A 243,793-nucleotide genomic window follows, 5' to 3' on the forward strand; every position below is an offset into this window, starting at 1 on the left:
CTACCCTATGAGATGCCGAGACACAGAGATGGAGAGAGGGTCTCCAACGGGCCCAAGGTCACTCAGCTAAGTGACTGGTCAAGCTGGGGGGGCGGGACAGGCCAGCGCGGCCTTCGGAGAGTGGATAAAGGATCCTTCCTCCTGCCTTGAAGACTGAGTGGGCCCCCTGCTGGTCTTATCAGCATGGTCGCCCACATCTCCCTGCTCCTGGGAGCAGGCTGGAGGGTGCCGCTGTCGTCATTCTCCTAGAATGGGGACAGCCTCCCATCAAAGGCTGGGCAGGTATGGAAGCAAATAGCTCATCTTCTTCTGAAGCCAGAAGTTTCCAGTAGAAATCCAGCCCAACGATTAAGGCACGGGGTTGCCTTGGGGCAGAAGCTGGTGTCTGGGTGGAGGGGGAAATGTCTCCAGTTCCACACAGAGCAACTCATGGATTTGAGGTAGCTGGTCCAGCCGTGATGAGAGCCACCCAGCTGTCGTCCGTAGGGCATGGCCTCCTGTCAACCACTCTGTCTTCGGCTCAATGCCACACGCAGTTACCAGGCATCCAGCGTGACCTGGGCGTTGTGCTGAGTGAGACCTTCCCTCACGTTGTCAGAAAAGTCAAGGGGAGCTTGGGGGGCTCAGTCGGTTAAGCATCTGACTCTTGGTTTCAGCTCACGTCCTGATCTCGCGATTCGTGAGTCTGAGCCCCGCGTTGGGCTCTGTGCTGGCAGCTTGGAGCTTGCTTGGGATTGTCTGTCTCCCTCTCTCTGCCCCTCCCTTGCTCGTATGCTCTCTCTCTCTCTCTCTCTCTCTCTCTCTCTCTCTCTCTTTCTCTCTCTCAAATAAAGAAATAAATGAAAGTAGAGCCTAAGAGTAGGCAGCGATCAGAAGGAAGGGGTGCGGAGGGTCCCATACTCAGAAGCAAACAAAAATTCTTTTTCTTTTTTTTGGTCTTCTATTTCAGGACTCAGGCAGAAACCCATCCAAAGGCACCGGCTATGATGACCCTTCGTAGGAGCCCCGTGGCCAGTGGGGCACACAGAGGCTTCAAACAGAGGCAAAATAAGCAGCCATCCGGCCTGGCACAAGCCAACAGACTTTCTGCTTCCCAGGCTGGTTTGTGCCAACCTGGGTGCCTTTTATCTACACCCCCCGCCCCCACCAGCCACTGCCTAGAGCCCACATTCTCCCTCTACACCCAGCTTCCTGGGATTGGCAGGAATGACGTGCCCGGATGGAGGATGGGTGTGGGGAGAAATGCTTTCCTGGGCCTTCAGGTCATAGTAAGGTACCAGTGATCCGAGGGAGGACGGATTCCTTGACAGGCGCGGAGTTGGAGAAATAGCACCACGTGGAGGCTGAATCTACTCCAGTGCTCACCATGCAAGGGGCAGAGTGCAGGACAGCAGGCTCTGCGGACTGGGGCTGCTCATCGGGGCCCTGGGACAAAGGCTCTTTCAGGTGGCTTTCTGAGGGTCATGAGAAAAGCTGCCCTCCCTGAGTAATGTGAGCAAATCTCCAGTGGAGCGGAAAACAGTGGCTGCACCAGACTCAGGTTCTCTTTAAAAATGGTTCCACACAGGGGCGCCTGGGGGGCTCAGTCCGTGAAGCGTCCGACTTCGGCTCAGGTCACGATCTCGTGGTCTGAGTTCGAGCCCCGCGTCGGGCTCTGTGCTGACAGCTCAGAGCCTGGAGCCTGTTTCAGTTTCTGTGTCTCCCTCTCTCTCTGCCCCTCCCCTGCTCATGCTCCGTCTCTCTCTCTCCTCTCTCTCTCTCAAAAACTAATAAACATTAAAAAAATTGTTTTTAAAATGGTGCCATATCCTCAGTGTTTTAAGGCACAAACAAAAGGAAACGGTAATTATCCTTGCTTATTCCCCACGTCAAATTTATAAACACGCCATCCTGAACCATCAACAGGTACGGCCGTAAGCTCCAGAAGACGGTCTTTCTTCTTTAGTGCCTCTAGGTTAAACTTAGAAAATTGTCTAAGTTTGAAATTTTCACAGGGTTAAAAAGGGAGAGGGGGCTTTTTACCCACACTTGGTATTTTTAGCCCAGCAGAGAGCTTGAATTCTCAGGCTCCAGAAATCACAGGAACTGGACCGAGGTCCTGGCTGTCACTGCCCAGCTGGGTGACCCAGGCACATTTCTTAACCCCTCTCACCTGCAGGTTCCTTTTCTATCAAACATGGACCATCCCGTGGATGATATGGATGGCTTCCCCGGGAGCCTGCATGGAGATTCCAGCCTTTGCTACCTGTTCTGCGTGTGTCAGGTTGAGGGTGACTCAGAGCAAAGGACAGCCGCATTCACCAAGTACCTCTGAGGTTGGCACGACTGTGAACTTTTTATTCAAGAGGAAACTGAGGTGCAAATAGCACGGGCGGGCAGCCCAGAGCCGCAGTGCAAGGGAGGGGATACGGGTAAAATAGATGTCTTTTGATTGCTAGCCCACAGGACAGTGACAGGGACAGGGGTGGGGAGGGCAGCACAGAGGGCATCCAGTTCAAGGACATAGAAGGATATATTTCCAATCTTCCAAGTCATTCCCTCCGAGTAAGTAAAAATGGGTCAATTGCTAATATTGTTCTTCACTTCAAATTTTAATGAAATGAACTCTACTACGGCTGTAACTTACAGATAAAGTTCAGGAAAGTATTTCTCTCTCCTTAAGAATGGGTGTCCAGACTACCTCTTGTCTCTCTTTTTAAAAACAGAATTTCTAAAAAAAACAAAACAAAACAAAACAAAAAAAAAAAAAAACAAAAAAACAACAACAACAAAGCAGAACTTCTGATTTTTAGCTGGGCACGTGGTTACTCGGAATAGAAACCAGATCTCCCTGACTCACTTGCAACCAGATATAATGAAGCTATAATTTAACTTCTGGCAAGCAGGATGTTAGAGGAAGTGTAGTGTGCAGCTTTCCCCCTTTTCCTGCTGATCGGTAGGTTAATGGAATGGCTGGAGCTCAAGCAGCCATGTTGCACCATGAGTACAAGCTAAACCTGGCAGAGAAGCAAGACAGAAGAAGCCAAGTGGATCGTGAGGCCACCATCTCAACCTAGATTGTCTATCCTTGGACTGTTAAAGGAGAAAAAAATAAACTTCTCTCTCATATAAGCCCATATTACTTTGGGTTTTCTGTCACAGCCAGATCTAATCCTGACCATCCTTCCATATATTCTCCCATAGAACCATATCTAACCACTATGACCCTTTTCCCCCTATGTGATTGGTGATCTCTCTTTCTGACTTTATTTTTTAAATCTCTCTAATTACATGCCATTATTTCAAGATGTCAAACTTTGGAAACGGTATATAAATGATGAATCCACATCGTAGTAATATAGTCACTTACCCTGATGGCACCACAGAAAACTCCTACAGGGATTTTCGTGGCCTTAAAAGAAAGTAGCATTGGAGATACTGAAATGAACAGGGAGGTGGAGTCCATTTACCATGACTCTTGGGTACAAGAGCTTAAGTCCTGTTAGTTCAGACGCTTCCATGGTCCCTCCAGACTAAGTGAACAGACTAGAGCCTGTTAAGAATTCTCACTATGGGGGCGCCCGGGTGGCTTAGTGAGTTAAGTGTCCTCTCTTGAGTTCGGCTCATGGTTCATGAGTTTGAGCCCCGCACGAGGCTCTGTGCTGATGGTGTGGAGCCTGCTTGGGATTCTCTCTCTCCCTCTCTCTCTGAATCTCTCTCTGTCTCTCTTTCAAAATAAGTAAATAAACTTAAGAAAAGTTTTTTTTAAATAATCACTATGTCCCCACCCAGAACCAAATCACCTTCGCCAAGAAGTTTAGATACCTGGTGGATTCTGTGTTTGTGCTTTAAAGACCCTTGATGAGTTGAATGGGAAATCTTGATGTTTACCAAGATTTTTAGAACAATTTTATATACCCTACAGAAAACACTCGTTTGTGCTACTACCCGAGAACAAGATTTTACTGGTGGGACTGACACCCCAGCTTTCTCCCAGTCTCCACCTTCCTGAGACCTCTCGAAAAACAATCACGTATCCAGATGTACCTGCAAAAGGCTTAAAACTATTAGCATTTCACCGTGGTTTGGGGACGGCTGAACGAATTTCTATACTTCCAAACGTTCATGTAGACAGTGAGGTCATTTTTATTTTAGCAAACCATCTTACCCCTTCTCCTATCTCCCCTCCCCCCAAAAAAACAAAACTCACCCTGACCTCATCATCTCATTCACAGGAGCAGGCTCCTTGGCCCTCACCCTGACGTCTGCCTCGAGTTTTCCTCTAACGTATTACCAAGGAAGTGTTTGCAATTTTCCAAAATGCAACCCTGACGGAATTACCGAAAGACATTCAGCAAAGGAAAGTAAATAAAAAAATAAAATGCAGGAGCCTAAAATATTTCAAATGCCACGATCATCTATCATGAGCTGACTCTCCTTGGAAAAAAACAAGACATAAATAGCTCCTTGTGCACCGGCGATCTCTCTACGACGTCAAACATCCACGTGTGCGTGCGTGTGTGAGTGTGATGCTGGTTTTGATATTGATTTGAGCAAGTGCTTTAAGAAAAAACTTTCCTGGAAGCTATTACAAGTTGTACCTTGGACTCACAATTAACTTAGAATGCAGTCCTGAGGCTCGCACTTGCTCACCTGGAGACTGTGCTTGTGTCCCAGGGAGTGGGGTCCTTGGAGCAAGGCTGAGGAAGGCTGAGGAAGGCTGAGGAAGGCTGAGGAAGGCTGAGGAAGGCTGAGGAAGGGTATGACAACGGCCTACAAAGAAAGGCCTAAGGCGCACGGGATTGATTGGGACTGCGGAAGACAGAGTGGGGGAAGCCTTAGAAACAACCGGCAGGCAGAGGAAGCTCCTAGAAACCTTGTGTGTCCTCCATTTTGGAAGAAGACGTTCCCAGTAAGAGGCTTGGAGCAAAGAACGAAAGATTAAGGTACAATGACGGCATGATTTCTTAGCCAGTAGAATAATTCGTCAAGGGACAGGGCACCAGGAAAGGCAGTCGTCGCTTATTCTCCGCGTGTCTTTTTTTTTTTTTTTTTTTTTAATTTTTATTTTTTAATTTTTTTTTCAACGTTTTTTATTTATTTTTGGGACAGAGAGAGACAGAGCATGAACGGGGAAGGGGCAGAGAGAGAGGGAGACACAGAATGGGAAGCAGGCTCCAGGCTCTGAGCCATCAGCCCAGAGCCCGACGCGGGGCTCGAACTCACGGACCGCAAGATCGTGACCTGGCTGAAGTCGGACGCTTAACCGACTGCGCCACCCAGGCGCCCCTCCGCGTGTCTTTTAAAGGCCAGAGAGGCCACTCACCTGGGCCCAGAGCTGAGGGTCACAGAAGACATCTCTGCTTGCGGTGTGACCACGGAAAACCAGGTCACCTCCCAGCCCCAGATTTCATGTCCTCGGGGTAGGCAGCTTCGTGCAGAGGTGACAGTCGTGAAGTCTCTAGAAGCAGAGGGACAGGTGTTGCATGAGCACCGGGCAGAGCTTAAGGTCTGTGAAATCCCAGCTTCAGCAAGCCCGGAGCCTCCTGGGCTATGTGACTACATCAACAATAGTGCCTTGGTGATGAAGCCCTCGCCTGAAAGCATTATTTGTAATTTTTTTTCTTGTCTTTACTTCTTTTAAATCTTTTGAGAGAGAGAGATGGATTGCGAGCCGGGAGCCGGGGAGGGTTAGAGAAAGAAGGAGACACAGAATCCCAAGCAGGCTCCAGGCTCCGAGCGGTCAGCACAGAGCCCAACGCGGGGCTCGAACCCACGAACCTCGAGATGTGACTTGGGCTGAAGTCAGACGCTCAGCCGACGGAGCCACCCAGGCGCCCCTGAAAGTATTTATTTTAATGGAAAATAAACACCGTTCGGTAAACTCAAGCAAAAATGGGAAAATACCCCATTTATTCCAATATGGCTCTGAAAAAGGCCACTTGGAAAACCTGCCAGGAAACCCCAAGAGATGCAGGGCGGTTTCGGGGCCTCACAAAGAGTAACTTCTTTCCTCTTTATTCCCGTTGTAAATACAGTTTGGGCTCTGAGTGTAGACTGGCCCACCACGCACAGCCACGGCTGATGCTATTACCAAGGCTAAAAGGGAGGAAGTTCAAAGGTATGAACACCACTGCCACGGTAACACACAGCGTGCGATCCGTTTGCAAAGTGTGCTACTGAACATCGTGTTAACTTTTATGGTCTCTATTCCATATGTGTGATGTGAAAAGGTTATAGCAGGAGAGGGAGTCATAATTCTGAGTTTTCGGATAGTTATGACTTTCAAGTGAGTGTAAGATGTCCACTCTTTCTCCGCGGCTTGTTCTTGCCCTCCGATTGAGTCTGCCTTTCACTGTATCTTCGTATCTCAGACCTTTTCTGGCAGATTCTTTATTTCAATACAGAGATTATTTACTTCTGTCCCCCCAATATATTTATTTAAGCGTCTTTAGGACAAGAGGAGCTTCAGGAGATACAGAAGGGGCTGAATACCTTGCGGGGTCTCCATTTGATGGTAATCACAGAGCATAGCAATGTGCTAAGCAGCTTATGACCATTATATTTTATCCCCCACATTTTTTTTTTTAATTTTTTTTTTCAACGTTTATTTATTTTTGGGACAGAGAGAGACAGAGCATGAACGGGGGAGGGGCAGAGAGAGAGGGAGACACAGAATCGGGAACAGGCTCCAGGCTCCGAGCCATCAGCCCAGAGCCCGACGCGGGGCTCGAACTCAGGGACCGCGAGATCGTGACCTGGCTGAAGTCGGACGCTCAACCGACTGCGCCACCCAGGCGCCCCTATCTCCCACATTTTATGCAAAAGGCAGTATCCCATTTTCTAGATGTACGTACCGAGGCTCACACAGCTAATACTAGCCACGAAGTAGTGGGAGCTAGGTCTGAACTCGTTAAAAAAAAATTTTTTTTAATGTTTATTTATTTTTGAAAGAGAGAGACAGAGTGCGAGTGGGGGAGGGGCAGAGAGAGGCGGGGCCACAGACTCCGAAGCAGGCGGGCTCCGAACTGTTAGCACAGAGCCCAATGGGGGGCTCGAACTCACAAACTGTGAGATCATGACCTGAGCTGAAGTCAGACGCCTAACCGACTGAGCCACGCAGGTGCCCCTGAACCCACGTTTAAATAACCAAAAGCTCATTCTCTTTTCTATCATCCGAAAGCAGAATTTTCTGGCATCCCAAGCTAGGTCTTGAAAAATATGTAGGTTTTATTTTTGAAACCCTTTCTTTTGTTTTTTGCTTTCTTTTTTAAGGCAAAGTATATTTAATATTAAAAATTCAGGAAACGCAGAACGAAGAAAAAAAAAAAGGCATGCATGACTCCAGTACCCAGAAATTACCACTCGGCATATTTTAGTGTCTTTTCCTCAAAAGTTTTTTTTTTTTTTTTTTTGCCTGAATAAGAGCTTTTGTTTCTTGTTTATTACACAAGTGTCGTTCTTGTGCGTGAATGGTTTGATGATTTTCTTTTTTTAATGTATCATAAACGGGCCCAGGTGGGGAGAGCGCAGCAGGTGAGAGGCAGGTGAATGGAAAGGCGTGTGGGGAGGTGGACGCAGCAAAGACAGGGCACGGGGCATCCAGGACACCACAGAGCGTGGCGGACGCATCTGAGAGGCGGGGGTTTCTGAGCGGGAGCTCACCGATGCTTGGCTTCAGGGTTAGGACACTGTGCTGTAAGCCACATACGTGCGAACTCTTTAGCATATGGATGGCAGCTAACAACACGAAATACACCTGGATGGCTTCTGATCGGGGGACGGACGTAGGGCAAAGGTGCCATACGTATGTTATCCAAGCAGCAGTGCAAGGTGGGGCGGCAGGGGGCACAGAGGGTTCTTCTTACAACATCCACCCGCGGAAGCAAGGGCAATCTGAAGGCAGGCAGGTGCAGACTATGAAGAAGGAAGAATATGGACGCGTGACACATGGACATTTTCCGCGGAGCTGTACAGATATTGTGACCCCAAACTCCAAAAGCAGGAGACTAGCCCAAAGCTTCGGGTTGGAAGGGCTGAAAAGAACACCGAACCGTTTCCGGTTTGGTTTTTAGATTCTCATTTGGGACCAATTTCGGGCAAGAAAGAACCTCCACTACCCTCCTAAGACAAATGTGCATTATACTTAAATAATTTTGCACATTGTTACCACTTCTCATGCATGGGGCAATTTATCCACGTGACCACATCTTGGCACCGAAGTCTCGGCTTCCTCCTGAAAGCCGCGGACAGAGGTGGAGGCTGATCGCGACACGGGGAGGCTGGATTTCACAAGTGGCGGGTGTGAAAGCACTCAGGACTGTGGCCCTGGGAATAAGTGATTGCAAACATCACCATGTGGGTCGTGCCGCTGGTATTAGAATTATTTGTTTCCATGTCTCATTCCTCTTGTGAATTTCTTGAGCACAAACCATGTGTCGTCTGTCTTCTAAGCACCTGGTACAACAGGACACAGGTGAGCACTTGATAAATGGTTCTTGAATGAAGGCATAAATTGCAAGAAATTGGGTGTGTGTGTGTGTGTGTGTAACCACATGTACATGTATACGTGTATATATATAGTTGTCTACATATGGATAGATGGACATGTGTATATATATATTCATGTGTATATATATATGTGTATATGTGTGTGTATATATATATATATATATATATATATATATTCATCTATCAAGTTGTACTTGCCCCTCGTCTGGCTGTACTACCCCCATTCCTGACCTAAGCAGCTTAAGAAAGAGATCTTGGTTACTCATCAGTGCCTCATCCTACTAAACAGGAAGGCCTTGCTTCATGCAGGTGTTGTGAAAGAAATCCCCTGCAAATCGGAATTTCCACACTGAATCCAATTCTAAATGTACTGAAGGAGTCTGTGATTTAATGCATCACTCACCCATATGTTTGCAAGGTGCCTTGTAGAGAAATGGAAATCATCAACCTTAAATTTGTCTGTCCTCAGATCCAGGGTTGATGCTTAAAATTGGGGCACGCCTACCCCTTTCTGCCTCAAACTTCGCTCATCCCCCCGAGCAGTTGGAACAGGGGCTTCCCTTGCTCGCTTGCATAGGGCAGGGGTGGCTTGGTAGAACATAGCATAGGACCCATGTGGGGAGGCTCCTGGGCCCCCAAACATTGGGGTTCCTAGGGTGCATAATAAGAATGAGTGTATCGGGGCTCCTGGGTGGCTCTGTCATTTAGGCGTCCAACTTCGGCTCAGGTCATGATCTCACAGTTTGTGGTTCGAGCCCTGCATCGGGCTCTGTGCTGACAGCTCAGAGCCTGGAGCCTGCTTCGGATTCTGTGTCTCCCTCTCTCTCTGCCCCTCCCCGCCTCTTGCTCTCTCTCTCTCAAAAATAAACATAAAAAAAAAAAAAAAAGAATGAGCGTATCATCCGTATCGTATTTAGCACAGAAGTTTTACAAAATAATGCACTAGTTCAACATCTGCTCCATTAAATGTGCCAATAACGTGTAACATTGAAGTCGGATGTTAGTATGAAGGAAAAAGCTGGGCCGCTCAGAAGGGAGCCGACAACTTTGGGAGCCAATGTTGCTTCAGTGGCAGGATCTTCAGCTTGGGAATGTGACACATGTTTTTCTCCAGAGAGAGAGGAAAAGGGAGAGAGTTTGGTCCTCACGGGACCTTCTTACCTGCTTCTTCTGTCACGCGTCTGGCAGAGCTGAGAAATTGTCTGCCAGGGCCGCAATAACAAAATGCCTCAGACGGGGTGGGGGGGGCCTAACCAACGGAAATGTATTTTCTCACAGCTTTGGAGGCTGGAAGTCCAACACCAAAGTGCTGGTTGGTTTGGTTTCTTCTGAGGCCTCTCCTCCTTGGCTTGCAGACGGCCGCCTTCTTGCTGTGTCCTCACGTGGCCGTCTTCCTGTGCACGTGTACTTCTGGCGCCTCTTTGGGGCCCCTCCTCTTCGTAAGGACACCCATCACATTGGACTAGGGCTCACCCTGACAGCCTTATTGTAACTTAACGTCCTCAAAGATCCCGTCTCCAAAGGCAGTCGCATGCTAAGGGGTCTGGGGTTATAACTTCAGCATATGAATTTGTAGGGAGGACACGTTTTGGCTCGTAACGCAAGAACATTCTCCACAGCAATGCTGAACCCGGCATCCTCTCCAGCCAATCTAGAGTGTGAGGCCCAGGAGACAGAAACACCTGCCTGCCAGTTCCTTCCTCCCCCATAACAACAAACTGGGCCAATAAGAAAACCTCCTCTTTGCAAAGCCCTTACCCCAGGAGCGGTGCCTTGAGCCTGAAACCTGTCTCTAAGATACACAGTGTCCACCGGGGAGTAAAGCGGCTCCCCTCCCCCATGTAATTAACTCTCCATGCTGAAGCTACTCCCCAGGATGGGTCCCCATTGCCTTCTCCCCCCACCCACCTCTGGCCCAGTGAAAAGCAAGTTAGGCGATTATGCAGACCCATGAATTCATAATTCAAAATAAACCCATCAAAACATTTGCTCTTACTTTTAACCCCATTGTACCCCGAGTGGAAATGTTAACACACAACAGCAGAAGAGATAAATATGGCAAACAAAAGTTTTCCCACAGCCTTTAGCCCCTTAAACATTCTAATCCCATCGAGGATATTTATGCCTGGCCAAACACTGCCCCCGGGGGCTGGGCTCCTGCCGGTGGCCCCTCACAGCGCCCGCTGCCTTTGTAGAGACCAGCTGCCCGTTGCTATGGCGATTTGGTTACGGAAGGGCAACGCAGGGCACCTAACCCAAGTGCTTTTTTAACCAAACCGCATGCTTATTAAAAGAAAGGAGAAAGTTTCCATTAAAATATCTGGGCTGATTACATTTGGAAACTTAATAACATGTGTTGACTCAAATAACTCCCATTGAATTGAACCTCAGCAGGACTTAAGAGTTCACCGGGGGAACAAATATCTCTGATGAAACTTGGCATCTTAACCCTGTTTAACATTTTAATTAAGAAGGGAAAATTCGGTGTCATTTGCTTTTCTGCGGTCTCCAGGAGCGGCAGGGGACATGCTTGAGAATTCCTCCAAGAGGGAAGGCGGAAAGAAATACATTAGCTAATTAGGGATGAGGCAAACATCTATATACAAGATATATACGCCACTGCTCACTTTCCTCGCCCGACTTTTCCGCTGCCCCTCTCCTTCCAGACGGGCTCTCTCAGAAGAGGACGCATGAACGTGCTTCTTTTTAATACTGTTAATGGAGACTTAAAGTATTGCTTGAGTCTTATATTCTACGAAGCTAGAGAAAAGCCGGGACAGGGGCACGCATCTACAGACAGCCCCCGCTCTTGGGAAATGCCCAGAATTTGGTAGCTTCAGAAAAACTCTTCCCAAGCCCTCCTTTCATAACCATCAAAAACTCATCTTTTTTTTATGAGCATTTTTTTTTTTTCTAGCCAGGCAGGCACCCTGGGGAAAATTTGTTAGGATGGCCCAGTTAAGTAGAAAATATTATCTTCCCTGTTTTGCAAATGAGCCTGTGAAAGGGGGTTGATTGAAACGGCAGCCAGGCAAAGTTGGGGCGCGGGGACAGTGGTCGGTCTACACCCACCCCGCCTGGCTACTGGATCGCCCCGGTCCTGGAAAAAAAGCAAATTGAAATAAGCAAGAGTAGGAAAATCAGTTTGGCCAGAGGATGTAGAGAGAGATTTTCAGTGTATTTCCGACTCCCAAGAGTAGCAGGCAGAGACTTCGCTGTTTTATTTTGTGTCGCTTTCCTCCGCAACACGGAGTCAAACCCGCACCCTGAATTTTTGTTAATTTTAAGCTCCTTCCTCCTTTTGAGGTTGCAGCCTAGTGCTGTACCCCTGGGACTTTACTTCCTGGGAACCTGCCCTGCCCTGCCTGGTCCGATGTCTCCTGCGGGGCCCCCGGGGAAAGCAATCCCCCCCAACCCCCTCCATCGCGGGGCCCCAAAGGGATGGGGAACAACTGAACTATGTGTTAATTGCGTTAAGGCGCTTTCTCTAATGAAATAGTGGCTTTCTCCATAGCAACGGTGATTAAAAGATGCAGAATGGCGGGTCCTCCAGGGCCCGTCTGTCTGGGAAGTGATTGCCACTTTACAGAACAATTCAGTCCAGATAGAAGTTTATTGTGCACATTCCGCCTAAGCTGACTGCTCAGGTCACACTTCCCAAAGCCACTTTCTCTCCCTCTGAGCGCTATTTTCAGGCTGACTTGGGGGAGGGGACCACGGGATATTTGCCACCGGGCTGGGGGTGGGGAGTGGTAGTTGGGGGCTGTTTGGAGCTGGGGGTGGGGGAGAAAGAGATCTGACCTGCTCGGGCTCTCCTTCAGAGGATGGGGGAGAAACGAAACCCAAAGTCTGCACCTTGAATGTAAGTCCATGCTAAAGAAGCCCCATGCTTCATTAAGCACCTTAAAAAATGCTCATTGAAATGCCCAGAGGGGGTAAGGTGAATTCCCTTTCCATTTTTGTGCCCCTACTAAAGCACACAGCATTCCTATTTTATACACTAGAGGGTAAGTGATTCTCCAAGTTGGAGGGAGGGGGGCAAATAAACATTATCTGGACAGCAAATGCAGAAGAGGGTGACATAATGGTCCTAACAGATTGCAGGGTCTCAAACGGGCGGCGGGGGGCGGGGGCGGAGGCATCCTTCCCGCTGCTCTCTCTTGCTTCTTTTTTTTTTCAAGTTTTTTTTTTTTAATATTTATTTATTTCTGAGACAGATGGAGACAGAGCGTGAGCAGGGGAGGGGCAGGGAGAGCAGGAGACACAGAATCCGAAGCAGGCTCCAGGCTCTGAGCTGTCAGCACAGAGCCCGATGCGGGACTCGAACTCACAAACCGTGAGATCATGACCTGAGCCGACGTCGGTCGCTCAACCGACCGAGCCACCCAGGCGCCCCTCTCTTGCTTCTTTCACACCAGGTTCTGGGTCTCCTCTTGTAGGCAGACCTGAAATGTGAGGCTTAGATCCTCCACTTGTGCTGCTGCCTGAGACCCAGCTCGCACACGCCCGCACCGCCTCTGATGCCCGCATACAGAGGGACCATCAAGCCCGCACTTCAGGGGCCAGTGAACTAAAACTTGCCAGGAGGCCCTCCCGGTAGGAAGAGCACGTTTTGAAACATGAAAAGAAACTAAATAAAACCGTGATTTACAAATCCAGACTCAAGCCCGAACACAGCCCCAAATACGTTCTCAACGTACAGTGGAATCAGATTTCAATGTTTCCGAAAGAAGCGCATAGGTGCTGGAGTCCCCAGGTCGGGGTTAGATTCCCGGCTCTGCCTGACCTCGGCCAAATTACCGAATCCTCAAGTTTCTCCATTTGAGAAAAGGAGATGAGAATTACAGGAGAGAGCTATGTCGAACATTGACTTCTGGCATGCAGCGCGTGTTCAAAATTTATAAGTAATAATAATTATTATTATGCAGCGAAATGCCCTGTTACATTTGTATAGCACTCTATGGCTGACCACGTGCTTCTAGGACCTTTCCTCTTATCATCTCCCTAACGACCCTGGGCTGTTCCAGAAGCCAGGGTTGTGCCTAGCTGGAGTGAGATCAAAGCACTGCACTTTGAGACCGGGCACTGGCAGGTCAAGCAGAAAAGGCCGGTTGCTGGGGACAAAACAGGCAGAGAAATCCAAACTTCCAAACCCAGCCCTGGGAGCTGGGAATGTTCTAGGCTATGGGATACAGGGGTGAACAAGAACAAGGCAGTCCTGCCCTCCTGGGGCTGACAGTTCAGGGCCACGTTGGAGAGGTGGAGGACGCAGAGGGAGTGCACGCCAGAGGCAGCTGACCCCGGCCCAAGGAAGGCTTCATGACTCCGTTTTATTCACAAAATTTTAAAGATAACACACTTAAAGGGCCTTTAAGTGTTTAGATTTCTCTGGGAAATAAAAGTGCTATTTATACTGGCATCGAGTAGAATTATTCACACTTTCAAAAGTGTTTGAAGCAAATTGGAGGAAGGCCACAGATCTAAATATTTATAATGCCAAGAAATCTGTGTGCTTCTGTGATTTGTGTTCGACCTAGGAAATCACTCATTTTAAAAATTATGATTACCCAAACTTTCTAATCCTAAGGGAAAACTTCAAATTCTAAACAAAAGCTAATACACAATTTACTTTGGGCAAAAAGCCTTCTAAATGCACTTTGTACCCGGCCCATCATCTGGGTATTTAATACAAATACTCAACATTCCTCAAAGGTATTTACCCAAACAGCTGCAGGGTAATGACCCAAACAGCTCCCAAACAGGAGCATCAGTTACAGATCAGTTACAGAAGACTCCAGGGGTCTGTGGGACTGAGCCGCCCTGACAGCAGACAATCTGTCCTACCCTTGAAGTGTGGGACTTAAATGTGGTCCACGAATCAACAGTTTCTGCCTCACCTAGGAGCCTGTTAGAATGCAACACTCCAACATCCCCCCCACCCACCCACCCATGTCTACTCAATCAGAATTTCCATTTTAAAACAAGATCCTGGGGGATTCCTATGATACGAAATTTGGAGACTTTGGAATCACTGTGGCACATCTTTATTTCTCCATCTTCTAGGATACCACCTTCTACATGCAACCTGTATATACGTTATTTCTCATTAAAGACTGCAAGCTTCTTGTATATCTTGCCTACAATAGGTACACAAAACTCTCAGTTAAATGAATGAGCCAACGAACTAATAATGAATGAATGAATGAATGATTTATTACCAAGGCGTACTTGCTAACCTCCCACTGGCCAGAGATGGTATTTAGGAGCTTCAAGAGGGATAATAATCACAATGGATTAAAATTCATAAAATATGTTCAAATATGTTAAATATGCTAAAATCTACAAGTTCAGAATATATGTGTGTATTCACACATATACGTATCACGAGGACAGTACAGGAAGGACTTTTAGGGAAACTGTTATAAAGTTCTATTTCATGATCTGCATGGGATTTACAGAGGTATATGCTTTATTACAGCTTATTAAGTTATTTTTTTAAAAGATGCATGGGAATCATGCTGAGGTGCCATGATTGTGACTCTGTGGCTGTGCTACCAATGAAAAGGACACCAAATTGGCCACATCCCTTTAACCAGTCTCAACCCAGAATTAAGAAGAAAGTTTGGACACACTTATATATAAGCTATTTTTTTTTTTTAATTTTTTTTTTTTCAAACGTTTATTTATTTTTGGGACAGAGAGAGACAGAGCATGAACGGGGGAGGGGCAGAGAGAGAGGGAGACACAGAATCGGAAACAGGCTCCAGGCTCTGAGCCATCAGCCCAGAGCCTGACGCGGGGCTCGAACTCACGGACCGCGAGATCGTGACCTGGCTGAAGTCGGACGCTTAACCGACTGCGCCACCCAGGCGCCCCATAAGCTATTTTTTAATTTCCCCAGCTAAATTGTTGAAATAGTTCTATTTCCACTTCATTGGAATTAAGTATATTTATAACCTAAATTTTATATGGTGAGTCAAAAGTAGAGATTTCCCCCAAATTGTATAGATTGTCCTCATCAGTCTTGTCTCCCAGTGTTTGTTTATGAGACTTCTTTTTTTCTAAAACAGTACAAACCTTGGATGTCAAGGTTTTAATCTTTGACAGTGTGATACTACAAAGAAATTGCCTTTCTTCAGTTATTGTTCAGTTCAATCATCTTCATATGTCCTTAAACTGTACTAGTCATTTGTTATTTCATTGTAATCTGCGGTTTGTTTTTTTCTTTTTTTTTCATTTCCCTTGGAATATTAGTGTTTTTGTTACTGGTTCCTAAGAGATCTTTTATGACTAAGGATGTTAACCATTTGCCACGCATTGCAAATGAAATACCATGTTTTTTCCCCCAAAATTTTACGATGATATTTTACTTTTTGGTTGTACAGAAGCTGTGTATTGAAATATAACAATGTTGTGCTTCACACCTTTTGTGTTTTGTGTTTGTATTTAAGACACGTTTGGGGGCGCCTGGGTGGCTCAGTCGGTTGAGCGTCCGACTTCAGCTCAGGTCATGATCTCACACTCCATGAGTTCGAGCCCTGCATCGGGCTCTGTGCTGACAGCTCGGAACCTGGAGCCTGCTTCGGATTCTGTATCTCCTTCTCTCTCTGCCCCTCCCCTGCTCGTGCTCTGTCTCTCTCTCTCAAAAAATAAACATTAAAAAAAATTTTTTAAAGATAAATAAAGGCTATTTCCAGTTTCTGCAGCCTCAAACCACAATTATTGCAAATTCATGTGTGCACCTCCAGAAAATAATTTATGCAAATATGTATGTGTAGTATATCCATAAGTATATATGAATAGTCCTCAGAATATTTTTACATAAATTATATATTGTATACAGATCGGTCTTTATCTTGCATTTATCAATGATATATTTGGGGAAGATTTCTATTTTAGCACATATAGCTGTGCTTCATTCTTTTCTCTTTTTTTCTTTTTAAGTTTATTTATTTATTTTGAGAGAGAGCAAGTGGGGGAGGGGCAGAGAGAGAGGGAGAGAGAGAATCCCATGCAGGCTCCATGCTGTCACTACAGAGCCCGATGCGGGGCTTGAGCCCACGAACAGTGAGGGCATGACCTGAGCCGAAATCAAGAGGTGGACACTTACAAGGATGGGGCTGAGTTGAATAAGCGACTGACTCTTGATTTCGGCTCAGGGCACGATCTCCCGGTTCGTGAGTCTGAGCCCCGCCTCAGGCTCTGCGCTGACAGCCTGGAGCCTGCTTGGGATTCTGTCTCTCCTGACCATGCTGTCTCTCTAAATGAATAAATAAATAAACATTCAAAAATAAAAAGAGCTGGACACTTGACCGACTGAGCCACCCAGCCACCCCGGTACTTCATTCTTTTTAATGGTTGAGTATCTTATCATACCTCTGTTCCATGATTTATTTAACTACCCTTCATTGGTACCATTTAGGTTTCTGGCCGTGTTGTGCTACCACAGACATCTGAAGTGAGCATCCTGGCACGGAGACCGTTGTGGGCCTTCCAAGTATGTCCGTAGGGTGGATTTCTTAGCAACGAAATTGCTACGTGAAAGGATATGTGCTTTTTGCATTTTGAGAGACGTTGTCAAAATGGCCTCTCCGCTTTCACGAAGTTTTATGCTCCCCACAACAATGGACTTACTGCCTATTTCCCATATTATTCATAGCACAGGTTGTTACATACTTGCATTCTTGACAGCTTTGCAAGAGAAAACTCATGCATCGCTGATGGCTTGACTTGCGCTTCTTCCAGTGGGGGGTGAAGTTGTTTATTAACCACGTGCTTATTGGTAACTCTAATTTTCTTCTGTGACCTAAACATTCAAATTGTTTGTACGTTGTTTTTTTCTTGTGAGACTTATCACACTTCCTCTTAAGGGGATCAGAAACCTAGATTTCTGACCTCAAGGATGCCTTTCGTATTGCCAGAAGGATTAATTTCATATGGCGTACGATTAGCTTCTCTATTTCAAAATCTGATCACTCTGAAGGGTTTACCCTTATACAGTGTGGTCACATAACATAAGAGAGAACCGGTCACGATACTCCCTTACCATCTTTATTATTGTTTCTGACATCTATTTAGCCATGATAAAATTTAACCTAATTCCTAATAATTTTGTCATTATGCAAATTATTTGGATTTAAGCTCCCCCCTCCCCAATTCCAGCAAAAGGCAAACACACGAACACACCTCACCACCGTGCACATTAAATAAAAACATGAAAACATATCATAAGCATACCACACCAATTTCCCCATCTGTAATAGAAGAGGGTTGAACTAGATGTTCCCTGAATTTGCAGGTCTTTTTAGATCCAAAATCCCGTGAGGCTGTGCCCACAAACCAGGAGCTCAAACAGAATTAGTTTAGGCCTAAAACAAGGCCAGGTTATGCGGAAAGAGAATAATATCTAACATGAAAAGGTGACCAAAGATTCCTTTAACTAGTCTTTTGGCAACGGGACGTATAAAAATACTTGCAGACCAACCCTATCTAGACTTCACAGCTTCCAAAACCTTCTTCGCAACCGTGGACGAGGCTACTCAAACTCCACTGAATCCCTCCTTTGTTGGCTGAATCCTCAGTGAGATCCTAATTCCCTGTGCACATGCAATTAATTGTCCCAAATACAAACTGAGAGTCGAAGACAGTCAAGCAAATCCCTACATCGTGTGCTCTTCAACTGAAAACCCATTTCAGTAAGCATATTGCTGGCAAGAGTGTTAGCATTATTATTCTGAGACTGGCGGGGCTGTTGTGGGATAAAATCAATGAGTAATTATGTTGGTATCATTGGGAACCGGGATTCTTCGACATGGAGGAAAGAGATGTATGTAGGTAGATATGAGATTGGTCTGGTTAAATAAGATATTTCGAGTCCTAGGGGTGCCTGGGTGGCTCAATTGGTCAAGCGTCTGACTCTTGATTTCAGCTCAGGTCATGATCTTACAGTTCATGGGTTCAGCTAGGGATTCTCTCTCCCTTTCTCTCTGCCCTTCCCCCACTCACGCTATCTCTGTCTCTCTCAAAAATAAATTAATTAATTTTAAAAAAGATATACAGAATCCTAAATGTGGATTGGAAATATTAAGAACCCATCCAATTTTTTTTAATCATTTGTTAGGTTTGTCCCTTGAAAAGGCCGAAAGTGACTCCCGGCCCAGTAGCAGTGAATGTCCTTAGTACTAAGAAACCTCAGGACTCATAGTTAAGTGGCTTGATCCCAAAGTGCTCCCAGAAATCAGAACAACCTGTCATCCCAAAAGGCACAGAAGCTTTCAAAGACTTTTGGGATTCTGTCAAAAGGCCACAACAACAAATTTGAAAAGGCACCCATGGCACAAAGATAGGATAATTCATTGAGCAATCACTTAAGAACAATAACCATAATGGATTAAAACCCACCAACCCTGCTTAAACCCACAAATTCATATGATATTTTAAAACACACTGATTGGTTATCTTTGGAATATGCTAGGAAACCAACTCTTTATTTCAAAAGTTGCTAGATAGCAAGCATGAAGCACTTAGCCTAGCTTTTCTCTATGAACTGTGCTTTGGGGTCAAATAGTTGATGAGGTAAGTTATCTTTTTTTTTTTTTTAATTTTTTTTTTTTTCAAATTTTTTTTTTTCAACGTTTATTTATTTTTGGGACAGAGAGAGACAGAGCATGAACGGGGGAGGGGCAGAGAGAGAGGGAGACACAGAATCGGAAACAGGCTCCAGGCTCTGAGCCATCAGCCCAGAGCCCGACGCGGGGCTCGAACTCACGGACCGCGAGATCGTGACCTGGCTGAAGTCGGACGCTTAACCGACTGCGCCACCCAGGCGCCCCGAGGTAAGTTATCTTTATAGGTAAAAAATGAAGATGAAAAGATAAAATTAGACTAGCACCATTTTCAACCCCTAACCAAATAACGGATCTGGGCAATAATCACTAATGGCTGCTAATATCAAAAAAGAGAAACAACCAGATGTATTTTTTAAATGTTTATTTATTTATTTCTGAGAGAGAGCATGAGTGGGGTAGGGGCAGAGAGAGAGGGAGAGAGAATCCCAAGCAGGCTCAGTGTTGTCAGCACAGAACCCAATGTGGGGCTTGATCTCATGAACTGTGAGATCATGACCTGGCTGAAATCAAGAGTCAGATGCCTAACTGACTGAGCTACCCAGGTGCCCCCCAGTCATTTTTTTTTTTAACTCTTACTGGGAGAATACACCGTTACCTATGAAGGAGTCTTATTAAAAAACTCAAACCTGGATTTCATTAAGTCTTGAGATGGAATCAGCAATTGACAAAAGGTACAGGGGAAAGAGGAACATGTTCAGTGACACCACGGGGACATGCCCAACAAAATCTGGACTTTGAGAAACTCTGCGGGACAAGTAACCAAGTTTCTTCAACAATTAACTTCCAAGGTTGGTAGGGGGGTGTGCAGAGGGGACTCATAGATGAAAACAAACTTAAGAGATGTGATTAACTGATTGCAACGAGTGAACCTAATTTGGATCCCAATTTGAACAATTAGTAAAACATTTTATAAGATAATTGAGGAAGGGTTAACGTGGAACCCTTCCATGTCAGTCACTGACGTGGAAGAATTATTAATGGTTACAAAAATAGAGCTGTGATAAGGAATGCCAGTGGTTTGTGGTTAAATATAAACATACATCTTTTAAACATATACCCTGTACTGATGGAATGACATCAGAGTTTTATTCAGAATAATTCAGGATGTGGGACGCCTGGGTGGCTCAGTTGGTTAAGTGTCCGACTCTTGATTTTGGCTCAGGTCATGATCTCATGGTTTGTGGGATCGAGCTCCCAGTTGGACTCCATGCTGACTGCACAGAGCCTGCTTAGAATTCTTTCTCTTTCCCTCTCTCTGCTCCTCCCTGACCTGTGCAGGTGCACATACTCTCTCTCTCAAAATAAAGAGACTTTTAAAAAAATTCAGGATTGGGAGGGTAAGGGGGAATAGACAAAATACATGAGATGATTATTGTGGAGGCTGTATGGTAAGTATATGGAGGCTTATTATATTATTCTAATTTGTATATTTGAAATCTTCCACAATGAAAAATTTATCTTTTTTTTAGTAGAATTACCTGCAATTCCAAGGGTGCTGGTCTCTACTTTCTGATCTGACATTGGACACCCTGAATAAGCCCACTGGACCCTCTTAATAATCCCAGTAAATGAATAACATATGAAACATAACAACCTCATGAGATTGACATTCCTCATGAGGTCCATGGGAGGGACTATTGCTGTTCTTATACAATAGCCTCTTTGACCTAAAGAAATACATCCTGACCAAAGATACCCTGAAAAGGACCTCCCTATACACACACACACACACACACACACACACACACACACACACCCTTAAGACAGGGGTGGAGAAGTGTCATTATAATTAATGACAATTCTAGAAGTCCAACTCCCTCCTTTCCATCATTAAACTCTGAAAGCTCAACCTTTCCTCCTCTGGGAGTCTTCATTCCTGGAGAAATGAGTGTATGTTGCATAGGGGAAGAGCCCAGACAAAACTTTCAAGGGATTGAATCCAGCCTTCAACTGGGATATGAAGACAAGGTCGGGCAGCTCATGCAGCCAGCATCAGAGAGCATCCCCCGCTTGGCCTGTGGACTTTTCCTCTGACCGTTTCTCTACTCTCGCTTATTACCATTGGGTTACTTGTGAATTGCTTCGTTAACCCTATGGAGAGACGGTACAACAGTGACTTTAGTCCATAAACGAGACATGGCCCCTATTGCAAAATGTTTGCATCATAACCGTCCCATTCCGCAGAGGGACACCTTCTTGATGACTGTAGCCTGTGAAGCTGTACCTTTTAAATAACTTGCAACATAGAATCAAAAGGACGTTCTCTTTTGTTGCAGCCTCTTTTCAATTATAGGGTAGTATACCAGTAATATAAAGGCATATAAATTCATTTTGTTTTAAAGGGTAAATTATAATTGCCTCACATGGGCTGGAAACAAGTTAAGTGTTCTCCAGTTCCTTGTAATCGCCAACTTCGTTTTCTACTGGAAAGTGGGAAAGAGCATGGAAGGTTGACTTGTTTCCTTGGTGATCAAAAGTGAATGAGTCCCTGCTGCCTAAATGCACTCAGTGAGCAGTCCTAGACTGGAAGGAAAAAAAAAGATCTACAGAAGACATTATTGGAGAAATCCCCCACATTAGATCTACTGTAAATAATTCTTGTGCTAATGTTTAATTTCCTGAACGTGATCATTGTACTATGACCCTATGAGACAGAGAGAAAGAGAAAGAAAAAGAGAAAGGCAAAGTATTAATAATGAGGAATCTGCGTAAAAGATTTGCAATGGGGGGCGCCTGGGTGGCCCAGTCGGTTAAGCGTCTGACTTCAGCTCAGGTCATGATTTCACGGTTCGTGAGTTCGAGCCCCACGTGGGGCTCTGTGCTGACGGCTCAGAGCCTGGAACCTGCTTCAGATTCTGTGTCTCCCTCTCTCTGTTCCCTTCCCCTGCTCATGCTCGGTCTCTCAAAAATAAATAAACTTTAAAAAAAAAATTTTTTTAAAAGATTTGCAATGGTTCTTTGCACCGTTCTTACAAATTTTCCACCAGCTTGAAATTAAAAATACAACATTTTAAGTCATGATGAGGAATCTGAGACCCAGGCCCACTGGCACCAGAACCAGGACTTCCCATGGTGGCTCGGCGCTGTGCCGTGCCCGGTGAGCAAGGCGGTGTGTGATTCCAAGCAGAGAGGGGAACAGGCAGCCAAGGAAGAAGTGATTCCTTCTAAAGGGCAGGAGATGAACGGAGGCAAAAGCGAGAGCCGTCAGCACTCTCTTAGGCCAGATGGCTAGGGACCTTTATTACCAAAACAAAATAACAGCTATCAGAGCAAAACAAATATTCTGTATGGTTTAATCTTTATTTTTACAGGATTTGGCAGGAGCCATAAGGTCTGGAACGGTGGGCCATTTGGAGAACTCTGTATTTATTAAAATGATCTGGAAACTGCTACTTATTATTCTTTGTCTTCCTTTGAAACAGGAGTGGAAAATCTCCCGATAAATGGGCAGCCCGTGGTCCAGATTTGTGTCACTAACTACTCGCGTATCCTTTTATGCGCCAACACCAAAAGGTACTCCTATAATTCACCTTCTTGAGACCCTAGGTTCTCAGCTACCTAAACTTGCCAGAACTCTTGTGCCAAGTACAGCACATGGACCCTGGGGCATGTCAACGACAGGTTTCAACTGGAAAGCTTCATCTAAAAGAATCTTATAAATACTGTAAATTTACTACATGGGATCTAATTCATCCTTCTTAGAAGAGAGATGGAGTTTCTAACCTTAGAGTTCACGTTTTGTTATTCTACAAGTTCCACATAGTTTACAAAGTTAACTTCTTCTGCCAAATACTGAAATTCATCTTCGTGAAACACTGCGACAAACAACGAGGTTGCTATATCATAATGTAAACTGAATTTAAAATTGTTTTAGGGGCGCCCAGAGGGCTCAGTCGGTTGAGCATCCGACTTCGGCTCAGGTCATGATCTCACAGTTCATGAGTTCGAGCCCCACATCGGGCTCTGTGCTGACGGCTCAGAGCCTGGAACCTGCTTCGGATTCAGTGTCTCCCTCTCTCTCTGCCCCTCCCCCGCTCACACTCTGTCTGTGTCTCTCTCTCTCACAAGTAAATAAACATTAAAAATAAAATAAAATAAAATAAAATAAAATAAAATAAAATAAAATAAAATAAAATAAAATAAAATAAAATAAAATAGTTCTGGGACGCCTGGGTGGCTGAGTTGGTTGGGCATCTGAATTGTGATTTCAGCTCAGGTCATGATCTCAGGGTTGTGGGATCGAGCCCCATGTTTGAGCTAACAGCACGGAACCTGCTTGGGATTCTACCTCTCTGCCCCTCCTCTCCCTGTGCATGTACTCTCTCTCTCAAAATAAATAAATAAACATTAAAAAATATATTTAAAAAATTTAACTTTTAAAATACACATAACAAAACCTACTATCTTATCCATTTAAAATGTACAGTTCAGGGCGCCTGGGTGGCTCAGTCATTAAGCATCTGACTTTAGCTCAGGTCATGAGCTCACTTTTTTTTTCTTTAATATAATTTATTGCCTTTACCTCACAGTTATTGAGTCCGAGCCCCACATTGGGTGAGCTTGGGCCTCACATTGGGTGAACACAAGCCCTGCTTTGGATGAGCCCCACTTCTCTCTCTCTCTCTCTCTCTCTCTCTCTCTCTCTCTCCCTCCCTCCCTCCCTCCTGGGATTCTCTCTCTCTGCCCCTCACTCACTTGCGCCTTCTCTCTCTCTCAAAAATAAATACAATACAATACAATACAATAACATATACAGATCAGTAGTGTTACATATATTCACACTGTTAGACAACCAATATCCAGGACTTTTTCATCTTGCAAAACTGAAACTCTGTACCACGAAATAACAACTCCCCGTGCGCTTTCCCCAGCCCCTGGCAACCACCATTCTTCTCCCTGTCTCCATGAACTTGACTCCTCTCAATATAACTGTGGAGTCACTCAGTATTTGGCTTTTTGTGACTCCCTTGTTCCGCTTAGCATAATGTCCTCAAGTTCCATCTATGTTGCAGCAGGTGTCAGAACACACTTGCTTCTTAAGGCCGAATGGTACTCCATTGTATGTATTTACATTTTGCTCATCCATTCTTCCATGAACAGATGCCTGGGCTGTCCTCGCCCTCTGGCCATTGTGAATAACGTTACCGTGAACGCAGATGGACAAATCTCTCTGTGAGATCCTGTTTTCAATTCTTTTGTATATATACCCACAAGTGGAATTGTTAGATTATATGGCAACCCTCTTTCTAATTTTTTGAGGAATCACCTTATTTTCATAGAAGCTGCGCCATTGTTACATTCCCACCAACAGTGCGCAAGGGCTTGCAACTTCCCCACGTCCTCATCAACGCTTGTTCCGTTCTGATTTTTCTATAATTAGCCATCCTACGGAGGGTGAGGTTAAACTTTTACCTTTAGTATTCAATTATGCAATGAAAGCCTGGCCCAAAGAAATATCAGGAACCAGCCAAAAGGCATGGAACGCATTATCCTTTTTTTTTTTTTAAGAGTTTATGTAATTTCTACACCCAACGTGGGGCTTGAACTTACACCCCCAAGATCAAGAGTCACACGCTCCGCCAACTAAACCAGCCAGGTGCCCCTACCTTAGCTTATTTTAAGAAGGAATGTCCTTTGCCAGTTATCTAACAAGACATCGCTGCATTGGAGAAAAGACTGAAGCTAGCAAGCCCATGAGTAGCCTATTGGAGTAGCAGAGCTGCGAGCAAACAGGTGGGGGTCTTTGCCAGCCTCAGGGTAACAAAAGGATCAAGATGCTAGAACCACACTGGAGACGAGATGGATAGGGCTTTTCAGGTGACTCTAGGCTGGACACAAAAGAGAGGAGTCCATGATAGCACCAAGGCTGCAAGGTGGGTGACCTGGGGAATTAATGGCATTCCTAGACCAAGAGTAAAGGACCAGGAGCAGGTGGGGAGCACCCAGCTGCAGGGAAGCAGCTCAGGAATGAAGGTGTCAGCGAGAGGAAGTGCGAGCAGAGGGAAGGACGTGGCAGGTGACCCCACGAGGACACCCTTGGAGGAGGGAAGCCGAAATCACAGGGCGTTACTGGAACAAAGGAATTTTTATTAATCTGTCCCGTGTAGGGTTGTGCTGCCAACTATTTCACCTTGAGCAGAGCCAGAAACCCTCCCCAGCTTTGGCTGCAGCGGTCCAGCGAAGGCATCTGGAAGAACAGGCGGAGTGCTGGGCCTGCTGATAAGCAGCTCCCAGCCCCCTGGCTGCAGCCTGCATGGGGACCCTCAGCAAATCCTTTTTCGAAATGAAATCCATGGGGGGCGGGGGGGGGGGCAGTGCTCCTAAAAAAGCAAAGGGAGTCTCTTGCTACCGCCAGCAGGTCGGTGGTACCTCCTTACTGGGGGTGCGGGTGAGGCCCAGCGCTCTCTCCACCAGCAGGGCAATGAGGGCCAGTCATGGAGGGGAAAGGTAAGAACATCTGAAGTACATTCTTCAAGCTGGAAACGCACGCCACCTTACTGCGATACATACGTGTTGTCAACAGGATAAGGGGCCAGCCGATCCCCCAGGGAATGTAATTTGGCGGTACAGTCAGTGTTTTTCAGCCACCGCAGCAAGGAAAGAACATGGTGTGCAGAAATGGTTGATGTCCTAGCATTCTGCCTTCTATAGAAGGAGCAACAAGTTTACATTTCAACAACAGTAACTACCCTTGGCCTATCACACATAATGAATTTTTGCAGAATGTGGGCGCGCGTCTGCGGGTCTATGTGGGCTTGTGTGCAAGCTAGACACATTTGGTTTTCATTGTACTTGACGGACTCGAGGAGTGAAAGCTCTCTCTTCCCTGGGGAGCACGTGTGGGTCAGCCCATACATTTTTCCAAGCACAGCATGTGGTTTCCGTCACATGTCCCTTAGTAATGTCCGTGGGAGTGGTGTGGGGGTCTGGGAACGTGTGGCCCCACAACTCCCTGAGGAAAGGGGGCCTTAGTGCCAGATTTAGTAGCCGGGGCAACACGTAACAAGGTGTCTTATTCCAGAGCAGGTCCGCGTGGTTCTGATGTCAGTGGCTGACTAGATTACCCGTGCCCCCGGTATCAGGATCTTGCCTATAGATATGTGTTTAATGGCGACACCATAAAGAGGTGGGCTGAGGACAGGGGAGAGCAGATGGGCCCTCCTGGTGGGCAGAAAGCAGGGAGAGACTCAGAACGTCCAACATCAGCCTCTTCCAAACCAGCAAAGGGACAGTCAGGGCTCCAGCAGGACAAAAGTGAACGAACACCTAAGAAAGGGGTCAGTGGGGATTTTCCTGTTTTGTTCTTACCAAGGGGAGGAAAAAAACCAAAGCCACATTTAAATAAAATGAATATTTGCTTTTTTTAAAAAATCATCTGAGGGGCGCCTGGGTGGTTCAGTCGGTTGAGCATCCGACTTCGGCTCGGGTCATGATCTCGCGGTCTGTGGGTTCGAGCCCCGCGTCGGGCTCTGTGCTGACAGCTCAGAGCCTGGAGCCCGCTTCGGGTTCTGTGTCTCCCTCTCTCTCTGCCCCTCCCCTGCTCATATTCTGTCTCTCTCTCTCAAAAATAAACATTAAAAAAATTAAACATCATTTGAGACATGTCCCAGTCACCTTATGTTTCCATACTTCTAAAGAAAGAAAATATGGGCTACGATGGATATTCTCAAAGAAAAATATGGAGTGACCTTAGCTGAGAAGGCCTAGAATATTAAGGCCAGGGATATGTAGAATCTCACAATTTCCTTGGTCCTTCCTCATTTTTATCTTCTTTTTTCCTCTGGTAAAGCCTATTTAATCATTCAGAAAGTGTTCACCGAGAGCCCAGTAGGGGCTGTCCTGGGCCCGACAATGGAGCAGGGGGCAAGCCAGAGCCGACCTCTTCTCCCAGAGCTGCCAGTCCTCTGGGGAGACAGACAGACACACAGACAGACAGCAAGACGAACAGGAAATGTGTCGGTCGGGAGCAGGCCTAACACAAGAATGCAACAACGTTCTAACGGTTGTGTTGAAAGCCGATGGTTGGGTGCTAACTTTGAATAGAGGAGACAGAGGCCTCGAGGGGAAACAGGCGGAGCCAGATCAAGGAGAACAGCATTGTGGGCAGGAGGGGCCGCTGGGACCCAGCACAGCGAGGGGGGTGCCTTGTTCCTTCTCAGGCCAGGTCTGGAGAGGGTAGGACGCCTGGCCAAGTCCACAGGTGCTTGGCGTCAGAGGCAGGGTGAGGACTAGGTCTCCCCCTAGTCCCCTGCTCTCCTCCTCGGCCCCTCAGACACACGTTTTCCTTTTACCATCAAGTCAATTACCTTAGCCCTGCCTCCTTTCTTACCTCCGGGGACGCCCCACGCCGTCCTTCCAGCTACAGTTGCCATCTTTCCGGATCACACGTCCTGCTTGGGTCAACAACAGGTCCCTCTAGCCCCTCACAATCAAAAGGCGGCTCTCTCTTGTGGCCTCTTCACCCAAGAACACACGCGACGGCCCGCGGTCACGGTGGCCGCTCAACCCAGGAAGAGGAGGGCTGCAGGGAGCGTGGCTCCGGCCACACGGGAGGGGCAGTGGGGGCGGGGCGCAGAAGAAAGCTCTTCCCATCTCTCACGGCCACGGCTGACACCTGTTCATCGGTGGGCCCAGAACTCTGACCACGCGCCCCAGCAGCAAAGGTTTCTGAGTGTCGTAGCGGACGCTGCCCAGCGCCTGGACCCCAGCGGCTCACCCTACCGGGTTGCTGGGGCGCTGCCGCGGAAACCATCCGGCCCGCGAGGTGACGGTCCCCACGGTCCCCACCCGGCCTGGGCCCCCACCTCAGCTGAGCCCAGCCCTGCTCAGCCCCTTCCCGGGTGCATCTCTGCTTCCTCCCTCCCCTGCTCCTCAGAGAACACCCTGGATACACCCCCTATCCAACAGCCCCCTGTCGGGCTGTGTCCAGGGGAAATCTGACCCAAAACAATACACATGGTTATTTACCTCTCCAATACACCTGGTTATTTACTTACGGATTAAATCCACGTGCAACGCTCAGATTTTCCTCTTCTGGGGACATTCCTCTTCTGCTGTTTCTTTCTTCTTCCTCTTCTTCTTTTTTAATGTTTGTTTATTTTTGAGAGAATGCAAGCAGGGGAGGGGCAGAGAGAGAAGGAAACAGAGGATCCAAAGCAGGCTCTGTGCGGACAGCAGTGAGCTCTCTGTGGGGGTTCGAACTCATGAACCGCGAGATCATGACCTGAGCTGATGTTGGGCGCTCAACCGACTGAGCACCCCCCTCCTCCGCCAGGCGCCCTGGCCTTTCTGTGCAGCCTCCCCAGTGGGTGTTCCCTATGGGGGAGGCTTAGGATTCCAGAACGGTCCATCCCAGGTGTCCAGGTGAAAACAATAAACCAATTTAGCCGATGGTAAGAAATCAGCTGGCTTCTCAATTTTGCGGTGGGCGTGCTCTGCTTGTATCCTGGGAGATCAGGAGGTGGCCTCTCCTCTCTGGCTGGGACACTGTTCCTTCCAGCCACGGCTACTCCCCACTGCCATCCAGAGGGGTTCCCCGGTCGGGGAGGGGGGCGCCTGGGTGGCTCGGTCCATTAAGCGTCTGACGCTTGGTTCCGGTTGAAGTCACGATCTCACAGTTCTTGAGTTCAAGCCCCCCGTCGGGCTCTGTGCTGGCAGTGCGGAGCCTGCTTGGGAGTCTCCCTCTTTGCCCCTCCCCCACTCGCTCTCTCTTTCTCTCAGAATAAAGAAACTTTTAAAAAACCAAGCAAAGTGGTTCTGGGCTGCCGGAGAGGAGGAGCCCCGCACAGGCGGCCAGAGTCCACGCCCGCCCCCCAGGGGGTGCTGTACTAGGCCTTCCAGCTAAGCACCCACGATTTCCTTTCAGATTCTTTATATTTCAGCCAAATGAAACTGCACGCTGCCCCCAAAGTATTTCGGCCTCCACTTGGGGGCTTTATTCCATTCCTTCTGCCAGGAACCCTGACTCTCCTTTGTGAAAATCGACTGTAGGTCAAAGATCAACTCCCTCAAGAAACCGCTCTGACCGCCTTCAGCCACATGCAAGCTTTTCCTCCCCAGGGTGTCCATAGGATTTCATCTGTGCCCTCAGAGCGGTTCTCATCCCATCTCATGGGTTCGGGTCTCCCCTCCGGGACTGCGGCCTCCGAAAGGGCAAAGGCCACACCTGTTCCATCTCGGATCCTTAGTAACTCCGCGTGTCCTTGTGTTCGTGGTTTCATTCACTCAATACGCTGCTTCCAGAGGCCGTCCCCGAACACCCTATGCAAAGTGGTCTCTCGGGCTACCGAACACAACCCAGCGTTTTGCCTCTCTGCTTACTGTAGATTGTCTCTCCAGAGAAGGTGATTCCAAGAAGACAGGGGCTCGGAGTTGTTCACCTCTGTGGCTCACACTATACTCGGGACAGGACAGGCGCTCAGACAGCCGTCGGGTGAATAAATCAACCAAAAGATGAATGCATGAAGCCTGTGTGCGTGGCCTGGATGTTGCAGAGAGCTTTCTGAGAGCAGGCAGGTTGAGAGCCCCAGGCCTCCGGGAGAGATGTGGGTCTGCAGCCCTGGGTGTGCTGGGTCAACACGAGGGCTGTCTGCCCTGGAACCACCCCTCCCTGCCAGCCAGTTGTAACGGGCACGTTCTGCCAGTGGGCGATGCGGAGGTTCTCCGCGAATGTCCTGTGTCCTCATTGCTCGAAGCCGGTCACAATCCACATGCGCTGAGCAGCGCAGCTCACGGAACTGGGCCTGTTCTTGCGCCCTCGTGAGCCTCAAGGAGAAGCAGCGGCCGCAGGAAATTTAGGAGGAGTTAACAGAGGTTAAGACCAAGTGAAAGAAATGGCCGCGAAGTAGGCATCATTAAGGCTCAGCCTCACTTCGGCACCTCGGGCTCAAGGAATCCGCTGGCCTGGGAGGTCCCGAGGGAAAGGGAGGCTGTACCACCCGTGCACTTGGGGGCCGGGGAGGGCTCTCTTCTGCACTTGCAGTGGGTCATTTGCAAGGGTTTTCTCCTCCTTTCAGGACCTCAGTGGGTGCAGGAGGACTGATCCCCCGGAGCAGAGCGTGTCCACATGTGTAAGAGCGCCTTTGTGTCCCCTGTAAGAATGTCTTACCATATGCGAAATGAATTAAGAGGAAAAGTCCAAATTAAATAGGGATTACCCTGATCCCCTTTAAGAATTTTCAACTCATATTGGTGCTTTTTTTTTTTCTTTTTTTGGTATGAGAGCACTAAACCAAAACAGGCCTGCCCTCAAGTACCCGGGTCCACATACCCATTAGGCCAGGAATTCATTATGCGAAACAGCCAAATGTCCCCAGACGATGGCTCTCCGCATGCGTCCCCGCTTGCTGGCCGAGGCACGTCAGCCCTCACACACGGGGTCCTTTATTCCTTTCTCTCACTGTTCCTTTGGCAGCAGGTGACCATGAAGGTACCTGTCGAGGCACAAATATCCACACAAGCATAATCTTCACCTCTGGTAACATCCGAAGCGATTCACGAGCGTGTTCACCCCCCACCCATCTGTGAATATACAAGCAGCCGGAACAATGGATGCGTTTCCTACAGATAATCCTTGGCCCGTTAACAAGCAAGCCGACTGGCACCCTGCTAAGGTCACGAAGAAAAACTCCTCATTTATGTACATCAAATTTACAACTCTTCTTTATGGGCATTTCCGTTGTTCTTAATGTGTTAAGAGCCTGCGAAGTTCGATAGATCCCACTGTGGGCTCACTTCTCGGGAATGCTGTCTAAACATTTCCACCGAGTGCTGTGAAACTGACCCCGAGGAGTGGACCAGACCCATCCTGGCGTCCTGGGAGCTGGGTCTCAGCACCCACATGACCCAAAGCACACTTTCTCTAGGGAGGTTTCTCGAATGAACCCAGTCTCTGGCCGGCTTTCCGAGAGCAACGTGCATCATTTCCATGGCCTGCCTTGCGTTTAGTTTCTTGGTTGTCTCCAGCCTTAAGAAAGAACTGTCAAATGAGGAAGGACTTCGGATATTGTAGACCAGGCACTCATTGGGAGGCGGCATCTGGTCTGGACCTTGCAGATTTGAGTGTCAGCCGCTGGAGGAGATTGGGCAAGACGGATGAGGGGACAGACCCAATGGAGGTCAAGGAACAGGCAAAAAATTGCTGAGAGTAGGGTTTATGGAAGGCAGATGTAGCCAAAAAAAACAAGGTTGAAAAATATGTTGGGCATGCCAATGGGGCGCACATCAGTCAGATGTGTGTTGGGCCCATGAACTGGCTGGGAAGGCTGGCAGGCTATTGCAATGATCCTGGTAAAAGGGACCGGGGCCTGCAGTAGCCCACTGAGACTGCAGACACGGGGGAACATGCAGGTGAGACTGGGATGCTGAGTCAGGCCTGGCAATCACGTAGCTAAGTCACCAATCATACAAATGCTGAAGATGTGCGATTTCCCCTTCCTGATTGCTTTCGACACAGAAAGAAGACTTAATTCAAAGACCACCCAAACCTGAAAAAAAAAAAAAAATCAAGGATATGGGAAGTAGGAAATGCAATTTATATCAAAAACATTGGCCCAAATGAACCAAAGGAGAAGTTCACTTTCCCCTCTCTAGACAGGAGGGGAAAAAAAGGGCAAGGAAGTTTCTTTCTGCCCCCTGGTGGCTTTCGGGAAAATTGAACGGAAAGGGCAGAAAGAAGAGAGGGGACCAGTTTGTCCAACTCGTGTCCAATGTCAACTGAGCAAACAGCACTCCAACCACAGCGAAGGCGTTTCAGGCATCCTGACATCTCAGACCTTCTGCCTGAGGTTGGCGAGCGGAGGTCAGGCCACCGCCCGTGTCGTCTGCTGAGCGTGAGCGGGTGGCTGTGCGCAGTGCCCAGCGGGACAGGGGAGGCGGCCGCTGAGATTCCGACTCCGCTTCCATCGGGCTTCCCCTGAGCTGTTGCTAGAACGTGATCTGTGAGCAGAGCGGCTCTGACAATGCTCAGGAAACAGCTCCACTGGCCGCCGTGTCGAATCGCATTGGCCCAGGGGCTGGACACACAGCTCTGCACATAACAGAATGCACTTTTAATTAGATCAGGGATTTTCGGTTTGGGGTGGGTTTTGTTGTTGTTGTTGTTGTTGTTGTTGTTGTTGTTGTTGATGGTGGTGGTGGTAAAAGCTGCAAATCTATTTCCAACTTTCATCTTTCTAGATCGCCTTTTGTTCCCCGCGAAAGGCAGCATTCCACGGTCCTGCGTAACATCACTCCTTTTCCGCTCGAAAAAACGTGCTTTGGATCTCCTGACCTTTTTGATAATGCTCTTCAGCTAACGTGTGGCTCTGTGAAAAGCCACTTCTAAGAGGTAATGCCTCTTCCAGAATTTGCCTTCTGAGTGCAGCGGAATAATGCAGAAGGACCAAGAAAAGCAGGAGCAGTTGGGGGGCTGGCTGAAAACAGTCCAGTCATTACCAGGTCGGCTGTAACTGGATACGGCAGCCTGCTGTGCAGAGCAAACAGCACAGCCCACAAAATGCTGCTGGTTTTCCAGATATCCTGTTGTTCAGTTTTGTCTCCAACAAAACAAACAAAAATGCGCATAATTGTACCAGGCCTCAAAACCCATTTTATTCTCCCATTATACCAAGGAAATCCTGAATAGCGGCGCCACTGGAGCGAGGCTCTCCGTGGGTTCCTATGAAGAATTGTTTATCCACATTCTGTTAGGCAAAGGCCAGCCAATGGAAAGTGCTCCCCCTCCCAACATTTGAGTGTCCTTTGCGAACGGGCATTTAACATGGATTCTAATTCCATCGTCTTGAAGACCTGTTTCAATATGGTGAATTTTGCAGATAACTGTAATTTATCCACTAATAGATTCTTCTTGTTGCCTGAACGATTTCGAACAGAAATATGTGAATGCATTATACCATTTTTTTCCTGGGTTAGAGGATGCTGAATGTACTGTAACTGTTTCCTTGACAATTTTCAGCATTGTCATTACCAAAGTCAACCATGACGGACCGGACACTGTTGGTGCTCAGGGGCCGTTCAGATGTTTGGGGTCCTATGCCTCGGATTAGTGGGGTGTACTCTTTCTTTTTTCTTTAATATTTTGTTAAAACTTGGTGACCTTTCTTTTGGTCCACATCCGCTTTGGGCAAGGCGTCACGGGCCGCAGAGCCGTGGACCAGCGAGGCCGCGAGCTCAGCCTTCTACAAGGCAACTGCCCTCGACTCCTACCAGCGGGGCCCCCGCCTGCCCAACTCATCTCTCCTGATGAGGAAGCCGAGGTTTGCCCGCCTTCTGGTCCTTGCCTAAGGCCACACCATTAGTTAAGTGATCCTGGGACTTGAACCCAGTCCAGCTTGAAGGGTCCCCTCCCCCACCCCGTGTTTTGGTTTCTGGTTTTTGGTTTTAACTTATTAAGGTGGATACAAGGGTCTGTTTGCTAGTGGAATGTGGTCAGAAGGTTGCTTTAGGCCTAGTGTTGCTCACCGCCCGCCCCCCCGCTCCCCTGCAGTCCATCTGCCCTCCTCCAGAGCAGACTCCCAGCACCGCCGTCCACGGAGACCGTGTTGAATGTCAGCGTATATACAGCAAGAGCTGGCCAGGAGCTGATGCGCACCCTTCCATTAATACGTCATTTCCTGTTCACTTTATTCTTTTACTTTGGAACCAAAACTTTCTTCTCCTTATGCCACGTAGCCCGAGTGGCTTTCCCATGGGTAGGGATGCGCTTTAGTGCCTGGATTCGAGCCCATTTTGGCTTCCAAGAGGCAAGTTTCTTTCTTTCCTTCTTTTTTTTTTTTTTAACCTTACTTTTGGATACTCCCATTTATGTTCCAGATGGTGAAGTGGCTAGATAAGCAGCCTGCCGATAAGCCAGGCCCGAGATTCATCATCACTCACCGATAATGCTGACATATAACAGTCTCCGTATCTTAACAAAGGCAACAAAGGGGTAATGGAAATGGATAATGCGCCCGTTAGAGGAAGCTCAGAGTGTTCTCCAGACTTTTTCCTCTAAACGCGGATCCTTTATTTCTAAACTTTCTCGACAGCATCTTTGGTGACATTATCAGAAATATTAATTGCCTCAAGCATGAACCACCAGCTGCTGTAGATGCGAAGCTCGTCATTACACACAGTTGGCCACACACTGATGCTTCTCTGGCCTTCTTATAAACAGCGTGGGGAATGGACTTAAGTAAATCGCAACGTGGCTCCCAAGAATAGGCAGAAGGCCAGGGAGACCAGCGACGGTAATTCTTCATTCCTGCAGATACTGTCCCTCACCCTGTGCAGAGCCCTGGGGCCGCTGGCCGACACCGGGGTCTCCTTCAGCCCTCCCCACCGCCAGCTCTGCTCCTGGGTGGCCACACACGGTTTCATGAAGTGAATCCGGACGAATGTGTCTGGGTCTAAATAACACGCCTCTAGCGAAATTCCACGAAGACCCCCACGTTGAGAACACTGATATGCGGTTTTGGTCAGAAGTAGGCTGTACTAGGAAAAACAACAACAAAAGTAATCAAAATCACCCTTAAAAATGCAACACTAAATTGGGGTGCCTGGGTGGCTCAGTCAGTTAAGCCTCTGACTTATTCTCAGGTCGTGATCTTGCACTCCGTGAGTTCGAGCCCCGCGTCGGGCTCTGTGCTGACAGCTCAGAGCCTGGAGGCTGCTTTGGATTCTGTGTCTCCTTCTGTCTCTGCCCCTCTGCCCTCATGCTCTGTCTCTTTCTCTCTCTCTCTCTCTCTCTCTCTCTCTCTCTCAAAAATAAATAAACATTAAAAAAATGGAATAAAAAAAAATCTTTAAGGCAGACCTGCAAATCGATTGAATCTGTCCTCTGGTGAGGTAACCACCACCTGTGTATTAAACAGTACAAGAGAAATGTTGCAATGAGGATTTATCTTTCCCATTTCCTTCTTTTTTTTTTAAAGGTTTATTCATTTTTCAGAGACAGACAGTGTGTGAGCAAGGGAGGGAGGGGCAGAGAGAGGGAGACACAGAATCTGAAGCAGACTCCAGGCTCTGAGCTGACGCGGGGCTCGAACTCACAGACCGTGAGATCCTGACCTGAGTTGAAGTCGGATGCTTGACCGACTGAGCCACCCAGGCGCCCCTATTTTTCCCATTTTCTTTCGCACACAGGCCACTGCATACTTTTGGGTAGACTTCTTGTGAGCGATGCATTTAAATCCTTTTATTGGCATAGATTCAAAGATTTTTATTGATAAATTTATTTTAAAAATTTCTGCGTAATCAAAATAAATATGTAACTACAACAGTTTGAATTCTCTGAAAGAGAATTTGAGATGCCATCTAAAAATGGAAATAATGAAAGAGCAGGGGTGCCTGGGTGGCTCGGTCGGTTAAGTGTCCAACTTCAGCTCAGGTCATGATCTCACGGTTTGTGAGTTCGAGCCCCGTATCAGGCTCTGTGCTGACAGCTCAGAGCCTGGAGCCTGCTTCGGATTCTGTGTCTCCCTCTCTCTCTGCCCCTCCCCTGCTCTTGTTCTCTCTCTCAAAATAATTGACATTAAAAAAATTTAAAAAGAAAGAGCAGAAATACTTTAAATTTTTTTTTTCAACGTTTTTATTTATTTATGGGACAGACAGAGACAGAGCATGAACGGGGGAGGGGCAGAGAGAGAGGGAGACACAGAATCGGAAACAGGCTCCAGGCTCCGAGCCATCAGCCCAGAGCCTGACGCGGGGCTCGAACTCACAGACCGCGAGATCGTGACCTGGCTGAAGTCGGACGCTTAACCGACTGCGCCACCCAGGCGCCCCAAGCAGAAATACTTTAGAAATATTTCTGGATTAATATCTCAGTCATTCAAATTTTTAAACATGATCTCTGCACATAGTTGAACTTTATTTTTTTTTAATTTAATTTTTTATTTTTTAAAACTTACATCCAAATCAGTTAGCATACAGTGCAACAATGATTTCAGGAGTAGATTCCTTAATGCCCCTGACCCATGTAGCCCATCCCCCCTCCCACAACCCCTCCAGCAACCCTCAGTTTGTTCTCTGTATTTATGAGTCTCTTCTGTTTTGTTCCCCTCCCTGTTTTTATATTATTTTTGTTTCCCTTCCCTTATGTTCATCTGTTTTGTCTCTTAAAGTCCTCATATGAGTCAAATCATATGATTTTTGTCTTTCTCTAATTTCACTTAGCAGAATACCCTCCAGTTCCATCCACGTAGTTGCAAATGGCAAGATTTCATTCTTTTTGATTGCCGAGTAATACTCCATTGTATATATATATACCACATCTTCTTTATCCATTCATCCATCGATGGACATTTGGGCTCTTTCCATACTGTGGCTATTGTTGATAGTGCTGCTATAGACATGGGGGTACATGTGTCCCTTCGAAACAGCACACCTGTATCCTGTGGATAAATGCCTAGTAGTGCAATTGCTGGGTCGTAGGGTAGTTCTAGTTTTAGTTTTTTGAGGAACCTCCATACTGTTTTCCAGAGTGGCTGCACCAGCTTGCATTCTCACCAACAATGCAAAAGAGATCCTCTTTCTCCGCATCCTCGCCAACATCTGTTGTTGCCTGAGTGGTGAATGTGAGCCATTCTGACAGGTGTGAGGTGGTATTTCATTGTAGTTTTGATTTGTATTTCCCTGATGATGAGTGATGTTGAGCATTTCTTCATGTGTCGGTTGGCCATCTGGATGTCTTCTTTGGAGAAGTGTCTATTCATGTCTTTCGCCCATTTCTTCACTGGATTATTTGTTTTTTGGGTGTTGAGTTTGATAAGTTCTTTATAGATTTTGGATACTAACCCTTTATCCGATATGTCATTTGCAAATATCTTCTCCCATTCTGTCGGTTGCCTTTTAGTTTTGCTGATTGTTTCCTTCGCTGTGCAGAAGTTTTTATTTTGATGAGGCCCCAGTAGTTCATTTTTGCTTTTGTTTCCATTGCCTCCGGAGACGTGTTGAGTAAGAAGTTGCTGCGGGCAAGGTCAAAGACGTTTTTGCCTGCTTTCTCCTCGAGGATTTTGATAGCTTCCTGTCTTTCATCCATTTTGAGTTTATTTTTGTGTCTGGTGTAAGAAAGCGGTCCAGGTTCATTCTTCTGCATGTCGCTGTCCAGTTTTCCCAGCACCACTTGCTGAAGAGACTGTCTTTATTCCACTGGGATATTCTTTCCTGCTTTGTCAAAGATTAGTTGGTCATACGTTTGGGGGTCCCTTTCTGGGTTCTCTATTCTGTTCCATTGATCTGAGTGTCTATTCTTGTGCCACATGGTTGAACTTCAAATCACAATGACATGGCAGTTATCTTAGGAAACTGGGGCAGCCTCCTGGTAAGGAGATACTGCAAATTCATACATTATGTGTAGCTGTACTTTAATCAAAGATGGAACTAGATGGCACGATGTAAATTATAATGGGAGACCAGAAAGTGTCAAAATAAGTTGCCCTAAATGTTTGTTCTGCTGTGTTAGTTCCACGGTGTTTTGCTATGTAGACACGTAAAATAGATATCATCAAGCCATGACATTTTCATTTTGTAAGACGGCCTTTCTGCAGCACTGTCCAGGTGCACTTGCAACAGTAGAATGCTTCTGTATCTGCCCTGTCCAGTGTGGCAGGCTCTGGTGGGTTGAACTGTGTGCCCCACAGGGGCACCTGGCTGGCTCAGTAGGTAGAGCATGTGACTCTTGATCTCGGGGTCATGAGTCCAAGCCCCATGTTGGGCATGGTGTCTACTTAAAAAAAAAAAAAAAAGAATTGTGTCCCCCCACCCAAAACAGTATGTTGGAAGTCCTAACCCTAGGTGACTGTGAATATGACCTTATTTGGAATTAGGGTCTTTGCCGATGTATGAAGATAAAGTCATGCTAGATTGGGGTGGGCCCTAAACTCAATATGACTGGTGTTCTTATGAGAAGATGACCTAGAGAAATGCACAGACAGGAGACGGCCTTGGGAACCCGGAGGAAGTGGTAGTAAAGCAGCTGCCAGCCAAGGGACAGCAAGCGTTCCTGGTAATCACCAACAGTTGGAAGGTGCCAGGAAAGGTTCTCCCTGGATCCATCAGAGCGAGCATGGCCCTGCCTGTACCTTGATTTTGGACGTCCAGCCCCCAGAACGGTTACAGAACAAATACGTGTTGTTTTCAGCCACCCAGGTTGTGGTAAGCTGTTAGGGCAGCCCCTGGACCACACATGGCTAGCCACCGAGCCCCTGCAACGTAGCTAGTGAGGCTGAGGAACTGAATTTTAATTAAAACTTTTTTTTAATGTTTATTTTTGGCAGAGACGGGGGTTGGTGAGGAGGGGCAGAGAGTGAGGGAGACACAGAATCCGAAGCAGGCTCCAGCCTGTGAACTGCCAGCACAGAGCCCGACGCGGGGCTCGAACTCCCGGACCGCGGGATCACGACCTGAGCCGAAGTCAGGCAGGCACTTAACCGACGGAGCCACCCAGGCGCCCCTGAATTTTAATTTTAATTAAGTAAGTGGACATATGCAGCTATTGCGGACAGAAAAGCTCTATCAGTTTGTAGGACTCCTACAATAGTCTTACAAATCTAAACCCTTTCACGGCTGACCCTTGAATAAGACGGGCTTAGGGGCACCAACCGCCTGTGAGTCAAACATCTGCAGATAACTTTGACTTCCCCCAAACTTACCTTCTAACAGCCTACTGTTGACCAGAGGCTTACCAATAACATCAACAGTCAATGAACACATATTTTCCATGTTATACGTATTATATATTGTATTCCGACAATAAACTCTCTTAGAGAAAACAAAATGTCATTAAGAAAACCAAGGAAGATACATTTACAGTACCGTACTGTCTTTATTGAAAAAATCTGCATGTAAGTGGACGCATGTACCGTTCAAACCCATGCTGATCAAGAGTCAGATGTATTGATTCTTGGAATTAAAATAGAATAAATTACACTGTTACTAGTGAGCTTTAATCAAGCACACATTCTCTTTCACTGTATATGTATGTACATATAATCTCTGCTTTAATGGTCCATAAAATAACATCAGCAACAGCTTCTAATTCCAGTCTGGCCACCTCTGAACATTTTTAAATGTGCTTGAAAAGTGTTGGGAACCGTCCACATACAACTGAGCGAAGATCCTTGAGCTCTGAATTCACAAATCGAAATGCTTTTTATTTCATGATCCAAAAGCTCCATTAGTCAAGAGATGCTATTCAGACCCCCTGAATACTGAATTAACAAAGTGTGATGAATGGGACTTCATGAAGTATTCATGAGTCCTCATCTAACGTTAATTAAATAAAATTTTATAAAAGGCCAATGTTAAATGATTTCAAAACCCTGGCCCAGACTGACAAAAAGCATGAAAAATGCAGGGTCAGGAGAAAATATGATCCAAAATCACATAGTCGGACTGTGCGAGCCAGGAGCACAACATTTGTACCTTCTTGGTATAATGGCTTTAGCTTGCAGCATATAAATAATTTTAGAAACTACTTTTTGTCTATTGGTTCTAATCAAGCTGTAATGATCAGAGAAACAAAGCTATTTGCGCGAGTCACTCCTGGTCTGCTTTATGCATGCTAGACGTGGGAAGGAAAGTGTGTCTTTCTCTCCTCCTCCGAGGTGGCTGAAACATTGATTTTTGAATTCCAAATTAGAGAGTGATTATTAAAAATCACAAATGCCACATAACATTAAAACTTGCTGTGTACTACTAGCTATTTATCTGAGGGATACAGGTGTGCTGTTTCATAGGGGCACATGCACCCCTATATTTATAGCAGCACTATCAACAATAGCCAAAGGATGGAAAGAGCCCCAATGTCCATCGATGGATGAATGGATAAAGACGATGTGGTATATAGATATATAGATATAGATACAAGTATAGATATAGATATAGACAGATATAATGGAGTATTACTCAACAATCAAAAAGCATGAAATCTTGCCATCTGCAACTATGTGGATGGAACTGGAGGGTATTATTCTGCTAAGTGAAATTAGTCAGAGAAAGACAAAAATCACAGGACTTCACTCATATGAGGACTTTAAGAGACAAGACAGATGAACACAAGGGAAGGGAAGCAAAAATAATATAAAAACAGGGAGGGGGACAAAACATAAAAGACTCTTAAATACAGAGAACAAACTGAGGGTTGCTGGCGGGGTGATGGGTGGGGGGATGGGCTAAATGGGCAAGGGGGCATTAAGGAGGACACTTGCTGGGATGAGCACTGGGTGTTATATGGAGGGGAGGAATCACTGGAATCTACTCCTGAAACCATTATAGCACTATATGCTAACTTGGATGTAAATTTAAAAATAAATAAATAAATAAATAAATAAATAAAGAGACGTAGAGGGATATGTTGTTTAAAGGAAATAATAGTGAATTACTTTATAATATAAATTATTGCCCCTTAAAAAAACTAAATCTCAACGGAAGAAAAAAAGGTCATTATTTTTCTCATATTAAATTGCACATTTTCTGAAAAAAAAAAAAGGTTTACTGTGCATTTATGCACATCTATACTGCGCACAGAAAACTGCACATTTTCTAAAAAATAAAAATAAAAAAAAAAGAAAAACGCTTTCATTTTGTTTTCTAAGAGCGCACCCCTGTGGAACTGTTTCTTCACACCACAGGTGATGTGCTGAGGAAACCAATGGGTATAAATGTGCAAGCTATTTTGAAGCTCTGAAAGAATAAGAATTTGGCATGCAAACTATATTTAGCAACTTTAATTCTTGGTCTAATTGAAGCCGTCAATAGGAAACTATTTCCTGGACGGGGCTGGACTGAGGATACTGCCCGTGACAACCAACTGGACATAAACATACGATCGTACTGAGAATTCAATCTTAAGAAGCCAACATCTAAAAAGCTTAGCTAAATTAGCAACTGCCCACCGTCTCCACATACTAATTTTAAGGACCTCTGTTGTCTAAAGAATCAATGAATCAGAAACTTGTTTTAAATAACCTCAAGTTTTTAAGACATTTTCTAACTAGAAATTTTAGAGATGTGCAGACTGTAAAAATGGTATAATCTCCCAGAAAATATTTAGTTGAGAGATAACGAGAGAAAGGGACACTAAGTTTTATAAAAGCTACACATTTCTTGGGGCACCTGGGTGGCTCAGTCGGTTGAGTGTCTGACTCTTGATTTTGGCTCAGGTCGGGATCCCAGGGTCGTGGAATCACGTCCCACATCAGGTTCCGCGCTGAGTGTGGAGACTGCTTAAGATTCTCTCTTTCCCCCTCTGCCCCTCTCCCCTGCTCATGTGTGCTCTCCAAAAAAAAAAAAAAAAAAAAGGTGCATATTTCCTGAACCTTCAAGTTAAGAGAAAACCCCTGCTGTCCAGGGAAAGGCATAGATAGGGGCTGGGAAAAATGAGGAGTAAGAACCATGTGACCGAATGTTACAAGCAACTGATGAAAGATATTAATGTCGGTCAGTTACAACTCCGAGTGCCCATAAGGAGGGGCTGACGTCTTAAGACTCCTTTCTCAAAAGGTACTAGACACGGCAGAATATTATCGAACAGCCATTAAAATGATTATATTCTTCCTCATTTAGTTTCATGTTCACAGATTAAGATGTTCAAATATATTAAATAGACGAAAAAATTATAAAACCCTATACATGACATGATTCCATTTTTATTTAAAAATAAAAACACATACATACACGTAGACCGAACAAACTATGAACGGGTACACACATCAAAGTGTTAACCGTAGTGGTGGTGCTTGCTGATAGGATGCTAAGTGATTTTGTATCTTGTTTTGTGTACTTTTCTACACGGCCTAAGTGCTCCCTGGTGAACACCGTCCACTTCAGGTAAGAAAAACAACAACGCAAATTTCCATTCTGGAAAAAAAAAAATGTCAGTGGGAATCCTAACCAATATTTAAATCCCTTGGAAAATCGTACACCTACTAGGGTCCTTTTTACTGTAAAAAGACAAAACGTTTGTAAACATATTTCATAAATATACTGTGTACTATTATGGACCATTAAAGCGTACTTTGTTTTATGAGATATTAATGAAAACTTCTCTGTAAACTAAGCTTTTTAAGACAAATTATATTTGAGTTTGCTACTTAAATCCCACTTCTAATCCCTTTGGGTAAGAGAATGTCTATTCCCTAATTTATCTTGTGAAACCCAGATGTTTCGCTTAAAGTGAGATTTATTTTATTTTTATTTATTCCTAAGAAAGGAATCCATCATGCTTTGATTTAGGTAACCAAATGATCTAGAATTCCAATTACTGTAAATTAGATATTACGATTCATACAGCCAGTGTTTTATCTCTGTTTTCTGAATATTCACTACAGGTAAAATGTATTAAAAAATTTAAGAGTATGGAAACATAGGTCTTTTAAGTATTGACCAGCACGAGCCACTGCGGATAGAAACAGCTTTATTTTTTTCCACTTAAGCTTTATCAAATGGACTATTCAAAAAGCATACACAAGAGCAAAAAAAAAAATATGTATCACATGCAATCAAACTTGTTTTGCTTTACAGTCACTGGTTTTCTTTTGGAAAAGAATACACATTTGAATAACTTCTAATTCAAACATTTCCCATATATTTCCATTTCATTTCCTTCTTTAAAGTTAGCAACAAACAACACATTCTAGATAACTGGTCATCACATTCTTTCTCATTTTTATTCATACTGAAATAGTATAAAGACTATAAAATCAGACCATATACTGTTCAGAAATCTGAAAAGCTTCATTTACAGAATAGATTCCAATGTGTTAAGAAACCACACACAAGTGCTATTTTGTAAAATGGATAAAAAATAGGATAAGTTGTCTGAAAGCAAAGATAAACAGTAATAGTTCCTTATCTAAATAATTTTAATCAAATGAATAATATATTCATTTGGTAATAGCCTCTATCTTTCATAGAATATAAAAAAAGTGCTCAGATTACACTTAAAAAAATAACGAAAATCTCACAGAACTGAAAGAATTTAAATAAAGATGGTAGCATGGGGACATCTCGATTTCATTTCTGCTCCCAAGACAAGGAGGCAGCAGACGTGAATTCACCTGAATCCAGAAAGGGACGACAACTCTGAGACTAAACGTGCAGCTGCCAGCCTTGAAAAGATAAAGATAGAAACTGTCTTTGAAAGGTTCTCGAGTGTCCTTCTTTGGATGAAAGCCATTAACATAAAACCAGATTTCTCAGCTAGACTACATGTCGACTGACAAAGCTGGGTCGCTCTCCTTGTTGTCCTTGTCTAGCACTCTTAATACTCACTCAGCTAGGGCTCAAAAGAACAAACAATTAACTCATCAGGATCAATACACTATCTGTTCCCAGAACAGCACATGAACGCAGCAAGTGAGCAGAAGAATCTTTGCGCCCGGCTCTGGCAGTTCACTGCGGCCGACCTTGAACGTCCCCCTCAGGGGCAGCACCATAGTTCCCCGACAGGGGTGACTGATCGCTTTCCTCTGAAGGAACCTTAACTGAATTCTGCAGGAGGAAACCACGCTCGTGGCAAGATGTAAGAGTCCAGTTTTCTCTTCATGGGATACTCAAGAGTTGTGATCGTCAACAGTGCCCTTCCACCTGCCAATCGCTAAGATGTGATGCAGCACCTAACGACGAGGACATTCCAAGGCCAAGGGTACTATGGACCAAGCCTACCCTGCTGGCTTTACTGGTACTGAGATTACTCACAACACCTCTGAAATCCTATTCTGAAACTTCTTTCAAAATTCAGGTATGTCCACAAAACAGCAGGTGGAGCATAATTCTATTTATGTTGAAATTATACATGCATGCGTGTGGATATACAGAACAATTCTCTCTCTGGTACGGTAGAATTTCAGATTATTTTTACATTCTAATTTATAGTTTTATTAATGTTTTAATTGCTTACAGTGAGTACCATTTTGTCATCAGAAAACAACTAAGCTATCTTCATTTTATTACTATTTTCTAATGTTAATTTTTTTTGAGAGAGAGAGGGACAGAGCCTGAGCAGGGGAGGAGCAGAGAGAGAGGGAGACACAGAATCCCAAGCAGGCTCCAGGGTCTGAGCTGTCAGCACAGAGCCTGACGTGAGGCTCAAGCTCATGGATCGTGAGATCATGACCTGAACCGAAGTCAAGACAAGACGGTTAACCGACTGAGCCACCCAGGCGCCCCAAGCTGTCTTCATTTTAGAGGGAAAAATAAAAAAAAGTTCTATAGAGTCTGAAGGCAGTTCCAAATACGAGTCTATCAAATACTCTTGGGAGACTTATTTTGCGGAACAAAATTCCAGAAGAATGCTAAACCCACGCTATCAGAAAAAATGGCTTTTCTCACTACCCTATCTTCAGTTAGCCAGGTACCTGCCCATGGCAGGTGTTAACACAGACACAGACACACAGACACACACACACACACACACACACACACACACACACACACACCCTATCTGAATGAATAAATACACGGTTTATTTAGATGCTGAATTTCTAGACATGTGATTTTTAAAATCATTGTTTTAGGATCTTTCCCTTAGCTAACTGAAATTATTTCCTAATGTTTTATCTAAAATCAGTGCATTTAGGAGAAAAGTTTAAAATCAGTAGTGGGTTTCCAAGTACTAACTTTTATAATACGGGCGTTTTTTTTTTTTTAAAAGATCAATAGAAAAGAAGCAAAATGGGGTATGAAATGAACTAGTGGCCGAGCAGCTGGCTGCAGAAGACGGGGAGGAGCTGATACAGAGCACAAGAAACCAGAGCTGCTCTGTCGCTCATGGTCTCCAACACAACTCAGTTCTAACTACAAACTGAGACGTGCGAGTCTCCTCTTCCTTTCCGGCACAGTGCCTGTCACCTTGACGGTGGTGGATGAGGGACACTGTCTGACTGGGTGAGGGGCCAAACAAAAGCGAGTGAGAGGGGAAAAAAGAAGCCGGCCTCTGCCTCAAATTCCCGAGTGCAGCACCTGCTCCGTGACTCGCAAACCAGAGGGCAAGGCACGGATTGTTCACCTCTTGCCCCGGAACAGAGGTCAGAATGATTCCTGTGCTTCGTTACGTGTGACTTGTAGTACAGCTAGTAGTCCGATATTAACTAATTTTTAATCAGCAACCAAAGACAAGTGTCCTGAGTTCGAAGGAATGAAAAATTTAGTGTATGTTTACTTCTGGTGGGTCTTATTAGGCCAAGGCAGGAGCCAATATTTTACAAAAACAAGATGAAAAAACCGAAACAAACACAAAGAAAACTCCACTTCTTAGATTTTTAGAAATACGGCAAATCATCTACACAACTAGGGTAACCATATATTTTGCTGTCCAAACTGGGATACTCTTGTAGTAATCGTTCTAGGAAAAACTAATCCCGTCAAGACAACAGACACGATGCGGACTGTCCTGGGTAAATGAATATCTGATGTTCACATGACATCCTTTCTTCAATGTTTATATTCTTTTGAGTTTTCTATTAACTACATAACATTCAGCAGCAATTTAATACTGAACACCGAATAACAACACAGTCTCGTTCTCCTGAGAAGACGTTTTCTAAGTGGTGAGACAGACCCCCTCACTGTCCTCCCCACATGTAAGGTTTTGTAGCGTAAACTAATGTGTTGAATGGATCTGAGAAGTCTGTTGTAATTTCTTTGACAAAAAAAAGCACAACAGTGATTTAAATTAGTTAAGATCCACTTACTAATTTTACTTTCCAAAATAGTAACATGAGAAGTTTATACTGTATCTTGCTCATAAAACAAACTTCCAAAATGATAAGCCCCAATTATGAGGCTAGGTCATGACGTATTTTTAAAATCTTTGTATTAACCAGGAGATTCTCACAAATACATTGCCACAAAATATTTTAGAAAAGCCATATAATAGTCAAAATAAAAAAGTCTAATCTGTGGGCGGGTCCGGAACGTCCCCGGAGGGAAGGGCATGTACCGTGCGGCGCGCGTCACGGGCACAGGGTGGGTGCCCGGGCGGGAGCGGGGGCGGCGTGGGTTCAGTTCCGGAACAGCAGCATCCGCTCGGAGCACGTCTGCCCCACCAGCCTCGCGTACTGCAGCACAGCGGCCTCCTCGCCCGGGTCTTTCTGCTGTTTCTTGTAAACGCCGTAAGGCATTATGGCTTTCTTGTGGAACACCTGCAAACGGTCAGGGTCTTTACTGCGACCTTCATCCACTGCAATAAGAAAGAAAATATTCATTAGAAAGTCTCATGTCCACCTACTTCTCATTTCTGAATTTAAAAATGTTTAATTTCTGGGGCGCCTGGGAGGCTCGGTCGGTTAAGCGTCCGACTTCAGCTCAGGTCATGATCTCGCAGTTCGTGGGTTCGAGCCCCGCGTCTGTGCTGGCAGCTCAGAGCCTGGAGCCTGCTTCGGATTCTGCATCTCTCTCTCTCTCTCTCTGCCCCTCCCCTGCTCACGCTCTGTCTCTCTCTCAAAATATTAAAAACAAATGTTTAATTTGAGTAATAATTATGTGTTAAGATGTTCTCCTCGAGCCGTGTATGTTTAAACGAGGGCGTGCGGCATGAACATTAAGATGAACCTGAGTATGTTAATAAATGCCCTGACAAAAGGTGATAAATTCCCTCCCCTAAGAGAGCTGGAACATCCGGAAGAGAACTGCATGCAATTAAACAACCGGCCTTGAACACATTCCTTTCTCCTAACGGGAAAGTTTACAACTCTCTAGCATCTTTCCTGGGTCTGAACTGAACGGACCTTGCCTGTCCCCAAGCCAACGTGCTGAGGTTCTCATCACTGCAACAAAGCTTTCTGCAACCCAGCGGCTTGGCTGACTCGAGCCGAGCAGGTCAGCGCACTGAGCAGGCAGGGTCCGGGGGCAGCGGGCAGATTCTTCCGGCTTTCGTGGAGGATGCGGCAGGGATGGCCAGTGGCTGCTGCTCTCGCTTCTCCTCTTTTCTCACAGAAACAAATCCCTGGTTTCTGCAGGACATAATGGTCGCCTGGAGGAAAGCCTGATTCCCAGCTGCTCCTGCTGTCGGGTGTGGCCTCGTGACCAAGCTCTGGCCAACAGGATACGAGCAGGAGTGTCTCGTGGCAATTTCTAGGAATCCTTTAAAAGAACAGCTGGTCTTGTGCCCTCTCCCCCTTTTATTTTTCAACCCTTCCTTCACTGTGCTGCCTGCTTCATGAACGTCATGGCAGGGCTGCCCACCTGTCTCCTCCTGAGCCCGAGACTATGAGATTTCTCTTAGGTCAACAAAAACTAACGCAAGAAGGAACTCCGGTACCAGAGGACTCCGTGGGCTAAAGCTACCAGGGCAGCCCTGGACTGCCGATGTAAAGAATTTCATAGAAAAAAAGAAACTCCCTTGTTTCAGCCAATTTACTCTAGGTCTCAATTAATGGCAGCTGCTCCTAATTCCAGCAGATAGAGGGACCACCCCGACAGTATGTACTTCAATGTATAATGTCTTTTATCAGGGAGTTGGCCAGGCCACTTCCAAAAACCATCCTCCAGCTGCGGTTCTCAATCCTGAGTACATACTGGGTCTCTGATTGCCTGTACATCTCACCGATAGTTAACATCGGGCTGAATGATAAAGCACCAGAGAAATCTTGTGAAAGTGGTTTTATGAGTAGAAAGTTGAAGAGGACATTTATGATATAATACTCCCTGCATATCCCCCTCTCCCTTGAGCACTAGGCATATAACCACCAACTCCTCTTGCCCACAGGTCCTGTCCCTATGCTATAATAAAAGCACATTTTGGCACTGAAAACGTCTCAAAAGTTCTTTCTTGACCGTTCATTCGTGGCCCTACATAATGTCTATATTTATAAAATGACGTGTAACCATTTAAACATTTACCCTAAAATATTTTAGGACAAACACACTTTTAACATTCAAACTAATGGAACATTCTAGCAAATAAAAATGTAAAATCTGATGTGCCATCATCTTATTTTATCTCGAACGAATGCCACTCTTTTATTCTTTGCTAATATGACACATAAAAATAGAAAATTAGGAAAATCCCCACCATGCAGAATTTATATTAACTATTTTTTAATGTTTATTTTTTTATTAAAATTTTTTTTAATGTTTATTTTTTTGAAGAGATGGAGAGACAGAGCGTGAGTGGGGAAGGGGCATAGAGAGAGAGGGAGATACAGAATCCGAAGCAGACTTCAGGCTCTGAGCAGTCAGCACAGAGCCCAACGTGGGGCTTGAACCCACGTATCACAAGATCATGACCTGAGCCGAAGTCAGACACTCAACCAGCTGAGTCGTTGGCTCAGTAAATGGAATGCAGAGCCACAAGGCATCGGTAAGAGAAACAAAGGGAAAGATATTTTTATAAATTTTTAAAAACCTGATATTTCAGTAACTTGAACTAACTCAATGAATTCTCTGGGAATTAGTCATCAAAATTACCAAATATTCAATAAGCACATTAATTTTTAAATTAATCTTTTTTTAATCTTAAAAGTTATGCAAATTGCACTACTAGGTATTTACCCAGAGAATACAAAAATACAGATTCAAAGGAGGTACATGCACCCCGATGTTAACAGCAGCATTATCTACAGTAGCCAAATTATGGAAAGAGCCCAAATGTCCATCCACTGATAAAGGAATTGTGTATGTGTATATATGTCTATATATTAGAATACTACTCAGCTATCAAAAAGAATGACATCTTGCCATTTGCCACAACATGGATAGAGCTAAAGTGTATTATGCTAAGTGAAATAAGTCAGAGAAAGACAAATACCGTATGATTTCAACTCACGTGTGGAATTTAAGAAATAAAACAGATGAACACAGGAGAAGGGAAAAAAAAAAAAAAAGAGAGGGAGGCAAACCATAAAAGACTCTTAACAACAGAGAACCGAGGGTTGCTGGAGGCAAGGTGGGTGGGGGGGATGGGCATTAAGGAGGGTACTTGTGATGAGTACTGGGTGTTATATGTAACTGATGAATCACTAAATTCTACTCCTGAAACTAATTATTACAGTATATGTTAACTCGAATTTAAGCAAAAACTTAAAAAAAAAGTAACGCTTGTAAAAACTCAAATAATCCAGAAATAAAAAAATTGAACGATGTCAGCACACGGAACCCTTTCTCCCCCACTCCTCTTTTCCTCAGCAAACTTCCACCCACGTTATCAGTGTTCAACAATTTCAGAGGCTACATTTAAATATTAGGAGTTTCGGATCACATTCTATCCATACCTTAAATTAAGGCCAGAAAATCAAATCAATCACCCTTTCAGTGGATGTACTGTATTAAACTTCAGAAACCGCCGATTATCCTTATAGCGAAAATACGATGTGCTTTTCTCGGCTTAACGATCTGCAGTGTTACTGTCACTAGTTGCATCTGCAATGAAGGTTAATTCTGATTCGCGGCACATTTTATATTATTAGTATTAAAACCAATTTAAAACCTAAACAAGAAATATTCTGCCAGATTCTTCCATCCAAGTACTAACCAGGCCCGGCCCTGCTTAGCTTCCGAGATCAGACGAGATCGGGCGCGTTCAGGGTGGTATGGCCGTAGACACTGCCAGATTCTTAAGACACCAAAAATGTTGATTTATTTACTGAAGTAAAAACAACAACAACAACAAAAGCATTCCCGCGCCCTCACAAAATGCTTTGTGATCATCCTGAATCGCTCGCCTGGTAAGTGTCATCGGTGCTGGTAGACAAAACCCCACACAGCTAAATCCACGTGGCACAACAGGCCTCTTCTTGAGGGGACTCGAAATTGACTAGAAAAATAAGCCACTCTGAGATTAAAGACCATCTGCCATCTCATCCAAGGGACACTGCCAGCTTACTGACAAGTCTTAGAAAGGTGTGCCAACAAGGACCTCTTGCACCCTTTCTTTCTCTAATGTATCACAGTTTTGTAAGATAAAAACCAAAGGCAATCCCGCAAACTCTCTGAGTTGAGCATCTGATCACTTGCAATACAAATATGCTGTTAAATCCATGATGTTTTAATCTTCAAGGGAAACTTGTCACGATGGGCAACGACTGCTTGATTTTCCCCAGCTTTTTATTTGCAAGAGATGAACTGCACATCACAGGCGCTTTCCGACGAAAAGAATCTAGAGCTCACGGCTTTACTTCTTCTTATGGGGATTTACCTCATTCGTTATTCTCCTAACGTCTAGGCTTCCCAGAAAATGATGAAATGGTCTATTTTCTTACCTTCATTATTTATTGGTAGAGCATTATTTCATAAACATGAAAACAAGTTACATGCTTGACAGTTTCTCAGGACGATGGCCGTGCAGACGGCAAATGCGGCAACGCGAATGAAGCTGAAGTTGAGTGAAACTGTGATGCAACAGAATGTGGAATTGTGAGGAAGGCATGAAAGAACCCAACTCTGAAACCAAACTCAACTATGGAAAGTTCACTATCAAGTATGATTTAGAGTATCTTCATGTGACAAGAGGTATTAACAAACGTTTCGATCACTATGGGGAAGGGGGAGAATCCACGAAAGGCAGATTTCAGCGCGGGCAGCAAAGGGCCAGGCAAGGGAATGCGTGGCACGTGTGACAGAAATGAACTCCACTCGGCAGCTACTTGGTCAAGTTCACTTGGTGGGAGGCTCAAAAAATTGCTCTGGGAATCCAAAAGCAGTCGGGGAGAATTACACATTTTCATAATCTATAAGGAATAATGTTGCTAGTCATTTCTCTTGGAATATTCTTTTGGACAAAATGAAAACAAATCTAAACTTAGCTTATGTAAAATACCATGGAATAGTAGCTTTATTGACATATAATTCTCCTACAATTCATCCATTTAAAGCGTATGATTCAATGGTCTTTAGTGTATTCACAGACTCATGCAGCCATCAAAACAAGCAATTTTAGAGCATTTTCAGCATCCCAGAAAGTAACCCTACACCTACTAACAGTCGCTCCCCACCCCTCCTCAACTTCCCTAGCCCCAGGCAATACCAGTCTATTTTCAGTCTCCACATGCAATCTTTTGTGACTTACTTCTTTCACTTGGCACAGTTCGCCCACGCTGCAGCATATAATTGCACTTCGTTCCTTTTTATTGCCAAATAATATGCCATTGTACGGACACACTGCTTTTTACTTATCCAGTTGATGGGCACGTGGGTTACTTATACTTTTAAACTATTATGACTAATGCTATGAACATTCAGGTCAAAGTTTTTGCGTGCTTTCACTTCTCTTAGATATATACCAAGGACTGAAACTGCTGGGTCATAGGAGAACTCTACATTGAACCTACTGAAGAAAGGCTAGACTGTTGTCCAAAGTGGCTGCACCATTTTATATTCTATCAGCAGTGTATAAAGGTTCCAATTTCTTCACATCCTCATCAACACTGACATTACAGCCATCCCTAGGGTGAATGAAGTAATATCTTACCATGGTTTTGGTTTTCATTTCCCTGATGGCTAATGATGTTGAGTTTCTTTTTATGTGCTTGTTGGCCATTCACAGATCTTCTTTAGAGGAATGTACATTCATGTCATTTGCCCATTTTTAAACTGAGCTTTTTATGGAGTTCTAAGAGTTGTTTGTATATTCCGGATACTAGATCCTTACCAGATATATGATCTATGAAAACATCCTTCCATTCTATGGACTCTGTACTTTGTTGATGTGTCTCCTGAAGTATAAAAGTTTTAAAATTTTGATGAAGCCTAATTTATTTTTTTTTTCCTTTTGTTACTTGTGCTTTTGGGGTGATATTTAAGAAATCACTGCCTAATCCAAGGTTAGGAAAATTTACTCCTATTTTTTCTAAGAGTTTTATGGTTTAGCTCTTACATTTTGGTACAATCCATTTTGAGTTAATTTTTGCATATACTATGAAATAGGGAACAAGTTTCATTCTTTTGTATGTGGTTATCCAGTTCACCCAGGACCATTTGTTGAAAAGATTCTTTTTCTCTCACTGAAATGTCTTGGTATCATTTCTGGAAATCAGCTGATCATAAATATGAGAGCTAACTTCTGGACTCTCAATTCTAGTCCACGGATATATAGGTCTATGTGTCACAACCACACAATTCTAACCTTATTCTTCTTTTTCATGACCGTTTTGGTTATTCTGGATTCCTTTAATTTTCACATGAATTTTGGAATCACCTGTCAATTTCTGCACAGAAGCCAGCCGTTATTTTTTAAATTTATTTACTTCTGGGAGAGTGCAAGCAGGGGAGGGGCAGACAGAGGGGGACAGAGGATCCAAAGTGGGCTCTGGGCTGACAGGCTGACAGCAGCGAGCCCGATGTGGGGCTTGAACTCATGAACTGAAAGATTATGACCTGAGCCGAAGTTGGACACTCAACCAAGTGAGCCCTACCAGCTGTCACTTTAATTGGGATTGCATTTAGTCTGTAGATCAGTTTGAGGAGTACTGCCATCTTCCCAATATTAAGTCGTCCAATCCATAAACATTGGATGTTTTTCCATTTACTTAGGTCTTTTGTAATTTCTTTCAATATTTTGTATTTTTCAGATTATAAGTTTTATACTTCTCTGTTAAATTTATTCCTAATAGTAATTCTATCTTTTTACCCCTTTTGAGGCGGGGGTGGGGGAGGGGCAGAGAGAGAAGGAGACACAGAATCTGAAGCAGGATCCAAGTTCTGGGCTGTCAGCACAGAGCCTGACGTGGGGCTTGAACTCACAGACCACGAGATCATGGCCTGAGCCGAAGTCAGACACTTAACCAACTGAGCCACCCAGGTGCCCCAGGAAGTCATCATTTGGCAACCATCTCAGTAATAAATGATTCAAGCAAGAATCATCATTAATGGATATAAAAACTGGTAGAAGTCTGATAAAATAGGATATTTACAATGTCTCAAAGTATCTCCCTATAAAATATTAATTTTTTATTAACATATACAAAATGCTAATTTTACAGTGGAGACACTTGACATTATTTTACCAAGTGATATAAATTCAAGTCCCCAGCAGTGAGATGGATTGACAGTGCGATTGACTCCTCGGATGATGCAGTGAGAACGCAGCATCAGTTCTAGGGCGTTCTTGCCAAAACTAAGTAACCTGTGTCCAATTATGAAGAAACGTAACAGAAAGTGATGAACAGAAATTAAGGAACATTCTAGAAAGCAACTGGACTGTGTCTTCAAAAATGTCAAGGTAATGAAAGCCAGGGTGTACTAAGGAACTGTTCTAGATCAAAGGAGACTAAAGGGACACGACAATAAATGTAGCCCACAACACTGACTTTTACTCTGGTTTGGTCTGCCTGTGTGTACATGGATTTCTGTGTAATACATGGTGCTAACAGAACATTGCTACCGTGCTCGTCTGGATGGCTGCCTGCGTGGAAAAGTATCCTTGCTCTCAGGCAATATATACATTGAAATATTTAAGGATGACAGTGCAAGAGATCTTCAACTTATTCCCAAATGGTTCAGAAAAAAAATACAGAGTAGGGGAAAATGAGAAGGCAAATGTGGTAACACGTTCACAACTGGGGAATCTGAGTGAAGGGTGTGCAGTTCCTCGTATTAGTCTTAAAGTTTTTCTGTACATCTGAAATTATTTCAGAAAAAAAAATTAACATGCTAAACTATGTTCTTCAGCCTCTCATCATATTCTATGTGTATATTTTTAAACCCAAGCATTACATTTACACTTTTTAATTGTTAAATTTTGTTCTGACATACTCTCATCACTACAACCTACGGAGGTATTTTCAGATTCTGTTTCTTCTGTCAGACAGCAGAGTTATCAAGATGAAGAATAAAAATCTTAAGTAGAGTCCTGAGAAAAAGGAATTGTAAAAGGTAATACTGTATTTAATATAAGTCAATACATGGATATCTGACAATTTTTTTATTATCAAATATACTGAATTAGTTCCTTTTATGATCTATGATGTTCAGTTGATTTAACAAATTAGTTTTCATTTTATTTTTTAAAGTTTATTTATTTTGAGAGAGAGAGAGAGAGAGAGCGCACAAGTGCACAAATAGGGGAGAGGCAGAGAGAGAGGGAGAAAGAGAATCCCAAGCAGGTTCCATGCTGACGCGTGGCTCCAAATCACCAACTATAAGATCATGACTTGAGCCAAAATCAAGAGCTAGCTGCTTACAGACTGAGCCACCCAGGCACCCCTAGTTTTTTTTTTTTTAATCAACAGCTTTAAATTCCACATGTGACAGTTTGTTAAAGTTAATACAATAATAGGTAATCTCATCGGTAACCTCACTGATAGGTAACCCCATTGGGTCACAAACAAAGCCATTAAAAATGAAAGTTAGTCATAAAATAACTTCCAGTGACTGAACTTGACATTGAGTTAACTTTGCTTCTTTCCAAGGGAACCGAGCTAGACACGTCCAAAAGTACCTTCAAAGAGCAAAAACCTTTAAGAATTTCCAGGGGCAGGGGCGCCTGGGTGGCGCAGTCAGTTAAGCGTCCGACTTCAGCCAGGTCACGATCTCGCGGTCTGTGAGTTCGAGCCCCGCGCCGGGCTCTGGGCTGATGGCTCAGAGCCTGGAGCCTGTTTCCGATTCTGTGTCTCCCTCTCTCTCTGCCCTTCCCCCGTTCATGCTCTGTCTCTCTCTGTCCCAAAAAAAAATAAAAAAATAAAAAAATAAAAAAAAAAAAAACGTTGAAAAAAAGAATTTCCAGGGGCATAAAATTAAATTCAAAATTACAAAATTACAAAATTTTTACCTACGGGCAAATACAAATTCATTTTTCTTTGCCAAAGGCCTCATTCCAGGAATCTGTCCTCTTCCCCATTCTTGGCCTCAACCCAATCTGCAAACAATCTCTGTAAGTTATAGTACCTCCTTCTACTAGTTCCTTTTTACTAACTTTCATAAAAGCTTAAGACTGCCACCTGGCAGAAACAAACAAAACTCTCTGACCCCTGCTCACCCTCCAGTTAATCTTATTCTACTTTTCTCTCCTTCGTTAAAGGGTATTTAATGTCCATTTCCTCGTGTCCCACCCACTGCACAATCTGTCTCGCTGTGTGTCTCAGCCCTGTCCAGTCTACTCTATTCACTAAGGGCAAAGGTCTCACTGTTCGTGAATACGGCGAACACAGTTCCGTCCTCGTCTCCCTCAGCAAAGCGTAAACTCAGAAGACCACCTCCCTCCTCCCTGAAATCCACTCCAGCCTTTCTGATGCCACGCACCCTGCTTCTTCTCTTTCCACCAGGGCAATCCTTTGCCTGATCGTTCCATGTTAGGAGTTACACAGTATTCCGTTCTAGGTCATCCTCTCTTTTTGCTCTACACTTTCTCCCTAGGAAACCTTAACCATGTTCATGGATTCAATTTCCATCACTTAAGTCTGACCTCCCAATCCTCAGGTTCCAGCCTAAATCTTCCTTTTGAGCCCTAGGAGACTCGATAATACTAAGTGGAGCAGAGCTGGGAAGCTATAGTCTACAACTTGTCTTCTGCTGGGCAAATTCACATGCTCTTGGTCAGAGCAATTCTTATTTTAAGGATGTGTCCTGCAGAAATATTAGTATGTGTGCAAAAAGATGTATATTTAGGGGCGCCTGGGTGGCGCAGTCAGTTAAGCGTCCGACTTCAGCCAGGTCACGATCTCGCGGTCCGTGAGTTCGAGCCCCGCGTCGGGCTCTGGGCTGATGGCTCAGAGCCTGGAGCCTGTTTCCGATTCTGTGTCTCCCTCTCTCTCTGCCCCTCCCCCGTTCATGCTCTGTCTCTCTCTGCCCCCAAAAAAATAAATAAAAACGTTGGAAAAAAAAAATTAAAAAAAAAAAAGATGTATATTTAAAAGTATGTCGTAGCGTTATGTGTAATAGCAAAAAATTTACAACTTAAATATCCGTCAATGAGGTAATTATTATCAATAACGTGTATCATTGTCTGCAGCCATTAAAAAAGAACAAGTAAACACATGTATACCATATGGCCCCATAATTATGCTTCTCGGTATTTCCCCAAATGAGCTGAAAAATTTTTAAGTTTTTCTTTTAATGCTTATTTATTTTTGAGAGAAAGAGAGAGAGCGAGTGCACACAAGCAGGGGAGGGGCAGAGAGAGAGAAGAGACAGAATCTGAAGCAGGCTCTGGGCTCCGAGCTCCGAGCTGTCAGCACATAGCCTGATGTGGGGCTCAAACCCAGAAACTGTGAGATCATGACCTAAGCCGAAGTCAGATGCTCAACAGACTGAGACACCTAGGGGCCCCTAAGGTTTTTTTTTTTTTTTTAAGATATATTTTTTAAATAAGCTCTACACCCACTGTGGAGCTCAAACTTGTGACCCCAGATCAAGAGTCACATGTTCTACTGACTGAGCCAGTCAGGTGCCCCAAGGAACGGAAAACTATGTCCACACAAGAACCTACAAACAAATGTTTAGAGCAGTTTTATTCATAAGTGCCAAGATACAGAAGCAACCAAAATGTGCTGCGGTGAGTGAATGAACGAAAACCCTGTGTGATACATTCATACAATGGACTATCATTCAGTGATGAAAAGACAGCAATTTTCAAGCCATGAAAAAACACGGAGGAACTTCAAATGCATATTACTAAGTGAAAGAAGCCGATCTGACGAGGCTACGTACCATATGATTCCAACTATGTGACACTGTGGAAAAGGCAAAGCCATAGAGACAGTAAAAAAATCAGTGGTGGCCAAGGGTTGGTGGCTTTGAAGCGGGGATGAACAGGTGGAACACAGAGGGTATTTAGGGCAACGAAACTATTCTGCAGGCTCCTGTGATGGGGGATACATATCATTACACATCGTACATCATACAATGTACACCACGAAGAGCGGATCCCATTGTCAACCATGGACTTCAGTCAATAATAATGGATCGGTATTGGCTTATCAACTGTATCGAATATATCTCACTAATGCAAGATGTTAACAACAGGGGAAATGGGAGGTGGGCATTGGAGGACAGATGGAAACTCTCTGTACTTTCTGCTCGGTTTTTCTGTAGACTTAAAACTGATCAAAAAAAAGTCTAGTAAAAAAAACAACTACAAATGAGAAAAATGTAAGATATTGACAACAGGGGAAAGTGGGTGCGGGGGTACAGGAGAATGCTCTATACTATCTTTGCCCTTTTTCTGTAAAGTTTAAACTCTTCTAAAAAAGTTTACTTTTAAAAGGAATGAGGAAGTTCGTGATACAACATTTTCACGATAACCTAATTTTAATGTAAAAAACCAAGCCACAGGATATTTTAGAAGGATTTAATTTACACATATAAATTCTAGGTTTAAATAAATGATGTGATTAAAAATTAAAATGAGAAAATATACGCACAGGAAAAAAACCCAAACTTCCTACCAAACCTCAATAGTGCTTACCTCTGCAGAGCCTGGGGTGTGGATACATATGCTTATATTCACGTGCACTGGGATATGTTGTGGGATTTTAACTTTCCACACCATATTTTTAATAATAACAATCATATAATCAATCATGTTTCTAGTAAAGAAAATTTTCAACACAAAGAAGCCACCTAGGGCTAAAGTGCTGGTGAATAAATAAATATAAGCGTCCAGCACAAGATCGATGCTAAAAGCAGCAACAGAGCTACAATTACTGTTGATAGAATTCCCACTTCGGTCACTTCGCCCTTATTTAAAGAGAGTGCTCACATCTGTGCGGCTTTTAGCAGGTGAAGCTGTGAGTCAGAGCTGGGTAAGGAGAACACCTGCCTGCCGTGTTCTCGGGTACGGGGGGGGGGGGGGGAGCTTCTGAGTCAGCTGACTGGGCCTGCACACAGCACACGGACCTGCCTCAATGCAAAGTCACCCCTGAAGGCTCATCTAAACTTCGGGAGAAATGAATCGTCCAGCAGGCAGAAAAAAGCTCTGCCAGTCGCCCAAATAAAACACATATTACAAATAGTAAGCTAAATTCTAGCACGCTGGTTCTCAACTTTGGCTGCATACTAAATCATGGGGGACGTTTTAGGAAATTCTGACGCTCAGGATCTCTATGGACCATCGGAGTCCCTGGGAGTGGGGCCTACAGGCAACGGCACAGAAACACCCCATCATGTAGTCAGACATGTAGGAGATCTTAAAACCAAAACGGCGCATGAATCTAAGGGTGCGTTAACAATTTCTTGCAATTGCCTTTAAAAACAGTGCTCTAAGACAGGGAAATTACCAAAACAAACAAAAAGCAAACCCATGACAAAAACCAAAAACCAAGGCTACAGCAGGGAATTTCTCCACTGCCACATTCATGTGGCCATTTTTCATTTCTGCTCCTATTAAAGCTTCAGAATGGAGAGAGTGACCCTCAGGTGTGCCTTAGCTACAGTGCAAATAAGAACGTACAAAATAACCTCAGTTGTCCTTTCACATCTTCTATAATAATGCTGTGATCCACTGTTTTTGTGTTAGAAGTCAGGAGATTTCCATTTAATTTTATTCGTAATTTGATAAAGTGACTCTGTGGAGACTGAAAAAAAAAAAAAACCCAATATATTAACATAGATGAGAGAAGAGGAGACAGAGATGATTATTGATAGTTCCTTAAAAGTCAATTTAAGACCATCACAACATTAGGAGTAAGGGTCACAGTGGTGTCATCTATTGTAAGTGCCTTTTTATTGTCACAGCTTTATGATTTTGAAATCTGGTTTTCTTTTGGATTTTTAAACCTGAAACTAGGTGTTGTAATCTCTCTGGAAGTTAATCAAGTAAGTAGTATTAGCGATACAAATAAGCCTTTTTACAAAACTTGGATCAGATTTTATCATGTTTGATTTTTGCTAAATTTTCTCAATTACTCATTTGCTGCATATTAACTACCAGTAGCATGCGTTTAATGGTCTTCATAGTATAGCTGTAAATGCACAGCTGAAACAGGAATAATAGTTTACACGTTCCTAACCAGTTAAAAAAAAATACTTCTTAGGACTTTTTTTGAGAGAGAAGGAAGAGAACACGCATGAGTAGGGGAGAGGAGTAGAGGGAGAGAGAATCTTAAGCAGGCTCCACCCCCAGCACAGAGCCCCATGTGGGGCTTGATCTCACTACCATGAGATCATGACCTGAGTTGAAGTCAAGAGTCGGATGCTAAAGGTTAAAAAAAAAAAATTAAAAAAAAAGGGGGGGGGGGCGCGCCTGGGTGGCTCAGTCGGTTGAGTGTCTGACTTTGGCTCAGGTCATGATCTCACGGTTCATGAGTTTGAGCCCTGTGTCGGGCTCTGTGCTCACAGCTCGGAGCCTGGAGCCTGCTTCAGATTCTGTGACTCCCTCTCTCTCTGCCCCTCCCCTACTCATGCTCTGTCTCTCTCAAAAAATAAACATTAATTTTTTTTTTAAAGAGTTGGATGCTTAACCAACTGAGCCACCCAGGCACCCTGGCATTTTATTATTATTTTTTTCTAAGTAAGACAAGAAAAGACAGGGGCTTTCACTTCCAGCAAGATGAGGCGCACCTACTTTTCTCCACTGCCCCACTGAGGATGACAGAAAACCCTGGACATTATATATAAAACATAAGACACTGGAACAGGAGGGAAGGTGCAGCCCGGTAGGGACTCGGAGGCCTGAGGAATGATAAGGCGGTGAGCGTCCTGGGCTCTTTCTGCCTCATATATTCCAGAGGGGATCCTGGAAAAGCTGGTGACCCTGAAAAGCCAATACACAGAGACCAAAAAAATTGTAGCAAGAAAAAAAGCTTTCTGAGAATAATCTCAAAAAACATACTGCCCCAACTCACCCAATATGAAATAATATAAATGGCCCTATAACTAACTAGTAAAGAGATTGGATTTGTAATTAATTTCCAAAAAAGTAATCTCTAGGCCCCAATGGGCTCCCTGGAGAATTCTACCAAACATTTAAATAAGAATTAACACACCAATTCTACACAATCTCTTTCAGAAAATAAAAGCAGGAACCTAAATTAGACAAAGCACAAGTAAAGAAAATCGCAAACCAGTACTCCTTATGAATATGGATGCAAAAATCCTTTATGAGATGTTAGCAAAAAAGAATTCAGCAGTTGCATTTATCCCAGGTATGCAAGGCTGATGGAGTATTTGAAAGCTAACCAATATAATCTACCATATTAACAGTTTAGAGAAAACAATCACAGTCACATCAAATGAGGCAGAAAATACACCTGACGGATTCAACAACCAACCATGCACGTTAAAAAGTCTCAGAAAACTAGGATTGAAGGGGGATTTCCTCAACTCGATAAAGAATAAATGCTTTCCCCCTAAGATCAGAAACAAGGCAAGGATGTCTGCTCTATTTTTATTCAAGGTAGTGCTGGAAGTTGCCACTGCAATAAGGTAAAAAAAGGAACAAACAGGGGCGCCTGGGTGGCGCAGTCGGTTAAGCGTCCGACTTCAGTCAGGTCACGATCTCGCAGTCTGTGAGTTCGAGCCCCGCGTCGGGCTCTGGGCTGATGGCTCAGAGCCTGGAGCCTGTTTCCGATTCTGTGTCTCCCTGTCTCTCTGCCCCTCCCCCGTTCATGCTCTGTCTCTCTCTGTCCCAAAAATAAATAAACGTTCAAAAAAAAAAATTAAAAAAAAAAAAAAAAAAAAGGAACAAACATGCACCCAGATGGGAAAAGAAGAAATAAAATTGTCCCTATTTGCATGTAACATAGCTGTCTATGCACAAAACCTCAAAGATGCTGTAAAACAAATCCTCCTAGAAATCCAAGTGAGCCCAGCAAAGTCACACGATAAACATCAACATACACCAATCAAATGAACTACAAATCACATACCTGCTATGGTTATTAATATCTGGGATATAAAGAACTCCTAACGATCAACAACAAAAAACCCCAAATAACTTGATTCAAAAACAGGCAAAAGACATGAACAGACATTTCTCCAAAGAAGACATACAGGTGGCCAAAGAGCACATGGAAAGATGTTCAACATCAGTCATCATTAGAGAAATGCAAATAGAAACCACAATAAAATAACGCTGCCCACCCAGATGGCTATTGTCAAAAAAACAGAAAACAGCAAGCGTTGGAGAGGATGTGGAAAAACTGGAACACCTGCACGTGGCTGTGGGAATGTGAAATGGTGTGGCCACGGGGAAAAACAGTACGGTGGTTCCTCAAAAAAATAAAATTAGAATTACCATATAATCCAGCAATTCCATTTCTGGACATATATCCAAAAAACAGAAAGCAGGGTTTCAAAGAGATATTTGGAGACCCGTGTTCAGAGCAGCATTATTTGCAACAGCCGAAAGGTGGAAACAACCCAAGTGTCCATGAATGGATGAATGGATAAATAAAATATGGTGTATACATACAATGGGATATCAGTCAACCTTAAAGAGAAATGAAATGCTAACATCTGCTATGACATGAGTGAACCCTGAAGGCACTGTGCTAAGTGAAATATGCCAGTCACAGAAGGACAAATAATGTACAATATCACTCCTGTGAAAAACTTAATAATCAAGTTCATAGAGACAGCAATTAGAATTATGGTTGCCCGGAGCTGGGGGAGAAAGGAACAGAAGTTAGTGTTTAATGGGTACAGAGTTTCAATATGGGACGATGAAACGAATTCTGGAGAGGGATGGTGGTGATATTGTACAATGTGAATGTACTTAATGCCACTGAACTACACACTTAAAAATAGTTAAAATGGTGAATCTTATGTTGTGTATATTTTGCCACGATCGAAACAAATATTTTAAAAGGCCCACTGTATTTCAATAAACAATAAACATGTAGAAATTATTAAATATAAAAAACCATGCCATTTATAATTACTTGGAAAAAGAAATACCTGTAAACCTACAAGAACATGTGTGGGACTTGCATGCTGAAACCCACACAATGCTGCTGGAAGAAATCAAAGATCTAAATGAACGGACAGATGTTCCATTTTATGGACTGAAAAACTTGTGATAAAAATATTAATTCTCTCCCAGCTGATCTATAGATGTAACACAGTTCCTAACAAAATCCTTGCAAGTATTTTTATGGATATAGGCAAGATTATTCCCGAATGTATGCAGAAATACTAGGAGAGCTGAAACAATTCTGAAAAAGAATAAAGTTGAAAAAGAATCATTCGACTGAATTTTAAGACTTGTTACATAGCTACAGTAATCAAGACTGTAGGCGCACCTAGGTGGCTCAGCTGGCTGAGCGTCTGACTTCGACTCAGGTCATGATCTCATGGTTGATGGGTTCAAGCTCCATATTGGGCTTTGCACGGAGAGCATGGAGCCTGCTACGGATTCTCCGTCTCCCGCTCTCCGCCCCAACCCACTCATGTGCGTTCTTGCTCTCTCACAAAAATAAACATTAAAAAAAAAAAAGACTGTGTAATATTTACACATTACACAGGTAGACATATGGATCTGTGGGACACAACAGAGTATCCAGAAACAGCCCCACACAAGTATGGCCAACTGATTTTTGACAAAGACGCAAAAGCAATTCAGTGGAGGAAGAGCCTTCCCAACAAACAGTTTTGGAGCAACTCGATATGCACAGCCAAAAAACTAAATCTTGATCTAAACTGCACATCTCAAAAAAAATTAACTCGGAATGAATCACAGACTTAAATGTTACCTGTAAAAGTATAAAACTAACAGGAGAAAAATATTTGACACCTAGGGCTTACTGAAGAGTTCTTAGACATGAAACCAAAAGCATGATTCATAAAGGAGAAAAATGATAAGTTGGACAGTATTAAAAACTTTTGCTCTATGAAAATCTGTTAAAAGGATAAAAAGCTACTAAAGACTGATATTTAAAGTATATAAAGAAGGGCACCTGGGTGGCTCAGTGGATTAAGCAACTGACTCTTGGGTTTCTGCTCAGGTCATGATCTCATGGTTTGTGAGTTCAAGCCCACACAGTGGCCTTGGCTGCTGCCAGCGAAGAACCTGCTTGGGATTCTCTCTCTCTTTCTCCCTCTCTGCCCCTCCCCTGCTCATGCACGCACTCTCTCTCTCAAAATAAATAAATAAACCTTAAAAAAGTATATAAAGAGAGGCTGGCTGGCTCAGTTGGAAGAGTGTGCTACTCTCAATCTTAAGAGTCTTGAGTTCGAGCCCCATGTTCAGTGTAGAGATTACTTAAACTTTAAAAAAAATAAAGAACTCTTATAACCCAACAATATAAAAACAAACAATCCCTTTAGAAAAATGCACAAAAGACATGAGGATACATTTCACCGAAGGGAAAATATGGATGGCAAATAAGCACATGAAAAGATGTCCATCAGCCATTAGGGAAACACAAATTAAGACCATAGTGAGATACTGCTATCCACCTGTTAGAACAGCTAAAACAAAAACATAGAAACAAAACCAGTGCTGGCAAGAACGTGAAGGAACAGTGTCTTTCATACATGGTGGTGGTAATATAAAATGGCACAACAACTCTGGAAACCAACTTGGCAGCTTCTTAAGAAACTAAACCTACTTTTACCATACAACTTGGCAATTACACTCTTGGTCATTCATCCCAGAGAAGCGAAAATTAAGTTCACACAAAAACCTGTATAACAAATGTTTATGCAGGGTTTTTCTGGTGATAGTCATAAACTGGAAAAGCACAGAAATCCTTCAACAGGTAAATAATTAAACAAGCTGGGGCACAACGATCATCCACACCATGGACCACTACGCAACAGTAAGTAGGAATGGATTAATAGATTAAGAAAGACAGAGAGAAAGACACACACACACATACTCTACCCACCACTCTCCCCCGCACATACACAGGAGAAGAGAGGGAAATTACAAAGGAAATATAGTACAATATCTAAGACATTCCCACTGGGCCATGTCTTTGTACTTTAGCATGAAGATCCTTAATAACCTCTGAGATTAGTAGTCAAAGGTAGTATTTCAGGATTTTATTGATTTTCATAAGCTAAAACAAAACTATAGCATCTTAAGTGCAAATGTGAAATATTTTCAGGATTTATTATATATTGTGTTCTTTAAAACAATCTGCTTTTGAACCTTAAGATCAATTACTTCTCTGTGGCTTAAAGTTCAAACAATGCTATGAACCATATATACTCTGATCAATAAAGCCAAAATTCAATAAGTCTGATCTGACTTAAAGCAATAATTCATTGTGCTTAATTTTTAATAATTTGTTATTCAAGATGAGTGGAGGATTTATAAGCTTTTCCTTAACTGAAAAAAAAATCGTATCGGACCTTTCATTATCCACTGCAATTAAGATCAATCTCAAAATGAGACTCTACACATTCACTGTTTTAAAGTATCTTGATAGAATGAACAAACGTCTCAAGCATCTTAAACATAAAAAACTCCAGTCTTAAAGCAAACTAGGATATCTGAAAGGATGGCACCCACCTTGTTGAAGCTTGCAAAAATTCTGAAATAAAGAAACATTTAATACCCACAAATGAAACTAAGGCTATCAGGGGAAGAAAAAAAAAATGCAACCAAAAGAAAACATCAAAGCAGGTCCCTCAAAAATCTTCACAAAAAGCTGAGTGAGATAAGTGATGGAAAGTCAGACACAGCCATCTCTCTCTGCTGTAAATAGTGATTTTCTGAATATCAAAATGAAGACAGTCTGTGGGGGTTAGGTTACGAACCATGCTTAATGCAAACACAGGTGCTGGCTCCCTGGGAAGAAAGCTTAGAAGCAGCTCCTCCCCCAGCCCCAGGTTCAGCAGCCAGGACCATCCAGCTATCCTATAATCCTAAGGCTTTTTCATACTCAAAAACATACCTTAGATTTTATTTTTAATCCCAAACAATGGTGGGAATGCAAAGGCCAATGAACAGAGTTAATGGCTATCATGGCTATCATCAAAGTTTCCAAGATCTTTTAGGCAAATTAGAGAAAATGTAACTCTTACTTGGCTTAGAAAAATGCAGTTTCAAATCTCAGCAATTTTGTCCCTGTAAGGCATCTTATGTCCACTTAGTTTTTTCTTCTATTAAGACCATTTAAAAATGGTGCTACCCCTGGCAACCAGCTTTGTTCAGGTAAACCTGACAAATAAAAATTAGAATTGCATACACTTAAGGTGTACAGGATGCTATTTTGATATATGTACACACTGTGAAATGATTACCACAATCAACCTAATTAACACATCCATCAAAAATGTTCAAAAAAATTGTTTTAATGTTTGTTTATTTTTGAGAGAGAGACAGAGAGAGCACGCAAGCAGGAGACAGGCAGAGAGGGAGAGAAAGACACAGAGTCCAAAGCAGACTCCGGCTCTGAGATGTCACAAAGAGCCCGACGTGGGGCTTGAACCCACCAACTATGACATCATGACCTGAGCCGAAGTCGGACACTTAACCGACTGAGCCACCCAGATGTCCCTCGATAGTGCTTTTTAATGAAGAAAAAAACCCATTACAGGAACAATATTTTGATTGCTGTCATCTTCGATGTGGATGGTCTTCCCATCCTAACAGTAAACTCCTTGAGGATGGGAAGCAAATCTTGCACTTCTTTGTAGCCTCAAGGCCCAGGCACCACGCACCCTCGATCCTGGAGATACAAAGTGCTGAGGAGGCATCCACTAAATGCCTGTGGTTCGTGGTGCTGATCTCAGACTCCAGATGAGCAACACATCTTCAGAGCAACTATCCAGCTTTCATCAACTATCTTGTTAATTAGTACCTCATGTTTATTACTCAATGTCTGAGTTCCCAAATTAAATCATTCTTGGATTATTTTGTTTCTGAATATGTAATAAATATTGAAATTGATCAGGTCACAATTGCTTTGAATTGTGCTGTTTAATCTGTTTTTAGAACAAGAATGGTATCTGACATCTACATAAAACTCCTGTTAATTAGCCACAATAAAATGTAAAGAAATGATGCTAACTGTAAACAATCCATCAAACACAACCTAAGTCCATCTGGAATGAAAAGGCTGTGTCTCACGCTTCATGTCCTAGACCAGTATATGTCTGCTTCTCCAGAGGGACTAAGAATTTTAGAAACAGAGACACTGCATGGAGAATACCCATGTTCCAGATCTTTTATGAACTGGCAGGGCTCAACTGATGATTTATATGAAGAGAGGAATCTGGGCCCAAACCCAGCAGTGAACCACAGCCAAAGTCAACTGCTTAAGCAGCATTTACGGACACTTGTGAGGCAGCCGTGAGCTAGGGATTACTTAGATGCCGTTCAAAGGCCCCGTTGGTTACTGGTCCCCAATCCAGGGAGGATAATCGCTGAGTGTGTTTGGGTTCTATCTTTGGATGCGAGATTGGAGACTGCAACCCACTTCCACAGGGGAAACGCCCTTCTCCAAGGTGATAAACAAACTCAACCAAAGAAGCTTTGCCACATTTCCTTCCGGTATATTATCCTCCTGCTTGGAGGAAGAAAGGTTTTTTTCACCCTGCACAGCTATGCAGGTTTTGCTGTTTTTTGGGTTTTTTTTTAATTTTTTTTATGTTTATTCATTTTTGAAAGACAGAGAGAGACAGAGCACAAGCAGGAGTGGGGCAGAGAGAGAGGGGGACACAGAATCCGAAGGAGGTTCCAGGCTCTGAGCTGTCAGCACAGAGCCCAACGTAGGGCTTGAACTCACGAACCACAAGATCGTGACCTGAGCCGAAGTCGGACGCTCAACCAACTGAGCCACCGAGGTGCCCCAGCTGTTTTAGCTTTAATTATTAGATCCTTCTATGCCTTCCTTGAGTTGCCAGTCCAGTGGATTGTTCCATGTTCTTCCAGAGTTTCTGCTGTGCTTTCATTAGTCTACATTTGCGTGTGATGAAATCCATTTGTTACTTGCTGACTCCAATCTCCCCAAATGACTTGATGCTCTTGGTTTTCCTTTTTATTACAGTGCACTGAAAAGATCTACTCTGAAGTAAAATGTTTTAACAATGAGAAGGTGTGTGATGGAAACTCTAATAAGATTAAAACTCCTTTCTTGGCATTAAATAAGCTAACGGGTAACCAACTCAGGCAAAATCTTACCAGTGATACATAGAACCTCTGGACAACAACAGGAGCGTTCTCTTTTGTTCCACCAGGCCACTCCTGGGACTCTCCGGGTCCTTCATCAGCTCTGACAGGTCTGACACAGAAACTGAGTTTTTGTCTTCATGCTGCTCAGGTACACGATTTATTCATGAATCCCTAAAACTTGAGACTTTCTAAAGTAAATTCCAGTTTTTTTAAGTTTAAAATCAATCTTTAAGAATGCTTCCTACATCTCAAATACTTCTTCCTAAGACTTGAGCCTGTTACAGAACTTTTGGGCAACAACGTAAGAGGACAGAATCTGAGGCCTTTTATAGAACAGCGTTGCTCAGTCCTTTGAATCCAAGCATGTTTCTGTGACGTATTTTTTAAAAATCTCGACTATTCCTTTAAAGTATTTTGAAAAACAAAATAAAGTATTGTGACTAAAAACGAATAAAACAGGGGCGCCTGGGTGGCGCAGTCGGTTAAGCGTCCGACTTCAGCCAGGTCACGATCTCGCGGTCCGTGGGTTCGAGCCCCGCGTCGGGCTCTGGGCTGATGGCTCGGAGCCTGGAGCCTGTTTCCGATTCTGTGTCTCCCTCTCTCTCTGCCCCTCCCCCGTTCATGCTCTGTTTCTCTCTGTCCCACAAATAAATAAACGTTGAAAAAAAAATAAAAAAAAAAAAATAAAAACAAATAAAACAGGTGTTACAAAGCACTGTACTTACAGTTCGTACACACTCCTCTTTGGAAACCAATTTCTTTCAAAAATACAGCTGATCCTTGAACAATACAAGTTTGAGGTATGTGGATCTAGGTACATGCAGACTTTTTTTTTTTTTTTTTTTTTTTTGATAAATACAGTACAGGACTGTAAATGTATTTTCTCCTCCTTATGATTTTCTTAAAATTTTTTTCTGACTTTATTGTAAGAATACAGTATATAATACATATAACATACCAATTACACATTCACTGACCATTTATGTCACTGGTAAGGCTTCTGGTCAACAGGAGGCTCTTAGTAAAGTTTTAGCAGAGTCAACACTTACATGCTGATTTTCAGCTGGACGGAGGTGGGTACTCCCAACTCCTGTGTTATTTTCAGAAGTGTCAACTTCTGTATTTTCAGAAAGGTCAACTGTATTTTCAGAAGTGTGCAGTTACGAAAGAAATGGCTACAGTTTGTAGTTAAAGCCAGGTCTACGGTCCCAAAGCAAACACTGGACCACTGGCAAATTCAGAAAGTGCAAATAAACTAAATAGTCCCTTCTGATTTTCCTTGCTTTCTTGAATGCAGTTTGAGTGCTTTAAGAAAACATGTTCAAAAATCCTCATTTTAAAAATGAAAATATAACACAGATGATTAGCTGTACTGCAAGAGAGCCTTTGTTTTGTCAAAGAATTCGCAATAATGGATTTAACAACAGGGTATTTTTGTTTTTGTTTTGTTTTTTAGAGAGACAGAGAGCGTGTACACATGTGAGAGTATGAGTGGGGGAGGGGCAGAGAGAAAATCCCAAGCAGACTCCATGCTGTCAGTGCAGAGCCCGATGTGGGGCTCGAACTCCTGAACCTCAAGATCATGACCTGAGCCAAAATCAAGAGTTGGACACTTAACTGACTGAGCCACCCAGGCGCCCCAACAGGGTGTTTTTTAAAAGAGACATTAAGGGGCGCCTGGGTGGCGCAGTCGGTTAAGCGTCCGGCTTCAGCCAGGTCACGATCTCACGGTCCGTGAGTTCGAGCCCCGCGTCAGGCTCTGGGCTGATGGCTCGGAGCCTGGAGCCTATTTCCGATTCTGTGTCTCCCTCTCTCTCTGTCCCTCCCCCGTTCATGCTCTGTCTCTCTCTGTCCCAAAAATAAATAAAAACGTTGAAAAAAAAAAAAAAAAGAAAAGAAAAAAAAATTTAAAAGAGACATTAAAAGATAGAGCTCAATTTATAATCACTAGATCCCATTTGATTTTTCCAAAACCATTATTTTATAGAACAAAGATTATGCAAATTTAGTGAACCAGCTCAGATACACTTCTTTACATTTAGTCAGTAGATCACAGCACCTCACCCCTCCCTCCACACACCCTCTAACTGCATTAACCCGAAAGACCTTGTTTTTTGGTTTCATTCAGTTTTGAGGAATCACCTGGCATTACTTTAAGATGTGTATCAAAGCTCCCACATGAACAATAACTCGCTTCAGACTGAGAAGGCCTGTGCAGAAGACAGGTGGAGAAAGAGCTGAGGACAAAGTTCAAAGGGCATAGCGTTCCCGAGCTCTCCCTGGCACCTGCATCACGGGCTTCCATAGCCACTGTCATACTTACAACCGACTCCTTGGAAGAGAGGCATCTTTACGAAGGGAATGTAACTTAGATCTGAACGTGAAATTAGAACTCAGAGTTCCTGATGCCAAGGTTCAGACGACTGCAGTAAACTCTGCTGCTGTCTGCTCAAAGAAATGATCTATGCAACTTAACATTAAGTAAGCAAAAAATAAATTAAAAGAGGAAAACACACGTGGTATTGATTTAAATTTCCCCTAACATACTCAAATCGTGTTTACTTAGAGTAAAATATGTTTTAAAGGGCATCTGTGACTGCATCATAAAATCAACGGACATAGTATTTCAGTCCAGAGTTTGTCAAAAGAGGTAAGCCTCTAAGGTCGTATCTTTCTTCAAAGGCAGACACATCTGGAGAATCCAGACACTTGGTAGACAAAGACAGTTATGTAACAAACAAAAGTGAGGAGGTATTTTAAAAATTGGGCATACAACTGTGTAGTTTGCTAAGATACATGATAAACAATATTATTGTGTGATACCACAGAATACAATTTTGTTTAGTTTTATATACAGTTTTCAGTTAACTATCTAGTTAGGACATAATCTCTAGAATACCTGATCAGTAAAATTACAAGTTGAGGCCCCAGTAAAATCCTGACCAAGATGGACAGAAGACCACTTACGAGAACATAAAGGTCTGTGCGACCATCCTGAATCCAAATCTGCCACAGCAGAGGAGAGGAGGGGAACCATTCTGTCACCTCGCCAATGTACTAGTGACTTTTCTTACCCAAAGCCCATGTATGTGTGCATACACAAGGATAAAACACGAAATGAAAACCATGAGCAAAACTGCTATCTTAGTTACTAATATCACCGGAATTAAGAAACAGAGAGGCCTGTCAGCAACTGACCAAGAAAGCCTGGAGAGATAGAAGTGCTCTTAAATAGAAAGAAACCAGTTCAAACTTGCACCATTTTTTTCTTGCCTGTAGTCCAGTTTTTGCCTATGGCCCAAAACTTCCTCAGGCTTTTGACGAGTGGGCCCATTGTTTCAAACACGCAAACTACACCTGACAGGCTCAAAATATCCGATCTAGAGCCCCCACCCAAAGCTGTCTAGGGTAGTAACTGGTCATTCAAATATGGCCACTCAGGACGGTAACGTAGCTGTGTGGGGCACATTCCTCGGTCTGTCCTCAGCTCTCAGGGCCAGGGATCGCTGCATGTACATACCACATACACACAATATCCACCACTCGGCAAAGGACTCTCAACAACTACAACTGTGAGATGTTCAGAGAGTAATTTAAATAGGTCCTTCCAGGGACAGGAATACTCTTACTACACTCGCCCAACTCAACCTCTTTCTACTACTAATCAGTTGTTTGCCTCATGAATACTGATCGACAGGTAACAGCAATAGTCAGCGAGGTGAATGTGAGTCAGTGGAAGGATGAATTAAGATGATAAATGCTAAGTGATGAGCACAACAGGTGGACCAGCCAATATTCATCGTGGCAATCGCTGTTACCACGACTACGTCTATCAGAACAGAAGGAGAGCAAAGTTGGAGTGAGAATCCAGGGCTTTCCCCCCCATCCTCATCTCTCAATCCTAGAACCAACTCAAAAATACTGGAGTGTCTCCCATGAGTAAAGATGAGTAATGGTCAGCACAGCTTTGTTTCAGCTGTGTTTGCAAGAAACGCGGAAATGTGTACTGTCACACTGGAAAATCCCTTTTTTACAGTGGGCCATATTCAAGAGTTTGGAAAACACTTTCTTAAAGACTTGGCCTCATCTGAAACTGCAACTTGAATCTTCTGCTCCTAATAGAACAGAGAAGGCGGGTGAAAGGGTTCACTGTAGTGAAGTCCAGCACAACTATGGGAAATGCTACAAGGTTTATGTGATGCCTATCACTTGATGCTTCAGTATCGTATACCTTACCTTTATGTAATGCATTCTAGTTTCTTATTTTTTTTTATTTTTTTTTATTTTTCAACATTTATTTATTTTTGGGACAGAGAGAGACAGCATGAACGGGGGAGGGGCAGAGAGAGAGGGAGACACAGAATCGGAAACAGGCTCCAGGCTCTGAGCCATCAGCCCAGAGCCTGACGCAGGGCTCGAACTCCCGGACCGCGAGATCGTGACCTGGCTGAAGTCGGACGCTTAACCGACTGCGCCACCCAGGCGCCCCTCTAGTTTTTTAATAGTGTGATCCTCACAAAAAGTCCTAAACATCTGGAGGTCCCAAAACATACTCGAATCCTTTTCTTTGGCGTACTGAGTTTTAGTTCTTTACGTATTTTGGATGTTAACCCTTTATCAGATATGTCAATCTTCTCCCATTAAATAGGGTGCCTTTTAGTTTTGTTGTTTCCTTTGCTATAAAGAAGCTTTTAATTTGTATGAAGTCCCAATACCTTATTTTTGCTTTTGTTTCCCCTGCCTCAGGAGACCTGTCTAGAAGGAAGTTGCTGCAGCCAATGTCAAAGAGCTTACTGCCTATGTTCTCTTCTAGGATTTTTATGGTTGCAGGTCTCACATTTAGGTCCTTAATCCATTTTGAATTTATTTTTGTGTATGTTGGTGGGAATGCAAACTGGTGTGGACATTTTGGAAAACAATATGGAGGTTCCTCCAAAAGTGAAAACTACCCTATGATCCAACAGTTGCACTACTAGGTATTTACCCAAAGAATATAAAAATACTAATTCAAAGGCATACACGCACCCTGATGTTTACAGGAGCATTATCCACAACAGCCAAATTATGGAAATGACCCAAGTGTCCACCAACCGATGAATGGATCAAGAAGATGTGGTATATATGTATATATATATACGTATACACATACATATATATATACACATACGTATATACACACACACATATATATATACACACATACATACATACACATAATGGAATATTAGCCATAAAAGAGAATGAAATCTTGTCATGTGCAATGACATGGATGGAGCTAGAAAGTATTACATTAAGCAAAATAAGTCAGAGAAAGACAAATACTGTATGATTTCATTCGTAAGTGGAGTTTAAGAAACAAATGAGCAAAGGGGAAAAAAAGAGAGAGGCAAACCAAGAAACAGACTCTTAACATAGAGAACAAAGTGATGGTTACGAGAGGAGAGGTTGGTGGCAGGGGGTGGGGGGGTGGGTTAAACGGGTGATGGGGACTAAGGTCTGCACTTGTTATGATGAGCACTGGGTAAGGTACGGAAGTGCTGAATCACTGTATTGTACTCCTGAAACTAGTATTATGCTCTATGTTAACTAACTGGACTTTAAATAAAAACTTTAAAATTTTTTTTAAAAAATCCTTCATTTCATGTAGTCTGAATGCCCCACTTCACAGATAATGAAACTGAGGCTGAGAAACTCGTGACCCGCCTAAAGTCACAAAGCTAGCGTGTGGCAGAACTACTGTCTTCATACTTCTACTTTAAATACTGTCACTTGGCATTCATGCTCCAGTGACCTGCTATTATATGGGAGTAATGGTTAAGTATTAAATATAAATAAAGTTAATAGACTGGTTTTTGAAGTTGTGAATAAATAATCAGAAAATGCTACGAAAGATACTAAAAATTCAACTGAACGTAACTACCATTCAACTAGCGATTTGGACGACCCTAAGAACACAACAATGTGGTATGTTGGTCAACGTGACAATCCCATCAGCTCAAGGACCTTTAGAGTTAGTTAGGAATCAATGACCCATCTTAAGACCTAAACGCAATGCACATTCCAGTTAAGACATAACCTTTTGGGCTCAAGGAAGGCAAACTGTACTCAGTAGACCATGTAATCAGGTAAGAACACACTTGGTCATGGGCTACGTGTCCACCTCTTTGAGATATGAGGTCACTGAAGAGGCACTGTAAATAGGCTCTGGTTTTGTCTTTCAACCTGGAAAAAACCGAATTAAGAAGGAAAATGTCTGAGGGGCCCTTGGGTGACTTAGCCGGTTAAGCGTCCGACTTTAGCTCAGGTCATGATCTCGGGGTTCATGAGCTCAAGCCCTGGATCAGGCTGTGTGCTGACAGCTCAGAGCCTGGAGCCTGCTTTGGATTCTGTGTCTCCCTCTCTCTTTCTCTCTGCCCCTCCCTCATTCATGCTGTCTCTCTCTCAAAAATAAACATTAATTTTTCTTTTAAGAAAGACTCATTTTTTAAAATAAAATAGTAAAGAAGATGGAGTGTATCACATCTGCAGGAGGATAAGCACTATTTCATGAGACTCTGGCTTCAAATCTATATATACAGACATGACACTTGCACACACACAGAAGTACCGTGTACTAGCTGGAGATATAAACTATGTATTTTTCAATGAGCTGTAGTTAAAACTGTAAAAAAACAAAGATAGACAGGTGTTCTCAAGATCACTGTCTGTACAAAATGAGCTTTTTCTGGAAAACAGAACTCTATTTGTTCTCTATCCTATACTGACGAGCGGGAGGCCCTTGATCTTGTGTTTATGTTGCCGGGGGCTAGAAACATCAGAACTGTTTGATAAATAAGAAGGAGCTTCACTTAGGGACATCACCACTCTTACATCTAAATGGCACGAAGGAACGGAAATCTCCGGCCGGTCCACGTGGGCTGCCATCCTCGTTCCTTCAGTCTTCTTCAGTAACTCCACCTTAATGCGACTTAGGCTCCCCAAACCCCAGGCCAAAGCTTGTCATGCCTCCAAACTGTAAAATCAGACCCTCTTTCTTCTCTGGACACCATTTCCTATACTTGCAGGGAGTTGTCAGCCCATCATCCTGGTTTTGGGACCTCCAGTCCTTTGACCCCTTCTATGACATGTAGCTCCATTTGTCCCTTCAGTTCCTTTCTAACTGAACTCAGATGCCATCACCATATTCCCACCATTTCGTTGCCAACAGCCTTCAATTCTTGCCCTTCCACAGCAACGGCCTGACAAGCCCACACCCTGGAAACCAGACAACGGTCTGCCTTCCCCAGGCCGTCAGAGAAGCATCTCCTCTACATGATCTCACCCTCACGGACTCTGACAAGGACTGGCCATCAGCTCTGTCTCCCATTCTTCTTACCCTGCCATCTCCCCCCTTCACCAGCACCCATTCCAAATGGAAAAGAAAAGGCACCAAATGAGAAAGCATCCAACTTGCTGCCACCACACCAATCTATTTCTCTTCAGTGCACTGAGCCCTTCCTCACCCTCTCCTACAACAAAGGGTCCTTACGATCTAAGGCTGGTCTTCCTGTGTCCTTGATTTTCCTTGTGCTTCGTCCCAGAGACCTTGATACACTGATTTCCACCTCTCTCTTATTGTTCATCCTTCTCTTTGCTAACTCCCATCCGCTTTTGACAATGTTCAAGTCTCTCCCATTTTTTAAAAGTCTTCTGCCATCAGATTTACCTCTCTAGAGCTACTATCTTCAAAATTCGTATTTGATCATGGTTGCCTTCTTAACTTCCACTCAGTTTTTAAGCCTTGAAAACACTATTTTATCCTCGTCCAAATGAACACAGGTCTTGCCAGGATCCTCCAAAGATTCTTCCCAAGCCCTGTTGGCAGAATCGGACACTGCCATTGCTCCCCATTTCTTGAACATGCTTCACGTGGCTTCCATGACCCCACACTCCTTTGGCCTCTTCATCATCTACTCAGTCATTCCATAGTGGAGTTCCACAGTGGGGTTCCTCGGGCTTCTCGTCTAGGACTGTTGTTCTTCACTCTGAACTAGGGCATATTCACTCATAAGGCTTCCACACACGTACTAGTGCCTCCTTCCCAGGCTGTTCATCAGTTTAAGGTCTGTATGTCCACCTGCCTCCCCAACATCTCTGTCCATGTCTCCAAACACCCCCGATTCAACATGTCCAAGCCGAACTCACCATTCCTCTCCTCCCCCCCCCCAAATCTGCCCCTCTGTTCATGTGCTTCATGTCACAAATGAAGAGTAAGCATTAACTCAGTTCGTGTCAGAACCTAAACTCTCTTCCCTCACCCTCGCCATACACAATCAACCAGCCGGTTCCATGTACCCCACCTCCTGAATATCCTTAGCATCCATTTGCTCCCATCCCATTCCCAACAGTTACCACCCACGTCCAGGCCACCATCATCCTTTGCTTGGAGTACTGGGTGCAAAACCCTCCTGATTAGTCTTCCTACCTCCGGTCTGAGTCCTGGTCACTCTCCACATGACAGAACTTGACATGTTCTCTCCACATGACTCTCCACATGACAGTAGAAATGACAGAACTTCTGGATGCCATCGGGTGCCTAAACCCTCTCCTGGCCTTCTGGTGCTCTCAGGAGAAACATCGAAGTCCTTACAATGACCAGTCCTTCGCTAGCCAGCTAGATCTCCCCCACCCAGCCTGCCCCCCAAACTCTAGGTGTGCTCTCTGCCCCCTGGGCCTTCTGAACATGCTGTTGTCTCTCCCTGAAGCTCTTGCGTTCCCTTCCTCTAAAAATTCTGAGACGTCACCCAAGAAGCATTCCCTGCCCTCCCACACCCTGTGCAGATCTGAGCTGAGGACCCTCCTCTGTGAACTAACTGCACCTATCTCCCCCAATAGGCCGCTTATCACACGTTACGAAAACTGCTCGAGAGTTGTCTGCGTCCTCCGCAAGCCCTCTGAGGGCAGGAGGACTAATTTACCTCCCCGTCATAAAGCATAATACCCGGCTGAATAAATATTTGTTGAGTGAATGATTTTATGAATTCTTCACATTTATGATTCTAATTCTTGCCTGGCTCCTCCAACGACTTTTTAAGTCCACTACTTCCTCGCGCTCACAGTCTGGATGCGACCTGCGCCAGTGCGGCCGACACGGTCAGCTAACGCTAGGGACGTGCCACCTCGACCTGTACTTTTTCTGGATTAGACACTCCTTGGGCACTGCCCTGTATCCCCGAGCCTCATCTCTGACTCGCGGCATCCCTACTGTGCACGGTTCTGTGAAGAGTCCATCGGCCTGCCCTGCTTCCTTTCAGATGCAGCGGCCTGCTCTCCATTTGCACAGGTACAAAGGACAGGGCAGAGACACTAACCCCCCGTGAGATAATCAACAGCCAGTGGAGAACGAAGGCCAGGTGAGCACATACGTCTTCCTTTGGTCCCTCAGGCAGTCGATTCTGAAATAGGTTTCTCAAGGGACTGACGTCCAGTCATCAAAGTGCCGGACCGCACTGCGCGCGCACACACTTCCGTTATCTTCTCCTCCTCCCTTCGCTAGTTCACCCGCACCAGCCCCCACTCCTGCTCCCATCAACACAAGCCCGCGTTTCAGGATCTGCTTCTGCAAGGAAACCCGGCTGAGAGTCGCTTCGGCATCAGAATTTTTACTCTTGCTTTTTTATTTTGGTAGCAGTTAGCGGAGCAGGTGGCTTTACTTCTTTCCCGATTGTCAACAGGTCCTTCCTAATTTCGGACAAATTTCATCTTGTTATCAGTGAACACGCTACAGAAGCATGAACAAGTCAAGTCTCCCATAAATGATACCTATTTCAAATGAATGGCAGCTAGGAAAACACATTTCTTACAAGAACAGGAATTCTACCCCAGTTTCCATATTTATATTAAAAACATTTTGCTGGCATCACATAAAAGAACACTCCTAAAATAAACAGACCTTCTCATACCTTCATGTTATAGCTTGCTGATTCTCCTGCAGAGAGACTGAATATTAACGGACACAAAAGAGAATCTAAACAGTTTCAAAATACCTTGCAGACAAACGCAGTGACTTCATTCTTATATTGGAGCTGGGTGTGAATGATCTAAGAAACTTTTGGACTGTGGCTTGTCTTTGTCTTAGCTCCTCCAGTAGCCAGCAGACACTGCACTGAACAGCAAATGATGCAGGCTCCAAAATAGAGCATCAAACCCCCTTCCAGAATTTTTTCCCACTAAGCTAATGACTCACGTTCTGTTACTATGGAGCCACAAGTTAAACCAAGAATACTTACTGATAATTCACAAGTGTTCAATTAATGGCACGACTTAGGGTTGATGACAAGCTCGACGGCATCGAGGGATAGGATCTTTTGCCCCTTCTTTACTATTTCATCTTTAATCGTTATTCCATCAGGTGTCCGAGATCGCTGAATTTATGGGCTAAGCAAAGTTTAATTTAAATTCTCTATTTTTATCCTTGCCTTCCAAACATCTAAGTTTTTAAATTTTTAAAATTTGTTTAAGACCAGAATGCATTGAAATCATTAATGCTTACAGAATGTCACTGCTTTTTGAGTAGTAAAACATTTTTACTTGCATTACAATAAAGTATCCCTGTGAAGTAGTTACAGGTCTTCTCAAAATTTTCTGAAGTCTACGGGAGAGGGTATTAAAAGAACTCTGTTGTTGTCATACATCCATGACAGTAATCTTGTTTTTATCAAAAAGCAGGTGGAACTGATGCCTTCTAACTCGGACACATAGGTGTGCACCCCACTTATAATATATTTAATGCCTACAAGCGAGATGCCACAAAGCTCCCTAACAAATAAAAACAAGTCTCTTAGGTACTCCATGGCTTTGCCCAGTACTGCGGTGCACACACTGAACCACATTTCCTCTACGTCATGAAGATTCACATTTTCACACATTCTGGTATTTCTGAAACCCAGATGCGTCTTACAATTGACAGAGTCATAGTCTAACTGGCAACATTTTTTCTTTCTTAGTGGTACATAAGATAGAGGACTTAAAACTGACGGTGTCTTCCATTCAACGGCGTATTATCGTTCAGCCAGCACTTAAGCAGCTGTGGGCTTTATTTTTATTCTCTAAGTGACATTTTGGACAACCTCTTCGTTACATTCAAAAATGTCAGTTTTTTTATTCAAACAAACAAAGCACTACTCTAAGACGCCACACATTAAAGCCAGGCAGAACTAGCATTTTTTTAGACACGGTCTGAAGTGTATTGGTAGTTTCCAGCCTACTGGACTGATTTCAAAATGGATTAATTAATGATTTCAAAATCATAGGATTAATTCAATTTTAAAAACTGGGTGACTGTAAAAGGAATTGTTTATTTTTAAAAATTGATCTGTTCCATAAGAAAAGACAACAGGATCAGGGAAATCTTTCTTTAACAGCTAAATGGAAACCTCAAGTCTGCTTTTCAAAGTTTTTCAGAGCTATTTCAGTCTGCCTCTGGCCAGGGCTCCAGCCAGCTTCGGTCACTGGCTTACTGCTCGCGCGTGCTTTACTGAGCAAAGACTGCCTGGTAAAAATTTGCAAGGCAGTAGTTTTAAAATTTCTCTTGTGCGAGACTGGCTGTAAAACACTGAAAAAATGCACACAGTCTTTGCAACTGTTGGAAGTTTACCTTAAAAGTCCGTTTCAGGTTTTCTGGTAGAAAGCGCACACACTAAAATGTTACAATCCTTCAGTGTTACGCACAAGTATCGTAGGAAAGGCCTCTTTCCTTGCTCCTCTCTGTCCTCATTAGAAGACCATGTCACAAGGGGGGAAACCTCGTTTCTCACTTTTAAGCCAGCAGTTGTATTAGTGCTACACTAACATCTGGATTAGAAAGGGTACCTCTGAGAAACGGGTAAGCGGGAAAAGAGAGGAACGCTATAATGAAGAAGTATTTTTCAGCAGACAGAGAGTAAACTGAAAACTTACAAGGCTTTAACTTTCTATGTTTCTATGTTTGATGTTTTCCACGTCAAAAATACGTTCTCCAGGTTCACCAAATCCAAAAAAGCCAAATTTCCGAAAACATTTTGTCTCGACGCCGGGCTTCAACCGCTTCTGTCTCCACCCAGCTACGTCCTGGCACCACCATCTTTACCGGCAACAAAGAACTTATGTTTACTAAGCGTCCAGCAATCAAACATCATTCACTCTGCGACTTCAAGCGGGAAGTCATCCTCAAATCCAGCTTCACTGCACACCTACGGTAATTAAGAAAGACACTGTCCACTTAATTGTAACTTCTCACCGCAGCACATTTTTAGGGACCCTCGGAAGTTTTGGTTTATCTTTTTGTCATTCTGCATGACTTCCTAGTGACCAAGGCGACACTGTGGCTGAGGGTACACCCTTTGGAGGGACCATGAACACAGTATTCAGGAAGTGAGACCGGGCTTGGAGAAACCAGGCAAGCGAATACAGTCAGAATTCTTTCTGAACCTGATCATCCCACACGCGGTCAGAGTGGGACTTGCTTTCTCGATGGGCATTTACGACAGAAACTACGACACTATAGAAAAAGTGCCAGGGAACCATGCCAGCAAGAAAGAAGGCGGCAGCAAAGAGAAGAGACAAATGAGAGCATCAGGTAACACAGACTGGAGTCTCGGAAGTTCAGGGTTGAGCTCCTTACACTTAGATTTTCATTAACTGGCTGCAAAAGGTAAAACGTCTTAGAAATCCTCTAACTTGGGGAAATGCAGCAAGCACTAAGACAAAATTAGGTGCTGTCCTTTTTACAACAAACTTAAATTCAATATTCTGATATCATGACTTAGACAAATTAGGAAATTTCTTGCAATCATTTTCAAGTATGTATAGAAAAGAGGGAGTGAAATCTAGACTAATCTGTGGTAAAATGTCTATACTGCTGTAATTATCATAGAGACAGAAATAAAGATCATTCTACTTAGCTTCTTTGAAATAAATGCTAAAAGTAAGTACTTATAAAAATGAAAGAGCAATATCTGAATTAAAATTATTTTAAATCTCTGGTTAAAAAACAAGCATCCGCTGATATTTTCGCGGTAAATAATATCTGAGGAGGTCAATCACGAAACATTCCCTCACGTGCTGAGGATCAACGGGGGTAACGCAGGAGGAACCAGAGATGGTACTTGGGAACCAGCATATGCTCAGTGAGGTTATCCTTTTTCACAAGTCTGGAACCAAAGGGACTTTTTCTAAGTAGGCTCCACGCCCAGTGTGCGGCTTCAACTCCCGACCCCGAGATCAAGAGTCACATGCTCTACCGACTAAGCCAGCGAGACCCCCCAAAAGGATTCTACTACCAACGATAAATAGTATAACACCTGTACGACATTAAGAGTCAAATCAAATCATAATTTATCATGGTCCTCAAACCAGCTCCAAAACATCCGCTTTGCTTCCAACGCCTCTTATGAAGTATCGGTGGCAGACATTGCCTGTCACCTAAGTAGTGGCATTTGTCAGCTGAAGCCCCAAATCAGTGGCCCAGTAGGTTTTGCCTTACTAAAAGGAAGAAGAAACACAGAGTACTCAGAAAAAAAACAACACAAGTGTGAAGGATGATTCCTGCTCTGTTGTTTAACCAAGGTATGCAGAGAAAAAAGATCCGGATGAGAGCATAAAAATACTGACAGTGATTACTGCTGTAGAGAGAGATCGATGGGCCATTCCAATATTTCTTCTTGGCATGGTTTTATGCATTTGGATAAATCCTCTACTACTGTTCCCAGTAAACATTTTTTAAAGATAATTTAAACAAAAGAGGCAACATGTAACTGTAATGCAGGATTTTTGAATTCTACCCATATCCAACTATCAATTTAATAAGCAATCTGACAGACTTTTTACTTAAGAATGGTTTGAGAAACTTCTAAATTCCTTTCTTTGGAGTAGGCAGAGTTCCTGAATTCAAAAACAAAAGACCTATTTATGAACCAAGAGACGTCTTTAGAATTTTCCAAGTCGCTCCCTTTTGTCGGCCCCTCCCCCGCCACCATACATGAAAGCAGTAACAGGTTTTTACCCTTACGCACACTTCCTAGTTAAGCAAATAACCATATAACCCCAAACCTCCAAAATGCGGGAGGTAGGGGAGTAGGGGGTGGAGGGCAGGGAGGAGTAGGATTTCCAGAGGCTTACATCAATTCAGGATGGAGGGAAATGCAATTTTTCTTACAAGTGGCTCCTGATACACCTTGTAGCCGAACTGTTTTTACAGAGACCTGTGGCGATCAGCTGTGCCTTCTGCAGAGTAATTTAACTACTGAACAGCTGGGAGGAGAAACAGATTTAGTGGAAAAAAGCACCATGCCGACTAACAACGGTGTCCATATTAAACTCTGTATTTTGTCTGAGTCGGAGTTTGGGTCATGTAAAAGTGAAACTGACCCAAGAGAAGAGAACGGTTTCTCACAGATTGCCATTTAAATCTCAAAGGACCATGTTTCACAGCATGCTCAATACCTTTCAGCATGTAACTGCATTTTAATTTCCTAAAACCACAGGACATAAGTCTGATTTCAAATAGTGTCTGGACTGTGATACTCAATACTGATAAAACCGTACGGTGTTCTCTTGCAAGTTCCAAAGACTCGGCATACGGAAAAGGATCTTCCTTTTCTTTGAAGAAGAAAGCTTAGTCCTCTGACTTTTGTAAATGGATTCTGAACAATGAATATGTTAAGACCTAGAGCTTACGCCGTAAGAACTGGAATGTAACAGATTACAGGAGAAAAGCATGTCGTGCACACCCTCCACTCGCCATGGTGTAGTCCCGTCGAAATGAGACTTCAAATTTTCTTTGCCATGAAATGCTCCTCAGTGCTAACTTCAGAAAATGAGTTTGAAGTCTATTAACATGAATAAATCTTTACTTGAATGTTCAGTGCATGGAAATTATTCAGTTACCTTTTCAGCTTTCTACAACAGACAGAGCCTGTGGTTGGCTTAATCTCCAAATAGTATATAAGAGAAGCAACCTTTAAAATAGATCCAGGAAAGAAAAAGGGGACGGTGAAACTGCGTCTTACGTTTGGGAGTCAGAAACCAATTCGTGATCATTTTTATTTAGTTGGAAGGAACTTATCCACTTTTGTATGTGAACGTGAAATAAGGCAGTAAGACGGTTAGCTGTTCTCACCAGAAGGAAATGACTCTGAGCTGCCCTTGAGAAAAGCTAAAAAGGAAAAAACAATTTTTTTGAAGGGACAGCAGGTAAGTATTTGCTTTCCTCTGAACTACCACTGCCTTCGCTTTGAGCCTGACTCAAACGCTGACAAATTCAGTACGGCTGTCCGTAAGCAACGCATCTGTCTGTCTGATCAGTCAGGTGTAATTCTACTTAAAATGAAATAATGAAATGCTGACAATCGGAGGTGCAGAACTATAAAGCCCTGGGTGTTCTACGAACCCTAAATGTCTAGGAAGCCTGGGGTGACCTCGGGGTGTCTGGTGTAGGAGTCAGGTGGGTCCCTATGGCCACTTGTTCATCAGATTCTAAGGTATCACCATGTGTAAGAAGTGCCCACTCTTGACTGCATAACAGCTTTTCAAGGAGATGTCAAAATACAATGAAACATGAACCAATTTTCCTTTTTTGGAAATAAAAAACCTCATTTGTGGTGGGGGGGGGGCGGGGGGGTGGTAAAGAACACACATCCTAGAACAGAAGAAATTCCTGCATTTCTTTGCTTGTCCCTTTGTCTTCCTATTTGATCTTTCCATTTACTCCCTGCCCCTCCCCCGGCCTTTCCGTTTCCCTTTTCTGATTTTTCTCCAAGCTTAGACCACGGGTGACTAGACAGAAAAAATGTGATTGTTAACTGTGCACCGGGCGCCTCCTCTGGCAGACGTCAGTGAGGCACAGGGGGAACCCCCAGGAACTCCAGTCTGAGGAAAACACACATGGGGAGTCGATGCCCACCACGAGCACCACAACTCGCGCCTGATGGACGAAGCCACAGGGGAACGCAGGGAGGGTGAGAAAGGCTGCTGAAAACTGAGCGAGATCTAGACAAAAGGGAGGTGACTAGAACTGCGTCATTTTTCTGGAGACAGGAATCAGAGCAAATAAAGGCAAATGCAGATGAAAGCCCGTGGCACAGTCTACGGGACATCGCGTGCTCATTTGCCCAGCCATCGCCAACCCAGCAAGACGAGGGGGCTATCCTCAGTGTGCCTGTCTTACTCTAATCTTCATGACAGCTCGGCAAGGTAGGTTCTATTATTATCTTAATTCTGAAGGTCAGGAATCTGAGGCCAGGAAGATCATGAAATTGCCCAAGGGCACACGATTTACAGGCTGATGATGGAGCCAGGATCCACCTGCAGGGAGTCTGACCCCAGGCTGTATGTGCAAGTGTCTGTGCCTACCACCAGTGCACAGACTATCCAAATGGGGAGTACCAAGAGATAAGACATGGCTAGGGCTGGACTGCGTGTGCAGGAGGTGGAAGAAGGGATGCGAGAGGAGAAGCACCAAAGATGTAAGAAAAAGTCAAGAAAGTATTGTCAACAACAACAAAAGTATGGTCACAAAACCCATCCCAGCCTGTTGGCCTTCGGGAAACCATTCCCCGGCCTTGTTCAGTCAAACTGGTCAGTATTTCTATCTTCTTTACCTAAACTAAACAGTCTAGGGAAGAATTTTTATGCACTGTGACAGCTGTAGCAGAAACGGAAGGTGGTACCAACACTCAAAGTAGAAGGAGACGGGTTAGTAAGGAGCAGAAGCACATGAGGTTTCTGCACTTATTTCCAGAAGCGAGAGTGTTGTGTGTGTGTGCACATGTGGCATCTCCCGGTCTTACACAGACATGCGCGCGTGCACACACACCATATACATTCTACGATAGATGAAAAGCTACCTGGACCCTATTAAGAGCCAAAGCCACACACAAGGAACCTAAAAACAATGCCAAGGATTTCTGGCAGAGCTCTGCTCCAAACGTACCTGCTTCTGGGTCCCGGTTGAAACGGCAGTACTTTGAGTTCTCAAGTGAAGGCAGGCACTGTTCGATGGGCACCCAAACATACGTCTCAGGACACAACAAATCAGAAGGTCTATACTGACCCTAAAGAGAAGTGAAGGAACAAGAACACAGGCTTTACAAACACAGTAACTTCCTGGTTACAAGGCTCCAGAGTTCCAGGAAAGGTTTTAATCACAAATTTAAACAAAGTCAACCAGAAACAGCTTTACTGTAAATACTAGCTGTCTCTAGTAACTGCTTTCCTATCTCAAGAATGCACATTTGATTCAAAAGCTCTCTAAAAGCAATGCATCACTATTTGTGATGCCTGTATTGATGTGGAAGATTCGAGTTTCTACTTCCTTTTGGAAGAAATATTTAATATATGATTCTTGCTGAGCTGACTGCAAAGAATACCCAGTTTCAAAATCAAAGTGAAATGTCTTTTCATATATGAAAGCATAATTTATATATGGAGTGAACTCATTTTCAAAAATGAAATTTTAGAAGTTTTTAATTTGTAGATTTAGTTGATAACACTCATTCCATTCCAATGTACTAAAAACTACTGTTTTGTCAAGAAACTTTCATGAACAATCTAAACTGATATATGTAAATAAAGTTTAAAAAACATTACAGAAATTTTACAGAAATGTCTATAGTTCTCTAGCTTCTTCAAAAATGCCATTTTGCAAGAATGTTTTATATATTTATAACCCAATTATGTACCCCAAGTCTAAAACAAAGACTACACACGAGATGCTGAAGAAAAAAAAAATCATTTGCCCACAGGTACAAATTATGTGAAATTATTTAGTGAAAAACTTCAGGAGTACCAAAGTTAGTTAAAAATTCCAAATATCGGGGCGCCTGGGTGGCGCAGTCGGTTAAGCGTCCGACTTCAGCCAGGTCACGATCTCGCGGTCCGTGAGTTCGAGCCCCGCGTCAGGCTCTGGGCTGATGGCTCAGAGCCTGGAGCCTGTTTCCGATTCTGTGTCTCCCTCTCTCTCTGCCCCTCCCCCGTTCATGCTCTGTCTCTCTCTCTCCCAAAAATAAATAAACGTTGAAAAAAAAAATTCCAAATATCTCTTCTCTAAAACTGCAAACTTCAAAACTCATTATAGAGGTTAAAATCCAGTGCGGTGTCTCCCAATTCTGCTTGGTACAACCCATAGTAAGAAATACACTTCACGCCACAACCTAGTAAGCACAAACACAAATATAGAACTAGAAACAAACCTTTTACTATAGGACGCTTACCCGTGTTATGTAATCTTTTATTTCCTAACCTACTCCATTTTGGTTTTTTTAATGATGCTCCTGAGCCATAAAAAATGCTTTTATGAACGGCAAATGGGTCACAATTTCAGAGTTTGAAAAACACTATCGAATGCCAAACGCTCTACAAAGAATACCGCTGTTATGGGCTCCACACTGTCACATACCTTTATGTCAGACCGGCTCTCTGTAACTGGCCCGCTACGTGGTCACCGTATGAAGCCCCACTCAGATGTACAAGAAACACCACACCCCCCAGTATTCGAAGCAGTCAGAAGTCCGCAAGCTAACGGGGGAGACCGTACAGAGAGAGTGTGTGCAAACTAGTTTCTTCTTGAGAAGCCGGGAGAGAGTTCAAGAAGGATATGGAGTTTTATTGCGGATTTAACAGACTGACTGGAGTTAAGTCCAGGGCAGGATGAAAAGGAATGAGAACAGTCTAGATGAAGGGAACAGTAAAAACAGAGACGCAGAGTTGCAAGATCACCCTGAGGAACAGGAAATAGCGGGGCATTGCAGAAATGGAGACATAGGTTGGGACCAGATTCTGTGAAGCCTCAGAATTCAAGTTTTGAACTCTATTCTGGATGAAATGGGAATGCTTGCTGGACAGGAGGAAGACCAGAACTCAGGTCTATGACCCTGCTTTTTCCAGACTGTTCACTGCCCTGCTGATGCCTCACCGCCCTGGCACGGGCAAGGTCATCCATAGGGGCAGCTCACCAGGTGGTGCACATATTCGTCCAACATGAAAATTCACAACACAGGATTATTTGAGATGAATGAATAATTAGTAGGTGTAATAAAGCCCAATATTCAATGATACCTATCTTGTTAAAAGCAAGATTCATTCAGAAAGTGTTTTCTTGGTGGAAAGCAGCAGCATGATGTGACAATGTCCTTATCAACAAATCTGAAAAACTAGCAGTCTAAAAGCACTGGGTCTAAACCTTTTTTATTTTCCTTTTGGGTTATAGACCATTTTGAAAGCCTGATGAGGAGGAAAAAGCGGAGTTTAAAAAGCTAAGCATAGTTCTACAGAAAAAGAAAAAAGGAGTAAATTTTCTTCACCTTGCAGTATACAAAGATTTCTTAGTGCACAAAAAGCATTAACCATTAAAAACAACAACACTGGGGGCGCCTGGGTGGCGCAGTCGGTTAAGCGTCCGACTTCAGCCAGGTCACGATCTCGCGGTCCGTGAGTTCGAGCCCCGCGTCAGGCTCTGGGCTGATGGCTCGGAGCCTGGAGCCTGTTTCCGATGCTGTGTCTCCCTCTCTCTCTGCCCCTCCCCCCGTTCACGCTCTGTTTCTCTCTGTCCCAAAAATAAATAAAAAACGTTGGGAAAAAAAAAAAAAACAAACAACAACACTAATGAGCTGGACTTCATGACAATTATATACTGCATTAAAAAATTAAGAAAATAAATAGGGAGCAGGGCGCCTGGGTGGCTCAGTCAGTTGAGCGTCTGACTTTGGCTCACGTCATGATCTCACGGTCCGTGAGTTCATGCCCCGCGTCGGGCTCTGTGCTGACAGCTCGGGGCCTGGAGCCTGCATCGGATTCTGTGTCCCCCCCCCCCCCCCCCCGGTCTCTTCCCCTCCCTTGCTCACGCTCTCTCTCAAAAATAAACATTAGGGGCGCCTGGGTGGCTCAGTCGGTTAAGCGTCCAACTTCAGCTCAGGTCACGATCTCGCGGTCCGTGAGTTCGAGCCCCGCGTCAGGCTCTGGGCTGATGGCTCAGAGCCTGGAGCCTGCTTCCGATTCTGTGTCTCCCTCTCTCTCTGCCCCTCCCCCGTTCATGCTCTGTCTCTCTGTGTCTCAAAAATAAATAAACGTTAAAAATAAACATTAAAAAAAAAGAAGAAATAGGCAAGCGAAAGACTAAGAGAAAATATTAACAAAACATATATTAGAAAACATAGCTATATCTAAAACGTATCAAAAATTTAACAACTCAAGAATAAAAAAATCATTTTTAAAAAAGCACCAAATATACATGAATATAAATGAATGCTTAGTAAGTACCTGAAAATATATTCAATATCAGTTACCAGAAATGCCATTAAAACCATAATAACATACCACTGCATAACCACCAGAATGGCTAAAATTAAGCCATTAATTTTAAACTGAATAACAAGCTTTGGCAAGGATCTGGACTATGCAGAACTTGGATATTGTTGGTTTAAAACGGTAGAACCATTTGGGAAAATACATTCTTGGACATGTATCATCTGTGAATATGTCCAGGATAAATTCCTTGAATTGGAATTGATGGCTGTAAGGGTTTTTATGTTTTATTAGCCCAAAACTATTTTCCACTGAAGTTGTGCCATTTTACATTTCCATCAGCAACATATGTACACAGTGCTAACTTCCTCAAATCCTTACCAACACAGCCTATAATCAAAACTTTCAATCTCTGCCAATCTGAGAAATGGCATTTCATTGTGGTTTGAATTTGCATTACATAGCATTCCATACGTTGAAAGGATCTGCATTTCCTTTTCCATAAAGTTGGCCCCCTCTGTTGTTAGATTTCTGGTTTTGTTATTTGAAAAACTCTTTATATATTAAAGAAATTCACCCTTGGTTTGCAAAATATGTTGTACTTCCCTAGCTTATCTATCTTTTGACTCTGTATGGTATTTTCTTTCACCATGTGGAAATCTGATAAGTGGTTAAACATATCATTTGTTAAAACAGTGTCTAAGTTTTGCAATATAATTTTAAAAAGTCACTGTCACTCAAATATTATAAAAACATTTACATGTTCTTTTCAGTACTTTTATGGTTTCATAATTTTACATTCACATGTATGCTCCATCTGGAATTTATTTTGGTGTAAGGTATAAGAAAAGGATCTAACCTAATTTCTTTCAGATGTTTACCAAGTGGCCTCAACATCATTTTAGAACCGTTGTTTCCCCCGCTGATTTAAACGCCTTTTTGATAACTTACTAAATTTCCATATATATTTAGATCTCTTTCAGCACTTCCTATTTATTTAGACACTATCTGTCTATTCATGTACCAATGCCACACAGTTTTAACTATTAAAGCTTGATATTGTATTTTAATCTCTAGTAGATCTAACCATCCCCCTACGATTGCTCTTCACATGTGCAGAATTTCCCGGCTCTTCTTGGGTAATTTTTCTAAAATTCTGTACTTAGGGGGCAGGGCGCCTGACTGGCTCAGTCAGTAGAGTGTGTGACCCTTGATCTCAGGGTTTTGAGTTCAAGCCCCATGTCGGGTACCGTAGAGATTACTTAAAAGACAGAATCTTAAAAAATAAATAAAATAAAATAAAATTCTGTACTTAGTACAAAAATATTACCAATATGAACAAGGAAACAGTAATAAAAATGTTATGGTGTATCTTGTCTGTTGTGATGGAGGGACACAGAAGCAGAGAATCCCAAGAATGTCTAGTAACAAAATAGATGCAGATTCATCCACAGACACCTGAACCCAATGTCTGCCTTTAACGATGACAGTGACATTCAAAACCAGTCACTGACCACGAAATGGATCCTCACTGTGCGGCAGACGCTGGGCGGCTGGGAACAGAATGATGAACAAACAAGTGCCTCTAGGTAACTCACCATCTCCTGGTAGCGACAGACCAGGACAAAGACGAAGCGCATGCCAGGATATAGCAAGTATGATTGAGTACAGGGGGTCAGGGTTTCCAAAATGTCACGTTCTTTTCAGGCAATACTTGCTCACAACAGTGGGTCGGATATTTTCTTTTTAACTCTTTAAATACTTCATTTATCTCACTGAAGAGTCACAAATGAATACATTTTGACTTCTGCTCATCATCCGAAATCAAGTGTTTAGATTAGATTAAGACATCCTTTTTCTCCAAAGCATAGGCTTATCTCAGGGCTTTGCAGCAGCTATTCTCCTGAGCCACCAAAGAATACAAAGAGTTTTATGAAATAAACCACTTTGAAACATTATGCTTTCTAACATTTCTAACATTAGCTGGTTGAGAGTGAGGGGAGGGAAGTACTTAAAGCTCCACTGAAAGTCACCGTCACACAAATGAGAAACGCGAGGGCCTGGAATCTGCCCTGCCTTTGCAGCTAGTGTGAGAAAATGAGAAATGTCTGTGTTAAGAATGTAATTACTTAAGGATTTGGACATACTTTCCTGTAGTCGGAAGAAAAAATATTTAATCAGCCCCTAAGTATGTTCATTCATACTGGAACAACGAGGCGAAAGCAGATTAATCCTCTCCTAGGGTGCCGACTCTTTGCAAAGAAGAAGAAATCAGAGTTACCATAGATTTCTCAAGTACTCGAAATTCTGAAAACGTGATTGGTCTGACAGGGCTTATCTCACAATTTTTCTGAGCGTTCCTGCAATCTGATGTACAATTTCAGAAGAGGAGCTCCAGAATCACCACGTCCCATCTCACAACCGCCCCATCTCACGACCACCACCGTCTGACAAGGACAGGGCCCCAGGGGCCGGCAAAGGCACCAATTCCAGGAGGGGAGGCTCCGGATGACGCACTTCAAGAAGCCTGAGCAATGTAAAAGCTATCTTCTAAGAAGCCCAAATTTAGAGGAGGGAAGGCCTAGTCCTCATTATTAATTACACATTTCTGGGAGGGACAACCACTCCGGTCAAAGTCCTCAAAGGGAAGCAAGTTCAGCGACCTCTGACCTACAGCTTCACCAACAGAAATCACTTCTGCAGCTGGTTATAAACCATTTTAGGGCAGACAACAAAAAGGAACACGAAACAAACTAAGGGCCTCTACATTTTGAGTTATCACAGAAGAGTGAATGTTTTGCTTGGAGTGCTCAGCAATAATCAATGTTCCATGCCATGACTGTATTCAATGATTTCATTTCATTTAAAGAAAACCACTTAGACTACTGGTAAAACCCAAATTATGCTTATACAACCCCACCAAAAGAAGAGAAAAAAATTAGGATATGGTCATAATATTTCAGTCAACTTTACTAGGCTGTCATAGATTGAAATTCAAGGAAATTCCAAAGTTAAAGCTAAAACGGGGGTGGGAGTGGGGGCGGTAAATACATTTCCTGTTCTATTTCTATGAAAAATAACTGCTTCTTTTGGAATAAGAGGCATCCAATTTTGGGTTTTGGTCAATAGAATGAACAGGTATTCTTTTCACTTGCATGTTTTAGACCATAATTTGAAGAACATTATCATATTGATCTAATTTTTCTAGCCTGTAGATGACTCACAAAATAAACTGTATGGAGACTATCTTAGTGTAGCAAAATGTATTAATCAAAAGTCGACCTAAGAATTACATTCATTTTGCTAACCAGAGGTTAAAAACATCTTGCTATCATTTCTTACCAAATAAGAGCGACACAGGTATGTAAAGTGCATATAAAAAGGGTGTCTGGAATAGTCTGATTTCACAATCGTTAACAATTTCAGCAAGGATACTTTAAAACAGACGAACATCCTTTACTTCTAATGAAAACACAGTCAAGAACACTAAGACTTTCCCTTAAGGTGTAACTAGTTAAAAACCTATTTTTTTTTTAAAGAAATGTTTATTTATTTATTTATTTGAGAGAGAGAGAGAGAGAGAGAGAGAGAGAGCAAGCACATGTGTGCAAGAGCTGGGGAGAGGCAGAGAGAAAGAGAATCCGAAGCAGGCTCTGTGATGTCAGTGCAGAGCCCAATGTGGGACTCAAATTCACAAAATGCGAGGTCATGACCTGAGCTGAAATCAAGAGTCGGGCACTTAACTGACTGAGCCACCCAGGTGCCCCTAAAAACCTGGATCTTTATTTTTTTTAGTGTTTGCTTATTTTTGAGACCGAGAGAGAGGGAGACACAGAATCCAAAGCAGGCTCCAGGCTGTCAGCACAGAGACCGATGTGGGGCTCAAACTCATCAACCACAAGATCATGACCTGAGCCGAAGTCGGATGCTCAACCGAGCCACCCAGGCGCTCCCAAAACCTGCATCTTTAAAGGTAAAATCTACATTAGGTAGATGGAGGAAAAACAAAAACAAAAAAAACGGTTCTAGCAAGCCCTGGCAATCGACCGCTTTTTGAATTTTTTTTTTTTTTCAACATTTATTTATTTTTGGGACAGAGAGAGACAGAGCATGAACGGGCGAGGGGCAGAGAGAGAGGGAGACACAGAATCGGAAACAGGCTCCAGGCTCTGAGCCATCAGCCCAGAGCCCGACGCGGGGCTCGAACTCACGGAGCGCAAGATCGTGACCTGGCTGAAGTCGGACGCCTAACCGACTGCGCCACCCAGGCGCCCCAATCGACCGCTTTTTGTAAATTTTTGAGATGCAATGCACATACCATAAAATTCACCTTTTTAAGGTGTACAGTTCCTTGTGCTTCGTGTATTTTGCAAGGTTGTGCAATCAACACCACTACCTAATCCCATAACATTTTTATCATTCTTTAAAAAAAAAAAAAAGCTCTCTTCCCATCAGCAGTCCCTTCTCTCTCACTAAGGCCCTGGCAACCATTAACTCTACTGGCAATCCGTTTTAAAATGGGGAGTGTTTGTTTACGCTGCCACACTCCTGTTAGAGGCAGAGCAAAACCCAAAGCCACAGCACTGCCTACGAAGCCCTAAGTGATGTGACCCACGTTACCCTTCCGGCTTGTCTTCTACGCCTTTTCCCTTCCTTCGTCATTCCACTCTGGCTGCCCTGGCTTCCTGGTTGCTCCCAGCACACATCAAGCCTGATCCCACCCCAGGCTTCTGGCTGTTTTCTCTGCTGGTCTTACAGATATTCCCAAGACTGTCATCGACTTTAAGTTTTTGCTCCAGTGCCACCTTCTCAATGAAGGCCACCTCTCCCTCCTATATTCTTCCGTAGGACTTACCGCCTTTTAACACTCTTCCTCCTACTTACTTGTTAGATCCATAGGAAACTCCTTGCAGGGTCAGGAGTTTTAGTCTGATTTTTTCACTGATGTATCCCCAAACCTACTCATCAGCTGACTGCTGGCTGGATGAATGCAGGACACTCGGCCCGGAGGCCTTTTCTACTTCCTTCTCTGAACACAGACGTCACTTTAAATACGCCCTTCTTACACATAGGAATCGACCAGTGTCTGCTCAACTTGTATTTATGAGGCAGCTTCACTGCATTTTTACTGTACAGAAACAGTTCCCAACCTTTAGGAGTTCTGTGAATTACCACTGGATACTAAAAAGTACATGATCACGACAGGATCTAGAAGAGTCACTGAAATCTAAAAGGCGGTTGTCATACTTGAGAACGTCAGAAACTACTAGTTCGCGTCCATTTAGCTTTTTCCCCCTCAGAGCTGAAAATATTGCTTTCCTTCTTTTACTGGTATACACTGTCTTTTTAAAAAAATGCATAGCTTGTTAAGTTTCATTTTAGGAAAAAGGAGGGGGAGACATGACCTGAGAAAAGACCTCCTCGTCTGTGCAGAGTTCAGCAGTGTCACTCTGGTGACGACAAGAACATGAACAATGTCGGGGCACCTGGGTGGCTCAGTCGGTTGAGCGTCTGACTTCAGCTCAGGTCATGATCTCACAGCTCGTGAGTTCAAGCCCCGCGTCGGGCCCTGTGCTGACACCCTGGAGCCTGCTTCAGATTCTGTGTCTCCCTCTCTCTCTGCCCCTAACCCATTCGCATTCTGTCTCTGTCTCTCTCAAAAATAAAAATAAACATTAAAAAAAATTTTTTTTTAAAGAACATGAACAACAAGCTCCCCCAGCGTTTAAGCACAGTCTCTGTAATGACTCTGCACATCCCAGGAGCTAAATCTCCAAATAAATGACAAACGTAATGAAAACAGATGCTGTTTCTACTGTGCAGATGAAACAGGAAGGTCCTGTAATGGTAGCAATGAACTCAGACCTAGACTCCTGATCCCTTTTCTCCTTCTATACCTAAATGCTAAGATATTCACAATTGTTAAAAAGTATTTTCTCTCTTTTCATATTTACTTTTGAGAGAGACAGAGCATGAGTGGGGAAGGGGCAGGGAGCAAGGGAGACACAGAATCCAAAGCAGGCTCCAGGCTCTGAGCTGTCAGCACAGAGCCTGACATGGGATGGGGCTCGAATTCATGAACCATGAGATCGTGACCCGAGTCGAGGTCGGAGGCTTAACCGACTGAGCCACCCAGGCGCCCCAAAAGTATTTTCAAAATAACTTCCCAAAACCTTAAAATCACAACTGAGTCCAATATGAACAGGACTCTGCTTGTCATCAAGGATGGAAAGATGGAATGAGCCTCGCGAGGCACTCATGATCAGCTGGGGAAAAGGGAGGCATGGGATCCCGTGACCTGTGTAGCCAGGGGCAAACGCAGGGTGGTAGGTACAAGGTGCCATGGAAGGACAAAGAGCTGCAATGTGGCTGTGATACTTGGCACAGCAACAAGGACTATAAACAAGCTGCTGGTCAAACACAAGGCGGAGACAACCAGCTTTCTTGGGAGACTCCTCAGAAGAGGTCCCTTCTGTAGCATGTCCAAGTCTGAGTGGTACCATGTTTGAAAAAAAGTCAGGCACTTACCGAAAGCAAAAACAGACCCAAGACCCACATGGCTGTCTCCTTCCTGAGCTCCCAAATACATGTCCGTCAAAATTTCACCAGATAGGAAATGTGACGGGAAACCGTTTCGGTTCCACAGATTAGTATGTGGTCCTGTGTCTGTGGCTTGTGGATGCTTCAAAAATCAATGTCTCTTCAGCTTTACACTCAAAATGTTTGGTTAGTTATAAAGATCAATTCCATCTTTTCTCTGAACGAATGCCAGTTTCCATAAATTCAAATTTATTACCAGCGTGTATCTTTCTTAATATGGAATGACATATTCGAAGTAACTTTCAAGCTCATGCATGGATCCTAATGTAACTTAGTATTATCTAGAGAAATATTATGAAATTGACAGCTTCAAAATAACATTCGAGTTTATCTTATTACACCTTAGATTCCTACAGAAGGACTTCTTACAATTCAATGTACAACTGATCAAAAATAAAAGCTTATTACTAACCACCCCTTTTAAATAAATGTGGGGTATTAAAAGGTATACTCTTTGATTATAGCAAATCCAGAAATACATTATTTTCTTTTAAAGGGCTCCAACATCTTTTAGAAGCCTTTTCACTTCACCTTTATAAGACGACATATATGAACCTCTATGCATTCAGGACTACACGTTGCAAACCTGACATATAAGAATTCTCTTTGCATGTTACATTGTCTTTGTACGAATTTAAACAACATGCAAATGAGAAATTATTTCTTTAATTAAAGTTAAAGGAATCGAGACTGTTATTTTTCTCAGAAAAAAGATCAGAGAAAAGTAAAGAAATGCTTTCATATGATATTCACCCAAGTTAGCATTCTTGGCTTTTAATTGGAAACATCTGGGGATGGGCTTGGCAGATTGCAATAAAATTGAAGTTACCAATTCACACCCTGCCATTTTGAGGGTATTTTGTTTTTACAGTTTTCAAATTAAAACCAAACGGACTTTCCTTTGAACTCTGGTCCTGAAGCAAAGATCTTTATGAGATTTCACTCTCAAAAATACTTTATAAATATTTTGAAAAATACGAAGGATTTTGCAAGTATTTGAGGAGAGGATAAACCAGCAGAGTTTATTTTAAAAGTTCAAGTTAAATTAAAATGTAAGAACACTAAAAAGGCAGTATTACTTAAACACACACACACACACACACACACACACACACACACACACACACAGTAAACCCTAGTAGCACTGAACAAAGAAGAAATAAGTTACCAGACATTTAAGTCTTTTTATCAGGTAGAGGTGATATCAGTATCCTATGTTTCTACAATAAACCTATTTATTTTACTAAAACCAACTGCTTAAAGAGAAGCTCTAACACTACATAAACAAAAATAGCTCAAAATAATCCATTAGAGTGGGCTGTACCTACACAGAAAACGAGTAAGAACAAGGGCTTATTAAATCCAGTCTTTTCCCTGAAAGACAACACCAATGCAATCCCATCCACAAAGCACTACAGCAGACCCCTTGCTCCCTGATTTCATTACATAAACAGAGATTGACTTTATCAGTCCCCAAGAGAGTGCTTGAGAAGTAACTCTAGCTGCTCTGTTTTCAGAAACTGTGTTTGGATTGTGCCACGCTCAGTTGGCGAGCTGAGCGGAGACCAGTGAAGACAAAGGGCCTAAACATCTGAATCCATTTGTGTTCCCTGAGTTCTGAGAGCCAACAGATGTACTCCATGTGCTGCCGGGCTAAGCTTTGAAAATTTAAAAATACATATTTTTCCCACTGACAAACAGAAAGTGATGGTATTCTGTGTTTCTTTAATTAAAATCCAAGAGTTTGCAAAGGCTCCAGGACTTACTTTAAAGCTTCCTTAAGACCGGGCTATTTATTTTACTATTAGTGAATAATAGAGAATAAAGATTCTAATTCAGTTTTAATCACAATCTTTGCTTTTATTTTGGAAACCCTGGGTTAATCTTTTTTCTTCTAGAAAATACAAAGAAGGCTTGTGAAGAAAAGATTCAGGGAGTCAACTTACAGCCCAAATTTAATTTCAAACTGAAGGGTCATAAGTTGAAAAGGATGAAGAAAAAAAGAGAATGAAAGACGAAGACAGAGAAAATAACAGAAGAGAAAACGAAAAGGTGAAATCCAAAGCTGCTTTAATTTCTCTTAAAGATCAAACATTCATGTGAATATCGTGTATGTGTGTGTATATTAAATTTGGCCTTCACCATACTAGGAAGAACAATCAGGATAGACGTTTGCTCTGTCGGGTTTCAGGCTGTTGCGTGAGAAGCGGCACTGAGAGTCACTGGTTCTGTCCCTACCGTAGGCGGAGATGTCCTTACCTGGACCACAGCGAGAGGGACTGATTTCAAGTTCTCCTGCTCTGAATCCATCCTCCTACTGCCAACAGAGAGAACTGACTGTGTAAATGCCCCATTTAAAGCCCCTTACTGGAGCTCCAATATGTATAGCAAAGTAGGATAATCCTTTTTAAGGTAAAAAAAAAAAAAAAAAGTCACAGGCCTTTATAAGATAGTATTGTAATTTTAGTTAAAGCAGATGAGAAATAACATGAGATAAAAAGCCACTACAAATTCATGAATGCTTTTAAATGAGTATGGATTTTACCAATGACAACAGGTCCTAAATGTGTTTGCACAAGGACAGTACTACACTCACGGGTGTACCAAACTACACCCACAATGTGTATACGGATGCATAGACTTCTCGCTCCCTGGTTTAGCGACATCACGCACCCTGAGTGAATGGCCCAAGATGTGCTTTCAGCCTACTTCCTTATCTGGGCACACTCACCGCAGGGTACTCACATCTAGGCACCAGGAGGACTACTCACTTGGGTCTAAATGCCTCCAGTGGACCTAAGTGCTGTCTACTCTTTCTCTGCCAAGCTCTCCTCGGACTCTGCTTCACCTCACCACCAACTGCTCTCACCCCCGGACAGAATCATCCCCCATGCTCTCTTTCCTGCAAGTCAACGGATTATTATTAAATGCCTACCATCTGCCAGCCTCTACGGTAAGGTCTTGGGCATGCCATGGTGAATAACAACACTCACGAGTTTCAGTTCTCAGGGAACTCCTAGTCTACAAAGGGAGAGGACCTTAAGAAAATAATCACACAGAAACATATCATTACAAAGTGTGGCAAACACTGTGAAGAAAAAGCACTCAGAGTACAACAGGGAGACCTAATTTAGACTGGGAGTGTCAGGGCTGGTGTCTTTAGCGGGTATCTGGGTTTGTACAGAAGTTTTTTCTAGAACTTAATACGAAACTACTGGAGTGCTCTGTTTACGTGCTGTTTCTCTTACTTCTGCAACCTCCCACCTCCCTTCCCCAACCTCAACTTGGGAGTTTCCGGAGAGCTGGGAGTACATCATTTCTTTGCATTCCTTGTGCCCAGGCAGAATTCCTTATATGGACTGAGTTCTCAATAAATATATATTGAATATGTATTAAACTGAATGTGTCGAATTGTGTTTCTTAAAATAGGCAATCAGATCATTTTAAAACTAGAAGGGCTGTAGACCTCCCGAGTCAGTATCCAGTTTCATTTTAATATTTAAAAAGGGAAGGGGGACAGAGAAGTTAAGTGACTTAAGGCCAATGACTGGTAAAGGCAAGATCATAAGCTCAATCTTAATGTTCTTTTTTCTGTTAAAATTCCCAAGGTAAAGCCAGACAGAAGTATGAACACCTACGGTGTGTCAGCAAAGTCCTATGTTCCTGTTTATGAAGATTTGCCTAATCAGAATCATTTAGAATCTGGACCCATTAGAAACACACAACCAGCACTATTTTTTCAACATTCTTTAAGTTGATATGCCTTGAGTCAAACAAATGCTAACAGCAATTCACCACAAATACACAGCTTTAATAACGGCAGTAAGCTGTATCTGATTGATCGTGTCTCCAACTGAAGCTATTACTTTTTTCCAGTAAACATTTTTCAATGCCTGAAAACCTTAATCGTAAAAGTCTGTTTAATTACACCCCTGAGGGAAATAAGAAGTTAGCTATAACCTCATATTTATCCCCAGGGTGTGATCTTTGGTAATCATTCCTTTTTTTCTGCCTGATGGAAAATTCATCACAAATGACTTAAACGCCTCAAGTCTGAGGATAACCTTTCCCCTCCCCGCTGTAGCGGTAGGAGGGCTGGTAGAATTTACATCCTGTCCCCTTGGATGTCATCAGTATTCTGTGTGTCTGTGTAAGGAAGTACTTGGTAGAAGGTCAATGTGACAGCTGAAGTGCCCACACTTCAGCAAGCTCAGAACATGTCTGGTAGATTACTTCCTCCTTTTCTAAATGATCAGTTATAGAATTATGATGAACACAACGACTTTTAACTTAGTATTTGACGGGGTGAGCAAATCAAGTCCAGTCATAGAACTGTAGATAAGTTATTGTGAATAATTTCTTATGTCACAAACACCCAATAATCTCGGGTGCCAACTTGCGAACCCTCATGTCTGCATTTCTTCTAAGACATCCAGCCTAAAATATCACACTGGTCCAAACTCAACCATGTCACTAGAATAAAATTTAGAGTTATACAGCTCTCGAAGATCACAGCAATCATTAATGTCCTTATAAATGCTATAATTTTATCCATTTTTTTGCCCATTACAAAACCATCTATGCACCAAATACAAAAAAATCTTTATGACGTATTAAGAATTTTTCACATTTTCATGTACGGTCTGAAAGTGTTATTTAGAACTCAATTTTATTTTATTGTTATTTTTTAAATTTCTTTTGATGTTTATTCACTTTTGAGAGAGAGGAAGAGACAGAGCACGAGTGGGGGAGGGGCACAGAGAAGGGGAAACACAGAATCCGAAGCAAGTCCAGGCTCCGAGCTATCAGCACAGAGCCCGATGTGGAGTTCAAAACCACGAACTGTGAGATCATGACCTGAGCCGAAGTTGGACACTTAACCAACTGAGCCACCCAGGCACCCCTAGAATTCAATTTTAAAATATATGTATATAAAAGCAAAGTGTTCAATGGTTAAACCATTAAAAAAAAGTTCCCCTACTTTCACTTTATACAAGAAATACATTATCCTAAAAATTTTTTTTATTTTTTTTTTTTATATTTTTATTTTATTTTTGAGAGAGAGAGAGAAACAGAGTGTGAGGGAGGAGCAGAGAGAGAGGGCAACACAGAATCCGAAGCAGGCTCCAGGCTCTGAGCTGTCAGCACAGAGCCTGACGTGGGGCTCGAACTCACAAACTGGGAGATCATGACCTGAGCTGAAGTCAGATGCTCAACCGACTGAGCCACCCAGATGCCCCCATCCTAAAATTTTTAAGGAGCCAATCATCACCTCTCTACCAGGTAACAGTTTGGTGTAATCGAAACAGTATAATCATCTTGTCAGTTTACCATGTCAGAACTCTCTGGGAATAGAATAAAAATTAAAGCTGAAAATCTACAATTTCCAGATGTGGGAAAGTATTATTTTGACAAGTTACTATTCGACAGAGCCTGGGATTATGATATTGGTATGGTTTTGAGCCTGAAAGTGTGAAGCACTGAGGATTGTTCAGAAGCTGTCAATCCACAGGCAGAGGCTGTAGGCTTCTGGGGACGCAGCCTCTGGGTAATACAACGTGGACCACAGCACAAACTCCAGCAATGATTCTTCTGTATCGGTATGAGCTCACAGGTATAGAGATACTTAAGGTGTTTCAATCCACTACAGTTATCTTTTCTGATGTTCAAACTGGCCATAGTTTGTTTGGCCAGTGAGAGTCAATTTCAGTTGGCCCCTGAGAGCTTCGGATATAATTCTAGTTGCTAATGATAATGTCTATGCCCGCTAATTTCATTTCATCCTCATAGAGACTGTTTATTCTAAAGTTTTCACTATCCTCAGACATCACTGTGTATTTCTGGGCTATAGATTCGACAATCTATCACTAAATGAATTAAGCTTTCATCCAATTATTTAACTGTAGTTTTGGGGAACAGTATAGTCTCTAAGCTTCCTTCCCATAATAACAGCACGAGGCACTTACAAGATGAATGCAAAGAATCACATAAGACAGAATTAAATGTCATCTTTCCAAAGCACTTTTAGTAAAATATCTACCCTTAACTGAAAGGCATATTAAAAAAATGTCTAAAAACTAAATCAAATGCATTAGGAAAAAGGAAATTAATTATATTTTCAGATCAAATTTGGGTAAAAGAACTAAATAAAGAAATGTTTTTTCTTTGTATAACTTGAAGTCACCAGTTCTTAGTAAAAATTATGTCTGCATGTATAATTAAATAAATAATGTTGGTATTAGTAAAAATCATGACAATAAGCTAATCTTTACTGAATGGTGACTATGGGCTGGGCACTACACCAGGCACTACACATATTGCCTCATTAATCCTTACAATCATCCTATAAGGAGTAGTGATGATTATTCTCATTTTACAGATAGAGACACTGAGGCTTAGAAAGTCTGTACATACAATAAGGCATGTAACCAAGATTTGAACTCAGCTCTTTGTCTTTGGAAACTTGACCTTAACTGCTTTCTCCTAATGAAATGGTAATTAATGTTTAAATTCTATTTAAAAATATATTTGTAGTCCAACTTTCAACAGTATTTCATTAACAAAACGCATGCTTAAATTGAAGATGTTTACAAACAACTGGAATTATGGAATTATGTTTTAAAAATCCTACTGTTCAGGAGCACCTGAGTGGCTCAGATGGTTAAGCATCTGACCTCGGCTCAGGTCATGATCTCACGGTTTGTGAGTTCAAGCCCCGCATGGGGCTCTCTGCTGTTAACACAGACCCGCTTCAGAGCCTCTCTCCCCTCCCCACCCTGCCACTCCCCCACTCACGTGCACGTACACTCTCTCTCTCAAAAATAAACATTTTTTTTTTAATTAAAAAAACTGGGGCGCCTGGGTGGCTCAGTCGGTTAAGCGTCCGACTTCAGCTCAGGTCATGATCTTGTGGTTCATGAGTTCAAGCCCCGCATTGGGCTCTGTGCTGACAGCTCAGAGCTGGGAGCCTGTTTCAGATTCTGTGTCTCCCTCTCTCTGTCTGACCCTCCCCCGTTCATGCTCTGTCTCTCTCTGTGTCAAAAATAAATAAACATTAAAAAAATTTTTTTTTAATTAAAAAAACTAAATCCCGGCGTGCCTGGGTGGCTCAGTCAGCTGAGCATCTGACTTCAGCTCAGGGCATGATCTCACGGTTCATGAGTTCGAGCCCCGCGTCGGGCTCTGTGCTGACAGCTCGGAGCCTGGAGGCTGCTTCGGATTCTGTGTCTCCCTCTCTCTCTGCCCCTAGCCCACTCACATTCTGTCTCTGTCTGTCTCAAAAATAAGTAAACATTAAAAAAATTAAAAAAGAAAAAACTAAACTAAATCCTACTGATCATAAGAAATTGTGAAAAAGATTCTACCCCTGGGTAAAAGGTTGGGGGAACAGGATATCCATAGTCTCTATGACCCCACAGATTACTCACGAACTGCAAAGGGGAAAAAGCAGCTCTACAGACAGATGGACTTGTGATATCCTGAGACTGACACAGCATCACCTCAGTAGTATTCACACTAAAAAGTTTTACCTGAATAAAATTATGAAGAAATAATGACAAATCCAAATTATGAGACATTTACGAGACACTGAACTCTTCAAAAATGTCAATGTTGTAAAAGCAACAACAACAAAAAAAGCAAAGTTACAGTTCTAGAGTAAATGATACTTAAAAAAAACAAAAAACAAAAACAGGGACGCCTGGGGGGCTCAGTCAGTTAGCGTCTGACTCTTGGTTTTGGCTCAGGTCATGATCTCATGGTTTGGGAGTTCAAGCCAGGCATCGGGCTCTGTGGCTTTTAATTTTCTCCCTCTCTCTCCGCCCCTCCCCTGTTCACTCATGTGCTCTCTCTCTCAAAATACACTTAAAAAAAAAAAACAAAAAACCCATAAAATGAAATGAAATCTATAGTCTTTAATAAGATCCCTGATTGAGAGAAAGAAAGAGTATTATTGGGACAACCGGGAAATGTGAATATTAATTTCACATTTGATTGTATTGTTTCAAGAATATTAAATTTCTTGAGCATGATCACGGTACATGGTTTAGTACAAGAGTATCCTTGTCCTTAGGAAACCTGTGCTGAAACACTTAGGATAAATGTCATGATCTCTGAAACTAACTTTAACATAGCTTAACAGAAAAATACACACACATGGAAAATTATATATGTATACAAAGAGATGAAGTGGTAGGATGTTGATCACTGGTGGCTCCAGGTGACGGTGTCCAGGTGTTTACCGTACTGTTCTTTCAACTTTTCTGTAGGTGTGAAGTTTTCAAAATTTGGAGGGAAAATCAGATTCGATAAATACATACTTTTCTCTACCATGCATCTGTGCACACTCCACAGCATTCTGTCCCTTTCTTGTAGAACCAACCACATTTGATCTCGCAGGATCGTTGTGCAAGTGTTTACTCTGTCAAAAAGCTATGTGCAGACAGGGCCTAGATCTACCTCATCAGGACCAGCAGAGTGACTTACTCACTGAAGATCTTCAAAGTGCCTCATTCAAAGCAGGTCTAGTAAACGTGGGCTGAATTAAACACTTGTTTCTTCTGAGATACTACCATATGGGTGATGATAAATAGTTTTCTACAGTATTAAAAAGGACCCACAACAGAAGTATTTCATGACTGATAAACTATACTATATAATCCCTAAACTTAGAATCGTTTGAAAACTATTAAATAGCTGAAAAGTTAAATTAAAAAAAGTACACAAAGGTGATCAATCACCACTGTTTAGTCTGTAAACCACTCCGGAATAACTCATGGTTATTATGTCATATAGTGTTCTTTTAAAATTATATAGGTAAATTATGTAGGTATTTTAAAATTTGTATCCCAAACTGGGAATATGTGTTCTAGAGGCACCAGGGTAAATTGATCATTGAACTTCACACAGCAAACTGTCCTGACAAGTGGGTTTTGTGATGACAGGAGAACAGCTATCAGGTGCTAGACGATGAGGATGACCATGATGTTCACTTCAATGTGTACAGGCTGGATCATCAGGACCATAAAATAAAAGCAGGGCAGTGGCATACTGTAAAGTAGGGGTCAGCAAATCATGGCCATGGGCCCAAACTGGCCTGCTGCTCATTTACATATGGCCCACAACCTAAGAATGATTCTTACATTTTTAATGGTTGAAAATAAATCAAAAGAAAAATACTACTTTATGACAGATGAAAATTATATGACATCCGACTTTCAATGTCCATAAATTAAGTTTTACTAGAGCACAGCCATGCCCATTTGTTTATGTATTTTTTATGGCTGCTTTTGCTACAAAGGCAGACCATATGGCCTGTAAACCTAAAATATTTACTATCTGGCCCTTTATAGAATAAATGCCAGAGACAGAAATTTCAATATCCAGTAGACATCGAGGACCCATGGGTATGTTTATCCTGTGATATTCATGGAGTGCTATGCTTTTGTGTGCTTTTCTATATGTGTCGTATGCCTCAATAAAAAGGCTTCTTAAAAAAATCCTATTATAGCGAATTTAAGGGTGTATAACATTCCCATGTTTCCAAAATTAAACATATAAGACAGTGACTTTCTAAAGGTGCTGTCAGAACCAAGGTTTGATCTCCAGACTATGGATGGGCAGATATGGAAACTACAGAGATCAACCTGAACAAGTCATTTAAAGACAGTTCCAGAAACTAAAAGCAACCTAGGCAAGGAGGCAGTAACAGCAGGACCCAACTCAAGGAGCAGACACACGGACATAGGTTGGGGTTTAACAGTAAGACTCTAGGACCTAGCAGGACTAGAAGAGTGAGGAGAATTAATACGGTTTTAACACTTAAACGGCCACTATGAAAGTGCACAAGCCCAAAGCCATATCCAACTACTCTCTAATCTTACTCATTCGCCAAGATTGAAGGCTTGTGAACTCTATGGCAATACCCACTGGTTAGACCTACTTAATCACAATTTGCTTGAGTATCTTCAATTATAAATAGTACAGAATAATTTACAGTAAACGCCACCACACCCAAAGTGAGCAGGAGTAGTGGCAGATTAACTGAAAATGCCCTTACAGTGTGTATGGAGGAAAATGCACATAAACACGCATACCTTCAACACTTTACTGCACACATCAGCCATTCTTTGATTTAGGATCAAGCCCTTTCTTCGGGGAGGCATCACTGTGACTTTCAGTCACTGGTTCTTTAAAATACAGTGAGAACTTACAGGTTAGGAAGTGAGAATCTTTCCAGATTTTTATGGATTTTTTTTTTTTTTTTTTTACTGGAAACACTTTTAGTTATCTTATCCGCAACTAATTTGGCAGAATTTTTTTTTTTTTATGATTCATCTTTGAATCTATCTAAAGTGCTCAAATTAAGTTTAATGCAAATAACTACTTTTTAAAACACCGTTCAATGGTTTAATTAATATTCAATTGAGTTATATCATTACAATAACAAGTAAAATTGGCATTAAAAAACTGACGAAACGGACATGCACGTGTACCGAAGCGTAGCGTGCCAGCCATCAGCATTAGACCGCCACGGGCTTCACTGGGTAAGTTTTATGGAGGGAATGGAAGGCATCAACAGATAAAATGAACACATAAATCACAGATTCAAGGCACTGGCCAGGGAGAAGCAAGCCAGAGCCGGGGCTATTAAACCAGGGAACAACACTGCCCTAGACACACAGTGACAGTGTTCTTAGGTTCCGTGGGCAGAGGGAAAAAGCTGAAAAGGTGCGTCTGCAGGAAGATTCGGTGACCCTTCTTAGGGGTGGAAAGGAAAAAGCGGAACAAAGTCGGGACAGAGCCAATGCTTCACTGTTGATGGCCTGAGAGGAAATACAGCTAAAGAAGGAAAAAAAAAAAAAAGAACAAAAATGGCAAAAGACAATTATCTACTTTCATATTGTTTGACGTGTTCCTCATTTTCCTGTCAGAATGTCCTCTTAAGAGAAATAAATTTTAAAAGAGAACTTTTATTTGCCTTATTACAAAGAGGGCTGACATCACTGAGCTATTCCATTTTCCTTACAATCCTCTTGAGAACTTGCAAACTAAGGCTGGAAGTACTGAAGGAACAAAAGCCACCTGCAGCGCTTTAACTTGAAATTAAAGTAGCCGCAAGAGATCAGCACTACTGACTCCTAAAAGGTAGTACAGAACGTACCAGTGCCTAAATAGATCCAGAGAACGGTGGGAATGGGGAGACTAGCTTACATTTTATCAATTCACAAAAAGAACTGATGGCAATCAAGTCAAATTTTAACGTAACAACTTAAGAGGAACAGAAAAATTAAAATAGAAAATCAACTGGTTTATGTCTCCTGAAACAGAAGTATCCTTCGTTATATGCCAGCGTATGTTTACAAATCTGATTTTAAGCAGCTTCCGGTACATGGCCTTCTTCTACTCTCCACGGAAGAACATTTCCCCAAGGAAGAGACACACTGTGGATGGAATCCTTACTGAATGTGCACAAGAACTAACTCTGCGATAACGTCTCAAAAGGAAACATGCAAAAAGATGTCTGCCGTGCCTTACTTGTAACAAAACAAGTGGAATGAACTTAAACGTACGCTCAGTAAATTACGGCACATTATTATGACACTTGCAGTCACCTAAAATCGGGGGTATGCAAAAAAGGTTTAAGGAGAATGGGACAACACTTGTGAAACCAGGGAGAAAAAGGTGGAAAAGAAAATTGCGTGTACCACCTAATAACCATGCGGGAGAAACAGTCTGCGTAGTTACCAAAGCCTAAGGACACACAGCAAAATGTCACCAGCGATTAGCTCTGGGTGAGAGAACCACAAGCAACTTTTATTTTTAATACTCCCTTTATTCCCTTTTCCACAAGAGGAATTACTTTTAAAATTAAAAAAAAAAAAAAAAGGAAAGGAAAGAAAAGAAAGGAAAGGAAAAGAAAAGAGAAAAGAAAAAAGAATGAGAATGGAAAGGGGAAGAGCACATAGAAGAAAGCAGGAAATAATCATTTCAAGGAAGGGGATTCTGGAACTGCACAAGCCACTCCACTCAGTCACCTTTATAATCCTCGCGGCCCCAGAAGTGAGAACAAATGCCAGCAGTTAAGGAGAGCTGAGAGGTCTTCTCAGAAACGTTTACATATTTTACCTGGGAAAGCAGGTCTGGACTTCAAGCAAGTCCACAATATTCAATAAAATGCAGGAGCCCCTCCACCTCTTGGAGCTGGTAACCCACAACATCATTTTCCCTGCCAAGTGGGAAGCCGAAGACGCACACGCACAGCCCGGGGGCCACCACTGATACAGTGTCCAGAGGCTTCAACTGGCCAAGCACACCACCAAAAATAACCACTAAGTCCGCACACACCGGTCTATGATGACAGCTACGTCACCATCCACCGTAAGACACACACCCAAGACTTTAATATAAAAATGAGGGGAAGAAAAATGCAGGTCTTGGGAGGGTTGAGATACGGACTCAGAGGACCCGTGGCCACTCAGAGCGCTTTCAAAACCTACGCAGAAGCCTTCATATTGGAAATGCACCGCGAGGGCAGTCACAGAGGACAGCAGGCCGCGGCTCTGGCCTAGGTGTGCCCGCGTGCGAGTTCTCCGGCACTAGCTAGCTGTCCGCCCACCGGCCCTCTGTGTCCCGGGCTGCTCATCTATGAGACGGTGACAATGCAAACACCTGTGTCTAGGAATCAACCGTGTGAGTAACTACACAACACTTATTTATGTAGGGGGTGCCCGGGTGGCTCAGTCAGTTGAGCATCCGACCGGCTCAGGTCATGATCTCACAGTTCGCGGGTTTGAGCCCCATTATCAGGCTCTCTGTTGTCAGTACGGAGCCCACTTCAGATCCTCTGTCCCCCTCTCTCTCTGCCCCTCCCCCCCCAAAATAAAGAAACTTAAAATTCTTTAAACATGAAAAAAATCACATAATATAATCAACTTACTTTCAAGTAAAAAAAACAAAAGTTAAAAAAATAATATGTATTATGTTATGTACGTGTAAATTACATAACCACACACATTCAGGTATCTGTGTGTACATGGTGGGGGGGCGGGGAGAACAACAGGATAGCAGATGGAGTAAAATGTTACCAATAAGTGAATCTGAGAGAAGGGTATGAGGATATCCTTTGTATCACTTTTATTCTTGCACCTTTTCTCGAAGTTAGCAAATATTTCCAAATAATTAAATAAAAACAAGGTCTACCATTTGACTGTTAATTGTAACAATAAGGCGGTGGGCCCTCTGGTCTTCCTATCTCACCAAGAATACTACGTGAGGGCCTGGGGCGACATCTGCAAGTGGCAAGGTGTCCAGTGTGGAAGTGGATTAACAAAACTATGCTCCCAAAACAGGTAAAACTGCCTGAGTCTCATCTAAGGCTCACCAACTCTACTACTCGGACCTCAACAAAGGACTGAACAAAGCTTTTGGAATGAGTTTATCAGACTTCAGCTGAATGAAAGCAATAAAAAGGGGCGCCTGGGTGGCTCAGTCGGTTGAGTGTCCGACCTCGGCTCAGGTCATGATCTCGTGGTTGGTGAGTTCGAGCCCCGCACTGGGCTCGCTGCTGTCAGCGCAGAGCCTGCTTTGCATCCTCTGTCCCTCCGTCTCTGCCCCTCCCTCACTTACATTCTCTCTCTCTCAACAATAAATAAACATTTAAAAATAAAGTAATAAAAATACTTAGAATCTCTCTAGATCCTTCTTTCTAGGAATCAATATGAAAAAAAGTTGATCATTCTTATGCTGTTTTTTCTCCCTTGTGAGCCAAGAGCAGTGCAACTACAAGGTGCTGAACTAGGATACAGAACCCTGAATACAGAGAAGGCAGAAATGTCCCTTCTCGGAGCCTAATTCCAAATTCTTAACTTAAATATGTGGCTACAATCTATGTGACTCCATACTAATACCAGAGGCATTACAAGCACCCCCAGGACGTCCTTTGTAAGTTTTCCTCAGTTCACCCAAAAGTCATGGGAAATAAATCAAAAGATAAGAGAAAATAAACAGTAAGAAAAAAAGGGAAAAGGGATGCATTATTTTGCAGAGTCTCCTTCTAATACTTCTCATTACTTGGCTCACCACGGTGGTCATGAGGCCCTTTAAAACTTTTTCCACCTCCAATTCAAAGAAATGCAGCCGGTTAGTTTCAGTGAATTATACATTTCTAATTTTCATTATTTCAACTTCTTATTTTGTTCCCTAAGAATATTAGTGAAAAGCTTCACTGGGGAATTAGTGAAAAAAGAAAATACACATTCTCTACTGTTTGATTTTTTCTACACCAATGCCCTCTCCCTCGCTTCAATCCTTCACCCTAATTTGGTTTGAAAACCAAGTTGAAAATTTTGCCTGGCTTAGCCACACATGTGGTCAGCGGCAACAAGCCCTGGAAAAATGGCTATTCAAACTAAGTTACACTTGGTAGTTCCAGGTTCTAAAAGCAACTATTACATCACCCAGGAAAAACTATAAACTCATTAGCACCACCTCAGTCTCAGTGCTCATAGCGTTAGGCCAGGAGAGTTGAGACAGCCCTCTGTCTCTGAGGGATAAAGGTCCTTTATCTTCTGGGACAACAAAGATCTGTTTTGTCATCATTTTGTTTTTCAAAATTCTCAGGGAAAACAAAATCTCGACCTTAGCAATCTGTTCCAGTATTTTAAAACTTCAGATAACGTAATGTTCTCTACCATCTACTCACATTCGTTTTTAAGTCTTCCTTCCTTCCTTCCTTCCTTTCTCTTTCTTTTTCTTTCTTTCTCTCTTTCTTTCGTAGAATTTATCTCACTAAATACTACACCAAGCCCAGGCACAAACATGGTTAAATAACTACTCGTTTGAACTCCCCATCACAATCTTACCGACAACATCTCAGAAACAGAGGATAAAATGTTTCTCTGACCGGAAAGATTAAAGACTATTCATTGACATGGGTTTTATCTGGTCCTGTTCATACAGAATAATTTACCAGCTCTTTCCTGTCTTATTCTCCATCTCAAACTTGGCTGGGCACATGGTTTATGTGGACACACCTATTAGGTACTGACCACAACACGGAGCACCCAAGGAAACAGCACAGCTGTTGGCCTCTCTAAAGCATCCAGGCTGCTGGGAGACAAGTTTCTTAGTTTGGCACCTGGCCTTGAAGAAACAAAGAAATTCGCTCAGGTGATCCAGTAAGTGGCTGGTACTAATGGTGGAGGGGAACACAACATTTCAGGGAGGCACATAAGAAAATGAGGGCAGAAATCTTACCCATGTAGGGTCAGGCTCCAGACGATTCCAGGCTATCCAGGAAGAAGAGGAAATCCAGGCCAGATGAAGGCCTCATGGGTAACATCATAATTCAAGGACTGGCAAGCAGGTCCAAAAAGAGGTTATCTATGTCCCCTCAGCACCAGGAGGCCCCAATCTGTATTTTCATCTGCTATTTGCCGACTCTGCTTCTCCTCCCCCTAATCTCGCCGCCCTTTCATCTTGGTATCTGTTGATGCACAGACCCCTTTGAAAACCAGATGAAAGAAATCTCAGGACTCTATCCTCAACATAAATGTGCACGTAGACAAAAGTTTGCCCACAATCCAAACTTTATGGACCTGTGCTTATGAAGCCTTAAACTCACTCTGAGCTTTTGCCACGCTTTCTCTAGGTGGCACTGTGTGGGACTATCCCTACTGAGTACTGATCCTCCCTATAATCTCAACCGAAACTTCCTTCGAAGAGAGGATCTCACTGATTTGGTCCCCCACTACTCAGTGGGCAAAGCTTTACTGCCAAGTCCTACGTGACACTAATCCACCCTAGACTGACCACCTTGGCGTCAGGCACTCGTGCCCAGTCCAATAGTGAGTAAGATGGTAGTGTTTGATAGTCACTAGGCATGGCGGTCTAAATGCAAAGGCTGCATTTCTTTTGACAGAGTCTATAGGAATAGCAAGTTCCCTCAGAAAAGGGGTATGGGCATGGCGGACATCTGAGCGCAATGGACTTCTCCACGCAGAACATACTAGAAAAAAAAATGGAGGATATTAAGTGCAAACCACCACATGGGTCCCAGATTAAATCATAAAAATTACAGGCACATATATATGTACATATATACCCACGCACATATATATGACTAATGATTGAAGGGATGCCAATAAAGAATGGTTAAGGTGGGATAAGGCAGACCATTGGAGTTTTACATTTATACTGTATTTTACAAGAAAGAAATGAACTTGAAGAAAGAATGAAAGAAGCACACCCCGGTGGACAAAGGTGTGTCTAAAGGCCAATGGTGAGGAATCAGGAAGAAAAAGGGAACCCCTGAAGACCAAGCAGAAGAATCTAGATTTAAGAGAACTGTGTGCGACACCACAGATTTTCTAGCAACATGGACTCGTGCATAGTATAAATCATCCTTAAACGGCTCTGGGGTGACACCGGCACAGGATGGAAGGTGTGGAACAGTCCCCCAGCAGTGGTCATGGAGCTCCCTCTGCTTCTCAGTGAGGTCATTTTCTTTTCTTTTTTTTTTTTAATTAAAAAAAATTTTTTTGACATTTATTTTATTATTGAGAGACAGAGCATGAGCAGGGGAGGGGCAGAGAAAGGAGGAGACACAGAATCCGAAGGAGGTTCCAGGCTCTGAGCTGTCAGCACAGAGCCTAACGCGGGGCTCGAACTCACAAACCGCGAGATCGTGACCTGAGCCGAAGTCGGACGCTTAACCGACTGAGCCACCCAGGTGCCCCTTTTTAATTTTTTTAAAGGTTTATTTACTTTTGAGAGAGATACAGACAGAACCCAAGTGGGGGCGGAGCAGAGAGCGAGGAAGACACAGAATCCAAAACAGGCTCTAGGCTCCAAGCTGTCAGCACAGAGCCCGACGTGGGGCTCAAACTCACGAACTGTGAGATCATGACCTGAGCCGAAGTTGGATGCTTAACTGACTGAGTCACCCAGATGTCCCTCAGCATGGTCATTTTCAATGCACTGCTCTATATCCAAGATAATTATGCTACTCAAGATTGCTTCCCTTTGGCTAATACACAAACTCAGACTGCAAGGCTTTTGAAGTGTCACATACGAGAATCTTATCATTGCCTTATTTTTGCATATGAAGACCTAAGAACCAAGAGAACATCTGTAGGTACAAGAAGGAAAGAAGATCTGTGCCGTGATGTAAAGTCCTGGAGGGGTGGGAACTGGTTTCATTCTAGCATCAACACTGAGGTAGAATACCCAGCAAGATAAACAGTAGTTGAACACGTAAAACATATGTGCTTCTCTAAGACACCTTAGTTCCAAACACGCTAGGCTGAAGCACATCAACACAGAACGTGCCAAACCTCAATCCCAGTAAAGCTGAAAACGAGCATAACCTCCTCTCTGACTACGTCGATGGCAACATTGTGCTTCCGCACTAAAAAAGATGAACTGAATATAGCTGCTAGGGTAAGTTCACGTGGCTATTAGGCTGTCAAGTTGTTTTTTGTTTCCTACAAAGCAAGGAAAACAGAATGACTTATAAATACTAAAGACAGACCCTACCATGCATATAAGAACTAGGAAAAGAAAGCATCACATTTTGGAATCTTTGACCTTATTCGTTGTTGTTGACTGTTCCTCCTGAGAGACCTCAAGATTTGCCAGCTATATCTCATAGTACAGAAACATTAAATTACTTTTAAGTTGACATGAAGGCCACCCATAAACCCCCTAGAGAAAATTTAAGACAGTCCTGGAGCCATCAGTGAGTATATGGCTCCACAGGGTTAGGAATTAGAGACAAGAAACCTCTCTTTGGTGGGTCATACAGGATGGTTTGTTTCAAGACCGTTATGGTGAACCCCAAATTAATCCTTCTGACAGTTCCTTTCTGACAGCAACAGTCAAATTACCCGTGGTAATTCGGCAACAAGCGCTACAGACTTTAATGGCAAGTGGGTGGCCTTTAAACGGGGATTCCAAACCTTGGTAGGACGGAGAATTCTTTGGGCCAGAGGCTGTCATGTGTACAGCAGAACGTGTCGCAGCACCCCGGGCCTCTACTCACTACATGCCAGTAGCACACGCACCCCTCCCCCGCTGTCCTAATTAAAAGGGTCTCTAGATATGGGGCAGGGCTGGGTGCTCAACTGCTCAACTGAGAACCACTGTTTAAGGGCGAGCAGCAACTGGAACTCTGGGTGGGAAGCCTCTCACTGCCCCACTCTAGCTAATATGTTCGATCATGAAATGAGTGAATGTGAGTTAAAAATAGCGTTTAGACTATAAATTTACATAACACAATTATCAAGACTAGGAAAGACTATACCGTATCGTTATCTCAAGGGCTTTACACACAATGAACTTTTTTCAATTAGATACATTTCTAAATCAACCTGGTTAAAAATAAACCTTTTGGGGCGCCTGGGTGGCTCAGTCGGTTGAGCATCTGACTTTGGCTCAGGCCATGATCTCACGGCTTGTGAGTTCGAGCCCCGTGTCAGGCTCTGTGCTGACAGCTCAGAGCCTGGAGCCTGCCTCGGATTCTGTGTCTCCCTCTCTCTCTGCCCCTCCCCTGCTCGTGCTCTGTCTCTCTCTGTCTCAAAAATAAATAAAACATTAAAAAAATAAAAATAAAAAAATAAGTAAATAAACCTTTTAATTCAAATATAACCCATATATAATATAATACAGGACTGCCACTTCAGAATTACAAAGTACTTGCAATGCTTTTCCAGTCTGAGTAACCAACGCAAGAGTATCTTCACTGCTCACCTGACAGTTCAAACACAACTTTCTCATTACCTTAAAAGAAAACAATCTTTTAATAAACTTACCCTTAATGAATATTGCTGAAATCATAAAGAGATCTATCCTGTAGAAATGCCAAAGGATACCACTTTATTTGGCATAGATATGTACTTTCCCTCTAACCAATAATCCAATTAAGTCATCGTTCTCACATTGCCATCCGTCCATCTGTCCAAAGATTTACTGAACGTTTACTATAAATCAGGGATTGTTGCTAAAATTGAATAATACACGAGCTCAAACTCCACCCCCTGAGACGTGTAGAGGCTAAAGAAACAGACAGATGGGAACACAGGGATTTATAACACGATACAGTCCGGCGAGGTTTCAGAGCGGGAGCAAACCGGAGATGAATCTTGTAAAGTGAAAGGAGCAGAGCAGAGCATCACTGGGTTAATACGCTGGCACAGAGAAGGTATTTTAAAAGCATGACACAGAAACCAGAAGCCATAGAGGAAAAGGATGAATAAACTGGGTGACATAAAAAATATTAACTCCCGTATAATAAATTATATGGCATGAACAATGATATAAAGCAAATGACAAAATGGGATGCGACTGGCAAATGAGAAATGTTTGGGATGACAACTGCTAATACACAAAGAACTTTTCATCGTGGTTTGAATCATCCTTGTAACTGAATTTTCACAAAACCTATCATCCTGTTTCAATGAAAGAGGTTCTCTGCATCTCCACGACCTTTTATTTTTTAAGTTATTTGGAAGAAATGTACAAGAGCAAATGACTTACTTGCACAGACCTTGGTACTGAAATCAAACATTCCCTGTAGAATAGGCTGGCCAGTGTCACTCTATAGGGAGAAACCTAAAGTTAAATGAGGTATTTGCTCATTTAACAGAATCAAGATTAAGTCTCAAAAAGGGGAAGCCGAGACGTTTTATCACGATACAAATATAATGACACAGAAGTTATTTAATTGAATTCTTTATTGAACTGCTTATGTTTAGGGCAGTGCCCTTAAGAAACTAAGAGGAATTACTCATCTGGGAGAAAAAAATTCAGTCCTGGCATTTAGCACAACCATACACAAAAAATTGCAGATTACTGAAGAGTGAAAGGTAAAACTGAAATTCTTAGAAGGAAAGAAAACATTTCCATGGCCACAGAGAAGGCAAAATTTTCTTGAACCCAACACAAAAGCCCTAAAGATAAATTGGACTACATTAAAATTAGGAATTTATGCTCATCAAAAGACACCATTGAGAAAAAAAAAAAAAAGGCAAGAAGTAGAAGAAAGTATCTGTAAAACATGTATGCAACAAAGGATTCTCATCCAGAATGCTAGAAGGACCTCTACAAATAAGAGACCGACAACAGATAAACGGGCCAAAGACTTGAAGAGACAACTCACAAATGGCCAGGAGACACATGATAAAGCCTTCAACTTCGTCAGTCAATGTCAAAATGCAAATCAACACCACGGTGCACCCCCCACGTTCCACTATCAGGATGGGAAGCACCTGGACCTTTCCTCTGCTGGGAGTAAAAGTGTAAATGAATACAGTCACTTAAACGACGGGCAGTAGGAACTAAACCTATGATCTAGCAAGTCCATACCTAGGTCTAAGCCCATCAAAAATACCTACACATGTCCGACCAAAGACATGTCTTCACATTGCACTTCCGTTAGCCAAACCTAGAAACAGCCCATCCCTAGGAGAATGGGCATACAGGCAATGAGAATAAACCACCTACTGTTACACACAACCACATCAATAAACCTCACAAATACATTGCTGAGTGGAACAAGTCAGTCACAAAATAAAATACAATGAGTGATTCCACGTAAAATATAAAAACAGGCAAGATGAATCTGCTGTGGTTATCTTTGAGGTGGGATAATAATCAATGGGGGCATGAAACAGGCATGTGGGGGGCTGGCATATTCTGCTTCTTGATCTTGGTGTTGGTTGCACAGTTGGAGACTGAAAATTTATCAAGCTGTGCAATTAAGAACAGTGCACATTTCTGTAGACACATCACATTTCAATAACCAGTTTAAAAAAAAAAAAAAAACCCACAGAGAGGCAGCAGAAAGAATTCTTGGAAAATCTAAACCGGACCACTGAGAGAGGACTTCACATTTTTCCTAAGCTCAGTGCTCCAACTAGAGGACCCACGAAGAAGCCAGCTCCCTACACACTTCTATACAGCGCTTTTCCTTCACTTCCCAGTTTTATTCCTTCAGACAGATGCCTGCCTTCCACATGCAATGCACGTCAGTAAAGTCACTGAGCACCTTGTGTGTGCCAGTTAATGTGCTGGGCACTGAGGACAGCGACAGATCAGCCCTGGTTTGCTCGAGGACCTGACAAGCAGGAACCATGTCTGATCACATTCCTCTTGCCTTGGCATCCAGCACGACGTCTTCTACAGAGCAGGCCCTCCACAAACACTGACTGATCACGTACACCTACAAACAACTGGACCGCAAGGAGAGCTACAGGTGACACACTCGGAAATGACAAGAGTTCGCAGGATCCGAAAGGCTGCCCCCGGAGGAGAGCTGGTGGGGGCAGCCGGGAGGAGATACAGAGACTGGCTTCCCTGAAGAAGTGGCACAGGACTGTGGTCTGGAAAGGACGCTCCCAGCTGGGGACAAGAACACGGCGGGACAGGAACAGGAGGCAAGAGGCAGCACAAGGCCTGGCGGAAGGGAGGCTCCAGAGCATGTGAAGTCGTGCCTGACAGCTGGGGAAAGGGGTTGTGGGCAGGAGAAAAGCAAACTTTCTTTTTCAGGAGGTCAGGGCAGAGCTCGGTGGTAGTATTTTCCAAAAGCTCCAAAGACCATGGCTGTTTTTCAAGGATTAGAAATCGTGCACTGCACCAAGCTTATTATTTCACTGTGGACAGACGGGAAAAGGATGGGAAAAGACACACGATCAAATACACTCCTATTCCCCAGTTAACATTTACTTTTAGTTAATATGCAAGCATTTTAGGATACTTCAAAATTACAAGTTGTAACTCATAACTCTGATAAACAAAGCCATTTATACGAACTTCAATTCAAACTCCCCCTTATTTTACTAAAATTAAAATGTGAGGAGAGCCTGGCGGGCTCAGTCAGTAAAGCATGTGACTCTCGGTCTCGGGGTTGTAAGTTGAAGCCCCATGTTGGGTGTAGAATTTACTTTAAAAGATAAAATCTTTTTTGAAAAAATATGAGTTAATTCAAACTCTGGGCAAGCTAAGCATATTGAACTTCAATTTTCTCATTTGTAATGAGAAACTTAAAAACACATGACCCATAAGGAACTGCTTTTTGACTCTGATGTGGCAAATTTCCACCTGTGACAATTTTAGAAGCAAGAATTTGTGATGAGCATGTGAATTCTTTTACCTCCCACGGCCTGCAGGAGGCATCAAAAATCCCTTACTAAAATTATTCGGTGGTCATTTTTTCTACTGACTATGTCTAACTCACTGGACATTTAACATCCAAAAAAGAAATGCTGAGTCAAAAACCCCAGAGTTTTGTTCTGTGCTGTGGGTAGCTGATGAGATCATTTGTATTTCTTTCAGACCAACAGTAGCAAAGTCACTACCACGTGTACCCAAATGCATCACCCCGGGCTGCAATACTGTAGTAAAATAACACATGCTAATTTGTCTGGTCAGGAAACTGAAACGCGTGGGAGCTTGTGGGAGCTTGGGGATTTCAACAGCCCGTGATTCTGCAGATGCAGCTTTGTAAACCCCAAGTTTTTCCCGTAGCTGCTTTTGTAACAGTAATGCCAGCTACCTCCTTTCAGGCAAGCCCCTGCAGAACTCCAGAGGTGCTGTCTGACCACGATCGCGCTGAGGCACCGAGCTGAAGAATGATTAATCACAGATGAATTCGCTTTTTGTTTCTTTTCTGACATTTCCGAACCCTTTCTGATGTTTCAACTATCTGATGTCTGGCCATGTCATGCTACCAAAGCAGACTGCCTGAAGTCACTGTTTACTTTGGCCCCCATACAAGTCTGGATAAGAATTTAGTCAAAACACCTCTTTCACATCACAGAATGGCCTTATGGCAGAACTCCGAGAGACAACACGAAGGAGTTTTAAACATTACACCTACCGTCATTTCTATTTACTCCAATTTCTACTTTTAAGGAAATCAAACAGTTTTAAAACGTATGGGAAGGGGTCACACTGGAAGAGTATAAACTAAGCTTTACAGGTAAACATTAAACAGTTTGGAAGCACGGGAAAACTCATTTAAAAAGTGTTTAGAAAACAAACCAGACAGATTTAAACCAACAGCTCGATTTTTAAGAGCATATAAAATAATAATGTATGGCTGTATATGTATATAAACTATATAACATATCTATATAAGCTGTATAACGCACCTATAAAATAAACAAGCACAAAGCAGCAGCCGCGTTCCTGGTGGTTAGGCAGAGTGAAGAGAAAACCTGCTCAGGTGCTCACCCTCTGAGATTCCCTGCGCTCCAGAAAGTGACTCCTCCCATCACCAAGCAGAGTTGTGCTCAGTCAGTTCCCTGCCCCTCACCAGCGGCAGGCTCAGGAACAGACAAGAGGCACAACTCCAAGAGGTAAAGTGAGCGAAGTGGGCCAGGAGGCTTCTTGGCGAGAGATACAGACAACCGCACACACGCTGGGGGCACTGCTGTCAAAGAAAACCAGAAAATCACGAGCGTGGGTGAGAATGTGGGGAAATCAGAACCTGTGTGCACAGCCGCCACGGAAAACAGCATGGTGAGTCTTCAAAAAGTTACACATAAAATTGCCAGATCATCCAGCAATTCCACTTCTGGGAAGATACATAAAGGAACTGAAAGCAGAAACCCGAACAGGTATCTGCACACCCGTGTTTGTAGCAGCATTACTCACAATTGCCAAAAGGTGGGAACACCCCAAGCGTCCGTCAGCCAGTGAACGCATAAACATAATGTGGCATATGGGTACAATGGGGTGTTATTTGCCTTAAAAAGGAGGGAAATTCTTACACTTGCTACAACATGGAAGAACCGTGAGGACATCGTGCTAAGTTAAATAAGCCAGTCACGAAACGATAGACAGTGCAGGACTCCAGTCACAGGAGGCACCTAGCACAGTCAAATTCAGAGACGAAAGTAGAATGTGGTCACCAGGGGCTGTCAGGGAGAGAGCGGGGAGCTACTGTCTCACAGATACAGAGTGTCAGTTTTGCAAGCTGAGAAGAGTCCTGGAGATGGATGGTGGTGGTGGCTGCACAGCCACACGAACGTAACCTCTAGAACCTCTAGGACGTAACCTCTAAAACCGTACACTTCAGAATGGTTAAGATGGCCAATTTTGTTACATATATTTGACCACAATAAAAATATTTGTTAAGAAAAAGAGAGGCACAGGAGAAGACGTAGCTCTTTTCTGATTCTAGCCACTACGAATGGCCTGTGATGCCCAAATGGGCAGCCCAAATGTCCTTCTGGGCACCACGAGAGAAGCAGAGCTGGAAGACAGGCGTCACCGGGCTCGGCGGCCAGAAAGCTGCACCCTCCCCGCCTACTGTGGCAGGAGGACTCCTCCAGGGAGAGACTCTTCTAGGTTGAAAACACAATTTCTGTTCATGTCAGCCAGCTCCTGAGCCCCCAAACTGGCACTGATTTATGCTACAACTATACCGAATCCCATGAACATGGCCATGATTATTACAACAGTTAATGTGAACACTAATAACATATCAAGAAATTTCCTTTCATTAATGACTATTTTCAGCTCTCATTCAATTCATCTGTGACTATCCTATGCCTTACTTCTAAGACTATAGGCCCAGACAAAACACATCTTACTCTGGGGCGCCTAGGTGGCTCAGTCCATTGAGTGTCTGCCTTTAGCTCAGGTCATGATCTCGAAGTTCGCGAGTTTGAGCCTTGTGTCAGGCTCTGTGCTGACGGCTCGGAGCCTGGAGCCTGCTTCAGACTCTGTGTCTCCCTCTCTCTCTGCCCCTCCCCTGCTCACACTCTATCTCTCTCAAAAACAAAGAAACAGTAAAAAAAAAAAAAAAAAAAAAAAAAAAATTAAAAAAACATGATCTTACCATGCAGTGTTTTTGTAAATCAATCTTTTACACACACATACACACACACGGAAAATCATAAGAATTCATTAAAAATGCATGTCAGAGAATGTGATGCACAAAAATAATAGTGCTATAAGCTACCCAACCACGCACACTCCGAGAGGAGAATTTACGGCAACGTGCTCCACTTACGTAACTATGAAGACGGCCACGAGATGATTTTCATCTTGCAGTGTTCATCACTAGCAAGACAAGCAAAATCAAAACACATCATCATGTCAAGAAATGCGTTGTAGGCTCGAGTCAGGGTATTAAATGAAATGCCTTACAAAGATGAATTCACCTAAGCCAACTCGGCACATCTCTAGGTATGAACGCATATGGAAATGAAGTGACTTTGCCAAAACTCTCACATTGAGCCATCACAAACTTCTCAGATCAGTTCGGCTCAATTCAGGGTCAATTCTGAGCCTGCACAGCTCAACACAGAATGATTTCTATCTATATGGACATCTCCACCTCTAAGTGATCTCCATCCTACAACATGTGTTTCGGTCGTCTGCTACCGAGTACTAAACCACTCCAAATCTCAGTGGCTGAAAACCACACTAATTTATTATTCCTCGTGATTCTGTGAGTTGGCTACAGCTCAGTCAGGGGGTTCTCGCGTCGGTATCTCTTAGGCTCAATCAAGGTAGCGGCATGCAGCCAGAAGCTCGGCGGGGGCTGAAACTCCCAGGATGCTGCTGCCATCTCTGTCCAGCAGCAGTCGGCCCTTTTACATGATGACGGCTGGCTCCCCCGGCAGAGGAAGGGAAAGCTGCCAGCCCTCTTAAGGTGTGGGCCTCAAGCCCCCCGAGAGTTCGTTCCGTGGTATCCCGTTAGTGCAAGTCACAAGGCCAGTCCAATTGAGGGAAACAGAATCTACTTCTGATGGACGGAACAGCACGCACACACCAGGTGAGAGGAACTGACGACGACACCCTTGGAAACCAGCTACCGAGCCACGGTCCTCCCTACACATGACGAGAAACTTCAGCATGCCTTTGTGAAAACCCATTACTCAATAAAAAGAGAGCAGGTAAAACCCGCTCTTCTGCGTACCCTGGACCTGCCGTTACATGCTTTCACTTGCTCTACTTCATATAATCGGTGTACTAGACGGTAAAGGCTGTAACTAAACAGGCCCAAATCTACGCGAGAAAAATCCAAATGAAACATTGCTCTGGTCTCGGGTCTGGTTCGGTACCCCTGGGCGCCACTTCGCGCACTGTGCGATCTACGTGCCCCCTCGGCTGTAACCTCCATCAGGGCGGGGCATCCGCACCGTTTACAGCTGTATTCCCAGTGTCTGCAGGATCTACGACACTGCCCCTTCTCAGTGACCGAAAATACGCCTATTTGAAGATCTGCTCCTTCTTTCTTTAATACCCTATAGAAAACACTTCTGTCGATTTTTCAATGTGGCAAAAACATGCCGTTACTGATGCTTTAAACACTTAGCTATTCTCCAAGGAAGAAGATACACTTTTAACTACCATTGTAGTTATATGCTAAATTTACCCTCACTAAACCTTGAAAACGAGAGATTTTATAATAGTGTGCCATTCATTTTCTGTGAGTTATCTTTTGCTGGTGTCTAGTTCTGGGCCCTCAAATTGCAATGTGAACTATTCATGCCGGAACCGGCATCTACCTTGCAATTTTGAACAGCACATTTCTAATTGAGAATTCCTACTTTTATAAGCAGTTGTGCTATTCCTTCATAACTGAGAGTTCTCATTTGCTGAAAATATAATAAAATATCCTCTGGTGAAACGAAAATATCTATAAGTAGAACAAAATAGCCATTTGATTCTGCCCACAAACATCTGAGCTCAGACTTTTTCGGCCCTCAATGGACAAGGCCAAAATGAAGAGATACCCTGTGGCACAACACGGGACTGATTCCTGAGAGGTTCACCACTCTTAGCACCAACCCCAAGAGTTCAGTGCCACTTTCCTCCAAACAAAAGGCAAGTGTCCACAATTCCACAAATTTCCATAAAGGGAGGCAGAACTGGTGTGAACCAGCATAAGCCTCTGCTTCTCCCCAGCATCTGAACTAAACTAAGAAGTCTGGTTGATAGCACAAGCAGGCCACTTGGAAACTTGGGTGCCATTTATCAGCATATAAACACAGAACCTTGACAGGTCTCAACGAAAGCACAAGTAATGATTCTGTGCATGCTGCCCAACTGGGAAGGTGCTATCCTATCAGTGCAAGAAGATTCTACACTCAAGTTGAGATAAAAACACAATATATCCTGGGGTGCCTGGCTCGTTGTTGGTAGAACATACAACTCCTGACCTCAGGGTTGTGAGTTCAAGCCCCACACTGGGTGTAGAGCTTACTTAAAAACAACAACAACGATATATCTCATTTCTACATCATTCCCATTTTACAGTGCAAAAACCGAGACCAGCTATGGTTAAGCAACTTCTCCAAACTGTTGCACACTCCTGTACCGCCACCTCCCTTCGATGCCAGAGTACTTAGCGGTATTCCATGATATCCAGTCATAGTCCGTTAGAACTGCCTGCATGTCTTGGGGCGCCTGGGTGGCGCAGTCGGTTAAGCGTCCGACTTCAGCCAGGTCACGATCTCGCGGTCCGTGAGTTCGAGCCCCGCGTCAGGCTCTGGGCTGATGGCTCGGGAGCCTGGAGACTGTTTCCGATTCTGTGTCTCCCTCTCTCTCTGCCCCTCCCCCGTTCATGCTCTGTCTCTCTCTGTCCCAGAAATAAATAAATAAACGTTGAAAAAAAAAAAAATTTAAAAAAAAAAAAAAAGAACTGCCTGCATGTCTTAACGAAGTTCTAACCTATTTGCTAAGCAGAAGCTATCCTATTCACACTCAGTAAACACTTGTGAAACAAATGAGGGAGCTTCTCACTATTCTACATGCTTCTCAACTCTCAGCGCTAGTACTGCTTCTCATGAAGTCAGTAAATGTCTACTGAAAGTTAAACATCTCTTGTGTGGCAGGCACTGTTAGGTACTTGCATACGTGAGACGAAGATAAACATCACGAGGGTCTCACGAGCATATGCACAGGAGACAGACTTGAATTTTGGAAAGAATTGTAGACTGCTAAGGGAGGAGGGGGTGGGGTGGCTGGGTGGTCAAGTCTAGCCTTAGTGTCCAGTACAGGTTATTGGAGCAAGTGACCGCCAGGCTGCGGAACGATGAATGAGGAGTTTGCGAGCATGGAGGATGTATAGAGAGAGAGAGAGAAAGAGAAACAAGAGATCAGTAAGGGTAAAGGGAACACCCAGCTGAAAGATTCCAGTCACTCAGCCTTAGACGTTCCAGGACCCAGGTAACAAAGCGTAGATACGAACTTCTTCAATATGAGTGATTCTCACTTTAATAAACAGAAAAGAGCCAACTTTAAAATGAGAAGTAATCATTTTTCCAGTTCATTATTAGGCTCTGAGATGTGAAAAATTAATATGGTGTGGTGGTTCTCAAGCTTGCCTTCACATTAGAATCCTCTGAGCATTAAAAAAACAATTGATGCCCATGGTTGAGCCCCAAATCTTAGAAGATAGGGCCCAAGTATCAGTATCTTTTTAAAGTTCCCCAGGTCATCCTATGGGGCACCTGAGTGGCTCAGTTGGTTGAGTGTCCGACTCTTGATTTTGGTTCAACTTATGATCCCAGGGTCATGTGATCGAGCCCTGCATCAGGATGTGTGCTAAGTGTGGAGCCTGCTTGAGATTCTCTCTCTCCTCTCTCTCTCTCTCTCTGCCCCTCTCCCCCATTGGAAAGTGTGCACACGCTCTCTCTCAAAAAAAAAAAAAAAAAAAAAAAGTTCCACAGGTCACCCTAAAGTATAGCCAAATGGATGACAGCAACAACTCAAAAGCAAAGCAGCACTGAGCCTTGGTCTGGTCCTGAAATGACCCCTCACCTTCCCATGGGCTGACTTCCTGTCAATCAAATCTCAGCCTCAATATGACTCCTCAGAGTGGCCCGCCCTGACCCCGACTCTAAAGGAGCCACACCTAGTATGTGCCACATAACACAGTGCTTATTCCTGACGTCTGTCTTATTATCTTGCTGTAGGTGTTCCAACAGAATGGAAGTTCCTTGAGACTAGGGATCTTGCTGCATTTCCAGTAGGAGGTCAGGAAGTACTTTATGAATGAACGAATGAAGTAATAAGCCAGAGGACAGGTAGGCATGGGGGTATCTCTCATGGATATGGAATTTAAAAAATAATATCCTGAAGCTATAATTCTGAGAAATTTCGGTTGCGTATCATTAAGCCAGACTGACCGAACGGCACGGAGAACATTTTTTAATTCTTAGCTAAAAACTAGACAAGCCAGATGTCTATTTCCAAGCAGAGCTCTACCTAAGGAGACTGAAGAACACACAGCATTTACTCTGGACTGGAGTCAACAAAGGTGGGATTAAAAGTCTTCATGCAGAGGGAAGGGGGGATGAAAATATGGTCACCATTTCCATGAATAGCAAAAAAAGAAGAAATAGGTCAAAATACGGAGCAATTAAGATTTGAGCTTAGGCATGAGGAAAAACTCGCTGAGGGAAATCCTGCGACACTACAGCAAGCCATTACAGATAAGAAGTAAAAGTGAAATTTCTGCGGGTCCCTAAGACTGGCAAAAAAAATGCTTCCATTTAGAAGGGTCGCGCACAAGTACACAGAGGAAGATGAATATCCAAGATGGCTAGAATTTTCTTCTGATTGTTATTATTGTACTACAATATCTATAGTACCTGAGCTTCCTACCCGAGCTTCTTTAGATCTGGTACCACAAAAATGAGCCAGAAGGAAAAAATACCAGTAAGAACAGTACCAAGTAAGTATTTTTGGAAAGCAGAAATATGTCCGTGCTTTTCCTTCTTCATAGAATATATGTTTAGGGGCATGTGGGTAGCTCAGTCAGTTAAGCATCCGACTTCAGCTCAGGTCATGATCTCGCGGTTAGTGGGTTTGAGCCCCACGTCGAGCTCTGTGCTGATGGCTCGGAGCCTGAGGCTTGGAGCCTGCCTCGCATTCTATGTCTCCCTCTCTTTCTGCCCCTCCCCTGCTTGTGCTCTGTCTCTCTCTCAAAAAATAAATAAACATTTAAAAAATTTTAAAAAAGAATATATGTTTGGACCTATCAACTAAATTAATAATGCAGGCATAAAGGAAATATTCGAATATTAAATTCACAAGTTACCTACACTATACACTTAAATGAGATGAAATGCCAGCAGAGTGCCTTGACCAGACTACCCGGGCTGTCAGCATAAAACCAGCAAGGTAATGTGTATCACCCTTCTTTCAAAGCCAGTTCTGTTAGATCCACAGCTTCTAACAATGGAAACATCCCTTCCCCATACTTTCCGTACTTAACATCAACACTCTGGAACCACTTTTGTTCGTTCCCATATATAGTTAATCACCAAGTTTTACGGAGTATTCCTTTGTACGGGGGAGGGGGGGGGGGCGGGGGGAGAGGGAGGGGAAATTTACGGGTTAACAAGATTTAAGAGATCTACCAACCAAACTGTACAGGCCTCATCTGGGTTCAAAGTCAAACTGCAAAACAAACGGACACTGACTAGATACAGAAAGGTACTTAGAAATACCGTTAATACTTTTGAGGTGTGATGATGAGACTGCGTGTATTTTCAAAATGCTCTTGTCTTTTAGAAATACACACCATGAACAGATGAAATGATATTCTGGATTTGTTCCAAAATAATTCAAAAGATGATGGAGGAGGGAATGGGGAAGAAAGAACAGATGAAACAAGAGGCACTGATGGGCTGAAGCTGGATAATAGGTACACGGGGTTCAAGTACACTTTTCAATTTGGTTTGTTTTAAAAATTTCCCTACCTTAAAAAAGTCATAACTTATATATTCGAGTATGTTTTTTGATGTATAAATGCGGTGCACTTGGCCGGGAAAAGGGTTCCCAGCTGCCTAAATACCTCAGAGAAGCTTTCAAGTCATTCAGAATCCTCCGGTTACCCATTTTTTATAGGACTAGGCCCTGGGCAAATCCTTACTTCTCTGCTCCTTCTCTTTGCTATGTGCTTCCCCATCAGCCCTACTCTACATCAGGCCACTTACCAAACCACTGGCCTGACCTGTTTTCATGTAAAATGCTTCCCATCTTCACCTAGATTACAAATTGTCAGAGGAAGATTCATGTTTACATCTTTTTGCCTCTTCAGAGCTTACAGCAGTGTTCTAAGTAGAGCAAAGGTGTTCGGTTACTGCTTTTCAGGTGGGCAGGATATAGGGAGTCTGCTCCCTCACACTTCTCTGTACTTCCCAGAGTTTTTACACACAGTAGGCCACTAATCCTTAGGAAACATCAAAGAGTTTCATTAAAGAGAATATAAAAGGCAAAACTGTTTTAAAAGGGAAATTCTGAAATACAGTTAAATCTCACAATAGTATGATGAATTACAAAGTCAGAGCGGTAAATGCCGTGGTTCTCACTACAGAAAGCTTAATTTCTGAGGCAGCAAAGCGTTATCCTTAATTAACCCATGTTCAAAGCCCAAATCCTGTGCCCTGAGACAAAAATTATATTAAAGATTCATCTTTCTATAATGAAAACCTTATAAACATTTGCATTACTATTATTATTTTTATTATTGAAAATACCTCACTGCTTACATTGAGCTCCAATTTTTCTGGACTGTGACTGGGTCCAAAGGAAACAAAGCTAAAACAGAAAGGAGGGACAAAATAAATGGGGCGGGGGGGTGGGGGGGGGAGGGTCAGGATCCACCCGGAAATGGTGGATTCCTACTAGTGGGTATACCCCAAGTAAGCAGGGCCCTGCTGAATGTTCCAGAATACCTGGGATTTTTAAATATTTGGTTAATTTCTACAGATTAACCTGTATTAAGCAAATATTAAGCACCTATGTGTCCAGCAGTGTTCTAAGCCATGGACAAGCCAGATTTCATGCAAAGTTCATGGAATAATTCATGACATACATTCGAAATACGCAACCAAGTTAACCTCAAATGATGAGAACCCAGAAAAGCACTAATTTTCATGAAATGTATGTACAAGCAGACACGTGAAAATCAGCTTTACCTTATATTTCATCTTGGGACATGAATGAATGTAGAAACCCATATAATAATAGCTGAGTTGAGATGTTTTCTGATGAAGTTGCCTCGTAAAAGCAATTTCTCTGCCAAAAGAAGAATAAAGACGAAGGCACAGTGAAATCTAGCTCCGATATTCAAAGTACTGTGTAATCTGATGTCCAATATCTGATGAAATCTGGAATTGTGACATTAGGCTATGAAGAAACTCCAAGTGTTGAAAGAAAAACAATTTCAAAAGTACTGTAAGATAACTTTTACTAAAGAAAGATACAACAACACTACATTAGTTTGAGCAAATGCATCTAAGTTCATGCTTTACACTTTATTGAGCTAATTAGTTGATCAAAAATTCAAAGAGCATAAAAGCAGAGATCTATTTAGTACATTACTCATCATCCCCTGGAGTTCTCAAAAGATTAGGTTTATCAAGTTAAAAACAAATTTTATAAAACTCAAAAGCCAACACATTTCAGGAAAAAGGACTCTGATTATGACCATTTGCATGCACATCCTTGCAAGTGTGTCTGCTGTAGAACTCTCTCCTACATCGAGACGCTACTCTAATATTTATTTTCCCTAAAACTAAAGAGTGGAAAAAAACTATGCTATCTCACCACTTTTTCTGTTTGTTGGGCATAGGCAAGGATTAACCGAACAAAGAAGCTGTCAGCAATGTCCATGCTTGGAGTGGTTTTCATTTGTATCGGGATAAATCTGGGCACAGAACTTCATCCTACCCGCCCAAGTGAATGACTGGCTGTATTTAAGAGTTTTAAGCAAAGCTTCAGTACATTTCTAAAGTAAGAGAAAAGTTGTTTGTTTCGTTTTTACGTTTGTTTCTTGAAGATTTTCTTCTTTTCTTTCTTTCTCTTTTTCTCTTTTGTAGCAACAAATGCTTGAAATTCAAGTGAATAGCCTGTGCATTTTGCAAGTTCAAATTTAAATCACTGACAAGGTGTGACCCTACAAATTCATCTGTAAAATAAAAGTATCTCTAAATCCAAGCAGACTGAACGTTAGTGGTCTGTAACAGAATAAATCCTACCAACCCTGGAACGAATCCACTTGGAAGGTTCAAAGTGAGGAAGGACACCCGGCCACAACGGCACTCCGCTTGGTCCTGCGCTGCCGCTCCCTCCCTCAGCTGTCCGGGCCCAAACCTAGGAGCCATCCTCAACCATTCTTCTCCTCTCACTCCCATGTCCGACCCATGTCGACAAATCCAGGCGGCTCAACCTCCAAAATTTACGGGGGGTCTGACCGCTTGTCATTACCTCCACCGCAGCCACTATGGTCCAAGCCCGCATCCTGGCTCCCCTGGCTGACTATTGCAACTGACTGGCTTCCCAGTGTGCTCTCTTGCCCCTCTATAAATCCCGCAGAGTGGTAACCAGTCGTTGTTTTACAGTATTAATCAGATCAGGTAACCTCCCTATATCTTACCTTCAGATTTTTGCACAGCTGGCTCCTTTCCTTTTTTTCTGGGCTCCTCCAATGTCACCTGACCAAGAGGTCTTTCCTGACCACCCTATTCAAAAAGGACCTCACCCTGGCACTGTGACTACTTCTGTCACAGCATAACGGAGTATCTAAATTTATGTTGTTGGTATCCCCATTACGATCTGCTTTGACAAAGCTGGAAACCCTGTCTTATTCACTTCTATGAATCATGCCCAGGACACATAGATTCTTCTCAAATAAATATGTTAAACAAATTAACTCATTTCTAAAATCCACCTTGCTAACAAAACATAAGTTAATGCCATGTTCATGATCCCCAATTCAAACATTTTTTTAAATCTACAGACTATGTTATATAAAAATCTATACTGATTATACATTAAAATACAAAAACTAAATTCATTGTAAATTGCTTAAGAAATTGAAGGAATGGAGGGGAAACTAAATGAGTTTCACTGAAATACACTATAATCAATAATAGAATTGGCAATTTACAACCTACTCTCCCCAGTTTTGCTTGGAAATGTCAATCTCCTGGCTGCCTTTCCTCTTCCATAAACTCAGCCACTCAGAACCCCCAGGCCACTACAAACAAGTGGCGAGGCTGTAATCCAGTGGCAGCCTCCCCGCTCTCAACTGCAACAATGTTCGTGCTCTCAGTCTCCTTTGCTTCCTCCTCAAAGCTCTCCGGCTCTAGCCGGAGATCTACCAAATCTACCAAATCTCTATCTCTTAGAGATCTACCAAACAGTAAATAGAACTCTTTATAATTTTGCTAGGAATTGATTATTTACTATCTCAAATGCAGCAGGATTTCTATATCTCCTGGTTTATTGAGGCATGAAATGATATTTCATACATAGGCTGGGATTCACTATGTGGGAATAAATATTCATAATGTTTATCTGAGAAGTCTAAACAAATCCATAAGCTATATACTGTAAAGTGGAAAAGTAGGTACAAAAATAAAAGAAGAAGGAAAATAGCAATGATCACAAAGTGTTGGCTGATTCTGGTACAAAAAAAAAGTAGCTTTTCTGAAATAAATACACTCTTCTAAAGTTACAAAATGTAAATGCTTCAAATGATCAATTTCAATTTCATTGATGCCATCAGGAGTCACGAATATTCTTAATTAGCTTATACAAAAATGCAATTAAATACAAAGGAAAAATAAAGGAATATTACAGGGATCAGTTATAAACACTGTATAATTGTGAATCGCTATAACTTATCATTAAGAGATGGCTCAGGTTGAAAATACCAAGATGGAGAATTTTTCTTTGGCCCACTAAAACACACAAAATCTATTATGGACCAGATTTTTCACAAAAATCAAACAGTAATTAAAGAAAAATACCCACTTTTCCAATTTTATAATTCAGAAAAAAGTACATACAGAATTAATAAAAGAAATAATCTCAAAATGTATCTTCCTATGATGTGAGATTGTGACCATCAGACACAGAGACTGGGAAAAGTGAAAATACTGACACAATGAGAAACAGAGACTCAAGTTCCCACATAAGCAACAGAAAAATAATTTTCAATCTTCCTTCCCTTCTGTACCACACATATTCACAGATACAAAGGAATAAAAATAGACCCAGTATTTTCATGGAAAAAGACCCCAATCCTTTTACCATTAGGATAATGCAAAATATCCAAGCAATGCTGCATATATTTGCATCCATGGACATGCAAGGGAAATAATCTTTTGATGAGGGCCAGAGAATTAAGTGGACAGTCAGGGACTTGCCACTCCTATTCTATATACTTTCTATAATTGTATATTCCTTCCAACAGATTTACATTGCTTGAATTCATTTACATGAGATTCATTTAACCTTTAATTATGAAAAAATATCTATACTAATGATGACAAAAACATGTAAATACTGTAATATTTAAGGGACATTGAGTGGTTTTTGATAGGGGAGCTTAAATAAAAACATAAACAAAAACACCCCACAAATACAATGACCTCTCCTACACTAGATTACATGGATAGCTTAAAAAGCTAGGGAATTACCATCGGGCACTACCCTCAGTTCTAAAAGTGGTTATTTCTAAATACTGATATATGAGAGACTACTATAGCAACAAAATTATTATGAACTATCAAACAGGATTTCTGCTGTTATATGATGAAATATAATCAAGTGAGGAATTATCTGAAGTTCCGTATGACCCATTACAGCTGTCAAAAGTAATCTTACCGTAGTGCAGAGTAGACACCCAAAGACAGAAATGAATAATCAGGATCGTAGTACAAATATACAGATGACACACAGTATGGAAGGATGTCAATCACCCCCACAGCAATGATTCTCCCGTCAAGCCAATACTGCTGGTGAAAGGAGCCATAACCACAATCTGGTCCATTAGGGGGATTCTCCGCCTGTGAAAAAGCAGACATACATGTGAACAGTTTCTTTTCTTTTCTTTTTAACATTTATTTATTTGGGGGCAAGCACAAGTGGGGGAGGGGACAGAGGATCCAAAGAGGGCTCTGTGCTGACAGGCTGACAGCAGTGAGCTCAGTGTAGGGCTGGAACTCACAAACCACGAATCATGACCTGGGCCAAACTCGGACACTCGACTGACTGAGCCATCTAGGTGCCCCCCCCCTTTTTTTTTTTTAAAGATTTTTACTTTTAAGTAATCTCTACAACTCAATGTGGGGCTCAAACCCACAACCCCAGGATCAAGAGTCACAAGCTCCACTGACTGAGTCAGCCAGGTGCCCCTATCATCTTTTTCTTTATATTAAAAATCTTAATAATTGTCCTGTTATACTTCTACTTTGTAACTCCTAAAATTTCCTGCTGTCATCATCCTCTGCAATCACACCCTACAAAACGTTTTACTTGTAGAAACACTGACCAAACAAAAGAATGAGAAAAAGAAATAAACTTAAGGTTTTTTTTTTTAAACCTTGTTTAAAAATTTAACGGTAGGAAATACAAATTTTACAGGATAAGTAAATACTAAAGTCTATTTTTCAGTTCCACACAAAAGCTGAGACAGAAATGGTGCAGGAAAGAAAGACGGGGAACACAGAAGGAGAGGGGTGGGTGAGAACAGAACTGCCCCTATACCATCAGCCAAGCCTCATCTGTGACAACCCTCGCACTGACAAGGCATATGATCCCATTATCTTTTGTAGGTAAGAGTTCCTGTGTAAATAAAAACAGGGCTAGGACACTTCCCTTTATGAGCCAAAGGAAAATAATTTCCTTACCATTATCTTAATGTAACTATAATCCCACAAAAGAAACTTAGAGATTTCAGAGTATAACCTTTTACCTGTAAATAGTTGAGTGACACTTTTCATTTTAAGATTCAATGATTTTAAATATTTATTTATTTTGAGAGAGCGAGCAAGCGAGGGAGAGGCAGAGAGAGAGGGAGAGGCAGTCCCAAGCAGTTTCCATGCTATCAGCACAGAGCCCAGCGGGGGATGATCTCATAAACCGTCAGATCATGACCTGAGCCAAAATCAATAGTCAGACGCTTAATCGACTGAGCCACCCGGAAGCCCCAAAATTCAGTATGATTTTAAATGTAACTGTTGCTAAATGAAAATTATGATGCAACATGAAACAATGCTTTGGTAGAGACTAAATGGATGTTAGAGATTAACAATTTAAGTGAACAAATACAACATACACTATATATATACACACACATGTATATCACATACATCATTTTCACACAGCTAAAATCACAGATAACATATATACACAAAAGCCGGAAGAGAGGGGTGCCCAGGTGGCCCAGTCGGTTAAGCATCTGACTTGAGCTCAGGTCAGGACCTCACTGTTTGAGAGTCTGAGCCCTGCATCAGGCTCTCTGCTGTCAGCACGGAGCCCACTTTGGATCCTGTCCCCTTCTCTGCCATTCCCCTGCTCGCACACACACTCGCTCTCATCACTCTCAAAAATAAAAATAAACACTAAAAAAAAACCTAGAAGAGAATGAAGAAAAGTGAAAATTCAGTTTACTAATATTAAAACCAGAAAAAAGACATTACAAGACAGGAAATCTACAGATCAGAATCTCTCATAACACAGATGCAAAAATCCTCACCAAAATCTTAGCAAATTAAATCCAACAATGTATGAAACGAATTATACACCATGACAAAGTGGGATTTATTCCAGGTATGCAAAGCTGGTTCAACCTTAAAAAAGTAATTTAGGGGCGCCTGGGTGGCGCAGTCGGTTAAGCGTCCGACTTCAGCCAGGTCACGATCTCGCGGTCCGTGAGTTCGAGCCCCGCGTCAGGCTCTGGGCTGATGGCTCAGAGCCTGGAGCCTGTTTCCGATTCTGTGTCTCCCTCTCTCTCTGCCCCTCCCCCATTCATGCTCTGTCTCTCTCTGTCCCAAAAATAAATAAACATTGAAAAAAAAAAAATTAAAAAAAAAAAAAAAAGTAATTTAAAATAAAAAGCAGTTAATCATGGAAAGATGCTAAAGGAAAAAATCATATATCAATTGACGCAGAAAATACCTCTGACAAAATCCAGCATCCAGTTATGACTAAAACTCAACAAACTAGGAAGAGAAAGGAACTTCATCAGCTTAATAAAGAACATATACAACAAATCTACAGCTGACATCACACTTAATGATAAGAAAATTGATGCTTTCCCCAGTAAGATTCCCTTATTCAACATCATACTGAAAATGCTAGTTAGTGTAATAAAAAAAAAAAAAAAAAAAAAGGAAATAAAAGGTATTAAGATTGGGAAGGAAAAGAATAAAACTGTCTTTATTCACAAACGACATGATTTACTATGTAGAAAATCCCAAAGAGTCAATAACAACAAAAAATGGAAATAATAAGCCATCATAGCAAGGTCACAGGACACAAAGCTAAAATCAAAAGCCATTTGCTTTACTACATACCAGCTATAACTGGAATATGAAATTAACAACCCAGTGCCATTTTATAAAACCAAAAAAAAATTACATGCCTAAATATAAATCTAACAAAGTATGTACAGGATATATATGCAGAAAACTGACAAAATGAAACAAAGAGATGGTAAAGAAGTGTAAAAATATTATCTGTTAATAGACTGTAAGCCTCAATATTGTTAAGATGTCCATTTTCCCATGTTGGTTTATACATTTAATGCAATCCCAATCCAAATCTCAGCAAACTATTTTGTAGGTATAAACAAATTTGTTCTAATGTTCATATAAATAGGCAGAAGACCTAGAATAACTAACGTAATACTGAAGAAACAAGTTGAAGGTCTGACACTGCCTACGTCGAGACTTACTGTAAAGCTACAATGATCAAGATAGGGTCTATACTGGCCAAACAAGAGAAGAGTAGAACAATGTAACAGAACTAAAGCCCAGAAATAAGCCCACATAAACATGGCGGACTATCCTCTGACAAAGGAGCAAAGACAGTCCAAGAGAGAAAGGACAGTCTTTCTAACAAATGATGCCGGAACAATTAAACATCCAAATGCCAGAAAATCCAAATCTAGACAAAGACCTTACAGCTTTCAAAAATTCAGCTCAAAATGCACCACAGACCTAAATATAAAATGCAAAACTATAAAACTTCTAGATGATAACAATAGGAGAAAATCTGGGTGACCTTGGGTTTTGCGATGAGTTTTTAGATGCAATGCCAGAAGCACAAACCATGAAAGAAATAACTGATAAGCTGGACTTCATTACATTTCAAAAGTGCTCTCTCTACAAAGACACTGCTAGGAAAATAAAAAGTTAAACCACTGACTGGAGAAAATTGCAACACATGTATCGGATAAAGGACTGGTATTCAAAAATAGAAAGACTGTTAAAATTCAACAGTAAGAAAACAAACAGCCCAATTAAAAACTGGGCAAAGTATCTGAGCAAACACCTCACCAAAGAAGATGTACAGGTGGCAAATAAGCATATGAAAAGCTGCTCAACATCATCTGCTAGGAAACTGAAATTAAAACACACACACACACACACACACACACACACACACACACACACACACACACACCCCGAGCTAATACTACTCAACTATTAGAATGGCTGAAATCCAAAAACCTGAATCAAATGCTGGCGAGGACGCACAACAGTAGGAACTCGGATTCATTGATGATGATGGAATGTAAAACGGTACAGATACTTCAGAGGACAGTTTGGGACTTTCCAGTAAAGATAAACATAGCGTTACCATATAAAATAGTAATCACGCTCTTAGGTATTTATCCAATTTGTCTGACAACTTGGGTCACACAAAACCCAAAGGCCTGCATGCAAATGTTCATAACAATGTTATTCATAATTGCCCCAAACTGTAAGCAACCAAGATATCCTTCAATAGGTGATAAATAAACCATGACACATGGAATATTATTCATCAAAAGAGATAAACTATCAAGCCACAAATACACAAAATGAAGAAACCTTACATGCATATTGCTAAGTGAAAGAAGCCAGTCTGAAAATGCTCCATACATACATTCCAAATACATCCAGTAAAAGGCAAAACTACAGAGGCAGTAAAAAAAATCATTGGTTGCCAAGAATTTGGGGGATTTGGAGCAGGGGACTTTTAGGATAAAACTATTCTCTATAGTTCTGTGCTAGTGGATACTTGACATTATGCACTTACCAAAACTCAGAACTTTATAAACACAAAGTGAGCCTTAATGGATGCAAACTAAAAGAAAATCTTTTAGGAGATTAAGGGATCCCAGGAAGGAATGGAGACAGGACAGAGAATCTACCTGTATTACAAATGTATGAAACAACCTGACTGAAAGAGGTCGGTCAGGAGGGGAAAGGTGCTGACTTCAGTAACCTTTGGGGTCTGTAAGAATGAAGGCAAAAGGAAACCCGCACATAAGCATTGTATTCTACCTGATAAAGTTGTTTTCCACGAGACTACAGGTTAACAACTCTGACACTGATACACGTGCCTACTGTAAAGTGACGGAGGTGATGGGAACCAAGTTTCTCACTGTTGAAGTCGTAATTTACAGATAAGCAAGGGGAAGAGGCTAGAATGACCCACAGGGTGATGGATTAGTATTGGAGACATGTGTAAGAACTCACGTTTAGCTTAATACAGACAAGATGGTTACATACAGAAATATTTATAGGTCTGTATATATCATAGATATGTTCATACAAGGGTTAGTACGCACACATATGTTTCTTTACTCTGCCAGATGAGAAGGCCTAAATAAAGGAAACCCTAGTAGCAAGAAGCACATCTAGCACTCAGATCTTGGTTTCTCCATTCTGTAGTAAAAGGAACAAGGCTCTTTGGAAAAATGGCCAATTCCAGCACTGGGACAGGAAGAGCCTGTTTAAGATGAGCCTACTTCATCGTGTGGTGCCAAAAAAGAAAGAAAGTACTTAAAAAAACAAAAAGAAACACGCACTGATGGAGTTATATCAAAGAGGCACAGAAAGCGACTGAAAAAGCTCCCAATGGCCAAAGCTGGAACAATTTGAGCAAAAAAAAAAAAAATAGTGTTAGATTACAACCCAAAGTATAAAATTAATATCCGTAAGTCCATACTGACATACACGATTGAAAAAATTAATAAATGAGGAAGAAAGACGAATCTCCCATGCAGAAGAATTCCAAAGAGTTCAGGTAGACAGTCTGCCCTAAAGGTAAGGGAGCATTACTCCCTATGAAGTGTGGGCTACGCACAGGAACTCCCTTTCAGAGTACCTTCCAGAGGTATGGGAAGGAACTTCAAAGAGTAACTGCACAGGTGAGCAAGGTCTACAACAGCAAATGAGAGGACTGACTAAGGTGCTAGCACTATTCATGATTTCTAACCTTCCACTGCTACAGCTAAAAGTGTTGTTCAGACAATAAATGTATCTTGAAACTTTTAACAGCTTCCGCCAATAATAAATTACGTCAAACCCCAGTTTTAGCATTTACTATCATATAGGTTTAGTCTTCAGAAAGATATTATTATTTCCCTGGAAACAGGTACAGTTTAAAGAGCAGAACAGGCAACAAACAGAAGCATTAACAAAAAAAACAAAAAAAAGAAAAAAAAAAGGAAAGGATATTAACCCATTAAAACTACAACACCAGAACTGACACCCATATTCTAAATTGCTAATGGACTTGAAGTCAAATCACTTGTCTCAGAAGCTAGGCTGCTCCACATATGTAATAAGAAATACACAGATTCCTATACATCACTGAATTTTATGAAAACCATCTTTTAGATGTAAGTCAGCCCTGAGGCTCCTGGAAATGAAGCTCCCTGTCTTTAAAAGTAATCGTGTAGGAGAGCAATCCCACAGTGACAGGGAGACAAACTGTCAGTCCACGGCACATGAGGTGGGGAGCCTGTCCAACGTCGGGCAGTCAAAAGCTAACTAAATGACTTTGAAACGAACCCGAATTCTTCCACAATTTCAGTTGAGTACGTCATTCTAGGACTCACTAAATCCAATGTGTGCATTCATTCATTAAAAATGTATTTATCAAAGACATAATACATATGGACTTACTAATGGGCATGTTCTCAATAAGTAAACAACCAAAAGACCACGTTAACCCTAAATATAAATCAATCCTGCTTGTTGTACAAGCTTGAAATCTTTTTCCAAACTGCAGCTACCTTCTGAGTTTCCAATTTTAATCATGTCATCCATTCCTGGGACCTCCCATTTAATGACCTTCCATTTACTTCACTGTTTGTTCTTCTGTGAGTCCACCCACGACCAACATACCCTACCACAGGCATTATTCTCGTGTCTCAATGCCCGTGGAAGTTAACAGTCTTCTCCCTCTGTAAAACCCGCATCTATTTATACAGGTATGGGCTACCTTATAATTACTGAGGAAAAAAGAAGCCACAGGACCATCTACTCTGACCCCCTACTACATCCAGACAAAGAAACAAGAAACCCAGGAGTCAATTAAGTAATACAATCATCATGAAACTATGGAGTTATAAACTGATTCACAAACTATCTTCTCAGCCCCTACGTTGATGCTATTTTTATGCTATGATAAGAAAATCAGCTAATCATCTAATTCGTCGTTTAAATATCCTCACTTTCGAATATCTCTAGGATATACAAGTCACTAAATAAGGCAATATAAAAAATAAACTATTTAATGCATGGTTTTCAACAGCTTTTCTTAAAACCTATTTTGCTGCATTCTTTTTCTTTCCAACATGTTTTCTGACAATTAAAATATGAATGATTTCCTTTTCTCCCTTGTGGGAGCTTCAATGACCTAATTTTTTTTAAAAAAGCAGATTTGATAAATGGAAAACAATCTCAGTAAAGGCAGGTAAGAAGCTATTTTCCAAAAAGTACATCTGGTTGTTTCCGCAGTACTGATTAATAATGATTTACTATTCCCCAAATGGTAACTCAATCAATACTTTCAAGTTTTTCAACAGGTTAAGTGGCAGCTGTGGAAATGGGCTGATGGTGAACCTGAACTATTGATTCCCTTGGCTCTCTGTGAAGATGGGACAGCTGGAACCTCTAGATCACTCACTTCTGGCTAGGAAATCTGGAAAAAATTCTGGGCCAGGCACCTGGGTGGCTCAGTCGGTTAAGATCTGACTTGGGCTCAGGAGTCCCCAGCTGGGTGAGCTCGAGCCCCGCCTCAGGTGAGCCCTGCTTCTCTCTCTCTCTCTCTCTGCCCCTCGTGGGACTCTCTCTGTCTCTCGCTCCCTCTCTCTCCATCCTTGCTCACTTGCACCCTCTCTCACTCAAAACAAAACAAAACAAAAAGCAAATGAAAAAAAAATTCTGGGGGCGCCTGGGTGGCTCGGTCGGTTAAGCGTCCGACTTCGGCTCAGGTCATGATCTCATGGTCCGTGAGTTCGAGCCCCGCGTCGGGCTCTGTGCTGACAGCTCGGAGCCTGGAGCCTGTTTCAGATTCTGTGTCTCCCTCTCTCTCTGCCCCTCCCCTGTTCATGCTCTGTCTCTGTCTCAAAAATAAATAAACGTTAAAAAAAAAAAAATTCTGGGCCTACCATGTGTCCAATACCATAAACTGAACTGATTTAACTAAGATTCTTCATGCTTGTCTATGAACATACACACATTTGCTGAATCAGTTGACATAAAACCGTGGTAACAGGCTTCCCTCAAATGCGATCCCTTAGCTCAAACTTTTTTTTTAACACTAAAACATGGAAAGAATACAGGAATTTGAGTGTTAGAGTAAGGCAATAAAAACAAACAATGAGTAAGTTTGTGAAATGAGAAATCAGCAGAACTCCTGGTTATGTCTCCCTGGTCATTCAGCAACATCCCTGCAACCCAGACTCATGGGCTTATCATGCCATATGTTTCGATATGCTATTACCTGGACACCTGTTGGTTTTTATAAGTAGCAGCCAGAAATTACCTTTATTGCAAACGTATATATTTTCAGCAAATACAGACTTGTCACCCTCACCCCCACTAGGTCAGAAAGATCCACATCTTACAACAGCCCCTTCACTTAATTCTCCAAGAGGCTCAGTCCCCCAGCCTCGGAGAGGCCTCTCCAAGTCAGTGACCATTCTGTATTTTCACTTCCTTAAGAATCCTATTTCAATACTTGGGATTGTCGCATTTCTTCAACGTTTCACCTAAAGCCTATTAATTGTTAACACCCTTCAACTGCTACTTAAAAACACAGAAGGTGATACAATTACAGATTGTAAGTATGTAGGAAAGTACACTTCATTTGAGAACCAACAGAGGCACAATGACACAGGTATCATGTAAATTAACAGCTCTCAAATTTCTTGGTCTCGAAATCCCTTTAACTTACAAATCTTACTGAAGACCGGGAGATTTTGCTTCCTGGAGATAAGGAGTTTAGGAGATATTTATTACACTAGATGTTAAAACTAGTATTTTTAGGGGCGCCTGGGTGGCGCAGTCAGTTAAGCGTCCGACTTCAGCCAGGTCACGATCTCGCGGTCCGTGGGTTCGAGCCCCGCGTCGGGCTCTGGGCTGATGGCTCAGAGCCTGGAGCCTGTTTCCGATTCTGTGTCTCCCTCTCTCTCTGCCCCTCCCCCGTTCATGCTCTGTCTCTCTCTGTCCCAAAAATAAATAAACGTTGAAAAAAAAAATTAAAAAAAAAAAAAAAAACTAGTATTTTTAAAAATATGTATTTGTTATTCGCTTAAAAATACCAATGAATCCAGTACATGTTAACATTGTTAAAAAAACAACTACTATATTTTCCAAAAAAATTTAGTGAGAAAAACGGCACTGATTTACATTTCTGGAAATCTCTTTGAAGTCCAGCTTGGCAGAGGAGAGTGGAATCTTCTATCTGCTTCTGCATTTGCTGTCATCACGCAGCCTCTGGGAAACATCCCCACAAATTCATAAGAGGATGAGACAATACAGAAGAGAAAAACTCTAATAAAATGTAATTTTGACCTCGAGGATCCCTTGCTAAGGCTTCAGGGACCACCAGGGATTGCAGGATGTTTCTGAGAAGCACTCACATAAATGAATTTTTAAAATCTACAGGCAGTGGGGAAAGATATAAGCAGAAAGCAGTAAGCTACAACAGAAAGGGAGGAGGGCTGAGGGACTCGAGTCCAGGATTCTGAATCAAAGTATCTGGATTTGAGCCCTAACTCCACAGTACACTTTCTGGCTATGTAACCTCAGCAAGGCAATAACTACTTTCAAAAGTACCCATTTCTGCAATTGTTTTAAAGTAGGCTCCATGCCCAACGTGTGGCTTGAACTCACAACCCTGAGATCAAGAGTCGTGTGCTCCAGGGCCTGAGCCAGCCAGGTGCCCCGGTGTTTCTGCATTTTAAAAACAGGAATCATACTGCTCACCCTCAAAGGGCACTGTGAAAAACAAATGATAATGTAGAAATAAAAGCAGACTGTGAGCAAACTTGGGTCGGTTTTGCTTTTGGTTTTAAGGGGTCTGAATGGCACATCCTCAAAGACTATGTCTATGAAATTACATCAGTAGCTCATTTAACAGAAGTTACTTAAAACTAATAGCAGCGATCTTTAATTTCCTCATAAATAAGTCAGTGATGTGATTAACAGTATTTCATCATTTATCTTTCTCACGCCTGCAGTTTGCACAGTTCTGCATATGTGAGAGGGTAAGCAAAGTTGTTTTTCAGAAGCTCCTCCATTTCCAGGATTTAGCTGATAACAGGAAAAAATATAATAAAGCCCGCCATTAGCTACAGAAAAGAAAAGAATGTCTTAAACACTGGGGAAGAATGGCAAGGTTTATGGATAAATGAGCTACGCAGTACGATACCGAAGGCTCTACGTAGAAATGACATCAATATTAATAGGCCAATCCAGTCTCCTAGTTAAACTGCTCCCCAAATGGGTATATTTACTCTGATGAAGTACACCTGTCTCCTGGCCCACCTGCCCCCACATACTTCAGTTATGCTTAAAACAAACACTATTAAGACTCAAAGGAACAAAGAGGGAGTCATTCGTCAGGCACCAGAGGCAGCATCTGTTGGAGAGACTTCATCACAGGTTCAAAGACAGTAACAGGGAAAGTCTTCACAAGCTTTAGGAGAGCAGAACCTGAGTTGTCCTCACAAGGCATCCCCGAGTACCTCTCCCAAATCACACCTGTTCACACAAAAATCTATAATTAGACAATATGTGCCCTGAATTTTTTTTAAAACAAGTTTATGGAGGCCCCCACAGGTAATTACCTTAAGCACCTCATTAAAAGTCTGCACTGTTTTAAAATAATTTATTCTTCCAACTGCTTCGCCTTTGTGAAGTGTTTCATGAAACACTGCACTGAAGGTCAGATTCCTTTTAAAAATAAACACCCAAAAATGTGCTAAACCACTACGATATCAAAATCTACCTGATTTCTTAAAAAGAAAACCCAAAACTAAATTTGAAAATTTGAGATGATATGGTCTATAATTAAGAAATAAAGAAAATAAATCAAGTTAAGTTGGAAAATACAAACAGGAATACTCTTGGTTCCTACATATCACACAGTTGCATAAGCAAGTGATTTAAAAACCAGTAACCATGGGGCGCCTGGGTGGCGCAGTCGGTTAAGCGTCCGACTTCAGCCAGGTCACGATCTCGCGGTCCGGGAGTTCGAGCCCTGCGTCGGGCTCTGGGCTGATGGCTCAGAGCCTGGAGCCTGTTTCCGATTCTGTGTCTCCCTCTCTCTCTGCCCCTCCCCCGTTCATGCTCTGTCTCTCTCTGTCCCAAAAATAAATAAACGTTGAAAAAAAAAAATAAATAAAAAAATAATAAAATAATAAAAAAAATAAAATAAAATAAAAACCAGTAACCAGTACGTTTAAAAAACGTAACCAGTTCCTAGTCTGTTGGCAATCAGTACACTAAAGACGCCCAACCAATTAAGCACTTATATTGATCACCATCTATATTCCAGTTCAAAGACAATTACACTTAAATGATGCTAATAAAAAAGTGCATATAAAAGTAACTATTTTCTGTTATTCTATTCTTCTTGAGAGAGAGAAAGGGAATTCGAGAAAGGGAGAGGGACAGAGGCAGAAAGGGGGTGGAGAAGGATGGGAGGGGGAGGGGGAGGGAAAGGGAAAGGGAGAGAGAGAGAATATCTCAAGCAGGCTCCACGTTCAGCACAGAGTCCAATGCGGTGTTGGACCCCACCATTATGAGATCGTGACCTGAGCCAAAATCAAGAGTTGGACGCTTCACTGACTGAGCCACCCAAGTGCCCTGTTATTCTGTTTTAAGCAACACTTTCTCTGCTCATAAAGAAAGCCTATGAAAGTTAATTTTACTAAGTAACATAAATGACATAATTCCTATAGCTTTAAGCTGAGGAAGAATTCCTTTGATGTTCCTATTCACACAATTCTCTCGAGTTCTATACAGTACTTTATACTGGGTAATCCTCCAAATGCCTCAATTTCATCAGAATCCCTGAGTTAATAAAGATTATCTAGTCATTAGAAAGGAACAAACTATACCAACTGCTTCAATTTTTGTTGATAATCTCAATAAACAACTAAATAGAATCTAACTTAAAAATTTTAATCAGCTCAGACTGAATTAAGACCATGACAACCTCTGTTCACTTCCAAATTGGGAGAAGGAGCCAAATTAAACAAAACTGTAAAATAAAAGAAGTTAATTACAGTACATTCACATGAGGAACTATTATGTAGTAGTTAAAAACTATTCTTACCAAGAGTTTTTAATAACACTATAAACATTTCTCCAAGTAAAACCGTGACATAAGGTGGCATATATGATCCAAACCACATGAAAAATGTCTTTCTCCATACATGTACCTACAACCCCCACACAAACTTAAAAAGATGGAAAAAAAACATCGAGGGCTGTCACCACAGGGTTCATGAATGATACTTTTCTTAGTCTTCTCCACTTTCCACATTTTTTAATGAAAATGCACGAATGTAGAATCAAGAGCTTTAAAAACCAAGGTTGAAGAACTACTAGTAAGTGTTAAAAAGAAGTGTGGTGGCTGCAATCTGATAAAGGCCAAAGAAATTACCGGGCGTTCTTGAAGCACAGTTCTGGGCTTGATTTTCTATTGATGGAGTTATTTTACAATCTGTTTGGGGCAGAGGTTAACTTACAGATTTCTGTCCAGTGGAACAGATAACCCAAAAGGTTACAGTTTAATGCCCTGTAAGCCAGTAATCAGTTGTTTTTATCTAGCTTAGCAATCTCATCTCAATCTCTCATTCAATTAAATTGTGTGTGTGTCTATATATGTGTATCAGCATATTTTCACAAATGCTCCCTGCATCAGTTTTAATATGCTACTGGTTCTTGTGCTAATTAATGAGTCAAATAAAATATAACATGTGTTCGTGCTCTATCTGCATGAAGACCGTGATTTTACCTTTCTGAAAATTTACTTTAACAATTCTGGCAGTCAGCCACCGAGCAGCTCAAGTGAACTCACTTGGTGGACACAGAAGGGCCCTCAGGGTCTGTGAAGCCTCATCTTTTCGGGACTCTCAAAGACATTTCCCCGGAGCAACAGAGCTTCAGTTTGGCTGTGTTTCTCTTTTTCTCCCTCTCTACGAAGTTTGTGCTTTTGTTTTCGTTTCTGGTTCTTCTACTACCAGTGAGCATATCCCCCTTAGTGGCAGTAATATCTGGATTCGGTTTACGGTCTGTTGGATGGATGATGTAGATCTAGTCTCTGCTGGATGAGAGGAGACGGAGACTCTGGTTTGTTAGTCTGCGTCTATGTATTTGTTGAGTTCAATCCTTTAAGGCGAACAACAGCTCTTTGAGATCTGAATCCATGACTTTGTGTCCACTTAGGACCTGTAGCTCAAGTTGCAGAGCTGAAGCTCAGAGATCTACATGTTTGTGAATCTGTGATTCAAAAAAGTCTTTATTTCTCATTGTAGGTGAAATATTTTCCTACCTTCAGAGGGTATTAACGAATCACACTACCAGGTCTCCTTATTAGAGGAGCTCTGTTAAATTGATTTACAGACACGAGTACACACTTACATAAATCAAATATTCTCCAAATTCACAGAAAATAAACTCCTTACAGAAACTGCTAGCTCAGAAACATTTTTAAGATATATCAAACTGGCTTAATGATTTGGATTTAAGAAAGGAAAAAGGTAGGTCTTTTCTCAGATTAGTGTTAAGTATAATATAGGAATAGATTTTTAAAATAATCTTCAGAGTTTGTTTCCTAATGAAGAGGATAGTCTAAACTTTCCAAACTACTCTCTGGTTTGTTCATCAAAAAAGTTAACATCATTCCTACATAATGCTCGTGATTCCAAATTTTAAATTTGTGTTCAACTGAATTAAATTGCAATTCTGGGGGCGCCTGGGTGGCGCAGTCGGTTAAGCATCCGACTTCAGCCAGGTCACGATCTCGCGGTCCGTGAGTTCGAGCCCCGCGTCAGGCTCTGGGCTGATGGCTCGGAGCCTGGAGCCTGTTTCCGATTCTGTGTCTCCCTCTCTCTCTGCCCCTCCCCCGTTCATGCTCTGTCTCTCTCTGTCCCAAAAATAAATAAAAAAAAAAAAAGAAAAAAAAAGTTGAAAAAAAAATTGCAATTCTGACATTTAAAAATATTTCATAATTGTGGTGAAATATACATAACATTTACCATCTTAACCACTTTTAATGTACAATTCAGGGGCACCGAGTGTACATTCACGCTGTCGTGCAACCATCACCACCCACCCACAAAACTTTGTCATCATCCCAAACTGAAACCCCGTATCCACTAAGCAGTAACACCACCCCCTTCCCCCGGCCCCCCCCCCCCCAGACCTTGGTAAGCTCTCTTCTACTTTGTCTCTATGAATTTGCCTACTCTAGGTACTTAAGGTAAGTGGAATCACACAGTATTTGCCTTTTTGTGACTGGCTTACTTCACTTAGCATAATATCCTTAAGGTCCATCCATGATGCAGCCTGTGTCAGAATCTCCTTTTTAAAGGCTGAATATTATTCCATGTTATGCACATACCACGTTTTGTTTATCTCTCCATCGGTCCAGAGACACTTGGGTTGCTTCTACCTTCTGGCTATTGTGAATAATGCCTCTGTAAACAGTGGTTTATAATACCTGAGTCCCTATTTTTAATTTTTTGTGTATATACCTAGAAAACTGCTGGATCACGGGGTAAATCGATTTTCAATTTTTTAAGGAACTGCCTCTGGTTTCCCAGAGAGGCTGCACCATTTTACAAGCCTACCAGCAGTGCACGGGTTTCAATTTCTCCACATCCATGCCAACCTTTATTGTTTGCTGTATTTTTGATAAGAGCCATCCTAATGGGTGTGAAGGTGGTATCTTATCGTGGTTTTAATTTGTAGTTCCCTAATGATTAGTAATGTTGAGCAAATGACAAACATTTTTATGTGTTAGGTTTTGTGGCGGCTTAAATAGAACTTCTAAGATTCTTATAGAATTTTAAAATGTGGATTAATAGGGGTGCCTGGGTGGCTCAGTTGGTTAAGTGTCTGACTTCAGCTCAGGTCATGGTCTCACAGTTCATGAGCTCAAGTGCCCTGCACTGGGCACTGTGCCGACAGCTCAGAGCCTGGAACCTGCTTCAGATTCTGTGTCTCCCTCTCTGCTCCTCCCCCACTCATATGCGGTCTCTCTCTCTCTCTCTCTCTCTCTCTCACACACACACACACACACACACACACACACACACAAATTAATAAAATAAAAAACATTAAAATTTTTTTAATGTGGATTAATATAAATCAACAAATTTGACAGACAACCTTTGGATAACTAAGTAGTTTCTAAGTAAGAATCAATACTACAACATTGAGCATAATACTTATAAACTTGTCCTGCTTGACTTATACATGCTATAGAATGACTGTATCTTTGGGTCATGTCATTAAACATGCTCATCTTTGCTACTATGAGAAGATGTAAGAGGGATGCATAAGAAATTTGTGGTGTTTGTTTTTAGGTACTTTCCCAGTCTGCTCAGATGCTTCTAGATGACAGAGTTCTCAATGACCCACCTCTCAGTTTTGAGAACCCAAAGCTATTACTTTATTAAAAGATATAATTCATATGTACAGTCGAGACCATATTGAAGGCAAAAATAAGAAACATATTTGGGTAAACAAGAAAACAGGAAAACACTTGTTTTTAGAGAAGAAAGTGAGCAGAATTGTTCTAAGTGTCAGCTTGCTTCAGAACATAAAGCACCGTGAAAGACAAAGCTGGAGGGACTACAAGTTTTAAGTTGAGTAAAATGTGTATTATTTGCCTAATTTCTAATATTTGAGTCTGAAAAGCAGCTACAGTTGACCCTCGAACAACATGGGAGTTGGGACACCAACACATCCCCAGCACAGTTGGAAATTCACAAGTAACCTTTGACTCCCCCAAACTTAACTACTAGGAGCCTACTATTGACAGGAAGTCTGATAATAGAAACAGTCAATTATTTTATGTTATAGGTATTATACTGTATTCTTTATAATAAAGTAAGCTAGGGAAAATAAGATGTTATTAATAAAACCATAAGAAAGAGAAATACATTTACAGTACTGTAAAAAAAAAAAAAAGTCTGTGTATTAATGGATCCACACAGTTCAAACCTGTGTTGCTCAAGAGTTAACTGTATAAAATGTGTTAAAATGTTGGCTAAGTTCACTCAGTTTTGAAGGAGCTCTTTATTTGAGATACCCCTACTCTATAAGTGAGAAAGTGAGGCTCAGGGTAATGAAGGGGCTTGTCCAAGGTCACAAGACCCATTTACAGGAATGAGAAGGGCGGAAACCTGGAATTCTCAACCTCAGTTCGGTGTTTTTCTCACTGGCCACTGCTTCTGTGGTGTCCCATGTCAAAACAATCATAATATTTAACATGTTCTAGTCAATGCAATGAATTAAGGTATTTTCAGCAACTTACTAAGCCAAGGATGAATCAAGAAATGTATTTCTCAGTGACATAATTCATAGGAAATGAAATGCTTCAAAGCAAGCAAAAAAGTTTACCCTAACATTTATAACTTAAAACTAGAAGTACTGTAAAGACGAAAATTTGAACTTTACAAAGAGCTTAAATCATGGAGGAATGGTTTATAGCAAATGTGTTTTAGTAAGTGTGACAGGAATAAGAAAGGAATTTATTTTTGCATTTTCATCACAGCATACATAAAAATGAAGATGTTAATCTGTTAATCGTTTTCTTTACTTTGACATTTCCTTATATTTTAAAATCCTAGCTATCCAACAAAAAGACTTCTGGTGAGACACCACAAAACACTTACAAGGAAAAATAACAGAACTCCAAACTTCACAATTCTACAAATGAGTCCATATTTATTAAACTCTACAACAAACACCTTAGACTCGAGAGTCACGATCTTAATGAAGGGCCCCCTTCCTTCACACCAGTTCAGTCAAGAATCTTGCTTCTCTGGTCTTTCTTACAGAGGGGAAAAGCAGCCCCCAGTGACAACCCAAACCGATATTTTTACTTAGAAGTGAATGACTGCAAACATCAAACAAGACTGACATCCCCGTGGAAACTAATCCACCCCAGGATTTTCCATTCAAACATCTTCTGAAGCATTCACGCGCACTTAATGGGTAATGAAAATTGTCCAGGCAGATGACCCTAATTTTGAACACAGTTGGAAGATCCTCGGACCAATGATGAAAACCACTACCTGCTAAAGAAGACTGATCTGCCAAAACGGTATCTTGAATGGACTTCCGTTTTAAGATGCCTAAACTGATCTAAGTCCCATGCCAGAAAAATCTTCAACAAGGAAATTTATGGCATCTTTCTACTTAATGTCTGGTTTTCTATTCTGGTATGCTTTCTTTTATTCTCAGAATAAATTTATATATATATATATATATATACACACATATATATTTTTTTTATTTATGTATTTATTTTACTCACAGGAGGTTGGTTTCCCTAAAAAGACTTCCAGATAATATAACTTCACTATAAAATATAAGGTTTCAAATAACACTGGCTCAACTATCATGTGACGTCCAGAAACAAGTTGGAAGCAAGTTCGTCTACTCAACAGTTACTGAGTGCCCGCGTGAGCCCAGAGAACACTATTCTGACTGCCACATGAAAGACGTTCAAGCACTATCTACTGAGGCGAATAGAGTGCAAAAAGGAAGGTCTTCAGTTCAACAGATTCTCTGTCAGTGGCTTCACTAGCAGTCCCACCCCAGCCACAACTGCCCAATAGCCTCCAGACCTGACCAGATGGGAGAGTAATCAAATGATGATCCCAGTGCACTCGGGGATCTGGCTCCAGAATTCTCACTGGTGCTTCTGCCCAACACCACTCAACCTGATTCCACAGTATGTGGGACTCAGCCTGAAAATGACATGACTCTTTTCCAAGCCACGGAACTAGAAAAAAAACAGCACTTATATCTCACTTTCGCCCAGTGGATCAAGCCACAGCCTAGCTTTTGTCTTCTGATTGTTCAGTACCAAGAGCAGCCTGATGACCATTCTCCAAGATCTAGCCCCCGTTCAGACACCTCTGTCTGCCCTGGTCCTGGCCCTTGAAACACAACTGGTGCTCCCAGACACCCTACCAGACAGCAGGTGAAAGCTTCCCCCAGGTCACCAGCTCAACCCTCTCCCTAGCCCTCTCTCCACAGATCTCCAGTTCAAGCCAGCTCTCTGGATATCTCAGCATCCCCCTTATTCGGTAAAATTGTTTGAACTCCCTCCCTCCCCAAGTTTAGGGGATCAACGTTCTCCACCTCACCCTCCACGACCACCTCTATGAGGTCCCTTCAATGCCAGAGGACCCAGTTTGGGGAAGAGCCATCCCCTCTTCCGAGTTCTGGCCACTGGAGAGATCCTGACTTCTACCAGAGCCACCCCCAGCAGTGATATTTGATCTGCTGACAGACTGCAGAGATGGTTAGGTTCTCTTGGTCCTTTTTTTTCTCAACGGCAAAACAAATGCTCCCAGCCAGTGACTCAGGGGGCAGATCCCCACCCCTGCTACGTGCAGCTTGCAATCGGTGCATATCCACACACCTAACTGGACACACTGCCCCAGTTTACCACAGAGTTCCAAGTGAAAAGGAAAGGAGCTCTCAGCTTCAAAAAAAAAAGCTTGGAGAAAGGGGGCCGGGGGGTGCCTGGGTGGCCAAGTTGGTTAAGGGTCTGACTTCGGCTCAGGTCACAATCTCACGGTTAGTGAGTTCAAGCTCCCTGCTGGGCTCTGTGCTGACAGTTAAGAGCCTGGAGTCTGCTTCGGATTCTCTCTCTCTCTCTCTCTCTCTCTCTGACCCTCCCCCACTCATACTCTGTATAAGACGGTCTTATAAGCTATCAAAAAATACTAATGGCTAACATTTAAATTGAGAGTATTAACGACATAGTTAATATTTAAATATTAATTAAAACATATCTATTTCAATATAGAATACCAGCTTGCTGAATACTGAAAGTGTGCACCCGTCTACACCACAACTAGGGACACGGTAAAGATGCAAGATGTCAAGCTGAATCAGATCTTTTCTACACATTTTAGAAAACTAAAGGATGAAGAAATGATACATGCCTTTTCTCCCCAGCTTTATTTACACACGACAAAATTCACCCATTTTAAGTGTAGAGTTCGGTTATTTTTTAATTTTGTGAATTAAAAAAAATTTTTTTTTTCTTTTCAATGTTTTTATTTATTTTTGGGACAGAGAGAGACAAAGCATGAACGGGGGAGGGGCAGAGAGAGAGGGAGACACAGAATCGGAAACAGGCTCCAGGCTCCGAGCCATCAGCCCAGAGCCTGACGCGGGGCTCGAACTCACGGACCGCGAGATCGGGACTTGGCTGAAGTCGGACGCTTAACCGACTGCGCCACCCAGGCGCCCCAGTTTTGTGAATTTTAATATTCATTTATTTTTGGGAGACAGAGAGACAGAGTGCAAGCAGGAGAGGGGTAAAGACAGAGGGAGGCACAGAATCTGAAGCAGGCTCCGAGCTGTTAGCACAGAGCTGAACACGGGGCTCAAATCCATGAAGCATGGGATCATGACCTGGGCCGAAGTTGGGACGCTCAACTGACTGAGCCACCCAGATGCACCTGAATTCTGTGATTTTTAGCAAATTTATAGAATTGTGGAACCATCACCACAGTGAAATTTGGGACCATCTCTATCAACCCCCCCCCCCCCCCCCCCCCCGCCACAAAACTCCTGTGAGACCCGTTTGCAGCCAGTCCTCCAGTCCTACCTCTAATCCCATTGATCTGCTTTCTGATTCTCTGAATTTCCCTCTTTTGGGCAATTCATTTAAACGAAAACACACAATACGCAGCCTCCTGTGTCTGGCTTCTTTCACCTAGCATAATGTTTTTAAGGTTCAACCATGTTGTAGCCTGGATCAGAATTTGTGCCTGTTTATTGCTGAACAGTATTCCACTGGACGCGTGGACATTTAGCCATTCGCCATTTGATGGACGTTGGGAATTATTTCCAGGTTTGGCCATTATGAATAACGCTACTGTGAACTTTCACATCCAAGTCTTTGTTTGGATGTATACTTTCCTTCTGCTTGGGTATATTTCTGTATTTTGGGGTCATATAGTATCCCTATCTTTACTATTTTGAGGAAATGTGAAACCACAGCTACAGCATTTTAACAATCACGCCACAATGTATACAGTTGCCAATTTCTCCACATCTTGCTGACACCTGTTACTGTCTTCTGATTATCGCCATTCTAGTGGGTTTGTGGTGGTATCTCATTGTGGTTTTAATCTGCCTTTCCCTAATGGATGGTGAGCATCTTTTCATATGCTTATTAACTATTTGTATGTTTTCTCTGGTGAAATATATAATCAAGTTTTTGCCTATGTTTTCAAATGTTTATTTATTTTGAGAGAGAGTAAGAGTGAGTGGGGTAGGGGGAGAGAATCCCAAGCAGGCTCCACACTGTCAGCACAGACCTGATGTGGTGCTCAATCCCGCAAACAGTGAGATCATGACCTAAGCCAAAGTAAGAGTCGGATGCTTAACCAACTGAGCCATCCACGTGCCCCCCTTTTTTTTTAACTACACTGTTTACCTTATTATGAGTTCTTTCTGTTACTGAATCTAAGTTAATTCCGTTTAATTTTTTTTAATCTTTTTTTTTAAATGTTTATTTTTGAGAGTGAGAGACAGCACGAGGGGGGGAGTGGCAGAGAGAGTGGGAGTCACTGAGTCGGAAGCAGGCTCCAGGTTCTGAGTGCTCAGCATAGAGCCCGATGCAGGGCTCAAACTCACAAACTGTGAGATCATGACCTGAGCTGAAGTCGGACACTAAACCGACTGAGCCACCCAGCGCCCCTAATGTTTATTTATTTTTGAGAAGGTGGGGGGGTGGGGAGAATGAGAGAGAGAGAATGAGCACGAGTGCAGGAAGCAACAGAGTGAGGATAACACAGATTCCGAAGCAGGCTCCAGGCTCTGAGCTGTCAGCACAGAGCCCGATGCAGGGCCTGAACCCACGAACCATGAGATCATGACCTGAGCCAAAGTCAGACGCTTCATCAACTGAGCCACCTAGGTGCCCCAATTCCATTTTGACCAGAGATTATTTCAATCCTTTTCAATTACTAAAATTTGTATAATGGCACAAATTTGTATAATGGTATGGATTATAATCCATAATATATAATGGTCTCATCTTAGTGAATGTTCCCTGTATATCTGAAAAAATATGTAGTTTCTAATTCCTGGGTATGGTGTTCAATAGAACTTAATACCTACATATGACCCCTAGCTACATACACGCTTCGGACAGTGCAGATACAGAACATGTCCATATAGCAGAGTAATGGTTCAGATCGTTTCTATTTAGTGTCATCAACAGGGCTGGATTTAAGTGGACAACTTGCTATTTGTCTTCTGTTCATCTCACTTATTCTTTGTTCACCTTTCCTTCTTTTTCTGCCTTTCATGAGACCGAAAACATGTTCTCACAGCAATTATCTCCACTATCGGCTTATCACCTACATCTCCTCGTTTTTAAGGCTGCTCTAAGGCAGCAGTCTTCGACAAGGAGCCAATTTACCCCTCTGGGACATTTGGCAAAGTCTGGAGACATTTTGTTTCAACTCTGGGGGAGGGTGCTAATGGCACCTACCAGGTAGAAGCCAGAGATGTTGGTAAGAAAGACACAATGCCCAAGATAGCGCCCACAAAAGATTTAACCGATCCAAAATGCCAATAGTGCCAAGCGTGAGAAATCTTGCTCTTGGGTTTACAAAATACATCTCGAACTTATCACTGTCTTCCTTCAAATGTTGTATCACTTCAGGTAGTATAAGAATCTTATAGCATTACCACAGGAGCAGGGGATGGGTGAAATAGGTGATGGTGATTAAGGAGCGCACTTGTCATGATGAGCACCGAGTGATGTCTGGAACTGTCGAATCACTATATTGCACACCTGAAACTAATACAACACTGTACATTAACTAACTGGGATTAAAAACTTTTTAAAAAAGGATATTATGGCAGTATTCCATTTTCTCCTTTCTACCTTGTTACTGTTGCCACAAACCAACAGCTGTGACGTTGAGCTCAGCCAATCTACCTCTCTGGGCCCAATTTTTCTTAGAACAAAATTGGGAACACCTATGCCACAGACATCCTGTGAGAATTAAAACAATAGAAGCCAAGAGCTTAGCTTGGTACCCATCCGCTACATGGGCTAACATTTCGCTAAGTTATTATGATACCTGTTGAATGAAGACTTTAACTGATTTGAAATCAAGGAACAGAAGGACATACCTGAACAGAAACCTAAGCAACCTACGTGCACACAGGGTGAAGCGTCGGACAAACACCTCTCCTACAGCTCTCCGCCTCCAAAAGGCCAACGAGACTGCACCCTACCGGACTGGCTGGCCAACTCTGATTCGGAAGAGAATTTCAAGAATCTTTTAGCCTCTGATATATAATCCCTTTTATTTACCTACATTTAATTGAAGACATCTGTAGGTGGTGCCACACAAAACGTAATTCAGACTCAGAAATGTCAATAAAAATGTCTGTGAGGGAGAGGTCCGATGTAAACCTAGCAGGGGAGCGCACATCAGCAGCCACAGAGCCACATGAAATTAGAAATATAATGGAAATATGTTGCCTGACTTGACGAGGTGATAAAAGCTCTTTTCCCATAAAGCTTAATGAGCTCTATTAGTTTTCAGCTTACAGGAATGTAAAAGGGTCAGCCCCACAGAGGGAAGTAACTGACTCCCCACACATGGCTCCATTCAAATGACAGCAGATCAAATTACTGATGTAATTACTATAACCTGACAATTTCGTTAGATTCATGTGGCAGTTAACTGTTTAGGACTTACAACAAAGGGACATGGTTCATTCACAGTTCGGTGGACAAAGTGAAGTTTAAAGTCTCCTTCGTTTTCAACTGCAAGTCTCATGTATTTTACAATCTCCACCAGAATTATTTTTCTTTTGATCAAATTTACGGAAGGTGTTTGGGTATTTACCGCATGTGTAATTTTCCTTCTTCAGCTAAAACATAAGCCCAATGGCAAAATTAAACATTTAGGACTCCTAACACTCTCCAACTTTGGCTTGCTTTGGCTCTCAGGCTCTGTGTAGTGGCAAAGGGAACAGAATCCTGAGCTCAGTGCTGTTGGAAATTTGGGGGTAGCAGCCACTAACTCTGCCTACAGGCAGCCGCCCCGTGAAACTCCAGGCTAGCAAAATTTCAACAGAACGCTCTCCAAGTATTTCCCAAATACTTCAAGAAAAGTAAAGCACATTGGTCATCTCTAATTTTGATTTTTTTTTCCCCTTTCCCATGTCCATAAGTTTAGTACAAAAACAGATATTTAACCAAGTAAAACACAACTGTAGATTAAGCGGAAAAAGCAGATCAGTCAGAAAATGACAAAAACCATCACTAAAATTTCATCGTATCTTCCCTTGTTTTTCACCAAAAATTAAAGTTTCCGTACATAGGGATTCCCAATATTTAGCCAGATGTGATTTTAAAAAATATTTGTTCGGGGGCGCCTGGGTGGCGCAGTCGGTTAAGCGTCCGACTTCAGCCAGGTCACGATCTCGCGGTCCGTGAGTTCGAGCCCCGCGTCGGGCTCTGGGCTGATGGCTCAGAGCCTGGAGCCTGTTTCCGATTCTGTGTCTCCCTCTCTCTCTGCCCCTCCCCCGTTCATGCTCTGTCTCTCTCTGTCCCAAAAAATAAATAAACGTTGAAAAAAAAAAATTTAAAAAAAAATAAAAAAAATATTTGTTCGGTGCAACTCTAGGTGTATGGTTGGAAAACTCTAAACCCTATCCCTAAGAGCATCCAAAGATGGAAAAGACAAAGATCCTGATCTTCAACGGCTACAATCTTGCCAGGAAGACCGTTTACCATGTTGAAACACGAATATTAGGCCTCGTGTGTTTTTAGCTGACTCCTGCCAAGTTATGGATAAAAAGCCTGCTGCTTGCGGCCTCAGCCCCGCCTGGCTTATTCATTCATTCGTTCATCCATCCATTCAACAAATATTTATCCACTGCCTCCGATGTACTACTTACTATACTAAAATTAGAAACACAAGGAAGCAAGAAAAACAGGGTCCTCTTTCATCGGGCTTGCATTTGAGAGAAGTCTGTAAGTGAAATCTATTCAGAAGTCTCTTTGCCACTGTTTACTGATATTGCCCCAACGCAGTGGACATCAAGCCCCAGCCTCCTTATTCACTCCGTGTCCGGATCAGTCAGACCATTCTTCCTGGTTACTCCTCAGAAGCTCTTGCTGAAATCAAGAGTCCAGCCTTAAACCTCATTGGCATTCTCCTCACCTGAGCTCCTGCAATTTCCTCACCTGCCTTCCCCCCCCCACCCCACCGCAAGACTAGACCCTGTTTGCACATCAATCAGAGACTTCCCTGATGTACTTCCCAAACGCTGACTATAAGAGCCACCGCTAAAAACCTACCAAGGTATCTCTTCTCCCCACTGTGGCTTCTTCACGGAAAAGAAAAGGGTAAAACAATGTAACATGTTGTGTATCTCCTTCCTAACTAATTTCTGTATGCTTAAATTATTTTTCAATTGAGATCTGCATTATAATTTTGCACCCTACCTCTATCTCAACATAGCAAAAGCATCTTACGTAGTTTTGTTCATCGATATGTACTCACCAACACGTATATGCAGGATGCCCATCTTAATGGCTGTAGAATGTTCTATCAATAATATGGCTGCCTGTACCATTATTTACTTGACCTTCTCCTAATGCTCCTCATTTACAAATTTATAAATTTTTCACCATAATGCTGTAATAAACATTTATGCCAGTTTTGTCCCCATCTTTATTTCTCTGGCAGTGATTCTTAGACAAGAATTATTCAAGCACACAACTGCAAGGTATGAATTTATAGGTCTTAACGTAGATGCCCAAACCCATTTCTGTAAATGGTAAGTTTAAAAACATCCCATCTCCCCAAGCATTCATTTAAAAAAAAAAAAAAAAAGATATCTTGATAGGTAAAAAACCATTTATCACTATTGTTTTAAACTACATTTCTTTGGGGCGCCTGGGTGGCGCAGTCGGTTGAGCGTCCGACTTCAGCCAGGTCACGAACTCGCGGTCCGGGAGTTCGAGCCCCGCGTCAGGCTCTGGGCTGATGGCTCAGAGCCTGGAGCCTGTTTCTGATTCTGTGTCTCCCTCTCTCTCTGCCCTTCCCCCGTTCATGCTCTGTCTCTCTCTGTCCCAAAAATAAGTAAATGTTGAAAAAAAAAATTTTTTTTTAAAAAAATAAACTACATTTGATTACTTACAAGGTTAAACTTTTTTTTTTTTTTTTCAACATCTATCCATTTTTGGGACAGAGAGAGACAGAGCATGAATGGGGGAGGGGCAGAGAGAGAGGGAGACACAGAACCGGAAACAGGCTCCAGGCTCTGAGCCATCAGCCCAGAGCCCGACGCAGGGCTCGAACTCCCGGACCGCGAGATCGTGACCTGGCTGAAGTCGGACGCCCAACCGACTGCGCCACCCAGGCGCCCCAAGGTTAAACTTTTAAAACATTTATTACCATTTGTATTTCACATAAACTATCTCATCAAATCCAACCAAAAATTATGCAAAAAAATAGTACATTAAGTATAACCTTTTTATCACACTTTCCCCAAACTGCCTTTTAACTATACCTGTTTTCATGAAGAAAATTAAGGACTTTTAACAGAAGCAAATCTTATTTTTCTATCCTCTCCTTTGTGATACTTCTCATTCTGCTATGCTTTAAAAATGCCTCATCAACTAAAAAGATTATATAATTTATACTGTCAAGTTTCTTACAGTTTGGCTTTTTAATTTTTGCACTAAATTTTACTTAAAATTCTATGTGACAGGCATTGTGCTCAGTGTTTCCCATACTCTATTTCATTTCATTTTAATAACCATGAAGCCTTACCATTTCCACTTTTAGATTAACCAAAAAATGCAATGACTTGCTCATGGGCCAACCATGCCTCCATTACTCCCAAGTAAGAGAAGGGAAAGGCAGAAACAGAGTCTTACTGTGTGGGCTGCACTACAGCCCAAGAGGAAAATACAAAATATTACTAAGGTTTGAGTAGCACTTTCAAAACCGCTGCAATGTCCACAGCTTCACTGGTGAAGGAGGAATTATCATTTGCATTCAAAGATAAGGAAAGCCAGGCTCAGGGAAGTTGCGATTTGCCCAGTGTGGCTAGTGAGGGAAGGCAGGCTCTGAAATCAAGCTTTGGTTCTGAGTGCAAGCATCTCTCCACACTCTCCTCTGCCTTCTCTTTCCTCCTCCTTCCTCGAAGCCTCACCCAACTTCTACAAGTTATCCTACAAGTTATCTGGATAACCGGATATCCGGTTATCCGCATCAACTCACAGTACAGCTGCTGCCCTGAATACCTTTATCTCACAATGTTACCACTGCAGTCTCCGCTCTACACTGCAGAACCTTGATGATGGCTGAATGTGAAAGTGGGTGAAGCAATGAGAGAGGGAGGGGAGGGGCATGAAGGGGAGGGAGGGGAGGGAGAGGAGGTGGGGTAGGGAAGGGAGAAAGAGGGAGAGGGGAGAGAGGGAGGGAGGGAGGGAGGGAAGGGAGAAAGAAGGAGAGGGGAGAGAGGGAGGGAGGAGGGAAAGGGAGACAGAGGGAGAGAACATGCCTGTGTTTAAGAGAAGCTCAGTAAGTCCTTTGCTCTTCCCTTATCAATTTGGGGGCTTGAAATAGCACTCTTAAACCAACAGAAACTTCCCTGACAACGTCCCCTCCACCCATGACCCCTCTAGCTCTCTTTTAATGCCAGCACAGTTAAGACAGAGTAAGGCTAGTGTCAGTTACTAAGGAAGCAGATACAATAAGGCTTTTTACAATGAAAGACTGATTTCAGTTTGCTTAAAGAAAGAAAATGTACTTAAAAAGAAGCAACGACCTGTTATAAAGGTGAACAGTTCTGTAACTTACTGGAATTCATCTCATTCATCAACATTCATATGTGTTAAAACAAAATGATCACCTCTAAACTATCAAATAAATGCCTAACAAAACATACCAATAGTGACGTGCCCAATTAGCGATCCTAGTGTGAAGGTCAGTGAATAAACGCTTACCTCCAAAGGTGAGCTGCAAAGGAATCTTGTGAACTGCAGAGCCACATTTGAACCGAATCCGTTTCATCCAATAAATGGGCAGCAAAAGACAACAAAGAAGGAAAAATTATTATTACATGTTTTTTCAATAACAGCATCTAAAGTAAACCTTAAAGTCTCTAAAATTAATGGTTTTAATACATTGTGTAACTCATCCACAGGTAGAAAAAAGTTCAATCTACCCATAGCTGGTATTGAGCTACCTGAATTAAAGTAAACATTTTTAAAAACCTGTACAGAAACCAAATTAAAGCACAACAAATGAGTCTTAAAAGCTTTCATTTTTTAAAGTTTCATCTTACAACCCTTCCAAGGGAGGGATGAGCAACCTTCCTGATGATGAATGCCACTGGCAAAATTAAGTCAAGGTTGAGAGAAGGGAAAGACAGACACTAAAGGGGAACCAAGAAAAAAACTAACAAGTCAAGACCAGGAGAGGAGGCTGGGTGAGCAAGAGGGAAAGAAGGGGAGTCACCCCCACCCGGGGGCCTGGCTGCCGTGATACCCCTCCTGTCTTCCCTTCTCTTGTGCAGCCCACGTGCACCATTGGTCTCTCTACTGTCGCTTTCTTTGACACAGGGAGGCTTACGGAACTTCAGCTCAAATGTGAAACGTGCTAAGCGTTACACACTTGCTGGTTCTCAGCATTTAAAGAAAGAAACAAAAATCTTGGAGGGGCAGCAGGGAGCCACGGACAGACCACAAAGCAAGCTGCTGGTCAGCTCAAAAATGAGGACTGTCACACGACTTCATACATATTCATGATGGTAATTCATAATGTTTTTTAGATATTATTTATAAAATCAACATTTCAAATCCTCTGAGAGTTACTTGAGAGTTACTGTAATAATAAAATGCCCAAGTAGTATAAACTCTTGATCTTTCTAAATGCAAAATAACCACAATAAAATGCAATAGCAGGCCCGTTTCCAAGCACTCTTGAACTTCCTCTCCACAACAAAGCTAGCTAGTACTCATAGGGAATACAGATAATTTGATTCTCCTTTAGAGATACACACTGAAATATTTCTCAATGAAATTACATGATGTCTGGGATTTCCTTCAAAATCACTGGGGGTCGGAGGAAACTACTGTAGGGAAGCGTACAGATAAAACAAGACTGGCCATTATATTAAACCGGTAAGGACCGGAAATGAATATATGTAGATTCCTTATACGACTCCTACTTTGTGAATATTTCCATTTTTCTATAATAAAGTTTAAAAAAGTACTATCAGACGCTTCCTCCCCGCAAAACTAAAGCAACTACATTTGTAAAATGCGACCAACGCACACCAAAGCCATGTAATTAGTATCATCCAGGCCCTAGGTGACAGGGTGTAGTTAAGTATTTTCTTAATTTAAATACCAATATGCAATTAGATATTAACTGTTAAGAGAACTTTCTACTGAGGGTTGATGGGGGGTGGGAGGGAGGGGAGGGTGGGTGATGGGTACTGATTGAGGAGGGCACCTTTGGGGATGAGCACTAGGTGTTGTATGGAAACCAATTTGACAATAAACTTCATATATTGAAAAAAAATAAAAAAATTAAAATTAAAATTAAAATTAAAAAAAAAAAAAAGAGAGAACTTTCTGAAAGTGCAAGATATACCACAACTTTATTTTTTCTGAGTAAGCTCTATGCCCAATGTGGGGTCTGAACTCATGACCCCGAGATCAAAGTCACAAACTCTACCACTGAGCCACCCAGGTGCCCCTAAGATATACCAAAATTCTAAGTTTTCATAATGCTGGTAGGAAACAAATTAACTCTTTTGAAATGTGAAGTGCAACCTTGTGGTCTCAGATTCTTTTCACAGTCGCCCAACAAGAGACAAGCCCTCCTACCCTTCCTCCTAGGAGTAAAAAGTGTAACTGAAAGGCCAGCTAGTTGCAACAGTGGAGAAAAATGAGGTTCGGCGAATGTGTATTTCAGAATGAGAAATGTGCTATTTCACAGTGTCTGTGCTTTTTCTCCACCATGTGCGTGCTAACTACAGTTACACATTAAACTTTAGAACTTAGGAGTAGTTCTGTTTCAGAAGCAAGTGATGTATCAGTTGGGATGGAGGTTACTTTAAATAACAATAAACAGAAGCATATAAATTACTCTCCAAGAAAACTAAGGTCTCCTTGCCGTTCCAATAACTTACATACATCTTTGTCACAGGTGTATGTAATATTCCTGTCACAGCTTTTTCAAAACAGACCTAAAATTTCTCACCCTGTTGGAAGCTGCCAAAACATGAAGTACTAATAAGTAAAAGTTCTGAATTCCCAAAGCAGTAAAAACAGAATAAGAAATCACAAGGCGCACACTCTCCTATTCAAAGGACATGAGAAAGGTCCAAAAATGCTGCTTCTTGATTCGTGCCCCGGAAAACCCACTGCCAGAGCCCTTCATTTAATTAGTAAATTCTTTCATTGTGAAATTACACATGACATTCAAGACAAATGGTAATACTCTGAAAAGGAACTATAAAAAGAGCAAATATAACTGCAAAATCTGTTTCGTACACACACTGTACCTGACAACAGAAGTAGACACATGTTATCTAGAAACAGAGGCCTTCTAACAAATCCCAACACAGTGTCTGATCAGTATGAAAATGGCTCGGTGCTACTGTCACAACAAGAACAAAGATTACGGCCACCGTCAACAATCCACATTAACACCACTTTTCTAACACGGTTATACTAATGTGGCTATTTTAAAAATATTATGTTATGGGCACAGTTAGCTAGTAAGTTTAAGGAAAGATCCTATTTTAGATATTTAGGCAAAATGTTGAGAAAATAAAGAATTTACTATGTTTATAAAATATCTGACTTTACAGACAGGAACGTACTTCATCATTCTAGAAACAACTGGAGGTAAATATAGCCATAGTCTTTGTCTTCCTACGTGTCTATTTTAAAGACCACTTCTAAGAAATGTTGATTTAATATAGCTGGAAACAGAACAATCAGCCTGATATTTGGCTTTTCAAACGCAAACAGGTAAGATTTCCCATAACAACATTAATAACATTATTACTTGGGACTCACTTGCTAAAATTCACAAAAATTTTAATCATCAGTGATTCTGTCTACTCTCGCATTTTTTTTTTTAAATAAGGATTATGTTCTGTATTTAGCATCCATGCATAAAAAGCCTCAGTACTATTTCAAAAATCTCTCAGGCCTCTAAAAAAGGGAAAAGGATAGACCCAGAACAGTTCTCATGTTCCACAGCTACTTACTGACCTTGCTTCTCTTCCAAGTGTTCTCACCACTTCCAGCCACATCGGTAGCTATGTGGTAACACATCATTCCTTCCAGAGAAGCACTTAATGCTTACCAAAATTTTCTCAACAGTTTTCCAAGCACACAAAATTGTAGTTTAACTTCCTGTCAGTTATGATTAGCAAGTTCTTTCTTTTCCCAAGCCTTGCTGTTAACCCTGCCAGTTATGCTGGTGGACAGGGTGGGGGCAGCAGGGTAGGAAACAAAGGGAGCAAAGAACGTCCACTACCGGTTTTGTCAAAATATTCCTGTACAACGATAATCATCTATTGATCTTCGTAACATAAGACATTCAACACGTAAGAATTTAAGCTACTATGTTCCTCAAATGCCTTTCCTGTTTCATCAGGAACCATGTTAAATTCCTATATTTTAACAAAAAAGGAACACTAAACAGCAATTTTTACAAGATAAGCCAGTTTTTTTTCCTAAACTGAAGAGCATCAGTGAGTTATACCTATCTGTCAAAGTAGAACTGCTCTGCTTATAACTACTTGCTTATAACTACTCATGTAGAGTACTCATACAAAGTACTACTCTGTCTCTCTCTCTCTCTCTCTCCTTCAAAAATAAATAAACATTAAAAAAAACTTAAAAAAAAAAAGGTCCAACTCTTGATTTGGGTTCAGGCCCTGATCTCAAGGTCACAGGGTCGAGTCCCAGGTCGGTCTCCTTGCTGACAGCTTGCAGCCTGCTTGGGATTCTCTCTCTCCTGCTCCCTGCCCCTTCCCGACTTGTGCTCACTTTCTCTCTCTCAAAATAAACTTAAAAAAAAAAAAAGAAAAAAATACATTCACAAGTAACATAAATGAGGAGGACATCCCATGCTCTGTTCCTCAGCCTCACCAGTGTCCCTGACCCCGTGTGAGCATGTCCTGCCTCTCCTGTGGACTGAAACATACCGCCTGACAAAATACACAGGTGCATGCTCTTTATCCAGGCGTCTGCCAAGGAGCCCCTCCCCTCAGAGCCTCTTCCCCATCGCCTTAGGTAACTGTCACCATCACCAACTCTATCCCTCCCCTCTTCTTCATTAACTGTCAGCACATATTACCCTGACACTATACTTTTTATCTTTCTCACTAGCGTATAATCTGAGGGTAAGAAATTTTCTGTCTTGTTCACTATGTTGCATCCCTAGAGTCTAAAATAATGCCTGGCACAAAGTAGGAACTCAATAGTTGCTGCTTAAATGACTACATGCATTCATTCATTCATGACTTATTTCATAAACGAATAAACGAATATTCACGTTCTTTCCTTTCTCCCCTATGTTTCTTCATGGCCTCTGGCTACTTTGTAGAATTGGATCACATCTGGTCAAGGTGAGATGCCACAACCAGAGAGAAGCAGTCACCAGTAACCAAGAACTGCTATCACTGAAGAAACCACCTGTGCCCTTGTCATTTGATCTTCTCAGGAGGGCCAGTGTCCTCCAGGAACACCTTTAATTTCCTGCAGGGAAACTTCCAGTAAGATTTTTTCTTTTTTTAAGTTTATTTTTAGAGAGACAGAGTGCAAGCAGGGGAGGGGCAGAGGGAGAGAGAGAATCCCAAGCAGTCTCCCTGCCCAGCACAGAGCCCAACATGGGGCTCAATCCCATGACCCTGGGATCATGACCTGACCCAAAATCAAGAGCTGGACGCTTAACCGACTGAGCCCCTCCAGTAAGTATCTTTGAGGAACAACCACTCAAGAGACTGAAGGCAAAACCAGGGATCATTTTAAATGCCACTAAGTTGGGTAAAAGAATTCAAATTGCCCTTGAAAAACTGGATGTCTTCCAAAAATCTGTGTAAGAATTAGGGATAAGCAGAAAATACATAACCTAGAAATAAAAATCAGCAGGAAACAATAATCAAAACAAAATTTATTTTAAAAGCCCTCTGATTAGGGTTGCCTAGGTGGCTCAGTTGGTTAAGTGTCCGTCCGGCTCTTGGTATCAGCTCAGGTCATGATCTCACAGTTCTTGGGATCAAGCCCCACATCAGGCTCTGTGCTGACAGCACGGAGCCTGTTTGGGATTCTCTCTCTATCCCTCCCTCCCTCTGCCCCTCAGCCGTGCAAGCACACACTCTCTCTCACTCACTCTCACTCTCTCTCTCTCACTCTCACTCTAAATAAAAACAGGGGCATCTGGATGGCTCAGTCGGTTAAGCATCTGACTTCAGCTCAGGTCATGATCTCACAGTTCATGAGTTCAAGCCCCACATCGGGCTCTGTGCTGAATGCTCAGAGCCTGGAGCCTGCATCAGATTCTGGGTCTCCCTCTCTCTCTGTCCCTCCTCCGCTCGTGCTCTGTCTCTCTCTGTCACTCAAAAATAAATAAACATTAAAAATTGTTAAAAATAAAAAATAATAAAACTTTAAAGTAATAAAATAAAAGCTCTCTGGTCAAGATACTAAGAAATAGAATGTATTATCACTAATTTATCATTTAAGTATTCATTTTTATTTATAAGTATGTTTATTTGTAAGTATTTAAGTATTATTAAAAGCTAATAATTTTATTAACATATTAATAATGGTTATAGGTACTACTTGCACACTTATCAAATCACTTATTTCACGCAAGATCCAGTGTCTCCACATCACACTAGGTACATATATTTCCAATAGTTTTTATTATTAGTATTTTAACATTATGATATTAATGCAAACTTATGAAAAGATGTTTTTAAAAGAATTTTTAAATTCATTTTATTTAAGCTAAAATGAACAAAGGACCATGTCTTATTCACCTCTGCATCCCCAGAACCTACCACAGTGACTGGAACATGCTAAGAATTAAACGTTTATATGACTGAATAGAAAAATCACACTTCTCCACAGCCCAGAAGAAACGAACATGGAGCCATGCTAAGTATAAACTTTTGACCAATTTCTAGAATGACTGTCATAAAAACATATATATACACAAATACACACACACACCAATATTTACAGACCTATATAAATATATCTCCCCTATTTCCCTTAAAGGCGGAATTATGCTCTGGATAAATAGGTATACAATACATACTTTTTACTTTTACAACAACTGACTAAAATAAAGTCAACTACTTTTTAGTCGTGCAAGCAGTTGCCTAAAATTATTTGGCATATCAAATGAATTACCATAGCAAAAACACAAACTCTCCTTGTTTAGACTAGTTATCAATAGGCGGTATTGTTCGCTTGTTAGGTCATTACCAGGAGGTCATAAAACTTGAGGTTCCGCAGATTTAATGGAAAAAGCAGAGCTAACATACAAGAGCTAAAGACAAATTGTGCTCACGACAAGATTATTCCTATCACCTGAGCTTTGCACTCACTAACACGTGCTTAACTCATTGTAGGCAGATTTCTCAACACTCTCTTTCAGGAAATCCAAAACAGCTTTTACTTATTACAGAAGGACAACTGTCAAGGGCTTTTGACATCATTTGAATTCTCCTTTTGCTTCACGTCACGAGTTTCAAGAAGACGATTTTCCTTCTGAGTAGTTTTCCATTTGGCAAGAGGTGAGCTCCCTCTCCAGCTGTTTCTCAAGAACAAGCCACTCGGCTGCTCACTCCTGCAGCGCATGCTCACTGGGCCCCTACTCGGTGCCAGACGCTCTGCTGAGCCCTGCGTGTTTCTTTGGGTTCTGGCACCAGATTTTTAGAAGTAGGTGTAACAGCACAAAGTACGCTACACGTTACGACAGAATAATGAGCTAATTTTTCAGAAGGAGAGAGATATACTCTAAGAATAGGCAGGACGCTCTATTACAAGTGGAAAAAAAACAACAACACAGAAACATCCACAGTTCCTTTTTTCCCCTTGTAAGTAAAGCAATTCAGAAATAAATGTTTAGGGGCACCTGGGTGGCTCAGTCGGTTAAGTGTCTCACTTCAGCTCAGGTCATGATCTCAAAACTCATGAGTTCAAGCCCGCATCGGGCTCTGTGCTGACAGCTTAGAGACTGGAGCCTGCTTCAGATTCTGTGTCTCCCTCTCTCTCAGCCCCTCCCCTGCTCATGCTCAGTCTCTCTCTCTCTCTCTCTCTCTCTCTAAAAACTGAATAAACGGTAAAACAAACAAAACCATATGTATAAATCTTCACCAAGTAATACCTTTTATAAGTTTTATGTAGTATAACAGGCTTTAAAAGACTAAAATTACATACTGATGAACCAAACTGGTTTTGAATATTATTTTCCTTTGAACTAATTCTAATGAAACATAAAATTTCAAACGTATGTGATCTTTTCATTTGAACAAATATTTGAATTACAATGGAAAAACGAAACAAAGAAAAACAGAACTACATTTGCAAATGCCGGTGGGATGGGCCAACAGTATCCCTTACTTGCCCATGACCTCAGTGTCTCTGATGAGTCCTAGCCGTTTATCACCCGCATTCTAGCAACTGGGGTGTAGTCAATGACTCTTTGGCCGAGCACCTTCACCTCTATTTAATCCTCATGACAAACTCCTCTGCACTGTTTCCCCCCACGTTTACAAATGAGGAACCTGAACCGAATAAAGCGGAGCCATCAGAAAACTGGCCCAAAGCCACACAGACACAGGTAAGATTGAAAGCAGGAATGCAGCGTCAGGTTAATCAAGAGTCAACGTGCATTTGATGCGAAACACGCCATCCGACACCCACCATTCCATTTCACTGCTGCATCCCTCAGCTTTCAGGAAACAACGTGGGCATGTTTATGTTAACTAGGATAGCTGTTACATACCCGGCAGGCCATTATCACGCCACTCCAGAATTTCAGATACTGACACTTAAGACAAAACCCCCAGAAGAAAGCAGGAAAGGTCAAAGTGAGGATGGCAAACAACATTCTTATGTCCACAACCCACAGAAAAATCCCTGAAGTGCCTTTTCCCGTCTTCCTCCTCACAACTACCTTAGTAACGATACACCTGGCAATCCAGTTTCCAAGCCAATGATTAGTATTTCTACTCCTCCTTTACACCCACTCTGCTTTTCCTTAACGCTCCTCCCCTGCTAACCTACTGCATAATTTACTAATTTCTGATGCTTACTGTTTAAATGCCCATTTCTGACCACCTCCTCCCACCCCTGACCGTGAGCTCCACAAGGGCAAGGAATCTTTACATGACTTACTCACTCATCTGCCAACTGTGCTGAGTGCCTCACGAAGAGTACATGGCACACAGTTAAGTGCTCAATACATATTTTAAGGGAAACACTAAGAAGCCACAGATTAGAGAGGAAAAGAATGCTGAAACCAGACAAGCTACTACAGTTCAGGACTGACAGCAAGAAAATAAAGGAAAAAAAGATTAAAACAGAGAAACACTTTGGCGGAAAAACCAGTCGTCCGAGGGCACGTGTCACAGAAGAATCCAGCAAGGATAGAGCGCTCCCGAGGCACCAGGAGAGCCATCAGCAGCAGTCAAGTCCTGCACAGCACCCTGTGTGAGAAGACAGGGAACACCATACACTTGGGGAAAACGGTCATTTTAAACGAGCAGAGTACATAAAGCCTTAGCAACAAAAAGGTTCCAATTACTGGGGAATCTGCTAATGCTGAAGATTTCATTCACTAATGTCAGTTATCCCGTCTTAATTATTGAGGCCTGCTTTCACCTTTCTGGACTTGAGCACCGTGGTCTAGCGTAAATAACACGGAAATTTACAGACATCGTTCTGCCACTAACCATCACCTTATCTTGGACAACCTACTTTTAACTCTCTAAATAAGAAATTTACACAATGGCTAAGATCCTTTCATGTCTAATATCGTAGAATGCTGCGATCTTATGATCTGAGACAAGTTTTAGAAACTGCTGACAAAGGAAACGTTAAGGAAAAATGTTCTCATGGCTGTAACTCCTCCTTTGCATCTCCCCCCAAATTAACATTATGCTGGGGATACTATCTTGCCTCTGCTCTAATATATTTAGGTAAGTGACTCAAAAGCTTCAGTAACTGGAGTGCCTGGGTGGCTCAGTCAGTTAAGCGTCCAACTTTGGCTCAGGTCGTATCTCGCAGTTCATGGGTTCAAACCCTGCGTCCGGCTCTGTACTGACAGCTCAGGGCCTGGAGCCTCATCAGAGTCTGTATCCCTCTCTTTCCGCCCCTCCCCCATGTGCACATGCTTGCTCACTCGCGCTCTCTTGCTCTCTCAAAAACAAAAATTTTTTAAAAATTTTAAATAACGCTCTAGTAACTTAACTACTATCAGTGACAAATGTCTCACAACACACCTTAAGACATACTACAATACAAAAGTCCCTTGGCTCAGGGGCTGTTCAGAAGAGGCTTTTTTGACTGAATTGTACAAATGACTGTCGAAGCTACCTACTTCAGTCAAATACGTTATCCCTAGCCTTAAAAGTAAATAAAAAAAATATTTCAAAATGCTGAGAACTTGCCATCATACAAACTCTGTTAATTATATGACCTAGATATTTATCAAATAGTACATGCCTATACACGATTGCCTGATTTCTCTACATAACTGAAGAAAAATGTCAGTCTGATACAACGAATACTTTTGTAAATCTAAGTTATTGTTTTCACATATGTAGAGTAAGACTATCAAGATAAAAATGAAGCTAAAGAACATAAGCTTCTTTAAGTTCCAGAAAATATTTAAATCTTTAAGAAGCAAAGACTCATTTATAAAGATCATATTCAATGCCTCAATGCAAATTACCTCTAACAAACAGCAGAAGAAAAGCATTTATCCAGACTTCACGGGCTGTGAACACACAGCTTACACAGGGGGCTCGGGCAGAGCAGAGCCAGGGTGGAGGCGAGCGCGTGTTCTAGAGCTGGAGCACCACCTAGTGTCGGGAGTGAGAAAACAACCCAGGAGTCTACCACTTCCGGTCACAATGGACTCACAGCAACCGTCTCCCCTTTCCTTCACCATTCTGTCAAATCCTATATGCCTGAATGCAAGATAACTTTCCCCAAAACAAGTATTCTTCAGAAGAGGAGGACTCCTTATGCTCGAGACTCTCTTAGGAAGTTCTGTGAACTAATAATTTAGAAAACTTCCTGAGAAAGCACAGTAGTGTTAAGTTTTGAATTAATACAAGAGCTGATGGAATCAGCCAACAAAAAAATTATTTACAGGTAAAAGGGCACCGTTTCAGGGGCCTGTTTCTGGAAAACCCAACAAACAAAAAGCGGCAAGGGGAAGGAAGGCTGGGTTGACAATGCCGAAGTTCAGAGATGAGCACACAGGGGTTCCCTATACTATCTTTAGCCTACAAACGCTTGAGATTTTCAACTTTAAAGTCTTTTATTCTTTTTAACTTAATTTTATTTATTTATTTTGAGACAGAGAGCAAGTGGGGAAGGGAAAGAGAAAGAGGGAGAGAGAGAGTCCCAAGCAGGCTCCAGGCTGCCAGCACAGAACCCGATGCAGGGCTCGATCCCACAAAACGCGAGATCATGACCTGAGCTGAAAACGAGAGTCGGTCGCTTAACGGACTAAGCCACCCAGGCACCCCGATTTTAAAGTTTTTTTTAATTAAAAATACTCAGATTTACTTACTAATCCTAGGAGATAGGACTGTCAAGTAATATGTGAACTTCTTTTCAAAAAAAAAAAAAAAAGCCTTTTAAACTAAAACTCCAAGAACAGAATAATAAAGTTTATTAATCTTTTTTTTTAAATCTTGTAAAGATACCCTTAAGGGGCACCTGGGTGGCTCAGTTGGTTAAGCATCCGACTCTCGGTTTCTGCTCAGGTCATGATCTCATGATTCGTTGAGATCAACCCCACGACTGGGCTCTGCACTGCTTGGGATTCTCCCTCCCTCTCTCTCTGCCCCTCCCTTGCTTGTGAGCAACTGTGCACGCTGTCCCTCAAAATAAAGAAACTTTCTAAAATAAATAAATTTAACAATAAATATTGTTTTGCTTAAAAAACAACAAATGGTAACAACGTCATGATTATCTACAACCAAATAGAAAAAAACTCTTCTCATGTTATTAAATCGAGTACTTGCGGCCTAACATAACATATCCATTAGTTTCATCCATGGATTCAGATTTAAACAATCTGAACAGCAGCAAAGATTATGTGCTGTGTAATCTGTGCCAAAGGGGTGGCTCTAGTGCTGACAAAGACACCTGGCAGGTGATAAACCATTTTCACCCTCCCCTGTACCTTCTTGTTACTAATTTGTGAATGTGTAACATAGGAGGGAGAATGAAAATGTGGAACAGCGAGGACCACGAAGCCTGAGAACCTACCTTTGTTTAATCATATAGAGAATGGCATGCTCACAAAAGGAAATATTTTTGGAATACAGATCTCTAACAGGACCTTATTAAAAGCAGGTAGGGGTCCACTTGCAAACCATGAAGCCAGGGGAAAAAAAACAGTTCAGGAAGGGTTCTAGTCAATATCATGGAAGGAGAATAAAGTCAGAGGAGTCGCACAGCAGCTCCCCAATCCGTTACCACGGCCCCAGGGATCGTAGGCAATGAAGAGAGGTGAACGATAATGATGCCACCAGAAGGCCCTTTGTGCTGGACACTGGGTTTGCTCCAATATGTGACCAACCCCCCCAAATCACTCAAGCCAGGCTTACTTTCTATCCTCCCTAACTATACCTCAGGTAAAAGCCTCAACCTTACCAAAAAAAGGGAGCGATAGGAATATTTCTCTTAAAATTTAAAAATTCCTTTAATCCCATAAAAATGCAACTATGAGATGACGTACACACATACACAACAAAATCACACATTTATTCCACGGTGAGGGAAAAAGGGCAAAAGATAAGCCTACCTGTTTATTGCAAACAGAACATTTCTTATGGACCAGTTAGACTAGGTGCTTAAATAAGTATTTTCTTAAGGCAATAAGCTGGATTCAGTCACTAAATCTAACAGAGCAGATTCATATTCTCACTGAGAAAAATGTTATGAGTCATTCAAGATGCTGTCTGTTAGCAAGACAATTTTTCCACCTTATCATTTACATTGTTAAGAACATTCCTAGTACTTCAGGACGGTCACAGTGCTGCCGTTTCTGTCACCCCCTCAAATGCTCACCCCCCCTTTCCTTTTCCTGTTGCCATCGGCATCAGTCTGTCACTTGTTTCTCAAAATTGTATAGAGCAGGGGCACCTGGGTGGCTCAGTCGGTTGGGCGTCCGACTTTGGCTTGGGTCATGATCTCGCAGTTGGTGGGTTCAAGCCCCTTGCTGGGGTCTGTGCTGACAGCTCAGAGCCTGGAGCCTGCCTCAAATTGTCTCCTCTGTCCGCCCCTCCCATGCTCATGCTCTGTCTCATTCTGTCTCTCAATAATAAACTTTAAAAAAATGTTTTTTTAATTGTATAGAGCAGAAATACTAAACACAACTCTCTCTAAAGAAGTTAACCAAAATAAGACACTTCCTCTAACATCTTCCTAATAATTTAAAAATTAATCAGGGATAGGTTTCTCACCCATTGTCAAAAAACCAAAAGTTTGCTACCACTCTCTGCAGGGCATGCTGTGGACGAGGGCACTCCCACCAACTTGAGTACCTCTGGGAAGGGAATTTGGCAAGATCTAGCAACATTATATGAACTTCTGCCCTTTGATGCACCATGTGAAATCAACCATAAAAGTATACTTTTACCTAAAAGTATACTTTCACACGCGCACAATGACAAAATGTTACTACCGGTGGCAGTACAAGATTAGAAATAATCCAAATAACCTGCAGTAGCAAAAGGCCGCTTCAATAAGCTACGGCCCGTCCTTTCCAAACAGCATGGGACTGAAATAACAAAGAATTAGGGTTCTCTATGATATGCTAGGGCTGTGACCTTGCTTGGATAGGTTTCTAGGGAAAGAAGAAAGGTACCAAAAAGTATACACAGGATGTTTCTCTTAGTGAAAGGAGGAAAAATAAGGTTATGCAGATGTATTTGTTTATTTTTGTAAAACCAAACAAAACACCAGAAGAATGTTAACAGATACTAATCGAGATGGTTATTACCACAGGGCAGGGAACAGGCTGGAGCTGTGAAAAGAAGGCTCCTCTAAGTGGATCTCCCTGGTTGACTTTGGAATCACATAAATGTATCACCTATTAAAAAACTACAATTAAGAAGTAAACCCTCAAATTCAAAGCCAACAGAAATAAATGAACATTAAGTCAATCTGGTAACATAACCACGTAAGAGAAGAAAATTACTCCATGTGATTTCTGAACACAGTATTCTGATGGAACTTCTGATGTTCCAAAAAAGAATCACAAAAGAATCATAAACTTCACTTATTAGCTGTCATTACTATGGCTACTGATACCGTAATGTTGAATCTACTTTAGGTATATCATAATACAAAGCGAGTTCAGAAATATGCTAATGTAATCAAGAAACAAAAAAGAGAAACAAATACAAAATCAGAGAAGTTAAGACAACACCACATGTTAAATTTGAATTGAAACTATCAACATAAACTCAGGCTACCCAATTCTTCTTGGTCTCTAAATTCAATCTCCATTAAAAGGAACCACAGCTTCTTGGAAGAATGGCTGGCAGTTTCAAAGACTGGGTTGGGAAATGTGTAAGATGACACTGGGGTATCTTTCTGTTCTAGAAAGCAGGAAGGCTCTCAACACTAAAAGGAGCCTATCAAAAGGACAGAGGCGATATCCTGATGGGAGTGTGCCCTGAGCAAACTTGGGACAGGTTTAGCATCAAAAAGAATAATGACTGTGATTATAAAGTACTGAATAAAAAAATATCCAGGAGTTCTGCAGTGATTAAAAAAAAAAAAAAAAGAGGGAGAGAAACTAATTTGTCACCAGCTCCTTTCTCTAAAATTTGTACCTAAGGTGAAAGCATTCAGCATTTACCTTGCTTTCTTAGGAGAAACTATAGGTTAACCTCAGTGGATTATGAAAATCTCCCCCAGCCTTTTTAACAAAGAATGGCTACTAATGCACGTATTAATAAAGAAAAAGGAAAACTATTCTACAAAAAAGAAAAGAAAATCCCTATTCTACAAACAGTGAAATGATTGATCCAAAGATCATCGAAGGACATTAACACCATTACATGAAAGGCTGTTGAGGAAAAAGCATTTATTCATCTGTGCTGAAATACCTCTCTACAGATTACTTGCTCGTTTACAACAAAGAAATCTGGAGGTCGCCACCTTAACACGGTGTTCCAAAGCAGCAGCATCAACTCCCAGACAACCCATCATTATGCATCTTCTGACATCAAATGATGTATGCAAAATCACCTAATGAAGTACATATGCCAAAAGTGTTTAACCTGAACCTAATCAAGATTTAGACTTAATTTTCAGTCTACAGGAAATTGGGGCCACAAAGGAATAAGTTAAATTCGACCAAGAAGAAAGATTCAGATAAATACAGAACGTGGGGCATCACGTAAGACAACTGGCCTGGACTTGTCATGTACCACTGCAGTAATGAACAAAACTGGCACCCTGATTTAAGCACAACAGTACGATTCTCCGCTAAAAGGAACTGGAGTTCCTTGGGAAAAAGGCAGATTCCAAATCTGGAAGGAAAAAATACAACATTGGTCTGGAACATCTTGTTGTGCCAGACAAAAAGGAAACTCTTGACTAACGGGATCATAACAGAAGGTCATAGGAGCTTAAGGGGAATCCTAGTGGCCCAATTTGGGACAATTTAAACATTAAAAAATGATAGCAAAGAATTATAATATTCCAAAAAAATTTTAAATCCATAAGCCCACAGTGATGTCATAAGGAAAAAAGATGGTGGGTGGGGTGAATGGAGAATTAATATTCCTCTTCACAGTGAATATGCGGTTTCAAGGTCATAAATGTGGAAGAAAGTAATACAATTTGATAAATCACCATTCTGCAGCCTGTCCTACCTTCCTATAACTGATTCAGGCAAGGAATAACAAAGGACATTAAAACGACTGGCTGATACGCTGTTGGGAAAGAGGTTATTCAAAATATCTGAAAAAACATCACCCCACAGCTTACTTTAGGGTATAAGGTGCGCTGCAATGGAAAGATCTAATTACAAAGGTGAAAACGGCTCTCGGCGATAAAGAGATCTGATGGCTTTCATCCAACCAAGTGAGCAGACCTAGCATCACAAATAAGGGACAACCTGACATTGTGTGCCACCAGGTATAATGCTGCAGAGCAAAAACACCAGCACAACCTCGAGAGAAAACCGGCGATACCCGAAAGCTGAACATCTGCAGAGCCTAGGACATGGCTGCTCTGTTCCGGGTATACACCCAACAGAAGCATGCCCCTGTTCACGAGAAGACACGTACAAGGATGTCCATGTGCAGCACTATTCATGGTAGCTCCGATCCGGGAACTACTCAAATTCCCATCAACAGCAGAAATGGTAAACCACGGTATATTCACAAGGAGAACACTATCCAATGAGCCTGGACATCCTACAACACACAGTAACACAGATGAATCGCACCAACAAAATGCTGAGCAAAAGAAACCACGAGCGAAAGACTACACGTGTAGACCTCTACTTACATAAAAGCACAAAACAGGCAAAAATGAATCAGAGGTCTTACAAGTCAAGAGTGTATCGGTAGTAACAGCAAAAGGGGGAAAGGAAACTTAGGAGGGGCTGCGAGTAGTCAATTTCTTGATCGGAGAATTATTACACAAATAAGTTCAATTCACAAAAATTCATCTATCTGAACACTTACATGCGTTTTTTTCCATTCTACGTTATTCCCCAATAAACAGGTTTTTTTCAAGTACACATCACCTACACCTAAAAACACTTAAAACTGAATCTAATCACTAGAAAACACTCAAATCCTGAATATAGGACATTCTATAGACAATTAGCCTAAGATCTTTAAAAATGTCAGTCATAAGAAAGACAAAAAACAAAAAAGACTAAAGAAATAACAGCCACTTTATAAACATAGTGTAGACACAACAGTTCATGAAATGCATGAGCCTTGACTGGATCCTGTATTTAAAAAAAGAAGCTATAAAAGGTATTTTTGGCATAACTGGGAACATTAAACATAGATTGTGACGTTACAAAATTTAGGAATGATAAATATTATGGTTATGTAGGAGAATATACTTATTCTCAGCAGGAGCATGTTTAGTATTTCCAGGTGAAGTGTTATCGTAGCCACAGCTTATGCTCAAACAGTTCAGGTGAAAAAGGAGAAGAAGAAAGATAAAGCAAATCTGACAAAGTTATTAACCGTGAGCCCTGGTGCACAGTGTGAGTGTTCACTGCAATCTCTGTTCATAAATTTCACAATTTCAAAGTAAAAAGTTGGGCAAAAACCCCAGCAATATCACCAAAAATATTTAAAAGACAGCTGTCCTGGAATAAAAAATAGAATACAAAAATAATATAAAAACCTAGCTTGGATGCTTAGGTTTAAAAAACTGGGAAAATGTAAATGAATACAGGACCAGATATTAGACGGCATTTGTAAATAAATCATTGTTAATTTTCCCACGTGTGACAATGATGTTGCATTTTGAACAAGCGCATCTTATTTTTCAGAGATGCATGCTAAAGAACCTAGGAGTGAAACGTCATGGAACACAATGGAAGTTAAAATGATTCTCACACACACAAGAGAAGAAGCAAACATGGAAAAAATTACTGTTGTTGAATCCAGGTGATGAGTATACAGGCGGTTGGTATACCATTCTTCCAATTTTCCTTTCTGTTTGAAAGTCCGTAATAAAATTTAAAATTTAGTCAATGCCTCAGAAATGTGAAGAGACCACTGGGACTAAGAGTACAGTCTGTTTTTCAAATAGTTTAGAAGAGTTGAGATCAATTTTAATTATTCTAAGGAACCAGTGGTACTTAATAAATACTATTAGATAATGGTAGTTTCTATAATACGATATCAATAGAATTCCAGCTAAGATCCCATGTTTATAGGATTTGGAATTAGTGGTATTCTGACAAACAATGATTCATAAATGCCGGTTTCATATCGTACTATACAAAAGATAGGTCACAAAATACACCCATTTTATTTTATATATATTATATTATTTTCGGAAAATCTGGTATCTACCTCAGTGATTGAAAACAGGAATGGAAGCAAAGCCTTCTGGAAGAATTCATCAAGTCCTTTACAATCTCACTATCTACAATTACGTGCTACTTCTCTAATGATGTTTCTAAAGAGAGCTGACTTGCTCTTCTATATATCAAAGCAATCTATATCTATTTAACTTCTCATCAAATCTCTGAAAAAACAAATCTACTTTTCTGGGGTGCTGAAATGATTATTTTACGGTTACCAATAATGGATTTTATGCGCTGATATGGTTGATTGAAGTCTCCTAGTAGGCTGACTTTTATTTACTTTAATGCTTTACAACCATAAGAGCAAAAAAAAGTATTTTCTTGAACACAAGTAAATTAGTTTCACCTATTATATTAACAAAACCACGCCACAGTGAGCTGCTGCATAGAGGCCCTAAAACAAGTCGGGAGAACACTTAAACTTTTCAGAGAACTTTTTTGGCTTCTCTTCCTGCATCCCAGCATAGGAACACTGGCCAGGCAATCAGACTGAAAACTGTAGTCGTGTACAAGGGGGAATTACTTCTGCGCTCTAGAATGAGTGAAACGGGTTCCTTCAAAATGAAACGCCACTCTTGGCTTTTTTGGGAAGCAAAGTACTATGTCCAGATCAGTTTCTCGAGACAGCCAACCTACTGACAGGGTGAGCTTACTCTCCACCCATAAGCGAGGGTTTTGCCAAGTGAGGTAAGAATTTCTAGGATGAAAACAGTCTGCAGCAGGGACCCTCTCCTTACATGGAACCATCTTCAAGCCAGTTCACAGGCTTGAAATTCCCTAATTTTCTCCGAATTTAATTATCTTACCTAGAGGAGACCAGAGATACTGCTCCTGACCACCACCCTGCTTCTAAACAGGGGTGTCACTCAAAGAGAAAGGACCGTTTTCGCCCCCAACTCCAGAGCAGTGGAGCAATGAGGCCACGGGAACAGAGAATGCCTCACGAATTCTCAAGGGAAATAACTATATTTGGAACAGTGCATGGGAAAGTTCAAGCCTAAGGGTGCTCTTAAAAGTTGAGGTTCTGGTGATAAGCAAGTAAGAGGGCGCTAGTAATTTCATGAGGGCAACAAGCTAAACCACAAGCTCAGATGATATATCACAGAGAAACAGGAAGAGACTGCTAAGAAGGGCCCTTTTGGGGTCAGAGCAAACTGTAAAAGACTGGCCTCAAAAACTGCCCCAGCAAAGGGGCCCAGATTTCACTGAAGCAGACAAGGAAGCAACATTTGCCCTGGGACACTGCTGCAAAACCACACCGCAATCAGCCAGCAATTAGTGAGCCTAAGAGCTGGGTGTGATACCAAAAGACACAAAACATCAAAGACCTGGGTGAGAGACGAAACAGAACACTGGGAAGACCACTGGCATCCCAGCGTGACTGCACTGCTCAAGGCTGAGCCCCCTAGGGAGTGACATCGGAGACTTCTCATATTTTATATAAATGCGTATTATTTCTCCTAATGATTTTAAACCAACTGTATAAAAGCATAATTATATTATTAGAACTAAGACATAAAGGAAAGTAATATGTTTGACAACAACATCATAAAGAAGGTGGATGGGAACAAAACTGTAATATAGTAAGGAAATTATACTAGATGGTAACTCAAATCCACTCCTACATATATTCCAAAATGAATGAGTATGCCCGCATAAAACCTGTACATGAATGTACACAGAATTTTTCACAAAAGCCAAAAAATGAAAACCACCCAAAAGTCCATCGATGGATAGGAAAACAAAACTATGGTATATCCATACAATGAAATATTATTCAGCCATAAAAAATGAAGTGCTGATACATGCTACAACATGGACGAACCCTGAAAACATTATGCCTGTCAACAAGAGACCGCATACCATATAATTCCATTTACATGAAATGTCCGGATTAGGTAACTACAGAGACAGAAAGTGGGAGAGTCGTTGCCTAGAGCTGGGGCATTCAGGAAAAAGTGAGGAGTGACTGCTGATGGATATGTGGTTTCTTTTCGGGATGAAGAAATGTTCTGGCGTTAGTGGTGATGGTTGCATAACTATAAACATACTAAAAATCACTGAATCATATGCTTTAAATGGGCAAATTATATTATATGGTATGTGAATTATATGTCAGTAAAGCTGTTATTTAAAAAAAAAAAAAAAAAGCACAGTGCAGGGGGGCACCTGGGTAGCTCAGTTGGTTACATGTCCAACTCTTGATTTTGGCTCAGGTCATGATCTCATGGTTCGTGAGACAGAGCCCTGCGTCAGGCTCTGCACTGACAGCACAAGGCCTGCTTGGGATTCTCTCTCTCCCGCTCTCTCTGCCCCTCCCCAGCTTGCTCGCCAGCTCTCTCTCTCTCTCTCCATCAAACAGGTAAACTTTAAAAAGAAAAAAAAAAGGCAAAAAAAAAAAACTTTTAAAAAAGTACAGTGCAAAGTCTTGACTTGCAACATATTATTTCATGTTATTCCTTAGACACTATATTCAGAGAGATAACAGTTCAGCTCATAAGAAAAAAAAAATACCATTTCATAGGTCTCTGAAAACTCTGCATGAATTCAGTTAGATGTCAGATAAATAAAATGCTATGGGTGATCTCAAAGTCAAAGGATTCATCAAACCCAATATATTAGTATTAATCAAACCATGTTTACTTGTGAAATCAAAAAGTACTATACCGTCAAAGACATTTTCACCAGTACAAACTTGCTGTAAGCATGTGACCTACAAGATAGATTGTGAAGGCAAAACTATCTGGCCATAATAAAGAAATCCATTACATATTTCTATTTAAACACAGGTCAAATCACATACCCAGAGTTCAGACTACTAATGGCAGTGAATGTAAATTAAAAATGTACAAAAACTGCATACAAAAGGAAATACAGATCTAAATGACTCAAATTAAAATGTACTATAAAAGGATTTTAATTAAATGTCATGTTCATCTTTCTTAAATATATACGACTTTCAGAGTATGGGTTACTACCCTATAATATGCATCACTTATATTATACATTAGAGCTATCCCATAATATATAACACAATTGAGAAAGCATAATCTACCACTCAAAAAATACAAAGCCTTTTTCTAAAAGCCTGGATCACACCTTAAGTTTAAACACAGAACACCACCTTGGAGTCTCTCCGGATGGTAAGTGCCAGGTGCTCATTTCTGATTAGTATCTTGCCACAGTTAGTTGCTTCTCAAACTCACCCTGGAACTCATTTTCTGTCCCAAAGCGCACAAATTCTTCTTCCTCCTGTATTTCTGATCTCAGATAAGGTCACCACGATCTACCCAATCATGCAAGCCGGAAACCTGAAAGATCAATCTGGACTTGTCCCTCTCCTCCACTTCCAACTCCCAAACATCCTTCAAGTCAAACACCAAATCCTCATCAGCTCTCCCTCCGAAGGGTCTACTGTACCCGCACCGTCCGCTTCCTACCAGTGCATATTTCAAGCCCGGCATATCTCGCTGGCTCTGTCTCGAGTCTCACCACTCTGGAAGAAAACCTCCTGCACAAGCCTGCCACCAAAGGGACCTTCAGTACCAGACAGGATTTTGGAACGTCCAACATTATTTTGGGAAACATTCCTTCACTCTCTTTTAAACGTGTTCAAATAAGGACCCTCCTCCATCTCCGCTCTTGGGTACAGTGTGCACGTGATCCCACACACGACCACGGTTATCCATCCCCCAGTCACAGTGACTGATCCCGGGATAAGGACGCATCTCAAGTTGGGCCAATGAGCACCTTCCTCAGGACTTCTTACTGAAATAAGTTAAAAAGTGCACGTTTTTGCTGCGATCACTCGCTGTGAGAACAACATACCTTAAACTGGCAGTATTCATCTCTGCCACCATGTGCCTGAGGGTCAACCCTTAAAAAGAAAGGGAGCCGGGAGACCACGAGCAGGAGACACTGATGGTATTTTCCCAAAACTTCTTTGTTTCATATGCAAATACAGGAAAATTTTGGACTGCGAGGAACTTGCTCTGCGAGTGTTCCGCAAGACAAGCAAACATTTCTAATAAATTTTAACTTGATAAATGAGTGATGTCTCGTAATACGAGTAGTATGTGACGCTGAATGTCACAAGATCACAAGTGAGCCAACGGTTCCTCTCTTTCTCACTGCGGGATTGTGGGTGATCGTCTCCCATGCTCAGAGCTCGGGTCTCAGGACGCAGTGTTTGGCAGAAATCACTGATTTTTCAGAACACTGGAAGGTACTCACAACTGGCATTACTGGATTTTTTGTCACTTCAAAGCACCTATGGACAGTCTTTCCAGACAAGAGTAAGCTCAGAAATGCTCTGCTTCATTCTAGGTCAGGCTGCCTTCAGACACAGACCCTCTCCTCTGCTGCCTTGTCGCCAGTTACATTAAGTACAGTATATGACAAGAGTTTATTAATACCGTGCTGTGATTAACATCCACACGAGCGTATACAACAGCCCCCATGCAGAAAAAGATTCCACTGAACCAACCGATAGCAGTGATTCGTTGGTGGCAGTGAAAGTCGTCCTACACAATAACCCTCCTCTCTTGTCTCCCTCACACCAGCCACAAAGGTTTTCAAAGGTAAGTGCAGGTTCACTTGTTCGTTTTTCTTTGTATTTTGTATTTTATTATTTTGTTTTCTATTACAGTATTGTAATCATTTTTATAGGAATATTTTTGGGTTGTAGAACAAATCACCTGAGTTTCCATTATTTCTCATGGGGAAATTCACTTTCATACACAAATGCTTTAGATTACAAGCATGTTTCCAGAACAAATTATGCTTGCAAACTAAGGTTTTACTGTAAATCTTTTCTTAAAAAAAAAAAATCAATTCAACTTTGGTTTTTGTTGCCTATCAAGTCTTACCACATTTCTCAACAATGAAATGGAATTCTCTAGCTCCACTATACCTGTGCGTGTACTGGTATGTTGTAAAAACATGCATACAGAGATATGTGTATATACACACACACACACACACACACACACACACCCCATACATAAAGATCTCACACACACAGATAACACATATATATTTGCTTACATTTTCAAAAAGTATCAATAGAAGAAAGCAAAATTAGTTCTAAGATAAACAACACAGTTTCAGGGGGTGCCTGGGTGTCTCAGTCAGTTAAGCATTCAACTTTGGCTCAAGTCATCATCTCATAGTTTGTGGGTTCGAGCCCCTCATCGGGCTCTGTGCTGGCAGTGCAGAGCCTGCTTGGGATTCTCTCACTCCTTCTCTTTCTGTCCTTCTTCCCACTTGCACGGCAGTGCACGCTCTCTCAAAATAAATAAACTTAAAAAAAAAGAATAAAAATATATATTTATAAAAATGCTATTAAAAACAAGAGGTTGTTTTCAATTAAAAGATGTTACAAGAGTATCAACCAAATGTGATGTATAGACCTTACATGGATCCTGAGCCAAACAAACCAACTATAAAGACACTTTTGAGACAACTAAAGAACAGTGAACATCCACTGGGCATTAGATGATCTGACTATTAATTCTGTTAGGTGATGATGACATTATATTATGTATTTTTACATACGTATTGTTATGTATTTTTTAAAGCTTATAACTTTTAATCTAGAGATTTCCCTCTTTTTTTTAAGTTTATTTATTTTGGGGGGGGGGGGGAGGAAATCCCAAGCAGGCTCCATGCTGCCAGCACAGAGCCCAATGCAGGGCTTGAACCCATGAACTTCAAGACCATGACTTGAGCTGAAATCAAGAGTTGGACACTCAAACAACTGAGCTACCCAGGCATCCCACTCCCTCTTTTTCTGAAACACTGTCTGTTATGTATCGGTCTCATAGAAGTGCCCAGGTGTCATTTTAAATAATCCTTTATCCCTCATTTTTTTGTGAACTGGTTATTACAATTAGAAACTTGTAATTCAAGGGGCTCCTGGGTGGCTCAGTCAGTTAAGCATCTGACTTTGGCTCAGGTCATGATCTCATAGTTTGTGAGTTCAAGCCCCACATCAGGCTCTGTGCTGACAGCTCGGAGACTGGAGCCTGCTTCTGATTCTGTGTCTCCTTATCTCTCTGCTCCTCCCCTATTCACGCTGTCTCTCTCTCTCTCTCTCTCTCAAAAATAAATAAACATTAAAAAATTAAAAAAAAAAAAAAGAAGCCTGTAATTCAGGATCAATATCTTTAGCAAGAATATTCCATAGGTGGCACTTTGTATTTCTTATATATAGTTCTGTTGCCAAGAACACCCTTCTCCCTTTTGTCCTGAAAAACATTTACTATCTTTTAAGACTTGGCTCAGATGTCACCTCCTTCAGAAAAACCTCTTTACCCTCCAGTCCCCACTAAGCCAGCTTTCTCTACTAATCCAATAGCTAACCCTAATGGCACTGGACCTGCTTACCCACCTGTTGCCCCAATCAGGCTGTGAACGCCTTTAACAATGGACTAGTCTGCACGACTGGACTCCACAGAGACCTAAAGCCTAAGTGGGTGAAGTTCCAGGAAAGTAATCTTCACCAAGTAAACACATCAGATCACGTCCTTGTGTTACGGCCCATCCATCTGTACCTGGTAAGCAAGCAGGCACAAAGCCAGGGTCTCCAAGGTAATAGGAAGGAATAATGTTCAGAAGGAATAATGTTCAGAAGGAATAAGACGCCCTGGGAATATCAAAGGGAGTGTCCTGGCACCTGGCAGATTTCCTTACTGTTTGTAAACACAATCATAGGCAGCTACAGGTCTCAACAGGGAACTTACAGAAGCGCTGCTCTAACCGGAAGGTGCATACAAATCACCTGGAGACCCGATTCAAAATGCAGATTCTAGGGGCGCCTGGGTGGCTCAGTCGGTTAAGCGTCCGACTTCGGCTCAGGTCATGATCTCGCGGTCTGTGGGTTCGAGCCCCGCGTCGGGCTCTGTGCTGACAGCTCGGAGCCTGGAGCCTGCTTCAGATTCTGTGTCTCCCTCTTCCTCTGACCCTTCCCTGTTCATGCTCTCTCTCTCTCTGTCTCAAAAATAAATAAATGTTAAAAAAAAAAATGCAGATTCTAATTCAGCAGGGCTGCAGGGAGACCCCAGATTCTGCATTCCAGGTGGATTCTGTTGGTTTGCAGACCACTCTTCAACTAGGTAAGGTTCTAAGAGACCTGGCAGTCAGCCCTCTCTCAGGGAAATTACAGCATTAACTCCTGTCTTACTAATCCTCTCTTTTAAGCTAAAACAGTCTGTGTCATTAAAAAGCAAACGAAAAAAAAAAATCAAAATTTAATTCTTCCACATCTGTTGGCATCTTTCTTCTAATATATCCACTCCTCTTTGACAATTATGCAATTTCTCATTCATCTAAGTATCTCCAGCCTGGAAACTATAAGCCCTCAATAAATGCTTTAAATGATGTTCCATATAATCTCAATGTATTTCGTTGTTTTCCACTGGCTTGTTTACATAGGTTTGTTCACTGGCCCATCTTTCCCATTTGATTATCAACTCCTCAAAGGCACAGACTCTCCCCTTTGTGCCATGGCACACAGTCTGTCACCTAACCAGCACTCAGTGATGTTTGCTGACTTAGCCAGATGACTGGGAACATGTTACATTAGGTTCTTAGAGACAACACTGAATAAGAACCTATCCTTCTTCCTGGGGGACTTACATACTCACAGATAGAACCTGTTTTCACAAAAGTTTAGTGACATACACTGAAAAGGATGATCGGCTCTACTTAACAAATAAGAAAACAGCAAAACAAAGTTCGATGTTATGCTTCTTCAGACAGCCTCATCAAGATAGGAAAAAACGTTTAACAAAAGGTACCTCAGTCTTCCCACACTCATCGGGCGGGTCCTGGTGTATGGCCATTTGATACTTGACATATAGAGAAAATGACCGGCTGAAGGACGACTTGAACTCTGGGTCCTCAAAGGAGACAGGTACTAACCTCACCTTCAGAGCAAGGAAGATACAAGCAAATGCTATTGAAACATCTCTACCTGATGATATGCTTCTGAAGGTGAGGCTAGAGTAAGATCTCCGCAAATCCACTTCCAAAGCTCAGCGCTGTTATTTCTCATGAAATGAACGAACCCTGGAGCGTGCTGATTGGCACAGAGCCTCAAGCACTAACTTTACACTAACACTTAGGAAATTTTTAACTCATATGGACCAGGACAAATTTTTTTTTTTTTTATTTTTTTTTATTTTTTTTACTTTTTCACTCTTTCCACCTGTTGTGGTTCTCTGCATAGAGTCACAATGTTGCTCATAAGGGTCACTACTTTTGTCTCCTCTATTTGTATTAAGTGTTTTAAGATTCTTCCCCTTCCAGATTTTTCTTGGGTAAGTAGATTTATAAAATGATAAGCATATGTGAACTTCTATTAAAATATTCTATTATCTCAAAAAAAATTCTACTATCTTACTTTCTAATTCCACTCTGTCCTGTATGGGTAGTACATCAATAAAGAATAATTTAGCTGTTATGAACTCTGTTTATACGTGACTTTTACATGCAGATAAAGCATATTAACCGTGTTGTTCAAAGTATGCCTATCATAAAAATTAGAGTTCTATTTATTACTAATTTTTAGATAAATACATCTAGACATCGTTATTTCAAATAAAGATAACTCATTTTACGTGTTACTTTCCACTTTGAAATTACACATGACGGGCACTCAACACGTGCTAGGTAAAATTTGCACTTTCAGAATGTCCATTAATCCACAGTCCTATCATACTGCAGATATGCTGCAAATTGAATACAAATAAAATGTACCACAAATAAACCAAGTTTTCATACAATGATATCGAATGGAGGGGAAAGTTCCATTTGCACAAAAAAATTGCACTTGGCCTGCTGACCTGGCTCACAGTTGGCTTATCAGGTGGATCCTTGTGAATAACCATCTGGTAACGTTTATAGACCTGGTAAGACTCCTGAAATGTGGCTTTGAACTGAGAACTTGGTGGAGATGATCTCACCACCCTCACCTTCAGAAGGAGTTAAAAAACAGTGTTCATTAATTATTTATTCCACAGAACATGCATTAGAACAGTTACTCCCGCCCAAAAAGAACCAAATATTTCCACACAAATATTAAAGCATAAACAATGATAGTATTTTAACACTGAAAATCAACCAGATAGTAAATTTTTTTTAAAAGCGATTTCTCCAACTTACAGACTCATTAAAAAGGCAGAGGATTCGAAGACTAAGGTCTATGACCGAATCACAGAAGATGGACTCTATGGTAAAATGGCAGAATGCTTCTGGCACTCCAGAAACAAACACAAATAAATACTTTTTTCGCTGCATGCAACCCACCTTCAGTAAACCAGTCAGAAAGACAAAAATATGTGAACACATTTTTTAGACGCTCTTCATGCATCACTGCTAACTCTAAATTTACAAATTTTTTTGTAAGGGTGAAAGACAACCCTCACAAAGCATTCGTACTTCATGGCAGAGTTAAGAATGAAGATTCTAGGGGCGCCTGGGTGGCGCAGTCGGTTAAGCGTCCGACTTCAGCCAGGTCACGATCTCGCGGTCCGTGAGTTCGAGCCCCGCGTCAGGCTCTGGGCTGATGGCTCGGAGCCTGGAGCCTGTTTCCAATTCTGTGTCTCCCTCTCTCTCTGCCCCTCCCCCGTTCATGCTCTGTCTCTCTCTGTCCCAAAAATAAAAATAAAAAACATTAAAAAAAAAAAAAAAAAAGAATGAAGATTCTAAAGTTAAATTTCTTCTACTCAAATTTTAACGTCACCATCTTGGGTCAAGTAAATAAATGTATTCTCTGTGCCTTAGTTTCCTCATACGTAAAATGAGGAGGAATTAAAAACCGTAATTATAGGGGCGCCTGGGTGGCACAGTCGGTTGGCGTCCGACTTCAGCCAGGTCACGATCTCGCGGTCCGTGAGTTCGAGCCCCGCGTCGGGCTCTGGGCTGATGGCCCAGAGCCTGGAGCCTGTTTCCGATTCTGTGTCTCCCTCTCTCTCTGCCCCTCCCCCGTTCATGCTCTGTCTCTCTCTGTCCCAAAAATAGATAAACGTTGAAAAAAAAAAAAAATTAAAAAAAAAACCGTAATTATACAGTAAAGTTGATTTATTTTAACATCAACCATTTACTAACCAGTTAAAATGTGTTAGCAAAACAGAATAATAAAACAGAAAATCGAGTGCAATAAAAAAGGCTAAGTAGAAAATTTTCATGTGTGCCATGAGAAGTAATTCTTCTCCAAAAAAAGAGGGTCATCCAGTGGACAAAAAAATCTCTGCCCATCCTAGCTATCATTACATTAAAAAATTAAAAAGCCTCCTACTGTACAACATGCTAGATGGGCCTGGTGCCCTGAACACATTACTATTTATGATCACAAGAGAAAAGACTCCTCTTAAAATACGTTAAGTAGTGGGTTCAATTCTTTTTAATTTGGGAAGGAGAAAGTGTCAATACCAAAATCAGAACAGCTAAGGAATTATAACATAGTTAAGACTTAAGTCTAATAATATATAGCATCCTAAGGCTTAGATTGCATTAAAGCTAATTTCTTAATAGCAGGTCCTTAGTGATACACTTAGACAATATTAAGCTATAAATTCAAAGGCTACCCAGTTACTGATGAGAATAAAATTATTATCGTTAATGTTTTAGGGGAAAAAAATGAATACCAAATACCGAAAAATGTACACTTAATCTGAAATGTAAGTCAAAAATAATAGGAATACTCTAAAAGTATTCGTATTATGCCTATATTGGTTTGAGAGAATTACTGAGAAAGGACTGTAGTAGTACAACTTAGTACTATTTAGTTAATTCCTAACTGCTGGCTTGCATATGTAATACAATTTGTTGCCTTGGTCAAGATCAGAATATTAGAATGGATAAAAAACAAAGATGTGCCTACTGTGATTTCCTTCACTATCTAACCAAAACTGCCAAAAAATGAAATTTACATAGTATATTTTATCTCTTTCACTACTAAATTTCAATCAAGGGATACAAAAAGCCAGAGTCCCCTGCATAGTAACATGCTAAAACTGGAACTGTTTTCCCAACTTTAGTAGCCAAATTGCCTAAAATATTTATTTTAAATCTTAAAAAAAGGGGGGGGTTTCTCAAGTAGCAATTAACTTAGCAAACACAAATGCTACTCCATCCCAATTCACTTTAATTTCCCATTATTTAAACAGCAAAATATCACCTGGTGAGTATAACCTCAAATGAAAATAAATAAAGTACCCACCAACAACAAAATAAAATAAAACACCCTCCAAAGTACCTCCAACTTGTGTGATGCATTCTCTGGTAAAGATTCAAAAATTAAATCTTCGAGCGATTTGGGCTGGTTGGATTTATTAGCCTTTGGTGGGAGCAAAGACGGTGGTTCACCCTGAGCCTGGAAACCCTCAAGTTCTCCAGCCGGGTTCTGCTGCATCAGTTTTAACCTTTTCCTTTCTTTCCGGATTTCCTTTGCTTTTCGACAGGGAGGCTTACTCAAATCTGCTCCTTTGCCTACAAACAATTTCAAAATATTAGACCACTCACATTTGACTCAAGAAATGTTTTTTTCAAGTCTCAAAGATTCTACAGAATTAGGCCCAAAGCATTTCAACAGTTAGGTTAGCTTTGTAGGTGGATTCTCCAGAAGATTCTGGTGTAGAGCTCTAAGTTATCTTACAATCTTATCTTAGAAGCAGGAACTGTCAAAGAAAATAAACAGTCACAGAAACTTTTCAGGCAGCTTTTACTGGTGAAAATTCAAAAACATTTTTTTTTTAATATTCATCCACTTCTCTGTCTTTATAAGTAGAAAAAAACATAATCAATTATCTTCTGCTTCAGGACATGAATGTTTCCAGCACATTTCTGAGGGACATTTCTCTCAAAGCACTTGTGACATAAACAAACGCTTAGGACCTGGGTGTAAATGAATACTGATCCCAGAAAACACTCTGGCAGGTTTTTTAATGAAAAAATACTCTTGCTTAGTTGAAGGGATCTGTGTCTCTCCATCTAACTGAGGGGCCTCATTAGCTCAGCTCAGTTAATGACAGTTTTTGTTTGAATTAAAAGAGCAAGTATCAGACTGAAAGGCCTTAAAGATATAAAATTTTTTTAACTAAAATAGGGGCGCCTGGGTGGCTTAGTCGGTTAAGCATCTGACTCTTGATTTCGGCTCCGGTCATGATCTCACGGTTCATGGGATTGAGCCCCGGGATTGAGCCAGCAGTACAGAGCCTACCTGGGATTCTCTCTCTTTCCTCTCTCTCTGTCCCTCCCTTGCTTGTGCACTCTCTCTCAAAATAAGTAAACTTAAATAAATAAATAAATAAATAAATAAATAAATAAATAAATAAATAAATAAATATTTTAACTACAATAAACCACAAATTTTAGTGAGTGCCTTTTCATCCAGTAAGTTGTCTTTAAGGACTCTGTGCTGAGAAAATCAAGAGCTAGAGGCAAATAATGAACACACCTGAAAACTTCAGTATCATTTAAATGCCCAATAGAATAATTATATAATTTTCATTTTATTTTCACTTTCCTAAGTAGACTCCACACCCAACATGGGGCTTGAACTCATGACCCTGAGATCAAGAGTCACGTGCTCTACTGACTGCCCCCCCCCTACAAATTTTTAAAACAGCTAAGCAACAGAATATCAAAAAGTCATTAGAAATGCTTCAGAAATTTTCAGGGATTTGTCATTACACAAGGTTAAAAAAGATTTCCAATTATTTACAAATAGATACACAAAAAATATTTATTAAAATGCCTGAAAAGAAATATACCACCATGTTAACAGTCAAAGAAAGGACTTTTCTTGCTCTTTTCCTTGCAGTGTTCTCTTTTCTTCAAATTCTCTAACGATGAACATACCATTGTAAATTTTTCAGCTATTAACAAAATAAAGAAAAATGCTACTTTAAGTTCCTAAAACACACATTTACAAATCATATAAAAGTAAGCAATAGGAAGTTTTACAAGACCAGCAAGTTTAATTTTATAGAAAAGAAAATTAAGACCCAGTGTGTTAAGAGACTTGCTAGAGACCAAGAGCTGGTCAAAAAAAATTAATCTGATGAGAAAATAGTTCATTCATAGTGAAACCATATTACGACTTCACTAACATGTTTTCCAAATAAAAACAAAATCGACCCATAAAAGAAGACTCTGAATAAGTTTAACAACCAGGCAACAAAAGACTTGACTCTATAATTAACCATTACTGCCTTAGAGAATTAATTTTCTTTGGCCAGGGAATGTGTCTTCCTCAAATTTGTTCACAGAGGCACAACAGCATTTGGTTAAGAGCATACACTCTGACATGGGCCGCAAGAGGTCATCCCTGTCTCTCAGCTAGCTGACTTTAGGCAACATTACTTGTCTATACAAGGAAGACAATAACCAGTCTTACCTTTGGAGTTCCATGAGAATTAAATGAGTTAATACATGTGTAGCTCTTAGAACAATACCTACTATTTAACTGGGGTCTTCTATTATTATTAGCTATTATATGCATCACCAATTCCTACAATGGTTCACCTATTTAGGCATTTCCATAAATGGTAATAAGGCAGAAAAGAATCCTGCATTTTCTAATAGTTACTCAAAATGACATTCTCTAGAGTGAACTGAGAAACAAGTTTTCACCATTTTTATGAAAGATCACCTATGTCGGCTTTGCATCAACTGATTCATTGGACTAAGCAATCCTTCTTGTGGTTGTTTTACTCTACACGTATGTACTATCATGATATGAACGCAGAGGATAGTAAATTAGGATTTCAGCTTATTTATGGGACTAAAGATCTCCCCAAAGCAAGAAGTTCCTTCAATGGAACAGAAACAGATCAATATAAAATCACTGCACCGTACCAACCCAGCACCCACAGATGTTCAAACCACTCAAGGATCCTAAATTAGTCCCAAGAGTTTTGAAAAGAGTTCAGTAGACCCGCATAATTCCTAATTAAGTTTCAGGAAATATACCTCTAATATTTTGTAAATAAAATGGAAATGTGTGTTTCTAGACAAAATCCAAAGCCTCCTACATTTTAAAATAAGCTCACATTTTTATTGAAAAATATAAAAGGAAAATAAGTGCAAACTTTTTTTAATGTTCCAGTAATCATACTGCTGAAGAAGTTAGTTTTGTTATTATAAAACTGTTGTGTAATGTAGGGTAAAGCAAATGGGTAACTGTGATATTCTAATTCTACTCTTCTCCGTGTCCTTGAGAGCAAGGTTTCTAAGTGTGGAAGAAAGAAGATCCAATGTCAAACAAGCAAACAAACACGTAAAAATACTAACAGTCCTGAATTTGAATTGGAAATATCAATATGACCACACGACCTATTAAGTCTGTTCATGGAAAAAGCCTAGAAAACAATAACCAAGCCAGTAACAATAGTGGTCACCTCTGGTCTAGTCGGTGATCTCCAAATGCCATTTTCCACTAAAAGAAACCAGGGCTTCTTGGGGAAATGGCTGTACAAGACGATCCAGGAGCATCATGTCATAGAAAGCTGCTAAGACTACCAACATTTTATCAAACAAACCAGAAGCCAACTTAGAGAAACTCCCACAGGAGCAAAGAACTAAAACATGGCAAATGTGTTTAAAACTCACTGTTAGAAGAGGTTATTTTGTAAAATGGATGACACAAAATGAAAGAATCAAGAATTCCTCTTGCCTTTGCTGGGAGTTCTTATGGGAGACAAGTAGATGAGGAGAAGGTTCTGTTTATGGAAGTATCCAGTTAGTAAATGAAAAATGAATTACAGACTTAAAATATCTAATGGATAAACGGATTTAGGCATTGAGCATTGGTCCACAGCTACTAGCATTAACAGAAAGAGAGGCACCCGGACATTATGTGTCTCCTGAAAGAACATCCCACCACCCGTGAACTAACCTTACCCATCCTCAAATAAATAACTGGAACTCCAATCTGATGAAGACTTCTCCCTCTCCAAAAAGGCAAAAGAAAACCAAAATGCCAAAAGACAAAAAAAAAAACAAAACAAAACAAAACAAAAAAAACAATTTAATCTTGAATCTGATCAAGGCTCTACATCCAACTATCAATTTACAGGTAGGTACGGCAACATGTTAAACTGCACTGTAGATTAACTGTCGGTCAAATAACCCAGGTCAAACAACCCAGTTTCTTCAACAAATAAAGTGCAAATAAAAAGGTTGGAGTAATGAAAGATCTACTGAGATTTTTTAACTATAGCAACCAACTGCAATATGTGGCCATATTTGGATCCTGATGCAAACAAATACTTAAAAACTGGAAACTTTAACACTGAATATTCAGTATCATTACGGAATTTTACTTAGGTGTAATAATGCTATTGTGAGTATGTATCTGAAAGTTCTAATCTTATAGAGATGCAAAATGAAGTTTTTAAAAATGTAATAAACTGTAATTTTTATAATAAACAACTGAAATAATAAAAGAACTGGCCCTATCACCTAAGACAGTAAGAGATGTAAGAAATTTATCTAAACCATTCAGAATATTTTATTGGACTATTCTTACTAGTTAGGATGAAATCTCAGGTTGACATCCAATGAAATGCCATGAAAGCCTTGCGTGAAAATACCTATTCAAAAAAAATGCAAAATGGGGCACCTGGGTGGCTCAGTTGGATAAGCATCCAACTTCGGCTCAGGTCATGATCTCATGTTTCATGAGTTCAAGCCCTGCATCAGGCTCTCTGATGTCTATGCAGAGCCTGCGTCAGATCCTCGGTCTCCATCTCTGCCCCACTTGCACTCTCTCTACCCCTGCCAAAATAAATAGAGGTCTAAAAAAAATCCAAAACAAAGTTTTCTGTGCATTAATATGATTTAGACAAGAAAAACTGTAATAGTAATAAAAATCTCTCCTTTGGATCATTCTGTATAAATAAATATAAGAATTCAGGAACTGAAACATAAACATCTAAATTGACATTTTATGAAATAATTTTTTTTTTTAAATCATACAGGGGGTGGGGTGCCTGGGTAGCTCAGTCAGTTAAGCATCCGACTTCAGCTCAGGTCATGATCTCACAGTTTGTGGGTTCGAGCCCCACATGGGGCTCTGTGCTGACAGCTTGCTCAGAGCCTGGAGCCTGCTTTGGATTCTATGTCTCCTCTCTCTGTCCCTTCCCTGCTGGCACCCTATCTCTTTCTGTCTCTCAAAAATAAATAAATGTTAAAAAAAAATTTTTTTAATCACACAGGGGTGCCTGGGTGGCTCAGTTGGTTAAGCATCTGAGTCCTGATTTCAGCTCAGGTCATGATCTCACAGTTTGTGAGACTGAGCCCCGCATGGGGCTCTGCACTGACAGTGCGGAGCCTGCTTGGGATTCTCTTTCTCTTTCTGCCCCTACCCCGACAAATTAAAAAAATAAATGAACATTTAAAAAAATAAACATTTTTAAAAGTAAATACAGAAAAAAGAAAAATTTAAAAATCATACAAACACATGCACACACACACAAATAAACCCACTTAAAGTTGGATAAAATTTTAAAACCTAAGTATTTTACAAGTGAAAATATAGAAAAAAATCTGACCTTACTGAAGGTGAAGTAAAATATCAAAATCTGGAAATTTTTAAACTAAAATTCATTATGATTACATAAAGAAATCTAATAATAAACTAAAGACCTTTATAATGTCTGTACTTTGAACAGAATACCTAAAATTTACTTTGTCTTACTTCACACCAAAAATAAAAATGTTTAGCACCACATCCTTGCACAGATAAAAATGCGATTCTCAAACTCTAAGTTCCTAGGGTAGTAAGAAATGACACTCTTTAAAAATATGTGTATTGGGAGATAATGAAACTATTATTTCAGGCTTTTTAAAAATAGCAGTTTTTAAAATATGTGATTTGTCCATCTAAATCCAGGCAATAATAAGTTGTACAAAACAGGGATTTTACAGATTTCATATAACTCATATTTTTAGCTGATGAGAGAGCCCAAGGGCTACAATGTTCCAAGCACAAAGAAAATCACCAGGACTTTAAAAAGGCCACAGAGCAAACTTGCCCTACCTGGCTTAGGAGCCATGGGCATTTTAACCGGATGTGATGGCTCACCAGAGCCCAACTTCTCCTCTATATCTTGTGACTGAATGAATTCATTAGATTCTCCCTTCTTTGGGCTTTTTCCTTTCTTCTTTTCTTCACTGTCAAAGCTCTCTGTGAGGTCACCGCTGAGCGTTTTAAGGTCACACTGTATATCCAATTTATTTATTAATCCAAAGTCACCAGCAACGGTGTCCTCCATGGTGGGCTCCATAGGATCATCTACAAATCAGAAAAAATCAAAGTCTATCAGCCATGCCATCTGACGCAATTAAGATACACGTAGTAAAAACAAAACGCCCCTTTTTTCTGATGTGGTCGAGACTACGGTGTGTGCATCAGGTCCATTCTCCCACCTTCCAAAGTAACAGGGCTGTAGTTAAGACTGTGGCACCCAAGCAAGGGAATGCACCCCAGTCCGTCTGCAAGTTGTGACCAAGTTCCCACCAGTGGAACAGAACCAAAACTGATAGGTTCAACTTGGCCTCACTTGTTTCTAAAGATAATTTGTAACCCTGAACTTCTACCCCTCCTCTCCCCACTGACTGGATTAGTAAAAACCAGCGTGAGCTTGGAAACTACATGTTGAAGGGAGTCCCAGAATGGCTGGGGAGGGGCAGAGCAGACTGTAGGCTAATGTGAAACACCCACAATGGGCTGTCACACTAGGAAACAAACAGACTTCTAGCATTTGTTAGTCATTGCATGCTGGTGTCTTTTTCTTATAGCTATTTACCCTTCTACTCTAATGAGTACATCGCTCCTCTAAGTTACAAACATAAATAATTTAGAAGTCTGTAACAAGTCAAATAAAGAACCAAATGTAAAAGCTATGTATAAAGACAGGCAATCATCAATTTATAAATGGAAGGCACCTCAAGGCTTATCTGAATATTAATTTTTGAAACTCAGAACATGATTTTCAGCCACTGAAATACTTTTTGACCAACCAACAAAATGTATTTAGTTTTTAAGACCATGTACAGACAATACTAATCAGAGCTCTACCAAAGTTCTGATGTCCCCAATGCCCAATTGTCCCTGAACCTCTAGACCCTGTAAGCCTTCCAGGCTTTTTTGTTGCCCACAGCTCTGCCAAGTCTGCTCCATGATGTCCTGAGTTTTAATCCGTTAAGGACAGTGCCCAAGGGCGAAGAACTTCCCTGGCCTGCTGGCCACTGTATCGCCAGTGCTTAAAACAGGGACTGGCACATTGTGGGCACTGAAAACATACTTGGGGATGTATTAACAAGCTAAAAGTGTTAACAAGTTAACAAGTTAAAAGTTAACAAGTTAAAAGTGAGGAAGGCTCCCAGGGTTGGACACTTCCTAGGGCAGATGTGAGAAAGAGCTCTAACAACAGCTGGCATTCCCAATTATTATGCTCATCGATTAGGCATGGGCTAGAGGAAAACTTTTAAAAAAGAAAAGACAAGATACTGAAACAACTGAAAAAGGAAGTATCTGTAAACCAAAGTTAATTTCTTTCAGGAAACGGACTCACAATTCAAAGTTTATCATACAAAAAAGAAAATTTCAGGCAATATAATGATTTACTGAAGGGCTTCCTCAAAGAAAACCTGGGCTTCACTCAACAATCAAAGTGGTTGTGTAGTCTTGTGCAAGGGGTACCTAAGCATCTGTTTCTCAGACATTCTACCACTTTCTCTGTACTTCACAAGGTATTATTAGGACCAAGTTGTCAAAGTACTGTGAAAGCTTAAGCTCTAATAAACTCCAGGAAATCACAAGAGCTGTAAAACTTTCCTACATTTTCCCTTTCCCTGACAGGCATTCCTCATACCCTTGACCTTCAGGCCAATGGCAACAGTACCAGCAGCACTATCCCTACTTCAGAAAGAGCCAGAAGGGAGAACCTTGGAAATCAACATCAATATAAAGAGTTTTTAGACCCAATCTCATCTTACCCTCATAATTTCCTTTGGAAATTTCCCCTTTGGCCAGAAATTTCAACATTTTTTTCAAAACCTTCTTGTGTGATTTTGATGGCTGAAACTGTAAAGGTCGGCACCTAGGAAAGCAAAACAAATATTTAAAAAGTGAACTCAAACCATGAAGAAATAAAATGAGTTCTGGATAGTATCTAGTACAGTGAGGCAAACTTCATGCCTGGGATTTCTGGGTAAAGACAGGGCTTGATGTAGCCTCTAATCCCACCCCAAATCTCACTAAAAAACTATGTTAAGGAATTAGAAAAAAAGAAAAAGACATGAATCACTGGGGAAAAAAAAAGAGAAATGTTGGAAGCTGGATAGCACAGGTATAAGTAGTAACTGACTTCGTAGACCAAAGAATGTTAAATCCTAAGCCAAGAGTGTTGAAAAGCCAGAAAGACAACCAATTCTCTCTACATTACCCCTAAAAGTTTTAGATACCTGATACCTCAGGAGATAAGTGTGAAGGCGGGTCTAAAAATAGAAAATCTCTTGAAAGTCTGTTTTGGAAGCAGTTAGATGTCTGATGCCCTCCCCACTCCTCCCTACACAACTCCCTACACAACCCAGAAGAAAGTTGCAAACTTAGAAAAGAAAAAAACAAAAACAAAAAAACAAAAAAACAGGGCCTCCTACATGAGGATACAAGCACAGTGGAAAGCAATGGAACTGGACTAGAAAAAGGAAGTCTAAAGTCTACATCCTGAATGTTGAGACTTCCAAGCCACTTCCCCAACCCAGCCACAAAACCTGGCACTTTCTCTCCAGAATGTGATCAGACCCCAAGATACTGTCCTCAGGCACTCTCCACTGTAAAGTGAGAATCACCAGATACTTGGAGAGAAACTCTACAAAGACACGTTGCCAAAAACACTGGAGAAGGTAACTAGGAAGACACAGAGTACAGAGGAAGGAGAGAGCCCCAAAAATAAAAATATCCTCAGAACACTCTCTTATTTCTCTTTGGCCATTACAGCCACACAACAATGGGAGGTTACAAAACAATAGAGAGTGTCCAAAAAGAAAAATCTCCCAGAAGAAAAAGTATAACAGAAAAAGTTAAAATTTAAACAAGACTTGGAAAATAAAGTTGAGGAAATCTTCCAAAAGATACAGCAAAAGGGATGGAAAACTGAAGAGAAAAAAAATTAGAGGATCACTCTAATTTTTAATTATTTTGAAATTAATGTTTAAGTTCAATAACTGAATAAAAACATTATCAGCAGTTATAATGGAATAGAAGAAAGAAAATGGAGGGAAGAAGACCAACAAAATAAAGAAAATGTCCGTGAAGTGAACAATAATGGTGGGAGGAGGTCCCAGGTAAGAAGAGCCACATAAGTCCATGTGTAATGGATGCAAACAGACACTGCCAAACAGGAAACATCAGAACACAGGGAACAAAAAATCCTTCCCCAAAGAAAGAACATTCTGCACAAAGGAACAGGGATCAGAAGACTACCTGACTTAATAGCAGTAAGACAATGGAGCAAAGCCTTCAAAATTTTAAAGCAAAATTATTTCCCATCTACACTTCTATATCCCAGCCAAACTATAAGTTCGAGTAGAGAATTAAAACATTTTCAAATGTACAATGTCTAAAAAGTACTTCTCGTGCACGCTTCCTCAGAAAGCTATTAAACGTGCTTCACGAAAATGAGGAAATAATCCAAGAAAGAGAGGTCAGGAAATAGGAGACACGGGATCCAACAAGAAATCCAAAGAGAATCCCCACGATGGCAGTAAAAAGAGATCCCAGGGTGACAGTGATGCAGGAGTTGTAGAGACAACCTGTCCAGATCAGAGCACGTCAGAAGACAACACAGAGATATTCATCGAGAACATAAAAGCAATAGAGTACCTGAAGCATCTGGAAGTACCAAGACGACATTTACACTACTGTGGAAGCATTTCTAAATCAACTGGTGATGGGTACGTAAAAGGCGATGTGAACACAGAAGACAATTATCAATTCCACGGAAAGCAAAAACTCGTACAGGAAAGAAAAATCATAGCACGCTACATGACTCAACTGTAAAGCGTATTTATAGGTCATAACAAAGGGATTACGCCTATTTAAAATTACACTACTTCTAGGCTGGGAAGTTGACAATGAGGACAAAAAGGAGCTTGAATGTGACAAGGGAACAGGGATGAAATAAAGTTAAGTCCTTATCTTTCAGAGACAGAAACCCAGAGATAGTGAGAAAAAATAAAGTTGAATCCTTATTTCTGAAAGAGAGAAACACAGAGATAATGAGAAAAACCCAAAGATGAGGATATATAGTTATATAAGCATGTCAAGTAAAGGTAGAAAGAAGGAAAAACAAAAGAATCCGTTAAAAAATTTGAGTGTGCACTGTACTGGGAAAGAGGAAACAAGAAGGCTCAGGGGACTGCAATTCTGCAAAATACATTTTATGGAATGTTTGATTTTTTAATTATTAGCATATAATTCTACATAAAAATAAAAACTAAAAAAAAAAAAATCATAGTCAAGGAAGCTCATCCTCATTTAAACTCACATACTGGGCAGCCCCTGACCTCTATCTAACAAGAAGTTACGTTGTAGGTTATAAACACCTTGCCTTTACATTAGGTCTTATTGTAACTATTGTAGCCAACAAAGTAAAAAAAAAAAAAAAAAAAAAACCCAGAAGAGTAAATATGCAAAATGACTCCATAGTGTCATCATATATAACGAAGTTGTATAGAGGATAACAATTCAGGAAATGTTTGATTTCATGCAAAAAATCACATTTTATAATTATTCTGTTTTGCAATGTTAATTGAATCCCTTTTCATAAAAGCAATCAATGTACCTGGAACAGTGCTTGGCACTGAGAGGCACCCAATAAATTATAGAAGTTTCTTCTTTTTTCTTTAACCCACTGAAATTGACCTTTTCTGATTAGAGAGTATCAGGATTCAAGCCGATCAGCTCCAGACTTAATTTAAACAGAATCCTGGCCATAATCCAGTAACAAATTGCTATTTGAAGGAAAAGGACTTCTGCCTCTGACGATGTGACTGCTTCATAACCACTAAAACTGAAAGAGGACAGCACAATTCTGTCATTTTATTCTTTGTATAAGTGAGACGGTGTCACCAAACCAGACAGCCACCTCTTCTCTCTATTGCCCAGTCCTATGACCAGTTAGATAAGAGAATGGATTCTTAACCAGGAATCAGTGGAACTTCGGGAGTCTATGGTCATCCTAAAATTAATATGCAAAATGTTACGTATTCTTGCCTCCAGGCCCCTCTCCCTTTTGTTCTGTTGCAGAGAGGATCTAGAACTTTTCATCAGATTGTCAAAACAGTCTTCAACCCCAAAACAAATTAAGAGATGGGACAGAAATGTGAAGACCAGCCAAAACACGATGGATACAACTATGTTTGCTTTTTTTATCTAGAGAATATATTTACATTGAAACCGTACTCAAATGCTTAACAACGATAACATGCTTTCTCTTTTTTCTACCAGAAGAAGAGGAAGGCAAGGAGGACAACAAGGGAGAAGAGGAGGACCTTTAGAACCTGAGAAGGTTAAATCCTTCCATGTTATGCTGGGGTTTTCTGGTTAAGCAAACACTCTGCAGGAAAACAGACTTTCTAGCTTAAGTTTTACAATGAAGAAAACAACTCTCGGGGCGCCTGGGTGGCGCAGTCGGTTAAGCGTCCGACTTCAGCCAGGTCACGATCTCGCGGTCCGTGAGTTCGAGCCCCGCGTCAGGCTCTGGGCTGATGGCTCGGAGCCTGGAGCCTGTTTCCGATTCTGTGTCTCCCTCTCTCTCTGCCCCTCCCCCGTTCATGCTCTGTCTCTCTCTGTCCCAAAAATAAATAAAAACGTTGAAAAAAAAAAATTAAAAAAAAAAAAAGAAAACAACTCTGAATACATGTGGCAGATTAAATGTCAGCCCCCGCCCCTTTCTACAGATCCTATAGTACTGTTTGAATATGAGCACAACGTCTGGTAATACACTAGAATGTGGAAAGCCCTAAGCTAAATTTTATAAAGAATTTGATACCTAAAAGTAATCAGAGTATTTGCTGGTATTTTCATACTATGTCATAGAATCATTGATTAGACTACTAAATAGTATACTTTTTTATATCATACTTACACCCAAACCATTAAACGGTATTATTAATAGCTACTGATGACGTATAAATGTAGCATCGGTATGTAAAAAAGATACAATCCATTTGCTTCTCTTTATAAAGGAGGTGTACCTAGCACAAAAGTTAACATGTAAAAAAAAAGCAAGGTGCCACTAAAAAAATTATACGAGACAGATCCTCTTTCTTACCTTATCGTGTACTGGGGACAACATGTTTGATTCATGACAGGCTTGTACACATATTTTCCACTTCTAAAATTGAAAAATGTTGTTAATGTCTCATACGTTTCTCACATGTACCAAAGCAGACTAGTACAGAGGCACAAAATTAATTATGGTAAAAATCTGACCGATAACATAAAAACACATAGATGTAGTTACTCCTTAGAACTAAGCAATCTTGCAACACTGGCACAGCAAGGACAGAGCCCAGCCTTTCCTTTCCTAAACCTTTACGTACATACTCCAAGCCTCTTCACCTCAGTTACCCTCTTAGCATCACCTGCCATCCTTCCAGGCCTCAACCCACCACCAATCCTCAATACCACAAAGGCAATCAGAGAAAACTGCTCAGGATGTGGGGACCCTGCCGTGTGTCATAGCCTAGGATATCCACACTTGAGGGTTCCACGTGCACTAGGGCCACGAAGCCCAAAATTAACCCGATCCTTTCAAGGCCTTCTGGATCTTGGTTAATGGCAGAACCATGACATTATGGACTGAATTCTGTCCCCTCAAAATTCATATTTTGAAGCCCTACCCCCACTACCTCAGAATGGGACTATATTTGGAGAGAAGGCCTTTAAAGAGGTGATTAAGTTAAAATGACAGTTAACATAAGCCCTAATCCAATCTGAATGGTGTGCATATCAGAAAAAGAAACTGGGCACACAAAGAGACACCAGGCACCAGGGACATACAGGCAAAGAGAAAGGGCCCCATGAGGCCACAGCAAGAAGGCAGCAATGTACAAGCCAAGGAAGGGTCTCCAGAAAAGAAAGAAAGCCGAAGACACCTGGGTTTTGGAAATTTCAGCCTCCAGTACTGTGAGAATACGGATTCCTGTTGTTTAAGACACCCAGTCAGCGGTATTTTGTTACAGCCATCCAAGCAAACATACATGGGTTCGGTTCCTGAGCCAGAAACCTGGGAGTCATCTCCAGTTCCTCCCTTTAAGGCACCTCTATATCCCGTCAGTAAGCTTTCTACTTCTAAACTGTACCTTGTATCCATCCCCTTTTGTCTATCTTCTAACCTACAGCCACTGATGATGACGGCATCATCGTGAGATGACGATTTCCTATCTGGACCCTACAGTGATCTTTAGAACCGGTCTTTCTGCCTTCAAGAACCACCCCCTCAAATACCTCTCTACGATCTGAATGGTCGTTTCCCAAAGCACAAATTCCATCACACTTCTGACATAAAAGCTTTCAATGGCTCCCCTTCCACCTTAAAAAAAAAGAGAAGTGCTTCATCATGGCATACAAAATCCTTCAACATCTGACCCAGATCTTCTTTCTGGGTCTCATGATTAAGTTTAAAGAAAGCTATGAAGTTTCATTTGTTGCACTCAATCCCATATCTTTTGGGTAGTATTGGCACAAGGCCCTTAACACTGCTTATATTTACACAAAAAACTTTATATACTCTAAAATTATCTATATAAAAATAATTACCAAAAAATCTTAGCCGTCAAAGGCAATGTGTAAACCTTAATGGAATTCTGATTCAAATAAACCAACTATAAAAAAGGGGCATTTTTGAGACTAGTAAAAACCTAATCAAAACTAAGTAACAGATGACATCAAGGAATTATTAATTTTGTGAAGTATGATAACGGTATTATAAATACATTAAAAAGGAAACAAGAATCCTCTCTTAGAAACGTGTCTATTATAGGTGTATTGACAGGATACCTAAATTGCTTTAAATTATTTTGTGGAGGAGGAGGGAGCACCTTAGCTGGTTCAAGCTGCTATAACAATATACCACAGAGGGAGTTGCTTAAAAACACAACAACGTATTCCTCATAGTTCTGGAGGTTGGGAAGTCCAAGATCAAGGGTGTTGGCATATTTAATGTCTGATGAAGACAAGCTTCCCGGTTCATATATTTGTTGTAACCTCACATGGCAGAAGGGGCAAGAAAGGGAACTCTCTGGGGTCTCTTTTACAAGGGCACAAATCCCATTTGTGAGGGTCCCACCCTCTGACCTAATCACCTCCCAAAGGCCCACTTCCCAATACCATCATATCGGGGGTTAGGATTGAAAAGATGTACTTGGGGGTTGTGAGGGATGACACACGAACATTCACACCACCACAGGGAGCAAGGAGAGTTGACGAAACAAGACTGGCAAAACAAACGTTAACAACTGCCGAAGCCTGCTGATAGCTACATCAAGTTCATTAGAACATACTCTCTACATTTATGTAGGCTTGAAGTTCTCCTAATGAACATCTTTCTTTAATGTTTGTTTATTTTGGAGAGAAAGAGAGCACGTGCACCAGGGGGAGGGGCAGAAAGAGGGAGAGAGAGAATTCCAAGGAGGCTCCTCGCTGACTGTGCAAAGCCTGACACAGGACTCAATCCCACAACTGTAAGATCATGACCTGAGCCAAAATCAAGAGTCGGATGCTTAATGGACTGAGCTACCCAGGTGCTCCTAATAAATGCCTTTAAAAGAAGAGACAGCGGAATCACTACATAAAGAAATATAATTTAAAAACGTCTTGGGGCACCTGGGTGGCTCAGTTGGTTAAGCGTCCGACTTCGGCTCGGGTCATGATCTCACGGCTCGTGAGTTGGAGCCCCACATCGGGCCCTGTGCTGACAGCTCAGAGCCCAGAGCCCGCTTTGGATTCTGTGTCTCCCTCGCTCTCTGCTCCTCCCCCACTCACACTCTGTCTTTCCCTCTCTCAAAAACGAATAAACATTTAAAAAAAAATGTCTTAAATCTTTTTCCAACAACAGGAAAACATTTCACAGGCAAACAACATTTTCTAGTTATAAGAAGAACCTGAGTAATAAGAGAAGCATTTTTGTATGAAGGAGCTTTACCTCCGCCATCCTCGGTCTATGAGATCCTGATAATCCTGTACGGTCATGGAGTGTGCCCACATGCCTGAAAAAGTAAGTGCCATGTACCAAGTTAATCATAGCAGGTTGAACTTTTTTTTTTAATTCAAAGCATTTTCTAAATGTGAATACTGAAGCAAAAAAAAAAAATCTAGCTCACACTGAAAAAATGAAAGTTTGCACATACTTCACACTATGTGACATCACACACAACAAATGAAAAAAATTATTTACCTTAATCTTAAAAATCAAACAAATCAAAGTGATTACATTTAATTCCGAATTACTCTATAGTCTCTTTGACATCGTAATTTAAGGTCCTCCCTGAGATCAGATTACACAACACCTTTAACCATAATAATATCCCCGATAATTTAATAAGCTGGTCCCCTCCAAAGAATTGGAAAGCAAATGTTTTCTTATGCATTTAATTCTCATTGTTATGTTTTTAGCATAGTCTTGGATGTTGAAAATAGAACAAAAGTATACAGCAGTATTCCTTTTAAGTATAAAAACTGAAAGCAATCGAAATGCCCAGGAACAAAAAAGTGATTACAGAGGACATTATCAGTATGATGGAATAATTAATGATGCAACCATGAAAAAACATTAAAAGGTATATCTGAATTAATGTTAATAGAAAAATAAATGTTTCTCTCGTAAACAGCAAACTGCATCAGAAGTATGTAAAGACAGGGGTGCCTGGGTGGCTCAGTTGGTTGAGCGTCCGACTTTGGCTCAGGTCACGATCTCACGATTCGTGGGTTTGAGCCCCACATCGGGCTCTGTGCTGACAGCCTGGAGCCTGCTTCAGAATCTGTGTTGTCCACCCCCCCTCCTCCCCTGCTTGCACTCTGTCTCTGTCGCTCTCAAAAATAATATTAAAAAAATATTTTAAAAAGAAGTATGCAAAGACAGAGGTACGCTTGATAGCACAGGTTGTATTAAGAAACAGAAATGTCCAGAAGCCTTGCAGGTGCTCATTAACACTGAATTACTTTATGAGCCCCAATTTCATCATCTATAAAAATAGGAATAACAAAACCTACTTAATAGGTGCTATGCCCTATAGTAAAGATTATCATCAGAACTAAAATAAATACGATGGAAATTTACAGGTGTCTCTTTAGGTGAAAAGGCTGAAAACTGATTTCTTCCACAGAACTTTAAACAAAGGACATGTATATTAATCAACTTCCTCTTATTAAAGTTACTGGGAAAATAATGAATAATCTATGAATATGTTAATTTTAAACACACAATATAAAGTGCTTATTACACACATAGTATAGTCAGAATACCAAATTCTGAAAAAGATGAGGAGGAAATCTCTAAAACCCGAAAGCAATCACTGCCACCATTTGGTGTGTTTCTCCCTGTGTTTTCATCCTCACAGAGATCCTGTCACACATGTCATTTGCATCCTGTTTTTCTCCGTCTAACCCTACGTTCTAAACATTTTTCTGCTTAGCTCTTCATAACCATCACTCCAAATGATTGCATTATATTACATTCTACTTCCTCTTACCCACAAGCATCTAATGAACAATTTCAACTAATGAGTAAACGGACACACCATAATCGTCCACATCATTGCCCTGCTGTAGGACATTTATACATATTTTTAACGGAAACTACCTAAATGTATATCTTCATAGCTATCCCATTTCCCACCATGACGCACTATTTCTTAAAATAAAAGATCCTATGTTTGCCAATGCACGACACAGCAGGTAATATAAGCATATTGTTTTTGTTTACAAACAAATCTTCCGGAAGAAACCTGAACCATGATGGGGAAAAAAGAAAAAACAAAACAAAACTGTGAGCTGGCTTTGTTGTTCTGGGGGTGGGTGGAGGAACGATAAGGCATATGAACAAGCACCTGGTAAAATTTTCAAACGCATTAACACAAACAGGCTCCCTTGCCAGCAGCGTCTACGGTCCGTCACCGGCGTCTCCAGACGCATTTTATCCAGATGCCCCCGCCCACGTATGCACACACGTCTCCCTGTACACAAACAGCCCACCCGACACGCCGCATTCTGCACTTCAAACCGGGGATGATCCCACAGCAGCATCAGCACTCAGAGGCCCGCCCCGGCGGAACTGACCACTCGGCAACGCTCCCCGGCATGGCTTGCTTGCTGTCACATATTTAACCCTGTCCTACTGGTGGATGACGGACACCTGTTTCCACACTTTGGACTGCGGCGAGACCATCATCATCCCGCACTTCCGACCACCTGTGTGAAGGCTAAGCACCCAGATGCTTCCCTGATGAATCAGAGCGGAGATTCGTTTTTAATTGTGACAGCTACGGCCCTCCCCGGCGAGCAGCGTTCCGCAACACCCTCCTCGAGACAGGATCTGGCCGGGGGCTCCCGCCGCCGCGCGTCCCTGGGGGCCGAGAGCGCCGAGACCCCCCACCCCCGAGGCCGCCAGCCGGTCGGCCGGCCGCGGAAACCCGAGGCCGCGACGCCCTCCCCCACCCGCCGGCCCGCTCACCGTTGGAGCGACTGCCCGACTCATTCTTGCAATAGCCGCAGCGGTAGGAGTCCTCGCCCTCGAAATACTCCACGATGCTGGGCGAAAGAGCTGCCCAGGAAGCCATGGCCCCGGCCCTCCAAGCGCGACGCCGCTCGACCCAGCCCCGCCGCCGCCACCCCACAATGCCGCGCGCCGCTCGGGAGTCCCCGAGGCGCGCGCGAAGCTGCTCGGGCGCCCGCAGGCCAGGTTCCCCGGGAACCCCGCACGCTGACGCCGCCCGCGCCATCTTGACCGAGGGCAGCCGTCCGCTATTTCCGTTCCTTCTCCGACCTGGACCGCCATCTTCGGTGAGGGTGAGGAGGAGAGAGGAGCGCGAAGGGAAACAGTCTGGGAAAAAACGAGTGGGAGAGGGACGCGGGAATTGGGGCGCCGGGCCTGTGCGCTCCCGGGCCGGGGACTGGCGCGGGGCGCGGCGGGCGGTGCGGGGATTGGACGCCAGGCGGCCACGCCAGCCCCGTCCGTGGGGACACTCACCGCAGGACACCTTGCCCTCCTCGGAGCCGCAGTAGCCGCAGTGGTAGCCGGCCTTGAGCCCCTTGTACTCCACCACCGAGGCCATGGCCGCCTCCAGGGTCCGCCGAGGCCGGCCACGCCTCTCGGCGCCCCGGGGCCGACCTCGGCGGAGCGCGGGGGCCCGCGGCGGGGAGGAGTGGAGGACGAGGTCTGGCGGTTGCGTCCCAGCGCCCCGACCCGCGCCCCTAACGCCTCTTCGGGGTCCCGGTCCGTGTTGGGGCCGGGGTCTCCGGAGATGTTAGCGAAAGTGGTAGTCGTGCCCCTCGAGCCCCGACTTAGGGCCGGATCTTTGCATAATTCCTCGCCAAGCATTCCTACAACCGCGCATCTTCAGCTCCGTTTTACAGATGGGGAAACTGAGGGCCGGAGGTTGTGACTCAGTCATTTCCTGCAGGTCTCAGTTTAAAAGTTACCGTCTCGGGCCGCCCTGACCACCATATGGGTAGCCAACTCCAGCTTCCAAACGAGCACGTACTCACTTAAGTGCCAAAATAGAACAAGTATACTCGCAGGTGTTCTGTGAATAGCTGTCGTGGGTGAATTGAAGACACTTAATGTTTTTAAAGCAAACAACTGCCAGAGCCAGTATGTGCCTTGTGCTGCTATCAGCCCATTGCCTATAACTTTTAAAGAGAAACTGACAAATCTAGATTTTTTTAGGTATTATTTTAAAAGCTTTTCTTAACTGTGCAGGGCAACCAAAACATTTATGTAGATTGAATTCAGCCCGTGGACTTCCAATTTGCAACCCCTATTTTAAGAGGATGCTGTAACAGTCTGGGGCAAAGTATAAAAATGAGTACCTCCAACAAGGTAATTTTCCATAATATTTATGTGCACAGATAATTTAAGCCTGTCTGTACAGTTTTCCTAGTCAACAATAAAACATTATCTTTTTGTAGTGTTTTGAAAAGTGAAATCGTGGGGCGCCTGGGTGTATCCGTAGGGCTTAAGCGGCCAACTTGCATTCAGGTCGTGATCTCCCGGTTCTTGACCTGTGAGCTGGACCCAGGTGATTGGAGGTGCCTCACCTGTTCTCCTCCTTGGTTCCCACTTGCCTTTCACACGTCCAGGGGCTGCTTCGAGGTTATAGCCTTGAGATAATGATGAGAGCACCTGCACAGTATTCTCGGCTGAACCCAATTAAGGCCTCTCTCTATACAGACTTTTTAGATATGGTAGGTGGGTGTGTGGATCCATTCTTCCTGCTGCTGCCCAAGCAAGCCTCATATGTAAGTTCCCTTTACTTATTAAAACTGCCACCTACCAACCTGGAATGGCCTACCTCTTCCTTTGGTCTGTCCCTGCCCTCCACGTATACCCTCTTATGTCTGTTACTAGTTGTAAGATCTTGAGAGGTTATTTACTCTGGTCTTCATTTCCTATGTTGTGAAGTTACTGGAAGGATTAAATGAGTTATCACATATACCTAGGACATTGGCATTGTAGCTCGAGGCTGGCATTCCCTGCTTGGGATGAGGTTGGGACAAAGGGACAGAAGTCAATTGGTAGAGGGCTATAAGAAAAGCAGGAAGCCTCCTGGCTTCCTGCTCTCTGTCTGAGCATGGCATTCTGCTCTCTGTTTTGTCCACCGGACTTTACTTCAAAATGAGAGCCCGGCTGGAAAAGGCCCGTGAATAGAGCCAAATCTGCTGTAATAGACAAAATGAATGAGGTCTGTCTTAATGGTGCTGATAGGTAGCAAGGGACCTTCAAGTTTAAGGAGTTGGAGGAACTAGAGAAACTCAGAGGGGCCCTAAGAACCTCCTATATGCTACACCGCTATCCCTTGGGTTTTTTCCCGTTGTGTAGGCACAAGTGATGCTTAGTAATGTAGTAGGTCACTGGGCTACCAAGAAACATCTTCACCTTAAGCAAGTGTGTATCCAGCACAGTAGACGTTGGGTTCAAGAATGTGGAAACTGACCTTCAAAGTTTACCTGTTTCTCCAAGCTTCATAATTTCACTTTATTTTAACGTTTATCTCTGAGAGTGAGAGAGATCGCAATCAGGGGAGGGGCCAAGAGAGAGGGAGACACAGAACCTGAAGCAATTCTGGGTTTTCGATGTCTTTTCGATGAACTTCCGCAACAGAGGGAGGAAGGTGATAAAAATAAAATTGTGAAAAAGAGATCAACAAAGACTCAAGGGCAGTGGTTCCTAGATGTCTTTATTTTGCTGAAAGAGAAAATGAGTTTTCATCTTCCAGGCCCAAGTGAGAAAAATAACTTCAGCTTCAGTCCCCCCCCCCTTTTTTTAATGTTTATTTATTTTGAGAGAGAGAAAGAGCACCAGTGAGTGAGAGAGGAGCGGGGGGAATCCCAACGAGGCTCCATGATGACCACGCAGAGCCCAACAAGGGGCTTGATCTCATGAATCATGAGATCATGACCTGAGCTGAAATCAAGAGTTGGATGCTTAACCAACTGAGCCACCCAGGTGCCCCCAGCTCCCCCTTTTTGTGGGGAGACATGGGAAGAAGACATTATTGGAATGTTCCCTTACGTATGAAATTGCAAGCAATAGGTAGTTGTCTTTTAATTTTCTTGTTTAATGGAATGAAATGCTGGCAACACTAGCTGTGAGCCCATTAATGTTTTTTTTTATGTCACCAAGTTTTTTATGTCACTAAGTGAGCCTGCAGAGTGGAAGAGGGAGGCCCTGATGATGTCAAGGAATCTGCATGGGCTAGGCCCAATTCATGTTTCTTGAATTGTGGAACACATTCCTCTTTCTTCTAAAAAAAGTGAGTTGATGGGGCCTAAGTAAAGTCAGGGAAAAAAGAGTAAAATACAGATAACCGGAGGCAGAGAAGAGGGGCACTCTAGGAGGAGGTGGCTAGGAACACCAGGGGTCTCAGGTGCTGGCATGGTAGCCACCTAGAAGATGCTTTCCTCTGTGGGCCACTCACTGTCAAGAGGCCTCAGATTGGACATTTCCCTCCACTGTACAGACATGTACTCTCCAATGTACTTTCCAATTTGGTAGTGTGAAAATTAATAAAAGAAACTGTTTAGAATAGGGGTGGGGGAGGGGCACCTGGGTGGCTCAGTCAGTTAAGCATCTGACTTTGACTCAGGTCATGATCCCACCGTTCAGGAGTTCAAGCCCCGCATCAGGCTCTATGCAGACAGCTGAGCCTGGAGCCTGCTTCGGATTCTGTCTCCCTCTCTCTCTGCCCTTCCCCCGCTTGTGCTAGACTCTCTCTTTCAAAAATAAACTTGAAAAAAGAAGGGGCGCCTGAGTGGCTCAGTCAGTTAAGCGTCTGACTTCAGCTCAGGTCATGATCTCGCAGTTTGTGAGTTCAAGCCCCCTATTGGGCTCCGTGCTGACAGTTTGAAGCCTGGAGCCTGCTTTGGATTCTGTGTCTCCCTCCCTCTCTGCCCCTCCCCCACCCACACTCTGTCTCTCTCTCACTCTCAAAAATAAATAAACACTAAAAAAAATTTATTTTAATGCAGAAAATCAAAGACCAACAAAACTCTTGAAAAAGCCAGAGGAAAGAAAACCCTTGCTAATAGAAGAGCAAAATAAGATTTACATCAGACTTTTCTTTAGAAAGCATGTAATAAGAGAGGGAAGTGAAACACTTAAAGTGTTGGGGTGGGGGGGAAACGCCAACCTACAGTTCTATGCGCAGTGAAATTATTCTGCAAAAGTGAAATAGAAGTACAGGCATACCTTGGAGATGCTGTGGTTCAGTTCCAGACCACTGCAGTAAAGCAAGTACCATGATAAAGCAAGCCAAATGGATGTTTTGGCACGTAAAAGTTAAAGTGCAATGGCATCATGTCTAAAAAAAGTACACTAATTTAAAATACTTTATTACTAAAAATGCTAACCGTCATCAGAGCTCTCAGCCAGTCATAATCACTGATCATGGACCACCATAATAAGTATCATAATGAAAAATTTGAAACACCACAAGATTTACCAAAATGTGACACACAGACATGAAGTGAGAAAATATCATTGGAAAAGTATTGCCAACAAATTTGCACGATGCAGGATTGCCACAAATCTTCCGTTGGTAAAACACAGTATCTGCAAAGCACAGTAAGGTGAAGTGTAATAAAATGAAGTATTCCTGTAAAGGCTCCTCAAACAAAAATGGAGGGTGTCTGTCACCAGTAAACCTGATTGGCAAGAAATGTTAAAGAAGATTCTTAAGGAAAATAATTCAGAAACCAATCCACATAAAAAAAGCATTTGGAGAAGGAATAAATGGAGATAAAATCAAATGTTTCATTTTTAAAAATTTAATTGCTTGTGGGCTGCTGGGTGGCTCTGTTGGTTGAGCATCTGACTTCAGCATAGGTCATGATCTCACGGTTTGTGGGTTCAAGGCCCGCGTCAGGCTCTGTGCTGATAGCTCAGAGCCTGGAGCCTGCCTCTGATTCTGTGTCTCCCTCTCTCTCTGCCCCTCCCCTTCTTGCATTCTGTCACTCTCTCAAAAATAAATAAACATTAAAAAATTTTTTTAATTTAATTGCTCTAACAGATAATAGGCAATTCAAAATAATAATAACTTGTATAGGGTAATTTTACAAGTTTATGGGTAAGTTGAGTGAGTGACAGCAATGTTAGAATGGATGGGAGGGAGGAATTGGAAATACTCGTATAAGGTACTTGCACTGCCTGTGAAGTGGTGTAGTATTCTTTGAAAGAGAAGTTGGATTAGTTGTAAGTGTATAATGCAAATTCAAGGACAACCACTTAGAAAAGAAAAAAAAAGTGCTATGCTGAGAGAGGAGAAAAACATAGAATCATGAAATGAATAATTTAAACCAGAGAAGGCAGGAAAAGACTGGAGGACAGAAAGAAAAAGACAGAAAGATGGGGCGCCTGGGTGGTGCAGTCGGTTAAGCGTCCGACTTCAGCCAGGTCACGATCTCGCAGTCCGTGAGTTCGAGCCCCGCGTCAGGCTCTGTGCTGATGGCTCAGAGCCTGGAGCCTGTTTCCGATTCTGTGTCTCCCTCTCTCTCTGCCCCTCCCCCGTTCATGCTCTGTCTCTCTCTGTCCCAAAAATAAATAAACGTTGAAAAAAAAAAAAAAAACTTTAAAAAAATTTAAAAAAAAAGAAAAAGACAGAAAGAAAGAAACAAAGAAACCAAGAACAAGAGCAATGAATAGAAAACAATAACAAATATAGTAGATATTAATCCAGTCGTATCAATAATTACTTTAAATGTCAATGGTCTAAATACACCAATTAAAAGACTGTCAGACTGCATAAAAAAAATAAGACCCAACTATATGTTATCTACCGAAAAAAACACTTGAAATGTGAAAGCAAAGATAGATTAAAAGTAAAGGGATGAATAAAGATATACTATTGTTAACACTAGTCAAAAACTGGAGTAGCTACATTAATTTCAGCAAAGTAAATTTCAGAGCAAGGAAAGTCAGGGATAAAGAGGACCATTACATAATGATAAACTGGGCAATTCTCCAAGAAGACAATTTTTAACATGTATACAATTAGCACAGAGGGGCAAACTATGTGAAGTAAAAACAGAATTGCAAGAACTAGATGAATCCACTATGATAGAGACTTCAGCACCCTATATCAGTAACTGACAGATCCAACAAGCAGAAGATCAATAAGGACATGATTGAACTCAACAACTCCATCAATCAACTGGATCTAACTGACATCTATAGAATACTTAATCCAACAGCAGCAGAATACACACTCAAGCTCACAAGGAACAGTCACCAAAATAGACTACCTGCTATGCCACAAATTTCAAAGAATAGAAATCATACAAAGTATGCTTTCAGACCAAAGTGGAATTAAGGTAGAAATCAACAACAGAAAAGTAGTTGGCGAATTCCAAAATATTCAAAGATTAAACAACATGCTTCTAAACAACACTTGGGTCAAAGAAGTTTGAAAAGAAATTTAGAAATATTTTGAACCAAATGAAAATACAAATGACCCTTGAACAATGCTGGGGTTAGGGGTGCCAAACCCCACATAGTCAACAATCCACATGTAAATTTTGACTTCCCAAAAACATAGCTACTAATAGCCTACTCTTGACCAGAAGCCTTATCAGTAACCTAAGCAGCTGATTAGCACGTATTTTTTGTGTTATATGTATTATTTACTATATTCTTACAAATGAAGTAAGCTAAAGATGTTATTAAGAAAGTCATAAAGAAGAGAAAATACATTTACAGTACATATTTCTCAAAATCCACAAATAAGTGGGTGTGTATTCAAGAATCAACTGTACAACTTACTAGGTTTGTGAGAGCAGAAGCAGTGCTTAGAGGATATTTATAACATTGGATATATATACTAGAAAAAAATCTAAGCTATCTCAGGAAACTAGAAAAAGAAGAGACAAATCCAAAATAAGCAGAAAAACAAAAAGCAAAAGTAAATGAAAATACAAGAAATCAATAGAGAAATTTCAACAAAACCAAAAACTAGTTCTTTTAAAACGTTGGTAAAATTGACACACCTCTAGTAAGACAGACAAAATGAGAATACAAATTACCAATATCAGAAATGAAAGAAGGACCATCACTACTTATCCCATGGACATTAAAAGTATTAACAAAGGAATATGCTGAACAACTCTATGTCCATACATATGATAACCTAAAGGAAATGAATCAATTCTTTGAAAGGTGCAATCTACCAAATCTCACACAAAAATAAATAGATAATCTGATTAGGCCTATAGCAAAAGTAATGGAATACTAATTAAAAACCTTTGAAAACAGAAAACCCCAGGGTTGGGTTGGGTTCATTGGTGAATTCTACAAAACATTTAAGGAAGAAATTATATCACCTCTCCATAGTCTCTTCCAGAAAATAGAAGCAATTCATTTTATGAGACCAGCATTTATTAATTCATTCTATGAGGCCAGCATTATCTTAATAACAAAATGAGACAAAGACATTACAAGAAAACTACAGACCATGTCTGTAATGAACATACATGTGAAAATCCTCAACAAAATGTTAGTAAATCAAATTCAACTATATAGAGAATTATACACTCTTATACCTTTCAAAAACAATGTAATCCATGTCATTAACATGTTAAACAAAATCATATCATATCAATAGATGCAGAAAAGGTATCTGACAAAACTCAACATTTATTCATGATAAAAATTCTCAGCACTAGGAATAAAGAGAAACTTCTTCAACTTGAGGAAGAACATCTACAAAAAAAACCCATACAACTATATTTAATATTTTTATATTTCATATTCAATGGTGAAAAACTAGATGGTTTCTCAATAAGATCAGGAATAAGGTAAGGATATCCCCACTCACTACAGCTCTTCAACATTATGCTGGAAGTCCTAGCTAATGAAATAAACAAAGAAAGGAATAAAAGGTACAGATTGGGAAGAAAGGAATAAAACTGCCTTTGTGCACAGATGACATGATTGGCCAAATGGAAAATTCCAACGAATCAACAACAATAAAAATCCCCTGGAACTAATAACCGATTATAGTAAGGTTGCAGGATTCAGGATTAATATATAAGAACCAATCTCTTTTCTACATACCGGAAAGGAATAATTGGAATTTGAAATTAAAAACACAACACCATAAAATAAATAAATTAATTGAGTGATTATTTAATTTTAAAAAGGAGTGCCTGGGTCACTCAGTCATTTGATCATCCGACTCTTGATTTCAGCTCAGGTCACAATTCCAGGATCATGAGATTGAGCCTTGGGTTGGGCTTCATGCTGAGTGTGAAGCCTAGTTGAGATTCTCTGTCTCTCTCCCTCTGCCCCTCTCAGCAGCTCATATGCTGTCTCACTCTCTCTCTCTCTCTCTCTCTCTTTAAAATAAAATAAAAAATAAATACACAACACCATTTATATTAGCACCACAAAAAAAAAGGTATAAATCTAACGAAATATGTGTAAGATCTATAAGAGGAAAATTACAAAACGTCAGAACAAATCGAAGATCTAAGTAAACAGAGAGATGATCCATGTTCATTGACAGGAAAATGAATATTGTTAAGATGTCGTTTCTTCCCAACTCGATCTTTAGGTTCAATGTAATCTCAACAAAAGTCCCAGGAAGTTATTTTGAGGATATCAACCATCTGACTCCAAAATTCATATGGAGAGGCAAAACACTTAAAATAACCCAAATAATGTTAAAGGAGAAAACAAAATCAGAGAGCTGACTCTACCAGACTTAAGATTTATTATAAAGCTACAGTAATCAAGACAGTGTGATATTGGTGAAAGAACACACAAATCAATCAGAGTAGAAAGCCCAGAAATAGACCCACACACAAATACCATTAACTGATCTTTGACAAAGGAGCAAAGGCAACTCCATGAAGAAATGATAGTCTTTTCAACAAATGGTGCTGGAACTGGGCATCCACATGCAAAAATAAATAATCTAGACACAGACCTTATGCTTTCAACAAAAATTAACTCAAAATGGATCATAAGCCTAAATGTAAAACATGAAACTAAAAACCCCTAGAAAATAACATAGGAGAAAATCAAGGCAACCTTGGTTTTAATGATGACTCTTTAGATAGGACCCTAAAACATGGCCCATGAAAAAAATTAAGTTGCACTTAATTAGAATTAAAAACTTGTACTCAGCAAAAGACACTGGTAAAAGAATGAAAAGACAAGCCATGGACTGGGAGAAAATCATAGTCTCTGCCAAAAGACTGGTATTTAAACACACACACACACACACACACACACACACACACACACACACACACACAATTTTAAAATTCTCAGCAAGAAAACAAACAACCGAATAAAAAATGGGCAAAAGATCTGAACAGATACCTCCCAAAGATAAACAGATGGCAAATAAGCTCATAAGACTCTCAGCATCATACGTTGTCAGCAAATTGCAAATTAAAATAATAACAAGATAGCATTCACACCTCCTAGAATGGCTAAAATTCATAACACTGACAACACTAAATAATAGCAAGGATGTGGGGCAACAGGAACTCTCATTCATTGCTGGTGGGGACACAGAATGTACGGCTACTTTGGAAGATGCTTTGGCAGTTTCTTTTTTTCTTTTTTTTTTTTAACGTTTATTTATTATTGAGAGACAGAGAAACACAGAGCGTGAGCAGGAGAGGGGTACAGAGAGGGGGAGACACAGAATCTGAAGTAGGCTCCAGGCTCTGAGCTGTCGGCACCAGAGCCCGACGTGGGGCTCGAACTCACAAACGGCAAGATCATGACCTGAGCTGAAGTCGGTCACCCAACCAACTGAGCCACCCGGGCACCCCATTGCTTTGCAGTTTCTTATAAAACTAAACATACTCTTACCATATGATCCAGTAATCACTGGTATATAACTAAATGAGTTGAGAGCTTATATCCACACAAAAACCTGCACATAAAGGTTTATAGTAGCTTTATTCATAATAGTCAAAACCTGAAGCCAGCAAGATGTCCTTGATTAGGTGAATAGATGAACCAATGGTGGACTATTGTTTAGCAATAAGAAGAAATGAACTATTGAGCCATGAAAAGACATGGTGGAACATTTAAAGTATATTGCTAAGTGAAATAAGCCAAACTGAAAAAGCCTTTTCAGCATGAAAAAGCCATACTGTATGATGCCAACTCTACAGCATTCTGGAAATGGGAACACCATGAAACAGTACAAAGATCAGTGGTTGCTGGAGTTTAGGGTGCAAGGTGGGGGGGGGGGCAAATAGCTAGGAACATATGGGATTTTTAGGGCAATGACCCAATTCTGTATGATGCAGTGATGATGACACCTGTCATTATACATTTGTTAAAATCCATGGAATGCACAACACAAAGAGTGAAACTCAGCATAAGCTATGGACTTTAACAATAATAATGAGGCAATATTGGTTCATCAATTGTACCAAGTGTACCACACTAATATAAAATATAAATAACGGGGGCAACTTGAAGACAGTAATTTTTAATCGATATCTCTGTAAACCTATAGGTGCTTTTAAAAAATGTTTATTAATGAAAAACAGAAGAGCAGTGTAAAAAATTTTTAATTGACATGTTGAGATGATAATATTTTGGATCTCATGGATAATATTTTGGATATCACTAAAATTAATCTCCCTTGCTTCTTTTTACTTTTTTTATTTTTAAAAAAATTGTTTAAAGTTTATTTTGAGAGAGAGAAAGAGAGAACAAGCAGGGGAGGGGCAGAGAGAGAGAGAGGGGGACAGAGGATCTGAAGCAGGCTTTTGTGCTGACAGCAGAGAGCTCTGTGTGGGGCTTGAATTCATAAACCGTGAGATCATGACCTGAGCCAAAGTCAGATGCTTAACCAACTGAGCCACCCAGGCGCCCCTCTTTTTATTTTTATTTTTTAACATAGCTCCTAGAAAAGTTGTGACTCACATTCTATTTTTGTAGAACAATGCTGGTCTAGAACCAAGTTCTTACCGCTCTACTGGCCCAACCCAATTCTCGACTTGCCTGCTTCTAGGCCCTATGGTTTGGGGATCTTTTCTCTGGTGCCACATCTTTTTAATCATTTTCCTATTAACCACATTTCATAGTTGTCTATTTGTTTTGGGAAGTCAGCGTAATTCCTCTACACCATATTCCGGCTCTAGCTGCTACCCACGTGTGGTATCCTGCCTGTGCAACTTCCTCTAACAACCACTGACAGTCACTCTTGCTTGGTTGGTCTCAGGAGTATCCCCCACGTTTCTGCCACTCTACTTAGAACATGCTCCCCTCCAGGTCCCCTGTATTCAGTCCCACCTCATATGAATGCCTCCTGCTCTGTTTTTGCTCCACACCGATGCATCCCGTTTGTATTGCTACACCATACATGTGCACCTATGTACATTTCTTGCCTCCCTCATTGGGTTGTGAGCTCCACAAAGGTGAGGGCTGTGTTTCCACTCCTTCCATTTTCCAAGGTCAGGTGGCATGGCGTGTGCTAAGACCACAAGTTTGCTTGTAGACATCCATGTTCAAGTTTCAGTCCCCCTCTGGGCAACCGTGTGGCCTCAAACACATCACGTTAACTCTCTTAGCCACGTTTCCTCGTATAGAAAATGGGCAGAATAATAATGTTACCGAATAGGGTGGTTGGAATATCAGTGTTATGTTAGGTACTAGAAGGGACACTTTTATTTTTTATTTGAGTCTGTTTTCAAACTCCTGCAAAATAGAGTCAGTGGGCGGGGTGCGGTTTCTGATGCTCGAAGTTAGTCTGTGATGACACTCTGAAGTTTGTTTCAAGGTCAGTGTCATGAGAAGTGGTTAACAGTAATTTCAGGTCAGGAACCACTATCGTCTCCTTCCCCAGCGAGGACTTCTCATAACTATTCAAACACATTTCACGATTTTTGACAAAGGATTAAAATTTAGGTATATGATAAAATACTTCTTTGCAAAACGTCCGTTTCTTTTGGTATTTCTCAGAGATAAGACACAACTCAGGCTACCTTTTGTTTATGTCAGGACCAAGTGTAGTGGTGCTGACGGTTTGTTCCAAACCAATCTGCTGTTTCAAAAAGGTTCTTTAGCTCCCTGGTTGGTCGTCTTCGTCCCGTTTCTCTTATCAGGAAAGAGAAACAATTCACAACATAATACTTAAATGAAGAGTACTTTTAGGTCCACATGGTTGTCTTTATAGAAGTTTTAATTAAGCTGATTCCGTAGTTAACAAGAGGCTGATATTGGGGATTGCATATTTTTCTTTCTCATTAAAGAGGCTATATTGTTTCCACAGGAGGGTAAATAAGGTATTAGCGTTTAGCAATTCACACACAGCCTGGCTCATCATGAATACCGGGAACTTGTGGAATATGCAAAGCTGTCAGGGCACAGGCATATACAAATTTTGGCTGAATTAATATCACATGAGTTTGACATCCGAGGGACATGACACTTTATCAGTGTTAAGATGGTATCTGGTGAATATTAAAATGCAGATTGAAATTGAGTTCAGGGTTTTGGCATGAAGAGAAATCACAGTCATGACTTGCTGTTTGAAATTCTTTTATTTTTTTAAGCATAAAATACCCACATTTACTTTCCTAAGTGTTTAATTTCTTTAAAAAAAAAGTTTTTTTAATGTTTATTTATTTTTGAGAGAGAGAGAAAAACAGAGGCAGAGCACAAGCAGAGGTGGGGCAGAGAGAGAGGGAGACACAGAATCCGAAGCAGGATCCAGGCTCTGAGCTGTCAGACACGGGGCTCGAACCCACAAACGTGAGATCATGACCTGAGCCAAAGGCGGAAGCATATCCGACTGAGCCACCCAGGCGCCCCATAACCGTTTCATTTCTGAATGAGTTCGGGGCTGCGGTTTCAAGCACATCTCTATAAACAGCACATTGGGGAAGGCACAGATTTTATTCTTACTAAGTCAGAAGACAGGTTGTAGTTATTCACTATATTTTCTCCTTTCACGTTTTGAGTAGAGACATCTCAATTGTAAAAGTATAAAAAACGAGGACGGTATTTGGCCATCTGCAGCTTAAATATATGGTGAAAAGCATCTTGAAGTGAATATGCAGAATCATTTCATTAGTTTTTATTTTAACATTTGTGTATTTCCTGCTAGCCTTTAAGAATGACCAGTTATAAACACAAATAATATGTGATTACAAGTAGATGAAAGAGTATTACAGCTTGGGGCGCACGGGTGGCTCAGTCGTGGTTGCGTGTTGGTTCACCGTCTGGCTCAATGTTGGTTGAGCATCTGACTCTTGATTTTGGCTCAGGTCGTGATCCCAGGGTCGTGGGATCAAGCCTCCCATTGGGATCCGTGCTGGGCATGGAGCCTGCTTAAGATTCTGTCTCTCTCTCCCTCTGCCCCTAACCCCCCGTGTGTGGGCCCTCTCTCTCACTAAAAAAAAAAAAAAAAAAAAGTATGAGAACGCAAAACCTCCACAGCAGCAGCAACGTTTAGCCAAGTGACATACCTGCTAAGGGATGGTGAGACCATATGACCAGGCCACCCGCACAGTCCAGCCTCTGCCAGCTACAACTGTGCATGCAGGATCTGCCCCGAGGCCCTCCGCCTCCCTGGGGGATACATATTCACCACCCCCGCAAAACACCAGCCAAACAAAAACGACAAAGACGCTCCCCTGGCCTTGGAAGGGGCTTCCTCCAGCAGCAAGGCTGCCTGTGTCTCTGAAGCCCAGCCCCTTCCACTTTGTGGCCATTCAGCCCAGCTCGCGCAGAAGTTCATTCCCTGCCAGCCGGACAGTGTCCCCACGTACCACTTCACAGTAGCCTCAATCTAGGATGGTGATGACACATACAAAAGCTTGTGACTGCCTCTGGTTGCCCTAGAAATCCACCCCCGGCATCCTGAGGGATCAACAATAAGGGGCTGAGGGTCTGAAAGAGCTGGAAAATAGTACTTTGCAGACTAGAGAATAAGAGATTGGAGACCAGGAAAGGGAGTGAAGGGCAAGCATGTTGTTCCTAAAGCTGGGGATAGATCGGGCTCTGGCGAAAACAAAGGACACGGCAGATAAACGGCACGAGGCTTCTGGAGGGGTAACCACAGGCGCCGGGCGGGGAGGGTCCCTGCGGAACCTAAGGGAGGACCAAGTGTCAGCGCAGACCCCACCCTCACGCCCTCCTCTGGTTACAGACTCAGAATGGTTGGATCTGAGTGCGGAAAACAGTAGGTATTCCTTCCTTCCCCTCTGAGCAAACGCCAGGAGAGTGTTCATTGATCTGGGAATGAGAGTGGCGCAGGAACGAAAATGATGCGCTCTGGAGTCGTGCAGGCATGCTTGCTGCCTCTGAAACCGACCCGGGACCTGTGACAAGTCACTGGACCTCTCTCGGCCTCAGAGGTCTTTGCAGTGAGACGTGATGAGTGCCTCCCACACATACTGTTTGGGAGGCAAGTGAAAGGACCCATTTAAGGTCCCAGCACATCACCCGGTATACAGTGAGCCCAGTATATGCTGCTTTGGAAATAATGCATAAGAACCTCTTAGGAAAGAAAAACACGAAAGCAGAAATAGGAGTCTGTTTAAGAAATTAGCTTTACTTACACAGTAATTAGTTTGGTTTTTTACCGGTCAATGTTATAAAATCCTTCTTTTGCTACAAAGAGAAGTCAGAGAAACAGAATATTCACAACCCAGGTTGCTAAAGACAACCTATTCACTAAGCAGGTTAAGAAACAAGAGTTCTCAGGCGCCTGGGTGGCTCAGTCGGTTAAGCGTCGGTCTTTGGCTCGGGTCACAATCTCGCAGTTTCTGAGCTCAAGCCCCCATGGGGCTCTGTGCTGACAGGTCAGAGCCTATAGCCTGCTTTGGATTCTGTGTCTCTCTCTGCCCCTCCCCTGCTCACACGCTGTCTCTCTCTCTCTCTCTCTTTCTCAAAAATAAACATAAAAAAAAAAGTTCTCCAGAATATCTCAATGTGACTGTGCAGATTTCTCAGCTGTATTCTTCTTTTTTTTTCAATTTTTTTAAATGTTTATTTATTTTTGAGAGAGAGAAAGAGAGCGAACAGGGGAAGGGCAGAGAGAGGGGAAGAGAGAGAGAAACCCCAAGCAGGTCCCACACTGTCAGTGCGGAACCCGATGCAGGGCTTGAACCCACGAACTGGGAGATCATGACCTGAGCCGAAATCAAGAGTTGGACGCTCAACCGACACTTAAGGCGCCCTGTCTCGCCTGTATTTTTCTGCATTAAATTAAAAAACCAACTTTCTCGCCATCCAATTGTTTTATTATCTATCTAAAATAAAAGCCTTTGACAAGAATCCTGAAACATGTTACAGTTAGCTGCTGCTGGGAATTAATGATAGCTTCTAAATTACACTATTTATAATTTTATGCGTAACTGAAAAGGGACTTACAGCTTTGAAAACTTATTTTCTGATCAAAGCTAAGTTCTTTGTTCTACCAACAATTGTACCAACAGTGGTTTGTGGAATGTGAAATCGCAACTGAGCCTCCCCTCTTCAGTGTTAAAGGTATTTGTTAGTCTGAACCTCAAACTCAGTATGGATCTCTGTTCATACTTCTATCAGAGAGCACTCCTTCCTTGCTTCGAGGAAAGACAGAAGTTAGCCAGAGTCCTGCCTATCGGCACCAAGAAACGCCTCTTGCTACGTGTGAAAGCGAGTCCCAAATCCTCCGTACCTCAGTGCACACCTGGGCCGTGGTTCCTGACGCCTTTCTCCAAATCCTAGTGTGATCTCTCTTTTTAATCTTCCAGATTGGCCTGGGCCCAAAACACTCAGGACCCTCGGATTGCAGGGGGTTCCCAGTCCCCACTAGAAAAGAAGATAAAGGTGAGGAAGTACGTTTACCGTGAACTTTGGAGCCAGAAATACCATCACAAAAAGTTCTTCTTCAAGGTAGAAAGGGCCTGAGTGTTGCAAGCAAGAGTGCTTTGTCAGTTAGGTTCGATTCACTCAGTACCCGCAGTGCTGAACAAAGCAAACATCGCTTGGGCCCTTGAGGGGCCTCAGCAAGTGAGGGACCTCGACATTAAACAGATAGCCACAGATTGTGATAACGGGTCATGAAAGATGGGATTTTATCTGAAAGAATTACATGCAAAGTGAGGAAGTGACATTTAAGCTAAAACCTAAACGTTACGTACGTTAAGTACCATAGTCAGAGCTGCTGTATTGTGTGTTTGGGAGTATAAGAGAATATATGAAAATACCAGATGGCAAAGAGAATAGGGTTTGAGGAACAGAGAAGCCAGTGCGGCTACATGTAGCAGAGCAAGCAAGCAGTCGAGCTAAGAGGGAGTCAGGAGCCAGATTATGAATGGGATTTTCTCCTAAAATCGATAGGACGCTATCCTAGGTTTCTGTGCAGAAAAGTGACGTGCTGAGATTTATGTGATACAAAGATCAATCCGGTTGCCGTGTGAGTGGTCTGATGGGGCTGGGGACAGAGGGAGAGAGTGTGGATTCAGGAACTCTAGTCAGGCTAACACCCTAGGATGGGGGCATCCTGAAGCTACCGGGGACAGGACTGGAAAGGTGGAAAATGAAGGGAGCACTTTGCAGTTAGAGCCAAGTGGAGGTGTTAAGTAGACAGTATCTAGGTCTGGAGATTCGAGTGCAAGGCCGTGTCGTGTGGGACTGTCTTGCTCATCCCTTACTGGCCCCGCCTAGAGCAGTCTCTGGCCCGTGGTAGGTCACCTTGTTGAGTGATTGAGACTGTCCACATCCAAAAAAGCCTAGATGAGACTATGCTCATCTTAAGTGACAATTTCTCTTATATTTTCTTGCATTACCTCTAAAAGACAGAGCCAGCAAAGCGGTGGAAGGCACGGCCATGAGGTAGGAGGAGAATGAAGGGCTATTCGGTCACCTGGGGATATTCAGCTAATGGCTGGAATTCTCTAGCAGGTCCAGGATAGCCTTGGTCACATGCCCTTGGCCACAGCCGGGAAGCCAGAGAAAAGTAAAGTATTTCAAAGAGGAAAGAGTGGTCCACTCTGTGAAATGCTGCTGAAGTCACAGATGACCGGGACAGAGACGAGGCCGCTGAATTTGTCACTGTGGAGATCCCTCATGAGCTAGACGACAACAGTCTGGGAAGGGCGGAGGGATGGAAACCCAAGTGAAAAGCGTCAAGGGCAAACTGTGGGGTGGGGCAGTGGAGAGGGGGGATAGGTTTCCGCTTCATGGCACACTAGGAAGGGGAGCCAAGGTGGGACGCGTTGCAGAGTCTTCCCTTTCTGTCGAAAAATGATGTCAACACTGGAACCTTTTTTTATGCGGAGTGATCCAGTACAGGGGAACATTTGATGAAGCAGGGAAGGGAATTTGGTGATTGCAAACTGAAGTTCTGGAAGCTTCACAAGGGCATGCAGAAGACTTGGCTTTTGATAGACAAAGGGGCAATGTTTCCATTACGAAAGCAGAGTCAGGATGGACACACGGTGGTTGTTCCGGCAACAAGAAGAGGAAGGTGTTTCTGACTGCCTGCTGCTGTTTCCTCAAGGTCGTCTAAGGCAAAATCTTCAACCGGGAGGGGGCTCGGGGGCAGGGGTGTGTGGGAGGTTTGGCGAGAAAGCCAGGGAACACAGCTAAGAGACCCCGACAGGGACACGGTGTCAGGAATGCCAGGCAGAAATGCTAGCCACTTGTGAGCCTGTGACAAAGGGCATCCGACTTAAAAAACTTCTAATGCTTCCCTCTGACAAGAGCCTAGGTGGCGTCCACTCTTCCCAAGTGAGGAAACTGTTACTCCAAAAGCTTCGACAGGAGAACGAAACACTTCATCCACCCAAAGCCATGTCTTTTGACTTCCGGTTTGCCAAAGCAGAGGCATATTACTATCGACGACATCAAGAAATAGTGCTGGGAGAGGCGTGGAAATACAAAATGGTTCCGGGGTGGGAAATTAAAATAGAGAGAGAGAGACCGCACAGTGAAAACACAGGAGATGCTAAAAAATGGGACTGTTTAGTGCCTGAGAGGGAGCTGGGCCAGATAGAGAGGTACATATATACCGAGCCGAACGGGCCAGAGGCCTCGGAGAAGGCAAGCGTCAGCCCCTCTCTCAAAGGATGCGCAGCCTAACGGTCTTCCCCAAGACATTAACCCTAGGGAAGGATGAAAAGACGGACACTCTCCAGAGAACACACAAAATGAAGACCAAAAAGCCCAGGGCGTCCTGGGCCAAGGAACAGATCAAGGGGTATCAAGACCGAATGACTCGAGGGAGACAGCTCATGGAGCAGAGAAGTGAAAGCCGAGCTCGGGGGCTCTCTGCCCCGGCTCCCCCTCTCCGCAGGCCTCCGGTGCACAGGGAGGAAGTGAAGGAATTCGAGCGGGTCACAGCCTATCCGATCGCCCAGCCTTACCAGGAAACGCTCCTAGAAGTGACCATCCTCACGGAAAAGGCCAAAAAGGAGGAGGAGGTCAAGAAGCCGCTCCACAGAGAGCTCTTGAGCATGCCACCGTTTTTGAGAAGTCAGCTAGAAAAAATTAAAGTTTAAGTTATTTTCTGGATTGTTGTATTTCTTTTTCAGGTGAGCATACGTTCAGAATCAGTGCGATAAAATCCCATACCCCTGAATCTTGTTTCTAAGTGTATCAAACTTTGGGGGCGGGGAGGGTAGATCAAGCATTTCAGCTGTCTGCAGAACTATCCCCCAAAATTTGTGACTTAAAACCCCCACCATCTTATAATAGCTCGTAATTCTGTGTCAGGAATTCAGGCAGAGCCTGCCAGTGCGATCTGCCCTACACATCCCCATTAGAGCAGCTTGGGGATATTCAGGTGACAGCTGGACTAGTCCGGAGGGTACAGGCGACACGCCCTTGAGGATGGCTGGAAGGCTGGGCTCACCTGGTCCCGGTCCGGGCCTCCCTTCTTCATGTAGTTTCTGGCCACCGGGTAGCTGGCCTTATTACAGGTGACTCGACTCTGGTAACTCGTCAGACACCACAAGGCTTCTTTTGAGGTAGCTTCTGAGGTCCCAGAACGTCACTTCTGCCGTCTGCTGTTGCTCCACCAAATCACCAAGACCAGCCCAGATTCAAGGGGGGAGGAAACAGATTTTCCTCTCAAATTTGCCACCATCTTTTCATCTACCACTCCAAGGCTCTGAAAACTCCATCACCCACAGAGGAAGGCAACTCTAGACATGTGTGCTTGAAAGATTGTAATGTTAAGACCACGTATGTGATTCCATTTATGTGAAATGGCCAGAATAGGCAAATTTTGACAGAAAATAGGCTATCGGTTGGGGCTCAGGGGTGAGGAGGTGGGCGAGGAAGGGTGATGGCCACCGGGTATGGGGTTGGGGGCGAGAATGTTCTACATCAGACCGTGGTGATGGTTACAGAGCCCTGTGAAGAGACTGATGAGTTGTTTGCCAGGAATGGGTGAATGACAAAGAGTATGAAGTAAACCTCTGCAAAGCCGTTCAATGAAACGGAAGAGAGAGCTGGAGTCTGGAGCGGGAGGTGAGCCAGGGTGTAGGCGAGGAGCCAGATCATGTGAGGCCTCGGACGGTTCTGAAAGCTCAGGTTGTTCAAGGGTCAGAGGCGGTGGGGAGTCACTGAGGCTGACGACCGGTTCTGAAGATGTGCAGGAGATGTGAAGGGCAGGAAGTAAGCAGGGACAGCAGATGGGAGGCTTCTGTGGCAGAAACCTGGGCAGGATGGAGAATCAGGACACCAGATGGGGAGTCGTGACCGATCAAGGTAGAGGGGAAGGAGAAGAGAAATCCTGGGTTTCTTTTGAGGAAATAAAGGAGTAGAGGGACCAGCACAGGGATTACAGGGAAGACAGACTTGGGAGCTGTTTTATACCTATGTTTAAAACAGCCCCTATGCTGGCAATAAGCCATTGCACATACATCTGTAGCTTTTCGGAGTTGAGTCAAAGTCGGAAGAATGTTTAGGATTAATTCATGAGAGTAAGATGGGGGGAGGGGAAGCAGGGAAAGCAACAGAATTTTAAGTGCCAAATGCACAGCATTTAACCCAGGGATCTATTTGGGTAGGAATCACCAGTTTGGTCTAAAATAGCCCCTAGAGGATGCTGAGAAAGGGGGTGCCACTCCACGCGGATCCAGGACGGCCAGGAGGGGAGAATAGAAGAGATTCTTGTTCAAAGAGGAGACAGGACAGTAACTGAGGGTTCTGGTAGTGGTTTTAAGGTGAGAGATAAACAGGCATGGTTGAAGGGAAAGTGCTCGGTATGGAGAGTGGCTGACAAGCCCGAGGACCAGGAAGGGCTGGGACCCAGAGCCTGCCAGAGCAGCGACACTCGGACACTTGACTCGGTCACCAGATGGGAGGAGGGAGAGAGGGAGGATGTAGCAAGCTGTGGAACGGGAAAGGGAACCAACAAGGGGCTAAAAAAACATCAAGAACAGGCCTGAAGGCCCAGCCAAGATCAGAAGCTTGGGAGTCGCGCCTGTCTGGTTGTCCTCTGTGTGCACACAGGGGACCGCTGATGGGAGCTGTGGGGATGGTCGTTCAGGCTGGCCTGGCAGAGGACTGAATAGTTTCTTGTGTGTAAATCACAGGCTGAATCATAGAAAATGGCTGATATTTGACCATGTTTTACCTACACAAACAATTTCATACAGTTCAATCCAATATTGGTTGACTTGACCAGCTAACTTTACATTTAGCTAAAGAGATATAAAAAGAACCATAATGATCTGTAGGCCATTGACATCCTAACTAAAAAGGTTTCAGTGGAACAGGACTAGAGAAAGGCCAAACTCTGGCATAATCAGAAAATAAAGAGTAACTACAAATATTTGTGAATATGGCAGTGAATTTCCTTTAATCAAAGACAACCAGGACCAATTCATTAACTATCAAAAGCTACATTTTACTAAAAACAATCTGTCTTTAAAAATGTTTAATCATACAATATATACAATACATGCTGCTTTCCTGTTTGGATTTCACTATCCAGTTGAGTCCTAAGAAAGAGGAAAAAAATAGCTGGTTAACAGTTTATAAATAACATGAATCCGAAGTTTACTAGATATACATAAATAGACTCCGACAACCAGTGCTTTCTCAGTGAGGAGGGCCCCGGTCCACCCACATTATATATCTTACATCTGCTCTCTTTCCCTCAGTTATCTTGGAACCAAAGCAGATTAAGTATTCAAAGTTCATTTTAACTCTCAAAATTACAGAAAATTTGAGTTAGAAAAATAAAACCTTAACAATGTTCTAATTCAAAATCTCCCCCCCCCCATTTTACAGATTGGATTTATAGACAAAATGAAGCTGAGTGAGATGAAGTCATCTCAGTGATTTTAATGTTTATTTTTGAGAGAGAGACAAAGTGTGAGCAGAGGAGGAACAGAGAGAGAAGAAGACACAGAATCCAATCCGAAGCCGGCTTCAGGCTCTGAGCTGTCAGCACAGAGCCCGACTCGGGGGCTTGAACTCACGAATTGTGAGATCATGACCTGAGCCGAAGTCGGACGTTTAACCGACTGAGCCATCCAGGTGCCCCCTCCGTGATTTTAAAGTCAGGGGCAGAGCCAACAGAATCCAGGTCTCCTGACTCCCACCCACAGCAAATGCCCGATCGTCACTAAGATTTCCTTCTAGCATGTTCTCCTTCATAAAAATTGAAGAAGTGTTTCACAGCATAACTCGAATTTAAGAAACGCCCATTTACTGACATCATTCCAAGGTAAATCTGTCCTAATCCTCCCTTTCTACTTCGTAGCTATAAAATAACCAAAACAAATCGGACACTGAACACGACTGATGGGAGGGTTCAGTATTCAATTTATCTAGTTTATCAACTTGTTGGGGCGGGCGGGCGGGGGGGGGGGGGGGTAGGAGGAGCCAAGCCAGGAACACACTCCTGCTCCGCCCCTTCAGAACCCCGAAGTAATCCAAAGAAGGGGACTTGCAGCCACTAGGTGGCACGCTGCCTTTCCCATCAGCACGCACAGTTCTAGGACTGGGGCACTAGAGGGAGGCAAATCCCAATTTCACCAGAATGCGAAAAAGGAAGGTGGTTTGGAATGCTAAGTAACGTTTCATAACATAGGAAATGTTACCTTTGCTGGCGTCAGGCGCTTAGCCTCTGCTGGCTCTGGCCTGAAGCAATCACAGGTTCTGAGATCTCAAAGGTCTTCACGATCTCCTGGTGGAGAACAGAGAACATTTTGGGCACTGGGTTAACGGCAAATGCCGTTTGGGAGACAGGACTACCCCGGGGAAAGGGGCAAGGGGCAAGGCTTTACCTCCCAGTCTCGGTAACTCAAAGCTATGATTCCTTGATTCCTAATTTGGGTGTTTTGGTCAATTCCCTCACTTTCTTCATTAATATTAACGGGCTCTGTTGGAAAGACAAGTTTTCAAAGGTTATCGAATCACAGGAGGTAGGCTGAACGTAAACTGTGGAACAGGAACGAAGCCTGTATCGAAAAGACACTTATAATATTACATACTTATTAGGATCCCACGCATCGTTGACTTGTTATAGTGTTGTAGCAAGTAATCCATTTGCTTCCATTTTTAAAAAACCCCACAAGATGGAGTGACACGTTGCAATCATTTAACAACCTCTGCAGATCTAAGTACTAACCACAGAGCTGAGCCCCAGTGAGTCCGAGAGAAATTAAGAGCTTTTAAAGTAACAATAAAGGCAATGGATGTACTTGATTCTCTGCAGGAGACCTTAGGAAACAAAGGACTCATGGAGCCCGGTGAAATTATTTGAGAAAGATTCTCCCAAGGAGAGGAGGGAGGTGGCTTCAGGGAAACATAGAAGGAAGGAAAGTACAATAGTAACTGCAATTACAAACATTCTAGATAAAAACTGGAGGGACTTTCTTGTCAATCTTTAAGGCAGTAAGTGTTGAGTCAACGATACAGATGAACCCTCTGGCTTTAAATGATGGCGATATTTTCAGTAAAGATACAGCAACGTAAAAGTTTGATACCTAAAATGCAAACTCATTTACATTTAGAAAGCTGCATTTCATGAACTCTAATAACACATATGTTTTCTCAAAAACTAATCTTAACATAGTATCCTTTACCTATTATTGGCAGTCGGTCTTGGTCAAGCTTTATTCTTGCAAAACCATCCTAAAACACAAACATGATTTTAGATTTGGATTCAAAAACCGATTTAAAAAATTAGATCCAAAACCTGTAACCACTGGATGAAAAGCATTATTCCTTAATTAGAAAGCTCCATATCCCAGACACTCAAAATGTACCATAACAATAATGAGATTACGTAGACAAGATACATGGGGCTTCCCTCGGGTTTCTGATCAGCCTCTATCCTGAGGATCTGCTAAATAAAACCGAAACTGGCTTATCTCTTTAACTGATTCATGCGTATTTTTGAACACTCCATATTTTATCAGGTGTTAGCTCATCATCTACCGTTGACAAAATACGCCTTTGTTATCATCTCTGGGAAGATACTCTGGTCAATACAAGATTTTTGTTTAAGGTTAAAATCAAATTCATCTTACATATGCAGCAGTGCAACCTGTTACAAGACTAAAGATAGGTCTAAAGTATACTTCTTTTCTTATATTTCAGTATATTTTTGAGTAGGGTTTTTTTTGAACCTTCTATTTTGAAATAATTTCAAACTGAAAGAGCTACAAGGCTACTATAAAGAACCTTTATAGTGTATGTATTTTTTAAGTTTATTTATTTTGAGAGAGAGCGAGCGTGTGCCCACATATGTGACGGGAATGGCAGAAAGAGAGAATCCCAAGCAGGTTCCACAGTTAGCACAGAGCCTGATGTGGGGCTCAAATCCACAAACCGTGAGATTATGACCTGAATGGAGATCAAGAGTGGATGCTTAACCAACTGAGCCACCCAGGCACCCCTCCCTTCCTATATTCTTTACCGAGCTTCACGAAGTTTTTCACCAAGTTTTTTTCACCAAACTTCACTGTTAAAGTTTTGCCACATCATTTCACTCTCTCTACATATTCATTTGTAATTGTTTTTTAAGTTTATTTATGTTGGAAAAGAGACAGCAAGTGGGAGAGGGCCAGAGAGAGAGAGAGAGAGAGAGCGAGCGAGAGAATCCCAAGCAGGCTACACACTGTAAACACAGAGCCTGATGCAGAACCCACGAACCTTGAGATCATAACCTGAGCTGAAGTTGGGACACTTAACTGACTGACCCACCCAGACACCACTGTACTAGTAATTTTTAAAAAAAATTTTTTTAATGTTTATTTACTTTTGAGAGAGAGAGAGAGAAAGAGAGAGACCGTGCACATGAATGGGGGAGTGGCAGAAAGAGAGGGAGACACAGAATCCGAAGCAGGCTCCAGGCTCTGAGCTGTGAGCACAGAGCCCAATGAGGGGCTTGAACCCACAAACCATGAGATCATGACCTGAGCTAAAGTCAGACGCTTAACCAACTGAGCTACCCAGGCACCCCAAATTTTTTTAAGTTTATTTCTTTATTTTTGAGACAGAGACAGTGCAACTGGGAGAGGGGCAGAGAGAGAGAGAGAGAGAGAGAGAGAGAGAGAGAGAATTCCAAGCAGGCTCTGTGCTGCCAACACAGAGGCCGATATAGGGCCTGAACTCACAAAACCAGGAGGTCATGACTTGAGCCAAAACTAAGAGTCCTATGCTTAACAGGCTGGGCCACCCATGCACCCCTCCCGTATTAGTAATTTTTATGAGATAATAAATGATAGCCTGCTCCCTTTCCTTAGTACTTTCAGTATAGGATTCTTGAGGAGAACAAGATCTTTTCTTACCTAACACGGCAACTATCAGATGTGGGCAATTTAAATTTGGGAAATTGAACATTTATACCACACTGTTCTCTAATTTATAGTTCCATACTCAAACTCTGCGAATCCTTTTTATAAATAATTTCCAAAATGTAAAAGCAAGCTCACAACTTCTTTTTTTAAGATTACTTATTATGTTGAGTAATCTCTACACCCAACGTGGGGCTCGAACTCATGACCCTGAGATCAAGAGTCATATGCTCCATCGACGGAGCCGGCCAGGCGCCCTTCGCGCACAAATTTTCAGCTAGTTTCTTCTGCCTGTGTGCCAATGTTTTGCTACAACGCAAATACATACATACATACTAGTTAGTACAAACACCTCTGCCAGCTCCCACCCATAGCTTTTACTATGTACCCTCTTAAAAGCTGTAAAAGATAAAAAAGAGAAATAATCTTAAATCTTACCCTTATAATGAAGGAAACATGAAAGATGTTTTCCACTGTTCGGGGAAAAGAATGTGGATCAACCACAAAGTCAAAGAAGGACATAGGAGTATCAGCTGCAGACGAAAAAGAAAAAAAAAAATTCTTCAAAACGGGAAAGATGCATTTTGCTATCAGTAAGACCAATATTCTCTTGTGTGCACAGAGGAAGGAAATGGGCCCTCAACCTGCTGTTGGGAGTATAAAGGGATACGGCCCTTCTGGAGGCCAATTTGGCCTATTATAAAATACATATGCCCACTGATCTGGCAACCCTCCTCCTACACAAATGTCGGCAGGTGCGTGCAAAGCTGTGTGCCAGGATTCTCTGCTACACCGGCTTTCACGAGAGTAAGATGCTACAAAGAACTTCCACTCGTCCACTCACGGGGGACTTGTTCAATGTATTTATGACACAGCCCTACAACGGGAATCACTGGAGAGAAGGGCGATCTACCCGTATCGACGTAGAAGAATGTCGACGTGGAAAACTCAGGTTGCGGAAGAACGTGTATATTAGGATTAGCTTTGAAAAAAGCAAAACCAGCAAAGATGCCCAACTTACTTATGTGCATAGTTACGTAACTGACATAAAGCTAAGACGATCTGAGCACGCAAGGCACGCCATACAAGGGGCTGCCTCTAGGGAGCGAGAAATGGAACAGGTACTTGACTCTACCGCTCTCACTTCTATGGCACCTTTTGTTTTGTAACAGAAAAAATACCCCATCTTTTAAAAACAAAAATGAAAAGTTACTTTGCCAACAACCTCACATGGGATATCTAAAGGAGAGAAGCTGCGTTACATATATAGGCCGAAAAGCAATCAAAATGATTCAAACATTGTACAGAACCGAAAATGCGTTTTGAAAACTAACTTCTCATCGAAAGGGACATGTGTCTAACTGATAAATACAAATTGCTCTACTTGAACTTGGTATCATACTTACGATCCTCTCGGAAATAGGTCTGCAATAATCCCAAAATTCTTTCCACTTCCTTTTCTGTTGCTTCTTGATGAGATTCTTCCATTTCACTTAACTGAAAACACAAAGTCGTTACCAGACTGTTTGCGTTTTCTGCCCTCTTCCGCGCCCATATTCGTCTAAATGTCTTTTATTAGGGATCACTACCAGTTTTGACCCCCATCTTCAAATTTACAGTTAAAAAAAAAACAAAACTTTGTTTCAGTTAACATTTTTCTATTAATTTTTTAACAGAGGAGTTAACATGACCAAATCGACCATGTTCAGGTTGAACATAAATAAAATAGCACAACACAAAAAGTGGTTCAGAACCGTGGTTCTCAACTGGGAGTGATTTTTGCCTCTTGGGGACATTTGCCAATACCTGGAGATGTTTTTGGTTGTCACAACTGGGGATGGGGGAGGAGGCGGCTACTGGCATCTAGTGGAAAGAGGCCAAGGATTGCTATGGGGCCTCCTGCATCGCACAGGACAGCCAATCATGACGGACAATGTTCCTGCCCCCAGGGCTAACTGTGCTGAGGCTGAGAGCCCCTGATCCACTACAGAAAGGAATTAAAACTAAGACAAGGGTTAACCCGGTAAAACGTTTAAAAGCTTAAATTATTTAAGTGATTATTTAAGTAACCAAACCTGACTCCAGACCCTAAAGCTTAGAAAAGATGGCCAAATTGCATGTATGTTATATTAACAGCTACTTTAACCGTAGGCATTTTCAGAAGACAAACCTGGTCAGGCATGGTCTTCTTCTCTTCTGTCGTGGGACCTTTTCTCGGACGATCGCTTCGTGGCTTTGGCACAGGGAACTCTCCTTGTATTGAACCCAACCTAATGAAAAATATGCTTTCATGTCCTTTTTTGTTTGTTTTCTAAACCAATTCCACTAACTGGAAGCAGCTCCCACGGAATGGTCAGATTCAGACCAGGCTTCAGTGCTGTATGAGCTGACATCACACCGAAACTCTGGTCGGGTCTGTGACATCCTTTCTGCTCCCTCTGTGTTTCTCAAAGAACTCCTAGGAGCTTCTCTCAATTACAGATACCTCCTCAAACACCTTCATATTTTGCTTTCGACAGCAGACCGGTCAACATGCCTGTGGTCTTCCCAGCTAGCCTACTGTGTTCTTGGCAAAGCCAACTTCAGATCAGGGAAGAAGAACATGTGGGGAAGAGGAGAAAACAGCTCCCCTGGGGGTTAAAAGCCTCTGGACTAGGGGTGCCAGTGCCGAGGCTCACAGCCTCGGACTACGGAACATACCTGTCTCGGGAGAACAGTTCAAACAGAAGCCATGGGATTCTTTTCCCCTCTGGACTCCCCGTACCCCCTAAAAAAGGCCCAAAGGCAGACTTAAGCTACAGTAATAGATGTACCACGCAGCGATCACGGCCCCGAAAACATAGACCCGTGTGGTCCCTCCGCCTGAGGAGATCAAAGGGTGCAGTGTAGATGGACAGATCCAAATCCACACACACGTGTCCATTTCAGCGCAATGGGGTGGATCCCACAGCATCATACTAGAATAATACTGTGGTGCCGGGAGCGCATGTGGGCAGAGGTCTACCCAGACGTGGGAGTGATCTGGTTGCGATCTCTGATCTTGCCTTCTATCTGTCCGGAGAAGTTACTGGAGGCTTCCAAGTTAGGGTCTGGGACATCGGCAAACATTCCCAGGTGGAAAAGATGGGGGAAGACATTGTAGGCCAAAGACACAGCAAGTGCAAGGGCACACAGCTGTAAGCACTTCACTGTGGGTGCAACTTCGGCAGGATGAGGAGACAAAGTTTAAGGCACAGCACCAAAGGCTCCCTTTAGATCTTGGGATTTAGGACAGAGCCAAGAACTCAACAGCAAAAAACAGAGATTTGGACTTTATCCTGTAACGAAGAAGTGTGACCTTTATGCTGTAATGGAGGCAGTGCTAACTGCCTGTGCTAACTGAAGGCTTTTTAAAAACCTAGGCCTCGCCCCACACCTGTGCATCTCCAGAGCCTTCTAACTGAGGCGCTACCACTCTCGGGAGGTTTGCAAGGGTAAATCAGAACAGACAAACCTCCCAGGAGCTATATAGCACTTAAGAAGAAACAACATCAGAAAGAATCTGCTGGGGGACACAGCCAGGGCATTTGAAGATGGTCTTAGAGAAGAACCAGTGAGCACCATTCTTAGTTTCTCCAAAAGGACTGAACTAGGAAATGAAGACAGAAGCTAATGTGAGTATAAAAAAAAAACAAAAAAAAACTTTTCAAAACTAGACCTGTATCCAAAAACTCAACCAGGCACTTATGTGACCATGACTCAAGCAGGCTTCAAGTATAGGTCAGTTGATCATCCGACAGGAAATTACAGTAAGTGGCACTTTACATACATTGGTAGGATCTGAAGATACTCTCCATAAGAGGTATCGTCCTCCTACATGGTAAGGATTAAAGGTGACAAAACAAAGCCAGACGTTTTGCCCCAGACCGGAAGTCTCACATACTAGGAAACAAAGGAGCCGGCAGGGCACCTAGTAAGAGGTCCTGGCCCACAGCCTTCCCTGCTTAAATTAAGCAGGATGGGGCGCCTGGGTGGCGCAGTCGGTTAAGCGTCCGACTTCAGCCAGGTCACGATCTCGCGGTCCGTGAGTTCGAGCCCCGCGTCGGGCTCTGGGCTGACGGCTCAGAGCCTGGAGCCTGCTTCCCATTCTGTGTCTCCCTCTCTCTCTGCCCCTTCCCCGTTCATGCTCTGTCTCTCTCTGTCCCAAAAATAAATAAAAAACGTTGAATAAATTAAGCAGGATGAGGATCCATCCACATCGAGATTGTATGGGCTTTTCAATCAAAGTTTACAAAGTCTCCAAACAATGGCATCATGACTGTCACCTCCACAATACCAAATAATGTTTGTTTCCTACAACGAAAAAACAACTTAAGGTTTACAAATGACTGGTCTGTCAGATTTTTAAAATAATCTTACAGAAAGTGGAATGTATGGGTTTTATTAAAGGTGTTTTCTGCTGTTTTGCCTGATATTTTCCAGGAGTCATAGACTATGAATTCAAAATCAGAACTATCTTCATCACGGATGAGTTCTTCAGCTTCTAGCGGATTTACACCCATATGTGTCAGCTACAAAAATGAAGGGAAACAAAAAACCCCAGTTAAGCCACAAGCAATCATTCACCACATCAAATAATCTGCATCAGTAAACTTTAAGAGGCCAGAGGCAAAGCCTGTTTTCAAGGCCCTAACACGCTGGCTAAATTTCTTTCGATACAGATAATTTCATACATAAATTCCAACTTTCAAAGGCAGAAACACGAGAATGAATGAACTTAGTCCATCAAAGTATTAGGAAAGCAGTTCCGGCATACGAATCCGAAATCACATCCCAAATCAAAGCCTCCAACACAGAACAGGCCAGGTTTAGCTGGCTTTCGGATTTTCATTTTAGCCAACCTCCCAGAGACCACTACTCAGCTTGCGCCTCAGTATATCCAGAGAGCAGTGGCCTAGCGTCAGAGAATCACTCATCCTAAAACTGCCTTCCTGCGAAGAGTTGCCAGAAGTTTAGTAATTCTCTCATCCCCAACTATCTTACAGAAAATGACAGCGCTTTGATTACATTATAGAATTATAAAATGCCTCCAAGTTATCAAATTAAAACAGTAATATCAAATATGAACAATCACAACGCTCTCAAGGAGCTGACCCCTATTAAAGGCAATCAAGTTGTAAAGAAAAAGGCTGCAAGAACCAGATCAGGGACATAAGGTCGGCATCCATCACCCCCGCCCTCTGCCACCTTGTCTCCCCCCCCACACGTGGGAGGACGGGTCCGTTTCTGTCTGGTCCAGTCTACCGGTCTTTTTTTTATAGAACCTATATTTGATGTACTCAGAAGGATCTTCCCCACCCAGCCATCACAGAGCTATTAATTTAGGGTTTTACTCTGAATGCCTTAAAGACTTCCGGAATTTATTGTGATTTGTTCAAGTACGCAGCTCACTTGGATAAATACCAGTAATTTTAAAAAAGACAACCCAGTATATATGGTCATTTTATTTGTTCAGCTGTATGTTAGTGTGCATTTTCCAAATGCATTATGCCTCACAATAAAAAAGTTAAAAAAGAAGATTTTACGGTTTTCAATGTAAGTTAAATTTCAGTTTTAAACCATTTAAGGTTTTAAAAACAACAGAAAACTCATCTGCCCCCTGCCTTTACAAAAGAATGAATGTATCTGGTCCGATCTCACAGTACTAAATCATTTTAATAGCCATTTGACAAACATTCAGTCAGAAATTCAAAGGTCTAGCAGAAATGCTAGGACAGAGCTTCGCTCAGAGTAAAACCAAAAAAAAAAGAAAAAAAAAATCAACAACAGGGTAAAATGCACGGTCAGCTTCATTGTGCCTTTTTTGGTAAATCCACCAAGGAAAAAATTTTTAATTTTGGGTAACAACCATCCAAAAGAAAGGTAAATAAAACAACCACAAAAAGACCCACAAAATAGCAAAACCCTAAGCATATTCATGTGGTTCCCATTTATTCTCAAAGACAGAGGAGAGGGGCACCTGGGTGGCTCAGTCGGTTAAGCGTCCGACTTCGGCTCAGGTCATGATCTCATGGCTCGTGGGTTCGAGCCCCGCATCGGGCTCTGTGCTGACTGCTCAGAGCCTGGAGCCTGCTTCGGATTCTGTGTCTCCTCCTCTCTCTGTCCCTCCCCTGCTCTTGCTCTGTCTCTGTCTCTCAATAATACATAAATGTTAAAAAAAAAAAAAAAAAGACAGAGGAGAACTTGCCCCCAGGCCTAACTCATCTCCAGCTGAGCTCTGCCACCTGCTGCGTGGGTTTTGTCCAGCCAGGACAAAGGGTCCCCAGTCACTGAGAATGAGCTAGAATACTTTTTTTTTTTTTTTGAGCTAGAATACTTATGAACTGATAGTTCAGGGGAAAAATGGCCATTTGTAAATAAACATAGCACCCAGAATCTTTACTTCGAATGCTAAGAGATTTCGAAACCTCTAGGCTGCCGCCCTGTATTCCTCGACATGGCTATCCTGTCATCGTTTAACTTGGTGAGATGAGATCTCTTTGGGGGAATCTGAGACTTGTGCCCCACCACCCCCCCAAGAAAAGGAAAAAGGAAGTGAAAGCCATTGGCATACAGATCTAATCAAAGCAGATAATTAATCTGTGACCTGGGACACATTTTTTGTTTAAGATTCCACAGCTTTGAACTTACTAGAGTTTCAACGTAGCGCAACATATCGAACGAGTTCAGATCAGAACGCAGCTGCTTTGCCTTCTCTTTGCCCAAATCTGAAGCCAAAACAAGAAACTGGGCATCCAGGACTGCTTCTCTTGCCCGGGACACTGTTCAAAAAGAGAAGGAAAATACACATGATTCACAGGGATTTTCCCGAAATTTCCACCTACTTACTTGCCATTTCCCACTGGACCAACCAAAAAAAAAAAAAAAAAAAAAAGGAAACATACCCATCTCCCTCTAAAACCTGGCTCTCATGCCCAACCCACCAAAATCTGGAGTCAAAGCTGACCAGTCCTCCGGGCTCTGTGCAGACAGTTCAGAGCCTGGAGCCTGCTTCAGATTCTGTGTCTTCCTCTCTCTCTCTCTCTCTGCCCCTCTCCCACTCATGCTCTGTCTCTTTCTCTCTCTCTCTCAAAAATAAATAAACATTAAAAAAAAAAAGCTGACCAGCCCTCCTAAAAGCCCCTCTCCCTCCAGGGTCCTTCTCCTCCTGTGAACTGAACTACCATCTCTTTATAGCTTGGGTTCAACAAAGCCTGTCTCCTCTCTTAACACCCAGCTTCTCCCCCCCCCACCCCCAACGCCAGCAGCCCCACCTCTGCGTCCCTCCTCGACGCGAGCGGAGGTAAGTCAAAAGGAAGGCCTGCTCCGTGTAAGGCCTGGTGGCTTGTTGAGCGGCCACCACAAACCGTCAGGGGACATCAACAGAAATAATGGCACCGTCTGGGCAGTCAGCCTAAGACTCACGCCCCGGGTGCCAGCCCGGGCCACCATGTGGACAGAGGCCACGCAGCAGGGCGGCGACCCTGAGGATGGAGGGCCCGAAGGCGTTTGACAGAGGACCCCGGATTTAAGACAAGCTATACCGAGAAAAAGATTTAAACAGGAGTCAAGAAGGGAACAGGACGACAAAGTGTGCAGAGGCGAGGGACCGGCCCTTTGGAGGAGACGGCGGGGCTGGCGGGACTGGGAGGGTGAAGAGGGCCCTGGGAACACCTGGAAAGGCAAACCGGAAAGGGAGCCAAGAAGAGGCGAAGGCGGCAAAGTTCAAGTACAGAAACACCTGTGCCGGGTGTGCTCCCGGAGGCCTTGTGGGTGTCGCGCTTACTGAACACACACCTCCAGCGGCTGAACTTGGCTGACTCCCGTTTTTGCTTTTATACATCATTCTTCTCCCTTTTTATTTCGGGGGTGCTGCTGCGGAGCGACCATGCGTAAGAGAGGGAAGCAGAGGCCAGGCTGCTCCGGGTGCCTTGCCTGCTGGCCTCACAGCACGGTCGGCGAGAAAAGCACAGACTTCTCGGTCACAGCTGGCTTTGAGGCTCCCACCGAGGGAAAACCATGAGTGCCAAGGATCTAGAATTCTGTGTTTGCTGAGCAAGCAAGTAATTTTGCCTTAAAGAGGTGACCCAGTCAGCACAGGGGCATTAGCCGAGGAGGGAGTGATGTGTGGCCCAAGAACTAATAAGATGCATAGTATAGTACAAAGGGGTGAATGAGTCACAGACAGCGCTAACAAGGGGTGAGGAGGGATTTAACCAGGTGAAAGGGAAACGCTCAGTTCTGGAAGGTTTTAACGAGATTTAGCAAATGTGGGACACCAAGATGGGGAACAGTGCAGACGCTGTGACCAGGGCTAGAAAGACACTCATTTGAGAACATGCAGACGTGGCAATGTTAAAAGTGAGCAACAGTTAAGCCATTAGTCGGACTGGGAAATTACTAGAAAGAAAGGGTCTGGTCCTCAAAGAACATGAAGAATTGTCTGGGCAGCACAAGTTGTTGACTCTTCCTTACCACCGAATTTGTCTGCATTCTGCCATTCTGCTGCCACAGAACTGTTAGGAGGACGGTGGGGAAAGTGGTCTGGGGACTTGCTCTAGGGTTCGGGGCCCCAGTGCCTACATCAGGGGGTGCCCGACCTGCCTTCTGTCTTTGAACAGACTACTGCTGCCACAAACCCTTTTAATTCAAACCAAGATTTTTTTTTTCATTTTCAGAGAAAGAGAGAGAGAGAGAGAGAGAGAGAGAGAGCACGCGCACATGCACGCGCACATGCACGCCCATCGGGGAGGGGCAGAGAGAGAATCCCAAGCAGGCTCCACGCTGCCAGTGAGGAGTCCTACATGGGGCTCGAACTCACCGAACTGTGAGACCATGACCTGAGCCAAAATCAAGGGTCGGATGCTTAACCGACTGAGCCACCCAAACCATGATTGTTTTTTAAACTCCCCTCTCCCCGTGGAGGGTGCTCAGTGCTCTGACATATCTCTTTATCTCTCTCTCACCACCCCCCTACTAGAGACCAACAGCTCCACTAGTGGACAAGGCCACTACACCCCTGCCCCCCACCATAGGCGGACCAATAGCAAGGAGCTGGGAGGAGGGCAGGACTAGAAATAGGATGTCACAGCCCAGCTCAGTTCTCCTTTAATTCATCCATTCAACAAACTCACCCTGGGGATACAGCAGTCAATACCACAGAAAGATAAATTCATGCAAGTATAATACAAGTTCTCAACCTTGAACGAGCAACAGAACCACCTGGGGGGCTTGCTAAAACAGGCTGCTGGCTGCGCCCCCAGAATTTCACATAAAGCCTTCAATACACCTTAGGGAATGGTAAGCACAACACAAGCAGTATAACCACTCCAACGAGAAAGCTTCCAAAACTAGTAAAGAAAACACTACTATATTATGTGGGAATTGTTTAATGTCAATAATATGGCTCTTATATAAAACTAATAAAAAATTATCCTAAAACTTACAATAAAAAGCTCCCATATATAAAATAATGAATTACCTCCATTAAACAGAGTGTTGGCCTCTTCAAGGACTTCAGTTAGTTTGTCGCTGGCATTCAGTATATCCTCTCGGTTTTCTACGTAAAGAAATACAAGGTTTGGCAAATGTGCTCATCATTCACCAAGTCCTTAATAAAGTGGTCACCTGGGGTGCTGAGGAGTCCTGCCCCTGCTCCCTGGGGTGATTATTTCACACATCTCTATCTTTTTAACCAAAGCGTCTCCGAAAGAGAAAGGTGACTGTACCTTTAAGGAGCATGAACTTTAAAAGGGGCCTTGCTGCCTTTAACCTTCACCCAAAGGGCTCCACTGCTTCTGCAGCCTCCGAGGAGCGCTCCTAACAGTGGTTCCCAAACTCTGCAAGCCACAGGGACCCCTGGTGGGCCACCCGACAGATGGACGCGCCACCCCGAGTTTCGGAGTGGGTAGGTCCGGGGTGCGGTCCTGGTGCGGGCCATTTCTGACAGCTCCCTGGTGGCGCCGCCCGCGCTGGGCGGGCGACCCCTCGCGGGACCCACCGACTGCCAGATACGACACCCGGGGCCCGAGCCCCGCCGCCACTCCTTCCCGGCCGTCTGGGTTCGGGCGGCGCCGTCCGGCCCCCTCGGGGCCCGCGCGCCACCGCCAAGGTCGCGCGGCTCGCTCCACGCGACGGCGCGGGGCCACCCGGCGAGCCAATCGAGGCGCGGCCGGGCGGCGCGGGGTGGGCGCGGGCTCCGTTGACCAGCCGGGCCGCCCGGGCCTGCGTCCCGCACCTGCCCCCGCCCGCGCCCCGCCTTACGTTGGACCGAGTTGATGAGCGCCCGGTACTGATGGCGGATCTGGCGGCACAGGCCGTGGTCGGTCTCCGCCTCCAAGCTCGCGGGGTCCACCATCTCGTCCCCGGAATCCGACGGCTCTGCCTCCTCCAGGCTCGGGCGCTCCGGGGCCTCCCTGCGCTCGGGCGCGGCGCTGCGGCGGGACACGGGCGACAGCGGAGACCGCGAGCGGGAGCGGGAGCGGGTGCGATCCCGGTGCGGGTCGCGGCCCCGGCCCCGGCCCTCGGACCGGCGGCCGCTGCTGTCCCCGGACATCGCGCCAATTCGCCGTGCAACTTCGGAACGGCGGAAGTTCGCGCCAGAAACTGAAACCCCTGCTCGGCGCGAGCGCCCGCTCCCCGCGGAACGCGGCTCCCGGGCTGGCGCCAGCGCACAGCGACGCCTCTGGCGGGAGGCCGGCGGCGGGCGCGGTGCTGGGCGCTCCCGAGGCGCCGCGGGGCCCCGGCCCCGGCCCTCCGCTCGCTGGCCGTTTGCCGCACCCGGGGCCCGCTTACTCCTCGCTGCGCGGGGGTCACGGCCTTGGCCCGCCGGGCCCCCCACCCGGCCCGCATCTTCCCGGGTCTCTTTGGTTCCCCAGGACACCGCCACGGCCTGGCGACGTCAGGGCGCGCAGGGCACGTGTGTCATGGAGGCTGCCGCGGATGACGCCGGGCTCGGAGGCAGAGATGTGGCTCTGTGACCTGAGTTTCTCCGAGCCATCACGGGGCGGATCCACTGAGGTTCACGTGCAGCCGGCAGTCCCACTCCTGGTGAAGCCAGAAGGACAACAAAAATGAACAACAAAAAATTGACTTTCTCCTAGTAAACTGTTAACCGTCCCTTCTAAATAGCTACAGCATGGCAGCTTATGTTCACAATTGGTTCTCAAGCTAAAATATTCTGAAGTATCTTCAAAAAGGGTCCAAGACAGATGGAATTATATTCAGAAAAACCTATGACTTTCATGCTACGTATTTGGGGTTGTACTGCAAATGTTGTTTCTCAAAAGTTCTCTTTGGTGCTGAGAATGCATTCGATTTTCTCAAGGAAACAATAATATAAGTTGCGTTTCTACGTAAGGCTACAAAAATACTTCTGTGCGTCTTGTACAGTCAGCTGGAGGTAAACGCTGTTTGCAGCTGCCCCACAGCCGGTACAGCACCGCAGCCCTACTTACCTGGGTTTCAGAAAAGGTAAAAGCTGGTGCCTGCTTCATTGGATGCGTTATAATTGGCCTAAATGAGTCGTGGCAATCTTATCCTCCTTCCTCAATGACTGGACTAGGGACGGGCATGTAATCCAGCTCTGGTCAGTGATATGGGAGGGGGCGTCCCATCTGCATGAAACACAAAGCCTCCAGAAAAGAGAGGCTTTATCCCCACCCTCACTCCTTCTTTAAGATGCTGATGTGATAAACTGGTACCCGACACGACAGCAGCCATCTATGACGAAGTGACAAGCATGAGGAAAAGACCAGGATGCTAAGGGACGGAGGAGAAGGACGGACATAGCTGAGTTGCTGAGTAACTGCCTGTCTCCAGACTGCTTGTTAAGTGAGCTGTAAATATCCTGTGCTAATTGTTTTGCGGTTATCACTTGCAGCTCAGCGCGTCGGGACCGAAACAAGTAGTTAGCATTCTTCTAGGTGGAAATTCATTCCGAGCTCCCGATACAAATACCTGGAGCATTTCATTCAGTTCCATGAGGTTTTGGTGTGTTCTAATGAGCCAGACACCCTACAAACACAGTAGATCACGAGGATGGCTCAGAGACTTGTCTTTGCCTTCCATGGTCTCACGAGGAGACAGACATGAAACTGATCCTAAAATTCATATGGAAATACAAGGGATCCAGAAGCCAAAACGATCTTGAAAAAGAAGAACAGAGTTGGCAGGACTTGCATTCCTCCATTCCAAGACTTACTACAGAGCTGTAGCAATTAAGACTGTGTGGTGTTGGCGTAAGGATAGACAGATTGATCGATGGGATAAAATCAAAACTCCGCAAATAAACCTTTTCATCCACGGTCAATTGATTTTTTACAAAGGTGCCAAGACAATTCAAGGGGGAAAGAACAGTCCTTGCTACAAATTGTGCTAGGACAATAGGATATCAACATGCAAAAGAATGAAGTTGGACCTCTCCCTCATGCTATATATAAGAATTAACTCAAAATGGATCTGATCTAAATAAATGTAAGAGCTAACAGGATAAAAATCTTAGAAGAAAACACAGGTACAAATCTCTGTGGCCTTGGATTAGGTGATGGTTTCTTAGATATACCCCAAAAGCACAAGCAACCAAAGGAAAAAAAAAAAGATAAATTGGAGACCAGGTTAATGGTCATTTGTTAAAGCAGTAAGAAGAAACTAATACCGGTACCTAGGATGAGCACCTGTGATAAAAATTATCATAATTTTTTTAAGTTTATTTATTTATTTTGAGAGAGATCACAAGCAGGAGAGGGGCAGAGAGAGGAGGAGAGATAAAGAATCCTAAGCAGGCTCCACGCCGTCAGCATAAAGCCTGACGTGGGGCTCGAACTCACGAACCGTGACATCATGACGTGAGCCAAAATCAAGAGTCAGAGGCCTAACTGACCGAGCCCCAAGAAAGGTGGAGGTTAATTTGAGGTAAGGGTGGGGACAAATGGAGAATAACCCACATGATGGGTAAAAGGTTTATCAGGGTTTCTTCAGCTAGGTATAATAGAAACTCCAGTACAGGACCTTCGCCAAAATTGTTACAATGTTCCTTGTGACACTGGAAAACTAGAAGCAGGCAGTCCAGAATTAGTGTGTTGGCTTAATTGCCTCAACCCAAATGGGCACATGTCACTGCTGCTCACATCTGGTCACATGGCCTCAACACAACTGCAGGGAGGCTGGGAGACGTGTCTTCTCTTTCTCTGTTTCCCCATCCCTTCTTCTTTACTGTCAAAGCCCGCTTTCCAACATAGAAGCCAAAAACAAAGCAAAACAAACAAAAACCCCCAGATACTCACCTTTCCTCCCCTCCTTGGACCTAGGGCGTGGAATATGGTCATTCTTGACCAATGGGACTAAGGAGAAGTCTATGGAAGGTCTACTCAGAAATGTTTTCTCCACAATAAAAATAGACACTGAGAGGAAATGTTCCGCTTTAGTCAAACGTCGTTCTGTCCACATGTGCTGCTCAAAGTGAGGCAGCGATCTTGGGGCCACGTGGGGACAGATTAACAAATGAACATTACGAGTCAGAAAGAGATGATGGAGCAGAGACCAGAGAGCGGGGGAAGACGTTGACTGAGTGTACTCCCTCCTCCTTTCCTGGGAGATGAGCCTCTGGATCACCCTCCCGATTAACATGACATGACCATGAAGAACTGGCAAGGAGTAACCCAGAGGGGGACATCTGGCAAGCAGGCCTTCACGAACAGCGGGCAGAGAGGAGAGAGGCAGGAGAGTTTCGGGTGGGGCGGAGGTGGAGGGGCTGAATCCCTCGGTGCGTAGGGTGTCCATCAGGCTGTGGCTGGGTACCAGCTCTCCCGCAGATCAAATGGGAAAACGTGTTCGCTCTCGGGTGGGAAACCAAGTTTCTAATAGTTCCGGCATTGAGGAAGACAGCCAGCCACTGGGGGATCCTTCTGGTCAGAGCTGATCTGGTGCTAAGAATGCTGGATGTGGGGTCTGTGTATGTCCAGCCAGGGCCGAGTTAGATCATCCACGATGCGTTTATAGTGGCTAGTGTCATAAACATGTCGCTTGGTGTGATTTGGTATTCAGTATATCTCTCAGGGAGATCCTGGCGCTCCTCGTCAGCCAGGCTGCCAGGAGAAGGCAGTAGTTAGTAAAAACTCGATGCCCTCTTTCTCCAGTAGCCCCTGCTGTGCTGGCGATTGCGTGCGTCTGTGCTGAAACCCTGCCCCATTTTCTGGGTGCTTCATTTATTAATGCATGTTTACTGAGGGGCCACTATGTGCTAAGCCACAGGCTGGACGCTCGAGATGCAATATTAAAGACTGCGAGCAAGGCCCTGCACGCATGGAGCTTACGGATTTTGGAGAGAGACAGACATCAAACAAGCGAAACAAAGATGAATGTATATTACCTGCCGTGTTAGACGCTTGGAAGGAAAGGATTTGGAGCTAGGCAAGAATCTGACCTGGATAGCAGAGTCAAGGCCGTTAAGCTGAGGTGAGAAGGAGCCCAGGACGGAAGTCGGGGCGCAGGCGGGGAGGAGAGCAGAGCAGGAGGCAGCCGGGGCCGTGGCTTGGTGTTTAGGAACTGCTTTGTTCCAAGGTGGGAAATAATCAGAAATGTGTCAGGGTAGACTCTCCGAAGAGTCTCCTGCTATAACACAACTCAGTCCTGTATATGCCATAATTTGTATGACACTCCTGGGCTCGTGGAAAATAAAGGAAGTGTCTACAGGAACGGAAAGGCGACCCCAGGACTCATGGGAGCTCTTGACACGTGGAAAACTGTCCACCATGGTTGCAGGTGCACTCGGGGGGCGGCGGGGGCATAGGGCCTGAGCATCCACAGCCCTGCTACACACATTGTTCGGCTTAAGGCTATCAAGGGCCCATGAGACGCCAGGCTCTGTGAGCAAGACACACAAGATCGCTGCTGTCACAGGCGGATGCCAGCTGGCAGTCTTATCAGGGAGAAAGACAACAAACAGGGAATAGATAAATAATTTCAGATGGTGACAATATGAGGAAATTCAAAGGCAGCATATTGTGGGAAGGAGTTACCTACCAGGTGGTGAGCAGTGTGGGTGGGTAACTTTAGCTGGGGTGGTCTGGGAAGCCCCCGCCAAAAAGCTGACATTTCAGTTAAGAACGGGAGTCCGCCATGTGAATTGGGGGGGCAGGGGGGACGCGAGTGTAGAACTTTCCAGATCTAGAGACTTCTCTTTTCCCAAGCATCTGCCCTAAGTCTAGACACTGATCCAAAAGCTTCTGAGAGAAAACAAAGCCCAGGACTGGGACGTGCCTGCCTTCACTGTCAAGACCTCCAGGCCGGGGTGCCCAAAGCAACCCAAGTATGAGAGGGAAGCGTATGTACAACCCCGAGCCCGTCTCACCTGGACGTGGACAGGAGAGGAATCACCTGCCGTGCGGTTTGGCCAGAGAGCAGAGGGGCTGTTTGTCGTCAGATATACAGCATGAAGCCAGAGAAAGGCATACACACCGTGCATGCTGGTCACCTGGGGTGCGACTGGGGCGCAGAGACAGCGAGAGATTATTAAATCTGTGCTGTTTCAGTGAGGTGTTAATTGTATCATTTCGGGAGAGAAATGTAATAAATATTAATTTTTAATTTGTACAGTGAAACAATGAGTGCAAATTCTCAATCAAAACATGCAAATAAATATTTCCCAGGCTCTCGAGGCCGAAGGGTCGAAATGGTCAAAAAAGGATCATTAGCCTTCGCACCACGGCCGCCTCCCTATTTTTATGGAACAGAACTACAGCCATCTTAGTAACCAGCAGCGGATCGGTGAGACTTCTGCTCCTGGAGAGATTTCCAGCTGGCAAAACGAACAGCTGGTATTAGCCTGGGGACATTTTGGAACACGCTTAAGCGCAGTGTCTCATGCCATCTTCCAGGATGCCGCCTCCGTTTGCTTTTCTTTTGTTTTGTTAATGTTGAAGAGGATCTGTAAATAAAGAAATCAAAAGGGCCAGTAAATTCAAAACACTTTTTATTTATTTTTTTCTTTATTTTTTTTAATTTTTTTTTTATTGCTTATTATTTTTGAGAGAGAGAGAGACAGAAAGCAAGCAGGGAAGGGGCAGAGAGAGAGGGAGACACAGAATCGGAAGCAGGCTCCAGGCTCTGAGCGCCCAGGACAGAGCCTGACGTGCGGCTCAAACCCACAGACCGTGAGATCATGACCTGGGCCGTAGTCAGCCGCCCAACCAACTGAGCCACCCAGACGCCCCTCAAAACATTTTTTAAATGTCATGTCATGTCATTGAAATGGTGTCTTAATGTGACCACGCCTGCTATGTATTTGTCATCGCAAAAGTCAAGTCCATGGCCTCAATAATGCTTTAGACCAGTGCTTTCCAAATGTTAGTGTGCATTTGAATCACAGGGGATGGTTATTAAAAACACAGATTCTGGGGGCACCTGGGTGGCTGAGTCGGTTGAGCGTCCGACTCTTGATTTTGGCTCAGGTCACGATCCCAGGGTCGTGGGATCCGGCC

The 243,793-nt window shown here is 42.5% G+C and overlaps 3 protein-coding genes and 1 long non-coding RNA gene across 12 annotated transcripts; 1 reads left to right on the forward strand and 3 right to left on the reverse strand.

Moving 5' to 3' along the window:
- Window positions 1–42,496: 42,496 nt before the first annotated feature.
- On the reverse strand, window positions 42,497–203,197 carry ATE1 (arginyltransferase 1). 8 transcript variants are annotated; one of them, XR_015241889.1, is made up of 14 exons: window positions 202,531–202,716; window positions 200,005–200,068; window positions 197,131–197,193; window positions 192,791–192,894; window positions 190,830–191,084; window positions 185,043–185,275; window positions 182,629–182,757; window positions 181,582–181,710; window positions 156,421–156,453; window positions 129,529–129,710; window positions 125,832–125,931; window positions 83,981–84,101; window positions 56,679–56,830; window positions 46,193–46,278 (listed from the first exon to the last, which is right to left on the reverse strand). XR_015241889.1 is itself a non-coding variant. In XM_086681044.1 (13 exons), the coding sequence occupies exons 1-13, from the start codon at window positions 203,129–203,131 to the stop codon at window positions 46,100–46,102; spliced, it is 1,677 nt and encodes a 558-aa protein (XP_086537170.1). In that variant the 5' UTR covers window positions 203,132–203,197; the 3' UTR covers window positions 42,497–46,099. The 8 variants fall into 8 exon arrangements, 7 of the variants coding, with proteins under 7 accessions (XP_086537170.1, XP_086537169.1, XP_025773820.1 ...); XM_086681044.1 differs by lacking the exons at window positions 56,679–56,830; window positions 202,531–202,716 and adding an exon at window positions 203,047–203,197 and having other exon boundaries at window positions 42,497–46,278; XM_086681043.1 differs by lacking the exon at window positions 56,679–56,830 and having other exon boundaries at window positions 42,497–46,278.
- On the reverse strand, window positions 148,671–154,618 carry LOC147576205 (uncharacterized). Its single transcript, XR_015241888.1, has 3 exons — window positions 154,591–154,618; window positions 153,078–154,349; window positions 148,671–152,831 (listed from the first exon to the last, which is right to left on the reverse strand). It is a non-coding gene; the product is annotated as an uncharacterized LOC147576205 (long non-coding RNA).
- A 12,467-nt stretch (window positions 203,198–215,664) lies between the features above and the next one.
- On the forward strand, window positions 215,665–221,047 carry LOC147576206 (uncharacterized). Its single transcript, XM_086681050.1, is given in 4 exon segments — window positions 215,665–216,734; window positions 218,286–218,361; window positions 220,240–220,536; window positions 220,539–221,047. Coding segments are annotated over 4 exon segments (1,089 nt in total). The 5' UTR covers window positions 215,665–216,516; the 3' UTR covers window positions 221,037–221,047.
- A 2,271-nt stretch (window positions 221,048–223,318) lies between these two features.
- On the reverse strand, window positions 223,319–238,195 carry NSMCE4A (NSE4A component of SMC5/6 complex). Of its 2 annotated transcripts, XM_086681048.1 has the most exons (11): window positions 237,579–237,987; window positions 236,797–236,874; window positions 233,967–234,097; window positions 231,696–231,847; window positions 229,468–229,567; window positions 228,704–228,794; window positions 227,736–227,830; window positions 225,582–225,630; window positions 224,781–224,875; window positions 224,595–224,680; window positions 223,319–223,487 (listed from the first exon to the last, which is right to left on the reverse strand). In XM_086681048.1, exons 1-10 carry the CDS (start codon window positions 237,868–237,870, stop codon window positions 224,606–224,608), a joined length of 1,158 nt encoding a protein of 385 aa, XP_086537174.1. In that variant the 5' UTR covers window positions 237,871–237,987; the 3' UTR covers window positions 223,319–223,487; window positions 224,595–224,605. The 2 variants fall into 2 exon arrangements, with proteins under 2 accessions (XP_086537174.1, XP_086537175.1); XM_086681049.1 differs by lacking the exons at window positions 223,319–223,487; window positions 224,595–224,680; window positions 224,781–224,875 and adding an exon at window positions 225,376–225,482 and having other exon boundaries at window positions 237,579–238,195.
- Window positions 238,196–243,793: the final 5,598 nt, after the last annotated feature.

This window comes from Puma concolor, chromosome D2 (genome assembly GCF_028749965.1).
Source record: "Puma concolor isolate L17-30 chromosome D2, mPumCon1.1.hap2, whole genome shotgun sequence".
NCBI classification, from domain to species: domain Eukaryota; kingdom Metazoa; phylum Chordata; class Mammalia; order Carnivora; family Felidae; genus Puma; species Puma concolor.

Excerpts from the sequence above, each read along its gene's own strand:
- ATE1 (XM_086681043.1), bottom strand. The coding sequence starts at position 202,636 with ATGGCTTCCTGGGCAGCTCTTTCGCCCAGCATCGTGGAGTATTTCGAG. Across the intron at positions 185,276-190,829 it reads GCCCATGGCTCCTAAGCCAG|GCAAAGGAGCAGATTTGAGT; the intron begins GTAGGGCAAGTT and ends AATTGTTTGTAG. Across the intron at positions 129,711-156,420 it reads TTTGCAGCTCACCTTTGGAG|GCGGAGAATCCCCCTAATGG; the intron begins GTAAGCGTTTAT and ends GCTTTTTCACAG.
- NSMCE4A (XM_086681048.1), bottom strand. The coding sequence starts at position 237,870 with ATGTCCGGGGACAGCAGCGGCCGCCGGTCCGAGGGCCGGGGCCGGGGC. Across the intron at positions 225,631-227,735 it reads ATGTTTCCTTCATTATAAGG|GATGGTTTTGCAAGAATAAA; the intron begins GTAAGATTTAAG and ends TTTGTGTTTTAG. Across the intron at positions 224,876-225,581 it reads AGACCGACTGCCAATAATAG|AGCCCGTTAATATTAATGAA; the intron begins GTAAAGGATACT and ends TCTTTCCAACAG.